The 288,358-nt window shown below is 39.3% G+C and overlaps 1 protein-coding gene and 1 long non-coding RNA gene across 11 annotated transcripts; one reads left to right on the top strand and one right to left on the bottom strand.

The window, feature by feature from the left end:
- Window positions 1-71,748: 71,748 nt before the first annotated feature.
- Window positions 71,749-247,545, bottom strand: LOC101935975 (uncharacterized). Of its 10 annotated transcripts, none has more exons than XR_006175174.2 (8): window positions 247,433-247,545; window positions 212,932-213,067; window positions 180,347-180,434; window positions 140,545-140,609; window positions 131,525-131,871; window positions 127,609-127,652; window positions 73,536-73,654; window positions 71,749-71,874 (listed from the first exon to the last, which is right to left on the bottom strand). It is a non-coding gene; the product is annotated as an uncharacterized LOC101935975 (long non-coding RNA). The 10 variants fall into 10 exon arrangements; XR_010590252.1 differs by lacking the exons at window positions 71,749-71,874; window positions 73,536-73,654 and adding exons at window positions 113,988-114,076; window positions 114,163-114,233; XR_006175169.2 differs by lacking the exon at window positions 180,347-180,434.
- A 1,512-nt stretch (window positions 247,546-249,057) lies between these two features.
- POU3F4 (POU class 3 homeobox 4) lies at window positions 249,058-252,130 on the top strand. Its single transcript, XM_005284543.5, has one exon. The coding sequence runs from the start codon at window positions 249,175-249,177 to the stop codon at window positions 250,258-250,260; it is 1,086 nt and encodes a 361-aa protein (XP_005284600.1). The 5' UTR covers window positions 249,058-249,174; the 3' UTR covers window positions 250,261-252,130.
- Window positions 252,131-288,358: the final 36,228 nt, after the last annotated feature.

Genomic DNA, 288,358 nt, shown 5'->3' with positions numbered 1-288,358 from the left:
TATAGTTTGTGGCACTGCGGTATGATGAGTTTACACTATCACTGAATATTGTTGAAGGACCTCATTAACTTATGCAGACAGTGAATTGGTAGTTTTCAAAATGCCACTCTTTTGCCAAAGAAATGTAGCTGACAGTGGTAGTCATGTACTTAACTGGTAAATAAGGTGGTTCAGAAGAGGCAACTTCACTTCAGGTATGTGCAAGAATGCTAGGTTTGGGAGTTATTTATTGGTATTACTCCAACTCTCTGTACATGATTTGGGGATGGGGGGGGAGGTTAATAGAATTTAATTTTATTTTTAAACACTTTTGCCCCACAGGTTAATGTGCTAAAAATACAGCAGAAACACAGAAAATTATATTGATACATTAAAAGAGAGTCATGGACAAAACAATGAGATCCTTGCTCATTTCTTACTCTGGCAAAACTCCCATTGACTTCTTTGGGAGTTTTGCCTCAATTTCTGCAATGTCTCACTCCCACCATCCCAAACCTGCCAAGTCAATGAGACACTCATGCATAAAGATAAGCATATACAGAACTGGTGCATAAAACCTAAGGATCTTAGGACTTGGCCCCAAAACATACTGTAATCTGCAAAAACTTTAGAAGAAGTCAAGCCAGACTTATATTCTTTATACTGCAGTATATGAAGCAACAATTAGAATATTTCCAGATATAGGAAATTCCAAGCATTATGTAAATAGGGTAGCTTGGAACAAAGTTATTTTGCACAGACATGTGTATGACTGTAATAAGTTTTGAAAATTTACTCACTTGACTCAGACCTAATTGACACTTGTGGGTTTTTTTGTTTTGTTTTTTTTAGTGACATGTAGTTAATATACAGGGTTATTGCATAAAACAGGTATAGTATCTAAAACAACCAACCAAAAAAAAAATCACATTCTCTTCCCATCTGTTAAAAGTTTCATAGAACCTATATAATCGGTAGGGTTTTTCTATAGTTAAATCTACATTTATGTTTTACTCCCTGAATATTTTTTAAAATTTATCTTTTGGATATCTTTAAAAGTACCTAGATATTGAAGTATATAAGACCTTATATGAGCGTGTCTCGGTGGTTCATCTTATGTACCACATGTACAACAATGTCTAGGAACAATGAGGTCAAGCTAAGGACACTGTAGCAAATAGCAAGAGAGAACATACTAGATTTTAAAGGCTTAAATCCCAAATCCGATGTTATTTTAAATTGGTATTTTTTCTTTAGTATGCAGACTCTGTCTGTCTCTCGCTAAATACACACACACACACACACACACACACACACACACACACACACACACACACACACACAATATATATATATATATGTAGGTGAAATGGATCTGTAAAACATGAGAAATGACATCCACTGAGGTACATTTTTAGTAACACAGAACAGAAATGATTGACAGAACAAAGCATATGGAAACGAAGAAGAATCTAACCCACATTTAGATCTAAGAAAAAAATATTTGCCTGAAGGGAAAATATTAATTAGTTTGTCTACATGCAAGATAAAAGTCTGGAAGACATATCCATCAAAAGGCAGCAGAATAAACAGCAAAATGGAAATTATTTGTAAATTGACAGTAAACTTGGCAAACATTGAGGGGGTAAACAAGTTATTTGGCATGCAAAGCACTCAGAAATCACAGCCTCTGTCAGGAGGCATCTGTGCATATATTCACTTATTTGACAGAAATTAACATTCTGCAGAAATCTTTGTTGCATGCTAAAGATTTCTTCACCCTCCTTAATTATTTTAATTGCTGCTTCAAAATGTTCCCTATAAACATGAAAAAAGACATTAAAATCCGCCAAGTCCAGTTCCATGTTATCAATAATACACAGCAACTCTGTACAGGAGTTTAACACGAAACCTACTGAGACATAAAATATTTACATAAAAGAGCCACATTTGTTTTTCTTGGTTGAAATTTAAGATATCCTCTCAGTATTACGAAAGGTTTAAAAAACACAACACTGTCATATAAACAAATGCAATTAATCCAACTGCTTAGAGGGCCAGAGTTTATTGAGATCGTTCTTTTATCAATAGTTTGCCATACTGTGAGAAAAACTAGATGGTGAAGGTTGCATTTGCTAAATATTATTGTAATAGCCATACCATATCCAACCTCACTGATACGCTTCTTTCAACAAACTAAGCAACGTAATATATAAGACAGCTATTTCCCCCAACTCACAGGCAGACAGGCACAAAGTGATACCTACGTGACTTTGAAAGGGGATCATTATTAGGTGTATCAATTAGCCAAGCTGCTCTACAAGCCTAAACTACAGCCAGATTCTGGCTCCTTCAGGGCATTTTCAAGATGGGGATTAGGCTGCACCTGCACAGGGGGCTGATAGAATCTTAGTGCTAAAAATGAGTTGAAGGCGCATAGTAGACAATCTAGCAAGGATGTGTAGGACAGACTTGGCCATGGCTCTGCCCCCTTCAAAAATGTTTGGTGGTCCTGAGCTGGTGAATTATTACATTCACTCACCCAGTCTTCCTTCTGCAGTTAGAATGCTTAGGTCACACCATTGGTGTTGTACACCTCTGTCACTGCTTAACGCTGCAGTAGGTGTTAGAGCTATAATCTAACCCCTGAACGCATGGGGAAGGGACCATGTCTCTTTGTGGTTGGACACAACTGAGTTAAATGATGATTCCCAGTGAATGACAATAGATGTTAAATGGTCATTACAATAGTTGAAGGTAGGAGCACAATAGTTATAATTACTGTCATCTATGTCCATGGATTTATACAGGAAGCTACTGTAAGAGATCAATGTAAAAATATATTTTTAAATAGAATCCAAATAACATATGCTGCAAAATTTAGGAGCTCTATTGTTAATCAGACCCACATAATGTGCCAGGTCCTCAACTGGTGTAAATTTGCATAGCTCAACAATGGAGATATGCTGATTCACACCAGCTGAAGATATTCTATTTAAGCACCATTTCTCTTTCTACACAACCCCTGAAATAATAATGGTCCTTTATGATATGGTGCAAGGCCAACAGATCCCTTCTCTTTCAAGCTAATGGGGAAGTAAATTCAGAGTCAAGGGCCCTCTATCAAGAATGCCCAGCTGGTGACCCCAGATATTTAAACCTGTTGGTGTTGGTTCAAATACTCCATCTGACTTCAGCTGCCATGGCTTTATAGAGGGAGAGAGGTGCTCTGTGGGTTGCCAGGATTTAATTCAAGTGAACATACCTTGAATTAGACCCAGAAACAAATAGGAAGGTTGTGCAGGTTTATGACAAATGAAAGATTCCATTCCAAAGCCATGTCTGGATACCTTTATGTCCACCCTTTCTGAAAATCTGTGTAAAACAATTGTGACATTTCAATGTCATCTCCCTCTGGTCACATTTTCACATGGTTCTGGATATACCACAGATCAGAGTGTGAAGTAAGTGGATACCCAACTTTGGGGGCAGTCCTGTAAGTGTATGACCATGGAAGGTATTTTAATGCCATTAAATATATGATTGCCTACACTAGATTATGGTTTTCTACTGATGAAAATGCTATAGGTTTGCGGAGAAAATACTTATACCATTATTTATAATTTGAATGAAAAAAAAAAGGAAATATTTCAACTTTCAGAAGTTGCTATGTTTCTTTTGTATCTTTCATTTTCAGGCAGTCACTTGCCTTGTTTCTCATCAGTCAGCTCAACAGTCTAATACTATCTAATCCTTTTCTTTTTATATGTAAAATGACACAGTTTAATGCTCCACAGTTTAATATCTGTGAAGTTTTATCTTTATTTGTTTGGAAAATTTGAGTCAGATACTCACCTACTGTAATTTCCAAAGAACAAACAAATGAAAAAGGGCAGTCCATTTTCATGCAAATCCAGCCAGCTGTTTAGCTGAAGCTGCCCTTGCGTTTTGATGTGAGGATCTGCATAAAAACCAAAGTGGAGATATGATAAAATATAAAAGACTGACAATAACATGCAAATCGAAATCAGTCACTGGAAAACTGTGGACTCATTGTCATCAAAAGAATTAGGTGGCAGAACAAAACAAAAGAGCCCTACTGATAAAAGTAACTATGGCGTGATGGCTTTAAAATTTACAGATTTCTTATATCACAAAGAAAACTGAAATTAAACACCTCTCTAGACTGTTTGCTTTTAATCTTTTCTTTCTGAGCTGTTTCCTGACATATTCTCTGTTAACTCTTTATCAAAGGTCATTTATAATCATATTTAGGAGATAAAAAAAATTAAAAATGAATTTATTTAATAAGTTTTAATCACCAAGTGCCCAGGTAAGCTGATACTAAAATAAGCAGCTACACATTGTGCAATGCAGTCCGGATATTGAAAAATAATTATAGAAAATATTAACAATTCCTTTTGTGATTAGCTCTGAAATGTTACATTACGAGCACAATCCTGCTCCATTGAAGTAGATGGTTAAACTCTATGAGAATAGAGCAGGTCTTGTGTAAAACATACTTCTAAGACTGGATGGTGTAATGATAAACCCCCAGGTTCCTACATGCAGTCAGGTGGTGACAATGACTGAAAATGATGCTAGTCAAAGCTCCCTGCCAAACATAAGCAAGCTATTATTTGATGATTCTTTTATATGTCTCCCTGCTTATGAATGTAGGTGAATACATTGTCATTAATTTGTTGGAAGAACTTTGTGAAATTTTTCAAATACAATATTAGGGCTGGTTGAAAATTTTCTGTCTAAATTGGTGTTTGACAGACAACTGGATTTTTTACAAAATGAAAATTTCCACAGAAACTTTGTTTTCCACAGAAAATTTCAACTTTTTGCCAAAACACGCAAAAACTCAAACCCCCAAAATATTCAATTTTCAGATGAAAATTCTCCATTTTTTCTTTTTCCATGAAAAGTCAACATTTTCTTCAGGGAAAACTCCCCAAACATTTTCTGATCAGTTTTAACATATACATTTCCCATAATTAGCCAAGCTTTACCTTTGACTAAGTATAGCAGAGAATGCATTCCTTTTTCAGTTTTACATTTTATTTTTATTGATTTTTTTTCAGAAAGGACAGGTAACATTGCCAAATTTGATCATGAAATAAAACTATTCATCACAGCTCTTTAGGGTAAAAATTAACAGGACATAGCTTTTAATTATGTCCTTGTGATGGTTCTTGGGGTACACCAGCCTATTAGTCACCCAAGCACTCACCTCTGGGCTATGCCAGCCCTTACACAGTGTCCTGCAGGTTAGCAATAGGGCCCCCCCACTCCCCGACCCACCTTGAAACATGGTGAACCCTGTGTAGTGTCCAGCTGTTCTCCACTGAAAACTCCCAGAAATACCAACTCTGCTGTCCCCAAAGGAAAAGTGTACGCAGTAGCTTGTATACTACAGGTCAGGACGAGCACCTTTCTTAATACCACAGCACTGAGCTATATATAGTTTATTATCAAAGATTCAAGACAGTGAGTAAGGATAATGGAAACAAACGGTTACATATAAAACAAATCCTAACACTCTTTCTAGAGATTAAACTTTCACAATAATATTAATGATCCTGGCTTTCATTTAAGACCTCACAGGACATTCTTTTGTGAACCAAAATGTACATTCCAGAATCAGGATCTTCTTGTAACTCCTTTGGCATTGAGAGATTCTGGGGTTACAGTCCTTAATTAGTTATCCAGCCTAATATCAGTATCTGTGCTCACTCCCAATGAGCTAAATTCACAGTAGCAACTTCATTCAACTTTGAGGAAGTGCACACTTTCACCCAATTTGAATTTGATCCAATGTTTCTGTTTTAGTATATGAACACCCTCTATACCAGTAGCAGTTTTACTGTCCCCTCCCCCCCCCCCCCCCATTAATACCCTGTGAACATACACACCAATCAGGAGCAGAGTCCCAGGTGCGGGGCCAGCAGCTGGACCCCATGTAAAATCTGGGGGTGCTGCAGTACCCCCTGCACTCCTAATTCCAGTGCCCATGGTTATAACTGTAACCTCATAGGAAGTTGTAAGGTATGTACTATTAGTAGTACTGGAGCAGATGGATGTAAGTCTGCCCAAAACTAAAGGCTCACCCCCTCAGATAAGAGTGCAGAAAAATTGAGCACAGGTTACTATTGATTTCTGGGGACAACAAAAGAGAAAACAGGATCAGGAGTGAGGTCAAAGGCTAATAACAAGGGATCCAGAGGGGGACATCAAGCTGAGTGAATGAGGCAGGGGACTTAAGGAAGAGAAAGGATAGTCTTGTGATTAAGGCAGTTAACTGCCATTCTGGAAAATTGGATTGTCTCCCTGCTTCTGTCACAGAATTCCTACGTGATGCTAGGCAAGTCACTTAACATTTTCACAGGTGCCCACTGTGTGCACCTCACATTCTGAGTACCCAACTTGAAACACCTGGTATCAGATTTGTAAAAATGCTGAGTATTCACAACTAGAGCTCTGCCAATAACTGATTTTTTGGTTCACTGGTCAAAGCAGAAAAAAATTGTTTTGGCAAAATGAAGTTTTTGTTTGCATTTTAAATCATTCCCCTCCCCCCAATAAAATTGAAATAAAATTCAAAATGAAAAGCAGTTTCAAATAGAGAAGTCAAAACAATTCATTTCAAAAATGTCAGAATGAAATATTTCAGTTTCTTTAAATCATTTGTTGCTGTCAGGTTTTTTCAACCGAAACAAATTAGCAAATTTGACACAAATTTGTGAACTATTTTGCTCAACCTGAATCTGTATCTTTCAGTGAACAAGGTTTCAGCCAAAAAATCCCGCCCAGCTCTACTCAGAATTGCAGCTGAGGACAACAGGAGTTCTGTTCTGAACATACAAAGTGCTATAATGTGAAACATCAAACACTAGGCACCCCAAATTTGGCACCCAAAATTTATTGGCACTTTTGACAGTTCTTACTTTAATCTCTGTGCCTTAGTTCTCCATGTGTAAAATATCCCTAGGGGGATAATACTACCACCTCACCTCAGAGGGGTGTTGTGAAACTAAGTTCATTAATCTTTGTACAGAACTACGATGCTATGAGGAGAGCAGCATAGGAAAGCTGATGAGGAAAACATTCTGTATTCAGTGCAGGGTGTGGATAGAGTGCAGTAAAATAAGGCATTAGGCTAGACCATGCTCATTCACTTTGTGGGGTTGGCATATACACACACTGATCAGCACATGGGAGCTGTAAGGAGATGGAGCATGCTCTGTGCAGGTGGAATCTTAACAGATTTTCGCTACAAGTCTCTATTGAGCATGTGCAAACTGTTTTTCAAATGCTTATAACCTAGCCAGTTTTGGGCAGTTTTTCCGCAGGAATAGAAAAAGGCACAATCCTGATATCAAGATATCTTCTCTGCCAAATATCAAGTCCTTGCTCTAAAGCACAGAGGATGCTAGAGCTTCTTAACAAAATGGTACGATACAAATGTTGCTAACTGACATAGTTCACGCACTGAAGACTGTCTTTGGACGAGTGTGCATGCAAGTGGGGAGGCAATGGAAACGTGTCCAGTAACTGAGCGTCCTCTATGATTTTCTCCATGATAATAGTACAGAGGGGAAGGGGTTTTGTAGCATGGTCAGCAGTGAGGGTTTGAATCCTTCACAGAAGACAGGTCTCACAGCTTCCTACACAGCCTGTTCCCAGCACAACAGAATCAGGTGGCTGTGGGGGAAGAGAAAAAGGGATAGAATTTGGGATGGGTTTGTTTCATTGCAATAGCAGCAGGGTTTATGAAACGATCTATACCTCGCAGCAGTGGTGTGCAAATTGTCAACTCTGTGACACACTAAGAGCGAACACTGCTTAGTGTAGGGCTTACTAATGGGAAGAGTTTTATTGAAATCTATGGGACTACAGTACAGCCAACGTCAGCTCAAAAATCATGAGTCAGCCCCCCCAAATCACCAGATTAGCTTTAAAATTATGGTATTTAAAAACAAACAAACTAATAAATATTGGTGAGGTTCTTTGTTATCAGCCTTCTGAGCTTTTAGGGTGCATTCACATCCTATTTTCAAGCTTTTCTCCACAAGCAGAAGAGCTAGAAACTTACTTACTTTTTTAAAATCAAAGCTGAAGTCAGGTTTACACTTAAATGCTATATCAGCACAGCTGCCTTGATCCAGCTGCACTGCTGCAGTGCTTTATTGAAGACGCTCGTGTGCTGAAGGGAGAGCTTCTCCTGTGGGCGTAGTTAATTCACCTCCCAGAGAGGTGGTAGCAATGTTGACAGGAGAAGCTCTCCCACTGACATAGTGCTGTCTGCATGGGGGAGGGGGAGTTAGGTTGGTATAACTATGTTGCAGGGGTGTGGATTTTTCACACCGCCGAGTGACAGTTATACCGATATAGGTAACGTGCGTCTTCTATAGAGTGGCAGCTCCAGTCAGGCCAATGGGGCCATGCGTGGGTGGGGCAAATTCTGCGCCTGCCCAAAGCTTGAAGTTTGGGGGGGGGGGGGGGGGGGAAACAACATCTTCCCTGACACCCCAACTATGCCTGTGCGGGGGGGGAGGGATAGCTCAGTGGTTTGAGCATTGGCCTGCTAAACCCAGGGTTGTGAGTTCAATCCTTGAGGGGGCCACTTAGGGATCTGGGGCAAAATCAGTACTTAGTCCTGCTAGTGAAGGCAGGGGGCTGGACTTGATGACCTTTCAAGGTCCCTTCCAGTTCTAGGAGATGGGATATCTCCATTATTATTATTATTATTTTTTTTTTTAGGGCTCCTTTATGCAGCTCCAGCCCTGATATATGGTATAAAGAGATGGACCAGGGTGAGAATCTCACCCTTAGTGCCTGCTGCAGCCTCAGTTATTAAATATTAGTAAATAAATATTACAAAACCTCAATTAAAATTTAATAATTGAGGTCCCAGTCCAGCAAAACATTTAAACATATGCCTAACTTTACATGTGCACTTAGTCTCATTGAAGTCAATGGATCTATTTGTGTGCTTAAACTTAAGCACATGCTTAAATGTTTTGCTGGTTCAGGGCTTTAATTTCTTCTGTCAATGCACAGGATCTTTCAAACCACATAAATCTCTTAATTTACCAGGAAGTACATTCTTCTCATCCTTTAGCACAATGTAAAAATGTTGTGGGTTTTTTATCCTACCAGTTGTGTGCCTAACATCGCTATAGATAGCGGCAGTGTTGGTATAGACCACTTTTAATAAACACAGTCAGCTCAGACTTTGAACTTTTTAATCTTTTCCTGTGTGCCACAGAGTGGAATAACTAAAGCTTATCAGTTTATGCATGTGCCTAACTCTTCAATGCATATATAAGTTTAAATCTCATTACATTATAACACACTGCTTTAAACTATGGAGACATTTTAAGAGTATGCTACATATTTTTATCAAATAGGGAGACTTAACTTTTATTTTTCTTCTGCAAAAAGCCAGCGAAATCCTGCATGTTAATACTTCAAGAAAATAAACTTGTGTAAAGATTTGCCTACCCAAAGTACAGTATAATTTAAATGTAAATCCCTTAGAAACCCAAAGCACTGTGTTTATAATATGAGAACAGCGGGCAGTCATGCCCTTGACTGGAGGGCATGTCATCGAGTCCTCTCCTTCGCTGCAAAACCATCAGGCTGGCAGTAGTGACAGATGAACAGCTTACCATTAATTTCTCCTCTTTCATGCCTTCAATCCAAATGGTGCATATTCTCCACAGGGAGGCATCAAGGTCTTTGCCTTTATTTCTCTTGCATACTCACACTGACTTATAAATCAAGTGCAGATAAGAAGAGAGGGCAAATATCAATCTTTTTTTTCCTGGCCAGTGCCCACTGGCACACTACTGAGCTTTGAGTGAAAGGTTCTTCAAATCTTTATGTGATTCATAGGCAAGGGAGCTCTCTGTGAGGACAAAACAACAAAAGAAATTTGAGAGAGAGGATTTGTATATCTGGGCTTATAAATTAGAAGCTTTCCCTCTGCAATGTTTAAATATGAGTTACAAAAAATGTGAATCTAAGTTATTACTTTATTGAACAATTCTTGTTGGAATATAAAATAGGCAGTATTCCTTAGCAGATGGCAGCAGAGCAGCTACAATCAGAATGGTTTATATTCCCAATATTGCCTCTTTTATTTGGGGCATCTCTGTTCTTTGCTACTAAAGTAATTCAATCCTTTAAAACAGATCTATTTTTGCAATTATTTTGCTGAATTGATGGCAAGTTTATGTTTTCTTGTCAGAATATGAGAACATATTTTAAATTATAACATATAGCGTGAGATCCTCACAGCACAGCTCCAGCAATTGAAACGTAGCTATGCTGATTTCATGGAGCTGGGGATCTGGCCCAGATTTTAAGCATAGTAGGTAGGAGGTTACTAGTGATCGGCTAGATCATTGTTTTTTCACTCCCTACTGAAGATTACAAAGTTGAAAGATCTATTCAGATTATTATTGAAAAAGATGCTGCATTTAAAAAAAAAAGTCAATTCACAAAATCATTAGTCTTCAAATGTTATTTGGGTTTGCATTGTACAGACTAATGCTGTACAACCTGACAATTGCAATGAGGATACTTTGGTCTTCCTTTGCCAGGATTTTTTTTTAAGTACCTTGCTAGAAGAAATCTCTCTTCAGTTACAATAAATTGATCTTGCATTTAAAACATATATTAAATCATTGATGTGGATGATGCAACATTATTACATGTCAGAAAAAAAATCTATATGATGATAGTTGTTGACACATGAGAATATTATTTTCCAGCTAAGCACGAGGTGTTAATGCTGCTAAATGGCTGCGAATGTTGATGTTAGAGGCTGCCTGCTGGCCATTTGCAGGTGACACATCTGGGGATTCAGGGCTATTTCATTTTCTAGCCTTTTTTAAGGCTTCAGGCCCCATCCATAAATTACAGCTGATGACAACAGTGGAAGCTAACAGTGGCAAAATTAGGCCCACAGGCAAAATAATTATATATACAGCCTTTAGCAGTGAGGGAGAAAGCCATCAATCAGCCCCCAATTATTCACTAGTTAATCAGCTCTGCCCTTCCTTTATTGAAGGGTTACAGTGTAATTAAGTTGGCAGCATCCTTTTAATTCATCAAACATACAACACATGGCGGTGTTTGCTGCAATCAGGGGACAGCACCTTTGTGTGTCTGACCCCTAGCACTGTCGTAGGAGATGAGGAAAACTTCAGAGGTAAGAGAGAATATTTATGCGAAGGCACGGTGCAGTGTGCATGGAGTTTGCAGCAGTCTGCACCTTGCAGTTGTTTTTAACTCAGAGCTGTGTGTCTGAAAACTGTAGACAGAGCAGGCAATGAAATTGTAGTACTCCCTAAAATGTGTGTGAGTGAGAGATATCTAACACACACGCTACCCAAACCAATAGTCACCCCCAAAAACCTGTTAGTTTGGTCTCTCTTTAGCTACCTCAGAATGACATAGGGATTCTGTCAATTTCTCATTAGTTACCAAAATAACTCACCTAGCACTGCAACTCCAGCCCATATTCCCACCAGGCTCTGCATCACTGATTCCTCCAGAAATCCTCAATGAGCTTACCCACGGGTTGCCTTGTACTTTGCGAAAATATTACGAGGAGCTGCAGGAAGCAGTTCCGCTCCTGCCTGCGCTCCCACTCCCACCACTGCATAACTTCAAGTGGCCTACCATACTCTGGGATTTAGAGCACTCCACACTGATGCCTCACAGATCTACCTCTCTGCTGCAGACCTGTCTTCTCTGTCCAAACTAAAATCTCAGCTTGCCTCTGACATCTTGTGGATATCTAGCTGTCAGCTAAAGCCCAACATGGCTAAACAAAGCTCTTAATCCCCCCTCCCTGCACAAGCTCTCCCCGCTACCTCCTTTCTCCACCACTGTGGACAACATCACCATCCGGCCTGTCACTCAGGCCCATAACTTGGGCATCATCTTTGACTTGGACCTCTGTCTAAGTCCTCAAATCCACGGTATGTCCTAGTCTTGCAGATTCTTTCTGCATAACATCTCTGAGATGGAGTCTTTCTTAACCATCCACGCAGTTAAAGCTCTCATCCAGGGTCTCATCTCACATCCTGATTACTACAACAGCCCTCTTTGGCAAATGAAATCTTGCCCCACTCATATTCATTGAGAATGCTGCTGCAAAGATCATTTTCTTAGCCTGCCACTTTCACCATGTCACCCCTTTTTGCATCCCTCCCTTCTCTTTCACATCAAACATAAGCTGCCTGTCATCTCTCATTCATTATCAGAATGTCAACTCCCACCTTCAACTGGCCCACGATGCCAGCCTCCATTGCCCACTTGTTAAATTTTCAAACAAGCAACCTTGTACTTTTTCCCCATGCTGCCCCTCTCATTTGGGAGGAGCTCCCCACAAACATCTGCAAAAATAACACCTTGTCCTTCTTCAAATCCCTCCTTAATATTCTCCTTTGCCATAATGTCTACAAAAAACCTGTCAATGAGGAGGCCGCTGATGTGCTGATACCACGGCCTATCGTGCTGAGCAATATTGTCTCACTATTTCCTTGTACTCACTGTCTGTATCCCTCAGTTACCTCTTGTCTTAAACTTAGCTTGTAAAATCTTTGGAGAGTGGACAATCTTTTTATTGTTGTTAGAGATTAGAGTTTTCATGCAGTGAAGTTCCCTGCACACAAACATTAGATCTTGATGCCTGCCTGGGATTTTAAGTAGTACTGAAAACATGAGTCCTATTAAAAGTCATTGGGACTTGTGTTTTTAACTCACTTAGACTCTTCTGAAAATCCCACTCTTTGGCTCATTGAAACTCCCAATCTTCGCCACTGTGTATTCAAACCTGAATTCCCTGCTCAGGAAAAACTTTCATTCTACAAGGCTGTTAAGAATGAGGGGGAAAGAGATCAGCTGCTGCTCCAGTAATCTGCTTCATTTGTCCTAATAGATTCATGTTCAAATGTAGAGACCAGTGTGGAAGTTCTTCCTGCATAGAGCACAGATTCCATTCTATAGTACTTTCTCTTATCAGCCTGCTGCTGAGTACACGGTTGTTCAAACTGCAGTACACCCATTGATGGTGTGTGGCACACTGGGACAGATCCTCAACTGGTGTCAATTGCTTATCTCTACTACCGTCAATGAAGCCACTGAATGTCAATTTGTACCAGCTGAGGATCTGGACGGTTGATGAGATATGACTTTAAAAGAAATTATATCCTTGCTCACTAAACACTCAGCAACATAAAATTAGTATTTAAGCATTTTTTTTCTCATTCATATACAGGTACCGTTTACTCTTTGTTTTTCATTACAGAAAGTTTTGGAGTGTAATTTAGATCCTGTACTCTCTCAATGTCAATAAGCATAATTTTTTGAAAAAGAAAAAGCATGCCATATTGCAATCAGTCTAAGTCATAACTCAAGACAACACAATCATGTTCTAATATAACTTTATACAATGAGAGTGTATTAGTTATTACTGAGGGTCATTGGATTCCATCTGTCAGTGTTATGTTATTGAATAGTTTCAACTAATAGTTTGTGCTGATTATAATAAGGTATGTTTAAAAACTGCCAATCTGTTTATACCCTTCAGGACTGCATTGAAATTATGTAAATGCATTGGTAAACAAGACAAAGCAATATGAACTGCAGTGAAGCAAAATTCCTGGTAGAAGCTTGCAGGATATCCTTCTACGTGTATAAATGGAGACTTTCACCAATGTCATTTATTTTATGTGTGCGCGGGGTCTGCATTTAAGAGTTGCCTATCATGCAGAATAGCTGCAAATATGTTTAGCTATGGCTGGAAACCCTGCTTCCATTTCTTGATACAAAAAATACAGCAATTTTCTCCCAGCTAACACTAATACAGTGAGGGGGAAACAACTGAAGTTCCAGTTATGAACAGTTGCAGCTGAGCAAATAGTGATTTTTTTCAAAATATTCATTCAAATTTTAAATAATTATTATTCAAATGTATTCATAAGGTTTATATTTACTTTCTGAATTTGTATATTCAAATTCACTAAAACAAAACATTTAAAACAAAATCCATACTTGACAGTTTTCATTAATGATACAAATAGGTCAGATTCACGAAGGGACTTAAGTGCCTAAAACCAACATCTAAGTGCCCTGGCATTCACAAAACCCCGGTTCAGCTGCTGCCTGAATTTCCTTTATACATTTTTGCTGTATAAATCCTGTAGGCACCTATGTTTCTGCTGCTGGGCCCATGCACTGCTGCCTCAGACCAGTGCCCAGACGCCTATCTCTTGCCAAAGCCTCAGTGGGATTCTCAAACTAGGCATTGCCCCACCTATCTTGTCTGTGGGGCCTGAGCTGTTAGGTGTGCATTAGAACTGTGCCCTGCATCTGTATAGTCTCAGGGCTTATCTACATAAATACTTAGTTTGAAAAAGGACTAGATTAAAGCGCATTAATGAACTGTTAATGCACATCAGCAAGCACATTAATGAACTGTTAATGCACATCAGCACATCAGCAACTGTCCACATGGACAGTTAGTGTGTAGCAGGCTAGTGGGGGTGGATTCATATCCCAGATTGCCATGAACTAAATGTTTGTGTGGACAAGCCCTTTATTCCTCAGTTGGATGCTAATAGAACCCAACATAGGATCTGGCTTACGTATGCTTGCTTTAGTAGATATGTAGTTGATATAGTATAATTAGAGGTAGGCAGCTGTAAGGGATCAGGGCATAGGCATTCTGGCCTACCAGTCACATTTGGGCTGGGGTCTGCCTGTCAGGAACAGTAGTCACTGAGCAGGTGTTGGAGGAATTGCAAGAGCCAAGTTCAATAAGCAAGAGTCAAGGTCAGAGTCAGGCTGAGGTCAAAGACCAGAGGGAGTACCAGGCAGGAATCAGGAGGCATAAATCAGGGTCAGAGTCAGGCCAGAGTTTGACACTGGAAATCAGATAGTACTGGACCAGAGTCAGCTGGGATCGGAGACTGGAGAGGAGACAAGGCAAAGTCTGGAGACACAACAGGCCAAATTCTGTATGGCTGCCTGAATCTTCCAGGGTTAAATAGGGTGGTTGGCCAATCAGAGGGTCACAGGAAACTGACTCACCCAAGGGAGCCATTGTTACTTCCTGCGGCACGTACTCTCCACAGTGCTCCCTGGCTGGGGCTTTGCATGAACTCCCAGTAGCACTGTGGGAATGTCAGGTGTCCCAGGCTCTTCAGATCCAGGTTCCAATCAAAAAGAACAGGAGTACTTGTGGCACCTTAGAGACTAACAAATTTATTAGAGCATAAGCTTTCGTGGACTACAGCCCACTTCTTCGGACCCTTACAGCAGCTGCCTTAAAAGCATTCAGTAATATTCACTCAAATAAATAAATAAACCCTGAATACAATTCACCTATCCACTATCTAGAAAATGAGTTAGTTGTTGGACTGAAACCTGAGTCAGAGAACAAATCTATACCATGTGACCTATATATTCAATCAAAACTAACCAATGAAGCTTGGATTTTCAATGTTAATTATTAGCAATGAACCGCTTGTGAAGAAACTTCAGACCTAAATTATTCAGTGTGTAAGTCTGAATAACGAATAAATCTGAGAAAGTCGTAAGTTGCACGTGGACAATTTACAAAGAGTGGGGGGGGGGAAGCTAATTTAGCTGAATGAATTATTCACTCTGTTCTGATTAGCATATGTTTCATTTTTAACTAGGTGAGAGGTGGCACTCTGAGCATGGAGACATTTCCACAGAGCAAAGGTTATTACTTGTCAATCCAGTGCCGTAGGCAACATTATACGGACATTTTGGGAAAGTAGAATATGAGGAAATCTATAATAGGAATAAATGCTATAAAAGGATGTATAGAATAAGTAGATAGGAGTTATGTTATTGTAATCTAATCATCAGAATATTATATCAGATAGCTATTTAGGATTGAACACTGTGTGGGGATCTATAATTAATATGAACTGCTCTCCACGTAAACTCATAAAGGAATCCTAAATCTAACAGCCACATTGCTTGTATATAATCGAACAACATGGCTGTTAAGGTTCTTCTGTGCATTTACATGGAGATGGATAAACCCATATGTCATTGTAATCCAGATAAAGCAATTAAGAAAAGGACCAAGCTACACCTCCAACCTCATTTGTTTACACAGTGCCTTTTTAGATCTCGCTGTATCTTTACATTTAATTATGAGGATGGAATTAACATCTTGCCACTATATCTGTTCTCTAGCTTCTGTTTACTCTTCATTTGTGTTTAAACTGCACTTTTTTCTGTAATGTTACATGCACTAATGTATTTATGTTAGTGCTTATATTCTTAAACCAAATTTTAAACAATGCTATCCCAATGAGACTGTGTAAATAGTTACACTTTGATTTATATTTAAATAGCACTCTTTCCTATAATCTTAGGTAAGCATAGTGGTTGCAATTACGCCTCTGTTGCATTCAATGCACTGGAAGAAAGTAGTATAAATCTCATCTTCGACCACAAGGAGATGTAAAGCTTAGAGAAACAAGAGTGCTCGGTAGCCTCAAAGGGCACATGTAGTTTCGTGTGCGTTCCTGTCCCGCTGCAGATATGAGAAAAGCAGAAAAAAGAAAACCTGGACACAAGGAAAGGGGCTGTGACCAGAGCTGAAAGCAACATGCTGCATGTTCCTTTCCAAGTGTGCACATCCTAGATGAGTGTGACCATTGCCTACTGTATGTTAAAGTAAAGCCAAGTAGTTTTAATATACCCTAGTTGAAAGAGTGCATAGTATACTCACTCCATAAAAAACGAGGGCAGACCCACACAGGAAGATACAGAGCTTTCGTGTTCAGGTTCACAGGAAAAAAAAAAGACTGAGGCATAACAACCCATAAGAGGCCCAAAGAAGAGTAAACCCATGGGCCTGACCACATTATTGCTCTCATCTGACGTGATATCCTGGGCTCAAAATAGGTAATATACCATTCTTGGCCACCCCTCCTCACCCTTGCCCATTCATCACTTCTCCATCTCTGTGTCGCATCTTTTACCCATGTAATGCTCTAGGATGGCACAACACTCTTCAAATAGAAGTGTTCCTTTCCAATGGTCCCGCACTCCCACTTGCAGATGGGAGCATGGCACTGTGCTGGCTGTCAAATTTTGCCACAGTTGTCATGGACACTTTGGGTTCACATGGTCAGTTGTTTACATAGCGCTATAGTAGAGGTTCTGCTGCACCTTCCTCAACATCTTACCTTGAGAGTTTTTTAAAAAGATATAAAATGCTTGAAAAGAGAGTGTATTTTGTGTATGTGCATGGAGGTGATGGGATTAGCTGCACTCAAATGAAAGAGCCTTTATCATGATGCAGTGTGTGCTTCCCCCACCATGCTGGATCAGTGTCTGGTGTGGAGGGGAGATGGCAATGGCTCCACCCCTCTATCTTCTTTCTGGATTCTAATGAAACCACTGGCCTTACTTCCTTGTGTTCAAGAAGTGCAAGGACTGTGGCTGTGGCTGGCCCATGCACAGCAGTGCCAAAGGTGGGAAAGGCTTCTTGTGTCCTTTCTCATTACATCTATACAAGGCCAGCTATGCTCTGGCTATGTATTGTGTGAAACTCAATGGTGTTGTGGTTTAGATTTTGGTCAGTTCACATGTCCTAAATTTTGGGTTGATACCGCAAAGTAAAATTAAAGTTATGCCTGATTTGGGGTAAAAATCAGAGTTTTATACCATTTCAAACAAAGACCTAAGTCACTTTCTAGAATCTGTGGAAAGGGAAGAGAACCAAAACTCACCCGAGGCTTTCCAGTCACCAGTGAATTTGGTCAATGTTTTGCACATGTCACAAGACCTGAAGTGAGGTAGCCTTCATTCTGGCCCTTTTTGCACAGCTCTAGTAAACACATTGCTTTCTGTCCTCTTACATGGGCCTGGCAAAAAAAAATGTAATTCTTGATCTGTGTTTCCAAATGCTGATACTCTACTCCTTATTTCTCAAGAGAGAATGAAACACCTGCAATTCAATATTTCTGAGACCTCCACAAAAGCAACCAGTTTGGGCATGCAAAGGACATTTGGTCAGGAAAGAGATTTCATTTCTAGTGGGCTATTGTAAACAGCAAAGGAAATATTTTTTAAAACTAATAAATACAATGATGGCATCCTATTAAAATGAGCAAAACCTGCACAGATATAAGTAGGATGCTACTTTGGGATTCTCTCAAAATAGGGAAACAGTCCCTGTAACACAGACTAGCTGTTAGTGTTAGAGTGAGAGCATTGAACCTCTGTACTTTCGCCCATGCTGCCTCCTACTTCTGAGGAAAATCTCCCTATGAGAGCTCATAGAGCCACCACCTTAACTTCTTTTAAAGCCTACCTCTGTCATGATGCCTATCAGTGAGCAAAGACATCAGCTTTTCTGCTAAACTGTTACTTTTATTGTGACTTCATCCCCCCAACCCTCACCTACTGCCTCATTTATCTGTTTTGTCCACTTGTTGCAACCTGTCTGACTCATATTTTGTGAGCCTTAGGGGCAGAAACTATCTTTGTTTTTTGTACATTGTTTTGCACAATCAAGCCGTGATTCTTGATTGGGGTTGCTAGGCAATACTGTACTAATGATACTGGATTAAGTGTTATGTCAGCACTGGTTGGGAGTATCACTGGAACACCACTTTTAGCCCTTTGGAGAAGGGCATACTGCATTGCTTTCCTGATTAACCAAAACAGAGTCGTATTTGTGAAGAGGCTGTCAGAAATGTTGAGTAAAATATTTTCCAGTGATACAACTGCAACTGGAGTATGGAGAGATGTAAGATACAAAACAGAGGGAAAAAACAGCTGGCATTGAAGTGTTGGATGAAAACTCTGACACTGTCATTCTTGTCTGATTTTAACTTATGCCTCTTTATTCCGCATAGAACATAGGGCCTTCACCACAGCACTCCATCTTTAACAGTTTCCTGTTGCAGTCAGTTTCTTCCCATGTCATTTTGAAGACTTTCAATTCTGCTTCTGTTGTATATTTCCATGTTGGTCTTGCTCTGCCTTATTGCCTCTTGCCCTGAAGATTCCAGTCCAATGTCTGTCTTGTTATGTTGTTTGGGTCTTTCCTCCAAGTGTGTCCTAGTCATCTCCTTTTTTTGTTCCACAATTTCCTGTCTTATTGGTTTATTTTGTCCTCCTCCAACGTTCTTCATTTGTGACATTATTTCAGGACATCTGATGTTCAAGGATCTGTCTGAGGCAGCTGTTATGACGACTCGGAATTTAGATAGTAAGGTTTTATTAAGTCTCCAAGTTTCAGCACCTTTTAATAAGAAAGAATTTACAATGTTGTCAAATAGTCAAAGTTTAGTTTGGAGGGCAAGGTTTCTGTTTCTCCCAATCGACTTCAGGGTTATGAAGGCATGTCTGTCTTTTGCTATTCTGGCTTTAATGTCTTCATCTATTCCAGCTGTTTTGCTTACAGTGCTGCCAAGATACATGAAGTGTAGGACCTCTTCTGTGTCAGTCCCAGAAAGTGTTATTGGTGTTATCCTGTTGTGTGTTAATTTCATGGCTTTAGTTTTCTTGATGTTGATTTTCAGCTCTACTAACTGTGCATAAGCCTCGAGATCATTTGTTTTGGCTTGCATGTCTCTGTGGGTATGGGACAGCAGGTTGATGTTCTCTGAAAAATCAAGTTAATCCAACTTCTGTGTGAAAGTCCATTGTCTACCCGTTGGTTGTTCTTTGAGCTCTCTCATTACCCAATCCACTACCTATAGAAAGAGCATGGGTGACATAAGCGATCCTTGTCTGATGCCTATAGTAACCTTAAATGGCTTAGACAGTTCACTGTTATGAATTACTTGGCATATCATATTTTCATAGAAGCTCTGAATGATCACAAATTTCTGGGGGATCCATAGTGGCATAGCAACTTCCATAGACTGTTCTACCCCCTCTGTCCAAGGATTTTTGGAAATCTATTAAATTCACGTAGAGCGGTGACCTGCCATTTAGTTTACAGTTCTATGATGATATATAGGGTTATTTGATCTGTGCATGATTTCTCCTGTTTCAACCCTGCCTGTCTCTTGTTGTAACCTTCTCCACGGACTGTGCCTTGATGTGGTGGGAAGGCTTGTGTGCCCCCATGCTGAATGCTATGCTGAGAGGAGTATTACTCCTGGTAGGGTCACTTATGCCAGATAGGTTGAAGGGCAGGAGCCAGACTAAAGGTAGTCTATCAGCCCTCCTGGTTGGGAGTGGGCCAATGACACACTCCTGTAAAAAAAATAAATAAATACAAAGCCGTCCCAGATACCTACACTGCTGTTCAGCTTAAATTCCATTCAACTCAATTTAATTAGACCTAGAAGAAAGACGATGACACAGAGTGGCCAAACCATAAAGGAAGCTACTCCTCTGATGAATTTTCTCTCTCCTAAATCCACAACCAAAACTGGATGCAGCACTTACCGCAGTCCCAAATTTGTAAGTCAATACGTTGGGGTGGCCACTCCCAGGGTAAATACCCCAGCATATTTCAGATGAAGTGAGTTTGCACTTTGAATGACTAGGCCTGCTGTTGCAAAGAGAATAAAAAGTAATCAATAATGGAAAGCAGCATAGCTCAATGCCTTTATTCTGTAGGTCACGTTACTCATATAAGGTAAGTAAGACAATGAGAGATAATGAAATGTAACAGAGCTTAAGTGGGTGCCTTTATTCTTTTGTTGTATGTCACTTTGTTAATTGATATTATAGCGATGCTTTTCTTTCTACCTTCTTTTTTTATTGATGAGGAAGAAATATCTATTGAAGCTAATTTGAACTGCATTTAGTAGCATCAGACTGGTTCTCTTCTGCCGTAAGTTGGAACAGGATTGACAGTGAGAGATGACTGATACAGGCAAATGGTTTTGCATCACATGAGATACATAGAGGAATATAATCATACCCAAGGTCAAACATTAGAAAAAGGTTGGGCATTTGGGGCAATGAAAGCAATGCTGTCAGATATTGAAATCTCAGCAGGAGATTCAGCTCCATTAAAACTGAATACACAATTACTTTCAGCCTGCTACTTTCTGTGCATGTATAACTAGTTTGTTCATCTCAGTGCCCCCTGTGTTACTCCAAAAAGGTAAGGCTTGAATATTTTGATGGAATGGTTGTGATGGTTCTTTCATTTGGCGTTTACTTATCTGATATGATGGATTTTGAAATATGTATATTGGTGATTAATTTTAATTAATCTGGTTTAAAAAAAGACTTAAATACTTGTCCTGCACAAGTACCTCTACATTATCCAGAAGCACCATTCGACCCCCAGAAATATATGCATTTAGTAACCAGAAAATAAATGCCTGGGACACATGTTAAGCAGCACAGTTGGAGTATATAATGGAGAAATAAAAAGAATGGAAAATAATGAGGAGAGGAAATAATGAAAGATCGGTGAGGAAAACACTTGTTAAATGAATAGGGGGAAAGATAGTGGGGAAGGATGACAAGCAGGGCTCTCATGGGCACAGACCACAATATGGCTCATTCTGCCTCTCTCTCTCCACGCTGCATTGCCAGGAAATTCTAAGACAGGGAGCATCTGGGCAGCAGCCCCAGCCCTCCAAGCAGCAGAAGAGTCTGGGAGGAAAGGAAGAAGTCCCCAGGGATTGACAGGAGGTTTGGGACAGGGGAGGAGGGAGTGGTGTGCAGGCTCAGCCAACACCATTGTCACAACGGGGAAGAGGGAACAAAGCTGACTGAGCTTTTGGGCTCTCGCTGCTCCTGCCTCCCTTATCCCCGCATATGAAAATGTTGATGCCCAGTCTGCTCGCCTCCTCCCTGCTCCTGCCTTGGTTAGAGAAGCAGCAGTGAGGGCCTTCTGGGGCCATGAGGCAACAGGAGCAGCAGAGCCTGCAGGGAGGTACAGCCTGTACTAGTTGAATTGGAGGGCAAGAGGGAACATTACTTAAATTAGAGGCAGCATGGGCAGGGACCACCCATACAGTCAAATCCTCCTCCTCCTGGTTGTCCCAAAAGAAGCCGAAACAGGGACCTTAAGCATGTGTTTGGGTAATGGGACTTCCCATTTCCTTAATGGAAGTATTTACATGTTTAGAATTAAGCACATGCTTAAGTCCTTAGGTAGATTGGGACCTGAAGATTGGTAAGTCTCTTGTATGGTGTTTTGGTACTTTTATTTCCAGTGCCAGAGAAAAACAGGAAATGACACGCAGTGCCTGCTTAGGTTTGATACACCCTATGCAATCCTGGTGTTATCTCCATTTTGTTTTAGTATTATATATTTTTATAAGAAAAATGATGCATTAGGTCAGAAGAAAAATGTTAAATGAATTTTAAAAAGGAATCTCCACATTCCACATTTTTTGCATGACCATTTTTTGTTTTTGTTTCCCACATTGTGTTCCATATTTGGGCCTCAATGAGTTGAGAAAATGAGGCCATTCCACTTGGCTTTCTGGTGTTTTCATTTGAAATAAAGATATGACGAGTCACACCATGGCAGCATAAGAATTAGACCACATATGGGTTAAAACTTATATGAGCACCAGCTCCCCATTGTCGGGATAACTATCTGTAAAACAATTCCAGCAATACAGTCTATAAGAAAAAAACCCACTTTTCTTCTTTCCAAATATGATGGTTTTGTCCTATGTGAGGAGTAACCAAACTTCAACTAAAACTTGAGAGTCCAGATAGCTCATGCAAACATATTTAAGGACAGGGATTTCTATAGCATGGGCAGTGTTGCCCTTTAAATCTTGCCATTTACTGAATTATCACAAAGAATGTTTATGCTAAAACAAGAAACTGCATTTATTGTGGTCACTTAGCCATCTTCCCTGTATTTTGCCTGTTAATCCATCTCTGCTGGAACTATTTCCAACATTCCAAACTCCTGAGCGGATTCAAAGAACCATTTAAAAAAAATCATTTTGTCTAAAAAACGCTACCATCATCCCTCCGAATATGGAGTTTTTCCCCGAGAATAGTGGTGTCAGGTACCAGACAGGCAATGTGTAATCCTAGATGGATGACAAGTTTAAGATTTAATATATTACCATCAGGATTCGAAACATGAGCGGAAAACTGAGGTAAATTTTAGAGACAATTTAAATTTCTCTCTCTCTGAGGCCTGCATATTTGGACTCACCAGGGGAGGGATACATAAAGTTGTTCCATTAATTAATAAAAACAAAAACATACTCAAACATTTCTCAAGCAGCAATTTTGTAACATAAGTGAAATGTAAAAACATGTGGGTGATCTGATAGTAAACTGGTAATGTTTGGGATGCAGGCATCCCAAACTCATGCATTTAAACTGTGACTTCGCCTTTGCACCATCCTCTACACCACCCATCCACCCACAAAGCTTAAGAAATGGTGATACCCATATACAGAAACATGTTGTTAATTGCATTTATCATGCACCTTTGATAGGCCAGTAGGCACAAGGCAAGGCTAGCTTCCCCAGAATATCTAGCTTTCGTAATCTCTAAACAGCTTTCAAGCAGCAAATGATTTGCAACAAAAATATTTACTGCTTGCTTCCCCGCCCCCAAATTACTGCTGTGAGATAAAGGATAGGAAATATGCACTCTTGGACTTGTGTTAAATTTTAGCAACATTCACGGTTGGAAAAGCCAGGAAAGATCCCTTGTCAGTTCAAAGACATTTGTTTCTCCCCCTTATAGATCTTGAGACATTGCACTTAAAAAAAAACCCTCAGCTTTGGGATTTATAAAAAGCCATTTAGCCATTTATAGATTTCTAAACTGTATTAGTTATAATTTTCTCTCCCTTCAGGGGCAGCACAGTTGGACTTGAGGTTCTGCTGCAACCTGGCTTTATAGTTTGAAAGATATAGATCATACTTTTGTGTGTGGAGAAAGTAAACAAACATGTATGTGGCATGACTAAAGTTAATGGCAAGAGAGGTGTATATAAAAGTTTCTGGGATGATCGGCATAGTTAATTTCTGTCTTTGCCTCATGTAAGTAACATAGTCACCCTAAACCAGTGATACTCAGACTGAGACTCGCAAGCCACAAGTGGCTATTTAATGGGTCTCCTATTGCTCTCTGCAGCACAGCATATTAAAACACTGTGTGATTTAAGTATTAACCTATCAGGATATTTTTATTATGTTATTAACCAACTGTAGTTGATAAAATAATAATACTTGGTCAGTCATTTTTCTGTGAGAATAATATTATAAAAACGAAATAGTTCCCCTGTGATGCTGTTTAAATATGAATAGATAGTACTATAGAAAATGAAACAATGAATTCACACTACTGTGGATTTTTTGGGTAATGCTGATAGCTAATTTGGCTCCTGAACCACTGAGGTCTGAGTATCTCTGCCCTAAACTCATGCCTCTAAAACCTTTATACCACTCTACCATGTATTTTATATATATTTACAGTAAAGAGTATAACATATTCTGGTATGTGCAATGCCCATGAAGTTAAAAGTGTGTCTTCAGGTGGCACTGTCATACTGGTGACATTGTCCATACTAAAATCCATCATCTGACATTCCATTTGCATGATTCAGAAGTATCACAGAAGTATAGGACTGGAAGGGACCTCAATAGGTCATCTTCCAATCCAGTCCCCTGCACTCAAGACAGGGCTACATAACTCAACCATTCCTGACAGTGTTTGTCTAATCTATTCTTAAAACATCAATGATGGAAATTCCACAACCTCGCTAGACAATTTGTTCCAGTACTTAACCACCCTGACAGTTAGGAAGTATTTCCTAATGTCCTACCTAAACCGCACTTGCTGCAATTTAAGCCAATTGCTTCTTGTCCTATCCACAATGGCACATGCCCCGGAAATTCTGCAGTCCCCTTTCATATGGTGTTTACAAAAATTCTATCGTTTAGTTCTCTCATGTAATGTGATGTAAAATAAATGAAGAATACCATCAATATTCTGTCAGAGATGAAGAAAATATGTTTATGGATTTAGTGTAATCTATATTCTGAAATTGCCTCAGTATATAGCCAACAGAGAACTGTCTATCTATCTATAGTTCTGGCTAAACAGAATATTCAGTGCAAAACCTTTTCTTAACAGGCAGTCATGTGGACTTGTGATCTTTCTGGAAAGGTTTGGAGCCCAGAAATCAATGGGCTCCTCAATGCTGACTGCATGTTATATGCACCAAACTGACTTTGGGTCCACCTGTTACAGAACGTAGCATGTGACTAAGTTGACTTTTAGGGGTCAACGGACAGTAGCATGTGACATTTTGCTACACCATATGCTCTGTTGGAGATCTGCCATCACAAGTGCAGAGGGCATGTGGATCTGAGGAGCTGCACTTTTGGTATGATGGCAGAATGCCAGCAGATCGTGCCTGAAGCATGGGAGCTGCTGCTAACACTTCAAACATTTAACTTACTATAATTTTCAGGGATCTGCAGTGCAGGTGTAAAGACATCATTTTGCCCACAGTGTTTGGATTAGCAGTAAATCTGCTAATCCAACACAATGGCCAAGGGACTGTTGCTAGATCTATGGGGTCATAAATTCACAACACTCATTATTTTGGGCCCCAGATGGTTTTGAATGGGCATAGGAAGATGTTATATTCTTAGGTCAAAATTTTCAGTCCAGTCTCTTGTGAAGCTCAGAGCCTTTGTGTCCCTGAAGTGGCAGTACTTCATGCTGATTGACTGTGCAGGCTGTTATGAAAATCCACATTTTTATACGAGTATTATTTTATTACTGAAAGCAAACATTCTGCAACAAAAGTCCCTGTTTATGTAACTAGTTACTGTACTATGCCATTCTTGAAAATAAAATGGCTAGACCCTTCCTTATGGCTATGTTTTCACAGCAAAACAGGGAAGAGAAAAAAGAGGGAAAAGGGAAGTATTATTTTAGTAATGGGAAGACAAAGTATCACTAAGACTAGCTAGTGTAATAAATACATCTTTGAACTGAGAGCGGTGGTTTTTTTAAAATGGTTCTTTTGAACCTGGCAGTTGTAAGGAAGTGAAACAGAACAAACTTTGAAAAGCGTGCTTGTCTAAGACTCCTTACACCATATCTGGCTGAGAATACAGGTGGCCAAGCAAAGAAAGTTCCTGCCAATTTCTAAAGTTACACTTTTATCCACTAAACAAGCATCCTGATCCGGGTTACCAAACAGGGCACTCAACAGGAGCCCCAGAGTGTGCATATTAAATATCACTTCTTCAACAGCCTGGGACATCCAGTTTAGTAAAGCTTGATCTAATACTGTTTCACTCTTTTCCTGTACTCACTGGCTTTTAGTAATGGACCTTCCCAGGGGACTTCTCACAGAACGTATCTTCTTGTAGAACAGTTGATGCACATGCTTCTATTTTAAAAAGCACATGTTCCGCACATTTTGCTTTTGTGAAATGAAATATGGTTCAAGTTTGTTTCAATAAAAAAGGGATTCTGCTGGAAGGACTTATGTCAAAGTGCAAAAGGTTTTATACACAATGAATAGTTTTTTCCCCCCTCTTGAGGGCCAAGGAAGAGAAACTCAAATATAACCATTTTGCCACAATAGCAGTTGCTGGTCTACACACCAAGGAATTTACAAGACAGCTTGTTATGAAATCTACATCTTTTTATTTATTTTGGATTAGAATGATTTATTGTAAGAGTCACATCATGAAAGCCAGACCTTGCCACTAATGAAAAACTTAATATGAATTCACAGTAAACACTTTAAATGTCAAAGTTTAATGGACAGTATTCAAAGGCCATTATTCTAGTAACTACGCTTTTGTATCAGCTTGGGTGATGAGATAAAATTCTTTTAAATGCACTCTTTACAAAATCAATACAAATGTTAAATATAAACTGCAGTACATCTACATACAGATGCAGAACAGTAACAGATGCCAACACAGCCAGGGAATTCAAAATTAAACCTTGACAATCACTTTAATCATAGAAAAGGTACAAGACAATGAATTAAATAATGCCAGTCTAATAGGTTTAAAACCGTAGAGCCTGATCTTTAAACAGAAAGTCCTGAGGGCCACCCCTGTTTTTGCAGCCTTGTATTTATCTAGTTCTGTGTTTGAATATGTATATATTTACGTAGTTATGTTTGAGCATGCAAAATTGGGTTTTGCATAGGCAACGTGCTAGTAAGCCCTATGAACAAACTGAGTTTCAAAGTGCACAAATCCGGAGTTAATGTCCAAACCCACTCCCAAAATCAGCCTCATCATAAACATCATAAAGTCAGAGAGTTTATATACATGTAGAAAGTTACTGTCTCATGAATAGGTTGGCTCTAGTTGGGACCATCTGCCAGCATGACTCAGCAGAAATTTCCCCGAATCTTAATGCAGAGTTTTAGCTTCTGTGCCTAGTGTGACTCCTCTGAAGACCCCCCCCATATTCCTATTAAGGGTATGTCTACACTGCAAAAAAAAAAACAACCTTGGAGCAGAATCTGAGTGTGGGTCAATTGACTCAGACACATGGGGCTGCTGCGGGGCTAAAAATAGCAGTGTAGACATTCTCACTTGATCTGGAGCCCAGGCTCTGAGACTCAGTGCCATGTAGGGTGACCAGATACCAAATGTGAAAAATCAGGACAGTGAGTGGGGGGTAATAGGCACCTATATAAGAAAAAAACCCTGAATATCGGGACTGTCTTAGAAAATCAGGACATCTGGTCACCCTAGTGCCATGGCTTTGTCTTTGCAATGTAGACATACCTAAAGTGTTTCAGAGACTGCCATCCTGTTACAGGTAACTATTGTCAGGTCCTTAACCAGCTCTCCCTACAGACCATAGTCCTGCCTTGTAACACTCATGGTCTCCCAGCACTGTTGGGAGAAACCCAGGGAGAAACCCAAACCTTCCGAAATCTGCTACACACATACATACATCTTACCACCGCTGGAGCACAGCTGATCTATGGACCCATGGTAGACAAGTGTCTATCTGCTTGATAAGATCAGTGGAATGAACCTGTATAAAGGTAATATAAGGAGACTGATCCTTAGAGGCATTCCAATACCATTTTGCAGAGTATGCTATAAATACTCAGAAGGTGGGAAAGCTCTTTTGTAACAGATTTAAGATCCATATCCAGGTTCTGAAGAAATTGCTTCCTTTGAGCAGTTTATGTATTGGAGTAAAGACAAAATTGAAGAATTTGATGTAACCTGAGAGGCATTTATCTCTTAGATAAAAGAAAAACAGGCATGTGCTCAATTTTAATTTGTGTTCATGTTTTTTGTCTGTCTGTAAATCTTATTTGTTTTATGTATCAGTGTTTTTAATATTAATAAACATTAACATTATATGGAATCATGTGGGAACTCAGGGCCAAATCTTATATTGCTTACTCGCTCCCTAGACAGACAAAGCCTTCCCCTGAAGTCAATCAGAGCTTTGCCTGAGTAAGGACTGCAGTATTTCATATTAAAATAAAAACAATGAACCGATAAATACATGTGTCTCCAGAAAGGTCCTACAATAATTCCTTTACAAACTGGTACAATATATGCACAGATTTTAGTTTGTGCAGATTTTACTCTAAGTAATCAAACAATGTCTACTAATGTATTTTATCTGGGTGGGAGGAGACTACAGAAATGGAGAGTATAAAATATTTCATTAATCCTAGCACTAAAAAATATGGTATGGATTCATATGGGGAAAATGAATGGTTAGTTTCTATTTATTTAATTTAGTGACTACATCATGCTAGTCTCTATTTGCTATTAAATTTAAATTACAACTCAGTTCCAGTCTTAAACTATCTATACTTAATAAAACAGAATACACTGTAGATAACTGCCCACTATGGAACTTCCAAAGTTATCCCCAGATTATTTTTTGAAAACAGCAAATGGTACAAATATTAATTTGAGATTGATTTATTCTGTCTTCTAGTATGAATTTTTGTTTTGTTGCCAGTTCATTATAAGAGGTTAGAGTTTTTTGGCAATGGCGACTGACTGCACTAAAATAGCATGAAACTATGGCAGTACGCATAGGGCCTAATTCTCTGCTAACTTACCCCAGTGTAAATCAAACCTATCTCCATCAAAATCAGTGGAATTTACATTGATGCAAAGCAGGTATATCTGAGAAGAGATCAAGTCCATAGACTTCATGTGTCAATGAAAGAGAGATTCTGGGGTAAAAGTAAATTACGTTACTGATAGCTAGCGACCATAGCAACTACATAAAGGGCATGACATCGATAACCTGTCAGCTGTGTTCTGGAATACTTGACTGAAATTGTTCAGCTGATAGCTGATTCCATTGGAAACATTGACTGACTATAGGGACAGAGAAATGGTAACTAGCTTGTAATGATACAGATTGTTGTTAAACTTGAACCTGTGGAGTTCTGAATCCTGTCCCCCAAACTTTACCATTCCTTACCTGTGAGTCAATCCATGGCCACTACATTGTAAAAGAAATTAAAAAAACAAATTTATATTGATCATATTTGAAAAACTAGCTATTAAGGTTATTAGTGGTACAAAAAAGGCAAAGTTCTATATAATCTTAATCAGGAGCAAATAAAAATAATATCGTTGCTTCAATAGGGCATGCGGAAATAACTGAAGCTTCCCAAAGCTGATTGTGGCACAAGAGGTCAAGTTCTCATGAACTCACTACTTGATGCATATAGAAAGTAAAATATCTCACCAGAAGACTGTGATGGGTGATACATCAGTCTCAATATTAAATGTCACATCAATGGTGTGCAAGTGAAAATTCTTCAGATAAATCCTGGAGTAGTTTTTGTTACAGCTCTAATCTTGATTTAATTGTTTATGATGCAGCTCACTAACTGTAGTAGCAAACACATTGTCTGCTCACTTTGGGTGCAGTTTATTGGGATAGAAGTTTGTTTTTTCATCTCCTTTCCCCTGCAGCCCGCAATGGAATTCTTCAAGAAAACCTATAGGTGTCCTAACTAGAGACAAAGGGCCAGATCCTCAGGTGGAGTCAATGGAGTTATAGCAGTTACATTAGCCGAGGATCTGGCCCAATGTATTTCTGCTTAAGAAAGTTGAAATCTTAGGAAATTTTACCCAGCTCTGTAATATGCATGATCTAGGGGGCTTCTGAGGGAGAACAGCTTAGCTGTATAATTCTAAGTCAACACTTAAAAATGTTGTTAGTGACAGTGATGCTTCCCTTCGCTTATCTTTACCTTTCCCCCCAGAAGTCCCCAGCTGTCATATCGATGCCTTGTGTCATTGGCAGGTGATGCAAGTTAGAACAGCCTTTACACAACTTGAACTTGTGCCCAGGGACTGGCCCAGTAGGGTTCATCCTCTGGATCAGGGGTGTGGAAAGGTGATTTAAAGTCAAGGATTGGAATATTTAAATATACGAATAAATAGAGATAATGCCAAACAATATGATTCTGTTCAAGTTTAAGCTATATGGTCTTTATAGATCAATACTGAAGATGGGCTACTCATCTTAATGACATCATAATTTGATTAGTTTGGAATATGTCTCCAGGAACTGCTTTCTGAGTGATCATAAATTAAACTAGGGGAAATCAGTTTTTTGATGCCTGGTGACCTGTCTTGTTCAGTTTTAGACCACAAGGTTTCCAGAGATCTTTAGCTCTTCAAGACTTTAAGCAATTGTCTTGCATGCGGTATTATTAAAGTAAGTGTTTTTGCTTCATGGCCTTGTTTCAGATAGTTATTATTGAATTATGAATACTGAATGCTCAATATAATAAAATGAAACCTTTAGTGCTTCTATGCTGTATATTTATCATTGGTTCAGCACTCTACTGGAGCACTCTACTTTCACATGTTGAGATCACAAAAAAGCTACTTTCATATATTAGTTGGCAGGGGCGATAAAGCCTCCTGATTCAGTGGGTGCACTATACTTAAGCCCCTTCATTTTCAGTTTAAATTGATTTTTATCAAAAAAATCCTGGGTTTTACAAAAAGTATTATTTTTTTCCCAATTTTCACCCTACTTTTATATCATTCAAATATATAAAAAAAGAACTTGTTTTTATTAGGAAAATAAAATACATTGCATGAGATATATGTATTACAATAATACATTAGTCTGTATGTATATGCAAAGCTGCCTTTTGAAGTAAGACTATGTATTAGTCTAAGATGCACACAATAAACAAACCGGCACGCATGCAAGCTCTGAAGTGCGTGCGCATCTGAACATACTGATGAATCTCACGCCCATCACGTACACATTTCGAGCTATTAGCAGATAACAATTTAAAGATATGACACACTAAAATGGGAAGAAAATGAAAATCTGTATCAGAATATGTTTCCAAACACAAGGAAGTATTCAAAAGTTTAAAAAAAAGAAGAAAAAAAAAAGAAATGAAGTTGAGTGTAAGTGCCGCAAATGATGCGGCCCAATAATTAAATGTAAATATTTATAGGTTAATAGTTCTAAGTCTACAACAGTAAACCATTTATTCAAATGAAAAGTTTTATTTGGGGATTAGAGACATTTTTTTAAAACACAATGCCACCTCTGAGTTTGAGTTCTGTCTTAGTTCTTCAGCAAACCTCATTGAATTTCATTCATGAAAGCATTAATCTACTGAATATTTTCTCCCCTGTCCTTCCATCCACCAAAATAAACCCCGATATTTACCCAGAAAAATAAATAGTTTTTTCCACTGATTTTCACCTGTTTTTATTATTATTGTAATAAATATTAATAAATTCCCGGGAAAAAATACATAAAATAAAAACCGAAAATGAAGGGCCCTAACTATCCTAAACTCTAGCATAACTGTAGTATGAAAACAAAACAAAAACCAAATACAAAGAGAGGATGATTATTTATTTCAATAACTCAATCATATTATATTTATGATACTCTACTAGTAATAACAAAATTATGATGCATAGTATTGCAATAAATATCTGCAGCAATACTCTCCACCCCAGTACCGTAACCCCAATCCTGGCCTTGTGCGTCAGGGAGGCCTATGGGGGCAGGAAGGGAGTTGGAGAGCAAGCTTGCCCCAAACTCACCTGCACTGCTGGTTCCTGCCCCACAGGTTGGGCCCTGCTCCTTACTCCAGGTGTTGTGACCTAGCACATGGGGTCACAGCACTGCTCAGGCACCCTTGGTTTCATGATTTGTATAGGTGCAGTTGAACCTATGAACCCATGCTGAAGCCACCTCTGCTAACTGTATGTAAAATTGATGATCTTGTACCCTTACACAAGCTGCTGAAGTGTGAGAAGCTTTGCTGGATGCTCCTAACACTGCAAAGAAAGGCATCGCCTAAACAGAAGGTGTGACAAAGGGCAGCATAAAAAATTGTCTCATTTACATTCTTAGCGTAACTAGTTATGTGGTATCACAACCTGAAAGACATCAGTCAAGATGCTGAGCTCATGCAAAGTCTACTGATGCAGCGTTAGATGTAGCAACAGAACAACAAGCAAGCGAGAAATGTCCACTGAGTTCCCAAAGGGAATGTATTAAAAAAACATGTAGCTTCCAAGTTCCAACAGAGAAGATGAGAAAAGCCCATCAATGATAACTGTGGTCAATTCCTTGCTGAAATTTTCTCTCATGCTATCATTGCTTCTCTTGTCACTCTGTATGAGTGATTCCAGTTCATGTCTGAGCTACTTGTATTTTTGAAGGGTTTTGCCAGATGCAGTTGAAAAGGGAAGAGGGTTTACTCTCTGGTCCCAAGCTTCATATCCAGTCAAATGTCACTCCCACAAGACACGAAGCAGGTGTGAGGCAAAGGGGCTTTAAACTCCTTTTATAATCTCCTAAACCTGGGGTTTGCAATGGGTCTAACTGCCTTATTCCTGCAGCTGAGATATGCCAGGGCACAGGAGCACCATAGTGACATTCTCTTTCCCCAGGCCACATCCTTTGCTCTAGGGACTGGGAGGGCATTGGTGTAGCAGCCACTAAGCAAGAGGGATTTTCAGCTGACAAGATTTGGCTGCAAAGTACAAATAATGGTACCACCAAAACACTTCTGAAGTACTACAGTCATGGCCACTATCCGATGCTGATGCCTCCAGCCTAAATGTTAATGTTTGTGGAAGGGCATCAGAAGATTAGAAAGCCCTCCAAATACCAGTGTAGTAAAATACTCATCAGTATATGGTAGTAATGTACATGGGCATGTGCTTGATGTGTATGGATAAAAAGCCTATGCACAACATGATGAGTTAAGTATTCACTCTTGGTAGTTTTAATCTCTAGTTTCAGTTTTGTTGAATTTTTTTTACAACAGACTTTTAGGGTATGTCTACATTGCGATTAAAAACCTGCAGCTGGCCTGTGCATGGGGCTCGGGCTATGGGGCTGTTTAATTGTAGGGTAGACATTCAGGCTCAGGGTCCTAGAGCCCCGGCTGAGCCCGAAAATCTACACTTCAGTTAAACAGCTGCTTAGCCTAATCCCGGTGAGCCTGAGTCAGCTGGCATGGGCAGTGTAGACATACCCTACTTCCTCTGGAGTCATGGGAGTTTACACATTGAATTCAATGGGAGCAGGATTGGTCTCTTAAAGTTATTTTGCAATGTTTGTAATATAATTTTACTATGCCCAGGTGTGTAGGTAGGGGATGGTTTGAGGAACGTGGAGAGGTAGTCTGAGGGTAATATTTTATTATCTGTTTTTAGATGTAGTCTCAGTGGTTATCTGTTTTATTTATTTTTTATTATAGTGTTTTATTCATTTTGTGGATTTTAAGCTTTACAAAGCACCAAGAGCCTAAAATAGCTTTATGAAATCAAAAGAGAGAACTAAACATTGCTATACAGCAATTGTGTGTTTTAATCGATTGCTGACATATACCTGGATAGCTGACTTGTAAAATTTATGGGGCTACTAAATTTGGTTCTTTTACTTATAAAGAATGCCAGTTTGACTGGAAAGTTCATCCATAAATGCAACATTACTCCAGAAGTGTTTTTATTTCTAGTTTTTACTTTCTAAAAGATCTAGTAATAACAACAATATTCAGAAAGAAAAGGTCAATTTAATTGGAGCTACTATTTCCTGAGGTTTAAAAGGAAAATGTTGAAGCTAAAGATGACATTGACAAATTGCTACTATTTATTTAAATGGTGTAATGCAATCTACCAGTAGTTCTATAATCTGCACGTTTGAAGCAGTTGACCCATCCAACTAATGCAAACAAATTAGCCTCCTGGGTACTAGCTATATCCTATAAGCAATTAAATGTTGTAATTTAATATTATTTAATACAGAAATTCTTTTAGATAAAATATTTTAGGGAATATGGGTGAAAAAAATATAATATATGGTCTAGTTAAGCACAGTGAAGGCCATGCCAGTTAATTATGTGTTTCTCTATAATTCATACAAAATATATGTAATGGTAATGCAAGATTTTTTTCATTGCATCACAGGGTCATGCAGAGGTTGAGAAGTGCACTTCTTCCCCATCCCTCAGCATAGATCTGGCTCTATGAGACAAAATCAACTGTCCCGACAGCTCTTAACATGTTTCTATTTACCAATAAATTAATTTCCCTCAAAATGTTTTTTAAAATCAATTTTATCATTTAAAAATAATTATTTTGAATTGGGCTGGAGGACAGACTTCAGAGGGACAATTCTTGGCTTAAACATACCCTTAGCTTTAAGAGATTTGCTGGGTTAGCCATATAGTGTTGAGCACATTGCACTATCAAGCTCTAAGTAACTGATCCAAAGGCTATTGAAGTCAACGGGAGTCTTTCCATTGATTTCAATGGCCTTTGGATCAGACCCTAAAAGAATAGCTAGCCAATAAAGCTTCATACGGTGAAAAGGATTGATTTAATATCATTCCATGTCACCTTTATCTATTAGGAAAGTAATGGACCTATGTAACATATTGGCTTTCCTTTAGATATATCACTGACAGGCAATAAAGTCTTTACAGGAGTTTATGAGACTTGGTCGCACAATTACTGGCCTGTCTATGAAAATTCCCAGGTTGCAGTAAATCAAGTATTTTCCAGCGTACTAATATACTTACATGAACTTTTTTGGAACATGATTCAGAACGAGAGAAAAAGAACTCTAACTCCTGGAAAATTCCCAAAGCATTGCAGATAAAGCTCTTTCTGTGCTATAATGATTACTAAGCTTCTTTCTGATTTGAATCACCTTTGGAAGAAGAAGAACAGGAGTACTTGTGGCACCTTAGAGACTAACAAATTTATTAGAGCATAAGCTTTCGTGGACTACAGCCCACTTCTTCGGATGCATATCTTTTGGAAGAAGGTCCATTTGACCATGAACCGGGATTCAAATTGGGCAGTTCACAATGAACTTAGAAAAGGAATGGGAGAGAGCATTCCTTTTCACAGGCATTATCAAAAATGATCAGTCTGAGGACCCTGCAATAATATGGCAGGGTGCCAGGAGGAACTGAGGATTGTGTAGCAACCTTGAGCATCCTGTTGCCTGAACTTAGGTGGATTGTTGTAGATGTCTTCTGGGAGGAAATGTGTTTGGCTGGTGGGGAAAGGCCAGTGCGTCATTGTGGGTGTTCTGCTCTCAGATCAGGAAGTAATATCTGCCATGGTGGCTCTGCCATTGGAGCCCCTGGACTGCTGCCTCATTTCAACAAAACTGGAAAATAAAGTAACACGAGTTTAACCTGAGCCTGGCTTTTATGTGCCTTTCACAGCTATTTTAGTACTGTGGTACCTCTGCCAGATGAAGGGGACATGCAGGGCAGATGAAATGGTTCTCCTCCTTCCCCCCCCCCCCCCAAACTGTTTAGTGCCCACTCTACTTGTCAGGCTCCAAAATACCAGCATCAAGTCTTCAGGGATGGTATTTGCACTTCATTGAACTAAACCTCCACGTGGAAGACACAGCAAAGGACTTAAACGCACTGTCAAAAATGCTTGAATTAAAGAGCAAATATAGCCTAGAGCCACCAACCCTTGATCACCTGCACAGCCTTCCACATTCTAGCCCCAAACCTTTCCTCCACCTTTTCATACAGAATGATCTCATTTGTCTTAGGATATCATTGACGAATAAATAGCAAGACGAATAAGGTGCGGTTGCTTCCACTTGTGAGAACCTGCTCATTCCACTCTGCTGCAGGAATTGACAACCTGCTTATGATGGGTCTTTTCCTCCAACGGAAAATAATGATGTGTTTTCCCTTTCTCTGAGGAGTAATTAAATGACTCGCAGATGAGAGAAAGAAAGACACTTGTCACAGGGGTAAACGATGATCAGTGGAAAAGGGGTGTCTAACACGGTAACTATAGACATTTTAATCTATTTGTCCAATGTCTTAAGTAGCTTCAAATTCCTCTGGTTCTTAAAAATGAGCTAAATCTTGGCTACTGAATATTAATTTCTGTTGATTTGAGATTTTTAAGCTAAGGTTTGTTTGAAAAGAGGTTTTTAAATACATGGTAAGTACAGTCTTTTCCAAACTCTTTTACAACACTATTGAATTTCGCTCTGTTGGATGGTGTTTGTATTTTTAATTACTATATTACACCTCTATCCCGATATAACGCTCTCCTCGGGAGCCAAAAAATCTTATCCCATTATAGGTGAAACCGCATTATATTGAACTTGCTTTGATCTGCCAGAGCACGCAGCCCCGCCCCCTGGAGCGCTGCTTTACCACATTATATCCGAATTTGTGTTATATTGGGTTGCGTTATATCGGGGTAGAGGTGTATATTGCAATGCCTTATAACCTACTGTAAGAGATACTGCTACTTTAAACCCTAAACAATCTTGATTGCTTTGCAGACTAGCCCAACCTAAAGTTAAAATATGTTTACAAAGAAACAAATCCACATTAACATGAATGATAACTTATGAGGTGTTTTAAATGAACAGTAATTAAAATTTAGTAGGATGATAATATGGTAATTAAATAGCAATTGTTTGCACAGGACCACTTATTGAGTTTAATAAGTATGTAAGCGATATTAATCTAGTTGTCATGCAATTACCTCATTGGAGTGGGAGGGGGAAACATATCATGAAATGCAAAATCCACTTTAAAAATAGCAATAAAGTAGTGACACTACCCAACAAAATACAATGAACTCATTGTCCAGCTATATCAGAAGAAGGACAGGAGACACCGGATATGGTTTAATTAGGCTGCAATTTTATTATTAGCTGTCTAGGAGTATCTGGCAGATAAAAATGTTCAGTGGAGTTAACACCACAATCATTTCAATATCTATCTGAGGGCTTCCTTCGGCCCACCTCCCCCTTTTCCATCTTGGTCCCCAGCCAACCCATTGCTGGGACCTTACTATCCTTGCCCCTTGAATGAAGGTTAAGGTGGGCTATAAAGAAGAGGGGATTGGCTCCCTACCATGCCAGTCATAAGCTCCCTAAACCCCCATTTCTGCTCCTTTAACAAACACCTCCTTTTCAATCCTTTACCAAACTATTTATCTGATCACTGTATCCCCTCCCTACGGGGTACCTGCACAGGACATCCACCCCACACTTATATACTGAGTTGCACCATCACAGTCTAACTCCTGTTCCCTGTTCACCGTAAGTCCCCACAACCCACTGTGGGGAAGGTGAAAAAACATCGCTCCACCTTGCCCAGTCTGGCCATGAGGGGAAAATTCTTTCCCAACCCGCCAAGAAAGGAGTGGCTAGCACAGTGCCTACAGCGGATCCTGACCAAATCTGATATTTCACCACTTCCAAGGGTGGGAGGCTGGGTGCTGCTCACCCTGGTCTGGGGAAAAGGGGGCTTCTCCTACCAGGCTTGGCCTTTATCAACTCCCTTCTCTTCCAGTCCTTGAAGGATGAGTCAGTGACACTATGCTGACCCGTTCCAGGTCAGCAGCAACATCCATGCCTCACTACCTGCCCCCCCTTAAAGTGGTATACCCCATCCCACAGCAAGCCAGACAACAGGATCCCTGCTTAAGGTGTGGTGTGATCACTCTTTCCTTCCTCACCTCAGACTACTGGGAAATTTGATTAGATGCAAGAAGATGAGCCTCTCCCCCCTTTGCAATTGAGGAAGGGGCTGTTGACTATAGCAGTCCCTGAGCTCCCTGCACTATGGGAAGCAAAGGGATTTCTTGCTGGGGAAGGAGGATAAGTTACGGCTCAACTCCTCCCCTTTACCAGCCTGTAGACTAGAGTGAATCCAGCCCACTAGGGGGCAGTAGTTGCTCCATCCTAATAGAAGATGGAGTAGATTGCAGACCCCCAGGAGCAAGAAGCAACCTAGCATAAATCATAGCTGCCTGAAACACAGTCTCTCCAGTGCCTTTCCTGGGGTGGTTCAGCTTCATAGGGCCCCCTGTACAGGGCATTAACAGCATTAATGGCTGTTACCGCAGACCATCTCAATGGACCAAATCCTTCTCCTGTCTCCATAGCTGCCCCTGGAAACAGAACAGGGGCAGCATTGCTGTGCTGCAGGGGATACAGTGGGGATACTGGAGGGGATACAGTGATCACTGCCACTACACAGCTGCATAACAGATTCCTGCTGCTATGACAATCCTCTCAGCCTTCTCCATATTGGGGTGTACAAAGGCTGTGGAATCACTATAGCCCCAGGCCTGCAGTACCAGTGCTGTAACAGTTCAACAGCCACTGTGAGGATCCCTTCTAGCCGAGCCCTTGTGCAGACATACCTAGCCCACAGTCTGTCCTTGCTGAAAGACAAGCAGTGAGAACAGAGGTTATGCGTGTATATTTGAAGGTGTTATGGATAACAACATCTATTCATATTACCCAGAGCACCTTGAAAATATAGACTAGGGCTGGATAACTCAGTCATGTTCACTTTTCCAAACAACTAATTGTAAAGTGACTTGATGATAGTTTCATCCTAGACTTGAGTATTCAATGCTATACAATAATTTTACAAAATCAATGTAAATTCAATACTCTGTGTGTGCAAAAACATTCTCCTGAAACCTGTGAGTTAAGTCAGAGATTTTAAAAAATAGGCTAAATGTTCCGTTTCTCTCCGACACTCCCTGAAAAATCTAGGCAAGGGGAGGAACCACCTAAAAAAGCCTCTGACCAGATTTACACAGGGAGTTTTCATTTCAATCTTCTCTCAGAGGGGAGCAGTTTTCAGACCATTCAAGACACTGTCATACATGTGAACAACTCCCTTTAAGAGCTCAGGAGGTATGGACTGCTCCCCAGGGCAGCAAGCACTACAGAATGGATTTCTCCATGGAAACACGATGTGCAGAATATGCTCTTCATCCTTCCTCATATCCAGCACCCTTGCCCTAACCTTCAGATCTTTGGCCAGGTGGTGCTCATATGGAGGGGATTCTGCGGGCTCAAGGGGGAGGGGAAGCATGCTGTGGAGCCACTCCTGGCAAAAATATTTTTGAATTTTGGTTTAATGCTTGGCAGAGAACAACTTTTTTCACAGGGCCATTCTGTATCATTGAGGTGTCTCACACATGGAGGTTTATAATGGAAATACTGACATAACTACAATAAATCACTGCAAATACACTACTGTAATTAATTCTTTGAAATTTTAAAGAATGGCTAGGCATTTATTAAGAGAACTTTAGCTAGTTAGATATCAATTACCACACTTATAAATGTCACTTCGTACTTTAAAGAATTATTTGATATTTAACTTGCCATGGGCTATCATGTTCATTAAGTGTCTGATACATAAAAAGAAAATCTTGGGGCAGTTCTGTGGGATTTACACATTAATGAAGTTTTCCACAGTATTTGTGTGACCATTATACATATATTCATCATTTTCTCCCTGTATATGTAGACACTTTCCTTCATGCATCACAGTAGCTTGCAAACTTCCAAAAGGAAAACATTAAATCAGATTTTAAAATGGAGGAAAATGGACAGTCTATATATTTAATCCATAATCAAACAAATTTGGGAAAAGTGCACAATTTCTGTAACTCAGAGCAGTGGTGAAACACCGACTACAATTTACAAGTGTAGAGCTGTGAAAAAACAAGACCATATTTTCAGTTCTGATGTTTATGTGGAGAACAGTGATAGTCATTCTAGAAGCATGTTTAAAAGAATGTTCAACTCTGTTTTGTTCAGCACACAAATTAAAAAGGGGTTGTGTAGTTTCAAATAGGACCATTAGGGGGAGCTGCTTTTTGTGCCTCCTGCCTGGTGGACCAGCAGCACTGCCCTGGGAAATATGAGAGGGTAGCGGGAGTGAAGCAGCCTTTTTCCCTATATTGAGAGACCTATTGGATAGCCATAGACGCTCAATCCAAATGGGGATGAGGGCAAAATCAAAGTTAGGAAGAGCTCTGCACAGCTAGGAGAACCCTGACTAGGGAAAGTTAAGGAGACATCAGCAGACATTACGGTGTCTGTTTTAGTTCTATTATAATACAGTTCCTTTGAACTTCCCAAGCAAGTATTTCAGTGCTTGTATATTTCTCCCAAACATCCCTTCCAGCCAGACTACAGCACATGTACATTATCGGACTCTACTTTAATCAGCGAATAATTAGTATAGTGACTTCTATACCACCTTAGGCCTGAGAAATATAGGGCCAAATTCAACTGTATGTTCTGGCTGCTTTGTACAGCTCTGGTAATGCAAGGCAGACCCAAACCCAGTTAACAAGCTGGTCAGTCAGGTTTAGCATTGCTTTGTTTTATCACAAAGCAGTTGCAGAATACTGATGAATTTAACCCATAGACAGAAGATTTTTTTTGAGGGGGGGGGGGAACACTATTGGACTTTACAGTGGTTTCAGGCCCATATGTATTACTGAGAGCACATCATTATATTTAGCTGATACTGCTAAATATTGGGAAGGCTTTTCCTGCTATATCTGCACGTTTATTCTTGTAAAATTATCATTTTGGGGAAAAAGATAAAGACTTGTGTTTGGAAGAGAGAAACGTGCAGAAGGCATTGCAGCTCTACGGTGTGCTTGTGTTGTGTCAGTTTTCATTTTTATAACCATTTCATCACCATTACGGGTGATTCAATAACCATTCAATAACATTTTAGATGCAGCCTTCTTAGTGTAGAGCTAGAAACAAACAAGGGAAGAGGTAAAGGCAGATGATTAAATGGACTGAAAATCCAGGCTGACACACTAGTGCTGATCGTACCAAACTGGGGTCAGAGGACAGGTACAAGAGCATGAATAAGGACGTACATTTCTATAATACACTTGGGGTTTTTCAAGAGGATGGCATCAAGACAAGACAAATACCAACCATATTCCACACATTGTCGAATCTTCTCGATTGCAAGTTAGTGGAGTAATGCTCATTGCAAGCCTTTTCAAACCAATTCTATAGTTTACTCAATTGCCCATGCAGGCTCAGCAGAGCCATTACCATGTCTGTGGCCATATGTAAGCATCTTGCTGACTTAGATCATTGATCCAATAGTTTGAAATGTCTTCATAGGAGGTTATGCTCTAATGTGTCTAAACCTACTTAGAGATTTTGTTTTTTCATTTGCAGATCATTGACCTGGTGCATGAAAATATTTTCTCTCCATAGGAGGCAGACCTCTTTCTTCCTCGGATTTTCAAACCACCAAAACTTTGCAGAATTACAGTACTTCTTTTCCTATATAGCAACACCATCCTTTACTCAGGCAGAACTCTTGAAATTGTTTTTACAAAAATTTAAATGTACATTCTATATATTAAAATCTTATATTTGCATGTGTCTAATATTTCTCTCCCACAGTAAAGATATTTATTTCTATCCACCTTTATAAATAAAGAAGTAATGGTTTTGCTCATAGAATTTAACATGAAAATGTGATTTCTGTGTGCGTAATTCACCTGTCACTCAAATTTTGCTTCCATTTTGAACATAAGTATGGTCATACTGGGTCAGGTCAATGGTCCATCTAGCCCAGTATTCTGTCTTCCAACAGTGGCTGGTGTCTGATGCTTCAGAGGTGGTGAAAAGAACAGGGCAATTTTTCAAGTGACTAAGGATGTCCACTCTTAGCTTTTGGCAGTCAAAGATTTAAGGACATCGAGAGCATGGGGTTGTGTCCCAGACCATCTTGGCTAGTAGCCATTGATGGACCTATCCTCCATGAACTTAGCTAATTCTTTTTTGAACCAGTTATACTTTTGGCCTGCATAACATCTGTTGGCAATGAGTTCCACAGGTTTACTGTGCATTGTGTGAAGAAGTACTTCCTTATGTTTATGTTAAACCTGCTGCCTATTAATTTCATTGGGTGACCCCTAGTCATGTGTTATGTGAAGGGGTAAATAACACTTCCATATTCACTTTCTCCATACCATTCATGATTTTATAGACCTCTATCATATCCCCCCCCTTAGTCCTCTCTTTTCCAAGCTGAAAAGTCCCAGTCTTTTTAATCCCTCCTCATATGGAGCCTGTTCCATACCTCTAATCATTTTTGTTGCCCTTCTCTGCACCTTTTCCAATTCTAATATAGCTTTTTTGATATGGGGTAACCAGAACTTCAGGCAGTATTATGATATTTTCTGTCTTATTACGGTATCTATCCCTTTCCTAATGGTTCCTAACATTGTTAACTTTTTGACTGTCACTGCACATTGAGCAGATGTTTACAGATAACTAGCCAAAATGATTCCAAGATCTCTTTTCTGAGTGGCAACAGCTAATGTAGACCCCATCATTTTGTATGTATAGTTGGGATTATGTTTTCCAATGTGCATTACTTTGCTTTAATCAACATTGAATTTCATCTGCCACTTTGTTGCACAGTCACCCAATTTAATTAGATCCATTTGTAACTTTTTGCAGTCTGCTTTGAATTTAACCATCTTTAGTAATTTTGTATCATCCACAAATTTTGCCACCTCACTGTTTACCCCTTTTTCCAGATCATTTATGAATATGTTGAACAGCGCTGTTCCAGGACAGATCTTTGAGGGACCCCAATATTTACCCTTCTCCACTGTGAAAACTGACCATTTATTCCTATCCTTTGTTTCCTACCTTTTAACCAGTTACTGACCCATGAGAGGACCTTCCCTCTTATTCTATGACTCCTTGCTTTGCTTAAGAGCCTTTGGAAAGGGACCTTGTCAAAGGCTCTCAAATTTCAAGTACACTATATCCACTGGATCAACCTTGTCCACATGTTTGTTGACACCATCAAAATAATTCTAATAGATTGATGAGGCATAACATGGCTTTTGTAAAGGGAAATTGACTCTTCCCCCCCAAAATTGTGTTAATCTGTGTGTCTGGTATTTTCAACCAATTTGCCTGGTACTGAAGTTAGGCTTACCAGTCAGTAATTACCAGGATCTCCTTTGGAGAATTTTTTTAAAAAATCGTCATCACATCTGCCAGTCATCTGGTACAAAGACTGATTTAAGCGATAGGTTACATACCACTGTTAGTAGTTCTGCAGTTTCATATTTGCATTCATTCAGAACTCTTGGATGAATGCCATCTGGTCCTGGCAACTTATTACTGTTTAATTTATCAATTTGTTCCAAAATGTCCTCTACTGACACCTCTAGCTGGGACAGTTCCTGAGATTTGTCACCTAAAAAAAATGGCTTAGGTGTGGGGAGCTCCTTCACATCCTCTGCAGTGAAGACCAATGCAAAGAATTCATTTAACTTCTCCACAATGGCCTCATCTTCCTTGAATGCCCCTGGAGCACATCAATCGTCCAGTGGTTGCACTGATTGTTTGTAGGCTTCCTACTTCTAATATACTTTTAAAAAATTGCTATTAGTTTGTGTCTTTTGCTAGCTGCTTTTCAAATAATTTTTTGGCCTGCCTAATTACACTTTTACACTTGACTTGCCAGAGTTTATGTTCCTTTCTATTTTCTTCAGTAGGATTTGACTTCCCATTTTTAAAGGGTGTCTTTTTGTCTCTAACCACCTCTTTTATTCAGTTGTTTAGACATGGTGGCTTTTTTTTGGCCCTCTTACTGTTTTTTTTTATTTGGGGTATACTTGTAGTTTGAGCCCCTATTATGGTGTTTTTAAAAAGTATCCATGCGACTTGCAGGCATTTCACTCTTGTGACTGTTCCTTTTAATTTCCATTTAACTAGCCTCCTCATTTTTGTGTAGTTCTCCTTTATGAAGTTAAATACTACTGTGGTGGGTTTCTTTGGTATTTCCCCCCCCTACAAGGATGTCAAATTTAATTACATTGTGGTCGCTATTACCAAGTGGGTCAGCTATATTCCCTTTTTGGACCTGATCCTTTGCACCACTTAATACTAAATCAAGAATTGCCTCTCCCCTTATAGGTTGCAGGACCAGCTGCTCCAAGAAGCAGTCATTAATGGTGTCTAGAAATTTTCTATCTGCATCCTGTCCTGATGTGACATGTTCCCAATCAATATGGGGATAATTAAAATCTTCCATTATTGTTGGGTTTTCTGTTTTTGTAGCCTCTCTAATCTCTCTGAGCATTTCACAGTCACCGTCACCATCCTGGTCAGGGAGTTGGTAGTATATGCTTTACTCTTATTATTCAACCTTAGAATTTCTATCCCTAGAGATTCTGTGGTACTGTTTGATTCATTTAAGATTTTTACTATATTTAACTTTATGCTTTCTTTCATATATAGAGCCATTCCCCCATCAGTGTGATCTACTCTGTCATTCCTATATATTTTGTATCCTGATATTACCATATCCCATTGATTATCATCATTCCACCAAGTTTCTGTGATGCCTAGTATATCACTATACTAATTTAATAGCAGGCATTCTACTTTACCCATCCTAGAATTTAGACTTCTTGCATCTGTATGATAAATTTTATAAGTGCTTGTAATGTTTAGTTGTCTGCTTTCATGTGATGTAATTGAATGGGACTCTTTCATGTGACTGTTTCTCTTCAGTTCCTACCTGTACTTTATCAACTTGTATCCTCTCCTCTTTACTGGGATATAGAGTATCCCTTTTAATAAATCCTCCTCAAGGGATGTGTCTGTCCATATTGTGTGCTCCTCTGTACCAGTCTTTGGTTTAAAAACTCCTCTACAACCTTTTTAATTTTACATGCTAGCAACCTGGTTCTGTTTCGGTTGAGGTGAACCAGTATATATAGTGTACTTGGACTTTAAGAGAGCCTTTGACAAGGTCCCTCACCAAAGGCACTTAACCAAAGTAAGGATAAGAAGGATAAAAGGGAAGGTCCTCTGATGGATCGGTAACTGGTTAAAAGATGGGAAACAAAGGGTCCAGTGGATATAGTGTACTTGGACCCAAATATTGAAGAATAAAGGTTTAACTCTTTTGGATGTATTAGCTAATTTTGCTTGAATAATTAACTCCTTTCTGACCATTTTCACTTGGAAATAGGCCTAGTTTTATTTGAAAGCAACACAACTGTCTGCAAATAAGGGTCCTATCTGAGCTCATCACAGAATTCCAGGAAGCTGAATTTCTAGTGGTTTGGCATTTCACACCTAAACTCATTCCTGTAACTTGAACAGAGCAAAACGTTCCTGCCTAAGGTGTTTAAAACTCAAGTTATTTGCCTTGCCCTATTGTGGACGGAACAAAAGAGGACTCACTTAGATTATTTACCTCATTCTTTATAGGATCAAAATATGTGGCCGTACTATGGTCTTTAACTGAAACTGTGCATTTGAAGCTGAGCAGGTTGTGGAGGAGGTTTCTCACTGATGTTAATTCACAGTGATCTGTTATCGATGCTCTTAATCAATACTATTTAGCTTCAAACATTGAGACATGGTTTATCAATAGTTAAAGTCTTTGCAAACTAAGATGACCCATTTGTGCTTTGTAATAATAATTAAGGCTATGATTTTCAAAGGAGTCTAAGGGAATTTCAGTGGGAGTTGGGTACCTAATCTTAGGCTCCTTTGAAAATCACAACCTCAATGGCTAAATATATTATAGGTCCTGATCTTGTCCCCACTGAAGTCAGACTATGGTGAGATATTTCATCATATGAATACAAAACTAGTGACAGTTGTATGAGATAGGAAAAATTAGCATGTTACAACTTATGTTCTAAAAAACTTAACCAGCTACCCTGTACCAATAAGATAGTAATGGCTATTGGTCACTACTGAACTAAGCTGGATTTGAACTAGTGATCCAGAGAAGAAAAACTATCCATATCCCAAAACGAGCTTACTGAGCTAACTAGTGACATGTTGGGTAAATGCAATACGTTGTCATGGCCCCAAACCTTCAGTATACAACAGGGATAGCTGTCCTTAACTACTTGTAATAGTGACAAGTATACTTTCCCCTATACTGATGACATTCCTGTACTAGTTGAATGCAGAATGCTGTTTCTTAGCTGCAAAAACTACCATTTTCACATACACATGGACATACTGAGCTATGTATATACTTATCTTAAATAATGAATACACAATCTACTACTGGAAATATTCTAGCACGTATATGACACTTTCAAGTGATTTTTTTGACAAATTATTCAAGAAATTATCTTACCACATAGTTCTCTCAGTCTATATAAAGCCTTTAATTTTATTATTTCTCACAGTTAGACACTGCTTATTGTGGCAGAATGTTAAGCCATCAGTGGAAGAATCTTACACCACAGTCAAGGAAACAGAAATGCTGCTAGATCTAGAACTCGTATTTCTCCATAGAGAAACACATGGCAGGGAATGGCACAGAAATTCTGCAAGGATGACCTGGAGGAATTTCTAAATGATTATTCCTTTAGATGGGAGGAGCCGGGCTGCATGGACCAGGGAAGGAGGTCACTCCTGAGAATTCATACAGAAGTGGGAACCTTCAGTCCTCCAGAGGGAAAGTCCCTGGTATGGTTCCTTTGGCCCCCTCCCACATGACCCATGCTGTTACTGGATAAGTAATCCCCAGGGCATGGGAAGGGGTGCAAACACAGAACCAGAAAATGCTGCTTATTTTAAACCCTGTAGCAAAATCCTGTCTTCATGGTCATCTCAACTCAACCACACATGTAGTGTTGGGAACAGAGTCCAGACCCTCTGGTTCAGAAGTCTCCTAGACAAGACTCTCCATTGGCTTTTACCAGTAGTAGGGCTTATATATACCTGGTGTGATAGCTACTGGAGAGCAACATATTAGTCTGCATATTATACAGCATGAACCCAAGCGTGGATATCTAAGCAGATATCCACAGCCCCTTGGGGTTCAATGAATAGCCCCAGAGCGCAGTTTTTCTCACACCCACACATTGGAATCCTGTACAGCAGGGGAAGATAGTGGGGGAGACTATATACTAGAAACTGAAAAGGTAATTTACAGTCCTCTTACTGTGTGATTTGACTTTCTTATCCCCAGAAAGAAAAAGCTGCACGCTCCGGTTTGTTCTATCCAGTGTCATGCTGGGGTGTTCCTGATTCTCCCAGGAGCTCTGAGATGAAAGTCACAGTAATTTTTTGTTTTACTTTGGCTGCATATTATGACATAACATCTCTCTATGCATGCAATGTCCATTGCCCGTCAGCTTGATAGATAAAAAGCAGAACTTTGTCCACCTGTTCTGGGAATTCAGGACATTATCCACACAGCTCTGGAAATATATCTTTTTTATGCCTGCATATGCCAGGTTGGCAATGTATTCCCTCTACCTTTGTAGGATGTTCATTACCTAAAGATGCTGGGAGTATTAGGAGAGAAATAGAGTTCAGAATTTTTTCGCCCATCCATTTGGTTCTATGGGTAGTGTCATTCTTGCAATAACAAATGTATTCCTTCATGCTGTGAATTAAATGTACTAGATGTACCTGGCCTATAGTAATTTAATTCCAAAGTGAGACAGAACTACTGCTAGGAGAGCTAAAGTACAGATGCTCTGTAATAAAGGAAGCAGAGTAATCACTCGGGTAATCAACTGTGTGACCTCAAAGCTGATTCTCTGCTTAAACTGGCACTAGTTTTGACTATGTCTCCATGCACCTGGTAATAATGATGAAAATGTGTTGGAATGCTTAAGATCCCATCAGGCTGGCAGTTTCAGAGCCATGGATTCAGGGGCAATGCTGGATCAAGGACAAAAGAGGAACTGTTGGATGTGAATTCCAGGTGTGAAGGTGGAGATTTAGAACAGAGTATTGACTATAATTCCAGTTAATGTCTAAAATCATTGCTATAGTTCATCGGAAAGAACCTAAGTGTACTGCATCAAACTAGTTGTCAGAGCATGGGATCTATAAGAAAACATTGCTTCTCAGGGCAATAGTGGCTTGAAAGTTTTGGAAGATCTTTCTTGGGGAATTTGCAATTGTTTTAAAAAATATTTGCAAGGAAGCAAGCAAGGGCTTTGCAGTCAAGTTTCTGCTACAACACCTCTTCCACATAGCTATTTCAACTTATAAAATTACTGTATGGCTGGTTTGAAATGGTTCTCACTACTTCATTACTTTTATTGATGCCACAGTTGTTAAAGATAAGTTTTTGTGACTCATTTATCTGCTTTTTTAGCATTTGTTCTCTACAATCTGGGCTCCCGGTCTTCCCCCCTCCACCAAGACTAGACATGAGTTTCATTGTCAGAGCCAGCCAGAGCACTAGAGATAGTTCAAGAAAGTGAAAAACCCACTGGACCTGAGACTGGACAAAGGTGGGATGGTTTATCTTTAACCGCTTACTCTTATGCTCCATAACTCTTATGCAGTCGGTTAATCTTCGTTTTATTCATTTCCCCAGGATATAAACTAACCTGATCAGAAATTTGAAATGTGGTCTGATCTTGATTTCAGTATGAGCGGGACCTAAAAGAGCACACAGACCGTGGCTGTTGTTCTTAGATATAGTTATTAGTTAGGCCATTAATTTCCTCTTCACCACAAACATCTAGCATCTGAGACTCAGAAAGGAAAAACAACCTTTGCTGAGAACTGGTTTAACTGCAGGTTCATCTTTTATAAATGCAGGTTAAATGCACAAAAGAGTGCAAAAGGGACCCAAAATTACATTGGGGATATCCAGTATTTCAGAGGATGGTTGCCTCCTGTAACAATATATTAGATTTTGCACTATAAACTTGGGGCTTGGGATGGGATTGTCTGCTCCCAGTGAAGTCAATGGGAGTTTTTTTTAACATTGACTTCAGTGAGAACAGAGATAGGTCTATGATGAAAGCTTTTGAACATCCTCTCAGTTGGCTTTATAAGACACAACCCTAACAAGTCTGCTTGTTGAAAACTTATATCACCAGTAACGGTTAGTAGATATGGACAAGTCTTCCCCACTGTTAGATCTCTGCATATGTTCTTCCTAGGTCTGAGTAAGTACATGTTACTGAAAGTGACAGTTTCTCTTTAAATGTATGGTGTTTTTGTTTTTTTTTCAAAAATCAGCTTTTACAAAACCTACAGCCAATAGAAACATCTGCAAAGTATTTATTTCTTAGATACCTATGCCAACTATTATTTTAAAAATAAATAACAATTCCCCAGCAGCATGTTCAAATTGGCAGAGCCTCCCTCTAATGACACAATGTGACAACTGGGGGCTTCAGAGCAGCCTTGAAATTAAACAGTGAAAATACTTTTCTAATAATAATCTCAAATAAAATATTATCAAAAGACAGCAAAACTGACCTCTGGCTTGCAGATCATCCTTCTTCAGGCTCCTGTAGAGTAATTTCCTAAGTAACCAACTTATAAGCATGGAAAGGGACAGCACAGAATCAAAGGAAACAGAACTCCAGTACAGTCACTTATTTTTTTAAAACGTTAATGATCCCAATGCTGAACAATCTGATGGAATAAAGTAATGCTATCCCTAATACTGTATGTAGCAAATGCTCCGTCTCACAGTAATTCACTAGAAAGAAAAGAGATTACATAAATCATAAGACCTTTCACCTGATGTGAGTTATCGTCTCTTCCCTATTCTTCACTTATGAACCAGTGTGTTTAAAAATAATATCCCGTTTCTCCTTCTTTTATGTAGTCCATTCACAATGTTATCTGTAAGCCATTTATTTGATATGGCATGTCTGGGAGAGAGAATTGTAAACTCTGTACTCTTCCAGGCAAGTCTGCCATTGAAAAGTGATCTCTGTTCTATGGTCTTGAAAATATTTTTATGAGAAAAACAGACAACCCCAACAAGACTCAGCTCTCTAGGACCAGCCCCACACCCTCACCCCCCACCCGCCTCCTCTTCAAGGTGGGGGAAAACAGCTGTCCCATTTCTAAATACTTTTTCTTAAACTGGTCTTTAACAGCATGCAGGGGACACATAACTCCTGTAAACTGCACAGTCCTCACTGGAAAAGGAAGGGCAGACTAAGGAATTAGGGAGTTGTGGAGCACTGGAGGAAGGGGGCTTAGTTACAGAAGCTCTCCCTCCCCCTGAACTCAATAGCTTGCTGGAATGAAGGGAGTTCTCCTTTGCCTTCTCTATCAGAATACGCTTTCTGCAGAGAAGGTCAACCTGCTGCAGAATCTGTATTTCCAACCATCCACATCTGAGGTGGGTTTGGGTACATTGGACTGGATAGAATTCTGAGTTAATGGAAAACATATGCTCTTTTTCCCCTCCCCCCACATTAGGGTGACCAGACAGCAAGTGTGAAAAATCGGGACAGGAGGTGGGGGATAATAGGAGCCTATATAAGAAAAAGCCCCAAATATCGGGACTGTCCGTATAAAATCAGGACATCTGGTCACCCTACTCCACATGCTGGCAGTTTGCTAGATGGAAACAAGCCATTGAATGTAAATTGAGTCCTGAACTATAAAGTTCTTTTAATGGGCTGCAGCAGTTGGACTTCTCAGTCCATAATTAGACCCCTAAATAAGTGGCCTGATTTTCAGAAGTACCAAGCAGCCAAAAGCTCTTCGGGTGAATGGGAGTTTGTTGGATGCTCAGCACTTTGACAATAAGTAGCCACTCAACCTTCTAGTTTTGAATATCTCCTGTTTTTTAAGATATGCTATCATAGATAGCAATATTATTCACAGAGACAGAAGACATACCAGATTAGCAAACACATTCTCTCCAACTCCCCATCACTTTGGACTATATCATCATTTTTCCACATTTGAAAACTTTTTAACAAGAACTCATATAGGTTTAAAGAAAGGTGTTAATGTTACAGGTGAGTATTTTTAATCTACTCAGACAATGGGATTTTGCTTGCCTATGAAATAAGAGAATAATATAATATTAGGATAGTTTTAAGTTAATATTTTAAGGGCCAAACTGCCATTTGCTACAAGATACCAGTTTAAATCCAAAGAAACTCTGTTTCACCCTGTGGCATTGCTTCAGACTCATATTAGTGTAAATGACAACAGAAATTTCTCTTTGGATTCTTCCCTAGCTTTAATTTCCATTTTCTTAAAGTTAAGTACTTATCTTTTAATGACACATTGTAAGAATATAAAAAGAATAGCATCTTCTTGGCAGAGAGGAGGAGAGCATAAGGAGGGTAGTTTTAACAAAACACCAAAAAAAACAAAAATTCAAAGACTCCCATAAAGAGATTGATAACTTTATTTGAGATTCATCCAGTGGCAGTTTAGTTGCTACCCACAAGAAAATGGAACTAATCAGAATTAAACTGTAATTGGGACAAAGACAGCTCTCCAACAATTTACTGTACAGCAATAAAATAGTCAACAATGCTGCACCCATCAAACTGTAAAGCAGTTCTCATTAGATGACTATCTCTGCATGAATAATGCACTATTATATGTTTAGGTTTAATTAAAAATGTAATAGATAAAACTTTGTTTTAATGAACATAGGTATGTAAGTGCCAGTATTATTCTTTACTCCAGTGATTCATCCATTCTTTTCATATGCACTCAGTGGGATAATTAATGTGTCATGTTGCCAGATTGCCAACTAGCAGAAGTGACTTACAGTGGTAGGGAGAGGTTATTACTGGTAACTTTCATGTTGACTAGGAATCAAATACTGACCATGCAGAAGTTTTATTCTTTTGAAATATGGATCTTAGTCAAGAGTTCTGGATTAATAACTGTGTTAAGAATTAAGAACAAATGGGTTTCTGCCAAGAAGGGGAGGATCTCAACTGGACTCGAAATTGAGTTTTGGTTTGGATAAAAAAATCATGAAATTTGGTTCCCTATTCAGAACTTGAGAGTCTGGAAAATGGGGCTGGAAATCTCAAGAGAACAAGTTTTCTAACAAGCGGGCTGGCACATCTGCCTTCTGGTCAGGTCAGAAATAGTACAGGAAAGTTTTTTACTTCCAGCCCCTATCACAATGGCAAAGGTCTAGGGGAAAATACAGAACCTCAGAAAAGTTCAGGTTCCAAAAAAGAGGAGTCATTTCAAAAGGGATGTTTTTACTTTATCCAAAACCATCTTTACTGCCTACCCATTTATTTCTTGATTAAGAAATAAACTCTTGTTTTTTGTAAACTATTGAGACAGGCCAAATCTGTAAAGTTCACATCCACATCTGATTTCTGCAAGAGGAAGAAAATGGCCCTTTTTAACACTTGGAGAACACAGGGCATCATCTGCAGACCTGGTTTCTCACTGTAAGTGGATTATATACAATATTTATAAAAGATGAAAACTAATCTGACATTTAATTAATAAAAATTGCAATGTTTGACTTTTTATTTTCATAATAAGCACCCTTCAGTCCCACAGAAATCATTACTATGAGGCTGTTTAAAAAAAAAAAAAAGCCAGAAACATTTAACAAAGGTTCCATTAAATTAGAGAGCAATAAACAAACACAGGCAATTTATGCATCAGAGTCATTAAATTTGTATCCTCTCCGACACTTTCTTCATGGATAGTACTTATGTCTGATACAATTGATCTGCAGGGAGCAGTTACCTTAATTATAAAATGAAACACCTCTGCTAATGTAGTCTTGGAGCCTTGTTAGTTTACACCCCAGACATGTGGCTCAGAATGGGCTCCAAATGCTAATGCCAGTAAAGGCAGACATTGTCAGTCTCTGATGTGTCGTGTTTGGCAGTCCATGACTATAGTGCTGTATGAGGCACCCCTGTTTTTCCCTCTCTTTTGCCCTTGGGGTGGAGATAAAATGCTAAAACTCTGTGGTCCAGCTCAGCATGTACTTTTGAATAGTTCATTGATGGGTAGCCATTTGTACAAGAAGTCTTATCATCTGATCATTTGCCCTCATTGTTAGGGCTTGTGCCTAGATGAGATGAGCCTTGCAGGAAAAATTAAAGAAGATGTAAACAGTAAATGCAGACATTTTGCAACATAGCTAAAAATAAATTGCACTACAGGCAATTATGCAAGTTTTACTGGATACATTAAAAAGACATTAAATGCACAGCTGTTTTAAGTGTCTTTTAAGCTGATAAATTAACTGTCTAATAAATTGTAAGATTTGTCAGCTAATAATGCTATTTTATCTGCTTTAACATATGCCTTCCTAGTTCATGAAGCATTATTGTAAGTGCCAAAAGGAGATAATGTGCATTTTACAGTGTTATGTCTTAAGTGGAATGGATCATTGGCCATGAAGAAGTGTGTTAATAAATCTCCTAGGCTTTGTTAATTGCACTCAATGAAGTGTCACTGTTAAAACACAAAAGATGTGATAGAGAAAGCTGAACATAATGTCTTTCAGTTTTACAATTAACAGTTCACTAGGCAAATCGACCAAAAAGACCATAATTTGTTGAAGCCTTATTAACTTACATTTTCCTAGTCAAGGTCATAATTGTGAATGGCTTAAAGCTATCTTTTAATGCTCATCAGGAAGAGTAACCTTGCTAGAGAGAATGAACTTTTTAGTCTCTCAGTGGCACTTATCACTTTCCTAGCAGGTAGGAGACAAATAAAGCTGAACTTTTGTCACAGAGCAGTCTCTTAAAGTCACCCACCATCCATAACAGTACCTCAGATAGTGAGGAAGAAACCATTTTAAGCATCTTCTCTCAGCAGTAAATAAAAAAAATGGATAAAATGGAAACAAAATTAGAAGAGAAATGTAGCATGGACAGTGCCCTATTTTAGCAACTGGGGCTATGTAGAAAAATGTGTGTTTAATTATGCATTATTTACTGTTAATTTAAAAAAAAAATGTAGAAGTTGAATAGAAAACAAAAATTGACAAAACCTAAGATTCATAATACATATCAAGTAACAATTCCAAGTACAGGTACTGTAAAACCTTAAGCAAGAATAACTTATTCCATATTTATTATTAAATATTGGTTGTCCAATAAATTACAGCTTTACTACATCCAGTCATATTACCACTATTGTATTTTGTTGCAAAACCTTGCCATTTAGAACCATTTAATAAAATGAGGTATTAGCGTCAACACGGCAATCAGAGTAAATACTGATGATGTTGAAAGAGTACAGTTGGCACCCATTAATACATATATATTATCATCAGACAATTAATCCTTGTGAATGAGAACACATGATAGAAGAATAATGACCAAATGTTATTATAAGCATATAAACTCTTCCTAAGAACCCCTCAAAGTGCATAGTGAAGTGTCTTCACATGAATTGTGGTTTATTTAAGTCTCAGATAAATTCAACCATTTATATTACTCCTGTGTATTATTACTTTAACTGCTTACACTAAGGCTGTTCGATTTGTCTGATAATAGTAGTAAGATTTTTCTATGAAACACTGTAGACATCATTTTTATTTTATATATAAATCTTTCTACAGATGCTAAAAATAATAAAATGCACTCTGTTTTACTGTTACTGGGTAATGTGATGACCTTCTGAACTTAACCCAGTAGATAACGTGCTTCTCAAAGCCTGGCAGGTAATGAGGTCTAATGGTTAGAGCCAGGAACAGCGTCAGGACCCTTGGGCTGTGTTGCTGGTTGCTTCATTATGGGCCAGACTCTGGCTACCCTTACACATCTGGGCAGGAAGATGAGGCACAAGGACCCTCCTCCCCCCCCACCCCCCGTTCCTTTGTGCAGCCTCCAGCGACCTGCCACAGTTGTGGTCTTTGCACTTGTGGGAGCAGAAGGGCTGCTTCTCTGTGCAGGACACCAGAAAGAGGGCAGGGAAGAGGCAGGGCCAAGGCCTTGTCCACTTCCACACCAGGCTTTGGAGCATGTCAGGAGCAGCAGATGGAGCAAGTTCATGTAGTCTGTATTCACTGGGAAGCTCAAGGAGGGATTGTGTCACAAACTTCTAATCAGGCCAGGCTGTCTGCCACAATGTCATGCTGGCCAAGTGACTTTTTCTCTCTCTCTCATATAATGTCTGCCATAAACTTTGAGAACTATGGACACAAGGTGCTATAGAAGTGCAAAGCATTATCACCACCCAGTAGAGTTGGGTGATTGCAAACCAAAAAATAACGCATTATTCATTTGGATGCTTCAGTTTCTTCAAACCCCATTTCTCCTCGTTCTCTGAATATTCTAGAAAATTACTTCATGGCAGGAATATTCAATGAAAGAACAAATTTCAAGTGAATATTGCAGAATAGCTGCAGAAAATGAATTTTGAATGAATAACCATGAGTACTCACACTGGAAATCTAATTCTAAGGAATAAATTCATCCAACCAGGGAACAGACGTATACCATGTGACCTCTGTCTCCAATCAAAACAATATGAGTTTAAAATATTGAATGCTAGCAATGAACTGGTCATGAACAAGATGTGGACCAAGAATTATTTACTGAAGTTATTCCATGAATAATTTAGCATAATAAAAACATTTAAAAATACTAATGTATACAGACAGTTCAATAACAAGACAAACTAAACTGAAAAATATTTGTTTATATACACACACACACACATATAGAGCTACACAATCATTTCATAGTTAACAAAAAGCACCATAATGATATTTGATGGAAACCATTGATACCATAAAATACCATATATATAATATTTCACAAATAAAAAGGCTTATGGTGGAAAGAGGACAGTTCAGCGAGATAAAGTGTGAATAATATAAGACAGTAATCAAGTTGAATAAGACTCAATTATGTCTATCTTCCCTCCTTCCTCATGTGTATGTTTATGAAAGGAGAGGAGTATTTTCTATATGGGAATTCACAGGTGTTAAGTTATCTATAGAAGCAGTCCCTTTGTTGGCCTTTAGCCTCTACACTTTCTAGTTCCCTGGACTACAAATAACACACTCATAGAAAAATTAATATAAGCACTGCAGAATTCAAACATAGCCTGTTCCCTTCTAAGATGGATACAAATGCAAACTTTCATTGTGATTAAATCTACATTTCTTATAATTTTGCGTCATCATAAGAGCAAGAACAAGATTGTCCTGTTTCATGCACTGTGCTCCCATTGACGCAATAGGGAGCTCTGCTTGCGAAAAGACCTCAAGACTGAGCCCAAAGGGCCAGATTGTAACCTAACTCAGTGAAGATATTCAGGAAAGTAAGTGGGGAGGAGGCCCCCAGCCTTTACCCACCTGCATGGTTACTGGTACTTGCCCAGATTCTTAAGCAGGGAACATAAGGCAGTCCCAGGGCTTCCAAGCCTCTAGCTCTGTGGTATGGAGTCTGGAAGCCCTGAGAGCCCCCAAGTTTTCCAGGCCCTGTGTCTCAAGCTGGGGTTCTTAGGGTTTCAGCCTCCCAGTTCCATGGCAGAGGGCCTGGAAGTCCTGGGGTCCCCAGCCCTGAAGCTACCCACTTGGTGGGGCTGCCCCAGAGGCACAGACTCTGGAAGCCTGGGGTACCTGGCAGCTGGGTCACTTGGCTTGCAGGAAAGCAGGAGGGTTCTGTCAGAACACTGTCTGTGGTTTGTCAAACCCAATACAGTTCCATAAAACAAGTCAGGTTTGATGAATCAGCATTTTCTGACAAAACCCTGTTCATGACCAGCACTAATCAAGACCTACAGATATTCCCTTGTAAAGCAAAATCACCAAGTTTTGCAGTGTTCAACAAAAAGCTAAACAATCAACCAATTTTCAATACTTCAGTCTTCGAAGCATATGTTTATTATCTAAAAGTAGGCTATTAATGTCTTGAGCTAGAAGTAATCAATCATTATTTTAGGTAAAAAATACTGCATGAATAGAAAAATCTTCCGGACCAATATCAAAATGTGCTGGAGCAGGCCACGGGGTCCTTTTTCTCTCCCAGTAAAATGAATGGAAAGACTCCCATTGATATTAATGGGAGCAAACTTCTAGCCATGAGAGACAGTTATACAAGGACATTCGAAGTAAAATCAAGAGTTTCTTCTCTGTACTTTACTTGAGTACTTGGGTGTAATGATTCTCAAACCATATACCTGTTACCTGGGATGTTACTTCCCTAAAGCACCTTTAAAGTAAAGAATTACAGTCTGTCAAGCTTGGTCAATCAGAATCAGTTTATTACACTGCCTCCATTTTTTTTAAAAATTAAAAAATAAATCTTCCAATTACTAAATTTGCTGGACTCTTTTCAGTGAAGATATAGTCTTGTTCCATATCAAGCATTCACACCACTAACAGAGATTAACTGTTTCATAAGCAAATACACAGCATTTGTCTTACACAATGTTGCCGCTACTATTTTTGATCCATTTTATTACAACAGACATGTACTTGAAGCTTACTTTTTTATTCTATTGGAAAGCTCAGAAAGCTGTGGAGTCCGAATTACCATCCTTTAAAGATCAAGAGCTTTTGAATCGCTGAGTCACCAGACAATACTAGGACACTAGAAACGCACAGCCCAGCTGGCTTCAGATTGGAAAACAAAGATTTTTGGACAAATTAGTAAAAGGGGGAAAAAAAGCATGCTACAAGATTAGCACATGCGAATTCAGCATGAAACCTGAGCATTCAGTAGCATCAAGAATCTGCAATTTTCTTGAAATTGTGAACCACAGATCTGAATCTTGGCAAAAAGCAATGAATCCTCTTCATTCCGTGAAACCAAGTAAATGCTAAGAATTTGCAAGTTTCTAGTTGGAGACAATTGACCAGGAATAATTGTGGATGATACTAAAGGCTGACTTAACTCTTTCACCCATTTTTGTGATACATCAGAATTGATCATTATAAACACTGCATGCTGGGACTTCTGCCGCATTAGAACCAATTTACTTTCTCACAGAGAAGTTCATCCTGCTGAGAAAGCAGGACTCTATAGATAAAAGATGGGATCTCTCAAAATAAATTAAGGATACATGAAACATACCTGAATTTTACTGTAGTAAATTCTACAGCACTTGCCTATTGGCAGAGGCAACCTGTTACGACTTAAACAGATGCCAATCTAAGATATATTAAATAAATTAAAAAAGCTGAAATTACTTATCTAAGCTCAGTATATTGGCAGTAACAATAGACTAAGAAAAGTGGATGCAGCTTTTTTTCTCCCTTTAACATTTCAATCATTCATTACTTAAATTAATAATAACGATTTTGTGGACAATTTAACTGGTAGACAACAGAATCGATTTCAGAAATGAAAAAAGTGCTATTTTATTTTGACATGACAAAGGACCTTTTTAAAAGCTTTTGTTACAGATCATTACATTTCTAGAATTAAAAACCCACTAGTGTTTTTAGCAACTGTTGGCATTCCCATTTTAAGGGTTACATTATCAGTTTATAATAAACATTTAATGAGGAGAACAAATGAGAAGAATTTTAAACAGGAATATATTTCCCAAGTCACTCTGTTTACTGGCTGAGATTGTTTTGTGTACATTCATTTGAAAAATACTTAATTTTGATCAATCCCCCTCAACCTTGCCGATAGGAAGAAAGATTATTTACGAATGAGAATCACCTTCTTAACATACAGACATTGCAAAGCAGGAATAATAGAAATTACTAATCTTAATAGAAATTACTCATGACAGGCACATAATTAAATTCCTCAGTGTAAGAAAATATTCCTTGTTGTTTATAAGATTACCTAGCTTTTGGCCAAAATATTCTAATTGGGATGCCTACAGTCAGGCACTTCAATATCTTCTATTTAAGTATCTCAATATGGATTTAGGAATCTTTCATTCTTAAAACCCAGATTAAAAATGTTTGCCTAACTTTTTTCCCCTTAAGACAAAGCCACAATACCAGCTAATGCCCCACATACAAAGCACTTAAGCACATGCCTAATTTTAAGCACACGTAGTCCCATTCATGTCATAGTTCATTTAAAATCTTACCCAAATGGGACCTTCAGCACAAAAATCACAGGCCTCTACCATTTGAGCTAACAGAGAACTCATTCAGCTCTAAGAAGCAGGCTTTATGGTTGCTAAGTTGGCCACCAGAAGGAAATGTGATCACACCAAGCCAGTAAATTACACACACAGCACTAATCGATGTGCATTCAAACCACTCATATTTTAACATATTCTCTATATAAATATTTTTGGCATATTGGTAGATTACTCAATGTAATCATGTAGTAACAGGTAGCTGCAGCATTAGATCCCAACATGCAGAGATCTAATATGCAGACACTAAGCAAAAATGCCCAGTAGGAAGGGCAAAAATTTGCTAGGAATAGATTTTGCAGGGACAAGCTCTATGAATAATCCTTGCTCACGTGAGTGTGGTTTTTCAGGATCAGGCTCTTACTCCTTTCTCACTATTTGTAGGGTACACACATAGGTGTTATTTGCAGTTTCAGTTCACATAGCTGGTTTATTAGGAGACAGTAAAGTGTACTTGCCACAAGAGGAAGGTGAATAGACTTTTCTGATTATAGGCTGTTCTTTAGCCGTTCCGAACGTGCTTTCCTCTTTCCTATGATACATGTTTGAAGGACAAACAGCTCAAAGGAGGGAAATCAGTCAGATGCAGAAAGGCCTTGCAGGGGTCTACTGAAAGTACACATTTTCAATAGCCAATCAAAATGGACTGCAAAATCACCAAAAGGAAAACGTGCACAGACAAAGAGCAGGCAATTTCCACAGCAGTCTCAGCACAGGATTGCAGCACATACATATACTCACAGCACTTACCTACAGGGATTTGCAATATTTTTAGATAAGATAAAATAGAACTAATCTATGGTACTTATCTAGCCCCAATTGCTGTGGTATCTGAGCACCCCACAATCTTTAATGTATTTATCCTCCCAACACCCCTGTGAGGTTGAAGAATATAATAGTCCCATTTTACTGAGGGTGGAGTGAGGCACCCAGAGGCCAAGTGACATGCCCAAGGTCACATAGGAAGACTGTGTCAGAGCAGGGAATTGACTGCAGTTGTCCCAAATCCTGGGCTAGTGCCCTAATCACTGCACGCTCTTTCCCCTCTGGCTGGCTGTTTCTGCACTTCACTAGCCCCCACATCTTATCATTGGTACAAAAAAATCCATCTCTCCCCAGCTATCAGCTAACTCACCCCTTTCCTGGAGTTTGACTTTTTAAACAGAGACTAATATCAATATAACAAATTCCAGGCCAAGCCTCATAGGCAAGCTTGACTATTCCTAGGGTTAGTCTGTCTTCCTACAGCGCCGGAGCCAGACCCATCTCTCTTATATCCAGGGAGGGTTGATAGATGTTCTGTGCCAAATTTTATTCAGGCCAAACTCCTCTTGAAGCCAACAGCAGTTTTGTCTTTGGGACAAAGAACTGCAAGAGTTGGTCCTGTGTTTCTTTTTATTCTAATTAAAGGAAATTCTTAGAAGCTACCTACACAATGACTGTTTGAAAAACATGTTTTGGGTACCCCATAAGATCTGTGGATTCTTTGCTCATTCCATCCAGGCCAAAGAATTTCTGATCCAATTCCAGGAGTAAAGCAACATGCCAAAACATCTGTTTAATCAGGAAGTTTCAATCCTTCAGAACTGTACATTCCCTACCCCCAAGAGAATTTTATAACAACAAACAGTTTGACATGCTTGTGTTAGTAAACACATGACTGGAAAACTTCTCTGGTCACAGTACCCACCTTCAGTCTCCACAAGCATTGGTGTGCTTAAAATGAGAGTGTAGGTGTGGGCAAGAGTGCTTGACCCATGTGTCAACACAAGAATTAACACCAAAAGTACACTGAGCACTGGAATTATGGTCTCATAAACAGTCAAGTTCTGCTCTGCTTTCACCGCGGAGCCCCACAGAATGCAATGTGGCTACACAGGTGCAACTGAAAGGGGTGTTCAGCCTGGTAAACGCCCTCTACTGGATACTCACACACTGGACCTGTGTGCTTTAAAGCTTCCTGACACCAAGCAGAATCCAGGTACTGACTCTAGCTTTGAGTCTCTTAGCACATTCTCAGGATGTGGGTCCTTGGCTAGCATCCTCTTCTGAGGTCTGCAACCCACACAGTCCAGCTGCCCTGAGCCCCCAGGACCAGTGCTAACACCTCAATATACCCCAGGTGCTTAAGCACACCCTTCCCCAAGCCCCAACCTTGTGGTCACTCTGGTTCACCATTCACTTCTCCTGCCACTGGTGATAGTTGAAGCACATACTATCTGCAGAAGGGATAGTAAAGCAATTACTCTATACTTTAGATACCACAAGAGATAGGCAGACCTAGGCAAAACAGTAGAACACCCATTAACCATCCCCTCTTCAGTTTCCTCACCTTTCTGGAGCATGCTTTGGGTTGGGTCAGCGTTCTCTAAGGAGCCCAGGAGCCTTCTTCTCTCCCTTCGCTCCTGGACATGGCTTCTGGGCCAGAACATGGCGTCTCTCTGTCTTTTCTTCCTCTCTCTAAAATGGCTGATGAAATAACTTCCAGTCCCCTTGACAGGTGACCCTTTTCCCCCGCCCCCCAGCCTTATCATGTGATCAAAGTCCCCCATCAGGTGCTCCATTGCTTAATTACCAGTTACCTGAGCAGACTGGTTTTCTTGGTCTGTCTATTTTCTTTGTCCAAGGATGTTTGTATTTAAATAAAACATGATAAAAGTTTAAAGAGCCTCCATTGTGAGCCCTGTGCTACCACCCTTTGGAATTTCATCACAAAGTGAAGGTAAAAAGACTAACAGAGAAGGCAGTCAAGCCCCACTTTTAAAACTGAGTTTGCAATCTGACAATGATGCACGTCAATATAAGTTCTCAGTATCAAACTGAATTAATAAATTGTGCATAGACAGATTCCCCAAATTGTCAGTGTTTTTTTAAGTAAAAGTGGTTATATAATGCCTTCTTTTCATGCAGAAATTTTCTCTGTTTTGTCAAAAAAACCCTGAAAATTTTCATCTGGAAACTATTTTTTTTTCATTTTGGAGCCAGAAAATTTTCAATTTGGAGGAGTAGGGGGGTGTTTTTTCAAAGAAAAGTCTAAATTTTCCACAGAAAGCAGACACTGTTAGCAAAAAAAATTGTTTAGTCAAAACCCCAATTTTTCTTCTAAAAACAGTTTTGATGGAAAGTTTTTGACCGGCCCTAGCACCAAGGCATTTTACCCATCTCCTACTTCTCCCCACATTCCTGAATAGGCACTATGGCCTAGAGCCTCAAAGATATTCAGGTGCCGAACTGGAGCTAGGTGTCTGAACACCTTTGACGATCTGGGCCTAGAGCTCTGCAAAGCAACCTTTTTTCTCTTGACCAGAGTTCTATTATTTTTTTCAACAAGATATATACACTGCAAGAAGTTTAGCCAGTATTCTAGATTCCTTTCGGTCCATTTTACAGCATAACTGAAATGAGCGTTTAGGAGCCTCAAAACAACACACGAAGATTTTGTTTTCATAGACACCAGTGAAAAATCTGAATCTGCAAAACGTTCTGCATTTTCATGAATCTAAGATACACCATGAGTCATGCTTGTAATGAGATTTTTTTTTCATACATCTCTCCGGTATCCACAGGATTATAATATTTTCAGTTCAAATACTCTAATAACACCCATGTTAATTTTATCAGACCTGCTTTAGTAAAAATTGTGCCCTGCATCATTTCTAAATGCTATAGCACAGTAATGCCCAAGCATATGTCCTTTGGGTGCCCTTGTACTTGCGTTTTTACTTATTAGCCCCTCTAGCCATAAAGAATGGCCCAGCAGTCAATATACTCAAAATATTCATGAACAAATATTTCCAAAAGACATTCTCTAGTTTCTAGCAAAAAATTGCAGATCCCTTTGTTTTTTCCACATTAGCCATAATTTAGGCAGAGTTGTTAGTTACTGAGAGGCTGAACCCTTCTTAATATACTTAATGGTGGATGTCTCAGAATTGTAAAGATAAATCCAAGGAATTCCATGGATTATACATTTGCTTCAATAACATACATTGCAGAGGCAGAGATGGGCAGGAAGCCAGTCAGGATGAGAGCAATATTTTTGCAGGCTATGCAATACTGGCCACGTTTAGCTTTTTTGACATTTTCTAGAAATAATACAAGAAAATCACAGAAGGGCTTCTTCCCCTGCAAACTCCAGTCTCCAACTCTCAAATTTGCCTTGGGCCTACACCCCATTGTTCCAACCTCAGTAACACTGGTGTTTTGTACAGGCACAAGGGTCCAGATCTTCAAAGGTATTTAGGCACCTAGGCAGGGCGGGGAAGCTATAGGGGCATCTGTCTGAGGAGAGCACAAACTCCATTAGCTACCAGAAATTTTGCAAGCTCCCAATGAACCAGTTGGTGTGGAAAATAGTTTGTGCTGGTAAAAATATGCATGTGATGGTGGATTTACTTTATGAGGAATTACATATAATGCCACATTTAACACGAATAGTTTTGCCCACTCACACGGTTGTCCATAGTGTCAGTAACTGAATATATTTATTGCCACTGGGTTTATCTCACCTTCTTTTCCTTCTGTGAAACTTTCAGGGGATGTACTCTGAAAAAATAGATCTCATGGCTAGCTAGTGTAGTGGCAAACTGTATCGCTGTTTGTTGTGGCTATTCTATTGAATCATACTCTCAACTCACCATACAGGAAGCTATGTGGCACGTTCAGCCTATAAAAAAGTTAAGCAGTGGTTAGGAAAAGGGGATTTGAACAGGTAATTGTGCTAAATGCTTTTACACTGAGAAGAAAAATATATACAGAAGTCCCATTGTTTTATGGAGTAATTTAATGTGAAGAAATGGTGCAGCTTGCAGTGTTGACCAGCAGATGGAGTCTTACTGTGTGAACAAAATTCACACCCATCAAGGGCCTGATTCTGCATAGCTAATGGGTGAGGGCTTTCCTTACATACCACCACAAACTGCATGAGGGAAAGAGGAGTTGTGCAAAGTAAAAGAATAGCACAAGAGTGTCTGGCATCCAGGCAGGATCAGAAGCAAGGCAATCCGGGGGGGCTTGGGGGGAGGTAAAAGTGATCGCTTGATATCAAATTCATTAGAATACTGAGAAAATGAAGGCATTTCTTAGGCATAAAACTACTCCACCCCCTAGTTTTAGGGGACTGGATATAGTTTAAACTCTCCTGAAAAGTTTGCATCAAGACAGGAGTCACAAGCAATTACAAAAGTCCTGATCTAGTTGTGAGGAACATAGATTTGGGAGAAAGATATGCACTGGCTGATGCATTAGGCTGGTTTAGCCCCCTAATTTTCCCAGAACCAAATAAAGTCACCTCATCCCTACAGGGGAACCCAAAAAGATAAAAATACAAGTCAGTCTAATACAAGCAATTCTAGTAACAGAGAAAGGGTGCATTGAGGAGAACCTAACATGGAGAGGATCGATTCTGCCAAGGAAAAGACTGAGGACTCACTGTGACAAGGGAGAGGTAGAAACATAACTTCTCAAAACATGTTCTTCACCATTATCCCAGGGTTATTCCAAAACCAGGACTAAGGGCCTGATCCAAAAACCTATTAAAGTCAATAGGAGGAGTATTTTTACCTCAGAACTATCTCTATAGTGCTGACTGACCTGACCTGAGTTATTCTTGTGAGAAAATTAGAACTTTTTGAAAGAGACAAATTGGGCTGAAAGTACTTTTGGGATAGTAAGAGAGAATAGAGATGGTTTCAAAGGTTACTTTTACCATTACAAATAAAAAAAACAACCAATACTGTGTTAGAGAGAGTGTGAAGTACTGAAATGCTCAAAGATAACTTAGATTGTCAGCTCTTTGGTGCAGAGACCATCTTTTGGTTCTGTATTTGTACAGCGCCTAGCACCATGGGGCCCGGGTCCAGGACTGGGGCTCCTAGGTGCTACCACAATACAAATAAATAACAACAATAATTATAATCATTAATAAAGTTTAAAATTTCTCCTATTTTACCGTTTTATGTGAATAAAGTTATCTATGAGAACTTTGAGCATTAAACCTAGAAATAAAATAAATACAAATAAACACAGCATCTTTTATTGCATAATAAACCAAAAGGAGAGAACACAACACGTTGGGACTGTTGAAAAGGAAAATGCATAGTGTAAAATGCAACGTTGCAAACCCTCGCACTGTTAGTATATCCAAGCACCTCAGCAACGTTTAAAAAACAAAGCACCAAGCACTTACTGGATCCAGTTGAATCTGGTTTCTGTCTGAATTCCCATCTTAGTGACAACCTGGAGTAAAAATTCCCAGCACACATATGAGAAAAGAGAAGAATGAAAGGTACTGCATGGTGATGCAACCAGTTTTAAAAACAAAACTTTATGCAGACTGAAGACCATATCTTCAGCTCATCAGCTGGTTTAAATCAGTGTGTCTTTACTGACGTCAATGGAGTTATGCCAGTTTAGGCCAGTTGAGGATCTGGCCCTGAGAGTTTAATCAAGTAAAGATGTGTTTCCCTGGCAAAACTGTGATCCCCTGTAATACTCTTTATCTTAAATGCTTGAGACCTGAGGAGAGTCATGTTGTTTGGATCCAAAAAAAAATAAAATAAAATAAAAAAAGACTGGGAGTTCAGGTTGTAAAAACTATTATATCGGGCTGTGCCCTGGTCAGATGTAGTTCTGACCAAAGTCTGGTAACCTGGCTTACAACGGATATATTAAAAGCCCCAGAAATATCTAGAGAATCCTAAAGTGACCCCAGAGAGGTAACATTGTGGCTATGTCTCAAAGAGGATGAATGTTAGTGCCAGTGGACAGTGATGCTCTGGGATAACTGTTGGTGATCAGCTGAACAGCAGCTAGAAGCAAGATCAACCCTCCATGGACAAAAAGAGCTCAAACTGTGTGTGACGCCTCTGAGCCATTTGAAGGTAATGTATATGCCAGATGTGGTACTTGAAGTCAGTTAGGATGAGAATAAGAAAGAAAACCCATCGTCCTATTAAGACATCTTTAATTAATGTTATATCTTTGATATTATGAATGATACTGGGGATGGATTTTGCTAAATGTTATAGGAAGAAGGCAATATCTTTGCCAGTTGATTTCAACTATATTTGACGTACCAAAAAACGATTTATGGAATTAACACTGGCTTTGAAGCCTGGAGTCCTAACAGTGAAGTTGTCATTAAAATCCCACCATTCTTGAAAGACATTCAAAGTGAATTGACGTCATAACTGGAATGTAAAGTGATGTGCAGTAGTAAAGGAGAAGGCTGCACAAGGATTTGGATTCATTTGCTAACTTTCCAACATTATGGCTGCCTTAGGGTTCTCTACATGAAGGTTGTCAAGAGCAGTATTTGATGAGCAAGAGGAATAATAAATTTCCTATCACAAAAAAAGATTACTTCTTGGATCTTTAGAGGGTATTGAAGAGGGACTTTTATTGCATATTGATTTTCAATTCATAGTTTTACAAGAATACATAGAGAGATTCCTATTTGGCATTGGGGGTGGAGAGGAGGTGGTCTAGATAACCACTCATGGTCCTTTCCAGCCCTGCTTTTCTATGATTCTATTATTTTATTTTTTAGAATCTACCAAGCAAGTTCTATCCGCTCTGTTTTGCCCTGCAATCGGGCAATGATGGACATTTAGTTAGGGTGGAGTTCAGTGCTAATTCTATCCCAGATGTTCACAGCAAGGATCTCCATACATATGGTGTCAGATGCCACCTATGAAGCTAAGAGAAATGATCAAGACTAAAAAATAAGCATTAAATAAACATGTTATCTCACCAACACAGAACACAAAAAATACTTGTTTTGCTATTGACATACTATTTTAGAAATGTGAAAGGCATATAGGATGTCTCATGCAATCGTTTTCAAAATGGTGTATGCAGAACTGATCTAAAGTTAGCTTTCTAAGGACAAATATCTTGCCCCTTATTATTTGTTAAAACATTGCTATATTTGTGATATAATCGAAGAGAATGTGAAGGGTTAAATTCTTGTTTCTGTTTAAATGTGTTGCAAAAGCATTTCAAGTGACTGTTGCATGAAAGGCATGGAGGTGGTCTCTCTTTTTTTTTTTTGTATTGAGAGTTGTTAAAACTAAAAATTCCCATATACTCTCACTTCCCCTTAGAGGTCTATTGGGGTTGGCTTATTCCTTTACTTTGATATGCAAATTGGCAGATTGCTTTCCTGCAGGGGACACTGGAAGCTGTCCAAAGAACACAGAGTAGATGTCCTGTCAGGATAGAAGCTGAGCTGCCTAGAATGGTCCTTGGACAGCAGTGAAAGCCAAGTTTGTGTTTTGGCTTAAAAATAAAATACCTTTGTTAACAGTTTTTACTTCCAATATAAATGTTTATATATTTACTCTGCTAGTCCTCATGGTTAGCCAACAGCTGGAACACAACAGTTTAGCTGTTCCTTTTCAGGTCAGTATGTTACTAAACTTGTACCCTTCTTTAAAGATACTATTTATGCTGCCCTTGACATATTCCATAAAAATACCAGGTTTTTAAAATAGCATTTACCTTCGGGGCCATTGAGGACACATTTTACACCATTTCAATGAAGTGTAAACTGCTGTAATAGGGAAAAAATGCTAAATTAATTTATAAAAGTGTGTGCTCTGTCCCATTCATCCTGTCTACAGCCTGTTTTGTGGAAAAGGTAAAGATGAAAGCTAGGTTTTAGTTTTCATCTCCTTCCTTCTTTAAGTTCCACCTCTTACTTTTTTGTTTTCCTGCCTGTTCTTTTTACCCACATAATGGAGTACCTATAAAAAAAGATTAAATGGTACCATAAAGTTTTATTAATGCCTTACATCATTGATATCTCCTCTGTATTGATAGTTCTACTTCCATTATTGCTACTTAGGCATTTAATTAGTGATTCATACAGTATGTTGTAAACTACAGTATGAGTGTTAACCATCTATATAAAAGCCCATATTATGTAAAAGCCCTTCCCAATATCATAATTGGAGTATAGTTATCCATTTTAAGTGACTTGAATTAGATTATTATAGATTAATTTATAAAAAGTTACTTGTAAAGGACATTGAAGATCACAGAATATTAAGAGTGGGACTTCATTATAATCAAATGGACTTTAAGAACAATGGGACTGTCTCTGTGTTTTATATATATCCATTTCGTTTTTCTTGTAATAAGAACAATAACAGTTTTATCTGGCAATACAGTGATACTTAAGGATGGAAAGCCAGATTGTTAAACAAGAAATATGTGAAATTACAGACTGAGGGGACGCAAGTAAGAGCATAAAATGGAACACATGGAATGATAACATTAAAATGGTGCATGGAAATCCATAACATTTGGAGGGCAAGTGCTAAATGCTAGACAGAACAATATAAATTCAGAGGAAGCCACTAACTAGAGTGGAGTTATTTCACATTTACAGCAGTGTAACCAAGAGCAGAATTTAGCCCAGATTCGTGCTTGTCGTTATCTTCATATCCTTTCTGTCTGTTTGCAACTTCTAAACTATTTCATTTGACTTGTAAGAAAACACATTCCGTCGACCAACTTCTCTGATCTGGCTGAACTGTGTTTGGCACGGGACTCGAGAGTAAGGGTATAGTTGGCTTTAGACCATGGCCTGCTTCGCCCCAGATGGAAGTTAGAGCAGTCTTAGAGCCCCTATAAATCATGCCTGGCTGCCTAAGGTCTGAAGAGGCCATTCTAGCAGCTGTGGATCTAGAGAGTGCAGTGAAATGCTGACTCTAGCCATACCCTCTCTGCTGAAGGCCAGGAGAAGGGCCGGTATAGAATTATTGCAGCAGCTCTGGGTCACTCAGGGATTTCCCTTATGTGAAACAGTGCCAATGGCCAGCAACAGACCCCCAAATCTGTCCTGTATTATGGCATTGGATTTTAATGTTAACCAGTCCCAGCTTCTTGATGACATTGGACCTCTGCTGCTCAGAGCTATCTTTCTCACCAATTTTATCCTTTTTATAATGATACCCAACCACTGTTTCCTTTTACGTAGATATATGCAATAACATTCTGAGGCATTTGCCTGCTAAGTTGATTTCTCTGATCTTCATTTGATTGATGGAGAGACATCTCTAAGTGCTTGTGTTTCTTCCAATCATAGGGGACCCTGAACTTCAATGGCTCAAGTGGGCTTTAATATTTGATCAGGATTAAAAATCCTATACCTGCCACCTATATGCTTGCATAGTCCCTGAACTGCCATGTTATGATATAATTCACAGAAGCATTTCATCTGGGAGGGAGGAGTTCCAGGAATTATGTTGATGAGTTGTTCAAACAGTCTATCTAGCTTTACTAACAGCTGCTGGGTACTATTCCACAGGCAGCATCACTGGAAATAGTGCCATAACAGTGCAGTTAATTCTGGTTGGAAATGGTGCTGGGTTGCAAAATTTCAGAGCTACAATGTACTGCTCACTCCAAGGGCAAACTCGGAAGAACATCATAAATAGGCTCAGGCAAAATCAACCTACTGATCTGCACATTAGCCATCCAACTGCTTTTTGACATATGCTATTCCCCTGCTCATTTCCAGGGCCTCTCTAATCTTTCTATGAATTGTTTCTTCTCAGTCCCTCCAGGCCTTTTGGATTCTACCTGCAACTTGTCTCAGATTTTTAAAATTTCCTCTGAGGGCTTTCCAGTCTTTGCTCTCCACTCTATCTCATCTTCATCCAAGTATCCAGCAATGCAATATACCTGGGCATGAAGCCGTCAGCCCTTAGGAAACTCCTGCTAGTACAGAACTAAGCAACAACTCCTCAGCAACATGGGCTACCGCGAACACATCAGACTTGTCCTCCACTCTTTATATTGGCTTCTTATAGAACACTAAGTCAAGTTATAGGTTTTGGTCCCTATCTGCAAGGCTCCCAATGACTGAGTCCAAGATATCTCAAAGATTATCTTATGTGCCTGCATGAGAACTGTCATTGGCAACTCCACTCCTCAGGCACAATGGTACCTTCGATTACAAGATAAAACTCATCATAAAACTCAAGAGGCAGAGATTTCTCAAGAGCTGGTCTAAGACTGTGGAATCAGCTTCAACAGGAACTAAGGACCATCACAAACTCACCACCTTCCATCTAAATTCAAAGAGTATTTCTTCAACCTGCCTTCTCTAATATAAACACAGAGCAGCATGTACATGATATACTAAAATAAAAAACAAACAAGCAAAAAACAACTTACCAAACCAAAACACTATGGTGCACACACAGTTCTCCCCCAGGGAGAGGATGAGAGCAAGAACAAACCACACATGACAGATGTTAGTTGTAGTGCTTAATGCACAACTGGAAGGTGCTCAGATACTGCAGTGATGAGACAGCCAAAGAATTACAATAGTACTAGTCATTTCAGATCTCCCTAAAGTCACAGTTGGCCACTTTATTTTCCCTTGCCAACTTCCCTGTAGCTCCATCTTTCAGGAACCTGTATGTTCCTTCCTCCTACCCCGCCCCTTGGCTAATCAAGGCTCCTCTAATAGTTCTTTGCTATTCAGATCATTTGTGATTTCCCCCTGCCTCTGACCATTAGGAGCCATATTAATTTCTTCCATCTCTGAGATGTTATGGAAATTTGCAATGTATTGTTTTTATGAAACTGATCTCAACTCCGTACTGCTTAGACATTCTCAATACCCTATTTGCCCCATATCTTAAACATTCTTAATACCCTATTTGTGCCATGTCTTTTTTTCTTTTTAGACCATTTTTGGTGCTGCTTTATTCTTAATGCCAAGCACTCTACTCCCTGCGTTGTTTGTGCAATATTTCTCTGATCATAAATTTTATAGATGGCTAATAGAATGCAAACACATTAGCAGTAACACACAGAAATCCCGATGCCACAGGGTAAATAGGAAATGCAACAACACATTTACAGTTTTGGCCAGTGAAGTACCAACACTACTCATTGATCTCATTAAAGGCTAATCTACATTCTGAGGAAATAAAGTTCACTGAGATTTTAGATCCTTAAAAACAGACAAAATCTACAGACTAAATTCATTTTAAAACAATCAAATAGAAAAATAACCCATAAAGGAAGGCATGAAATTCAAGTTCTTCTACTCTCTATTAGACTAGAGTTAATAATTACTCTGTTATTGAACAATAACTTCCTTCCATGCAACAATTATATGTAAATCTCCTCTGCTATGTTAAAATAAAAGCATCAGCATGCAGATTCATATCAATACTTTTATTTTTATTAATAAGTTTATTTGAGGAAAAGGGGTTGAGCAAAAGAAGTGAGAAAAGGGTTCGGATGCAGGATCAGTAGCTTATTTGCATTCTCTTTATTCCTTTATTATAAAGGGAAGAGAAAGAGAAAATAAATTTGCTGAGGCCAGGTCTACACTACACACTTACTTCTGTATAACTACATTGCTAGCTCTGAGCAACTTAGGGCTGGTCTACCAAGGAGATCAATGCTGCTGCAATTGATGCAGCAGGGATTGATTTAGCGGGTCTAGTAAAGACATAGCTACCACCTCTCGCAGAGGTGGAGTAATTAAGATGATGCTGATGCAGTGTTTGTAGTGTAGACTTGCCCTGAGATCCTTTCTCCTCCTCTCTGCTCCCTAAATGTTAGACATACATGTTTAAATCACGCCACTTCCATCTGGACACTTTTGAATCCAAACTTCATGGATGACATTTCATAGGGACCTGAGAGCTTCACCCAACTCTGCAATAGACTGCGTGCCCACAGACAAGTCACGTAACTTCTCTGTTCCCAAGTTTCTCCATCTGTAAAATGGGAATAAATATAGTTATCCACCTTTAAGAACAATAGGTGAAAAGCACCTGTTAGGCACAAAGTACTGTGGTATTGGTAAGGATGATTGACGACAAAATAAGCTTTACACACTTCTAAATTATTCAAGTACATCTACTCTAGTTTTATTTCTGGCAACACCAGAATGAATCTCACTGCCATTACCCTACAGGGAGCAGCAGCATTGAGTAAAATGGCTACACAACATAATTCATACATTAATCTCTCTTTTGGCTGGAATATGCATTTCTACTTGAGTCATTCTAGGCAAGAAAAGAAAATCTTTACTCTTAGGAAATATCTCTGTCTGATCCAGTAGAGAGTGGAGCTGAGCAAATAATTCCTAGGGAACTATTTGATAAATTAATTTTTTTTCTGTTGTGGAATATCCACAAATAGATTGGGATTTCCTTGAATGCACTCATTATTCAAATGTGTTCAACAACTACATTTCCCAGTGTTTCCCTCTATGGCTCTGTTGTTGTGATTACATAAGTTACATGAAGCTAGATCCTCAGCTGCTGTAAATCAGTATAGCTCCATTGATTTAATTTGTTTGTTTTCATTATTCACTCACTCTTTCAGAGGCAATAAAACAACAAATTCTGTAGTTACAATAGTTGTATAACTTATACTATTGTTTTATAACGATGATGTACTGTATATGTAGGGTTATGTCATATACCCCGTTTGGATCTAGTTTGTAAATAAATCTAGTTCTTTTCAATGTTTTTGCAATAGCTTGGATGGTGGAACTAATATATACAAGGAGATGAGGCACATGCACATGTTGAGTGAACTGACCGTCAATCATTGTAGAGAGTGCTGCCTGTCATATAAGATTTGATCCAAAGGCTACAACTGGAGCTAGCATTGGACAGCATAAGTGACAAAAGGAGAAGCGCTGTTTGAGATTTTTTTTTCTCAGTCTGTACTACTAATTCAGGGAAAGATGAGCATACATTATACAAAGCTAACATTTCCTATAGCAATGCAATATCTGGCCAGTCCATCTCATCCAAAGTCAGGCCTTCTTCTGTAAAACTACTCTTAAATGTGTCAAGAGAGACATGTTCTTAAGAGTCTTTCTAGTTTCCTTCTTGCGTGGAAATGCCTGGCAGATTTTTTGGAGCAGCTCTTGCCTGACCAAGTGGCAATAATGTGGACCTGGCTGCTATTCCTAGTTCTGTTATGTGACCTTGGGCACTTCACCTTTCTCTGACTCAGATTCCTCATGGCCATAATGGGTGTATAATGATACCTCTGTAAAGAGCGTTCATAGCTATGGATGAAAAGTGCTAGGTATCATTATTTATGAAAAGATAAATCTTTAGGGAAAGAGACCCTCAGAGGCTGAGCACTTTTGCCTGATACAGGTTTCTGAATCTGGGTCCTGATTCACCAAAGTCGGTAAGCATGTGCTTTAGTGGATATTTTAAATAATCAATTTTGTTTCTGTCCAGTATCAGGATCTGTCTTAAGTGCAGTCTCTTGTATTTAAATAATATTTTTATTGTGGGTTGCCTTCAAAAAGGACAAGCAATACAAACATATCAGTTAATCAATAACCTAGATAATCTGCAGTATATTAACAGCCATCATCCCCAATCATTAGTAGTGAGATGCTCATTACCTGATTAACAAACAAAGAATGAATGAAGATGTTGATGTGGTTTTTATGGAGCTGTCTTTTTCTCTGGGATTCCTGCAGTATAAGGCAGTCGAATCTCAACATAATCTTCAGTGGAGTTTCTATAAAAGAATAAAACCTTTTCTCAGTAAGACAATAGAATATAAAAGCCAATGCATGACTTTGAAGTAGCAGCTGCTGCCTACAGGGATCTTCACCTGCTCTTAATTAAATCAACATTAAGTCACAAGACCAGCCCCTTAGTAGGAGGACTCAGGGGTGTGCAGTTTGTAGGATCAGGCCCTTAACTTTACCCCTAGCTGTTAGAATAGGATGAAGCATAAAAGTATGATGGTAAGCAATCAATGATTTGACAAGATAACCTGCCTTGCTAACAATCATGTCATATCCTTACAAAATGCACTGGTGAGTGTGCCATGTCCTCATGTAGTACCACGCAGAGTACCAAAGCCTACTACTGCTACTAGCTAATGGAGGTGGTTTCTTGTTTAGTTTTTTATAAAGCACAAGGGGTAGAGGCCTGGGCTTTAGAGCTAAAGATCCAATGTTCTAGCCACATTAGCAACCCATGGTGATGGGTCTCCATACCATTATGCTTTGGCTGAAACCTTGTTATGGGTTAAGTTAAAACCTACTTCAGACTGATGCATAAACACACCCTTCATTTACGATAGTTGTAAGGGGCAGTTAAGGGGCCACACCTAAAACAAGGCCTAATAGAGTCTTCACAGAAATTAACACCATGTCGGTGAGTATTGGGCATTGTGGGTATTGTATATTGTGGGTACTGGGTATTGTTACCAGCTAGCTGTGGGAGAGAACACACAGAAATTGAGAAGATGCAAGAATGGAGAGAGAGGCAGAGGCAAAAAGCAAGAAAGCCAAGCAGTAGCCTGTGAGCACAGTGTGACACTGGGGAAAGTTAGAGAGAGAGGGCTTTGGAGACGATTGGCTGAAGAGGTTTAGGGCTGTAAGCTAAGCAACCGCTCCTTCTGTTCTTGGTTCCTCCTGCATTTGGAAAAGCAGGACTTTGTACACTCCTTGTGAATAAACAAGATTGCATCAAGAGAATACGACACTCTAGCAATGTCGGCTTCCAACTGGAACATCCCTAGGGCTCTCAGATTTGACTAGGCACTGGGGTTGAAAAGGGGCAACAATACTAACAACCCAATGCACCAAACCAGAGAGGAGGAAGATCATGTTGAACAATGTCTGGTCACTTGCTCCATGGTCCCTCACCTTTTTTGACCTGGCCCCTTGTCTGCGTAGAGCTTTTGCCAAGGCCTAGACATAGCTAAGTATCATGTAGGGACAAGCTTTTTCAAATAGCACCTTTCCCACCCAGCATACCCCTGCTGCAGCTTTTTCTAAAGTTCTTATTTCGTGCACTCAGAACATCATGGAAAGCGGAGCTCAGTAAGGGTCAGATCCAAAGCCCATTGACTTCATTGTGCTGTGAATCCATCTCTAAGTGATTTTCATTAATCTAATGCTGCTGTTTATGCAAACACGTGACTTACCTTGGTTTATTTAACCTGTTTTCCTTTTATCAAAAATTGTCTATCAACAGAATCTGCCCACACAATTTTTCCTTTGAAGATTCCACTTGAACAGCCATATTCCTAATTCCACCCACATTTGAATGGCACAGAACAAACCACCCAGCTATGTTCTTATGTTTGTACCTGGTCTGAAGGAACTGTTAATGTCTAATGTCAATGTACCTGTTGCAGTTTCTGTGCACATTTATGCATGAAATCCCCACTTTTACATGTGCAAAAGTTGTGGTCAGAGGAAAAAACATGGAGTTTTCATGAAATCTTTTAAAACATGCTTTTATTTCACTGAAATAAAGGGAAATTAATAGGGCTGTCAAGCGATTAAAAAAATTAATCGCAATTAATCGCACTGTTAAACAATAATAGAATACCATTTATTTAAATATTTTTGGATGTTTTCTACATTTTCAAATATATTGGTTTCAGTTACAACACAGATACAAAGTGTACGGTGCTCACTTGATATTTATTTTTGATTACAAATATTTGCACTGTAAAAAACAAAAGAACTAGTATATTTCAATTCACCTAATACAAGTACTGCAGTGCAATCTCGTTATAATGAAAGTTGAACTTACAAATGTAGAATTATGTACAAAAAATAACTGCACTCAAAAATAAAACAATGTAAAACTTTAGAACCTACAAGTCCATTCAGTCCTACTTTAGCCAATCGCTCAGACAAACAAGTTTGGTTACACTTTGCAGGAGATAATGCTGCCTGCTTCATGTGTACAATGTCACCTGAAAGTGAGAACAGGCATTCACATGGCACTGTTGTAGTCGGCATTGCAAGATATTTACTTGCCAGATGCGCTAAAGATTCACATGTTCCTTCATGCTTCAACCACCATTCCAGAATATCTGTGTCCATGCTGATGACAGGTTCTGCTCTATAACAATCCAAAGCACAGTGGACCAATGCAGGTTCATTTTCATCATCTGAGTCAGATGCCACCAACAGAAGTTTGATTTTCTTTTTTGGTTGTTCGGGTTCTGTAGTTTCCTCATCGGAGCGTGGCTCTTTTAAGACATCTGAAAGCATTCTCCACACCTCGTCCCTCTCAGATTTTGGAAGGCACTTCAGATTCTTAAACCTTGGGTTGAGTGCTGTATCTATCCTTAGAAATCTCACCTTGGTACCTTCTTTGCATTTTGTCAAATCTGCAGTGAAAGTGTTCTTAAAACGAACATGTGCTGGGTCATCATCCAAGATTGCTATAACATGAAATATATGGCAGAATGTGGGTAAAACAGAACAGGAGACATACAATTCTCCCCCAAGGAGTTCAGTCACAAATTTAATTAATGCATTATTTTTTTAACGAGCATCATCAGCATGGAAGCATGTCCTCTGGAATGGTGGCCGAAGCACAAAGGGGGCATATGAATGTTTGGCATTTATATACTTTGCAACGCCGGCTACAAAAGTGCCATGTGAATGCCTGTTTTCACTTTCAGGTGACATTGTAAATAAGAAGCAGTCAGCAGTATCTCCCATAAATGTAAACAAACTTGTTTGTTTTAGCAATTGGCTGAACAAGAAGTAGGACTGAGTGGACTTGTAGGCCCTAAAGTTTTACATTGTTTTGTTTTTGAGTGCAGTTATGTAATAAAAAAATCTACATTTGTAAATTACACTTTCACGATAAAGAGATTGCACTACAGTACTTGTATGAGGTGAATTGAAAAATACTATTTCTTTTGTTTATCATTTTTACAATGCAAATATTTGTAATAAAAATAGTAATATCAAGTGAGCACTGTACACTTTGTATTCTCTGCTGTAATAGAAATCAATATATTTGAAAATGTAGAAAAACATCCAAAATATTTAATAAATTTAAATTGGTATTCTATTGTTTAACGGTGTGATTAATTGCGATAAATTTTTTTAATTGCAGTTTATTTTTGTGAGTTAATCCCATGCGTTAACTGTGACTAATCAACAGCCCTAGAAATTAACTTAAATGTGCAGCAGTATTATTGCTTTGCCTGCTATTGCCATGAATTTAAAGGAGGAATATTGTTTTGAATTCTTCCAAAATGCACTCCTTTCCTCACCTCTCACCTTACCGTCTTTTCTCTATGTCCTTATTTTCTTTCTAACAGTTTCTTTCATCACCTCTTTACTTTTCATCTCTTCTTCTTGCTCTTCTCCTCTTGTTTCACTATCTATTTCTATTCTCCTCATCTGCTCCAATCCTATTGCTCTAACACCTCATATTTTTTCCTTGTAGACCTTCCTTCTCTCTGCTTCACATTCTTTTTCCCACTCGCTCTTTCCTCTCCCATTCCCCTAATGGCTTTCCAATTGTAGCAGGGTTAGGAGCAGTTTTCCCTTCTTGGCTGGTGCTGATGGAGCATTTCAGGAACTCCGTCTTCCAGTGGGGAGAGTCCAGCCTTCTATTCTGCCGTTAAGGAGGAATGATATGGCACCATAACAAATACATGATTAAAAAATGAACTAGCTAAAGCCAGAAAATTGTCCAATGTCATGACATTTGCAGATCCTAATTTTTTTTATCCTGCCCATTTTCTAAGGTTCCTTGAGGTAGAGAATTAGGCTTTAATATAAAGGATTTTAAACAAAATGGTATCATGAGCCTTTACAGGTATTTAGTGCTGAATAGAATGCTGAAAGCAACAAGTAACTAAATTGGTAGCCCTTTTGTTTTCTTATCACGCAAATCTGTTGCTGAATGCTAACAAGCAGGTCTTTATATCCTAAGTCCACTTGTTAATAGACTAGTATTCTTATCATGATGTTTCCTTGAACTTGAACTAGGTGTATAAATTTAAAGATTGGAATATGGGAAATTACTAAATTATATAGCATCAGAGAGATGTTACAAAGAAATTCTGATATTTCGCGGCAAAATATTGCCAATTATGGTAGCTGTCAATTTAACAATAGGCTTATTCACTATGGTGTTTGATTAATGTGAAATTATTCAGTTGGCTACCTTGTAGTTGGCCTATTTTTGTGTCCAATTAGTATGCTAATAATGGTAATTATGTTCTATACTGCATGTCTCATCACCTAGAGGGTTTTTAAAATGATAAAATAATGAGAATAAACAAGCTGATGCTGACATTCACTGGGCCATTCTAATTACTTACTGAGAGCACACTGGGGAATCAACACTCAACCAAAGAAAATGATTCTTGCTTACTTTGTTAAAACTACTCTTTTCAAAGAGCATTAATAGTTTGCTGCTGTTTTCTTTATTACACGGGACTGCACTTCCCCCCCCCCCCTTTATTTGCTTTGTTAATATACAGTATCAGTGCAAAAAAAAAAGAATCAGATTATATTAGACTTTTTTGATAATTGTTTGCAGAAGGTGTCAGAAAAACAAATAACTGTAATTGCTGAATTATGCACCCTGGTAATGGCTACCATTTATTTCTTCACTGTTGTGATAAACATACCATCACCTCTCCTACCAAGACTGTGTGGTACCTTTTCAGTGTGGAAAGGAACAGTTTAACTACTGCCAATGTCATGTATTTGGGTGAACTTTTTTCTCCATGCAGTGCCCAAGAGTATACCCATGGCTACTTTTCCATGTAGTATCTGTTCTCCTCAGTTTAATAGCCCCCAGGCCCTCTGTATGGGAGCTAATGGCCACATTTTCAGAAATGCTGACCAGCTGCTGCTACCTTTATCTTCTGTTAAGCACTGTAGTTGCTCAGCACTTCTTCAAAGGAGGCCATGTGGATGGCTCTGTCCATCTGCCTGAGGTGCTTCCAGCCTATCGCCCTCCCCACGTTTCCTGTTCCACTGATGACCCCTCAATGACAGACCGTCCAAGGAACATGGGCCCTCTGACTCCAGTTCACCAATCATGATACTGTAAGGACCTATAGTCATAATGCTCAGGCATAAAAAACTTCCCATTACATCATTTTACAGAGATTTCCTCTTACTTTTCCAGCAGAGGGCATAGTTGTGGACATATTTCGGTGATTTATACTATTTAGATGGATAAAACATACACTAAGAGAGGACTCTAAAGGTTTGTCGATACAGAGAAGTTGCTGCAAAATAGTTAGTTTAAAGCACAATAGCTGTTCTGCACTAACTTCATGGATTGACTTAAACCACTCAAAAAGCAGTCAATGCTGCATAAGAGTGTCCACACCAGGCGCTAGTGCGGCATAGCTATTCTATTCTGCACTAGCTCTTCCAGAATTTTCCCCCATGTGGACAAGTCTTAAGAAGTACTCCAGATAATGTGTTTAACACATATTTACTGAATCTGCTTTTAGGCTGGCCTTAGATGTTCTACTCAATTTTTAAAAGGTTGCTTGAACAATGCTACCATGATGCTAGAACAATTTTCTCCCTAGAGATAAAGAAAAAAATATGTTTCACAGAATGTTTCATCCTAAACTTTCATTAGGCAACATTAACAGTAACTCTAGTGGCTGTCTGTATTAAGAAAGTTTGTTGAGAAGTTGGTTGTGAAAGACATCTGTTAACACAACAGAATGAAAATTCAAGATTTGTCCAATTTTGGTGCAAATGAAATTTTGTTTGCTGAAATGGAATGTACTGTAGGGAAAAAATATGTACAAGGACTCTTGAATTCTTAAAAATCCAAATATTCTGGATTAATGCAAAACATTTTCAGATCAAATAATCAATACAAGTTTTAGTTAACTGAAAACAAACGTCCAGAAGAAAAAGTCCTCCTTGAAATGATTACTATTACAATACATAAGAAAAACCACACTGAGATTTGGATAAACAGCGCGGTCCAACTCCAGATGACCTTCAGTGGAAGATAGGCATGAGGCCCAGATTTTTAAAAGTATTTAGGCATTTCTCTGCTCAGCATTGGAAGGTCTAAGGCTTAGTAACCTAAATCCCATTAGAACCTTGTTGGCTGTCAATGAGACTTAGGCTCCCAAGTCAGTCATTCCACAGATTCCAAGCCCAGAAGGGACCATTATGATCATCTAGTCTGACCTCCTGTATGAAACTGGCCAAAGAACTTCCCCAAAATAATTCCTAGAACATACATTTTAGAAAACATCCAGTCTTGCTTTAAAAGTTGTCAGGTGATGGAGAGTCCACCATGACTGTTGGTAAATTGTTCCAAGGGTTAATTATGGCCAATGCTGAACAGAGAAACACCTTTAAAAATCTGAGCCCTAACACTGTTAGGGCTTGTCTACATTGCCCCACAGTTCAGAGTATGGAGGCATGAATAGCAGTGCACACCAAAGTACTGCGCTATAACGTCCCTGAAGTAGACACTGCAGGCACAAACTAAAAGGTTGCTACTTCACATTAACGTAATCCTCTTGCAAGGGGATTACATTACTGAGAGCCTAGAACCTTTTAGTTCACCCCTGCAGCATCCACACACTGGGAAATTACAGTGCAGTCCTTTGGTTCACAGTGCTATTCAACCCCCGCATAGGCCAAACTGTGGGGCAATGTTGACAGGCCCTTAGGCTCCTTTGGCAATCCCCGCTTGAATAATAGAGAATCATAAGTGCTGAATAAAAATATTATGAATGCAGTACATAACACCCCCCCACACACACACACGCCCCACTGAACTACGACTACAAAGAAAAATATTTGAAACAATATTATACTTTTGTATCATTTTGTATATATCGAGTTAGATATTACAGTCCGTTTTAAAATGATTCTCATACATCAGAGTAAAGGTTCCCTGTTGTAAACTCAGTTTGCCCCTATTGTGCATAAACTGCTCTTAATTTTTTTTAAGGTATGTTTAATGAAATGAAGTGTTAACAATGTGTCATTTATGTGCCCTGTAGTTGATAAGTTGTTGTTTCCTGTCTTTTGGAGTTTTGAGTCTTAATATGTCTTAGTTGCTAAAACAACTTTAAGTCTCAACAGTAACGTTTTTTGTATTGATTATAATAAATAGAAATGATTGAGAATCACATGTAACTTACAAATAATTATCAAACTTTTTAAAAATTAGCAGGTATACATGCAGTTTAGGAATATAGTTACAAACGATCAAGAAAGCTGTTTGGAAGAACTGGAAAACTGTATACAGTTTGTCACAGGTTAACATCATATTTAGATTTTTCTTATCCTTGTGTATGAGAGCTTAGATTTATTGCTACATTATAAAAGGGAGGGTGCTAATTAATTCCTGCCCTTTTGATTATAAACTGATTCAGGATAATTTTAAATGCTTGTTTTTTTCACCTGCATAGAACAAATATGTGTGTGTGTGTGTACACACACAAACATATTTATACTGATAAGCTGAGTGTGAATGTGAGAGTTCTTAAAGAATTTATTTGAACCTTTTGAATTTAGTCTTTCCAGAAAATTGCTGATATTTTTCTTATGTAATATTATTTTTTCCAGGACAGGAGGATAATTCAGAAAGGGTACTTCCTGCAATTTGACTATGGGTTCAGTTTTGGTTTTTTTATTCCTCTGCGTCCATTAAGTGGGTTATAATTAATTTTATATCAAATTATTAAAAATAATCATTTTGATAATTATAAATAATTGTTTTGAGACAAGATCTGAGAGGTGGCCCCACTACTAACAATCTAGAAGTTGTTTAGTGTAGATTAAGAGATATCAGGGTATGAGAGAGTCAAGGCTTCAGTGCATGAGTGTCTAAATACAGATTTAGCAGCCACAATATCAGATATGTTCCGGAATCAAAAACTATGTTTTAAAGCAATTAGGATTGAGTAAATGTGAAAATAAATTTAAAAGTAAAAATTGAGCTAATAATGCTGGAAATAATAATTATCGGCTCTTTACAGGTGATCTGGATCTCAATTCCACAGTCCTTAGTAACTTTTTTTTAATATATATATATAAAAACAGTTGTTATAAATGAGAAGTTGTACCTAGTTGCATTTGGAAGCTACTTTCTAATTAATAATAATTTCAACAATGACTATCACAAAATAAATTCCAGGGTAATTTCTCACAGAGCATGTAATTCAGTCAGCAATAGAATGCCATTTAGACTGTGATGCTTTAATTGTGAGCTTTTGTCACATTCACTCATAATTAGGCTACAAAAAGCTAACAGGTACATTCAAAGAATATATGTATTACACACTGTAAATATTTTTTCATAGTTTCATCCTTTAGAGATACTGTACTTTATTGCAGGGTACAATATATAAAGTTTCTCATACACAGTTTAGAAATTTAATTAAGTATTTAGTGGCAGAGTCTGCCTTCAGAGTATTCTTATAGCCCATTCGCTAGAACAATAAAACAGCTTGTGACTTTAAACCAGCAAAATAAGAATGTTACTGGAATAACTTTGTGCAGAAATAGTGACTTTTCAATTAACTTGAAAACGTGCTTTAGCTAAGCTGTGGATGAAACTTTTGCCATTGGAGAACAAATGGCCAGGCTAATTTGCTGTGATATACTTGGTAGTCAAATACATACTATACAGTAAAAACAAAAAAGGAAATATCTATAGGTAAAATAAATGGTAAAAAAAAGTTTTTAAACATCACTGTTATAAAAGTATGGGGTTTTTTTTCTATTATAGTATCATCAGTATATCCTGGGATGTTTCAGAGTAGAGCCGGCCTGTTGGCAGAGATATTTGTGACAATTTAAACAGATAATTAGATGTGTTAAATAAATGAAAAGCTGAAATTACTCAAACAAATTACTCAGTATAGTGGGATAAAAAACAGATCATAAGAAAAGTACAAGTGACACTTTTCTCCCTTTTTCATTTCCATGATTCATTACTTAAATTAATAGTAAGGATTTTGATTTTTGAAATTATAAAACAACAAAATATGTGGAATGCATCATTTACATTTTTGAGAGTTTATAAACATAATTAAAAGGACCAAAATTATATTTTCAGCCATTATTATTTAGGACTCTGAAGAGTTTGTTGAAATGGAGAACTATTATTTGAACCAAGCTGAAAAATATATCTTGACATACTTTATTCAGTGTATCATCCAAGGAAGAAAGTTACAAAGCTGGTAGTTATTGCTGGTACATTTTGGGCTAGCATCCCAAAAAGGCTAAGCAAATGTGAGTTTAGCATTTTTCAGTCTTTCTCCATCTTCAGCTCTTAGCAATTACAAACTAATAGAATCGCTCAATTAAGATTTTAATCTTGCCCCTAGCCAATGTTGTTATGTGTTGGTTTTAATACTAACGAATGTATGTGCTTTGATATTCCTCATGGTTGCATTACCATTTCCTGTTGGGTAAAATTGCGTTTTGTTTTCTGTTTGGTTTTCTTAAAATATTAAGCCATTTTAGTCAGAGAAAGATTTATTTTTCTACTGCTATTGTTTAGAATGTTGCTTCACTTGACCTATTCAGATTTCAGCCAGCGCTCTCTATATTTTTCTAATATTTGCATTTTCACAATCAAATACACTTCAATGTGTTTTTGCAACTGGCAACTCGCCCCCTCTTCCCCGTTCCCCCGCTATACACACACACACACACACGTACGTCATTCTGGAAATTTTATTCCAGCGCAAAGATTTCTGCTTATACAGTATGTAGACATCATAGTTGGCATAATATATTCCAGAAAAAAAAGTACAGAAACCTACGAGCTGAAATTAGGAAGTTCTAGCCAGTGAGTCAGATTTCTAATTTCATAGTGAGTTGGCAACTCTAAAAGTCAGAGAGAGGGGAGAACAGTGCTTATATACAGAGGGATAGACTGTGAACGCTTTCCTCATACTAGAGAGCAATTACCAACCCCTGAGTAGTCCCATTAGAGTGAAGGAGACTACTCGAGTAACAGCTTGAGTGAGGGCACCCTCACCTTCTTTGTGTCTGTAGTAGTTTATGCTCCTCCCTCCCGCCACACAAGCACATATACCAATAAAAAACCAACAGCATGCAACTCTCACTAAATATTAAATACAGGAAGGCACTTATTCAAACAGAGCCATTTAAGTATATAGCCATGTACATTTTAAGTGAGATGCTCCTTACTGGCATCACACTATTGTTACTAGTGTGATGGGTGAGCCTGTTTGGTGGAACAGAGCAATTCCATCCTGGGTTGGATGCTTGAGACAGTTACCCAGAGATCCCCTTCTACATGAAGACAAGATTGTTGTTTGTTTTTTATGTAAACTAGGGCAGAAAAGGCTGCTTCGCATAAAGAGGTAGATGAAAAAAGAATTAAGATATTCATTGCAGCTTCAGATAACACCGTATACTCCACTTGCCAGCTGCCCAGCCCTGAGGACTGTGCTGCTGCCAGCAGCAGCAGAGAAGTAAGGGTGGCAATACCATACCATGCCACCCTTACTTCTGTGCTGCTGCTGGTGGCGGCACTGCCTTCAGAGCTGGGTGCCTGGCTGGCAGCCACCACTCTCCACTCTGCCTTCAGAGCTGGGTGGCAGGAGAGTGGAAGCTTCTCTCCACTATAAATAAATAAATTAAATAATATGGAGATATACCTATCTCATAGAACTGGAAGGGATCCTGAAAGGTCATCGAGTCCAGCCCCCTGCCTTCACCAGCAGGACCAAGTACTGATTTTGCCCCAGATCCCTAATGGAGATATCTTATCTCCTAGAACTGGAAGGGACCTTGAAAGGTCATCGAGTCCAGCCCCCTGCTTTCACTAGCAGGACCACTCTCCAGCCACCCAGCTCTGAAGGAAGCACACAAGTAAGGGATGCATGGAATATACAACTGTATGAACACAGCAAAATTTGCTCTTTATACCCTGACCAACTAAAAAAAATGTGTGATTTCTCTGTGATTTAAGTAGACTCCTATGATATGTCCGGCGGAATCAACTTTGCTAGTTATTCATTGCTGTGGGTAAAATGTGGACAACAAGGTTTTTTTTTTGCTAAAGCTTCTCACCCTCCCTCCCCCCTGTTGAATACATTCTGTACCCCCCTGCTCCCCAGTTTGAGAACCTCTGAAGGGAGGTTCTCTTTACAAGGACTAAGGCAGGCTGAATTCAGACTTTTTGTTATCCCTGAGCTTCTCTGTTCAGAAGGCACTGGGTAACATCTGAAATTAACGTATTTCCTCAAATCCCCTAGATCTGACAGAATGGTTCTATGACAGAAGAAGAGGCAGATCTGTGTCACAACTAGGGTAAAATGATATTTCCTCTGGGTCGTCTGGTCGAATCCCACAGATATAAAGTGAAAATATGAAACACAACTCACTTTGAAGATAGAGATGAGCTCAACTATTTTAGCAAACTTGAAGTACAGTGGTGAAAGTAACAGTGACTTCCCAGTGATTTAGCATGAGTTTTCAATGAATTTCATTAGATTAGTGTGTGTTAAAAATGTACCTTCAAAATGTGGGGGAAGACAGGAGGGCAGTTTGGATGGCTACCAGTTGGCCAGGTATGTTTCCCTTTTTAATCAAATTCTAAACACAGGGCCAGAAATTCCTTGAATAAAATTGACTACAATATGCTACCCAGGAAATATACTTTATTATAGAGATAGCCTATTTGTAGTAATTGCTAGCATCACAAATATATGGTAGCGGCACATATTTAGGATGGCCACTGGTAAGGAGGATGTTCAAGTGTTAGAAAGTCCCTACTACTCACAACTGCATTGGAGGTGTACTGTCAAAAGGTTTCAAATCTGTATTGATCTCATTTATGAACATTACACATTGCCAGAAATACTTTGAAAAGCTAAACAAAAATAATGTGTTATTCGCACAATACATATGGACTCTATCCTGCCAGGTGCTGATCACTGAAGTCAATGGGACTACTCACATGCTTAAAGTTAAGCACTTTGAAATGCTTTGCCTGAGTAGGTCAAAGTGATCAGTACCTTGGAGGACTGAATCTTCTAGAGGTAAATACTGTAGGTCAGATCCTCAGCTGGTGCACAGGGGCATAGCTCCATTGATTTCAAAGGACCTACACTGATTTACACCAACCAAGGACCTGGCCCAGCATGCTCAATGCTTCTAAAACAGTACCAGACTGACAGCCCTGGAGACTGTACACAGAATAGGCATAGTGTGTACATTGTTTGGACAAGAATGCAATGTATTTCATATACCATGTACATACAGAACATGCATTTATTCCCTCTTTAAATTTACAAAAGGGAGATTTTCAAAAATGCACAAAGGGGAGTCAATGGGAGCTGGCTGCCCAACTCGCCTTAATTTCTTTGAAAATATCCTCCTCAATTGCTATCTGTGCCGGCCCAGAGGTACTGCATCTCTAGTCACTGCAGTAATCTGTCATTTCTGGCAACAGTGGCAAAGAAAAGCATGATGTGGAGGATGTCCAAGTAGAATGGGTCGGATTTTCAAAAGTCAGTGGGACATGTGCACCTCAGTCATGGAGCTGCTTTTCAAAAACCATACCCCATATCCATAAACTGATATGGAAACCCACATATCTTGCATAGCACTTCAGAACTGATAGGCTTGCATAGGTGAAAGTGGTGCACAAAATGGTGTATCAATATGGTGTAACATACATATTTTCTAATGGTCCATAAAATTGGAAATTGATGAAGAGTCCTGGCATAAAAGACTTACTCTAAGGGCTCTAGGTTGTCTGGTCTAGCAGTCAAGCTGAGCTGGAGCCCATTCATCAGGATGGCAGTCAATGAGCAGGGGTCAGAGGAATCACTAGAGCCTGGTTTAATTAGCAAGCGTCAGTGTCAAAGTCAGGCCTAATCAGAGACCAGAGATCACAGATAGTACCAGGCTGGAATCAGGAGGCAGGAATCAAGGTCAGAGTCAGGCCAGAGATCAAAGGTAGTACCAGGCAAGAGTCAGGCTAGGATGGAAGGCAAGGTGATGCCTGGAGTCACAGCACGCCCAAAGTCTGTGTTCTTGCCCAGACAACTTCCTGGGGCACCCTCCAGGGTTAAATAGGATGGTTGGCCAATCAGAAAGCTGCAGGGCACTGTCACTCTGGCTCCCTTGGATGGTACTTCCTGCGATGCCTATTCTCCACAGTGCTCGCTGGGTGTAGCTCTGCATGGCCTCCCAGTGGCACTGTGGGAACATCTGCTATCCCAGGCTCTGAGATGCAGCTTCTAAGCCCCACATCCTTATCCTTAGTCACAATGGGTTAATTACCTGGCACACAAACTCTAGCCCAAACTGGGTCTCTTCTGAGAGTGAAGCATTGTTTCTACAGACTTGCACTTATATTGTTTCACTTTAACACTAGATCTTGACCTTACTAGAGTTGTACTAATATTTTGCCATCAGAACTCAGCTATATTTTGCCAATGACAGTTAACAGTGTAATTAACACTGTAATTTCCTGAGTCAAAGCCATTGCTATGACAATGTCAAAGTGCTTAAAATATTACAAAAGTCAACTACTGCATAAGCACAGTAGCCAGTTTTCAAAGTTAAAACACTGAGCTCACTCTGATAGTTTATATAATGCGCTAGTCCAGTCACACTGTGGACTAACTTCTTACACATTTTATTTTATTTTATTTTATATTTAAATTGTCATTTTTTGGCTGTTGCTCCATAATATAATTGTTCTATAGCTCCAAAATATAGTAAGAAAATTAACTTTATAATGGACAAACTGATTAGACCAAACTGTACAATATTTTTTTTAATTTTTCTAAGTTTTATCTCTCTTTCATATTTCTCAGTTGTTCACATGCAAACATTGGACTTCCATCATCTGACTCCAGCTAGAAATGTACCAGGCAAACCCATCATCCATCAAAACATATTCCTATGCCTTAAAAGAATCCCTCAGCAGGGGAAATCACACGAGTGCTAATTCCAGTAACCATCTTGCAGGGATCAAAGATTGTCTCCTTTATAATATGGCAACACTTAGTTGCAATAAAAGGAGAGCGTTCCAGGTCCCTTCCCGGACACAGGCTCTCTCCACTCAGCCTCTCATGATCAGCTACAGCAGCATCAACAAAGAGGAGGCCCAGAAATAAATAAACTAGAACCAGGGGTGGCTCTATGTATTTTGCCGCCCTAAGCACAGCAGTCAGGCGGCTTTCAGCGGCATGCCTGTGGGAGGTCTGCTGGTCGCGCGGATTTGGCGGCATGCCTGTGGGAGGTCTGCCAGTTCCGCGCCTTCGGTGTACCTGCCGCCGAATTGCAGCCGAAGCCACAGGACCGGCAGACCTCCTGCAGGCATGCTGCTGAAGACAGCCTGACTGCCGCCCTCACGGCGACCGGCAGGCCGCTCCCTCGGCTTGCCACCCCAGGCACGTGCTTGGTGCGCTGGTGCCTGGAGCCGCCCCTGACTAGAACAACATATTAATTTGTTTTTAAGTTGCAAGCTGACTTAGGAGATTTCTTAGTGCATGAGTGATGCAAGGAGTGAGAGTTCTCTCTCTGGGTTACTGCTTTTAAAATGTAATAAAATCATGCAAAATAGCTGCAAAATAGGAGGAGGGGGAAGGGATAGCTCAGTGGTTTGAGCATTGGCCTGCTAAACCCAGGGTTGTGAGTTCAATCCTTGAGGGGGCCACTTAGGAATCTGGGGAAAAATCAGTAGTTGGTTCTGCTAGTGAAGGCAGGGGGCTGGACTTGATGACCTTTCAAGGTCCCTTCCAGTTCTAGGGGATAGGATAGGATAAATGTATATTCATGACTGATTTGTCTGCACCCTTTCAAAATGTGCTGCAGATTATTACAGTTACTTACTTCATCATTAGCCATATTCTTTAATGATTCATAAGATGTAACACATTCAGACTGGGATTTTCAGTGGGCCCAAGAGACTTAGGTACTGAAGTCCCATTGACTTAGATCCTTTTGAAAATTCCAGTCTCCGATTTTAACTACTTTATTTAAAAAACAAACTAGCTTTATTTTAAAAACCATGGGTCCATTTCTCTGCAGTTTTATACTCTGGGAAGTCATTTACAGCTGTGCAAAGTAAATGCAAAGTAAGTGTAAAAACCACTGCCAAATGAGTGTGGTAGCATTTTATGCACATTCGAAGCTCACTTTGCATACGTGTAAATAATAACACAGGGCAGTAGAGAAATAGAGCCATAATTTTTAACTACTTGAAAAGTAACTTGGTCCACCTTGTGGCAACAGAAGTTTTGTACAAAGACTGAGGGTAGAGGATAGCCCTGTAGCTAGAAAACTAGAGTGAGGGAGAAAAAAGGTTTTATTTTATTTCCTTGTTGATTTTTTTTATCTTGCTCAGCAATGTTTGCATGATTAACGTCTCTAGTACGTCTGTTCTGCTCAGGAACCAAAATACTTTGTTTCCTTTATTCCGTCAGTGATAATTAATTAGGTAGTTAAAAACAACTGCCATTCCTTTGCTGGAAACAATCAGTGGTTTCTACTACGCAGTGGTACTCATGCATTACCTTAATGCCAAAAGCCCCAAACCCATTCTTGGCTGGGAATCCGCTTGCCTGGGGAAGGGATGGTCCCTGTAGCACACAGTCAATCCTTGCCAAAGTAATTGGGGCTTGGGAGGGAGTACTGAGACACTCAGAAGTCTGGGCCCACACATGCCACTGAAAATAAAATGTTGCCGCCATTAGTGAGTTGTCATTAATTGTTCTCTTGATGAATGAATAGCTTTGAAGGGGAATTCCCATCTTCATCCCGTAATAATTATTTCTGTCTTCCTGACAAGACAATGTAAGAAATTCACATACGTGGATACAGATCCCTCTTTTATTTTGAATGTTGTTTATGCTTTTATGGGACTTGAAGTATGTACCTTGGCACTGGCAAAATTAGAATTGCCACTACTATTATTTCCTTGGCAGGCTCTTTCCATGCATGTTCCTTAGCACATGACTAGCACTTGGAAAGGGCCTTCCTATAAAAACAAGAACAACATTCACAGCATTGACACCTCTTCTGCCTCCACTAACCTCCCCAAAGACAAAATAACCTGTAACTAACTAATCAATCACACAAAAACAAAAAATCCCTACCCCAAGCAGTTTTTACCCTGAAAAGAGAGACAGAGACTCCATGAAGTCCAGTAGGGACTATTGTTACTGGTTTTATGTGGGATACTCTCAGACACTACCATGATGGACAGAAATAAAAGCCCTATGTCAATGGAAAATTCAAACCTCTCTTGATTTATTGGAAGATCTTAGTTACCAGCACAAGATCACTACCATAAATTAATCTGAATTTGTTTTACTAATGACAGTGGGCTTCTGTTAGCAAAAGCATGTTTAATAACATTCTGGTGTGTAAGTATTCTTCGACCCGAGTGTAATTCATATTGAGCCTACAATAAGTTTTAGCTAGGTATATTTTATTTCTCTAACTTTGTGTATTCAGTTCATTTCAACAGGCATTATTTGGAGCATTCCTTTGAATATACTTCATGAATCATGTCCATTCTGCCTGGTAAGACAAGGTTGGTGAGGTAATATCTTTTATTGGACCAACTTCTGTTGGTGAGCAAGACAAGCTTTCGAGCCGCACAGAGATTTTCTTCAGTGTTTCGGTCATGACCTAAGAACAGCTCTGTGTGGCTCGAAAGCTTGTCTCTCTCACCAACAGAAGTTGGTCCAATAGAAGATATTATCTCACCTACCTTTGTTGCTCTAATATCCTGGGACTGACTCTGCTACAACTATGTGGCATACATTCTGCCTGCTGTTACTTAGATAATTTTTTCACATCTTAGTACTAAGAAGGTGAATACAATGTAAAGGGACACATACCACAGTAGCCAGCTCTTTCTTCAGGTAAACAGAAGACACCCACAATTTATTAATATAAGATCCTAATGTAACACTTCCATGACATGTTTGGGAAGGACACCCACTGTGTAACCTCTGGTGAGTAAAGGCATTTCACTAGACATTTGATTCCCACTGGAAAAAAAGAAAGTTTGTGGTGACTGAATGGCTCAAAAGATTAGTATCTTTTTAGTATTAGAATATCTCACTACAATGCCACATTGCATCTTGGGTTGGTGGTGAGGCTAACCAAAAAGCAGCTACCATCTGATGGATGCTCACTAACCTATTTAAATGAGAGATCAAGGATTGAGAATGGGCATACTTCAGCTGGACCTTTAGGTCAGGACTGAGGCACACTGGGAGACAGTGGAGGAAACTGCCTGACCTGTACATGTTCTGTGAATAAGCAGAGGTCTTTAGTCTCCATGGCTGTCTGCCCTGCCCATTTCTGGAGCACTGTTTTCACCACAAACATTTTCAAACCAGTTTACCAGAAGTGCTTTACTAGCATGGCTTTCAAAAAACAAATCTTTAAAAATAGCTCAAGAGGTACCTATATTTCTGTCAAAATAGTTGCTACCTCAACATTTATAAATATACATGTATAGTTCTACTGCATCTTGTTGTGTTTTAGTTGCAATGGAATAATGCAATCCTGACTGCACTCCATTATACCAGTTCTTTGCCTTTGTTATTTTATTGATTTCAATAGAATTATTCTGGACTTATACCTCTTCAATCAGTCTGACTGGAATCAGGTCCTGTATGTCCTGAAAGTGGTCCTACTATTCTACCAAGAAAGTAGACTACAGCTTTCAAAACACAGTGAAATCCTCTTAGTCCAGAGAATACTATTGGGGCTAAAGTGCTGATTATAACTCATGCTAGCTGATCTTTAGTTTTAAATTCTTAGCATTGGTTAAAAAAATAGCCATGAAGCTGAGGAAGACAGAAGAAATAAACATACTAACTATTGCTTGCTTATCCATACTAGACAATGCATAGTATGCAGAACAGTGAGGGAATTTTGCAGCAAACCATTTTTTGCCAAAAAATGCCAATTTGTCTAAACCCAAACTGTTCATGAAACAAGGTCAATTTTGTCAAATCTCCCAACTAAAAAAAATTCCATTTCTTTTTTGTTTGAAATTGTTAAAATGTTCTGTTTCAACAATTTTGAACCAAAAAGTTTTGGGGGTTTTGAGTGAAAATGACTTTTTGTTTTGAAATTTTAGTAAATTTAGACTAAAAATTGTTTGAAAAGAGAAAAAAGGACAAAAGTTAAATGAAGCATTTTGAAATGATCCAAACAAAATGTTTTGATTGACCCCCCAAAAAAATTCTTAAATTTTTGGTTTGCAAAAATTTCTGAAATTTGGGCTTTTCATCCTGATTTGGGAAGGGAAATTTTTTTTCATATCTAAAAAATTTTAATGAGATGGGCAAACTATTCCTCACCCAGCTCTAAAATGGCTTTTACCTGAGGTCTGATCCTATTCCTGACAGAGATGGAAAGATCCCTATTGACTACAGTAGGAGTTGGACCTGGCCCTTGCTGATTATGTCTCATCAGCATTTGCCAGAATTTACCACTGCCACACACAAATCTGTTATCATCCACTGTTTGTTACTGCAATTTATTGACATCAGAAAGGCTGAATCAAGAAACTGAAGTTATAGCAAACTATAGAAGGTCACGTTAGTCCGTAACACATGCAATATACAGAATACATGATGGTGAATAATAACAGCTCATGAGTAATGCCATCTGTTATGAGGCCTGGGAGGGGCCACATTGAGATTACTCAATTAGGGCAAACTGCAAAGAATGGGACAGACAATCCCCAAAACTGGTGGATATTCCAATACTTAGATTTACCAAGCCAGCACAAAACAGCTTCTATAATACCTTACTAGTTACACAGAAGCCAAAACACAGTTCCTTTAAAAGCAACCCAGCTTTTGGGCTCCCTCCCAAAGAGCCAAGTCAAATATGAAAGTTCTACCAATCCCAAAGATCAGACACATTACCTCCCAAGTTAATGGATATTCCAGATCTTACCTAAATACACATTTACAGAAATAAAAAGAAAAGAGAGTATTTGTTAAAATATCAGTATACATATAGACATGAGTACAGTGCTGAGATCAGTTTAATAGTAGAGATGGTGAGCTTTGTAGTTGCAAAGAGTTCTTTCAGAATTAGTCCATAGGTTATAGTCCAATGTTCATAGGGTGATCCAGATGGGACTGGTGATCTCAGTCTTACAACTCAAGCTTCCCTTACATAAAGCATCAAGCAGATCCGAGATAAAAAAGGATCAAGACCAAAGAGACATTTATACAGTTCCTGGCCTTCTCTTGACAGCACAGAATCCTTAGGCGAACAAAAGGCAATCATTGAGACTTTGAAATAGACCTATTTCCTAAGCATCACCAGTAATTAGCTACAGGAATTAACATAAGGCAATTGCCTGTTTTTCACCATTTGCAGGTGATCTGCTACATACTTCAAAGAGAAATCAATACAGTGATATCACTATATTTACACTTCATTTAAATGTTAAGATCTCCATTGGATCTCTGAATTAACAGAATACAGCATAGACAGTAAATGTTCGATTACATTGTTAACTTCTAATAATATATATGTAAACACACAAAAACACAAACATTATCTACCAATATGTCTCTAGAGGTTGAATTTGGGTCATTTATCCTGCAGGATGCTTAACCCTTTCTGGCCATGTGTCACACCATCATTCCAATCTACGTTGATAAAATATTTATACCACACTGTGCCATTTTTGTAAACTCCCTATGGTAATATTTTGCCAATGCCCAAAATACTGATATGGGATTAATAAATCCAACTGTCAAATACAATTGGTCACAGGAAGATAGGATGTTTAAAGGTATATATATGTTTAAAGGTATATTGAATTGGTAAATATGCTTATTCTTCCAGTGACAAACTCCATGATATACAAACAGGAATTACAAGGAATAGATCCTCTGTGTAGATGTGTGTGTGCTTGTATTTGTGTACTTTAAACTTCTTCAAATACTTTCTTAAAGCCAAATGGCTAAACTAGGAACAATATACAATATGCCCAGGGGAAGGGAAAGCAAGAAAGAGTTCTGATGGTTGTGAAGGCAATAAAAGGTTCTAGTATATATGATCAAAACATCCAAGATGAATAGACAAAAATAAACATAGTGTTTCAAGTTATTTTTAAAAAATCAGAATGAAAAGAAAAATAAAGAATTGGTTAAAGAAGTAAGGCATCTAATGAATTAGAAAAACTCATGAGGAATATTACTATAGACAAAAAACCCAAACAGAGAAATATGAATTGAACAACAAAATTTGGACTTTCAATTTTATGGATAGAGAAACTAGACAAAGAACATGAAAACCTAACAGGAGCGGAAGGGTCGTTCACATCAGTTACACCAGTTTTGTCAGACAGTTACTATTTATTCTGCCTCTGATTTCTCTGACTTTACTGATGATTGTCAAGAACGTGATTGTTCAGCTTCAAACACTTACCACTGGGCTAATGGACTTGGCAATTTGGGGGCCATTTTTAGGCTGTTCTACATGAAAAATATTAGCCTACATAAGAACTTGTAAAGTCATTTCTTAATATAGAGGATACATGAGAACAGAAGACCTGCCATACAGGGTCAGACAGCTCTGACTAATCATAGATCATCAGGGTTGGAAGGGACCTCAGGAGGTCATCTAGTCCAATCCCCTGCTCAAAGCAGGGCCAATCCCCAGACAAATTTTTACCCCAGTTCCCTATATGGCCCCCTTAAGGATTGAACTCACAACCCTGGGTTTAGCAGACCAAAGCTCAAACCACTGAGCTATTGCTAGACCAATCATCCCTCTAGCCCACCATACCATCTCCGACAGTGGCCAGTACCAGAGTTTCAAGGGAAGTGACAGAACATGGTAGTTTTGGAGAGATCCACCGTGTCTTCCCCTTCCAGTCAGAGGCTTAGGGTGACCCCGATCATGGGGTTACATCCTGACCATCTTGGCTAATAGCCACTGATGGACCTACCTGCCATGAGCTTATCTAGTTCTTTTTTGAACCCAGTTATACTTTTGGCCTTCACATAATTGTTAAGGACAAAACTCCAGAAATCTGGAGATTCTATACATGCAGTGATGCATTTATTTGCATATTGTTGAAAATAGATGACATTATGTGCATATTTTGTCTTCTTTTCTTTAAATGAAAGAGTTGTTTTCATTTCTCCTCCTGCTCCCACTTCCTCACCACAGCACCAAGAGTTTTGCTGCAGCATTAGTGCCAACACCATTTGTTCAAAAATCGTGAAATAGATTAAAACAGTAATGAGATTGGCGAAAAATCATGAGGTTCTTTTTTATATATATTCATGTTATTTTTGATCTGTTCACTGATTTTTGAACCCTTATCGGGAACTGCCCCTTTTTTCCTCTCTGAATTTCAGGAAATTCAACCAGAAATAAAAAAAAAATAATTGGGAGAATTGCTTACTTATACTTTTGTTTTACATACTTGCCAATATATTCCAACATAAAAAGAGTATATTAATGTTCTGTAAATATGAATAAATCATAATGGGCTTAATCTGAGTGCTCTCAGTCCCTCCACCCGGGCCCACTCAATTAAGTCCTTAGGTCACATATCTTTCTCAAATAATTCTATATGTGCCCCCTGGACATGCAGCCCACCATTAATTCTGCTCCCCACTGTACATATAGACAGCCCCCCCCCCAGTTAATTCCCTGCACAATTCATTCTGCTGTTAAACACACACCCAGCCCTCCCCATTAATAATAGACCCGCCCCCGCATCAGTCCTGCCTCCCCAGATCCTCCCAGCTAGTTCTGGCCTACCATACACAGCTCCCCGAAAGAGTCACCATCCATCTATTTCATACATTAACTCAGCCACAAACATGCCTCTTGCCATGGTCTGTGGTTGGGGTAACAGCAAGAGCAGGGGCCTCTTCACTTCCCCCTCAGGTCTTGGAGAAGGGGGCAGCAGCAACAAGGGCCTCTTCACCAACCCTCCCTGGGCACAGGGGAACAGCTGCCTGATTAAAGGGGGCCTCTTTACCCCCACCATGCCCACCTGGAAGGCGGAGGGGCAGCAGGAACATGTGCCTCCTTACCCCATCTCCCTGGCCTGGGGGGAGGACAGCAGCACTAATTATGGCCCTCTTCTTCCCCTGCCCAAGCTGAGGGTAAAAGAAGGCAGCATTGGAGGCTGAGGAGTCAGCAGGAAAAGCAGCTCTTCAGCCGGCTCCAAAAGCAAATGGCTGGAGGACTTGGGTGGGGGCAGGAACAACACCTTATACAACTGCGTAGGGACCAGGATGTCTCTCTAACATAGAGCAGCTTGGTCTGGCTGCCTTTAAGCTGGAGGTAGGGGAATAGGGAAAGGGCCTCTAGCCACATAGAGCCCAGTAGCAGGGTCAGAAAATCCATGGCCTTCAGGGAAAATGCAGAGCACTAGCAGAACTGGCAGGTAACCTGGGGCTGGCTCTCTGCAGGCTGGGGAAGATGTAGGGGAGTGGAGCAGACTCCCGGGATCCTTCTCTGTCTCCTTCTTCTTCCCCTCCCCCACAATGCTCACTTTTTCTCCTATTTAGCACAGGACTAAGTGTGTGTAGGGAGAGGGGCAAGAGGCTGGTAGGAGCTTCCTCTCCTGCCCCCCAAGTTGGCTGCCAGATGCTGCACCTCTGCTCAGCACAAGAAGGGTTGCCAACTCTTGCGGGGGGGGGAGGAGAAAGGAGCACTCCCCTTCAAAACAAGCCCATTTCAGGGGGAGGGGAGCGGGGGTATTTATATAAAGTTCATTTTTTTTAGTAGTTCTAGTTTTGCTGCATACAACATTAAGTTACACATTAAAATATTAACATAATAAATGTGTGCATACTTATAGTATTAAAAAAGGTTATCCTCCCTCTCACCATCCTCCATGGTCTCTGTTGCCTCAGTGTGGTACATTCTCGTGTTGAACCGTTGAAGCATATCCCAATGTGGGACAAACAATTGGACCATAGGATGTGTCAGTGGGTGCGCCAGAAAGTTCGTGAATTTGGGTGGGTTTTTTTCATTGAACAGGAGTGGGGATAGGAACATTCTAAAATGCTAATGCTGTGCATACACATTGACACTAGTCAATCACTGAAACCACTCCCACAACCATCATTAAACTATAACTTTGTGCTGAAGTCACCTATCACCAAAAAAGCCAAACGAAGCGACCTCTAAATAAAACAAGTGCAATAAGCCACAACCCATGACTCTCAAAACAGTAAAGTGACTTTTAAAAAAACAAGCCCAATCCCACTTATCATAACATATAACAATATTATTATAACATTGCTTTACTGATGGCAGCCACAGCTGCGGCCACTCAGTCTCCTGACAGTGGCCTCTGGTGCTATGAGGCAGAACTGCCACATCAGTGTAACTGTCGAGTGTAGTGGGGTCTCCAGAGCACTATGATACACTCAGTCCATGATAGCCTGCCACCCGGTGTCACCTACCATGCTAGCGCCAGGCACTATATTCACCCCTCCATCCAATGACACTGGGGAAGCACATGATCTGGATTGTCAGCACTGTAATATTTGACAATGTTGATATATAAAGTGTCATCATTTAAGCCCGGGGAGATAAAGGGAAGCCATCTCCACCTGTTAGAGCTGTCTTTAGGGAGGCAGGCTGGCTGCAGAGCGGTTCAGATTTGGAAGGTGCTCTTCACAACATTCATGACTTAGTGTAATATTTGGTAAACTCACATGTGTTTTCAGTGAAATAGAGCTCTTTTAACAAAAAATGAAGCAAAAGGCAATAGTGTTGGCATCCAACATGAGTTTTGCCATAGCTGAACTGAAGGTTAACTGAACTTGTAAATTATTTATATTGCTTTATTCTGTACGACCTTTGTGGAAAAACATAAACCCAATGTTTCTCAGATATTGATAATTACTGCTGGGTTAATTCATAGAAGCATTTGTGAATATTAATTTGAATAACAATACATGAGCCAGGGTCACAGGATCGGTTTCTGAAAGTTTCCCTAGTGATAGTATAAACCAGATAACTTATTCAAGAAATTAATTACCCTTCCTCAGTAGTGTCACAACTACCCCCCACAAGTCATTGCTTTATCCTGTCTTGAAAGAGGCAGATGCCCACAGTAGATCTATGTACTAGGAAGTAAAGTTCCTACATGCCAGGTAACCTTCATCTTTAAGGAATTGTTTTCTAGTGCATTCTGCATATAAAAATTATATTACTTGTTTTTTTGTGTGTGTGTCTCTAGGCAGCATTTGGTCTATCAAATAAAGTTTTCTAGTCATCCCCCTTAGAATCACAAAAAGTGATATTATTGCATTACATTTTCTTCCCCCTCTGCTCCCCAGCTTTTTAAAGGAAATCCAGTTGTTAACTTGGACTCTCCAAAAGAGAGTATTGTTTAGTCTTCAAACTTATCTTAATAATAGTTTTACTCCAAGCCTTGTAGGAAAATCTTATAATAATTGAAAGATATTATTAAATGATGATAGGGGTATGATACATAACATATATTAGAGAATATTTTCTGCTACTATATTGGAACATTTTGGTGACTATTTAATATTTTGAAAGCAATGAAATTAACTAAAACATGAATGTCCAGTACCATGTGTAAAAGGTACAAATGAATACATTGAGTCTAGTGGTGATCTCATTGTCATTGTGTAACACCACTGATTTTAATGGAGTTGTACTTGACTTGCACTGGTATAAGTGGGATCGGTATTAGAGTCATTATATCATGCTAGTCAACAAGCCTGAGAAAATCCCTTAACTAACTCCAGATAATGCCATTGTTTTTCTGGAGGTTTCACATTTACAAATAAAGCTTTTATTTCAAAGCCAGCTATTGAAAAATGTAAAAGGCAGCAACAAAGCAAGGGTTTGGTGAAGCATTTTATTGGCATCAATCAGCAGACCATATAAAAGAGTCAGATCCAGTAAATCAGACCTAGAATAAGAAAAAAGTCAAACAACAAAAATATTCTCATCAAAACTATGATTTCGATGAACCCTTTGCCCCAGTGTAGGGTGACCAGACGTCCCGATTAAATCGGGACTGTCCCGATTTTTCAGTGTTTGTCCCACGTCCCGACCGATCTCTGGTCGGGATGCAATTTGTCCCGATATTTCGCTCCACTGGCACTTGGCCTTTTTTTTTTTTTGCTCTGCCAGCGGCCCCCTGGTGTCCCGATATTTTGTTCCTCTCATCTGGTCACCCTACCCCAGTGAGACAACAGAAATTCAGAGTTACTGCATAAGGGTTTGCAGGAGTGGAGCTTTAGCTTAAAGCAAAATAATATGAAATAATCTATCTCAAACTGCTCAACTGAGAAGAGGAACAAAACATAACAGTGATATCACTGATGCCATAATTGAATACTGCATAGCAATAAGAAAAATGATTAAAATAGTCAATACAATGAATATGGGTAGGATATACATAATATGCCCAGGTAACACCAGTTTTTAACCTCAACACAACATTGAAAAATGTAATTAACTAAACAAAAATGTAGTTACAATATTTGATCACCTCTCTTTCTAATAGCTTTCCCCCTGTAACATTCCAAGGACAGCCCATATTCTCATTCCTAAAGATAGAATAAGATACAAAATAGATGTTCAGAAGTCATGTGATGATCATGCTATATGAACATAAATAGATGAGAGGAAAGGCAAATAAATAAATATATGGGGTGAAAAAGTCAAGAACACTCCATGGAGTATACAAGGAAAGGCTGGTGAATACAGTCTTTCAATTTGCCAGTATGCTAAATCATTTTGCTGTGTTCAGATAAGGTGGGTGCTGGTGCATAACAGACAGGTAGATAGATACATTCAATAGACATACAGCTTCTTTTACATTTAACATAAACATGTTCTGTTGGAGAAGCAATTCTTTATCAGAAACTGATAAAGTGCTATTATCATTGATTCCACCAGTGTGCCATGAAATCATTTTTGGGCCAAATCCTCCTGGCTTATCCATAGAGATAGTCTCATTGAAGTTACTGAGTAAGGCTAACAGGATTTCGCTCATTATGTCACTAAGATTTGCATTTAATGCCATGTTTTTACCTCAAAGTCTAGACCACAGATGTCTAGAGCATTTGCTGGGAGGGTGCCACTTTTAATATCTTATTTCTTCTCAGACCATCTTACTTATTCATTCACTCATTTACTATTTCTAACACCATCAGTTTACAAGGGGGCAGGTCCTGAGAGGTTCTCTTCAGAATTACTACTGCTATTGATGGCACTGTGAGTTTCTAGCATTCAGCCTTCGTGGTGTGGTCATGGCAAGAGCAGGAGTGGTGAGCTGGGAGCATCCAGCACCTTGCCTGGTCAAGGGCCAGCAAAATATTTTCAAGGGACTGTGCTAACCACAGCAACTTAAGCAACACTTTAGCTACTCTGTGATATATCAGGGGTTGTTTTGGCCCGTGGTCAAGTGAAGGATCGGAGAAGGCATGAGTCTGGCACAATTTAGGATTAAATTAGTAGTTTTAGAATGCAATAATCAGCTATCAGAAATTTTACATCATTCGGAACGAGATTGGGCTATTGCTGCTGAACTGGGTAATGAGACATCAGAGTAACTGAAATGGGTCATACAGTCCTTCCTTTCTGGTGAAGGTATGAAAACCCTTGGAGAAAACAGAAATTCTGCAGGCACTATGCTGAAAAAAATCAAAACGTCTAATTTTTCCATTCAACCAAGTTGTGTGAGTCCAGGTCAGCTTCAGACGGCAGTACATGATGATGGAGCAAGCTGACCTTCTCTGGCACAGACATGATTTCCTCCAGCAAATTAACCTTTTTCTCACCTACAGAGAGAACAACAAAAACAAAACAAAACAAAACAAAAAAAACCCACCCATAAATCAACTGGTAAACCTGTTATTTTAGAAAAGAGTGAATTCTTCCAATATACCCTTACATCATTCATATAGACAGAAAAACAATTACAAGCAAATCAGATTCCTTCTTTAATTGATTATGTTCACAAGTCCTCTCTCAAGAAGAAAAGTTGCTCTGAATCAGCCAATATTCTGATGCCTGGTAAAAGCAACAACATACCCACCCCCTGATTTTCTTTCCTCCAACCCAACGTTATAATATATGGAAAATGTAAATCTTTGCAATTGCTTTGACCTAAAATAAGACTTTCAGATATGGAGTTTTTAGGTTATCACAGTAAAAAGACCATCTTAACTTTTGTAGGTGAAAAGCAAATACAACATATTAAAGTTTGTGCTGTTTAAAAAGAGCAATGTAGCTTCCTCAAAGGGGAAGAGAGAGAGAGAGAGAGAGAGAGAGAGAGAGAGCCTATCCAGCACCATGCAATACAGGTCATCATGTCAAGAAACAAGTCCACAGAATGTCAAAGAACATTTGAATTTCCATTTCCCAAGTAGCCAGTCCTTTCCTGGGCTGGGAAGAGGAGCTAGGGGAAGGAAGAAAGAAAGCACCAGGTTACAATTAAAAAACCTCTTGTAATCTCAGTGGTCAATCTTGGCAGTGTTCCAATCATTAGCACAGAGGTTTAACACGAGCAGGGCTAGAGAACAGTCTCTATTGCATGCTTAAAATTGACTTGGAACCTGGCAGAACCTAGCGCTAAGTAAAGCAAAACGAAATGACAGAATTGACATGCCTGAAGTTGGTGCAGCAACCCACTTGCTCAATTTAAAATACTAGATTGGTCCACAGTTTCAGTCTTTTACTCATGGATCCTAATCCTAGTCTAATTCACTACATATTCTTCTCCACTAGTTAGCTATTAATTTCCTGAGATGAAAAATGTTCCAACATCAAGCACCAAACCTCATAGAAAATACCTTCCAGTGACACTTGGGATCTTCTCACACGTACTCTGACATAAAAAGCTTTGAGGCTGAACATAACCAGAACTACTTTCATTTTCTTCTTATGGGGTTTCCTGCTTCTTTATGCAGACTCTAGCCTGTCATACCACCTACAGAATGGAGTGCTAGAATGGCTTTCAGATTAATTGCACTGTTTCCAGCATGTAGAATGTTGCAGTTCCACTGTATGCCTCATAGCAGGAGCTGCTGCGTCTTGGTAACTGTCACATATTATAAGGGGGAAAAGGTTGAAGTCAGACTCTTTTCTTATCATCAGAACTGATTTGAATGTAAAATAAAAGTTATATTCAAATGTATACCTAATTAAGAGCTGTTTCTTTGTAAAATGGTTCACATTCACAGACCTCTGTGCTTCAGATGCTGTGGAAATGTGTAGCTCTTGACTTCACACTTAACTAGCCTAGTCATCAGGAAATTGGCTTGGTGAAACCCTTTTTCATGCTGATCTTTAGGCCGGGAATATGGAGAGGTGGCTTGGCTTCAAGCCTGTTTTTAAGCTCTAAGAGATTTTGCTTACAACATTTTAAATAAAGAAAAAAATCATCAAGTTCAACATTGCCCCTGATTAAGGAGGAGGTCTGCCACAGGGTGGGGCTAAACAATTAGTCATCAGACATGTCACAACTTGCAGTGCTGGCTACATGATCTGCATGTTCAGCAACAGCTTAAAAGGGTCAACATGCAGCTGGGGAAACTCAGTATTTGTTTTTCCGAATTACGTGATTTACTTTTTCCCCCTTACCCAATGATCCTTCTATCTCCATCCCACTCCATCAGCTCGACTACCTCCCTATTCTCTCAATGCATCTGGCCTCCTGGAGTGCAATGTCCCCTCCATAATGTTTTGCTGGCTGCTCTCTGATCCTCTCCTCCATCTGAACTGCCTCTTATAGGCAGGTGGGGGAGCAGGTGGGCTGTCAAAGTCATTAACATGAAGTCTCCACCATTCTTCTGCTCCTAGTGGTCCAATCACAGAGCCCGATTCACCAGTCCATTATTCCAGTTCTCACTGCTGTAATGCCAGTGAATGCACTGATTACTCAAGCCAACTGTTGTCGATAAGAAAAAAAAAACACTTGTGCCTTTGCTAATTTAAGATGACTAGATTGCACGTGTGCAGTGTCAAGATCTAAGGAGAATGAGTTAAGAATGAGTTTGTCCATGATTGGCAAATGGCAACAAAGTAGCAAAAAAGGCGTCATTATTGTAGTACTTATTGAAAGACAGTAAACTGGGCATATCATCTGCCATTTAGAAAGAAGCTCCAGAATTTCATTATATAGTTGTGGAGAAAGTCAGGTTTTGGTTCTGCTGAATCAGACTATCAGGCTGTTACTCCTCCTAACTTCTCTTTACATTTCTTCTAGAGAGACTGATAAAGCAATTATCAAGGCACATCTCTTATTGGTTGTCATTGCATTTGCCTCCCACATGAGCAACTTCCAAGGTTTTAAGCGGCAGCCACTTTGTCTCTTTGTACCCCCCTTTTTAGGGCTTTTTATAAAAGTCTGGCTGTTAAATAATATTCTGCTCAAAATAAAAGCCAAACAGCAGAAGCCAGATCTCTCTACTGGCATTTGTAAAGCTGTTATATCTCTAGGGGGTTGTGATATTCCCATACTGCAAGTCCTCACACTGCACACCTGACTCTGCTAACACTCCCATTGATCCTATGGTGCTTGATATTAAATGCTTCTCATTGATCCAATGGGATTTTGCCTGAGTCAGGAGTGCAGGACTGAGTTTATAAAGAAAGGTGTATTTAAAATGATCAGCACTCTTTTTTCTCCCTTCACTGTCAACGGCCTTTTCTTATTTCACTGATAATCACTGGGATGTCTAAAATTCTGCTTAGTATCTTGATTGCATTGTCTCCCCGTCTCACTTTGGGCTAGTTGCATGCATAAAGCCATGGAAGGGTAAATTAAGGGTGGTGCCACATTCCTAGTGGTCCTAATATTTGACAAAGTGCTGTCCCCCAAGATTTTCAGTGGTGACCCATAAATGTGGGGGCTTATTTTCCAAAATTGCAGTGCATGCACCTTTTGAAAATCAGCCCCCTTTAGCGTGTCTCACACTGGACATCCAAACACGGAGGCCCCTAAAATCACCTAGTCACCTTTGAAAATCTTAGTCATGAAGTTTATTTTATAAAATGTACATGATTGCGCTGGAACAGGTGTCAACACAAACACCCCTCGGGGGCCATTTGATTGTAAGTTCCTTGGGGCTGGGACCATCCTTTTGTTCTGTACGGTGCCTAGCACAACAGGGGCCTGGGCCAGGTCTGAGTCTCCTTAGCACCACTTCAGTACAAATAATGACCAAAATAATAATAGCGTTGTCCTACTACAGTCCACAACCTTATGGAGAAGCTTGCAGTCCCTTTGGGGCAACTAGGACCTTTAGGAAATATACATACTTAAATTTGGAATTTTTTAATACTAGTCAAATTAATAATGCAGATACAACCATATTTATTGCCTTCAGTTTATAATTACTAATTTTGATTTACTGGAAATGAAAATAACTTTACCCACTATGATCTGCTCAGTCTTTTCATAAAACTTACCCTCAGAGCTTGTTTTCATTTACTGTTTAATCTTTTTTTTCCAATTATAGCGTTCGTGCTATTGTTTAGAGGAACTTATACACAGGGATATATAGAGTGCCTCTCCAATTTTCTCTCAGCCTGTGCTTTGAATTGCCTGTTCTTATCTTCTAATTAAAATGACACATGGTGGTCTGGATTGGAAATCCTATTGAATGAAACAACACAAGGTGGTCTGGATTGAAATCGTACAAGAGTGCAGCCAAAACTGGAAAGATTTTAACAGTGTCAAGTTACTGATTTCAGATCCTAGCATACTTTGGCTAAGCCGGCTGTTGAACTAATGACCAGAAGATACATAGTGAATAGCCACCAGTGAGACTGCTAATTCCTCCCATGGAGAAAGTGTAAGTAGATCATGTCACACTTTTAGCCTAGTAGTTTGGCAAAGATCCCATATATTTTTAAAAAATATAAACCCTTTCCTCTGTACAATGATGAAAGAAGTGAAAGAGAAAGTATGTTTGGTGCTAAAAAGCTTTAATACACCATATTATAGAATCATAGGACTGGAAGGGACCTGGAGAGGTCATCTAGTCCAGTCCCCTGCATTCATGGCAGGACTAAATATTATCTAGACTATCTCTGACAGGTGTTTATCTAACCTGCTCTTAAAAATCTCCAATGATGGAGATTCCACAACCTCCCTAAGCAATTTATTCCAGTGCATAAGCATCGTGACAGTTAGGAAGTTTTTCCTAACGTTCAGCCTAAACCTCCCTTGCTGCAATAAGCCCATTGATTCTTGTCCTATCCTCAGAGGTTAAGAAGAACAATTTTTCTCCCTCCTCCTTGTAACAACCTTTTATGTACTTGAAAAGTGTTATGTTCCCTTTCAGTCTTCTCTTTTCCATACTAAACAAACCCAATTTTTTCAATCTTCCCTCATAAGTCATGTTTTCTAATCATGTTTGTTGCTCTTCTCTGGACCTACTCCAATTTGTCCATATCTTTCATGAAATGTGGCACCCAGAACTGGACACAATACTCCCGTTGAGGCCTAATCAGTGCTGAGTAGAGCTGAAGAATTACTTCTCGTGTTTTGCTTACAACACTCCTGCTAATCCATCCCAGAATGATATTCGCTTTTTTTTGCAACAGTGCTACACTGTTGACTCATATTTAGCTTGTGGTCCACTATGACCCCCAGATCCTTTCCCACAGTACTCCTTCCTAATCAATCATTTCCCATTTTGTATGTGTGCAACTGATGCTTCCTTCCTAAATTGAGTACTTTGAATTTGTCCTTATTGAATCATAAATAAATCATAGATCATAATTAAGAGATTATCAAGTAAATAAAAGACACACAAAGTGAGTATTCACCCATGAAAGCTTATGCTCCAATACGTCTGTTAGTCTATAAGGTGCCACAGGACTCTTTGTCGCTTTTTACAGTTCTGTTTGTGCACTTCTTGTGGGACACTGGGGGAAACAAGTCATTCAGTTCAAACTACAACATGAACATTGACTCGGATTGGAGCTGGAATGAACATTTGCAATTAGATAGGTTTTTTTAAATGAAAAATGTCTTTGCAACTGAAGGAAAAACTGAACAATGTTCATTTTGGTTGATTTTTTTTTTCATTTTCTGATTAAACAAAAACCATAAACTGTTCAGGCTTTTGTTTGTTTGGTTTTGGTTTTTGTCTCTCGGTATGCTTACACCTCAGCATAAGCCCGAACTAGAGCCCAGACTCCAATCTAACCCCCTATGCATCTATACTGCAATTGCACTAACCCATGGCTCAGACCCAGGGCCCCAGGACTCTACAGGGCTGGAGGGTCTGAGGTCGAGTTAAGCTGTGACACAGGGTCTGAGCTCTATTGCTTTGCAGTGTAGATGCAGCCGCTTGACTTGGGTTCCGGGAGTCAGACAGAATTATCCCACAGCTTCCTTAGTGCTCTCTATCCCAACAATCTGCAATCCAGTCTATTGAAAAAGGAAGCCATCCCACCTTTGTGAACCGTAGCAGCTCAGGTCAGTTTTACCCCATTATCTTCTGATCACTAATCGGCAAGTGCACTATCAAAGAGCCTCCTAGGTTTTCAGTGGAGAGCAAACCGTGAGCTGCTTCCTGGTCACAGGAGCACAGCCAGATTTTGGTGAGTCTCTGGTGCAAGGCCAGTAAAACTGTGGACTTCAGCAAAAGCACCAGGAATGACCTCGAATACTAGCAGATAGCTAAAAGCTGACAGCTCGGCAGATTTCCTGACAGGTGATCAAAATGCAGGGAGAGTATTAAGAGACAGAAAAACGAGTACCAGAAGACCAGGGACAAGAACTGCACTTTGGGCAACTTGCCAATGACATACCAATTTTATGATGTCTTTGACCGGGTCCTGGGCACTGTGCCCAGCATAGAGGCAACTGTGCTTCATGATGACCTAATGAGCTGGGATGGTGCCCCTGAATCCAGCCTGGGGACTGATGGGAGCCCGCAGCAGGTCCCCAGTCATGAGCATGGAGTGACTCTTTTAATGAAACCAGTGCCAGAGCAGGCTGTGGATCAGGATCAACAGCAAATTCTTGGTCCTTGCTCAGAAGAGCTGTCTGATTTCACACACTCACATCCCCACCTCTGAGGAACAACCCACTGCCGAGCCTGCAGAGAACCTGGTGGAGACAGAAGCTGCCCCAGAGCCCAGTAAGTGTATTATTACAGTAATGGGAGGGATTTCTGCTGTAAGAAGCAATGCAAAAATGGTAAGCCCCAGCTACCAACATTTGGCCACTAATGGATTGTACAACCATACCTAGGTATCTCCATGTCCACCAAGTGGAGTTCAAAATGGGAGCTTTGAACTTCAAACATTCATAAATAGCTGTATAGGATACTGTTCAGTCACAGAGGTTTGCTACAGTCATTCTTGTTTTCCTGTCAGCAATTAGAAATTTGCCACTCTGTAATCACTCCTGCTGGGTCTATGCCATCACCTGTAAACAGTGAACTGAGTGTGTGTGTGTTTGGGAAACAGTCTTCTCTTTCCAAATCCAGTCCATGTCAGTTAGACGTGATCCATGCCAGGGTGGAGTACAGATTTCAGCATGTTTGCATGCAGCAATAACGGGAAGCCATGTGTGAGCTAAAACAGTGTCATGTTAATTCCCTCCTGGATTCTGACCCAATCCTGGCTACTGATAGCTGCAAACTTTTCCCGAAGTGGGAACTCCAGATAGTCAGTCACATTGCAGGGAAGGTTGTATTTTCCAGACCTCCCCTGGATAGCTGACCAGTCCACTCCACTTGCAAATGTTCTGTTCGGGCACTATTTGTTTGAATACTTCAGCTGCATACAGTGCAGGTTTCCCTCCAGGAGCTTGGAATAACATCTCCCTCTGCCAATAGGGCACCACAGCAACAGTTACGGCTTCCAAAATATGAAAGGCCTGAAAAGGCAGAAAAAGCCTTTTGCAGCGAGGTCACTAAACACCCCCCTTCCATATGGCAATTAGTTATGATTTTTTTATGAAACAGAATAAAGGTTATAATTTGAAACTTACCATTGTCTCTGCACTACTGTAGCTGCAATTAACAAGGTTCTGTCCAGAGACAATATGAGGACTGAAGCAGTGTATAGGTTCACTTTAGAACTATTGCATTTTATGTCCTTGAGATGCCACAATAATTAATTCTGTGCTCCTTCACTGAGCTACTTTAAACAATAACCCTCTGTTCCTTGTCCTGTTTCAGGACCTTAAACCTCTACTGCCTGCTATTCTTCAGGAACTCGATCCCTGGCCCAACGTACTTCATGGACTGTTCCAAAAGGAAGTGTTTCTGTGATGAAGTTACAGTCAATGTTCTTGAGAGGGCAGGGGCAGTACGAGAAGAAGACTGGGACAAGGGCAAGCTGACAGCAGGAGGAAAGCCTGTGGCTCGCCACCCAGGTGGAGGACAGGGCTTGAGGGAGGGAGCTGGCACTTGCAAAGCAGATCCTGGAACAGGACAGCAGCCAAGGGAGGGGGACAGAGCTCAACAGAAAGAACTGTTCCAGCAACTCCTGTCTATAATGGCTGCAAGAGCACTGACGCCTGCTGCCTTTCCCTACACCATGGCATGATGCCCCAGCAATGTACCCTCAGCCCAGCAGTAGCTTAGACATCTCCAGGTCGCAGGGCTGCCCGCGGGGGGGGGGGGGGGGGGGGGGGAGGGGCAAATGGGGCAATTTGCCCCAGGCCCTGCAGGGGCCCCGCAAGCCCTGGCCCGGTGACGGTCTGGGTCTTTGGCGGCATTTCGGCAGTGGGGGCCCTTCAGTGCTGCCTAAGATGCGGAGCGACTGAAGGGCCCCCCACTGCCGAAATGCCACCGAACACCTGGACCACCGCCAGGTGAGTACAAGCGCCACAGCTCCCCAGCTTTGCCCCAGGCCCCCTGAATCCTCTGGGCGGCCCTGCCAGGTCAGGGCAGCCCATGCATTCAGGACTCATGAGTGGCTGGGCAGGGTAACTAATCACTGTGCATCCTTCCTTCTTCCATTCTTCTTGGTACCCTCCCCCCCCCCCCTCACTGCCAAGCGAGGGGTAGATGTCTAAAGAAGGGAAAAGAGAACATGGAGCCAGGGGACATGTAGCAGGGCAATTGTGGGGGCTATTAACAATTTCCTGCCCTTTCTTTTTGGGTGTGTAGTTTTCTAATGGTAGCTGGCCTGGCCAAGACGGTGGGAGTGGTTTAATGTTTTAAGATACGTTTACAAATAAAGCATGTCATGTTTTCAAGACAGTTTATTGCTATCACTGAATCACATTGTACAATCACTATTCGAGATAATAACAGTAAAAACAAGTTCTGGAGCAATTAGGCATTAGTGAGCAAATTGCATTCCTCTATTTAGCTAGATACAGCAATTCACATGTCAATAAATTCCATCTGTACAGCCATTGTGCCCCCCAACCAAATTCTTTATTCATCATGTCATTCACATTTACATTGCAGGGCAATCAAGACCACCTCCTCCCAAGCACTGTCCCTCCTACCCCCAAATAAATGAGTCAGTTTTCTTTCCCATACACATTCATACAGGTGCTATTCGCCCTCTTCCATTGGGCCATGTGAGTCCATAATGTGAGAACATAAAGCATCCCTGACTTCTGCTGCTTCGGTGCAACCAGCTCCTGCAGTGGTAGCAGCACTTTCTGGCTGAGGGTACCAATCCAGCGTTCCCTTGCTGTCAGGTCTATTCAGTGGGAAATGGCTCACCTCTGGGCTTCACAAAGGTTGTGAAAAGCACAGCAAGTCAGAGCAATGCGGACAACTTTAATGGCTCTGGCATCCAGATGGGTTTGTAGACACTTCCAACGTGATTTTAATCTGCCAAAAGCACATTCAACAGCCATGCTACACCTTCTGAGAGTGTAAATTAAACCTTTCTTTGCCAGGGCCTCTGAAATCAGGGTATGGTTTTATGAGCTAAAGCAACGGGAGGTACATGGGGTTCTGCAAAATAACAGTGGGGACAGTAACACCATTTATGTCAATGTCATTTGCGGGGAAGTGTCTCAGCCTATCTATGAATGTAGACTCCCAAATGGCAGAAAACTCTGGCACTGTGAACTTTTCCTGTACAGGCTACATTGACATGCATAAATCTGCCTCTGTGGTCCACTAGTACCTGCATAACAATGGAGTAGTACTCTTTGCAGTTTATGTACTCAGGTGCTCCTTTAGGAGGACAAACTATGGGCACATGAGTCCCATCAATAGCCCTGCCACAGTTAGGAAACTGCATTCTTTCAAAGCCAGGAATTACCTCAGGGATAGCTTTAATGCCCGCCATGTTGGGGTAAACCACATGCCTCATTGCCTCAGAAACCTCCACCACCACTTTACCCACAGTCGACTTTCTCTGTGGAAAAATGAAAGGGCGGAGGAGGGGAAAAAAAGGATAGAAAGGGGGTAAAAAAATCCAAAACCTGGAATCCAAAATATTTTTGAGTTTCTATTTTGGAGAAAATCTCCAAAAAAATTTTCTAACAATAAAACATTTTCTTTTTGTTTGAAAATGTTCAGTGAAAATATATAGCATTTTTAGTAGTTATCTTTTCAATATATCAGCTCAGAGATTACAAACAATACATTAATGTAATTGTTCCATAGAGAGGAAAAATAATGTTGAATGAAAATAAAACTCAGGAAGCCAGGGCAAAACCATGAAATTAATAAGGAGGTCACTCAAGGGAGTTTTTCTGATGTCTCTCTCTCTGTAAAATAATGCAAGAACCATATGAGAAAAAAAAGAACAACAACAAGACCAATATACATACAGGAAGTCTCAAAATTGTAAATGTAGTTGAAATATCCTGATAATGGATAACAAATAGTGTGGGAGGAAGCAAATTTGAAGGTGATAGACTGTTTAAGAGTTTGTAAAGGATTCAGACAAGAGAAAATCATCTTATACATGTAAAGGAAAGCCTGCAGATCCCTAAGCACCTGTTTCATGGGCTGCATTCCGGGTAATAAACAGGCGAGCGCGCCATGATTCTAAAGCTAAAATGGTTCTATATTAAGAGACGTGTTTTCAGAAATGCCACAACAGCAGCTAGCATTCCTGCCATGTACACACAGACTAACTTCCTGGTGCCTCTTCCAAATTATTCTTTCCTGCAATCTATCCAACATGCAAGGAGGAATGGAGTGTTTCTGCACAGGGTCTCTGATGCTTTAGACCTGCAGACAGCTTTACCTCTTCTTTGAACAACTAAGGCTGTAACAAAGTTAATGAAGGAGGAAAATAGCACAATGAAGAGACAGTAAAGAAATCAAAAGGGCTTGGGGGGAAAAATCCACAAGCTACTACTATTAAAAGATGTTAACTTCCTAAACATTGGCCCCATCCCAGCAAAGCACTTAATGACATGATTCATAGACTATTCATGTGTTTGAAGTTAAGCACATGCTTAAGTGCTTTGCTGGGCCAGAGTCATAATGGGACACTAAAACTGGGAAGAAAAAAAATGAGCAACAAATTTGTGGCCTTTGCATATGACTTACATAGGGAGTAATTCTAGATTTAGATTTATGTAACAATTGTGCTATAACTAGTGATGCAGAAGTGGCGGGAGAACCATCTAAACAACTAGGACTGTAATCTAGTTAAGGATTTCATTGGGATTAATGTTCAACTAAGAAACTGAGAAAACAAGAAGATTGGATTTCAGCAGAGCAAAATTTGGAAGAATGCAGGAAGTGCAGGGTGAAATTGAACAGGATAAAGCAGTGGAGGGAAAGGACACAAAGGGGAAATAGAAAGTGTTCAAAGATAAATTAATGTATGCCCAAGGGTTATGCAAGCCATCTAGCAATATGCACACCATCTAGCAATAATTGCACAAGGAATTTTTTTTCAAAGGGGGCCAGTGTGAAGGAACAGAGAAATGTAAGAGTAATCAAGGGTGAGAAAGAGGCAGACATGGGTTATAAAACATCAAATGCAGAGCAGGATAGGAATGATTGCATAATAAAGTTAAGAGAGCATAAAAAAGTGATAAGAAAAGCAAAGGCAGAGAATGAAAGGAAACTTTTAGAAGAGGATAACATGAAATTATAACAGATTTTTCAGGTGCTGTACATAAACAACAAGAGGCCAGCAAAGCAGATCATAGGACTTCTTAGAAAAAGGGAAAAGTGATTTATTAGCTGAAGAATTATAAACTGCTGAGAGACTGCATTATTTATTTATTGGTGTTCAAAAAGATGGGAAGACAGATAACAGAATCACACCTCCTCAGAGAGAAAGAAGACATATAGGAGGTATCATGACAAGGCCTAACAATGTGAAGTACTTATTATTATTTATAATTGAATCAGGAATAAGACACCATTGTACAAGGTACTGTACAAACATGTTACAATCTAAGGCCTCCATCCTGCAAACTTTTTGGTGTAAGTGGATTCCTGTGGCCAAACAGAACCCCATTGACTTCGGTGGGATTCCATGCAGGCATAGGAATCTACCTACATGAATTAGATTGCTGCAAGTGATGCTGTAGTGGAATCTTTGGCAAAAGGTAAAGTACCAATGTTGTTAACTCTTGCAAATTTCTCTTAAATTCCCAGGTATTGGAATCATGTGAGTACATGAGAATCTCAGCTTTCATTTAAAAATTAAGTTGTTAGTCTCCATAGTTGCAGAGAAAAGTTTGAAAACACAAACCCTAAAAGATAAAAAACTAAAAAAGTCAAATGAAAACAACCAAAGATTAAGTTCTAAAAATAACAATGATTTTTTGGTGCATGACTAACTGGCAATATTGATGATCTGGACAGAGTCTAATGAGAGCTATGTTAAAAACAAACACTAAAGATAACTCAAGAAGCTCCAAATCATAAACTTGATTTTAATGCTAATGAAAAATTGAATTTGTGTTTTGGTCTGCAGTCACTAAAGTTTGTGGTCATCCTGGTCTCGTCTGTAAATGAACTCTAAATTCATGGCTCAGTTTCCTACATCTCCTGCTCACATGAGTTTCACACTTGAGGCAGATGTTCTATTGTTCCAGTAGTCTGTAATTGTCATAGGAGGTCATGACAGAGATCATATGTGAGCTTTTAATTTTCTTTCTTCCAGCCACAACCTATTCTCTCACCCTGAAAGAATTTTTTCAAAGAAGTCTGGCATCCTACTTCCACTCAAACACATCATCTTGCAGAGCTTTGAAGAAACCTCCTCCCCACAGTTAAGTTAGCTTTGGATTGCATCATTTCTTTTTGATGAAAGTGAAAGTTTACTCGGAAGTAGAGATGGACCTGAACTGATGATATCCTGGATCTGAAAAAACACACAAACTTTGAGGAAGGGTTTGGAATTCAAACGAGGATCCAAACTTCACTGATGGTGTCTCTCTTTCTCGCTCTGAGTCAAATTTTCTGACTGGGGCCCATTTCTTCTGAGAAGGGGCTAGAACTGAAAACATACAAAATGAAACTGGACATTTTTGCACAGCACTAGCCAGGAGTATTCAAGCAAATTCAATCTTCTTCTGTATTATTGCTGGAATTTTTCCTCGATGAAGGGCCTAACAATATCATGGCACAATCCTCCAAATATAGACCAAGACAGCAGTTCTAACCAATCATGTAGTGCTTGGTTGTTTTTACTTGCTGAATTTCCCATGCTGCAGCATCTCCATGGAGCTGTGCATTCAAATCATTGATGATTACATGATGTTAGGTTACAATTTAGTTCAGCTAGTGTTTAAGGAAGATGAATATAACAATGGTACCGATTCCAATAACTTCCTTTCTTACACCTCAGTGTGAAACCTCTTAGGGTAACAAAAAGTCATTCCCAATACAAAGGAGGACTTCTCTCTTTTCATCTGTGAAACATTGCTTGGTGTTTTCTCATTTTCTCCCATTTGTTTTCCCCACCGAATTTTTGGGTGCTAGATAGCTAGCAAATATGCCAGATTTGTTTGACTGAGGAAGTGTTGGAAGAGAAGAGGGAGAGAAACAAACTCAGCTTGCCGTAAGAAAGTGCAACTCTCGCTGAAGTCAATGGGAATTGTGCCCGCTCATGCCAACCTGAGTTTGGCTGAGAGAGAAAGAGAGAGAAGTCAACATTACAGTTTATATGATCCCTTCTCACTAGGAGCAGGTGAACTCATTTTACCTTACTTTGAGCCCATCTCCATTACTGTAGTTTGACCAAAGCATTATTGGGTTTATGTTCCATCTCAGAGTCTGTGAGAAAAGGAACAGATCAAAAAGAGAGGAACAACCAAATGGAAAAAAACATATCCATGGTACATTAGATACAAGGCACTCACTTGCGCCATTTGGCTATTATGGCAGGGGCTGATGTTCTGCTAGCCTTAATACATAGCACACTTCCTTTCAGCTAGGAAAAAAAAGGGGGGGAGGGTGTAATTCAATCACATTTGAAAGAACATGGAAGATAAATTACAGGGAAAAGTTTCACAAAATTAGACTTGTGGTTAAACACAAAATATAATTTAAATGATCCACAAAACCTCAAATTCTTCAAAGATCACCTATCCCTTCCTTTCACTGTTCTCTTACGCTACAGAAAGTACTCCCTATTCCTTATGAGAATACACTTGGAGCACCATCAGGCAATTATTCTCAAGTACACTTCTCTGGCAGTGCAAGGCTGAGATTAGCACATTTACTAAAAATTATGTTGGTAGCACTTTGTCTAGACAATGTAGATATGTCAGTACCAGCAGATCTGGAAATTGGGGATAAGCAATAGATGGTTATACTAAACTTCCCCTTCTCACTGCTGCCAAATGAACTGAGAGGAAATATTAAACGTACTATAATTCTCCTCCAACCACCAGCATTCCTACTGCTCTATCGATATACATCTACCATTGTAAATTGAATTCATTTGCATTTGTGTTGACTAACTATCTAAACTCAGTTGTGTTAGCATTAATGGTAATTTAATATAAATGGGCCAAATTCTCCCTCTGCTTCTATCTGCCTCAGTTTTGTGTCTCAATAGCTAAAGAAACACAGAAAAAAGATACAGATATTACCATGAAAATCACACTTACAACATCAAAATGATTTTTCTTTTAAATTGGGGATTAAATATAATTATTTTTATCTTATATGCACTTTATGCTTAACAAATAAACGTGACCTGTCTTTTAAGCTTTGTATTTCCTTTCTGCAGCCACTAGAGGGAGAAATCTGTTACTGGAATCTCATGGCTTCTAGTCTATTTTTGGAACAGCATCAGAAATATTACTGTTACATGAAAAATCTTGTCTCCTGTGTGGTAAGCATGAATAACACAATAAATAGCATCTAAAAACAAAGTGAAATACACTTTTTTTTTACAAATAAACTCCAAATAAAACCCTCAAGCCTTGCAAATTTAAACACTATGTTAATTGTTCTTGCTTTGCCTGTATTACAAATCTTTCTATTGTGTTTATTCCCATTGCATCCAGGGGCTGGGAGTCCAAATAGGAAGAAACCAGTGTACTGGTTTTCCATCAATATACAAACAAAGGTTGGATTCTAGTAGCTTAAACTAATAATGATGAAAATACCATACAATTATCTATTAGCACTAAGGGGCATTGGAAATCCACTTTCGACTGAAAACAAACCCTAAGCAGTGACATTTTTGTTTAAATAACTTGGACATTATAAATTCCTGGATGTACAACCCTCCTTTTATTCCATCAGCCACAAGAAAGAGACTTGTATTGGTTAAGGAATTTGCTTGTATTGTTGTACCTTAAATACTTTAAAGAGAATAATTATCACGAGTATCTCATGCTGACAAGGCCATTTTGGTATGAAAAGTTATTGAGACAAAATTTTCAAACTTGGGTTGCCCAAAGTTGGCACTTAAATCCACACTTCAGTGTCTAAAGAAGAAGAGGTCTGAGAATCGGGGTGCTGGGTCACCACAACTTCCATTGAAGTGCTCCTTCCAATTAATGGATTGCTGATGGCTAGCGATGCGCAATTGACCCTGGCTTCATACACTAGACACAGATAAAAGGCCTCCTTATGGACCATTTTTCCTTGTAAGGAAGGAGAATTTATGAGATCAAGGCCTGGTCTATGTTCCTTCGCTTAGATTTACATAGTTCCTCTTGTTGGGCCTTAGTTCCTTAGAATCATAGAACATTAGGGTAGGAAGAGACCTCAGGACCAACACCAACACCAACTAAATCATCCCAGCCAGGGCTTTGTCAAGCCGGGTCTTTAAAATCTCTAAGGATGGAGATTCCACCATCTCCCTAGGTAATCCATTCCAGTGCTTCACCACCCTCCTAGTAAAATAGTGTTTCCTAATATCCAACCTAGACCTCCCCCACTGCAACTTGAGACCGTTGCACCATGTTCTGTCATCTGCCACCACTGGGAACAGCCTAGCTCCATCCTCTTTGGAACCCCACTTCAGGTAGTTGAAGGCTGCTATCAAATCCCCCCTCACTCTTCTCTTCTGCAGACTTAGTTCCTAGTTCCCTCAACCTCTTCTCGTAAGTCATGTGCCCCAGCCCCCTAATCATTTTCGTTGCCCTTCACTGGACTCTCTCCAATTTGTCCACATCCCTTCTGTAGTGGGGGGACCAAAACTGGACACAATACTCCAGGTGTGGCCTCACTAATGCTGAATAGAGGGGAATAATCACTTCCCTTGATCTGTTGGCAATGCTCCTACTAATACAGCCCAGTATGCCATTAGCCTTCTTGGCAACAAGGGCACACTGCTGACTCATATCCAGCTTCTCGTCCACTGTAATCATCAGGTCCTTTTCTGCAGAACTGCTGCTTAACCAGTCAGTCCCCAGTCTATAGCGGTGCATGGGATTCTTCCTTCCTAAGTGCAGGACTTTGCACTTGGCCCTGTTGAACCTTTATCAGATTTCTTTTGGCCCAATCCTCCAATTTGTCTAGATCACTCTGGATCCTATCCCTATCCTCCAGCATATCTACCTCTCCCCCCAGCTTAGTGTCATCTGCAAACTTGCTGAGGGTGCAATTTATCCCATCGTCCATATCATTAATAAAGATGTTGAACAAAACTGGCCCCAGCATCCCCAGTGGCTCCTGCTCTGCATGGGAACAGATTCCCACATTGCAGATCTCAAGGGAATGCAGGGGAACTGTGTTAGAGTCATTCCCCTCCTCCCCCCCCCCCCGCCCAAAACAAACCTAAAAGCAAATAGAACAGCAGGAACAGGAGAGCATTCTCACACCTGCCTTACAATAAGGAATGGATCTGGACCTAGGCTACTTTGACACCATTCTTATAAATCAACTGGGTAACTATAATTGTTGCTGAAAGGTCCTATATTTATATTTATTGGTTCAGGGGCCTACAAAAATGCAATATTCTCTCTGTGCCATCCAAATGATTTTTTTCAGAGGTTGTGTGTTGGAAAACTTTAGAAGGTCTTCCAGCCATTTGTTTATTAAAAGCTATTCCAGAGTAATTTTTCATTCTAAAAGGATTTCCACCAGGCCTTAAAAGTTACGGTGTATGCAGTAAGTATGCCATTCACAAACATTTCCTTTAATTGCAAAGTTTCTCTATGCCGGAATCTGTTCTACACTGATTCCACAATATGCACTCCCCATAAACCTGAATTACAGGCTAGGCTTCATTTTAAGTATGAAATATTAAATGAGATCCTAATAGTTAAATCAGTCCATTGTCATTACAATAGTGTAACTCGGGTTGGCAGACCCCAGCCTCAGTGATGTCACCATCACCATTTATACTTGGCTATGATAGTGAACAGAGCCCAATTTGTATGAATTAGCTTTGATCGATTAAAGGTATTAACATTTTTTTTAATCCTGGATCAGTTTGAATTATCGGCTGCTTTTTAGTGTTTTAAAAATGCATCTCAATGACTTAAGACGACAGGTTAAAATTGTTAATAGATTGCCGTGAAAAAGACAGAAGTGTAGTTAGCATTTTTGAAGCCAAAGTGGAATTGTGGAGGATTAGAACCTCTGATCATCAGATGATCCAAGCCACATTTTGATACCTTTGCTCAGGCTGAATGGATTGGTACTATACACCTCCAATAGTCCTACTCTCTTTGCAGTCAGAAAGGATATCAGATCATTGGGGCTACTCAATGAGACAGGGGCTACATGATTGGAGTTTGAATGGCAGAACCTACCTCACAGTAAGGAAACCATTTCCTTATCTTGTAGGGATAGTTTATTTCTGGCTCTTTAAACACAGCCGTAAGGAGGAGCAGATACTCTGCCTACAGGGAGCACTGGGATGCATTGTGGCCCCACAAAGGCACAGTTCCCTCTGCAGCCCCTTTGTTTCAGCTAGGGAGGGAGTATTCTAAGGTGCCCTTTTCATGGTGCAGCACACTCCATTCCACAGCAAGTGGGGAGGATAGAGTCATGGTTTTGCCAACTCCTTGCCCCACCTGATACACTTGTTTCTTGGCATTTGGCATTCAGCCCCTCTTCTGTCCTTGGCACACAGCCCTGCTTATATTTTCTTACCTCCTGACTTGGGGAAAGTCTCTTCCCCCAGTGGTGCTGATTGCACATGCACAACTGCAGGCAGTTCCTGTCAACAGTTCTGCCATGGCAGGGCGCAGACAGCAGCCAACCTTCAGCAGAGCAGAACTCCCTGCAGAAAACCATGGGGAGGCAGCTGCTTTTAACGATGAGAGAGGCCTGCGACCAACTGAAGGTCAGGACCTGGGTGTCTGATAACCCCAGTTTGCTAATGAGCAGTTTCTAATACCCCTTGCTTCAGCAGTTATGCCCTGTCCAGGATTAATACTTTTGGGGCTGCAAAATTTCATAACAAACCCCCCCATACCAAGTGAAACTCATCTATTTTTGGATTTCAGTAAATGCCCCAAACTAGGCACTGTTGCATGGAGGCAGGTGAACCCGTACTGAGTTTCATGCAGACATGCCCTGTCCCACCCGGGGTTGGGGATGAGGGAGGGATTTATGGTGTTGCATAGTTTGGCCCAAACCCAGGAAAAACTTGGCAGCTATGGTTAACTTTCACTTTGAGATTCAAATCTCAAAGCGATGCTCTGGGAGTGAGTACACAATAGGGTGCTGCCTGTCCAGGTTTTCCCAGGGTCATCCCGTTTTTGAAGTAGCTGTTGCAGGAAATCTGTGAGGGTGCTCAGTACACACTGCCAACTGTCCAGTTTTATGGGCTCAGTATCCCCTGCTGTACTGTTGTTTTGTACCTCAGAGAGGCAACCTTAGTACACAGGCTAACCAAAATTCAAACCCACCCCGTGCTCCCGTGAACTGAAAGAGCTGAGCTTCTCACAGCTCTTTAGGTACCTATCCCTCAAGGGTAGTCCCAGTTGAAACTTACTCATATCCTTCAAGCACCCTGAGCTCCTCTGGTGTAAGTCACTATAGAATTGTAATAATCTATTATTATTGTTGTTCTAATAGTGCAGTTGGCCTGTTGTACAAGGGAGAGGCGCTAATACAAAAACATGTCTGCACTGAAAGAGTCTCTGAAATAGGCAGAATATTGTGGAAGGAAGTGACAAAGGCCTTAAGTTATCTGCAGTGTCAAGCATATGTATGTAGCAGATAAATGGACAAGAGTTCAAATCAAAGACTGTATGACAGCAATTGTTTTTGAGGTTTTTTTCGGGACCTTCCTCTGTTCTACCAGGGAATCCAGCCTTTTCAGAGGCAAGGTGTTCCTGCTATTGCAGGCTTTGGACAGAAAGCACACTGCTGCTACCCTCTTATATAAAATGAACAAACAGCTGAATCGCTGACCCCAAATGGCCTTTTCCCTAGGATTTGTGGTTTGGACAATGAAGCCAACATTTTACATGCAGTCAGTGGTGGTGCTTGGAATAGTGCACAAACCATGTTTTGAGTGTACTCTCTTCTTCCTCTAGGATGCTAAATACTGTACATCTGAATAATTTTTTTGAAAAACCACTTTGTAATGCACTGCACTGTAATGAAACACTGCACACCTTTGTGCGAAACACTTGGCAATAAATGTGTGAGTGCATTATGAATATACAGTAGGAAAAGTATAGTACCCTATTTATAAAGCATAGTATATGGAAAGGCCATTTAGCAAGATACAATAGGACTAATAGTTCCAATTTGAAAATAAAACTCCTGAGAAAATAAAAAGACAAAAAATCTAATAATGTATAACATATAGTACTTTGAACTTATAAACATTAACTATTTAATGGTCACAACAGCCATAAGTAGTAGCCAGGTAACTATTATCCCTATTTTATGAATATGGAGATAGAGAGGCATCGGCAGAGTTGGGAATAGAACCTATATGCCAGATTCTTGACTAGAGTAAATTGGTGCATTTCCATTAACTCAAAGGAGCTGTGCTGATTTACACCCGCTAAGAAGTTGGCCCCAGGAGCTCTGAACTCCCAGCTCTTTTTCAGCCCACTAGATTACACTGCCTCCCACCAGATCTACCCAGAAATACAGTGATGATAGGATCCACTGTAGCCTAGCAACTGTGTGCTTAGTGCTACTTACCACTGACTCACTGAACAGGAGGATACGTCTTCACTACAGAGTTAACTTGGGCTCTTACCTGGCCCCCATCCCAACGCAAAAATCCTTTCTCCCAGGTTTGGACATGCTCTGAAACCAGACCAGTTTGCTTGACTGGGAGTGTAGGGAAGAACTCAGTCTCCATTTTAACTTGGGCCACAACCCACCCACCCTTGCAGTGTGGATAATCCCAGTTATTTCACTTGGGTGCTGATCATCCTCCAATACCTTCCCACAATTCCCTCTCGGCCATATTTTCCAGCTCTTCTACCTAATCTCTTCTTCTGCACCAGAAGTCATCTAACAGTTTATATACACGGAGTCAAGATTTAAACCCCACATTTCCATGCAGCCTGCTTCATCTCTGCACAGCACTTGATGCCATCTCAGAGATTCTCAGCCCAGCATGCTGCCAGGAGGTCAGAGGCTCACACTACACAGTGGTGCAGATTAGTGCAGGCCAAAGAACCATGAGATGTGACCCCAGAAGTCCTAGTGCCTAACGCAGGTTTAGTGCAGGCCCAGTGCAGACATGGCTACACAGGTATCACTCAGATATGGCTTAGAAGTGTGGATGCTCGCAGCTGAACTTGGCTAACCCAGGTTCCCAGACCTGGGATAACTCAAATCCCATATCCAGGAAAACTCCATCAATGGTCTGATCACCAATATGTCTGATCACCAAAACTGGAATATTTACGGAAATGTGAAACAAATTGAGGATGAAAGCAGCATGCACTACAATACTCTGATTCAACAACAACAAAACAGCATTCAGGCATAACAGCAGGCACAAGATCACCATTGTACTTTTGGCTTCCAGTCATTCTGGTTATAAAAATGCATTTCCTAGGCCATTCAGAACACAAAGTAAACATTATTCCATGGTCCAAAAACTTTAACTATGTTAATGTGCATGCTCTGTATTTTATCTGCAAACCCAAACACACATAGATTGTTCTGAACACAAAGTATTACCTGGGATAGCACTTCAAATGCAAATTAAGGGCTCTGTAAAATTATTGTAATGCAAGAGTACCATGGTTTATTAACAGCAGATTTGCAAGGTTAATTTTCAATTACGTATTTCTTATTAATTTTCTAGCTGTCTTGCTATTATTAAATTTAAAGAGGAAGATACTTTCAATGTGTCCAGCTTCTGTGGCTTTATTACTGATAATTATTCCTATTTTCCAATTTGTGTTACTCTCGCGTCTTGCAAAATTTGTAATTAATGAGCAAATAATTATGGCAGCACTTACTAGAGCTGCTTTAGTTAAAGCTGTGTCAGCTTTTGCATTAGGGTCCCCATTTTTCAAGGGTTTATAACTCAAGCATAAAAATTCACTCTGAGCAGCACCTTGTCATACGAGCCATCAGCTGAGAGTGATTCTTCTTTTTTCAATGTTTCTAAACAGCATTGTTTGGTTCGATTTAAACGATTGGCCATTATAAATATAAAATATTAAAAGGTCAAGAGGTTTACTGCTCTTACATTTTTCAGTATTATGATGACTTCAGTAGATAAATAGATAGGTACACATTTTTAAAGTGACAATTTTCACATATTAAAGTTAAAAGTGAGAAGCGGAATATCTCCAAAGAACAGAACTGAGCTGTTGAAGCCTGATGCACTTTACAAAATAAGCAGAGCCGAGGATGTTTGACATACATGGGAGATGTGCATTCTGGACCCAACCTGGCTAAGAGCTTAAGCACACACTAAACTTTAAGCAGATGCATGGTCCATTGGAGTCAATGGGACCATTCCCACATGTGCTTGATGACCCAATTCTACAAAGCACTTAAGCATGGGCTTAACTTTAAATACGTGCTTAAATCCATCCCTATTTAAAAGTAACAGCTGCTTATATGCTTTACTAAATTGGGGCTCCCAGGCTTAATCCTGCAAGCTGCTGAGGACCCTCAACTCCTACAGAAGTCAATGGGAGCTGACTCAGCACCTCACAAGAATCTCAGCACCCTTCAGCATTCATACCTGTTCATGTAATATTTAGAAACTGGCCATTAGTGTCACCTGTATGTAAGTGTCTGGCTTCTATTTTCCCCTGTTTAATCAAAATGGAAAAAAGTCAGGACAGGTTAAAATAGACACATCACACATACCAAATACATGGCAATTCAAAAACCCTTCCCTGGAGAACAGTGTGAAAAGATTTAGAAAGTTTTTTCCCAATTACCTTTTTAACACCTGTGTGAATGTGGACACAACTAACTCTTTGGGGCGAGCACTGTGCCATGTCATATCTATTTAGACTGCAGCCTCTGAGTGCTCCAACAGCAACAAGAAGATACATTTATTTTTTATGCTGGGTTGCACACACTCTCTTTCTCTCCTTTTTTCCCCTTCATGGTTTAGTTTGTCTGTTGTACACTCCACTGTTTTCCACCAGTAAAATGAGTGTCTGGAAGCAAGGGGAGAAGGTAGCTAGTACAACCATTGACCCAAATAAAAACTATGGATCAGGACCTAAGAGGCTCTGCAAAATTCAGGAACTACTGCAAAGGGAAGATAATGCACAAGTAGCCAGAAGGCCATAGGGAGAGTTCAGATTAGTGAGTTGATCACAATGCCGTCACTGGGAACATCAGAAACAATAAAGCTAGCGGAGAGAGCAAGGTACTGTATAAGGGCTGCCACAGCTTCAAAGAAAATATGTGATTCCAAAAGCTACTGGGAGACAGAAATGTTGTGTGACTACTTCCTCCCAAACATCCCATGCAAATATGCTGCTTGCAGAGGCATTGTGGCTGCACTGACTAGTCATGCTTTCTGCTCCTTCTTTTGCAAAGACTCTTCAGAGGCTCCTATTTGCTCCTATTTCTTGGGCTCTGCAGGACCCACCATTTTTGGAGCAACTTGGCCTGAGTGCTTAGTTTGTTTAAGGCAGCACTGTAACATCCATGCAGTAGAGGCAGGGGACAGGGAAGAGTCATCATTGTGTATGCGGGTTTTGTTTTTGTTTTTTTCCTGTTAAGAACAGGAGAACTGAGGGTACTTGAATCTGAGATGACCACATCAGTCAAGCAGTTTTACTTGTTGGGAAACTCAGCCACAGACAACCCTGGTATAGCACAGCTCAGGGAATGAACAGTCCAATCTGCACACTTGCGCAATTACACTGATAGATCATGCTAAACCAACCTGATCTTCTTCTTTGAGAAGGTAACAGATTTTCTAGACAAAGGAAACGTAGTGGATCTAATTTACCTCAATTTAAGTAAGGCATTTGATACAGTTCCACATGGGGAATTATTAGCTAGATGATCATAATGGTCCCTTCTGACCTTAAAGTCTATGATTCAATCAAAAAGAAAGGTTTTAAGACAGTTAACATATAAGCGATAAAGACAGAAAAGGTTACAAACAAACAAAAGTAAATATACACTTTCTAATGGTTAAGACCTAACTTAGCAAGCTACAGTCTTTGTTCAAGGTAGTTTACTCACCAGCTTTCCTTTCCCAGTAATGGCAGACTAGCTCTTAGCCCGAATCCCCAGAAAGTCCAAGTTTCTGTCTTCCCAGGTGAAGGGTAACTCAGTAGCTCTCTGCCCCTCTCTCTATAGATACAGGGTGGGTGAGGTAATTTTTTTTTTATTGGCCCAACTTCTGTTGGTGAAAGGGACTAGTGTTTGTGCTTACACAGAGCTCTTCTTCAGGTCTGGTCTCTCTTTATAGTCCAGTAAACCTTTGAAAAATCTCTCTCTCTCAAAGTTCAATGACCCTGCGTCAAGAGGCAGGATGGTTTCCTGGGGGTGCAGTATCTATCCCCCATTGAGAGTGTTCAATAATCACTTTTCCCTCCTGATAGCTCTGTTTGCTTGGCATGCAAATGTGTTTTTCTTTGTCTTTGGTCACACCTTGCTCAATTTACTTGGGGGAGACATTTAAGCAGGCAGAACCACATTCCTTTATCTGGAAAAAAAACTGTATATCAACTCCTCTTCACATGCCTGCTTTAAACACATTTTAGTCATAATTCCGGCACATCTGTATAATCCTTTGTAGGTTGACCATACATCCATCACACAAGGATAGTAATGATCAGTGATTTATTAGTGTTCCAATGGCATAGTACTTGACACCTTTTGGGTATATATCAAGACAACAGTGTGTTAGGTGTAGTGAGTATGTCAGGCCTGGCAAGAGTTACTCTCAGAGTAGTGAATCACCAGTGGGTCTCTGGGTCACATCTATATTCCTGTATCTGTAGAGGTAGACAGAATTAAACTTCTCCTTAGATGGAGTGCCAAATTCTAATTGAAGTTATACCAGCTTCCATCCAGAGTGACTCCACTGAAGTTAACTGAGTTATTTTGGATTGACACAGGTGTATGGGAGTGCAGAACACGGTCCACAAGCACTGCATTTTTGCAAAGTACATTTTTTTTAACGTAACATGAGACCTCCACTGCTAAAGAAGATACAACCACATTTTCTCACTGTGAGTTGTTTGCCTCCGAAGAAGCTAAACGCCAGCACAAACGTAGAGAAAATAAAATAAAAGCATGTCATTGCCACCCTGAGGATCACTTCATATTTCATAAGCGTTTTTATCCTAACATCAATATTCTCACCAATAGCCATTGTAAACCTTACCATGCTAAAAGAATACTGATATCATTATTTCTCTCTCTCTAACACACACGCACACACACGCACAGGCAGAATAAAGCCCAAAACACACTGATGCTTTTATTCCATAAGAAAAGCTTTATATAAATACCAGCAGTTACTCCACATATTGGATGACTGTCGAGCTTTTAGGTAAATATTTTCTGCTACTGAACTAATGTCATGCGTGACATGCTTCTCCAGTTAAGATTAGTTTGCTAAAGCTGGTCAAAGAAATCTATATGTACTCATATTCCCTAGTTGCTGGGGGGCCTTACATTTTGACTGTAACCATGGTGCTGCTGGATTTATCATGACTGCATGGCACAATGTGTGTCTCATCATTCTTTCCTGGCAGCTTTGTACAGCTTTTATTTAGCTGTAAAAATAATTTACATTTCGTGAGCATCTGAATTAAAGATAAACTAGAACTATGACATCCAGGGATAGATACTTTTATGCAAATTTATTTATAAAACAAATCATATTTAGAACATAACATCACACCAATGTCTTCTTCAGACAGCTTGTCTCTTTTTACAAATATTTAAATCTTTCTTATGGGGAACAATATATTAAAGTATAATGTATACATTTGCCATGCAAATGGAAATACAGAAGATGAACAATTCTCAGTGGTTATTTACATCAATGAGTAAAATTTGGGAAGCTGGGTTAGTCACAGGTTTGGTTATGGGGTTAGGAGTTTTTTCACCATGACAGCATTGATTTGAATGTTTTCCAGGTCAGTAGTGACTATCCTGGCCCCATTGACTTCAGTAGGGGGGCAGGATTTCACCCCTAGTACACACTAAGCTGCTTTGTGGCCTATATGACATGCATTGTTATTAGTTCAGTTGCTGGGGGTCAACAATCCACATCACAAACAGCACCATCACCTTTACTCTAGTGCCATTATCATCTGTTGCAACTTACCTGACACTTTCTATCATCAGGACATTTCAATAAAAAACTATGTCCCTTTTAAGTATGCCTGTATCTCTTTTCAGGATCATGACCTATATATGCTATTTGCCACTCACTCCAACTATTGTGTTGCTCAATTACTCCTTAATACAACTACTGCAAAGAGTCAAAAACTCTTTTATATTCTAAAATATCATAAATCACAGTATTTTGCACTGTGTTCCAAATGTTTAAAAATGGTTCGTTTTACAAAAACAATAAAATGAAAAAAAAAAAACACCAGAATTATACACGTTTTGGCTGATAATAAGGCTATTATGAGTACACAATGTAAAATTTTGAAATTTGATTTGAAAATAGGCACAATTTAAAATCTTACAGGTTTTTAGGTACAAAAATATGAATTTCATGAAATTACTAAAAAATGAAAATTTGAGCTCAGAAATGACTGGAAAGAACTAAGAAAAAATTCCACCTGAATGTCACGAAATCATTTTTTTCAGTTTCATCAGACTTTTCCTTCTGATCTTTTCACTCGGTCGCTTTTATGTTATCTCATTTCTACATGGTCTCTATTTCTTGATTTGTGTCCAAAAAATTCTACAGTTAGTTTCTTGAGTTCCCATAAAGCATAAGGCTGGTGTTTGATCAATGGTTTCACTATAACACTCTTCCTGTTTGGTGACAGCAACATCTCATCCATGTCAGAAGCCTCGGCTATTTACCATCCTTTTGCAGCTGTGAACTCTCTGCTGTGTGATTCCATTTTCACTGTATGTTACCCTAAAAAGGTACAGAGGATGCCATAGAATTGTTTTCCATTTCTAAAGAAAAATTGCAAAAATTCTAAATGGCAATAAAACACATCACAAATGTTGATATGTTTTCTTACTACAAATGTGCTCTGGCAAAGGCTGGACACTTGCACCACTACTCTGCTTCTCTTAGTCTAATGCTAATGCAAATTATCTCAATCTCAGAGGCAGGAGCATCTCAGAGGATGGATCATGCAGCACAATGTGCTCTTATGTTAGCGCTCCAGTAAATGGTGTTTGCCTGTGGCAATGGGATCCTGTGAGAGTTGGAAGGAATACTATTGCTGTTAGGTTCCAGCTTTCTATCCAGACTGTTTTAGCTCAAATCAATGCTTGCCCCAGCCCAGTTTGTGTGGATGTATGCACTTCTAACTGCAGACACTAAAGAATAGCTGGTGATGCGAGTGATCCTGCTTTGGCTGATATGTCACAGGCTGTTCCTCTTTCATCACTCCCTTTGGCACTCTGACAAACGTTTTGTGCAATAACCTCTGTCGAATGCTGCAGGCAATATCATGCTCCGTCTTTAGCTCTGCTTCCGTGTTCAGACCAAATATTGCTCGTGAATCAGAAATAACACAAAATATTAGATCCCTTTTGGTTGGAAAGTATGCTCTGTTAGGTGTTTGCTGCACTGAAACTGTACAATCCACAAGTTCCCTGAACTCTTCAGCATCTGTACTTTATATACAAAGTTACTTAAGTCTCACAGTACTTTTGCCAATTGTGCAGAGAGCTTGTAGACAGATATACATTCTGCTGTATTTTAAGGTATGTTAAAATATTTTCCAATAGTATTGCATGCCAATATGCAGTCTGAGTTTTTCTCTTACCTGCCACATGAACCCTGTAGGTTTCTCCCTTTCTGCGCATAGAGCTGGGGGGACAACAACAGAACAAACTCTTACTTATTTGCAATTCCCACTTCTGCAGCTTGTCTGCCATCTTGAGGGATGGCCAGCAGCTGAAAAGTGCATCTGAGAGGATATTTGACTTTTAAAGATAATTTTTCATGGTAGGAGGCAATGATTCAGCAAATAATTATAATAAGCAAGAACAATAACCAATGAACATTGTTTCTAAACAAGTCCTCTTCTATGCTTTGTATTTTTGCCTGTAAACTGTCATTTTACTAATCTGCAGGCAGAACTTTCTGCCTTGATTTTCTAAGGGCTTTCCTAAACACTGACATCAGTGATTGACAGGTGGGTTCTGCACCCCCCACATCCATCAGATTCGTGGAGACAGAAAACTTAGTGTGAAGATTTGTGAATGGGCAAATTGAAGTGAAAATGGCAAGAGTGTTAATCCACTCAGTAGGATTCCTGTCCCTTAACCATTCCTAATCTAGTTTGTCTTCTATCTTTAGATGATACAAAGGTGACTGAACAAGGAAAGAGGTAAAGGGGAAGCATGGGGAAAGATAGCAATTCAAGCTGAGGGACACAAATGGGACTACTTGCAGGGTAATTCAACCTGAGTAAGAGTGGCAGAATCTGGCCCTGAGTTATCATGATTCCATGTCTTCCAGCAACACAATCTCGCTACCATGTAAGTTCACCTCATGATTCCTACTCAATAGCAGCTCAAGTAGACTCAAGAATTTCATCACCTCACTTTTCACTTCCTTATAGTTATCATTACAGTGCTGAAAAGTGGGTTATTATTGCTTGTGTGTGTATAAAATTCGCTGTATGTATAAAATGTACCATTATATTAGAGAGACAAGGTGGGTGAGGTAATATCTTTTATTGGACTAACTTCTGTTGGTGAAAGAGATGAGCTTTCAAGTTTCCTTGTTGGTTTCCTTGGTCAGTGCTACAACAGGAGATCACTGTTTTTCACAACAGTTCTATTTTGTTAGCATTGCAGCACTGTTTGCCTGAATTTTCCTACTCTGAACCCTTTATCCCCTGCCTTGCAAAATCTCAGTTCTGAGAGAGCTACACTGAGCAATGTGTTTGCTGCTGCCAGATCTGCCTATGGTGCATTCTCTTTTCTTTTCAGTATCCAGGACATTTTAGGAGAACATTATCCTATCCAAAATATCTTCCTTTTTTAGTATTCTTAATCCATCCTTTCTGCTTTTGTTCATCATCCCCTCACTCAAAAGGATCAAAGATAAGTGTCTCTTAAACCCCTTTACACTGTTTGGGCCATTTCCTGTTAGTGAGACCCTCCTAATCCCCACCAACTTCAATGAGAGATCTAAGAACCAAATGATAGCAAGATATAGAACTTTGTTTCAATTGACTTCCCTGGGAACTCATTCCATGGGACCAATATCTACCTTCAAATTCATGCATGATTTCCATGGACACCAATGAGGCTTACACGGGCAAAAGTGAAGGACCACCTGGCCCTTTGTAAAATGTAGTTCTCCTAAATTCCTCATTTTATTCCTACTTTCCTGATTTTTACATTATGTTCCCGAGATTTTTTTCTCCACTTCTTTACCTTTAAACTAGTCCTTTATCACTTTCAATTTTAGTTTTGTTTCTCACTTTGCTGTATAATATTGGAAAACAAACAATTATCTGACCATCTTCACTCAGACAGACTTTTTTTTATTAATTTGGTATAAACATATATCATTCAAAAATGAAGCTGAAACTACAGCTTAGACTCGGAGAGGAGATGGTTTCCTGATATCCATCAAGGTTCTGCAATATTCTTTTCCAGTTCTGTTTTTACCCAACCTTTTGCTGCTTACCTCTTTTTCTAAGGGCTGGTCCACACTAAGCCCCCAGTTCGAACTAAGATACGCAACTTCAGCTACGTGAATAACGTAGCTGAAGTCGAAGTACCTTAGTTCGAACTTAAAGGTACTTACTGCAGGTCCACACGCAGCAGGCAGGCTCCCCTGTTGACTCCGCCTACTCCTCTCGCGGAGCAGGATTACCGGCATCGACGGTGAGCACTTCTGGGATCGATTTATCGCGTCTAGACAAGACGCGATAAATCGATCCCAGAAGATCGATTGCTTGCCACCGAACCAGCCAGTAAGTATAGACATACCCTAAGTCCATCCTTTTGCGATAGTGAGTACAGCCAATCACAAGGGTATTCAGATCAACACTGAATGATGGCTTTTGACTTTCTGTCTATATTGTGTGACAGACCCAGACCAGTGGGGTACTGGAGTCTGGTAGAGGGCAAATATACTGGTCACTGGATGAGTAGTTTTCTGTTCCCTGAGTGACCAGAGCAGGGGCTGCACTAGAGTAATCAGGAACCTGCTAGAACCAGTTAAGGCAGGCAGGCTAATTAGGACACCTGAAGCCAAATAAGAAGAAGCTGCTAGAATCAATTAAAGCAAGCTAATCAGGGCACCTGGGTTTTAAAAAGGAGCTCACTTCAGTTTGTGGTGCGAGTGTGAGGAGCTGGGAGCAAGAGGCGCAAGGAGCTGAGAGTGAGAGGGTGTGCTGCTGCAGGACTGAGGAGCACAAGCGTTATCAGACACCAGGAGGAAGGTCCTGTGGTGAGAATAAGGAAGGAGTTTGGAGGAGGCCATGGGGAAGTAGCCCAGGGAGTTGTAGCTGTCATGCAGCTGTTACAGGAGGCACTATAGACAGCTGCAGTCCACAGGGCCCTGGGCTGGAACCCGGAGTAGAGGACAGGCCCGGGTTCCCCCCAAACCTCCCAATTGACCTGGACTGTGGGTTCTTCCAGAGGGGAAGGTCTCTGGACTGTTCCCCAACCCACATGGTGAATCTCTGAGGCAAGAAAATCCGCCAATAAGCGGAGGAACTTTGTCACAATTGAGACTCTCTGCTTTTAGTTTTCCTATAGCCGAGCTAAAACTAGATTTTCTGTTTCATATGAAATTCTGTGTCTTTGAATTTTTTTTGCTTCCAAAATAGAACAAAGCTAAAATATTTCAAAATTTCCCACAAAACAATTCATTTCAGATCAACTGAATGGTTTGTTCTGATAAAATCAAAATGTTTCATTCCTATGGACTTTTTACAAATTTTATATTGTATTATATAAATTTCACTCTCAACAAAACAGCATTTCCCAACCAGCTAGGCTAAGCATGTTTCACCATACAACAGCCAACACAGGATTTCTTTTCACAAATCCAATGTGGTGTTCAAAATGTTCCTATTTAGTTTTAAATGGGATTTTTGGTTACAGCTCTAGGATGGCAAGTAGTTAATTTATCTGTAGCATTTCCAGATCCTGTATACCAATGTTACTTCATGTATTTTCATAACTGCCATTGACTTCTATAAGGCTAGGATTTCTCCCCACTTGCAGCAGTGTATGATCAGTGGGGAAAAGATTCTATTCTATCATGTCTATTTTTAAATTTCACACAACAATGAGCTTAAAGTACTTTTAACCAATTGCCTGAATCTTTGGCCAAGTCCACCTTACCTGTGAAAGATCCATGTCAGTCATGTAATAGTCTTTTAATTTTTCATTCATTTAATTTAGTCCATTGATAGAAATTATCTGTCAGCTTGTCTATTTCCAGTTACTACTAGACAATACCTCACAATTATAATTGTGGATTGGGTATGATGTTTGTTTTACTTCTTCATTAACAGTTACTACACACTAAGTAAATTTGTTTCCTTGACATGACACATCACTAACGCATGTGAAAAATGTAATTGGTTACATCAAACTAAAATTAGGAAATAACATTAGCTGTCTGTATTTATTTACACATGCAAAGTTCAGACATATCATCAGGAGTTACAATGCTGTGTTTCATTCCACCACAGATTTAGGGTTTACCTTTGGTTAAATGGAGACATTGGTTCCACGTTAATTTATAAGAGCTGGGTAAGACTGAAAAATGCCGTGATCTCCTGAATGTTATCACACAGTCGAGAGTTACATTGGCTTCCTTATTTGCTTGTAAAAAATGTTACTTCATGTTGGCTCAGGGCCTGATCTTGCAGTCTTCCACTGCAGTGGAAGATTTGGATGCTCAAGGAATAGAGATTCAGGTAAATGTTGCCCCTTCTATTACAATAAACATCAGATAATCACATTTGAATTTTGTTGTATTTTGAACTTTGTCTTCATGGAAAAAATCTTTCATCCGCACAGGATTTTATAGAAAGTACTTTTAAAAGGCCCTGTTGAATATAAACAAGAATTAGATATTTGCTATGTTTTTTTAACCATCCTACAGAATTCTATAAAAGGGAAATAATTCTCTATTAAATTCTATAGGACAGTTTAAAATACCTATACAAAGGTTATCATTTCTGATCGAATTCTGGACACTTTTCAATAAGGGTATAATTCAAATTTCTTTTATCATATGTACAGTACATTTTTAGCCATTTATTGTTTCATCAACATAGCCAGAAGTTGTCTTGGAAAGAATATAGATTATTCAACACCATGTTCAGCTTCCCTTTTCAGAGTAGTAACATTCAGCGAAGTGAGCAAGAGAGCAATAATTAACAATGTCCAATGTTAACAGATTAATTCTGGATGGAAGTGGAGCAGGTATGTTCATCCTTGTGTAACCCATACACCTCCTGGGTGTGGTGTTCTGTCCCATCTAGTGGCACTGAGCCCACTTAGAGAGAGAGATAAAATGAGTCTGCTCTACAGCTTTAGTTAACAGCCACTTGGCTTTTGGCTCAGGCACTAAGCTCCAGAGGTCCCAGGTTCAATCCTGCCCAACGACCAGGGGCTATCGGCATTACACTTGCATCAGAACAGCAGGTGTGGGCAGAGGAGGAAGGTGGAGAGAAGAAAGGGGAGGGGGTGTTTGAATTAAAAATGTAATAATTAAGAAATGTTATGCACTGATACATGTTAACTGGAGATGACCTAACTAATCTGGAAAAGTTCAGGTACTTCACATCTCAAAAGGGAATGCCAGCATGAAAACCTCAGGGAAGGCAGATAGCTTACTATAGCCCCAACTCAACAAAGCATACATGCTTAAATCCTATTGAAGTCAGCTGGATTCCAGCACATGGTTAAGTGCTTTGCTGAATTGGGATGGTTTGCTGAATCCCTATGATAGCATCATCGCCTATTGCTCGTTAGACTACGCATCGAGAGTGACGGGGCAAGTAAAATTTACATTTTAGAGCATCAGAAAATAAAGTGTCGGTAGGAGATCTGTCTTTGTGATCTGTTTTTAAATTCTCTGGAACAGACTCTCGGCAAGTGTGGAAAAACTATATGTTCTACATGGTGCAAAGTGAACCTAAAGTGACCAAAGATTGTCAAGGGAGAATACTCCTGTGTAGGGGGAATCTCTGCCAGCATAACTCCAGGACCAACCAGCTGAGAATCAGTCACAGCCGACCCCCTGACTGCAGCTCCTTCTCTCCACTGTGCCCAAGCACAGTGAGTGCTTTAGTTCTCTGCGTTAAAAATGTAGGCTGATAATGTGTAAAGCAGGGTATTTGGCATGGTCAGCCTGAAAGCTGTCAAAGATATAAGCATTCAAATTTTGACTCTGCCATAACTTTACCCATCTCTCAATTTTTTCTAACAAAAACATAGGAAACTACATGAAACTTGAAAATTCATTGCCCATAAAACAAATACAGCGTCTCAAAAATTTCTCATCTGCTTTACAACAAGTCAGAGAGCAAAACTGATAAATGAAGTGCTCCATGGTATGCTGGCAGTATCCATAATCCAATGCAGAGACATGCAGCATACTGGGGAAAGGTACAAGGAAAGAAAGCAGTCCTGTTCTGAGTCTCCTGCCATCAACTTCCTTTGTTAAGACTCATTAAATATTCAATCCTGATATTGCAAAATACCTTTTAAACTCAGTGGTGAGGTATCACTGATGGGGGAGACAACAGAGGACTTGTACTCCTCCATGACACAAATACAAGGCATCAAATATGCACTCCTTACAGTGAGTGGATCTTGGCCAGACATTAGACCATTCAATCCTACACTCGCTACAGTTTCTATGCATTGACCCTCTGTTCCAGTAAACTGTGTGAATGAGGAATATTCACTTTGAGCCTAATCTGAACCCCATCAGGAGTAGATGGGAGTCTTTCCATTGACTTCCATGAGCTTTATCATAGAATCATTGAAGATTAGGGTTGGAAGAGACCTGTGGAGGTCATCTAGTCCAATCCCCTGCTCAAAGCAGGACCAACACCAACAAAATCATCCCAGTTAGGGCTTTGTCAAACTGGGCCTTAAAAACCTCTAAGGAGATTCCACCACCTCCCTAGGTAATCCATTCCAGTGCTTCACCACCCTCCTAGTGAAATAATTTTTCCTAATATCCAACCTAGACCTCCCCCACTGCAACTTGAGACCATTGCTCCTTGGTCTGTCATCTGCCACCACTGAGAACAGCCTAGCTCCATCCTCTTTGGAACCCCCATTCAGGTAGTTGAAGGCTGCAATCAAATCCCCCCTCACTCTTCTCTTCTGATGACTAAATAAGCCCAGTTCCCTCAGCCTCTCCGCATAAGTCATGTGTCTCAGACCCCTAATCATTCTCGTTGCCCTCCGCTGGACTCTCTCCAATTTGTCCACATCCTTTCTGTAGTGGAGGGCCCAAAACTGGACACAATACTCCAGATGTGGCCTCATCGGTTCCGAATAGAGGGGAATAATCACTTCCCTCAATCTGCTGGCAATGCACCTACTAATACAGCCCAATATGCCCTTAGCCTTCTTGGCAACAAGGGCACATTTAGATACCGGCCTTTCTTGTTTACAACAATGTGCTTAGGAATGACAGTTCCATCAACTGAAATCACAAGAAATGATTGTCACCTATTATCCTATTCCATCTCTACAACTCTGCCTATATTAGCTTCATTACCATTGCATCTGAACACCTGCCAGTAACACTGATGTTACAATACAAGATTCCTGCCCCCTTGCATACAAAAAACAAATACAAAAAAATTAAAACATTATCAATGGTCCAAGATGACTGAGATAAGTTTAGGTATAATCCATTACTGGTTTCTCGCACACTTTATTTCATCCACTTTTTTTTTCTGATAGTATCAATTGATTTTATGTAGTCCTGGGGTCACTGATTTACTACTGCTCATGCTGGCAAAGGTTTCTATCCTGTTAATATTTTTCTCTATTGTTGCAAAAGTAAAAGTAAAACTAAAAGAAATGTAAATGCAACTCGAGTAAAACATGCTCCTATTGTGATGATTTTAGAGAGCAAACTTCTTAGCGCAGTGTGATAATCAGTGCTTGTGGGATTGGGGCCTAAACTTGGATGGTAGAGCAACTCTTAATTAGATGGGGAGGGATAGCTCAGTGGTTTGAGCATTGGCCTGCTAAACCCAGGGTTGTGAGTTCAATTCTTAATTAATAGTTAATGTTGAATGAAAGAAAGAAAACATGCTCCTTGGCTGATGTACCTTGTCATGTCTCAAGTGAAGTCAATGGAGCTGTGACAATTTACACTTGCTGATGATCTGGCCCAAAGAAACAAAGCAAAAACAATGACAAGAACTCCATAGAATATCAGGGTTGGAAGGGACCTCAGGAGGTCATGTAATCCAACCCCCTGCTCAAGGTAGGACCAATCCTCAGACAGATTTTTGCCCTAGATCCCTAACTAGCACCCTCAAGGATTGAGCTCATAACCCTGGGTTTAGTAGGCCAATGCTCAAACCACTGAGCTATCCCCCATATCTGGATACTGGGGGGCTTTTTTATTCACCCATCCCTTTCTTCTCTTCCTCTTGGATATACATCTAAGCAGTAGCTTTCACAGATGCCAATAGGCTGACAGAGCCCAGTTAACTTATTAGGTTCACTGACATTCATTTTCAGGCAACAATGCCAGGATATTTGGCAGGTACAGACTGCTGTAAAATTCTTTCAGTTTTTAGTTTACAAAATTTTTAAGCACATTTTAAAAAATATATAAGTTGAGTAAAAGCTCTGAATTTACAGTTAGAAGAATTTTGTAATGTTCTAAAAATATATTATCAAAAGTGAAAAGGGGGGAAATAACACAAGAGCAGAAAGAAGCTGAGAAGTGGAAGCGCTGAGGAGCAAGGATTAAAAGCCAGCCTTTCCCCAGAGGTTTTACAAAATCTAAGGGCAGTTTGGAAGCAAAGCACAACATACATTGCACTCGTTTTGGTGTGAGGAGGATGGTAGCGTAACATTCACTGTCATTTGGAGACAGTCTCACAGTCATCTGGATTTGGCACAATTTCTATCTGCAAAACTCATTTTGCAACAAAACATTTCTTCCAGAAAGTCTACTTTTCTGACTTAACATTAGTTTCTACATTGCTAATAAGTCTCCTACTATTAGATTGCTCATGATAAGGAACATGTTTTACTCCATGAGCTTGCTCCAGTAGTGCCTTCTCAGGAAAAGCTATCATTCAGGTCAATGAGAATTTTTCCTGAGGTAGCGTACTGTGGGTATTTGGCAGCGCTATATAAATTGTTCATTATTATAATCTTGCTCCACTGCTCAGAAAGATGGTCCTGTACTGCCCTCACTAGTTTACCTTGATTAACATCTAAGAAAGAGATCTCATGTTCAGTGCTTTGTGCCGGGTTAACGGGGAGGAGGCTGATGGCAGGGCATTCTTTGTGGTGGTCCCTCAAACTTTGGAACCCACTTCCCCACCCTTGGTCCATAATGGTCTGAGACAGCCCAAACATGTTGACTTTCATGGCCAGCTAAAAGGCCCACCTGATTTCCCTGGCTTTTGAGAAGGATGAGGGTTCCTAAGGGAGGGGAATGATTGAAGGCAATGTGGGGTATTGGGTTTTGTTTGAAGACTGCTGGTTTTTAAATTACAGGTAAAGCTGCTTGTATTTGCATTAGTTCTGTAATTCTAAGTAATGGCAGGGCACCCATAACCAGGGGTGGGCATTTTTAAATTGTATTTTATAAATCAAACTAAATAATCAGAAGGACTTAGCTATGCACTTACTATAGGTTGACTTAAGGGAGGTGGTCCAGTTTAATATCCATGCCCCTCAGGAAAGTTAACCTTATGGGGTTTACAAAAACTGAGCATGCACATTTTAAACCTAACCCAAAAAGAATAATCACAAAAGAGAATCACCGCTATAGTCACATTTATGGGTCCTTATTTACAGGTTAGACAAATTTTCACAGGGGTGTCTAACAGATACACTGGTGAGCCCTCCAGTGGGAAAAACTGGGTTGGGTTGGGAGGGGGAAGAGGGAGGGTGTCACAAATAGGAGGTGTGCTATTAATCCAAACGGAAGACTGAAATTTTCCCACAAATAATAACAACGTGATATGTGGAACATTTTCCATTTCCACCTTCACCTAGAAGATAAATCCAAGTCAATTTGCTATCTTTAAAGTTATGTGACAAGCCCCAGATTAATCTTGCAACCTCACCTGCATATTCAAGTGCCACCTTCCCTGACCACCTTCACTTCTATATGATCCCACTGTCAGTTCGCCTGGATGCTAATCTGTGAAAAAATATTTATACTAAGCAACAAAGACCCACTCTTTTATCCTCCCTCTCCTGACTAAAAGAGCTTTTGTTTCTCTTGATTTTTTTATTAGTGTTTTTAGAGCTAATAAAAATTAGAGTATTTACAGCAGGTGGGACCAGTTATGTCAGACTAAATGTAGTGGTGCTGGATGAAACAAGTCTACTACTAGAAATATTACTGTTAATTATTGCCAGTGGGGATAGGTAACACTCTGATTTTCAAAAACAACCATCTGTCTGCACCACACTCCATGTATATGCACTTTCCCTGAAATGTGTTCCACGGAAAGGACATCCCAGACTTTCAGGAAGTACTTATCTATTTATAAAGATTATTGGAAGAGCATGTTTACTGAAGAATAAAAGCGAACTATTAATTCAGTATCACTCAGCCATTTGCAAGAGACATGTTTGAAAGACGGCAACAGAGGGCCAGATTCTACCGTTGGATATTCATGAACAGCACACATTCACTTAAATGGCCATGCAATTAAAAGATTTTTCGCATAGTATTTTCATATCATTCAAGAAATGCCCACTAAAGAGATCAAAGATTTCTATCTTAAATTCCTATAAAACTGTAGAAATTGATGTCATTGATTTATTTAAAATTGAAGTTCCAAGATTAGGAAAGAGGTTAAATCAAATTAAATTACTCTTATTCCCCGTTTTTTTCTCAGAATTCCTTCCAAAAATGTATAGAGGTGATACATGTTGTAAAAGATCCGTGTCAGTGTTTTCCTGGCATTTACAAATGATATCCGTCAATGTTGGTATTGAAAGACTGACTTTATTTTGTTGTTTGTACCTATGATTGAATTGACTCATTTTGTGAGATTATAGAAAATGTATTATATGATCGTATGTGCCTGATGTCCCCTAGAGACCCTATGGAAATGAGATGATGCATTTCATAAGGTTGTCTTGTCAAGATAGATTGTACTAGCTAAATAAATAAACTGCAGTATGTGATTTCACTGTGCACTGTTGACTTCTGCTTACATGATTTAAAGGATGTTACTATGAATATCCTAGGTTGCTAATGTAAATGATGGAGAAATCATAGGTCAATCACATAATAATAAATATTAGCATAGGTTTCTCAAGGCCAGAAATGGCTGAAATTGTAATTGTAATTATAATTTTTCTCTTGAATTACGGGATGTTGAAAACACTCAGGACCCTGCCTTCCTGGAACTGCTCCATTAAAGCCAGGCAGTCTCAAGTTCTGATTTTTTTATTGTTCTAGAAGTCACATTACCATGTTATAACAGGTATTTTCATATCTTTGTACACTTGAACATTATGTTGTATTAATTCATATTGTGTATTGACTTGTAGAGGACTGATACATAGCAACTGCCATACTGGATCAGACCAGAGGTCCACCTATTCAGCATCCCATCTCCCACAGTAGCCAAAAGTGCAACGGGAGGTGCACTTTATAGTGCCTCATAATTCTCTGTTGCTAGAACAAAGAGTATTTAACATAATAGTCAATTGTAAGCTGCTTTCACTTCAACCAGCAAAATAAAGTGCTCTCAAAATGCACTCCTGTGATCACTGATGCGTTATATTTGATGGAAGGCTGGTCAAAACAAGATGGGGCAAACGGATACACTAACCGTCACTTATGGCACTATTTATCCCACTGCTGAATTGTCCTGGACATGCAGGAAGAAAGACGACACAAGGGATGTGGTTTAACTGGCCACAATCTTATTAATTTAACTCTACTGTGAACTATCCAGCAATAACTTGTATGATACGGGTCACTCTTTCTTCATTCAATAATACACTCTGCCTGATGGATGGCTGCCGTCAGCCCCCTACCCCTCCCATCCCTGTGGCCAGAATATTGTTGGGACCCCACCAACCATAGTATGATGATTAAAGGGCTGGAGACATTAAAAACCCCCAACCTCTTTCCCCAGCTTTCCCTAAATTCACTTCCTAATCTGGTTTATCAGGGAAGAGGCCACTATTGAACAACTGCCTGCACTGTATTGCATCTGTACTGTACCTGCACTGCCAAGTTGAGACAACTTGGATGTAATCCTCCTGTTGAACCCCCATGTCTCTGTGCTGCTGTGGGTCAGGCAAAAAAACCCACCTTACAGGGAGGGAAAAATTCCTTCCCAGTCCCCAAAAGGCAACTAGCACTATGCCTGCAACGGATCCAACTACCCTAATTGCATGGATGAGAGCTGCTGGTCCAGTGTGTAATGGCACATAGATCTTAGAATAAGGTCTATATGTCCTCCCCACTGGTGCGCAGAACTCAGTGGGTTTCATCAGAACTTCTGCCAACTACCATCCCCCAAACTATGAGACGCGGGCTCTCAAGAGGGAAGTGAAGTAAGCTTCACTTAAAGGGGCTCCAGCTCTTCCCCCCAGAAGATCCCCACAATGATCCCCACCTCTGAAGCTGTGGAGGTGAATTTGCCCCAGAAACTTTCATGGGAGTTGCACCTTTTTATTTCAGGTCTCAGTTTTGGGAAGTCAAAGGTTATCATATGAACAATGTTTTTCATAGTATTATGGCAACTGGTGTATTACCAAAACAGGGCTGCCTGCTAGGCAATGAACAAAGCAGACTTGTGAAATCATAGTCTCTGGTTACTATAATGCTTACAGAAAAACCATCCTCCTCAGAAGTGGTAAATCCAAGGGTGTTGTAACAACCCTGGAATTGCCTATTCAAAGACATTAACATCTTCTTGGGAACTGATGCCTTTTGGAGACGCACTTTGCTGAAAACACTGTTTATAAAAGACTTTCCACTATAATCTTATCTGAACATTTTCTATGTTTTCCTAATATGTAATGCCTGTATCTACTCACTGATGGGTAGTTTATAGATGAACAGGCACATTTTCTCTGTTGGCTGATTCTGTGCCTCTACACAAAGGAACCCAAATAGTCAGTGAGCATTTTAACACAGTGAGGAAAAAAACAAGCGAACAAAAAAAGCAGGTCATAAATTATATAATCGTGTAAGGATGCAAATGCAATGACTATGCAAAACTAGAAATAAAAGTGCAGGAAGGAAATAGCATTTATTTCATTAAGAACCAGACCCTGCAAACCATCCAAGCATTGAACTCAGTGGGATTGTGCTGTGTATATTCTATGAAATATACTTGTACATTATGTTCATATAAGGTATATGTTGTATAAATATGTTCCATCAAGTGTAGACACAGCAATAATTGATGAAGTTACTTAATCAGATAGCATGATGTCTTTTTTTCAGCCTTGTTCCAAAATGGTTTAATTAAAGGATACTCAAAAAGAACAGATAAGTGTCCCTTTGACACACTTACATGAGCAGCAAGTATCAGAATCTTGTAAATCAGGTCTGTTCATTCTCACTGGGATCCAAGTTGTTCTGTGTAAAAGAAGAAAGATTACTACATTATAACCATGGCTTTAAAAACTCCATACTACCTTCCACACTCTTCCAAAACACTGCCCTCCAATACTTTCAGTATGTCTTTTTTCTAGCGTCATTCAAGATCAACAGGGTTTTTTTATGACACAGTCTATTTAAGACTTGCATAGGGCTGAGGTGTGTACATTTTCCTCAAAAGTTTTACAAATTTCATCCAGGTCTGGTGGCCCATAATGATGACCTGAGTACATTCATTAGATTGAAGAAGAATCTCTGATGGAATATCCTAGATAGTGTGCCTGTCCTGTCAAAGGTTCCCTGATAACTATGTCCATTTTTTCTAAGATTCAAGCCATGTGTGGATCGACTACATAATCCTTGCACTGAAGCCTTGGGAAACACTGCTGTTGATGCTCCTGGCAACCTCTTAATCTAAATAAGAATACAAAAGGGTACTAAGTTAATGTGTAACACAGGTATGTAAACAGAAAACTCTGTAATTGTAGTTTGCTCATTTAGGGCCTGATATAAGGACTACTGAAGATAATTGAAGTATTTCCATTGATTTTAAATGGGCCTTACATCAATCCCATATTCCTCTCTCTAATACATGTTTGTTTCCATGCAGTATAGTACTGACATAGATCATGAGTTGTGTGAATTATAGTATGTACAGGATCCACCACTTATTATACACATGCCAGACACTATGAAATCAATGCAACTTAGCAACATAAGTAAAAATTCAAAAAATATTAGGTCCTAAATCATTACCTGCTTTAAAGTCGGTCAGGTCAAAAAGTGATGCAGCCTTCCTGTTTATCATATTCTAATATAACATCATTGTATTTTAAATATCATGACACCCAAATGGAATTTTTCATAATTTTCTCATCTCCGCTTGCAGTAATTCAACAAAAATGATATGGAAATGCCTTGAAACCTCTTAAAGAAGCAGCATTTTTTCCTAATTTGAACAGATGAAGAAATATTTCAACCCGAGCTCAGCAAGGGATAACAGTATTACAGTCACTGCATGGGGAATTTTGCCACTCATAATTCTAAATCCTTCGCAAACACTTTATTGCTATAAGGTAGCTAACACCAGCCTCTACACAACAGGACATCCATAGCATTAACCATGAGAGATAGGCTTGCAGAAAGAAACTATAGCAAAGTAATTGTAAATCTCTAATGATGCATAAAACCAAGCTGAATTGGTCCTGAATTCTCAGCATAAAAGAAATGAAGCATCGGAAGAACCAATTCTGGTGGCAGTATAACATACTGTAGTGTGGAAACTGTTTATGGTATTTGCTGCAATGAAAATATTTCTACTAAAATGCATCATGCAAGTGATAGGAATACATTAAAAAGGCCTGAATGATGCAACTTCTAATGACATCTTGTGTGATAATAGGAGCAAAGAATTAACCAAAAGAAAATCTGATCTGGCCTACACAATTTGCCATCATATTTCCTAGTCACAGCCTGTATCCGGCAGAATTGGTTAGAATTTTTTTTTAATTGCTACTATTGTTAAATGATCTTCCTAGGAATACTTGCTCTCTGCTTTTCTATTGTGCAATGAGGTCTTTCGTTCTTCTTTCTCATATCCCAATGATGTTTGCTTTTATCGATTTTATGACTTCAATATAAGTATCGATGTATGGATCAGATGACAGTGTTCTTGTATTGTGACTTGCAACAAATAGTTGGGCTGTTCTTTTAGCCATTTTCTGTTTTTTGTCCTGTGCTACCCTGGGTTGTGAGCATTGGTCATGCTGACACATGATTCTGTGCTCAGTTTCCTGATTTATTCTGCTTTGTTTGGCAGAAGAATTTTGCAGCAGTGCATTTGGGGTGCCGTCCCTTGTGCCCTATAGCTGCAGTACCCCCTCCACTTTGTCTGGGATGCCCTAGAGTAATAGAGGTACGTTCAGACTCCCCACTACCCTAGACACTAGCTCAATACCTTCTCGGCTTGGTAAGACCTGCCAGAGCATATGCTCTGCTGTACTTTGCTGTCAAACCCCGTTCATCCCCACACCAACACTCAGCTAGGGACGTAGGATTTTGTGTAAAAGAATACTCCATGATCCAAATACCAAATGAGGAGATCAGAAGGTGTACAGAGGTGACCGATATAGTGCAGGCGATGTATGATGCAAAGCGAAGATGCGTGGGTCATGTAGTCCACAGGCAAGATAATAGGTGGGCAATCTGCATCAGTGACACGATCCCGAGAGACCACAAGTGACTGCTGGGTAGACCGAAAGCATGCTACGCCGATCCCATGACAAAACTCTTTGGCCAGAAACGGAAAGAACGTGCTCACAACAAAACGGAATGGTGTGGCATCGATTTGTGTTTGTGGAGGGACGGCCGGATGAGACCAACCCGGACAAAGGTGGCAAAGGTGACTAAGACACCTTCTTTGTGATGTCAGATATCTCAGTAGAAGTTTTTATATTACATTGGGCTAGATCATGGCATTTATTCCACAGCCCTGCATAGAAAGCAGCATGGAGCTATGACATCCCAAGAGGGCACTAGGAGAGATTGTACTGCAGGCAAGTGCATTCTCTCCTGAGGCTGTTTACTCTGCACCATCCATCAGACTGACACATCTCCCCACAGTGCACTGGCCCTCTCTGCAGGCTAGTATAGAGGCCCAGCGTCCTACCGCCACACAGTCGCTTTGGCACAATTTGCCTGGCAGTGTGAAGAAGCAGGAGCGATGTGTGCCTGTGCTCCCCACAAAAAAGAGAAACTGCTATTGCGGGAGGCCCTTGCACGGCTGCATAAACATGGGTCTGGGCTCTCATTGCTGGGCTCTTCCCACCCATATACCCGCATGATGCCCACACAAGTGCCATCATTATCTAGATGATAAAATATAATGCCGGTCTCACAGTTGTATGTGAATTTATTTTGACTGTTACAGTGCCTGCCCTGAGTTCTAAGCACTTTGCATTGTACAAACACCTAGTAAAACATTTTAAAACTGCATTTTAAAATACCATATTACGAATTACTGGCCTCAACAAACTATCAAAACCAACTTGTCTTATCCCAGCGACCTCACCACAAACCCACTGGGGCCTTCCTCCATCGATCCACCACTATTCTGAAAGTCTGTATGGAAAGATGAGCTTTGCAGCAAGTGTTAATGCTGGTGAAGGATGCCAGACTGATTATCCTGAAACTGAAAGTCCTCTACTCATCTACAGAGCGGGAACAGCAAAAGAAGTAGCAATGCAAGTTTCCCCACATGGCCTCACCTATATGCTTCAGCATGGCCATGGACAGAACAACTTTTGAGATGAAAGGGTTGTTTTGTTTCTTTGCATCTCAAATACAAGCCTTTCTACAGACGCTGCCACGTGGTACCAAATGGGACCATGGTTTTGGCACTGTTCACTGAGAGCTAGAATAGACACCACCAAAACTCTTGCTCTTTTTTCTTTTTTAAATAATTTCACAAATCTCAGAGCCAGACATCTGAAAAGTAGGATATATCAACACAGTGTCAAAATCTATAAATGCACAGACTTGAAATCTGTATGTGCAGATAAAAAATGGGGTATTTGCAATTAAATAATCATCTTGATGGAATGCATAAGAGAACCACATTTATCCATAATATGCTGGTGGCACTGTATACCAGTTTCAGTATATGATCTCTCATGCACTCTTTAATTAATTAATTAATTAAAGAGTGCATGAGAGATCATATGACTTATTGGAAGGACACCTAGCTGCAGCAAGGAAAGCAGCTAATATTTATCATTTTTATTCTTTAAAATATTAATAATTTCTCCCATTAAAAATAAGAAGTGAACAAAGTGACCCATTGAGGCTTTGTATAAGTCACAGAATATGATGTACGGTATCTGTGTACAAATGTTATACCCATATTTATACCCTCTGAAAAATTCTGCTTAATAGAAATAAAAATTAAAGAGTTTAGCATGAGATCTTTAAAAATGCTTGGCATTGGCCTAACGCTGCTCCTGTTGAAGTCAATGATAGATGCACCATTGACTTCAGTGGACAGAGAGTTAAGATAATGCTAAAAAGTGAGGAAATTCAGTTTCCCAAAGACATTAATTGTCCTCCAACCCTTGCACAAATACCCACTAATTAGAGGCGGAGAAATTGATTAAAGAGAAAAGAAGATGTAGAGACAGAGGAGTGAACCAGTTCAGATTAAGGACCAGAGTCAGAACACTTTACATACATTGGTGCACTGTTAGTCACACTGACTTCAGTGTGACTGAGGGGTTCAAATCTTGTCCTGTTCAACACATACCTTCAACTCCAATCCCAAATCACCTCCTCATTTTTAGATGCAAACTAAAATCAAATCAACCCTCTTATAAGTTTCTGAAATGTCTGGAAACATATTTTCCTCACTTGCATCCAGGCTGGGAATGGAATCAGAGCTGGTAAAATGCCACAAGAAAAGCTGTCCACGCAGTACTTCCACCAAAAAAGTACTCGATTTTCAGCCTTCCTACTCAGTACATAGAGGTTCAAACAGTTTTGTTAAGCATCTGAAGTTTGGGATAATTGTCAAGCCAAACACAAATGTTGTCTCTCCCTACCTGAAACCTTTGCTCACCCTCAAACAAGAAATCAAATCAGAAGCTTCTAGAGTGTGTACTTGTTTGGAGGTCACAACTGTCATCCTTGCTTTGAAGAACTAGCTCTGAGAAGTTACTTTAGGAGGAGGGTTTGGTGTATAATACTTACCGTACATCCATACAAATTCAACCCACATAACATGGGCCTGCTTGCCACAAGAATGGAGCATTAGAAGAGGGCCATATTTATGCATTCTACATTCCACAGCAAATTGACACTTTTAAAAGACATTAGAAAGTTGCTGTCTTAACAATCTCTATGGCCTTGGAGGTTTTTATGGGTATTAGTTTTGGAAAAGAGTCCAGTCTACTTGACCTGCTATTCCTAGGATCTCGTAAAGCCAATGAGACTCCATTTGACACCTCCATAATTCAGAGATACCTCACATTTTTCCAATCAATTCAGGCCATCTCTAATTAAATTGAAACAAGAAACTAAAGTGAGATGAATGGTTTATAGCTGCTTCAATGCCTCTCTACATTGATTAATAGATAAAGAATTCATACTTCCACCAAATTAGTTGACAAACTCAACTGTAATTTATTCCTTGTACATGATGATCTGCAAGCACAATATGCTGCTACTGAGGCTCATCTTCAGCTCCCTCTAAATATATTTTGTGCTGCTTGGCTGCCCCCACCGGGTACTCTCAACCCAGCAAATGCTGCCTTAGCATGCAAAATTCCTCCACACAGCTTTTCTTTTAAAATACAGCAGCAAAAGGTTTTTCTTGCATATCATACCATTGTTTGTCAATCCGGTTCATATCCAAAGGGGTTGTATTAAACCCATGGCTACTCCTGGATGCCCAGAGAGTAGTACTGAAGAGTGCATTTCTCCATCTGCACTCATTAAGGTGTGTGGCATAAATCTCTGGTTTCGGATGTGAATTATGCTACACTTACCTATGCCTTTCTCACCTTGGTGTCAGACTACTGCAATACGTTCTGCTGGAGACTGTTCAGAAACTGAAGCTAACCCAGAATGTGGTGGCCTGCTTATTAAGCAGAGCATTACATTGGAAGCAGATTCTTCCACACTGGTCACCTATAGGTTGCTAAGTGAATTCAAGGTGTTGATACTGACCTTTAATACCATACATAGTATGGGTCTGGGTTACCTAAGAGACTGCCTCTCTCCTTGTGCCATACAACTGCACTTGCGGTCAGCAAAAGGCACGTGAGCTGGAGCTAGGGTGACCAGACAGCAAGTGTGAAAAATCGGGACGGGGGTGGGGGGTAATAGGAGCCTATATAAGAAAAAGACCTAAAAATTGTGACTGTCCCTATAAAATCGGGACATTTGGTCACCCTAGCTGGAGATCCCAAATATGATCCTTTAACTTGGAGAATGGGACAGGGTACAAATTGGGTGAGATAGCAAAGTAAAAGTATTGGCACTGAAACTGCAGCTGGACATAGATATAAGTTGCTTAACCTGATTCACTGATAATTGTGCACTTTGAACTTATAATGGGCATCCAGCGTTTAGGATAGACATTTCTGCTAACTGTGTATTAGAAATGGAAATCAATAAATCGATCATCAAAAACATAACTTAATTGTGCTTCTTAACCAGAAATTGAGATACATGCATTTCTCTCTTCCCTCTCCTCCTTGCCATTTAATATAGCCAGTGTTACATAAGTAATTGCTTTGAATCCACAGGCAAAGACATGATGCCAAGAACACATTGTCAGTAAAACAAAACAAAACCATTTCATGTCCCTGCTGAGTTCACATATACATGGTTAAAAAGGCATATTTTCTAATTATCCATCCTGATCTGGTCAGTGTGTGTTTAGTCACTTCTGTCATAACAGGTGTCCAAGCATCCTTTACCCTTTGTGTCACTGTTTTGTCACAGGCCTCTGCTGCCTTGCTGTGGTGGCTTTGCTGTTCACTCCAACGTGGCCCAGTTGCAGGCCCAGTGTTTGTTGCTTTAAACAATCCCTTCTGTGCATCCTCCAGGGCTTGTCCTTCATCTTAAGTGTCACCAATTTTTCTTTAAAATCTGACATTCTTCAGCTCATCACACTTTACATGTTCTACCAATCAGCAGGAAAACACCGGTCTTTTGTTAATCTCTCTTTGCCTGTCTCTTTCTCCATCTTTTCTTGCAATCTTCATTTCTTCTAAGTACTGTAAGGTATTTTGAAACAGTTTGATTCTGATTCTTTTATTAGGGCCAATCTTACTCCAATATCGATCAATGGCATAATGTTTCATTGACTTCAAAAGGGCAGGACCATGTCATAATTTTTGTCCCAAGGCAAACTAAGATTTGATCCTGCTACTTTCAAACAATTTCCACACAGTCTCTTGATCTTTTTGTTCTTATTTCTCTGCTGGCATGCTAAAATCATGTTTGAGAATGATCCTTAAGCATTATGTAATTGGGTCCCTGTCCTGCTCCCATTCAACACAATTCAATTTTTTCCACTGAACCATCTACATTGCTGGCTCTGCTTTAACATTTATTGGTGTCTAACATTTATTGATGATCTCTGGAGTTCAAAATACTGGTTTTTGTTTTGTTTTTTAAGTTCTTAAATTATCTGTAACATTTTTTACAGTATCAGGGTATATCTCATGCCCTATCTCATAAAACAACATCTTTTTTTGATTAAATCATAATTTCTCTGGTTGGAAAAAGTACCTGCTAATAGCAGTACTCCAAAATAAGGATAGCACTCAATGTTGATTTTTCCCTAGGGTCTTCAAGGAATTTGCTATAGCTTCAGGGCAAAATTTCCATAATGGGAATCTAAATTCAGGATCCTAAATCCATATTTAGGCCATATTATGTGCCATCTTTAGGCACCAGATTTTCAAAAGTGCTGAGCACCCATTAGGTCGCATTGATTTACAAAGGCTGACAAGAGGAAAATTAAAGTCAAAGCCAAATATGTAACCAAAATGAATCACTGGACACCCTGACAAAAATGACAAGAATTCCCAGGTTTAGAATGGCAATGGTATTCCTCTTATTTTGAATTGGAGTTTAAAGCGTGGACCCTCTATATCAGGGGTTTAAAGATACTAGTGTGGACCTCACCTTTTCTATAGCATGGACCTCAAGGACCACCTCTCAACCAATACCTGTTAGCATGACGTCCCTGTGCCAGTTACAACAATTGCTCACATGCAAAACCAGTATTAAGATATTAATTAATCTATTTTAGCCGCTTTTAATGTAATTCTACAGTTGGAAGCCAGGAGGAGCCAGTATCATGTGACGTTCCAGATCCCCATGGGTCGCTAGTGATTTGGAGAATCTCTGATCTATAGTATCACACTTCACAACTCTTTGATATAATTATTGTCTGCTCTGTTGTGCTAAAATGACTATAGTTCTTGCTGCCCTGGAAGCAGAGCCAGAGATTCCTTTCCTCTCGTCACTTATCCTTCTTTTCTGCATTGCACTAAAACCAAAATTAAATGTGTTGCTGACTTGTTCTTCGGAGGTTTTTCTTATTCTCTCTCATATGATAAGTGTACAATAGCAATAGTTTCATTTCATCATGAAGTCACATGACTGCCTGTAAGTCTTTCGAGATTTCAGCCCCAACCTGGAAACTTCACGTGAGCGGGAGAATTGCAGCACCCATATGCAGACTCTGCCTCCAGTTTGATCATTAGCAGGGTCAGGGCCTTACTACTTTCATAGATGGTAAAATTCAGCATTCCTGCCGTTGTATACTGGGCTCATGGAGAGACTTAAAACAAATATCAGGAAACAGTATTTGAAGTCAGATGAACAGTGTTTCTTACAAAACATGGAAGCTAGAATTAAGTAACTTATTGAGGCAGACTCTAGTCTAAAATCTGTAGTGAAAGACAGACTAACAATTACCATTATTTTAGAAATGTCTCCTCAGATTTTGACCCATTTGTGCTTTAATTGCTTTAACGTATTGCGTTAAATACTTCTCCAAAAAGCTTTTTGATAAAATGGGGAAAGCCATGAAGTGCCAGATATATTTCTTTCCCAAATTGCTTGCCTTCTGAACAGCAGCTTGATTGACAGGCATCACTTATACGAATATAACAGTATAACATTGCTCCAGAGTGAGAGAAAGCAAGGGTGTTGAACTGGTTCTCTGCCTTATACTGCAGTTGTATAAATACAAAGACTCAATGTTCCACATAATTAACCTCTTTCTATTCAAGGATCTGGAAAATATGGTTGTGTTGGAGTCCCCCAACTTAAAGTTCAAGACCTTCATGGATGAAACAATATTTTAGAGCATCAGAACTATATAAAATCCTTATCAAAAACTGTCAGAGTTGGAATTATCAGTAGGTTTCAGTCAATAATTGTTAGAATTACTGGTGGGTAAGCAGCAACACTTCACATACAATTCTTTCACGAGGATGAGAAAAGCAGCTGGAAAGAAACCATAACAAGAATCTTGTGGAGCTCAGAGAAATGTGATGTATAAAGAGATTATTATTTCCTGTGGATATTGATGATAAATGAACTGGATTTTGTGTGAATAAGAAATATTGTTACCTTCTAAACCATCTGAACTCCCTGCATGTCAAAGTAAAAATCTTTCCTGTCACATGTAAGGACTCAGCACAAGATAAATACTAAATATCTGGGTCACAAGTAATCAAAAGTAGAAAATTCTTCTTAAGTTCTTTTCATTTAATTAATCCTTCCTGCAATTTTATCAATGCAATGGAACATTGGTTAGTGCAGAGGGTGTTTTATGGGATAAATTCAGCCATATCAAAGGAGCTGTAAGAAGTATTAAGTAGTAAGATAAATAAACAAAAGGCAAGGTATGTTGGTAATTTGGTTGAAAGACTGCCCCAGGGGATACCCATATCTGTAAATCAGTTACTGTAGTTGGTCTAATCATGGTATGTCATGAACCTGAAGCTTTCTTTCTTAATCTTTACCTGTACTCATAGCTTACATAAAACATGAAACATTCAACTGTAAAACAGCTAAAACAATAAGGGGCAGTGTTAGAAAGATGTCCCACATGAAGCTGATATTTTAGCTAATTTATACAATAAACCTTACGTAACACATGACTCTTCCATTTAACTATTAGAAAATTGGTATTTAGTGGCACAGATCTGTCAGTGTGATAAGACACATGGCCAGTAATTCTAAGATGAGGGGAAAGCAGTGTGAATGGACAGATCGTGCTTACTATTAAACACAGAAGAGACTGATGTTCGGAAAAGCAGGATGTACCCATGAAATGACCTTTAAAACCTTTTGTTGACATGGGAAGCAGCTAGAGATGTTACCTGGCTTTTCACAATGCCATAAACATTCATTGCTAATGAAAAAGAGACCAAGAAAAACAAGAAAAACATTCAAATAGCCCATGAAGATGAAATATGGGTCCAGTTTCTGCATTGATGTACACGCCACTTAACTTAAGGGGGATTGCACAGGGTGCATATCATTGGTGATCTTGACCCATCAAGTCCAATCAGCAAAGTGCCAGGTGACAGCAGGCCCCCAATTGCACAGAGACCAGCCACAAAAACACACTCCAAGTTCTCATGGAGACCGCACACCACTTAATCGACCAACTGCGACTATCCAACACACCTCAAATAATGACTACCAAATTCGACGTTCATTCTACAGAGTGAAAAACTTTTACACAAAAAGCTTATTGAGTATCTTTGTACAACAAAACAGGAAGAGGCTGAATTCAAAAGGTAAATTATTATTTGGTAATTATTCACTCAGCTCTAGTCTGAATTGTGCTATTTATCCATTTTAGATTGTAACCCCCCCATCTTCCACTATGGGCATGTACAATAGAACTCCCAGCACACTGATGGTGCTCATCAAATAATAATATAATATGTTTAAAACTGTTGGCCTTCCACAGAAAACTCTGATTTTACATTATTGATTATCTTAGACAGAATAACTTGCACTTATGTATGAATACAAATCCATTTGGTTATTTTAGAGCCATCAGGCTATGTATGATTTTACACATCTATCCGCTTAATTAGACACTCAAGTTGCAATCAGGATCTGTTACACTCCCTAGAGAACACTGGGCTCTTAAAGATATGGATTACAATAAACCAATATGTAGTATTTTCATTTTACCAATATAATCTAGTTCAAATGTTGTTTGTATTATTTAAATGGAATACTGACACTTTTGGGGTCAGATTGTCAGCTGGTGTAGAACATAAGAACGGCCATACTGAGTCAGACCAAAGGTCCATCCAGCCCACTATCCTGTCTACCGACAGTGACCAATGCCAGGTGCCCCTAAGTGAACCTAACAGGTAATGATCAAGTGATCTTGCTCCTGCCATCCATCTCCACCCTCTGACAAACAGAGGCTAGGGACACCATTCCTTACCCATCCTGGCTAATAGCCATTCATGAACATAACCTCCATGAATTTATCTAGTTCTCTTTTAAACCCAGTTATAGTCCTAGCCTTCAAAACCTCCTTAGGCAAGGAGTTCCACAGGTTGATCAGCATAGCTCTGTCAATGGCACTATGCCAATGTACACCTGGTAAAGATCTGTCCCATTACCTTCTGATGAGCAATCTGAAATTTCGTAAGGTATAAATCATCTCTCTGCTTGAATATAATGAGAAATATAGATTTAGTTGACATATTTAGATGAACAGGTGTGTGTGTATATATATATATATATGTGACTTTCTTAAAAAAAATAGAGTTCTGGAATATCCCAAATGGGTGAGGTTTTGTTCTTTACACCACCATGACTAAATAAATACAACGGAACAGAAAATGAGTATCCCAAATGTGAGATGGATTACAGCATTTTGTGACATGAGACATGCATGTCAGTGAAATGGAAGGTACATTTTGGATATGGCTTATCACCTAGCCTGTACATTTCAGTAGCAGAGTGGTGTCACATCTTACGACCAACAAGCACATGTATATATGCCCTTCAATTCACTAGCCTACATGACACAAAATATTGTAATTCTGACTGTATAATGCTGTAGAAGTAAAAGTCGGATACATTGAGACTGATTCGGCTCTTAGTCACACTTGTAAAAATCAGGAGCAACTCTGATGGAGTCAATAAAGTTACACCAGTGTAGACTTGGAGTTACTGAAATCTGAACAGTCCCTCTGTATTTAAAGGTGTTGAATAAGAGTCATCTAATAATTTCTTCAACATATTTTGCAATATTTTGAGTACATTATTTGACAATACATTTCTTTATTATTCACACAGCTATATAGCTAAGTGGGATATATTTAGAAACGCATTTGTACTATGAATATAGCAATATTTTCTCAAGTAAATTATTCAATTATTTTTCCTATTATTCACCCAGTTCTAGCTGTATTTTGTGTGTGTGTGTGTGTGTGCTTTCAGGTTCCTTGGTGAACATGCAATGAGTCAATAGAAAATTGAGACAGAGAAACTGGTCCCACAATGGCCCAGAGTCTCAGCTGTACAGTGGCCTTTCTCACAAATCCCATAGCACAAAGCAACTACAAGCCCACCCAGCAGAGACTTCTGCCCTTCATAGTGGAATTCTTGATTGGTGATTGGTGCAGGAACAGAATAGTGGCTTTATATATAAGGTAAGGGCCCCCCAAGCCAATGGCTCATGGGCTCATGTGACAAAGGCACATCAGTTTTCATGGCCATCGGCACACACACGTCTGACCGCACTGGAGGTGGTGTTCCAGTGGGCAAGCGAGTGAGACCTAAGCTGGTAACCTTCAGGATTGTAATCCCCTCCCCAGTGCAGGGAGCATGATTAGAGCTCCTCAGTTGACAGAATGACCCATTGAAGATGGCATAATGTAGACCAGCCCCAAGGGTGATGTAATTTATGGCAGGGATTGCCCAGCAGCTGAATGGCCCCAGTAGCAGGGTGGCATAAATGTGGCTCAACCTCATCACTGCACCCCATATCCTCCTGAGCTGCACCATGTGCCTACGGCCCAGGATCAGACTGAATATTTTTTGCTCTATGTGGATATCAGTTAAGATTCTGAGTCCATTTTTTATGATACATTTTGAATTTCACGTTTCACTCTGGGATTGATTACATGATGGAATGCACACAGCTGAAATTTTTTCCTCTGGTTTGCTTGGTTGGCTGCACCTAATGCACGTGCTCCAGATACTCAGAGGAAGAGGCTGCATTTATATGCATCTTCTGCTTCCTTGTGAGCCTTGGTAAAATATCATGTTCTAAAGACTTTTTTAAAGTGTATATACTTCACTAATTTTAGATATAAATGCTCCTTGCATTGACTTGCAAATACATTTACTTCTTACAACATTTAAATTGCTTTTTATAATTTGAGAGTTAGCTATTTTATTTTGGTGTCAATCAAAACCTTGAAATACGTATTTAAAGGTGTATGAATTAGTTTGGAATAGGAGCTATAGATTTTTCCATCAGAGCATTAATGAGTTAATAATATTAATGAGTGTCATTTATACACACTTAAAACTTTATTACATTACAATTGCTAACATGGAGAAAATTGTCATCTGATAATATAATTGCATATACTTTTCTAGACTTTGAACATGATTCTTGGTTATACAGAATTAATAATTATGCCATAGTTATATTTACATAACTACATGCTCAAACTTACACCAATAAATTAAAAAATGAGGGAGTGCAGGTTTATGTGGTGTGGTCATATAAAGCGCAGTCCTGACATCTCTGTGGGTAACAGAATCCAGCCAATCATGACTGAAGAGAAAAGACAGAGAGGCTGACCCAAGAAGAAGTGGTGGGATGTCATAAAGGACGACATGTTAGTATGTAAAGTGATAGAGGATATGGCACTGAACACTTTAGACAGAGAAGACCCATAGAGCAGATCCCATGTGATGGGATTAAGGCAGGGAAGAAAAGTTAGGCTTCCATAACTAGACAATCTTGCAAAATTCAGCTCATACACCAATGAGATACAGCACAGCCTAGTTAATAAAGAATGCACATTGAAACGTCAATCTGTTTTTGCTAAAGTATAAAACCACCTTCAGTGAAACGGAGGTTTAAGATGTTGTCCTATACATGGTGAAAACAAATGCCCAAAGTAACCTTCCTCAGGCCCTACAAAAAATGTTGGGCAGCCTTAAAGGAGGTGATTTAGGGCATGGAAGTGCGGGGGAAATCTCAGCATCTAGGAGGGGGAACAACAGACTAATCCCAACATGGCCATAGAAGAGGAGCTGACACTCTAAAATGCTACTGCTGTTGCAGCACGCACAAGTACTCATGTTGTGTGAAATGTTGGGAATTGCAGCGTAGAAGCCAGAGCCACAGGTAGGACTGGTGATTACTCTAATATTAGTCCTTCTTATGTTCCCCCTAGACTAGCAGTTCCCAAATTATGGGCTATGGATCTCCAGTGTTTCCTGAAGCACTTCCAGGTAGTTTGGCGATTGGTCACATGATCAAACAGAATTTTCCATGAAAGCAATTTCTGTAGTTGCCATAGGGACATTATTTGATGGCCAATAGATGAGGAAATGTCTGTGAGACAATTCCTCTATTAACATGGAGTCCACACTATGAAAGCTTTGGAGAACCCTTGCCTTAGGCAATTGCCCTAATCAGAATCCCCTGCTCTGGAAGACATTGTTCAGGTTAATACTGCATCAGCATCATTAGCACCAACAGCAGTGAGATATTTCCTGTGCAGAGACAAAAACTGGTCTCCATAGGAGAGGGGCTACTTATATACAATGCCAAAGTTGTCAGGTGTGAGGTTTTCATCATACATCAGAGAGGGTTAGCCAGAGTATCAAACTTCATTTGTATGCTCTTGAACCACTCGTAAGCAGCAGTGGGTATCAACATTATCCCAGTGGAAAGGATATATATATATATATATATATATATATATATATATACACACATACATATACACACACATACAGGGTGGGGTCATTTATATATATATATATATATATATAAATGACCCAACCATTATAGTGTATTGTGCCACAAAAAGGTCCCCAATTATTCATACAACAGAGCCACAGCATCGTATCCATTGTCACTAAAAAGGATAGCGACCAAGAGGTGGGACAAAGTGCATGACCAGTGAGACTATTGAAAAGACAGTAAGTACTATCACAACCTCACTGAGACCCTCTTGTTTAATGTCATGGTAGCTAAAATGCTGGCACTTTACTTATTACCCTTCTCACATATGAAGGAAGAAGGCTTCTGACAGCTGCTGAAATTTGCAATTCCAAGATGGCAGTCGCTCGGTCACACATTTTTTGCTTTCCTATTTTTCACTATTTACAAAAGTGCTTCCTGCCACGATTCAACTAACTATGGCCATACAGATTACTGAGAACACCACTGGCTACATGTCTGAGTGGCCACTGGATCAGTTTTGGTGGCAGCAATATCTAACGATATGGCAAGTTGCTTGTGTGTGGCTTCAATAAATCACACACTGCCATTAATCTTTTGAACAACATGGAGGCCATCAGAGTAGACTAACTGACCAGATTCTCTCTCTTCTGGCATTATGGTGTCAGACAACAGTGCCAAGGTAGCATAGACAGCATGTGATGGTGGATGTCTCCATGTTACAGACTTTCACACTGTGTGTATGGCCCTTGCCTTCAAAGCATATTGGGAGTCCATGAGATTTTGGGATAGAATTCTCTGCTTCTTCCATGACAAAGCAAAATCTTCCACCTCCCATACCTACCACTCTGAGGATTTTTCCTCCCTAAAACAAGATTTTTTCTGGAAGAGGACAATTCCTTCTCCCCCTTCCCCGCTAATTTAGAAATGTTGTTTTTGTCTTCCTCCTTACAGATGGCAAACTCTTCGGTTTCTGCCACAACTAAAGATGTAAATAAATCATCAAGATATGATCTGTTAACATATTCAAATGATGCCTGGCCTCCATTTTTTTTTAAAGCTTCAAACATCAATTTTATTTAATAATGAATACAACCGTCAGCTCGTAACATTTAATTTTCCCTACATTTAGCAAAATTGCTTAACTGATACATTTTTCCCAAACAGTCTTCTTTCTGCCCTAAAATCATGCAAATCGAAGAACCACTGACTTATCTGATGTGCATAATTCCCCACAGCCAGTTCAATCATGAAATTATAAAATATTCATAATATATCTGTTTTTTTACAAAATGAATTTGGTATCCTAACTTTTTTCTTGTGCTGATCTTGTTAAAATATTCGACAAAATTGTACAGGCATCCCCATAGTTATTTCCATTTTATTTGCTTTTCTCTCCAAAGACAACTCCCCACCTCCCACCCACATACACATACACACACTACATATAGAAGCAGCCTTATCTGCGACATTGGCTAGGCATATCCAGTACACAAGCTTAATGCCCTTTGCAATTCTTGTCTGAACAGTTGTTAGCAGAAGACAAGACGACTTAGTTCTATTCATTCTCTGAATAATCCACCTTATGAATTTACACCTCACCTACCCATATATTCAAGGATCTGAAATACAAAATATTTCCTGCTGTGTTTTAAGCCCACATCCTCCTGGTTACAAGATAAGAGCTTAATAGCTTTGACACTGCACTGTTTTCATATTCATGCATAACTTATGGATATAGCAACAGATCAGCACTTCTTTGTGATTCTCATTGGCTCTGGTTCGCTGCCTTAAACTGTCTGAGTCAAGGCCATGTTTTAATGCCATAGACATTCTATTCAAATACCAGTATGACCACATTTTAAAAGCCACCCTGTACCACTTCATTGCTGCAGATGTCCTTTACATCTGGCAAGGGCCGTTTCTCTGCATGTCAACAGTAATTCAGTTTAACAGCTGTCTCTTTTGACAAGCTTAGTGTCAGACTCTAAAATGACAGGGTGACAGTTTTCCTTTTCTTTAACAGAACATAGTACAAATTAACCATTTGAATGCAGGATCACTGGATGCATTTAGAACACAGTTTTCAGAGCAAGCTGAATAGGATTTAGGAATTGTTTATATAATACAACCAAGGCTGTATACCTATAGAGTTTGATAAATCAAAGTACTTTTCATATAATTGAGATCTGTACCTGAAATCCAAATGTTCACAGTTCGGAATACCTTTAATTGAGATGAAACAGACATCTAAGGTAAACACTGGGAATTCACAAACTGGTGTGATAAGTACTTTTGCTGCATTGTATGAATACACAAGAGAATCTCCTGTATATTTAGGCAGCATGTAGTTAAAGTGCTTGTTAATATATTAGTTAATGGTACCATGTGTATCAGCTTTCAAACAGCATATTGTACACACACCATTTTCTACAAATGCTATACATACAAAAAACTACTTAGCATAATTTGTTGAGGACTAAAGCCATGCCTGAGATAATACTGTACATCTTAATGATTAAAACCTTTAGCATAAAAACCAGAATGTGGACAGTAACAAACTGCTACCATGATTTATGAACAACTAGTACATGCTACGGAGACTCCACTTTAATCTGGTGCAAGAGTGAACTTTATGAGGCTGGTTGTATTAGGTTCACATAAAAGTGAATAAAAAATATAAACGTTATGCTCAACATATTTAAACTGCATATTGATGTAAGCGACACTGACTGGGTGACTTCTCTTCACCATCCCTATGTTATAGAGAGGTCTGCCACAGTTAGGATGAAGGATCTCTCATTGATTGGGAAGATAAGCAGCCCTACCCTTCTCCCATTGAAATCAATGGCAAAACTCCCAATCACTTCAACAGGAGTAGGATCCGGTCCATATGGTTCATATTATATTATAGACAAAGCACTATTCAAAATGATTAATACTTTTTTTCAGTTCATTCCTGGGTAATCAGCTAGATCTAACTGCACAAAGAAAAATAGGAAGAGGATGCAGATTGCTTAGCATTTAGATGCTTAAATTCACTCTGTTTTGTTTGCTTATTTATTCATTGATACAAGCTTTGTGTATGGCACCGATTGCCATAGCATCTGGGTACCTCACAATATTTAAAAGACGTACACTTAAATGCTTATTATTACCTACAAGTGGCATACACATTTATATTAACTGGAGTAGCAATTTCTTGTTAACCTCTCCGTTTCATAATTTAGCTGTGCTCTTCCTGTTTTCATTGAGCTTTTTTTTAAACTGACAGCTTGTTTGCACATTAAAGCAAATATTTTAGGTCACTTCATAGCATTTTGAGGGCTTGGGACAGACAAGATGAACCAGCTCTCTTCCCTGAAGACTAATCTCTTACCTGATATGCCCTGCCTCTTCTTTTTCCTGGCCTGGGATTCATACTTCTGTTTCCAGAGGCAATTCTCTCTAACAGCCGCGTACACTGTGTTATTAATACACCATCCAACTAACTCAGCTCCAAATGCTACAAACAAATAATTTGAAAGAAATGCCACTCCCATATGGAAATGTACAGGCAGCTCTCTCATTAACAACCCCAACCCTTTTGTTTTCATACACATGATATATAAACTATACAACATGGGCTTAATAATTTAAAATACTTTTCTTTGCCTCCTTAAAATCCATGACATGATTCAACCACTAATAAATCTATAGCTTAAGATGAATAGAGTACTATTCAGTTGTAAGGTTTTATGTCTACTATCTCCACTTCTTCTGAAGTGTGAAAAGGGGCTTCATATCTGTCAGTCTTTTCTCAGAAGTGACTTTCACTGCTTACTTTAACTTTCATTAAATAAGCTTTCCACAAGCTGTAAAAACAGAACACACAGGAAAAAAAATTGGCTCTCATTTAAAAGTGCTGTAGAGTTTCTTTTTGAATGAGTAATTAGAAATGTGTAAACTCTTTTATGGATATCTGAGAAGTACATGCAAAAAAAATGTGACATTCCATGTGAGTATTTCTGTGTGCTATCAAATTTCATTGTATTTAGCAGACACCAAAACCATACACGACCCAAAATACACATGCCCTAGTAGACATGGGTTATTTGCAAAGATAGACTTTACATACAATACAAGGAAAACATTCTAATGTAATTCTAGGCCAATGGATGCCCACATTCTTAAAGAGAAATTACAGTTGTTTTGTCTTTCCTCCCATATTTATACAGATTGCAAAGATGTTGAGAGAACATAATTTGAGTTGGACTTTTCCAACAGTTCACGGTTATTTTTATTGTAAATGTCAGTCATCTTTTTCATATCAAGAGTCAATCTTAGATTAAAATTTTCTAATGTTTGAATCAAGAAACAAAAAGAGAGGTAGTGTGGTCTAGTTGTTAGGGTATTGGAAACCTGCTTTCCATTGCTGGCTCTGCCACTGATCTGTGTGACCTTGGGTTAGTTACTGCACATAGCTATGCCTCTGTTTCTCCTTCCACCCATTGTCTGTCCTGTCTATCAGTAAACTTTTTAGGGCAGAGACTGTCTCTTACTATACATGTATAGTGCATGGTACAGTGGAGGCCCATTTTTGGCTGGGGCTTCAAGGTGCTACTGTAATATAAAATATAATAATAGTTCCATCATTTGCAACCAAAATTTCTCTGACAAAGTATCCCCTTCTAAACACCTTGCTCTTTATGATCCTGATCCAGCAAGGCACTTAAGAATATATGTGATTTTAGGTATGTGAGTAGTGCATTTATTTCAATGGGATTATGTACATGTTTAAAATTATGCAGGTGCTTAAGTGCTTTGCTGGATTGGGGCTTATGGAATTGAAAATATCAGATTATAGCAAACCTGCTTTGAATATTTTCACAGTATTGTACCCGGTGAATTAGGAGGTATGATATCTAGATTGAAAGATACTTAGATGCCATGGTGATGAGTGTGGGATAAATACATAGGCAGAGAGATGAGTCAGAGTGTTTAAAGGCAAAATGGATAATTCTGGTTAGGTTTCTCCATACTCTCCCCAAGTCAACATGGGCAACTGGAGCATCCAAATCAGACTTTCTGGCTCTTTACAACCTCTTTGTAACTTCTGTAGTCTTAAATCACAGAATCAATGAAATGTAGGTTGGAAGGGACCTCAAGAGGTCATCTAGTCCAGCCTCTTGAAAGCCTATTTCAGTGCTTAACAATCCTGATACTTAGAAAGTTCTTTCTAAATTATAACTTAAATCTCCCTTGCTTTAGATTACCTCTTATCCAACTTTCAGTGACCATGGAGAACAATTGATCACCTTCCTCTTTATAACAGCCATTAACATATATGCAGACTGTTATCAGGTCTTCCTCAATCTTCTTTTCTCAAGACTAAACATGCCCAGCGATTTTAACATTTTCTCAGAGGTCATGTTTTCTAAACCATTTATCATTTTTGTTGCTCTGGACTCTCTCCTAAAGTGGCGCTCACAATTGGACACAGTACTTCAGCTGGGGCCACACCAGTGCGGAGTCTGGGGCCCACCACACTGGGACAGTTACCTCCTGTGTCTTACATACAGCACTCCTGTTAATACCCCGGACTGATATTAAACTTTGTTGCAAATGCATCACATTGTTGACTCATATTCAATTTGTGATCTACTATACCTCCCCAGATCCTTTTAAGCAGTCCTACTGCCTAGCCAGTTATTTCCCATTTTGTATTTGTGAATTTGATTTTTCCTTCCTAAGTGTACCACTTTGTGCTTGTCTTTACTGAATTTCATCTTGTTGATTTAAGACCAAATCTCTAATTTGTCAAGGTCATTTTGAATTCTAATCCAGTCCTCCAAAGTTCTTGCAACCGCTCCCAGCTTGGTGTCATCCACAAGTCTTATAAGCATACTCTCCATTCTATTATCCAAGTCATTAATGAAAATATTGACTAGTACTGGACCCAGGACAGATCCCTGCAGGACCCCACTAGATATGTCCCCCTAGTTTCACAGCACACCATTGATGACTACATTGAGTATGGACTTTTAACCAATTTTACACCCACTTTATAGTAATTTAATCTATACCACATTTGCCTTGTTTGCTTACGAGAATGTCATGTGGAACTGTGTCAAAAAGCTTACTAAAATCAAGCTATATCACATCTAACACTTCCCCTTTCCCACTAGGCTAGCGATCTTGTAAGAGAAGGAAATTAGGTTGGTTTGGCGTGATTTGTTCTTGACAAATCTATGTTAACTATTCCTTATAACCCTATTATCCTCCAGGTTCTTACAAACCGTTTAATAATTTGTTCCAGTATCTTTCCAGGTGTCGAAGTTAGGCTGACTGGTCTATAGTTCCCCAGGTCCTCTTTGCTCCCCTTTTTAAAAAAAGGTACTATGTTTGCCCTTCTCCAGTCATCTGGGACCTCACCTGTCCTCCATGAGTTCTCAAAGATAATTGCTAAGAGTTCTGAGATTGGTTCAACTAGTTCCTTAAGTACTCTAAGATGAGTTTTATCAGGCCCTGCCAACTTGAATGCATTCAATTTACCTAAACATTCTTTAACCTGTTCTTTCCTTATTTTGGCTTGTGTTCTGTTCCCCCTCCCCATATTTGCACATTACTCACATTGACAGCGACATTAACTTTCCTTGACTGTGGGCCCTATAATCAACCCCACAGCGTGAAAGGGAGTAAATCAGACTGGAAAAGGTGTAGAAGTAACCCAGTAACATTGGTAGAAGTGATGTGTGACTCCTCAGCACAATTTCCCCTTCGAGGGAGCCTGCAGATACCCCTCGCATTAACAGTGTGGTGAGCATGTGCAAGCCTGAGGCATTGTCACAGTGGGAAAGGCCAGGGCCAGATAAGGGGAAAAGCTTCCCCCTCCCTCCAAACTGGTAGGATGTTTGCTTGAAAAGCCAGTAGATGTTATGCTGTGTGCACGTACTATGCACTATAAATAGTAATGTCTTATATGCTTCTCTGCATGGAAAAATCTACAGGAGGGAAAATAGTCTAAAATCTGTGTACATTTCAAACTCTCCTCTGTGGAGAAGCTGTGTACAGGGGGTATGGCCTATAACCACATGCAGTCTGAGGAGCCAGGGGAAAATCAGGTTCCAGCACCATGATGCTTAGGTCATTTGTAAAGAGGGCTTGCCCCTTTCCACTGCTGCCCAGCCTCACCATTCCCCTGGAGAAATGCAGCCGTTTGGCTTTCTCCCCTACAGCTGCAAACTCGCCCCCTCTCTGAGGAAGATCAAAGTTACAGAGGAGAGTTATGCTGTATTATGCAAGCAGCATTGAACTACCACATGGTTTCCCACTCCAAAACCTGCCCATGTTTAAGGGGAGCCTGCCCTCAAAAGCAGCTGCTCACAGACTCCAGACTCCCAACTCATCCTTCCCTTTCCAAATCCAACAGGTCCCCAGCATGGACATTCTTCCACTGCCACTTGAGGAGAGGGACACACTCCACCAAGTAATCATTCCTTCCTTGCTTGCTTTTGAGATACTTGAGTCCCTTATTTTCTATTCTCTGCCTCTCCCGACTAGGAGTATAGGGCCCAATATGAAAATTCAACAGCTAAAACCACCCTACTGTTGTATATTATGTGAGAAAACAATGCACTCATTCCTGTTTTTTCAAGCTGCTAGTCAGCATGAGTTATCTGGCAGAATATTAACATGTGCAACTGAGCAAGGTCTTGTATAAAACCAACTGCGAAGTATATTTATTGAAGTGGAATAGCAAAAGACACAAGAAAAGAAAGGGGTTCCCACATAAGGGGATATAAAGTATTTAATACACTCCAGAATGAACGAGATTGGAAGATATGAACAATGTATTGCTTTGTCAATATCTTTTTTTAGTTTAATAATCTACAAATTTACAGTATACCTGTAGCACATTTTCTGCTTCCTTTAAAATACCTCACTCAAATTTCAAACATTTTAACTCCCAGGTCAAATCAGCTCTCTCTCTCTCTCTCTCTCTCTCTCTGTCACATTGATAAATGGAGCTATTTAAATTTTTATCATGGGAAAACTCTCTTTCTTGTGTCTTTTTCACTATCAGATTTCATGCATAAGATAACATAACACTTATTATTTTTGTTACGTTATCCAGTGCAATAAAAATAAATTGAGTCGTGATGGCACAGATGTCACTGTGGAACGGTTGTATTTGGTTTACAGAATTAGAGTGTGTCTGTGTGTGGTGTAAAGATGATCTGTCACTGATTGATATAGCACTGAGATTAAATTTATTATTAACCATTAAACAATAACATACCAACTATTAGTTAAACTGCATAACTTCATTACTATTGTACCTGTATAATTCAGTCTGACAAATAAAATTGTCCAATCAAACATTAGTAGAACACATAGCAGCAACTGAGTTTCCAGATCTATATTACCATTAGAAATTGGGGGGTACCCATGGGTACAGTAAACACCTGTGCACCCAATGACCCTATGGCAATAAGGCTTCATTCATCCTGTAGAACTAGAAGGTGAGTGAGTACTTCCAAGAGTGATCTTATATTGCATGTGAATTGGTGTATCCAGCACTGTAGTTATCATGCCTGCACAGAAGTACCTTTTTAAAGGGGAGAAAGTACTTCTGGGAATAATATGCAAAGAGAAAGTGCTCTTCAAGTAAACAAAGGGCTGAATACATTATACAACCCATCCACAAATTGTGGCTTATCCCTGTATTAGTAAATAAATAAGTTAGAGGATTTCAATACCTTCTTGCACTTACCTCATAAGGAACTATATCAGGTTCTATATGAACCACCAAAGTTTAATCTTACTTGGCAATCTGTTAATTCTTAAAGGAAAGAAAGCAAAAGTGATGCAAAATCAACAAATGTCTAGGTATTATTCTAAAGAATTATCTAGCTTTTCTGCCAATAATCAAAACCAAAATATAGTTAAAGAGCCTTAATAACAATAAGCATTCTATATACTTAACCTATATGCTTAACCTTTACCTAATAATGTTAAGAAAATGCCTAATGCTACGGCTACTGTAAAGATAGAAAAACAGATACTAAAGGAATATAGTAGTATTTAATGACAAGTTACAAAGAGTGCTGGTGAAAGAAAAGCTATAGCAAGAAAGGTTAAATAAAAACTATAGTACTTGCAATCTTTCTACATTAACTTCCAATAACTAGAGAATACAATTCTTCCATATATGATTTGATTTCCTGATCTGTGCATTAAATATTTACTTCTAATTATAAACTTATGTGAGATCCAAACAAAAACTAATTTGCATTATTAATGATGCAAGAAATGTGATGTTTAGTCTCTTAAGATTTGTAATAAAGAGGAAAATGTTAGAGATTTACTTTCTGTTTTTCATTTTAAAAGGCGAGTTAAAATGATGAAACTTATTTAATTAACAGAGGCTCCACTTATGAATTACTTGTTCCTGCCAGCAAGGATGTTTAAAAAAAAAACTGTCTGAAATGAGGCTGAGACTACAAAGAGTCCATTTTCAGCTTCGGAGTCTCAAGGGAAAAATCAAAGGGTTTCTTTCTTTCAACAGTTTGGGTGAGATGATATTTTGAGATGTTGACAGCTGCCAAACTGCAAAAACAGTGAACTACCAAAATGAAATCTTTTTTATCTTTCTGAATTTTTCTCAATGTTCAGCTTGACTTTCTTTACAACTCTTAACTGAATATTTCTGTTGTGCTAAGGAACTTTTAACTGTCCATATAATTGTATCTTCTACATCTGGCTAGAAATGGGCCATATTCTCTGTTATCAAATACCACCAGTGATGAAATCTTTTTTTAAATAAGTACTTACATAATTGTTTATTATTATTATTTGTAATGTTAACACCAACAGGCCCACAACCAGTGTCCCACAGTGATGAACACTGCACAACACAATACAAGAGATAGTACCTGTTCCAAAGAGTTTTCAGTCTAAACATTTAAGGTCTTGATCTTGCAATATACTGCACATGGGTAGATGCCTACATCCACATGGAGCCTCACTGACTCCAATGGGGCTCTGCCCACATGCAGTATTGCCGAGAACTAAAATTGTGTACGTCCACGTGAAAAACTGATCAGTCTCTTAATCGCCATCATTATTATAAATAGTTATTTGTTTCATACTGACCATGGAAACAATTTGCAGTGGTTAATGGTATAGATATATCCTGTTGGATTCTTACTATGTTTAGATGCATACAACATATTTGTAAGCAGATTTGTTCAACTAAGCTAATTGACATAAAATTAATAATCTTTATCCCACTAAATAAAGGTCATTATTTTTAAAAATCTTTTCTATTTTTACCCAGTATAAACTGTACCATAATCTACTTATGAAATAGAAAAAGATTCTATTTATCAGACTGATTCATTAATTTCAGAAGAGACCACTCCTAGGAAAAGTAGACACAAGTACATGCATGTGAAATACAAACACACACTGTGTCTACATTGTGATTTTTATTTAATCGCTTTTACTTTTAGCTCTATTTTTATGGCATGGGGGATCTTGGGAAATTAGTGGCTTACTTATTTCTTCTGTTTATTGTGCCATATTATTCTCCATTGTCCAATGTCTTGCTGATTCCTGTGGTTCTTCTTCTTCACTAAATCCACCTTTCCTCTACATCTCCCACTGCTAAGCCCTGGTCCACATATTAGTCACCCTGATTACTGTAACCTTCTTCCTTCTGGCCTCCTGTCTCCTCCATACCATACAGTCTATCCAAAATACCACTTCTAAAGTCATCTTCCTCCTCTCACTTCTGACTGTATTTTTCCTGCTTCTCACATACATTCATTGACCGCCTGTCCTTCACCATTAAAGTTCAGTTCCTCTCCTTTACCTACAAGAGCCAGCATAGTCTTACCCTCAACTATATACTCTGCTTTCTTTCCCCCCTCATTCTTTTTACACTCCTCTTACTTGTCTCTCTTTACTGCTACCTTTCTCACTGTCTATCTCATGTCTTCTCCTCAAATGATCCCTCACAGCCTTTTTTTTCATGGTCTGTTGTACTGTGTCATGTATTTGTGTGCTCTGTCTACCTCAGGGCCTGATCCTGCAAACATCGGTCATCACGGCTAGGTCCCTAACATTAAGTATGTGAGTTGTCCCATTCAATTCAATTGGAATTTTGTCCGATCAAGAATTTAGTAAGAAATGTAGTATTTATCCTGTTCACATTAAGTCCCTTTAACCTCTGCTTCTCCAGGAAATAGAAATTAAATTTCTCTCTCCAATGTGGAAGGCCAGAGAACTTGGTTGACTGATTGGTTGGCCTCCTGCTTAGTTTTGTTTTATCAGTCAATCTGATTTCTGGAGTATTTTGTCATTGCTGTGCTCAGCATGAATAAACATAGAATCATAGAAACGTGGGGCTGAAAAGGGATTTTGAGAGGCAACAAGTTCAGACCCCCCGGGGTGAGGCAGGGCCATGTAAGTCTAGCCCATCCTTGACAGGTGTTTCTCCAACCTGTTCTTAAAAACCTCCAATGATGGGGCTTCCACAACCTCCTTTGGAAGCTTGTCCGGAGCTTAACTATCCTTATACTTAGAAAGTTTTTCCGAATATCTAACTTAAATCTCCCTTGCTGTATATTACTCTGATTACTTCTTGTCCTACCTTCAGTGGACATGGAGAACAACTGGTCACCTTCTTCTTTATAACAGTCCTAACCATATTTGTTATCAGGTCCCTCCTCATTCTTCTTTTCTCAAGACTAAACATGCCCAGTGTTTTTAACCTTTCCTCATAGGACAGGTTTTCTAAATCTTTTATCATTTTTGTTGCTTGCTTCTGGACTTTCTCCAGTTTGTCCACATCTTTTCTAAAGTGTGGCACCCAGAATTGGACACGGTACTTCAGCTGAGACCTCACCAGGGTTGAGCAGAGCAGGACAATTACCTCTTGTGTCTTATATATGACACTCCTGTTAATACACCCCAGAATGGTATTAGTCTTTTTCACAACCTAATCACATTGTTAACTCATATTCAATTTGTGATCTACTATAAACCCCAGATCCTGTTCAGCAACACTACTACCTAACCAATTATTCCCCATTTTGTAGTTGAGTTTTCGTTCCTAAGTGTACCACTTTGCGCTTGTCTTTACTGACTTTCATCTTGTTGATTTCAGACCAATTCTCTAATTTGTCAAGGTTGTTTGAATTCTAATCCTGTCCTCCAAAGTGCTCACAACCTCTCCCAGGTTGGTGTCCTCTGCAAATTTTATATGTATGCTCTCCACTCCATTATCCAAGTCACTAAAGAAAATATTAAACAGTACAGGATGCAGGACATCTTCTGAACTTCTAAGTCTCACCACCATCATACACAGGACAGAGCAGGATTTCTGTAACAAAAGTAGTAAGAGCTATGTGTACTTATTCATCTTCTTTAACGCAGAGCAAGTATTATTAGGAAATAAAAAAGAATAATTTCTGTGAGCTCAGTTAATGCCCCTCAAAAACATTATCAACTGTACTTGATTTTAGGAAAAGTTTATGATCACACTTTATATTTAATTTAAAACATAGTCAAGAAACTGAGGTAGAAAAGCTAGCCACAGCAGCTGTTCAGTAGATTTTTAAACAAAACTTTTATAAGAGTTATCATGAGGACTTAAAGCATATGTACAGCAGCCACAAAGACATGAGGGGGAGGGGCTATTCCCAAAGTAGTCTTTATGGAGGGCCGATCAAGGTCAATGATCCATGGACTAAGTAGTAGTTATACAATAAACTATGATAGGTTTGTATGAAAATAAACTTTTAGAGAAGGGTCTAAGTACAGAGGAAAGAATGTAACCACACAGAGAGTTCTTACAAACATCTAAAGGAAATCCAAAATATTTCCACTTCCAAATATCTCTCTTTACATTGTAACCCTCCTGCACTAACTGACATCATTTTCTGAGGGCTGTAAAGTCTCTCAAAACAACACAAAGAATTAGATGGGTAAAGCTTTGTGATTCAGCTTTAAGGTGGTAGTACACATCAAGACACTGATGTTCAGTACATGTGGATTTAACTGAGCAACTCAAGCACATATCAGTGGGAGTCATATGCTGAAAATGTAGCCTCAGGTTCTTAACTCCTAGCACTATTCCATTTTTTAAGATACTAGCAGGATTATTCTCACAGTGAAACAAACCTGGTACAAAGAACTTTTATTGAATACTGCTCCCATTGAAGTCAGTGGGAGTCTTGCCACTGATTTCAGTGGGAGCAGGATGTGTCCATCAGGGCCCAATCATGCAGTTACATTGTATGCAAAACTCCCATTGACTTCAATAGGTCGCAGACAAGAAGGAATTTAGTTTGAATCTCATTATTCATACTCCCCTTGCTATAGCACCAGACCTTTGGGTTTGGAAAAATCTGTCAATCCAGCTATTTTGTGTGTGTATGTGTGTGTTTGATCCTGAATTAAAAGTTATAATCCCTAGATATGTGACATCAAAGTGTGTTGTAAGGAATACTATTGGGATTTTACACTCATGCTTCAACACAGGATTAAAAATGGAAGAAAAGATGGACAATGAGGACTCAAATCCCGTTGAACCATGATTAATTGACACGAGGGATAAGGTAAAATTTTGAACAACACAGGACAGGTGAGTGGATTTTAAATAAGAGTGTTTTTGGCACATGTAATTCCTCCTTTAAATGTTGATGAAACATTTTTGTTTATCTCTAAATTTTACTTACAGATCATTTCTTTTCCATATATATTCAGTACAAGTGTCAATGAAAGTTAAAGGTGCTAGGCACATTTCTAACTAAAGCATCCATGCTTATATTTTATTCTTGCTTACTAAGTGCATTTACAACTAAAGATGAAAACAGGAGGCATAAAAAGAACGTGCTGTATAATATCTTCAGTGTTCTATGAAAAAAGCTCATTCTATAGAATTATGATTTCATTGCAACCCAGGTACTGTAGCTCCGACTCAAGATGTATCAATTGTCAGTTATGACTAAGCAAGCCTTCTATTAGATCTAAGAGTGTTACTTTGTTATTTGCCAGAGTAGAATGTCTTTTAAAACTATTAAAAGGATGCAGGAAATTAATTTTATCATCTATAAAATTCTTTGTGTTGGTGCAATCAGTTGCACATTTCCATATTTTAATAAAACACTAATTATGAATTAATTCTTTTCACTTGCTTGAGTTGCAACTACTTTTAACATTAACAGAAACTGTTTTATTCTCTCATTTATTTATACAGTGTGCTCATCATCACTGACTCCAGTTTCAGCTATGCCACCACTGTCTGCACCTAATTTATGACAAACACTCCCATGAAGAGAATACAGGGGGTTCCACTGTCTCTTGAATGGGATTAACCTGCTCAAGGCAGTGGAAGTTCCATGACTTTCAACTCCGTTTCCTACCCATTTCTCCATTGCCACCACCCTGGAAGAAGTAGAAGATTTAACTCCTTAATTGTTAGATACCTCATGATCTATGAGACAGAGACCATTTTCATTAATGTCCCTTGGGCTGCCCTATATTGCCCAATCCCACTGGCTCCTACCATCCCTGGAGAGAACTGCTCCTGCAGGAGTCATGCTTCCAAAGGTTCCCTGACCATGTCTGTCCCCTCCAGGAGCAGTACAGAATGGAAGGAATTACAAGCTGTATTACTGAGCCATGCTGGTCTACAGGTTTGAGGGAAGGGGGGGGGATTCAGAAAAGCACAAGTGGCTCCCTACCCCCTCCAGCTTTGCAGAGGCCAAACCACCACAGTGGACTTCAGTGGGCCTGGTGGGAGCAGTCAGCGTGTGCCTATGCAGAACTCTCCACTTTCACCAGCACAGGATCCCCTCAGGACATGGAAATATTTATGCCCCTCCCCCAGTAACTTACTTCATATCCTTTAACATATATTGATTCTAGTGAATAAACTCCTAAAATCAAGAACACTGATCATGAACATACTCATTTCTACTTAAAATAGTGGCACACATGTTTGTTGTGTTTCACCTGGTGATGACATCAAACAATTGCCTTCCGAGAGGACATAAAACTAATTTTATATTAAGACAAACCTGTGTTGTTCTCTTGAAATCAAGTCTGCATTTTTGATTTTATGGGAAATTTTGAATCATGCTTATGGCTGGGATTGAGCTTCTGTGATGTGTGCTAATCTCGTATCACTTCTGGAGATTTAGAAAGTTATATAATCCACCCAGGGTTTAAAATTGAACATAAATCTGTCAACTCTCATCTCTCTCAAGAAATTAGACCTACCATAAAGAGAGCCCTGTTTCCATTTACTAGGTTTCTTTTTCACATCTCTGTCACACAGGGTTGCCAGCGCAGACAGTCTGGGTACTAGCACTCCATCAATGGAAACCTTCATTTTAATTTTGGTTAGATCTAATGAGACAATGAATATTCCAGTGTCAACTCTGAGTAAACTGAAGGGGTTTCACCTCAGAGACCCCTCTTTAAACATGCCATGCAGATAGGCACATACAGAATAGTAAATAATTTAGCAGCAACAGCACAAGGACAGCTGGTGTTTGTAGCTTCCAAATTCAGGCAAACCAGCCTTATGAATATACTACCATGTTTCTGGTCTTTTAAAGAGCATCAGAAGTGCAGCAAAGAAAGCAAAGGTATTATTTATCTATTCATACCTGGCTTGCAACTGAGAACAACTGGAAAAAATGTGGAGCGTCAGCAAACTGTCTGCCAACTCTAGGGGAAAAGTCCCATTGGGTTCTCTACAGTCACCCATCAGGGCTCCATTAAGCTCACCACTCTTCTGCCATTTAAACTGGATAAAAACCAAGCCACCATACTGAGAATATTTGCATGCTTCAGGTCAGAGTTACATTGGTTTTGTCTGAGACTGAGTCCAGAAACAGAAGGAATCTGTTAAAAAAACAATATTCATAATTGGCTGCATCTATTTTTCTTATTACTTTTTAAAAATCTAAATAATCTTTTTCAGCTCCAGAACACCTTTTGCCTGAGACATTGGAAGAACTTTTTTAAATGTTCATTTAACTCTCTGAGGTAAATGCTTTCATCTCCATTTTTCAGGGCGCAGGATGTGGCTATGTTAACATTGCTACAAGAACCTTCACTTTTCAGTTTCTTGACCTTAGATGACTTCCACTGGGAACCTCAGCATCACACTAACAAAAGGTTTTCTATTTTAATATCTAGTTATTATTGGTTTTTTCAGACTTGTCAGTGCTCTCCTGTTTCTTCAGTCTCTTCACCAACTTTGCAGCCATTTGGTATTTTATGCTGTTTTTTTCATACTGTGCTTTTGCACGTTTCAAGTTTCCAGTCAGACACCAAATACTTTCCTCCTTTTCTACTGCTGTTAACACTATGAGGATCAAACAAACACTAAAGTGTTTTCTCACAAAATAATCATTAAGCATATCTTGTAGTTCAGTTCATGTGACAGCTGAATATTTGCTTCATTAATAAGTAATTTGCAATTAATTCACAGAGTCATTTCTAAAAGAATGTTGTGCTGTCACCATGCTTTTAAAGTGGCAAAACAGTACTTAATTTCTGACAAAACTTCAGTGGAAGTTGCACATGTGTCTCTAAGGGCAAAATTTCACCTTTGATGAGGACTGTCCCGTAGATGCAGGAATACCGATTCCATTCATTTTAATGGAGATTATATATACATCTTCAGCAAAGAATGTATTTATTTAGAAAATTGTATCATGCATTTGGGTGCTTTATATTACCTCATAAAATAATTATTTACAAAATTCAGTTGAAAAGCTTCTATTTAGTAAAAGATCAATAACAGAAGATCCTGTACACTAAATGAGAGACACAACCCCCCACCACAAACTATTCAGCTGATCTACTTTCAGTCAAAAGCTTCAACCAATGATTATGCCTTATGCTGTGCCCTGAAACACAACAAAAGTCCAGCTCAAGTAGGCTCCTGAAAGAGTGGAATCTATAGAGAATGTTCTGCTGCTGGTCACAGAATTTAAAATTTCGGCATCAACAGTGAATGTAACCCGGTGTGGGATATAGTGACAGGGTCATTTTCTTACATTAGAGGTCCTTGGCCATGCCATGCTTTACAGATCATAAATAACACCTTGAATTACACGAAGAAGCAAGTGTGAACAAGTAGCTAGAGCACAGCATGGAGCATTGACAACTTAAGAGATCCATAATAGCTCCATCAATGTGTTTTCAAGGATAATTCCAGATAGAGTGTATTGTATTAATCTAGTCTTTAGGATAAAAAAGTATGGTGATGCATCACATGCTAATGCAAGGTCCACATCAGACAGGAAAGTCACAGTCCGTGGGCCAATCATAGACATTTAATGGCACTGTGTGCCAGAACTAACATTTGAGATTCCAGAAGCAATGTTGAAATCCAATACAACTCTGAGACTGACCCTTATTGACAAACGGGTAGATTTTCAAAGGCAGAAGTGGGAGTTAGGCACCCAACTCTCATTGACTTGCAATGGAAGTTGGGCACCTAACTGCTCTTTGTATCTTTGAAAATCTCCCTCAAAGGCTGGATATCCTCAATAGAAGTCACACTCACTGTGCTAACCTATTCCTTCAGATGCTTTCCCCAACTACGTACATCATTCTTGAGCTGACAGAGGCAGCCAGCGAAGAGAGGCAGTGACAGGCAAGCACATATTAAAAGGTTTTTGAAATGAGTTGGAGTTAGGCACTGAAGGAATTAGGTTTTTCAATGAATATTTAGTGGACTAATCTGAAAGAAAAAAGTACAGAGCAAATCAGGTGTAGGACAAGCAACTAACCACTAAGTGAAACCTGGAGTTTGGGGTCATTGACATAGAAAACAAGCAATTGACTAGTTACGGTGACCTGTTTTCTTCATTATTTATCACTCCCCCAAATTTTGTGTTGTCTGTAAACTTTATCAGTGATGATTTTATGTTTTCTTCCAAGTCATTGATAAAAATATTCAATAGCGTAGAGCCAAGATTAGGTGGTCTATTGGTCTGATCCAGTATAGCAGTCCTTATTTTCCTACATCATTTCCATCTACTTTCAGTTTACTCAGTTTGGTGAGTCAGCAAAACTTTGTAAGCAGTGATATAAAAGGGTGCTGACATCTAACAAACCAGTATGGACACTTCTTGTATCTGTAGCTAACACACAAGGAGCTCTTCAACCATAGATCCCAACACCATCATCTCTATGCTAAAACCCCATCTCTGGCCACTAGAGATCAAGGACACTCATGACCTTAAGTAGCAATTACAGCTGATCTCACATCACCTTCTCACTAACCTTCCACTAAAATGGTAGGTTAGACGTTTGCCAGTAATCAGTAATCCCCTAAAGGGGAGATATACAGTACTAAAGCAACAAATCTTTGATCAATAGAGTGGCAGCAATGCAGAAGAGAAAAATAATTCCTTAAAAAGCAAACCACAATAGTTAAAAAAGAATGTAATATAGGAATGAGTAATTGATATCCAGTGATTGCAAAGTTAAGATACTGGCAATACCTACATATTGTATTTGTGAATACATGGAAATGTAATTTGCTGACAATAATTCCACTAAAATGGAAAGATTTTCTAGTTTTAGTTGTGTGGGGGGAAAGAGGACTGTTTGTATTAACCGTTCATTGTAGGCATGAATAGATTTAGCATTAAGCTGGTCAAAAATATTCAACTTTTTAATTTTTCAATAAAAAAGGGTGCAATTTTCATGAAAATTGTAGTGAAAAATTTCCCAATTTTTCAAGCAACTGTAGCTTAGCAGTATATACTATATGTCCATAAACATGTTTATAGGAATCCTGAAATATTCATCACTTTAATCTCTTTAACAGAGACTCACTAGAATTTCTTGTTCCGATATTTATCAAGAAGAGCTGGTTAAAATTAATATTTCAAAAACCAATACAGTACCATAATTTAATAGCTAGAAAATATTAAAGTTTCATAAATGTATCTATAAATTTATCAAACCTGAAAAACTGGAAACAGTCAGCTATTCTTTATCCACCATTAATATACGGTGCATTGTTACATAGTGACTTCAACCATAAAATGTTGTTTTGTATGTCCTATGCAACAAATGTTACAAGATTGTGTGCAATTTACAACCTCATAGCCTGACCCAGTTCCCAGTGAAGACAACAGAAAGAAGACCACTAATTCCAATGGGAGCTGGATCAGGCTCTGTCTGCAGAAACAGTACATCCCCAACCACATTTTCAGTGGAGGAAAAGACCCTATACTATGTTATATTCTTGATCTTTCAGTGGGAAATGAGCATAAATGTATGAAGGACAAAAACTGAGCATACGTTAGAAATAAAATATACTTCCAAGTAGAAATTACGAGATTATTAAATACTCTGAGTAAACCTACAAAATGCTAGCGATATAATGAAATTGCACAAATACACTTCCAAATCCAATTATAACAATGGAGCAGTGATTATATAGTTGCTTTAACAGTTAAAATAAAATATGTTACTAGATAAATGTTTGTACTAGAAAGACATTATTAGATTTTCTTGCATTTATCCACTGTAGTGTGCGCCACCAGCCCTTGAAGCCAGGGACAGATAGAAAATAACAGAGGAGGGAGATTGAGTTCACTTGCTAAATATAGCTAGTAACAACTGAGATATTTCAACTAGAAAGGATAAATAGAGAGATACCAGATACCAGTACATGACTTGCACAACAAATCAAAATACTGCCTCTTCTTTACACTCAGAGCTCCACCAGAATTAGTACATTTTAAAACAACCAGATCATGGCACAAATAAAACCGAAAAGGACTCAATGAAGAAAGTCAAAACATCCCAGAGAAAACAAAAGAATACCAATAAAGAACCAATTATTCCAACCATCAATATTCCTCAGTAGACTGATGGGCAGAAAGATACATAGAGTAAGATAGAAAGAATACAATGATGCCTATCATTTAACAGAAAAGTGATACCTTTCTGGAACAGGTGGGAATGGAGTCACTTTGTTTATTTGAATAGTCACTTGATGCAAATCCATCATGTCAAAGAATTAACATTTACTTTAAAATGTAAATGTTTTCAAGCTTGTAAATATTCTGGAAGCTCATTTAAATCTGAAGCAAGCTAGAAAAAGCAGAAATACATGCCCTTTTTTACAACTGTTTCATTTCTGATTTAAAAGTAAAATAATTCATCTCCTGTTCGCTTGCTCTGTCTACTCTTTGCAATTTTTAAATTGTCTGATGTGATTACTTTAAATTTAGGGCTTGTGTGAAGAAAAGGGAAGTTACACATAAAAGTTGCCAGGTTATTTGAAGAAAGCCGACGTCACTTTCCACAAAGCAATACATAGTTTTTACTTTGTGTCTTTCTGTTTCTCTTCTCCTTCTGTTCCTATACTCAATCCCATCACTACTCTTTGCCTCTGGAAAAAGCAGGATTAATTTAACCAACATGTTCATGACAATCAATTTTATTTTTTCTTATTATGTAACCACCAATTCATTCAACACAGGCCATGTAACATTCTTCAGATGGTAATGATGACTTTTTGGTCACACACTCACCTGGGCCAGAAGAAATTAATGCTCAGACTTCAATAACAAGGTCAGATACTCTGGTAATTATAAATATACAGATATGGACAGATTAGATAGACTTCATGTCCCTTTCCCAGTCTCTATGAGCTACCCAATCTCCTAAGCCTCAAGGGCTCTTCACTTTCTCAGAGTATATATGACATGCTAAAAACATAAAAGGAAATCCTGGTTGCAACATGCTGAGCTGGCTGTTGAGGATTTCCATGGGGACAGAGGAAAATAGTCCCCGCAACAAGACAAGGAATGGCTGTTGAGCTGCTCTACAGGCACCTACTCCAACCTTATGACTGAAGTAAGCTTTGTAACCATTTATATCCATATCCTCCTAAGTGGAAGATCAACAGGCAGCGGATCTGGGCAGTGGTTGCTCAGCAGGCCTGTCCTGTCTTGAACAGCTGGTGCAGTTGGCAACTAGGAATGGACCTGGGCTATGTAGTGCACTGGTGGGGTACATAGCTTTGTGTAGTCTTCCAAAATTGTTCTGAAATCTCCCCCTCAGGTACCACCTCAGGAAAGCTCATCTTGTACCTTTGGCAGAGAGGGCAGGGTTTGGTGCTGTGTCCCTAAACAACGTGGTAATCTTTGTTATAAACAATAGAAGATTTTTTTAAAAAGCTGCTAGTTAAACAAATTTCACACAAAAGTTCGCTTGAATTAGGTGTTGCTGTACTTGAATATTCTAGGAATTGCAAATCCATTTCCTTCACCTAACACACACCCAACAAATAGCCCTGTGAAATTTTCTTCTGATGCTTTGACAGGCTGATGAACCAGTCTGTTTTCTCCCACCCACCAAAGAGCAACCATTGTACAGAATATCTTTGAGAGCTCTACAGCACTCCCTGACATAAGGGAGTAAGGTTTGTTTTATGTTTTCCTTATGATGGAGTATTCATCTTCAAAGCATCTTACATATGAGTGGGGAGCCTCAGAAGCATAGATGGGGCAATTCAAAGAGTTTTACATGGAACAGGAGGGGGTTCCCCTTCAAAGTTTCAGTCTTGCATCTGCCAGAGAAGAGCAGATTCAAAACCTAAAAGGTCACTGCTCCTAGCTGCAGCAGGTCCTGATATTCAGAAGACTCCAACTAAAAATAAGGGATAGTTATACACTGTGATGACCAAAGTCTCTAGGCAATGTTCTTTCTCTCTCCCTCACACACAGAGCACTGCCTCCCTTTAAAAAAAAATGATAAAAACTGTAGGCGACATAATGGGCTCCAGACAGCTGATCCTCTACCCAAAGCATCCTCTTGGTATGAATATAAACATTTTTGGTATACTGGAGAACTGCACAGCTCTGTTGTTCAAATTACCTTGAACAAGGCAATGGGGTTTAGTTTATGCAAAATGTATGATAAAGAGTAAAGAAATCCACAGATTTTTGATAAATTATTTCAGCTTTAAGTTAAATCACAGGATGGATTTTAATGTATGACACATTGAAGTAATATTCCATGTATTTCCTAAATTATTATTATTACTAGTTGTATTACAATATTATCTAGCACCCATAACTGAGATCAGGGCTCCATTATGCTAGGTGCTGTACAATTACAAAGTCAGAGATAGTCCCTTTCCCACAAATTTACAATCTAAATAGATAATGACAGAGAAATTGAGGGAGAAAGAAAGTATAATTAGCCTGATTTTACACATGGGGAACTGAGGTATAGAGAGATTTAGGATTTGTCTTCAGGCATATTTGCACCAATTTAACCACAGGTGTAATTTAATATCTGCAATTTAATATTTATTTAGTTTGACCAATACAAAAGACTCTGTGGATATTCTTAAAACAATATAAACCGGGTTTATATTAATTTAGCTTAAGCCAATAGGGAACAGATTTAAGCTAAACCAAACAAACCACTCTGAAACTGAAATTAGAGTGTCTACATAGGGTTTTGCACCAGTTTCACTACATTGGTTTATAAATAATTTAAGTTACACCAGTGCAACTTCTCTGTGTAGGCGAGGACTACGTGATTTGCCCAAGGGCATACAGGAAAGTCTGTGGCAAAACCAGAATTTAAACTCAGATCTCCTGAGTTCCAGTTCAGTGTTTTAACAACAAGTACTTTACCCAATTAATTGGAAAGGAAAGGTGAAGTAGTAAAACATCTAGTGGGTTTGGGCTGTATGGATCAGTCAGCTTAGTACAGTAGCCTTTCAGTTTGTGAAAACCTGTTTTCAAACACAGATTAGGTCAAAAGTGAGTTTAGACATCTCATCTTAGTTCTCAATTGCACATATCATAAACTCACAATTTAATATCATGCAATTGGCAGCATCTGCTGTGCAGCTGGCCAGGGTCTGAATAACAATGATGTGGTAAGTCAGGAGTAGTTGCTTTACCAGAGCTGTGTGGAGAAACTGCCACATCATCTCTGTGGTTCAGGCCAACACTATTATCTCCATACTTCTATGAGCACTGAATTCAATGACAAATCTTCACAGAGTTAGTCATTGTTGTCAATAAATCTCAATATTCTTAAGAAGGGTAAGAGATTAACAGAATAGAATCATAGCCTTGATAGACAGACAATCTCACAGCTGTATCCCCATCTTCTCTGGAATGTGTAAAGAATGATCAGTGCCCCCTACCCTTATCAGAAGGTTGGTTTCATCTAAGGGAGTTGTTCCCTTCATTCCAACTTGCACCTCTCTATTCTTGTCACTGCTCAGCTAACATTAGCCACTTCTCTGTCTCGTCATACCATTTCACTACAGTCTGTGAAAAAACAATCTTTGATGTAGCTCCTACCATCTGGAATAGCTTTTCTGTATTTCTCCCCTGCATTAGCTCTCCATCTATTTTCAGTTCTCAGTTAAATATACAGTATCTTTTCTTGCTTCCTTATTACTCTATATTTATCTCTGCCTCCACTATTATTTAATGTTTATTTGTAACTGTTTAATTTAAATCTGTAACACACTTTGGAATACTTTTGGCCTGAATGGCACTGTACCAATATAGCTGAATTATAATATGTGTGAAATACTTTTTTATTTTTTAACTGCAAGTAACATCTTTTAAGTCTTCAACATTGTTTTCATTGTCATATGCTTCATTTACTTCAGTGCTGTCTGTGACATTTCAGATTCAATATATTTACATCAAGTTGGGTTTTTAAAGGTGGACTGTGATGGATCATGGCCTTTTCCTCCTCATATGTAACCTTTGTTCTATCAAATTTTCATTTGCATCTAGAATTGTATATTTATTACTGCTTTAAATTGACTTGTCAAATATCCTAGGACTTGAGGAACAATTCCAATTGTTTAGCATAACTGTAATGACCTCACCACACATTAAGTGGTGGGGGCCATTTTCAGGTTTGTTGGAAGAGGTGAGTTCCTCTTTAAGGGCTAGAGAGCCAGAAAGTGACTTGTAGTGGCAGTTCTGTACCAGGTCAGAGTGTGGACACTGACCCATCCCCCCACACCAGGTGACTGAATGAGACTGGGGGACTATTTAGGTTCACACAGATGCAGGAAGAGCCCTCTTTTACCTAGACCAGGCAGAGCAGCTCCCACCCAGCAAAGTAGTGAAATACCAGGTATGTCATAATCCGCTGTGGACATTACACTAGTCGCTCCTTTTATGGGGGGGTGGGAAGGAATTTTTTCCCCTCATCGCCACATTGGCCAAATCAAGGTGGAGATTTTTCATCTTCCCTGCAGTGGGTTGGCGGCTTTGTTGGGCAGACATGAAAAGGGGGTTCGGCTGTGATGTCACAACTCGTTATGTGAGCATGAGGCAGGTGTCCAGTGCAGGAACTCTGTAGGGAAGCGATACAGTGATAAGATAAAATGGATTGACAAAGGATTTAAAGGAGCTATTCTTTAAAGGAGCAGAAACTGGGGTGAAGGGGTTGAGGCTCCTATGACTGGTACAGCAGGGAGTCAACCCCCTGCGCCTTTATAGTCCCCCCTTTAAACCTCATTTGAGTGGGGAGGGGGGCAAGGCCCAGCAGCAGATTGGCTGGGAACCAGAATGGGTAAAATGGGAGGGCTGAGAGCAGCCCCCTCTCAAGTATATGTAAATGTTATGAAAATATCTGCACTGTAGACTTTTATCTGCTGGGTCCTCCCAGGCATTTAGGAATAAAGTTGCAGCCTAATCAAACCACATCCAGCGTCTCCTGTCCTTTGTCCGGGCCAGCATAGCCAGACAATGTGTTGAATGCATTGCCTATTATCTGTTGCCATATACAGTTTCATTTGCTATCAGATACAGTTGGTATTTCATGAAAGCTGTATAACGATCATATAATTATTTTAACACTACTGAGACACACCATGCCGTATCAAGTTCTTTTAGTTTCTGTTTCCCAATTGATAGATTTCTATCCATATTTTATTCTCACTCTAAGCAACAAGACTGCAAGCCTTCTGACTTTTTCCACAGAAAAGAGCCATCCATTTATGCCCCATGTGGTTCCTGGGTTGTGAAACAACATAAAGCTGCAAATGATGAGCCACACACTATTTTTCTTCCTGCTGTGTGCAATGAAGCCAGAAAGCATCCTCTAAAAAAACTAAGAGATGGCAAACTACCTCAATGTACCTAAATCGCCAACTCTAATAAGGCATTAGAACTATTTTTCCCTTACTTACATTTTTGTCTATGTGGAGCTGATACTCTTTCCTGCTGGGTTCCTTCAGCAAGTCTATAACATTTTCTTTTGCCATGTTGCCTGCTTACCTTTTTAAAAAAAAAAAACATTCTTGAATGTGAATAAAACACAGACCTTTATCATAGAAGCACAAGAATTATTTTGAAAAGAATTGCACATCAATTTATATATTGTATCCAGGGAGTCTGAAACTGAAATAGATATAATGCAGCTAAGAAATAACCATAAGAACAGTATTTTGCAGTCAAACAAAGTGTGAAGTAAAGCATTCCATGTTTTCTTCAAATGAATCTGAAGTTTACTTATTTTATATAAAATTGTATTACACTTCCAATAATTGTATAAAATATTAGTGTAACATGATTAGGAAGTACAAAGGTAAATATAAACTAATTACCTCTTTAGACAATTAGTTTGAAATACTGAGAAACTGAAAAGTCTAAGTCAAGAAAATGATGCAGAGAGCAAATGCAGAAAGAAAGAAGATAAGAAATAGTGTGAAAGAATGAACCATACTAATAATATAAAATCTAGGTGGCCTCATGCTACATTATATCTCAGGATTCCATGATGTCATATCACACACAGAAGCTATATTGGTGACTTGGAGTTACTATGTAACCACAGGACAAAGCACACCATAGGATTTTGTGAGGACATATCACACACATTAACTCAATTAGACTGCGTAATGCTACCATGTAACAGGTCATGATGAAGCTAATTTTGAGCGTTGCTGTATTTTTGAGTCTGGCTATACCCCACACCTCCAAGTCAACACTCTCTACCCCCAGATTTTGGATGGAATGGGAGTAGATTTGCATACATACATCTGAACTCAACCCTTCATTCTGGCTGCTTTTTCCATAACTGCCTACTGCAGTGCTTCTTGCACCATCCTCTGATGCAGTGGCTCTCAACCTTTCCAGATGACTGTACCCCTGGTAGGAGTCTGCTTTGTCTTGCTCCTCACTAAAAACTACTTACTTACAAAATCAGACATAAAAATACAAGTGTCACAGCACACTATTATTGAAAAATTGCTTCCTTTCTCATTTTTACCATATTATTATAAAATGAATCATTTGGAATATAAATATTGTACTTACATTTCAGTCCATGGTATATAGAGCAGTATAAGCAAGTCACTGTATGAAATTTAATTTGTACTGACTTCGCTAGTGCTTTTTATGTAGCCTGTTGTAAAACTAGCAAATATCTAGATGAGTTCAGGTACTCTCTGGAAGACCTCTGCATTCTGCCAAAAGTACGCATAGCCCTGGTTGGGAACCACTGCTCTAATGCATCTCAGGTGGTACTGGCCACTTTTGGGGACAAAATATTGATCCATTATGGCAATTTCTATGTGTCTATACTTTTTAGATTCCAAACCAGAAGGTGCCTGTTTTCTTGGATGCAACCCAAGTCTTATGAGGGCATTTGGTCTTGAGAGATTTCCAAGATTTAGTCTGAAACCTCATGAAATCAAGTCCCAAAAAATCAGCACCCTCAAATCTACACCAAAACCTTGGTCAGGATTCAGTCTAGAACCCAAACCTTGTCTTTGCCAAAACCATATCCAGATTCCAACAGCAATTTCTTTGACCACCTCAGACATATGCATTTACAGAGACATGTACATACACCAGACTACAGGACAGATTCTAATCATGTACATGGGATAACATAGTAACTACAACAGTCTGAATAGGATCAAACTGCCTATGTTTCTTTAGAGTATACATATTTCTATATTGCACATTTATTTATAATCAGAAAAAGGTATTATTCCTCAAATAAGTTAAAAAATCATGACTTGGCTTAACACTCAAATTACACTGGTCTACAATTTTTGAGAAGTCGTCTGCTTCAGAGATAAAATATGCTATTTATTATGTATTTTGATGTGCTGAATTCAAATATGACAATTAAAACAACTGGCTACTGTTTCTAAGATATTTAAGTTTTTACATTTTATGTCTATGTATATTGTGTAGATAGTAGAGTTTTAATCATAAATTGTAAACCTAGGTCTTTTCATGTGTTTATGGTTGCTTTACATGATAATATTTCACCTGTCCTGTTTATGTAACACTTTAAAAATCAGCAATAGGGTTATATAAATAAAATTTATTATGAAACAAAAGGCAAAAAACTATTGTGTACATAGTTTAGTCCTATTCAGTGTCTACTCGGCGCTTCTTGGCTTGTCTCTTGTATTCATTAAATGGAGCATCTCTTGTCACTGTCCAGCAATAGTCTGCAAGCATTGATGGGCTCCATTTGCCCTGATAGCATTTCTCCATTGTTGCAGTATCCTGGTGAAATCGCTCGCCGTGCTTGTCGCTCACTGCTCCGCAGTTCGGTGGAAAAAAATCTAGATGAGAGTGCAAAAAATGTATCTTTAGTGACATGTTGCAACCAAGGGCTGGTCCCCACTTAGTCCGGACTTCGGACTAAGGTACGCAAATTCAGCTACATTAATAACGTAGCTGAATTCGAAGTACCTTAGTCCGGACTTACCGCGGTCCAGACGCGGCCGGAAGTCTCCCCCCGTCGACGCCGCGTACTCCTCTCGGCGAGCTGGAGTACCGGCGCCGACTGTGAGCACTTCCGGGATCGATCCGGGATCGATTTATCGCGTCTTAACCAGACGCGATAAACCGATCCCAGAACATCGATGGCGTGCCACCGGACCAGCCGGTAAGTGAAGACTAGGCCCAAGGCTTTTGTAGGCCTTGAGGAGGTTTTCCACCAACAACCTGTAGTTGTCTGCCTTGTTGTTTCCGAGAAAATTTATTGCCACTAACTGGAAGGCTTTCCATGCCGTCTTTTCCTTGCCACGCAGTGCATGGTCAAATGCATAATCTCGAAGAAGTTCACGGATCTGAGGACCAACAAAGACACCTTCCTTTATCTTAGCTTCACTTAACCTTAGAAATTTTCCACAGAGGTACTTGAAAGCTGCTTGTGTTTTGTCAATGGCCTTGACAAAGTTCTTCATCAGACCCAGCTTGATGTATAAGGGTGGTAACAAAATCTTCCTTGATTCAACAAGTGCTGGATGCTGAACACTTTTCCTCCCAGGCTCCAATGACTGTCGGAGTGGCCAATCTTTCTTGATGTAGTGGGAATCTCTTGCACGACTATCCCATTTGCAGAGAAAACAGCAGTACTTTGTGTATCCAGTCTGCAGACCAAGCAAGAGAGCAACAACCTTCAAATGGCCACCAAGCTGCCACTGATGTTGGTCATAGTTTATGCACCTCAAAAGTTGTTTCATGTTGTCATAGGTTTCCTTCATATGGACTGCATGACCAACTGGAATTGATGGCAAAACATTGCCATTATGCAGTAAAACAGCTTTAAGACTCGTCTTCGATGAATCAATGAACAGTCTCCACGCATCTGGATCATGAACGATGTTGAGGGCTGCCATCCCACCATCAATGTTGTTGCAGGCTACAAGATCACCTTCCATGAAGAAGAATGGGACAAGATCCTTTTGACGGTCACAGAACAAGGAAACCCTAACATCACCTGCCAGGAGATTCCACTGCTATAGTCTGGAGCCCACAGCTCTGCCTTACTCTTGGGTAGTTCCAAATCCCTGACAAGGTCATTCAGTTCACCTTGTGTTAGGAGGTGTGGTTCAGAGGAGGAGGATGGGAGAAAATGTGGGTCCTGTGACATTGATGGTTCAGGACCAGAAGTTTCATCCTCTTCCTCGTCTGTCTCAAGTGAGAATGATTCTGGTGCATCAGGAACCGGCAGTCCTTCTCCATGGGGTAGTGGGCGTATAGCCGATGGAATGTTTGGATAATGCCCAGTCCACTTTTTCTTCTTTGACACACCTTTCCCAACTGGAGGCACCATGCAGAAGTAACAATTGCTGGTATGATCTGTTGGCTCTCTCCAAATCATTGGCACTGCAAAAGGCATAGATTTCCTTTTCCTGTTCAACCACTGGCGAAGATTTGTTGCACAAGTGTTGCAGCATATGTGTGGGGCCCACCTCTTGTCCTGATCTCCAATTTTGCAGCCAAAATAAAGGTGATAGACTTTCTTAACCATAGTGGTTATACTGCGCTTTTGTGATGCACTGTTCACACAAGTACGAAGCATCTCTGCTCACTTTGGCTAAACAGAAATGTGTCCCTTTGCAAAATCAAACACTGACAAATAAGAGAGCACGACACTGTATGATTTTTAGAGCTGATATAGGGCAATTTGTTCAGCAGAGTGATGTAAGCTTCGTTATGATTACATCATCCATGACTTCTAGGAATAACATGATGCAATTCATATCATGTATGACGCAATACCAGCTTCAGATTGCATCATTCATTGTTTTGCCTAAAAAGCAAGTACTGTCCAAACCCAGTCATAGATTTATTCATAGATCCAGTCAAAAATGTATTTTAGTCATTTCTGGTTTAAATTGAGATCCCTTCCCTTTATAACTCACTTATCCTCCGCCATTCCCAAGTCAAGGGTCGTATATACTGACCCAATAGCATATCTTGAAAACTAGAGCCAATCAACAATTTTAAGCATCATTTTCGTTCTCAGTGACCCAGAATTAGTAAAGTTTGACTACATTTATTTCAGAAGCATTTTGGCTGTAGAGTAGTGTTATCTTTGTACAATCTGTAGCGTTTGTTTCTGTGCTGTCCCGTAATGGCTCAGACTATTTACTTCACTTTAAATTTGGCCATATTGTCACTTGCAGGAAATATGTCATTCACCATTATATTCCTGAAAAGTTTGGTGTTAAGAAATGTTTTATAAGCCTATTTTGGGCCAGATCCTCAGGTGCTGTAAATCCTTTGTTCCTCCACTGAAGGCAGTAGAGTGATTACATCTGTTCTGTGTCAGTAAATACTAGCAAGATTGATTTACAACTTTTTCAGAACAGAAGATTTTTGAAGACGGATTAAACAACATAAATGCTGCGCTGTTTTGCTAGACTGTGAATAGTATAAAATATGCTTTGTGTGACATCTCTGAATTATCTATTGGTGGTAATGTTGACATTACATGGTATTGACTCATGGAAGAAGCTTAAATACCCTTTTAAGTTTTCAAGACTCTGTGACAAAGCACTATTTCATTAACCAAATGTTAATGAAATCTAAGAGGCTTGAATATACAGTATAGCCTGCTGGTTTCAAGGAGCTCTGTTCTTTTTCCGTTGATCAAGAGATGTGACTGTAATACAGCAGTATAGTTCTTATTTCAGGCCAGCAGAAAAGGCAACATTCTGATCAGAATAGTCATTACTTAGTAAGGAATATCTAAACAGAGGCTACTTACATGAGAGTTCTACTTGAGGCCTACCACATTGTCCTGCTGGAGAATGATCAAAATAGCACAAGCAAGTAAAACATGCACTACAGAGCACATTTTAGAGATCCTAATTCTTTTTGCATGTGAAAAGCAGAAAGCCACAGAGCAGAGTAAATCACCATATATGGTGCACTGGATTCATTTTGGCAAGAAGACATTTGGGAGTCTAGCACTAAGACCACTGGCACTAAGTATTCTGCCATCAGTGAAATAGGCCATTAGAATGAATAAAGCTCTCTAGTTTGACCTGTCATGGTTTAGTTTTAGCCATGAACTTTTAGTATCACAATAGGCTTTTTCAGTCATAAATAACCAATCGACATAATAGATCCAGCTGTTGGAGATTCATATTCAGTCCATTCTGTGTCTCACATCCACTAGTTCACTAGCCAAGGCCATGGGCTGGGTTCCAGAGTCTCTCAGTCTCTACATAATTATACAGACCTGACAGCCTGTACAGGGCTTCCCAGCAGGCAGTCACTGAGTTGTTTATAGGGTAGAAGTTATGTTTGTAACTAGAAACCTGTTGTTAGTTTTCCAGTGGGGTGGACTCTGCCATTGAGCTATACAAACAACTACACTACATGGAGTCACTTGAGACTCTTTATACTATAAACTTATAGATGCATGTGTGCGAAATAAGGAAAATGGAAGTATCAGAACACAGCCAAGCTTGCTCCTAGGTGTGCTCACACTTCCTGCAGCAAATAAGAGAACGAGATTGACATCATGAGATGAACTATGTCATTCAGCAAGATGACAGAGTAAAGCACAGCTGTAGCAAGCAATGACATCCTAGTATTGATTCTCACCACACTGAGAACCCTTCTCCGGCAGATAGATAGGGATGGGACAGCAGATACCTTACTAATGATCAGGGTTCTGCTATCTGATCAAAATGATTCTCATCGCATCAGGCAACCTTCATTGGTGGATAGATATGAAAAAGGTTTACCTGACCAATAGGCAATGTCTTGCCATTTGAGATGAAGGATATTTACTAGAGCAGTACATTCAACTTTTCAACGTGTATGCAGCCAGAAATCAGAGAGAAAGCCAGTCACACTTTGTATTCAGCCTCCATTTATAAATAGTTTTAAAAGACTTAATAAATTATTAATATATGATGTGGGAAGGGATAGCTCAGTGGTTTGAGCATTGGCCTGTTAAACCCAGGGTTGTCAGTTCAATCCTTGAGGGGGCCATTTAGGGATGTGGGGCAAAAACCTGTCTGGGGATTGTTCCTGCTTTGAGCAGGGGGTTGGACTAGATGACCTCCTGAGGTCTCTTCCATTCCTGATCTTCTGTGATCTTATAAATGATTAATCAGTTGTTATAGACTGCTTATAAACATGGCTTATAACTTTCTATAACTCCTTCTACAGATGCACTTATAACAGTTTATAATACATACTACATGTGTGTACCGTGTATAACATCAATTAATCATTTATTAACTCTTTATAAAGGGAACCTTAATATAACTTTTGATCAAAAATCCCTAAAGTGAAGTGTCCACTAAAACACTTAAAAGTCACTTTAAACAAAAATCACACCTGGATCACTAGTAGGTTTAAAAAAAATTCAGCGAGACATAACACTTAACAATTACTATAAATGAAAGAGATTAGAAGGGAAAAATTCGAGTTTGTTCACTTGTGCATTTGACAGCCCTTTCTGTATCATCAATTGCACCATTTCCCCCTGAACAGCAATTTCAGAAGGAAATAGGGGAAAGAAAGACATGATAATGGAAATAAGAAAATCATTGTATATGTGCAAAATTTGGCAGGGGGACTCAAGCATGTGTGGTGCGTGAAATTGCTTTTAACATTTTTTTTTAATTGTTCAGATTTCAAGTTGACAGTACCCCTTTAACATGTTAATCTGTTGCTCCAATGAGGAAATGGGCTCAGACACAGAAAGGAGATGAGGAACCTCCAAAAGATTCAATGATGTTGAAGATAAATTTCATGGCATGCGTAGTTAATTTTTATGCAAAAGATTTTGTATCCAGTTGAAGGACCATCCTTTAAACCTGTCCAGAAAGTTCTGAAATGGGAGAAAGGCCAGTGAGGCAGATTGATATGCACTCACGCAAATTTAAAAAAAAGGCAGTTGAACAATTTCATGTATTCAAAGAATAGAAATATTGAATCCAATCAAATATTCTGGAACTTTGAAATGCAATTGTTCTTTGGTACTGATGCCTGGACTAAAGGATGAGGTAATCTACAACTTGCTAATGAAAACTGAACTCACAAAGCCTCACGTGACTGTGGATTTGACCTTGCACCGCTGAAGTCTGTGGGTATTTTGCCCATTGACTTCAATGCTATCAAGATTGAACCTTATAAGAGTAGAGGGGAGGAACTGCGTTTTACACCTGGCTGGAGAACAAAGGACACAATCCTTCAGGCTGACGATAGAACTGCATCTGACGTCTTGCTGGACTGAGAAAGAGAAACTTTGATAATATATAAAATCTTCAGGTGACTTAATCAAAGTTCTTTCTAACTAACCTTAAAGCTGAGCTAGTCACATTGACCATGGTGTCTAGTCTTGCCATGTTAGTATTCTACTTCAAATTATTTCATTTTGTTTTCCTCTTTTTCCACTTCATGTCAAATAATCTTTGCTTTTAGAGGCATAGCATGTTAATGGGAATAATTACTGTTTGGCACCCCAGAAGGAAAACTGATTTCTGACCTTAAAGAAGGTGCGAGGATAAATGATTTTAGTGCCAGGCCAAAGGAAAGGAGATTTAATGCATCTTCCCAATGTTACAAGGAATTTGATTTAAGTTATCAGTTTGCTCAACTTCTCTGAGATAGCTATATTAAAATCAAATATTCTTGCAGATCTCCAAACTAAAGTAAATAAAATCACAAATGTTAATAACAATCATATCAAAGCCAGGGGATTTCAACCTCTGAATGGATGAACAGTTTATAAACAATGAGTTCAGGTGAACTTTTAAAATTCAAAGTTTCTGTTTTCATGAAAATGTACCTAATTAAAAAAAGTGAGAGACACAAAAGAAAAGATGTTCTCCACAAAATGTTCCTCAAGTTTTCTGTGTGGGTTTTACTGCTGTTGAGATAAAGTAATTGTAAGATATATGGAGGCACCTAAATTTGGGGGAAATAACTCACTTTACAAGATCAAAGGATTCTCAAGCAAAAAACATTTGACCCTACAATCAAGAGTACTGACAATGAACTAACTAAACACTCTGGGCAGAACATTAGTACAAATTGCCACAGCTCCACTGAACTCAAAACCTAATCCAACCTCCTGACAATATTGGTATGTTCTAGACAACTATATACAGTTTTCTATTGTTATTTGTTCAAATGCTATAGCCAGCCATGATCATTGTCATCCTAAGTTACTAGAGTAATTACAGTTTTTAAATGATCCAGGGTACATTAGTAATTGAGCTATTATAACATTTACCAGGCTCTTCTGGTACTAATAGGATTAGAATGTTTCTGATATGAAAATAAGGAGAAAAAGTCATCTTATTCATTCATTCTCATTTTGAGGCTGGCTAGTGGAAATGCTCTGCACGCTGAAGTACACAGAGTGTACATGTATCAATATTATGATGATCACATGCTCACACAGCACCATTAGGACACCCTCCCCCCCCCCAATCACAAATTCTTCAAGTCTGGGCCATTGGTTTGTTTGGAACAAGGCCCAGACACAGTAGTGATGCAGCCTGGTGACAGCCATTACACATGCTTCTGAGATGGCTGGGCATTCCACATCCACCACCACTGTAGCATAGACTTTTCTAGGTAAACCAAGGTGGGTTTTTTTTAAATATCTGATTGGCTTCTTAAATCAACGATGTCAGAAGTCAGACAAATAACACAAACTACCCGGCACTTCTATATACACAAACATTTATCATTTTTATCACAACCCACAACAGACAATATTTTCTGGTACTTCAAGCACATTCAAGTACATTACGGAAATGACTTTTGTGCTGCTGTTGTTTTTTCAAAAAAAGGCTCAGATGAGTGCTGAGCCATCATCATTCATCATCTCTGTGATGTCACCCAGTCAACGAATAGGTATATACTTTTCTGTGCTCATGTTCATCAAAATGATTAGCTCTAAACATTATTAATTTTCATTTGTGTTGTAGGAATTATATACTTTTTGTGTAACTCTATATTACATCCTGGTAAACGCCCTTTGTGCAAGAAAATAAAATGGCATTTTCAAGACATTTTAGGCCTTCTGGAAAAGTCACTCTCTTAGTAAGGACAGACACCAAACTTCTACTGTTGGTTATTGTCTATATTCCTCTCTAGTTTTCAATTGCTGGGGTGAGTGCTTTAACTGAAGGGAAAACATTTAGTTGGTAACTATCTTCCCATGGACTGGGCTGGTTTTTTGCTTCTTTTATGAGTGACTTGCACTGTGGTTCCTTTTCCTGTTGATTAGTTGTTCAGCAATCTGGGTTAAACTTCATACCCTTCCTGCTTCAGACAGCTTTATATTTGTGGGATTAGCAAATCTCCATCTATCAAGGATGACTGAATGACTTCCGAGAATTAGCTGAGAAGCTGAAGGTCTCTTGTCCCAATAGCAGAAGAGAGAACTCCAGCAGCCAGCATATCATCATCACCATTTAGTGATGATTCAGGGAGGGTTGGGTTTTACCTCCTTTTCCATCAACTCGAATATTTCAAAAAGTTGCAGGCACAAGCCACCTTAATAGAAAGAGGTATATTAAAACAAGTGCACTCGTTACTAGGTGATTTGAACTTGGTCGGCAAGGTCATTGCTGAAGGGAAAGGGGTCGTTTTCCCAGCATTTCATTCTGCAACACAGTTTCCTGTCTGGTGGGCTCTAAAGCTGTGAGTTAGAAAACCCTTAGGGACTATCCCATCTGGCTATTATTCTGCAGCACATAGACTACATCTCTTTGTGGCAGATGACCCAATGTTCCACAAGGACCTGCAGCTATGTTTAAGGCTGTATGAAGATAGATATGTTTGAGACCATATTTTCATGACTCCTGGTGTAAGGGAATTGGGCAAGAATTTTAGAGAAAGGAGGGAATCACATAAAATATTTGGGTCAGATCCTGGAGTTTGGCCCAGGACTATTAGAGACAAGTTAGAAAATGAGGTGCAAAATTGGCTTTAAGACCTGTTGAACTGCTCTGATCCTCCTCCATTCTATTTCAAGCCAATCTCAAAGTGCAAGAAAAAGCAGGAACTGTTCCTGCAGCCAAAGATTGCTCTGACCATGTCCCATTCCCCCGAACCCTTTGCACCAGCCATAGAGAACAGCCTTTAGCAATGATGTAATAAAACTCCACTCAGGGTACTTAACAAGCCTGTTCACATCACTAGGATAAAACACATAGCTGAGTGACTGCTAGCCATAATGGTTTTCAAAACATTAAGTGCTTTAGGAGCACATTGTCCATCTCCTCAACTATATATATATATACAAATATAAAAATAAACATTTGCCAACTGGCTCATATATATATGAATAATATATAAATATTTATTTTTCCTGCAAAAATATTTTAATGAAAACAACAAAAATCATCAAAATCATCAATCATCAACCTTTACCTTTAGACTGTTTCAGGTTTATTGACAAAACCCCAGAATTTTCTACAAACATTGAATATTTTATGAAAAAAAATTCAATTTAATCAAAAACTCATCTTCCATTAAAAACATTTAATGGTAAGTTTTTTAATGGCTCGAATACATATATTACATTTCCTTCCTCTTCAGTGCCCCTTCATATTGCCAGAGTAATCTAAACGAGTCTTAGTATAAGTCAGAATCAGGCCCTGGGTGTATAGTTCTAATTGTGCATTCTAATTGTGTACAAATATCTTGATGACCAGAAAAGCCAGTGCAGGGGGCATGCAAGACCTGTCATCACAGGTGGCACACCCTAGGACTAGTCACTAGTGCTTAAAAAAAGTAACAAAATCAGCCAAGGGGAAGCACTGTGCTAGGAGATGGAGACTGCCAGTATGAAGTTAGTGCCTGCAGAACTAGCCGCCTACCTGTCACCAAGGATCCCTGCCCTCTTTGTTGAGGAGGAGGGGAGTGAAGTTCCCCTGACACTCCCATCCTTACTCCAGCAATAACTTCTGCCAAGAATAAAAATGTGGACAAAAATACAGTGGCACTCTGCCAGGCTCCTCCCACAAACTGAGCATCGCCCACTTGAGAAGCCAAAACAAGATAACAACACAGTAGATTATACAGATGTTCAAAATGTGTTCATGAATTCTCTGTTGGACTTCTTGGGTTTGTGTTCATCCCCTCAAACACCTTGGCTGTTCTAATGGGCTTAATTCCTCTTCAGTGGGATACTGAAGCTCTGCTCAGCTATTTTGGCTTGGCTCTCCCTCAGTAAGATTTGGATACCATGCTAGCCTCTGTAGGACTGGCTTCCCCTTACTGGGGCTTGGATGATTCCCTGCAATCCGCTCCTCCCTTCTGGCTTCTTAGCTCCATGGATCAGATTGGAAAATAAGTGTTGTCACCCTCCTCTGGCCCCACAGTAACCTGTCACTCGAAGTAGATTGTGTAGATTTTCATAATATGATCACCCTTCTTCTTACTGACTTGCTCTAATCAGCAGTGAAATAGTTAAAAATGCTAACCGCAAATATGTGCGAGGGGGGGCAGGGGCAGGAGTGAGGGATTTGTGTGTGCACATTTATGCATGTGTGTGTAGAAGCAGTGGCTGGATTTGTAGCAATTGGATTCCCTAGTTTGGAACCAGCCCACCTTGCCACAGAGTACGTCACTAGAAAGGGTTCACAAGTGATCACGGGTGAGTGTAGGATAAGAACAGCTGATGGTGGGGTTTGAGGGACAGAGATCTCATGCACAGAGGAAGTTGTGCCCCCCTTGGGAATTTTTGCATGCCTTCTAAAACGTGCTGGGCCAGCTATAAGGAGCAGCACTGGTGGAGAAAGAAGTGTTAAAATACACTACACATTTAATGAGGTTTTGGTCAAATAAGTTCTTTGAAGTCTCTCAGAGTGGGGCAATGATTAACTAAACACCCTTTTCACTTTTGTTGTTTTAGTTACTATTATTCAAGATAAACAGAACTGTTGCCAGTGCAAATTATTTTCTTGCATAAGCAGTGAAAAAGCAGGTGTCACGTATACAAGATAAGAAGGAATGCAGTATTAGTTATGGGTTACAGTAAGTAAACAAGATGGTCTTATTAAAATTATAGCTGTGATTTATAGTTTCTTGAGTATGCATGGGCTTATCTAGGACCTGACTTTTTTTAAAAATTGCTTCCACTTTGCAGGTACAAGGTTGTGCCAGCAATTCTTTGTGGCTGGAAATGCTAGCATTTCGATATCTATCTATATGTACCCACAAATCAGTCACTTAGACACTTAAATATTAGAATAATTGCTCACAGTGAATTGCTTCTGCAGAATGGAATTGTGACTTGTGGCTCCTTTAAAACGTTGGCCCAAAAGAAACACACCCAAATTCTGTATTACACACACATCCACACATGCAGGTATATTTTATATCAGAATATGCATATTATATTATTTGTTTCTAATGTATTCATAAACATGCACACACAAATACACTCAAGATTTTGTCCAAGCAAAACCAAATAGGGTATCATAAATAAATCAAAAATACAAACAAGAAATAAATGTGAAGAAAGTGGGAAGAAATGAAGGCCAATAGTGGTCATTCTAAAAACACCCTTGGAAAAAGCTCTTTAAGGTTTTTTAAATTGAGCAGGATTGTAATGACACCGATTTCAGAGGAGCTCCACACCATAGGGCCCCCCCACAGCCAAAGTATAATAGCCTGCTGATGTTAGGCATGATGCTGTAATCCTTAATGGTGGGTCATGGATGGCACATGAGAATATATACCCAGTAGAACAAGGCTCAAGACATATGTCTCACATGTAGGCAGGGCCAATACCACAAAGGGCTTTAAAACCCTATAGCGCTAATTTAAATTCAAGCCACTACGTTATGCACAGCCCCTGAAGAACACAGGTGAGCATAATCTAATTGAAATATCTCAAGTCAGTTTGCAATTGTGCTGCTGCATTCTCAACTGCAAGCACGGGTGGGCCGTTATGGACATAAATTGCAATAATAGAGCCTCGGGGTCATATGCTGCTGTTGTAAGGTCATTGTGAGATAAAGTCACTATTAAAACAACCTGCACAACTGAAAAAACACACGTTCCCACCTGATATGAAATGTGGGTTTCAGTCAGAAGTGGAATTTCTTTTCCTCCATATCCCTCTATACACACACACTATCTCCTTATACAAACATACAAAACAACTTATTCTACAAATGTGATAAATTCCAGAGTATTTGGGACAGCATTTCATCACGCACCATTGACTTCCTCACCTGCACTTTGTCCCCTCATCCTCAATATCCCTGAGTGGCTCAAAGATCCACTGTTTTGAAGGTTAAAAAAAAATCCCAAAGAATACAACAGGTTGAAAAACAGAATTTCCATTCCTCAGGAAATTCCAATATTTCAACATTTGGTTTTGTTCCAAATTGGAATAAAAAGTTGAAATATTTTGTGGAACAGAAATTCTGAAAAATTTCTATTTAGAAACAACTTTGTAGAATCATAAAATTCAAGGCCAGAAGGAATCAGATCATCTAGTCTGACCTCCTGTACAGCACAGGCTACCAAACCAAACCAGAGAATTCATTTGGTGAGATAGACTCAGATGAACCTAGCAAGCAACCTGCACCCCAGGCTGCAGACAAAGGCAAAAAATCACCAAGAACCCAAAAAACCCAAGGTCCTTGTAATAGGGTCCTCAGTGGGCTAGGAGGCCTAGTGGTTAGCATCCACTCTGTCACCGGGGACCCTGAGCCCACCCACTCCACTGTGCTCCAACCAAATATTTGACTTCCGAGGGGGGGCCCTCTGAGTTACCCTCCCTAGGTCACTTCCTACCACTGCTTCTCTCCACTTTTGGTCCCAGATAAGAAAAAACAAAGAAGAAAAGGAAACCAAACTCAGCCCCAACCAGGCTCAGCATACAGTCCTGGTACTTCAGGGAGGCATCTCTAGCCCCTTTTGACAGGAGCCTTCAGGATAGGTCTGTCCTCCTCTCCAGCTTCCAGAGCTGGATTGCTCCCTTTTCAACCCTGTCTCCAGTTGGAGCATGCTCTGCAGGGTTGCAGGGGTGGGACTAACTGGGCCCAGTACTGTCCTTTAACCCCTTCTATCCCAGTGTGAGGTTTGTGTACCCCATCATAGTCCTATAAAACTTTTCATTTTGATAATATCAAGTCATTAAATTTTGGTAATGTCAAAACATTATAATGTAAAATAATTAATATATCTTAAAATATAATGTAAATGTAATATTAAAATTAATATTTAAAACATAGACATCTACACAAAATGAAATTAAACATTGACATTATCAAAATGAGAAAGTGCAAATGATTTATTAGTTTACTTTTCTGTCAAAAAATGTCAAAATAGGCACATTCCTGCAAAATATTTCAATTACAGTAAAACTGCATTTTCCAGTGGAAAACCGTTCTGTTGAAAATTTTTCAACTAGCTCTTCCTTCCCCACCTTCACTACCAAGGTAATAACACACATACAAACTGAAGAACCTTACCCATTCTTTCATAAGACTTATAATGCTCACTATAAAATTGGTGGTCTCAGAACATTTCTCAGCAAAGATGTTATAGGAGAGAGCTGGAGTAGCATACTACAGTGCATTTACTAGTATACTGTGAAATAATATAAATAAAGGCACAAAATACATTTGGGGATTAAATATCCTCAAATTTATTTGTTTGGTCACTCCTACCATTTGGTACTCCTCAATGAGTTTCCCAATCATTAGTGTGAAATATATAAATATATACATTCACATATATCTGTGCATATTCACATATACAGACACACTGCACATCTGTATATAGTTCTGAATATTGCTTCAATATACTTAACATACAGCTTTCAAAGTACATTCTACATTTTTTCTGTAACATTGTTTCTCTTTCCCTCAACATCCCCCCCGTACATCCCCTGAAAATATATTTCACTAAGGCTCAACAGTGGCATGGTTTAAGGGAGTCCTACATGGAAAGCTCCTTCAGCTGCTTAGCCCAACAGCATAAATTTGATCTTGTAATTAGTATTCAGCTCAGCATCTTGGATAGCAACCAATGTTACAGCCAAGAGGTGGTTTAAATCACATAAATCATAGATCAATGACAGAACTCTAAGCACTGGATAGATTACAAAAGTAAGCTTTAGTTAAAAATAGATTAACCATTTCCCTGCAGGAATTCCTTCAGAAAACTGAATATAAAACAAATAAAATTATGTCTGATAATTTTTTAAAAGTATATGCACATTCTAGATTAATTGTCCTTTCCCTTGACAGTTACACAGTGATTAAAGAAATGTGTTAACATGCTATTTCAATGGAAAATATTGTAAATTGTGGAGACTAATTTTTTTAATGAGCTTTTAATAGCCAACAAGAATGCACCGAATATGTAGTGTATAAGGTACAGTGCACCAGTATAGCCCGCTTTCTGGTAATTGTTACACCTCCTAATGGCTATTTCCTGTGTTTCTGTTTTAAAATAAGAATTGTAAATGCCTTTCCATATTGTGTCAAATATATTGTGATTGCAAAATTATTCCAAATTCTTTTTAATAAAGTACACAATTTTAAGAAGTGCTTAGTGCCCTCTGCCTTTATTTATTTCAGTGTCCATGGAGGGTACTCAGGGGACCTTGCAGAATTGGGCCCTGAATCAGTGCATTATTAAACATTTGAAGGTACAGAAAATAGATGTCTGAATCTATACTCCTTATTCAGGCAAAATTCCCCTTGACTGAGTAAGGAGGGCAGGATCAGGCCCAGGATCAGATTATCAACTGGTATGAACTGGCCTAGCTCCAAATGGAGATATGCCAATTTACACCAGCGGAAGATCTACCTCTCCCCCGCCCCCTGCCCTGCCCTAACATTTGCAAACGCAAAGGTGAGTTTTAGAATACAAATAATAAAAGTATTTCCCTAATCCTACCCATTGAACTTTGTTTTCTTGCTACAGGTTTACAGCACACGGTATCATTTCAAAGCAGCAAACTTTTCAGAATGTCAAGGAGAATTTGCATTTCCATTTAGTAATTACTGAATTCAAAATGAATACATGTAAATACCATCAAACCATTCCTGAGGATGGAGAATTTTAGAATCCTAAGCCATTATGGCTGGAAGAAATTATCTGAATTCCCAGTGTTTACAGGCAGGCACACAGAAAGAACAGCTTTTTAAAAAAAAAAAAAAAAAAAAAAATTCTAGACAGCTAAAACAACATCAAACAAATAAAAATGGTCTGACTTCAAACGCATAATCCTGTCACCTTAGACTCTCTTTTCGCTCTAGTTAAATGAATAGTGCAGTAATAGATTGATTAGAAAAATGATCAAACAAATTGAAAGAAATCCAAGACTTCTCCACACTGGATTTCCCAAATTTTGATCAAATGAAAGGGGTGAAATTCAGCTATTTTAATGAATCAGGATAAAGCTGTACAATGTTGGATTGACATATAAGAAGTTTCTACCAATGATGTAATGAAAACAAACATTTTCAAATGTCTATATCTATTTCCATCTTTACCTTCCCATAATTAACAAACGTATTCAGGTATTGTCATCATATTTAGTATTTTAAAAGCAACCGTTCCGCTTTCATGTACCCTTAAACTTTTTTAAAATATTCTAGAGTCCCATAACAAGTAAGTGTGTTACTTTATGGCATCTTAGTGTAAAATCACATTCTGTAAAATAGGAAGATGCATTCCAATAATTACTAATGCAGGTTCTAGAGATTAGGAGAATATTGGTGTCTCACTTCATAAGGCCCAGATCCTGTAACCCTTAATCCTATGACTAGTCCCATGGGAAATAAATGGGACTACTCCTGTAAATAAGAACTGAAGAATAGGGCTCTACATTCCTGCTTTCTAAGGTGCTGAAAGAAACAGATGAAGTTCAATGACAAAACTCGACCAAAATCAGATTTAGCATAATTAGAAAAAAAAAAACCTTGTTTAATAAGCTGATTTTTCCATGAGAAGTCAGGGTTAATTTTTAAAGACAAATTTCCATGCAGCAAGAATTATCTTTAATTATTTCAATGTGAAACAGATTATCAAACATATTTGTTCCCTGTTCTTCAGTTTTTGGTGTCTCACAAGATGTTTAATATTCTTCAGTTCTGGCTCAAGCCCACAAGGTGCTGAATAGCCTCAATGGGAAACGACTTCACCTACACTTGAGAGTGGCCAGCACCAGCCAGGAGGCACTCATCACCTTGCAAGGACAGGACTTAAGTTCGTCTTCCACGTGGCACTGTAACTAAAACCATCATATTGTTCTAATGGAAAATACACCCACTTTGGGCCAATTCTTCCACTGAAGCTAATGGAAGAAAGGACTGTAGGATCTGGCACTTTACCGATGAATAGAACCACTGTTCTATAAAGCATAGAATACAATCCTCTAGTTTTAAGGAATATCAGATTACCATGGGCTGTTCAACATGCTCCATCAATTGGCTACAATATGCTCAACAGCATTCCAGTATATTTGTATGGGAATTTTTCCAAACGTTTTGAGGTTTAATAATTACATTCAATAAATAGCATAAATCAGACAAAGTTAATGAGAACATTGCTAATACATTCTAGAGCACAGTGCCAGTGCAGGATGAGATATCAAATAGTAGCTCTTTGAGTTCACAAGTGTTTATGGAAGTATTTCCAGTGTTCTCTTCAAACAGGAGAAGAATAAACAGGAGAGTTTACATTGCAAAAGGACACCATAACACCAACATGCAACAACAGCTGAAGAAATAGGAGTTTAAGTAAAAAAGATAAAGCAGTGTTTTCAGTATTCACCTGCTGAAACATTTGGTTCATCAAATGAATGAGTTCAATATCTCAAGTGCAGTAAATATGCCATAGAGGTCTGTTGTTCCATCCAGTAAAAGCATTATGCCTGTTTTTTTAATATTATTTTTAACTCAGAGGAAAAATCTATTAAAAAAAAGATTCCAAAGCTCTCAAAGACACCAGAACTTCCATAGACATACTCAACTACATTTTCATGAGATAAAATTGTTTTTTTCTTGGGGGGAAAAAAAGGGGACAAGATTTTGGACCAACTCTACCAGATCAGCTGTAGCCTAATGGTCTTTTTTATACCACCTACAGTCAAACTCACTATATAGCCAGTCATAAGATTAAAAGCTTTTCAAGTTGCTATCTTGGGAAATTTCTTTCAAGGAAATTACTACAAAGCCTTGTTTTAGTATGTACCCCTACTGTGAATCCTACTGTGTTTTTTTAATAAGGAAAGCTATCCATCCATAGAGGTGTATCCTGTTCTCCATGCTTGAGTGTCTAACAGCAGGCACATACAGTAGACACTCTGATGTTTTGCTTCTTTAATTTTCACTCCATAATGTTGGTGCCTGACTGATGCATGCGCCTTCATAGTAGTTTAATTATGGGTGTGCACAGAATTTGGAGGTTTTCAGTCACAATAACAGACATTATAAACAGCCTTTATGTAAAAACATACTAAGATATTGCTATTAGAAAACAATGCCCAATTATTAATGGATGGGAAATAGCTTAAAACTACCAAGAGAACAACATAAGTATGTCATGATTAAAATAGAAAAAAAAGCTAGATCTATAGAAGCCTAATTTTAGCTCTTTTTTAAAAAAATGAAAAGATAATTTTACACTAAATACAAAATTATTTAAAAGTGTGATTGATGTGTCTAAGATAAATTGTCATACAATGCTAGGTTTCTACACACTACCTTGTCAGAGAATTAAAGTAATAAATGACTGAGGCAATATGTTTTTTTTTCAGTCTAAGGATATGTTTAGTTTTGATTTTAATTAAAATTTTAAACACAGGTCAAGCAGATCTTTGATAAAATAGGCTACTGTACCTTCAAATACCAAATCCGAAAAATATTTTTAAATTCATGGACCATGTACTGAGCTAGTATAAATCAGTGTTGCTCCATTGACTTCAGATTTGGTATGAATATTGACCGAATGGCGCAACATCAGTTCTCACCAGCTGAGGATCTGTCCCTGTAATCACAACTAAAAAGCTGTTCTTAGACAAATAAAGGCCTGAAGTCTTTACTCACTCACACAAAATCCCACTGAAGTTAGTGTTAGCAGTGCATTAATTTAAATCTTGACAAACTACACTACATACACTGTCTAGTGATATGGTTATTGTCATTGCATATTGAAATCAGCTCTTCAGAAATCCTAAAACACTGACAGAGCAGCACTAACAGTTCCATATTGTCTCATGTGGTCTGGAATAATACCTGACTGTTCTCCAGTTATGTTGCATTTCTTTAGTAACTGACAAAAAAATTAGTATATTCATTTTTTTTTATATCCTGAGAAAACATGTACCTATGCTGACAGAATGGGAGTACTTTAATTTCCAAATTACACACATAAATAAATCAGGTATATCACCTGATAAGTGAAAGATTATGAAAATAGTAATATCCTACAAAATCTTGAAAGGCATTATAATTCCTCAAACAATTATCTTCTGTCAGTTATTTGTGAGTAGCCTCATGTAGTTCAAGAAGAGAAAATACAAATGTGCTCCTTTAAAATTCATGAAACCACTCATTCTGTCATAAAAGAAGGCATCTTTCATGGCTACTTATTTCACACAGTCTCATAACTAATACTGACAGTTATTTGGAATACAAAAAAAATGAGCATTGGACAAAGAACATTTGCTGCTCAATTCTTACATTGTAATGTCTAAAACAGAAAATAAAATCACATTTTATATACAGTTGAGAATTTCTGGTGTAATTAAATTAAAATTGGTAGATAAAAATGAGATTGTATAAAGACTAGTGGTGTACTGCTACCAGCATTGGGCTGTGCTGCATCCATGACAACAGGATGGAAGGTTGCTTTTAATACTATTATCTTACATACCCACAGCTGAATGCTAATGCAGCTATACTGAGGAAATCAAGTTTCAGATCTGTATCCACTGAACTTACATCCACAAGGCAGAGAGTTAAAGACCCAGAGTAGAATACAAAGGCTAATCTCATAGTTCCGTCAACTCCCAAAAGGTCAGTTATTTCAAAAGGTACACACAAGTATTAATTGTCAAATATTTTCTACTTTAAACCTAAGTTGAGGCAAAATCAGATTTTGTGGGAACAGATTCCTTTCAGCTCTATTTTCTAAAAGATAGCTGCACCAGAAAATGTAGAAGCTTAACTAAACTTTCATCTGCATTCTCTAAATAGAGAATTGATCATTTTGTTTCATGTAAACAATGTTTGCTTTTCCTCTGTGAAGAAGAGCCCAAAAATGTGCGATATATATAGCCTTGTCCTTGTTTTCCAGAAACTAAAGTAATTCAAGTGATCTGTCCTTATTCTAGCTGTATACCCAAGGCATAGGGAGAATTCAGACTGAGAATTTAATCTGTCCTATGCCTTTACTAGAAGTAAGAGTTTTATCAGGAGCAATAGTGAGTTCTCTCAGAGGCAGATTTAAGTATCTGCGAAGCCCATTGTGTAGTCCTTTCCTTCCACCTGCACACTGAAAACACCAATGTAGCTTATTTTTAATTTAAAATACTTAAATTCTTTTAGAAATACAAAAAGACAAGTTATCATTTTGGTTCAAGTTGGGCAGCAGGTTTAATTTCTCCCAAATACAGTAAGAATGAGAATCCTCTAAATATTTCAATGGGCAGTGCTGTAAAATCAATGTCTCTTTCTTTTTCTCTCTCACAAAATCAAAATGGCTCAGTCCTTCCCCAGGTGCAGAAATTCTTTTAAAGTTTGTTTATTAGGAGTAGTGTGGATACATGTGGATAAGGAACTCTGACTCAGCTCACAGGAGGCGAAGATAGTCTCCCAAAACACTTTAGTCAGCTTTTAGTGCACTGCCAATTTTCAGTTGCCTAGTACTAGCTTATTTTTACTCATTATCAGACACTTTCTGGATAAATAAATTCCAATTAGAACTATCAAATGATCTAACAGTTCATGCAAGCATTCTCTCCCTATTCTAAAAGGCCTACTGGAGCTGCTGATCACTTGCCTATAATGTGGTGAAACTCAGTGAAAACTAGCTGAGCTAAGATAAACAGTTTGGGCCATATACTATCTGCATTCTGTACAACTCCTATTGATATACAGTACAGTATTATGGTCCCATAATCCTGTTAGAAACTCTTGCTCCATCTATTAGCCTAATAAAGCAGGAATATCTTGGTAGGTCAAATGTTCAATTATTTTGCCACTAGATTCCTGAAGTTATTATACATAATAGAGAACTGAAATCCACTGTTCCACGACGGGGGAACAACCAAAAGAAGCATTTCTGATGAAGGCTACTCCAGTAGATAAGATGCTACGTATAGAAGACCAAATCCAAGGTAATTACAATGAAAATGAGAACTTCCTGACAAGTTGCTGGGTAGGTGTGTTGTATACAAGCAGGTTCATGGTGCTAATATCCAAGATAATTTAAAAGGCAAAAATAGAACACATTCTAGACATCTGAGAAGTATTCCCCCATATACAACCACATAGTCTTCACTTGAAGAAATGAAGTGGCATTGTATTTGAGGAAGAGAAAATGGAAGTAGTAGGAAGGAAGGAGTGCACAATGGTCAAAATATTGGCTCATGAAAGACAGAACGGAAAAAAATAACTATTATTTTATGAAACTCTAATTGAAAAAATATTAAGTTATTGTAAATGTATTTAAATACCACTATTTAAAGGAGAGCCCCACATTCAGATATCAAATAAAATTAATGTTTATGAGGAATAAAAGTCCTTGAAGATGCAAAAGACAGAAGTCTTATGTAAAATATATCATGAAGTTGCCCATTATTCCAGATTGTCCTGTTGCTTGCCCCTCTTCCCAACAGTTGTCTTTCCAACAGTACAGCTGGCGCCGGTAAACTCCGACATTGAGTGGCAGGAATGGATTCTACCTCTCTCATCTGAAAGGCCCTTAACTCACAGAATTAGTACTTTGAGCAGAAGCAAGGAAACATGCTGACACATTTTCTAAACCAGTACCCACAGGTGGGCACACTAAATGGTCCAAAGTTGCCCAGGGCTGTCTAGGCCAATATTAGACTCCTGACCTTCTGATGACCCCAATAAGGACAACATCATGGAACGCGAAGGCTTCTATTGCCAGCCTACTCCTGCATTACTCGTATTTCTAAATTGACACCATAAAGAAATGCCATTATTGTGAATGTTTATTTTTTTAGATCTATATTCCAGATATGACCCATCCTTCTGCATGATCAGTTCTGCAAAGGGGAATTTGAGGCGGTACGCTTAGGCAGTAAGCTCATTTTCCAGTTCAAAAACTCATAAAAGAAATTAGTCCCCAATTAGGGATGCATTGCACTATAAATTAATTTCATATACAATCAGAAATGACCTCAGAGAGAGTGACCACATCAGCTCCATTTGAGAAGAGGCTCAAAACTTGAGGGGGGTCTCCTCCTTCTCATTGTTTTTAGGTCTAGGGAATATCCAAGATGTCCAAAAAAACTCCATTCAACCCAGAACATTCATTGGATCCCAACAAATGCTGGGGAACGAACTGAGACCACTGATTTATTTCAACAGATTACCAAACAGCCAAGCATATGAATTCATTTGAGTTAACAAACTATGGTAGCTGCTGCATGACTTTTATTCTATTATCACCGGCATTGATCAAACCAATTTGTAACATAACTAGCTTAACAAGAAAGTCAAGTTAATAATTCCCGCATAAGTGCCAATCCACCCCACACACTTTTAAATAACCAGACACTGAGGAGGCTCACTAGAATGCCAACATCTTTATTTTGACCACCAGTCAGTTGTGGCATCGTTAAACTGTATCTTCCTCTTTTAGTCTTAGGAGACTGTAGTGGCACAAACTGGGCTGAGGCTGATTCACAAAGATCAGTGTTGAAGTTGTTCATTGATGCCTTCACTGAGAGGAGGCAGAAAGTATCAATATCGTTGACCTTTGTGGGTGCAGCTGCTATTTCAGCATGTGCCCCGCCACTGAAATTAAATAAAACAGCAGCATGTGCCCTGCTGTTGTTGCTGTTTTGGTGGTAGGAGGTGTTTCTCTCTCTTTCTTTCTATGCCTCCTCTCTCTAGTTTCATCTCCATTCATGGTATTGCTGATAATATCACTACCAGACTTGCATTTATATTCCCCAAAACCTCCAGTCTTTCCCAATTTCCCACCAAAATAATTAATAAAACTGAGAACACTTTCTTATAACATTTCCTTCCAAATCAAAAACAAAATAGAAAATAAATGGAAAATATGTCCTGAGCTTCATGCTGGTCCATTATTTTTTGATCATATTACTCGGATACTGGAATGAGCTCTCTTGTCCCCAAACTCCCTCCATCAGGATGAGAATGCTGTTAATCCCATACAGTATGTAAAACTCAGCCAGCACAAATGTGAGACAGCAAATATAATTTAACCTTTGACCTTCAGCTTCTCCCATCCATTACAATGCACAAGGACAGTTTTTGCTAAACACAAAAACCTGTTTTTTGCCGATAGGGGAAGCTGCAAATGGTGATATTTCCCCCTCCCTTCTCCTTCCCTCCCCACACACACACCCCACAACAGTTCTGCAACATGGGCAAAGAGAAAAAAATATGAATCAGTTTTAGTTCACATGAAAAAATTTTTGTCCTAACAAAAGGCCTCGAACCTGCAATTTGAACCATGAAGGGAAACCCCTGTGTTTGTGCAGAGCTCAATTGGCTTCAATGATCCTCCAGTCAGGTCTAAGGGTCCCATGGCACTGAGTGGGGCTCTGCACAGGCCCAGGTTTCCCACTCCATGGATCAGGATGCAGGATGAGGACTCCAGTCCCTTCCAATCTCCCATCACTTTATTTGCATTGGGTTAGCCAGTATGGCCTCTCAGGACATCCTACATGGTAATTACGTATATTCATACAAAAAACATTCACAAGGTTTCATTAGAAAATGACAGAATTTTCAGTCAGAGTTTCTTTCATTAAGCCTCCAGGCTTCAGTACTTTTTCCAGTCAAATTCTGTGTTACCGTTGAAGAAGAAATAAGAGACTATGAAAATGCTGTAGCTTTTTAAAACAAACATTGAAAGAAAAGTGGTAAGGATGCACTTGATGCCATCTTGAATGACTTAGAAGAGAATGCTTTAGCCGATTGCAAGCTTTCTGTTTAAATAGGTCAGTGTCTGGAAGGACTGTAGCTTGGATATTTATAGCAATATTTCTTCTTGGGTGGTTTTGTTTAATAGCAATACAATTTCGTTATGTGCAACTTTCCAGAAGAAATGTTTTGTGGCAGTATTGGTCTTTCCAATGAAACATTATACAGTGTCAGACTCTGGATTGTTTCCTAGTTGTCATTGTTTAATGCTGATAGTCTTCTCCTGAGCTGTTCATAGGACGTCATTTAAAATTTTACCAAGTGTGTTTGACTATGATTATTCCTGTTTTATCAAAGGCTCACCAGTAACTACTGATGTCACATTTTATAGAAGCAAAACAAAAATCCTAAAACGTTTTATAAAACAGAAATGTTATATGCAGGATTTTCATAACTACTCAGCACTGGCCTGACTCTGCTTCCATTAGTAGTTACCTTTGAAACTCCCATTGTATGAGAATAATAATATAAGTATTATTTCAATATAAGATATAACAAAGAGCCCCATCCTAAGCACCTGAGTTACTCACCTATTTAAATCTTCACAGGATCAGGCCTTAGTACTGAATGAACTATCTTTCAATTAATAGAATTAGTACTGATTTCGGCCTCCATGGCTTGGTCAGTGATTTCTTTTCCCTTGCACAGGAGAGATTGAGGAAAGTGAGGTTGGTTTTGGTTTTGCAAAATCAGGGATGGATTGGAACCAGGTATCATTTATGGGGTTCAGATAAATGACTTAGTTTTGACTAACTCTACCATTTATTATCATCACCTATCATCTTTTCACAGCTTTGCTCATCATTGATTTCCTACCCTCTACAGCTCGGTGTCAAACATCACATATGGCATGCATGTGAACGCATTTAGCATGTGGGAACAAGCAGGAAAATGCCACGTTACCAGTAGTGATCATGTAGATATACAGCATGGCAATACAAGGAAAACTATTTCCAGACTTTTTCTTAGATGTGGATACAACTAACATATCACTTATTGTAGAACTCAGTCGGGTGATGATATAACAATGTTTTACAGTAATATGTTAGCTTTATATTACCCATCACTCTTAGAAGGCCTAATTCTGCAAGGTGCTCTGCAAGCAGACTCAACTCCCAACAATTTTAGCAAGAGCTGATGGTGCTCAGTGCTTGGCAGCATATGATCCAAATAGTGGGGAAAACATTCTTGTTACAGTCAAACTACCACATCTGAAGATTAATTTATTTATTTTTTACTATATCCTTAAAAATTCCTTGCATTATTGGGGAAAAAAACATTGCCTTAGGCAATATAACTTACATAAAGTTGCCCTCATTTGTGTCAGACTGCGTAAAAGTTACTTAAGGTGACGAGCATAAAATGACAATTCAAAAGTTTGAAAACAAGTTTCACACAAAAATCAATCAATCAATCAGAAGATGGTTGACACCCAATTTAATGGGACAAAAGCTCCCTTCACAATTTAATCAGTTGTGTGGGAATTTTTTGTTTTGTAGGCGGGGAGTAGAAATCACTTTAAAATATTCATTTACTCTATACTTTAAAACAGAGTAATTATTCATAGGTTATCACAGAACTGGAAGGGAGTAAAACCATTCTTATATCAACAGGTCCATTTCCCTATCTTATCTCCAAAGCCTAGTCTGGTACGGGTGTCTTATTTAGCTTAATCAAGGTGTTCATTCTCCCATTTCTGGAAATCCTTCATAACTCAATGAATCAGAGGCAGAGTATACAGTGGTATATTCTTGTTAAAATCATCTTTTCTTAATATTCTTCCTTATTCTTCCTCAGCTCCCCATACACATTTTAAAGCATCTCTATACAAGTTTTAAAAAGCTAAACAGTAGCAGAAATCCAACAAGTCGTATTTGTTTAAAAACCAAATGCAAAAATATAGTCCTTTTTTACCTGTATACATTGGGCAAAAGTTATAAACTCTGTGTGTGGGTCTGAATGAGAGAGAGAGAGAAATGATTAAAAATGTACCAAGAGCCATGAATGCCATTTTACTGTCATTTCCTTTGATTAACCTTCACCTGACCTCAATCCCTAAGGCAATTTCAGTTTCTTTTTGTTCTTACATTTAATTCTTCAGTCTGCCAGGTAAGTACATCTCTGTCATTAAAGAGCATTCATCAAGAACAGACTGTTTTTATGGAGTTTTTCATGGAAATATTTGCTCTAGAGAATTGTTTGCAAAACCTTTACAGTCACAAAATCTGATAAAGTTTGGCCCAAACTTTAGATTTTATGAGACCTACAGAAAGATCAATAGACCTTATTACATTACTTTCTTTACTGGATATTTTTTAAGCAAAAGAAAAAAAACTGTCCTGAAGTCATTTGAGCTACACCAATTTAAATCAACGGTGGGTCTCTGAATTGCCAACTCTCATAATTTTATCATAAGTGTTGTGATATTGGTGGGTTGTTGTTTTTTTAAGGCTCTAGATCTGTGCGAATCTCAGCTTTCATTTTATAAAATATGTAAGTTATTATCCCCCATGGCTGTGGAGAATAGCTAGTAAACATGACCTAAAAGCTCAAAAACCAGAGAGCAATTAGATTGTAAACTCTCTGAGTCAGAAACCATCTCTTTGTTCTGTGCCTGTACAGCACCTAGCACAATGGGACCCTAGTCCATGACTGGAGTTTGTAGGTGATACCACAACACAAATTAATAATAAATGATTTTAAGCTAGTCTCATCATTTTGGGAGGAATCCTGAGATTTTTGCGTAGCTGATATTGGCAAATGTTTGAAGCTGCCCATCCAACTCCAAATGGTATTTAAAAACTGGAAATGGTCCACAAAAGAGGTATGAGAATGATTCAAGAACTGGGAAACAGACTTGATAATGAGAGACTAAAGAAGCTTGATCTAGTTTGTTTATTAAAAATAAGATTAATGGGTGACTTGACCATGGTGTACAAGTATTTATACAGGGAACAAATTTCTGGTAATATACATCTCTTTAATTTAGTATGAAAAGGCATAACGAGATCCAATGAAGTTGAAGCTAGACAAATTCAAACTAGAACTAAGGTGCATATTTTTAACAGTGAGAGTAATTAACCATTGGAACAACTTACATAGGAACATAGAGAATCCACCATCACTTGCAGTCTTAAAGTCAAGATTGGATATTTTCCTAAAAGATATGTTATGGCTTGAACAGAAGTAATGGGCTTGACGCAAGAACTATTGAGTGAGGGTCTGTGCCCTCGTTTATGCTAGAGGTGGACAGGAGACAGTTTTCCCTTTCAAAATTTTGAATTTTTTTCCTGTTCCTGGGACAAAAAGTTAAAGTCTCAAAATTTTTCATGAATTAATAATAAAATAAAATAAAATAAAATAAAATGTGGCTCAGGTTCATTGAAACTTGCATCCTGATAATTTTGAAATATTTAATTTCTATTTCAACCTTTTCTCTAAAAAAATACCTTATATCTAAAATTTTGAAATGAATAGTCATTTCAAACAAAAAGCAAAACTTTTCATTTGAAATATGTTCAAACAGGATGCTTCAAGGTTCAAAAAAAAATATTTAATTTTTTTTTAAATCAGTAGTTTCACCAAAACTGTCCCTTTCCTGTGAACAGTTTCCATTTCAATGAATCAGCATTTTCCAATAAAAAAAGTTGATTTGGAAAATGCCCAACTAATTCTAATAATGGCACCTTCTAGCCTGAAATTCTATGAATAAAAACACATATCTACACACCTCGATAATGCGGGGTTTAAATGCATAAACTATATTTATGTAGTTTCTTGGTCACGAGTGCATGCTTTTCTAAAGGAGGGACAGAACTGCTCACAACAGGTCTGTTTGCATTGAACTAAGCTATCCTCAATAGTGCAAGATTCTGCAAACTGTTTTCTATAACAAACATTTATGGTGAGCTCTAATAACATAGCCAGCTCTTCAATGACAGATGTACTTACCTGATAGAGTGCAGTATTTAAATGTAGGGGCAAAAGGAAATGAAATTGCCTTAGGGAGTGAGGTCAGGTGAAGGTTAATCAAAGGAAATGACAGTTAAATGGGATGCATGGCTCTTGAGATTATGCATGTGCATTTTGTTGAAAAATATGTTGTGTGTTTTCCCTGTATTTAGAGGCAAGGCAAAATAATATACATATATAAAAAGAGACATAGCCCACACATCTGTCATAGCCCACAGTCTACAAATGGATCTCCCATTGATGACCCAAAGTCATTGGCTGAGGGATGAAGAAAACTAGGGTCTTACCAGAACAAGACAACTATCACTGAATTTATGTCATTATTATGAAATACAATTGAGATTCAAACCACCCCTATTTGGAGAGCTAAAATTATTCAGTGAAGTTGTCAGTGTTTGGAACCTAGCACCCACAGCCCTCCTTTACACTTCCCTTTACATTTATTGTCTAAACTTGGTGGTCTTTTCTCAAAATAGGTATTTGAGCAAATAAGAGGAAAACTAGAGCTGGGCAAATACTACAAAAATGTCTGTAAATATTCATTTGGATTTTAAAACGACTTTGCTTCAGTCATATTTATGTCTCTGTGTGTTTACTTTCCAACTACTTTCACACCATTGGATTTTTACTACCCGTTCTGTTTGTTAAAGCCAATTATAAACTTATATATTTGTCGAAAGGGATTTTTAAATTTGCCCTCCACAAACATTCACCCCAGAAATCTGATTATAGGATTTGCCCTCAACTTGTCAGGGAACAGAAACAATACCATGTGACTTGTAATAAGTCACAACTAAGCAATATAGCTTGAATTTCTGATTTTGAATAGCAGGCCATGTAGTCACTGAAACTCATAAAAAAAATTACCAAATAATTTCAAAAACATTCCATAAACAGAAGACAAAATTCATCAACTCGGTTATTCGTTATGAGTTATTCACTCAGCTCTACTAAAAATTAATTTGTTTTTAAAAAAGCATCTGAAACATATTTAAAATATAAGTTGCAATAATGAAACATGGCAGTTGATCTTGAAAAATGCCCAGTTGATCTTGAATTGTGCCCTTACCCAGAGTTATTAATCCCCCATCACTTTGACAATTGATTTTGAACACCGTCTGTTGCAGAGTCTTTATAATACAAGATCATAAACGTTCAAAACTAATTTATTGCTCTTTGTTCCACCTGACAAAAATGCAATGTCAAATTGAGGTTGTGCTGAAACAAAGATGGAGATTAATATTTGTATATTATTTTTGTCCATATTATAGTCAAAAATGTCCACAGAAAAGCATAGAAAGAGGAAGAGATTACACTGCCTTTAATTATTGGAAAATATTTGTACAAATACTGTTAGGTCATTTTTTAAAACTTATGGCGGGGGGGAAATATCACTCTTTGAAGCTATCATTACTGATATTTTTGTTCAGTTGTTTGTTAACTAATAAATATTAGTCCAGATTTTCAAAGGCACATATGTAAAACTGTTCTTCTGTACATGTATGTAGGTACGTGCATGCATCAGGTGTGTGTAGATATATGCATGTGCTCTCAAGTAACATTTACATCTATGCAATTGGAGCATGCAAACATGCACATGCAAGTTTGTACACAGGCTTTAGAAAAACAGGTCATTTCACAAGCCCTCGTCAATTAAGCTTGTTTTGAAAATTCACTAACCAATATTTTCTGCACTGCCAGTTATCACATCTCATTTTCATCTCAGCGAGATCCACAATTCCAGACCAAACCAAAATAATGAAGGGGAGGAGCCATGAGATTAGGAGGTGGTAAAAACAATATATAAATAAAGCACATGTACGCTTGGGGAAAAATGAATTTGTCAGTGCAGCAGTTACTTCTAAATGGACACCTCCAACTTGTCTGCATATTCTGCAGGCATGAACTCAGCTATTAGGGAAAGAACCATTACAACTATTGCACCTGTAAATAGAACTTTGGCTATTTCTGCAGTATACTTTGTGCTTTCTTGTCAACACACCCCTTTTATCAATGAATTTGTACTTCTCACAAGTCTTTAATGGAATAGGTGTGTTTTCATAAATATTTCTCCAATTAGCAGCTGGATATAATATATATTATATATTTCGATCCCATGTACTCATCTGTTATATACACAGTTCATAATTTATACTTTTCATCTCTGCTATCCAATCTGAATTATTCACTTTAAACTGACATAGTATATTGATTTGTAATGATGTTTAAGGGCTATTGTTAAAGGACGAAAAAGAACGAATTACCAAGAAGCTTGTTGTAAAACTAAAGTCTTGTTCCAAGACTGCCTGAATGATAAGATTTGTAAAGTCAGTTCTGAAGTATTAAAGAAACAAAGATATGGAAAGAAATGTTTCAAAATAAAAACATGCTTTTTTGTAAGTTTCTATTGCTCTGAGTTTCCAAAGGAACTTTTCTTTCTAGAAAGACAAAACCGTAATTTTTTTCTTATTTCTTTTTCTTCAAAATAATGATCCCTAACACTTTTTAAATTTACATAATGGATAATCTGTAGAATATAGACTTACTATTTGTATCACTCAGTTATCCTGGCAAGCCTCACTTTACCTCCTTCTAAAGTTTTTTTTTCTCTAAATGCCATGTATATTAAGTGGAAGACCTATCTGACTGTGTACTGGGAACACAGTATTCATGAGTCTGTAGACACCTCTGAGATATGGAAATTAATTTCCAATATAAAATAGTTAACTGAATAACTCTGTATAAATTCAAGTGTAATATTAATCACATTCTTTTTGTTGGCAATGCAGTAATGTCCATTCTCAAGTCATTAGCACTTTTCTGAGCAAGATACAAACTAATTGTACTGCTCTTCTTCAAATACAAATTTTAAAAGTTAACTAAGGACTACATAGATTTGAAACATTTTCAATAATTGTTTTAATTACAGCTAGTAGTGGAGAAAAGGAAGAACAACACTTGGTGTATTAGCAATCATTTTTCTGACCTAAAGGTCTCTAAGCTCTCACACCCAAAGCAAGTTTAAACAAAGTCAATGGAGAAAACTTTCTGTAAGCACACAGAGGGGCTGGTTTTGTTCTGAACTCAGAAATTTTCTTTTCTATCAATACCTAGTTTAACTTTTTAGATAAAACCACCAAATCTCCAAACATTAAATATATACAGCTTTCAAAGCTTGCTTTCCATCGAAAAGTTGATGAGAAAACTCCATTAAATTCCTCAGAGCACATAAGGGGCCTCTTTTCTAGAGTATGGATCTCCAGCAAACTGCTCGTTTCACTTCTACATAAAGGTAAGCAAAAAGCATTTTTTTTTTTTGCCTTTTCTCTCCCAAGTAGATTTGGGCTTCAAAGACTGTAAGAGCCTTCTGGTGCCCTTTGACATTCAGACTTCCAGCATCTCAACCATCAGTCAGTGCTCAGGTAACAAAAGAGCACTGAAACCTCCAGTTGTCATCTCTGTGCTACATCTGTTGGCCATGCTGTTAGGAAGCTTTGACCCCATCATTTGGCTGTAAATAGCATGGAAATCAACAACAACAAAAACCTAAGTTACAAGTCAGGGTCAGCAGATTTTCTTTGCAAACATACCTGTGAAGATAGAAGGAATCGTTGAATTAAATTAAATCAAAGCAAACCTGCTATTTAACACTGCTAAAATTGTGAAGATGTGTCACTGATTTAGTGACTATCTGCAAATATGCCTCCCCATTTGATTAGCATGTTTGTATTTCCATTTAATTTATAAGAAGTCTTTGGGAAGATTTAAATTAAGAGTTTTAATATATAATAGAAGGTCTATTGTATTATAGCAGAAATATTTTCCCTGTCCACCAGAATACTTATTATTTTAGCTTCACACTCAAGGGTTCTCACCTGTTCTCCTTATGCTGGTTGAAATCTTGTATCCAATCTGTCTGAATCAAATTGTTTGTGTGTGTCTGAATACCATCATCTTCCTAGTGTATCACTTATAGTTAACCATAAATGCAGGCATTGTCTTCCACTCCACCTACAAGCCAAATCAGACATCATTACCCATTTCAGTTAAATTTCACCACTTTTATACTGTAGTTTGTTTTTCATTTGAACTCTGAAAGAAGGACAAACATGATCAAGTTGGAGGGCAAAAGAAGAATCAAAAGAAATTGTGTGCTGAAAAAATGGTATGAGTTAAAAGATCTACTTTTTTCTCCCTATTTTATTTATTCCCAAGGTTACAATGCATAATTTTACACAAACTCAATTACATAGCTCAGTGATTTACTGGCAAAGCTGGTCAGAAGATGCTATCTGGCTTTAACTAATGTGTTTGCCTAGTTACAATACAAAATAAATCCTTAGAAAATTACAATATGGGCAAAAAGAAAACAACCCCCCCCCCCCCCGCACACACTAATATAAAGTCAGAAATGCATCTAATGTGACACAATATGAAGGTTGAAAGGAAGTTCCCTGTACATTGTTTTCATTTGGCAGACAACTGGTCAATCATAGTTCAGATATGGGTTCAACCTTTCAGCTCATGCACTAGGATCTCAATCCAGCAATGTATTTGAGCATGTGGGTAAATTTAAGCATGAGTAAATGTATTGACTTCAAAGCTAAGTGTTGTCTTCATGCCTTTTTTGGTAATTTCCTAATGATCATTTAGCACTGTAAAAGGGTGAACATATTGACTATGATGGGCGGGACCATTCATATACTTACAGTGACACATGGACCTAAGTGCTTTGCTAGATTTGGGCCTACCAGCCATTTGGTAACAGATTTGAAAGTGCATGATGTTAACAACGAGCTACATTAATGTGTCATGAGCTGATACTTGTACCTTAGAGGAGGTGATTGCGGCAAGCGGAAACTTTCAAAATTTGTAAATAACTGAAGAAAGAGCTCCATGGAGCTTGTGGTTCACCCACAGAATCTGGTCCAATAAACGATATTACCTCACCCGCCTTGTCTTTCCCGGGAGGGATAGCTCAGTGGTTTGAGCATTGGCCTGCTAAGCCCAGGGTTAAGAGTTCAATCCTTGAGGGGGCCACTTAGGGATCTGGGGCAAAAATCAGTACTTGGTCCTGCTAGTGAAGGCAGGGGGCTGGACTTGATGACCTTTCAAGGTCCCTTCCAGTTCTAGGAGATAGGATATCTCCATTTAAAAGGGGACACAGTGAGGAGCCTCATCAGAATGTTCCTTGGACATAGGCAGCGTGAAGCTGGAATTTCCAAGCCAAACCAAAAATCAAAGGTTTCTCATGGCTCAGACCTCTGGAATAATCTGACATGGTTTTATACATGATGTGCACCTAAAATGACCTACTATGCACATGTCATAGTCAAAGTTTGTGTGAATTGACTGTGTTTCTTTACTCTCTTCTGCCATAAAGCAATTGCTTCATCAAACATGAAATACCACAATATGCTAGAACACCAAACTTTGCTAACAAGGGCCTGACCCTGCAATTCTATCTCTACTCAGGAGGAACAATACTGAAGTCAATGAGGCTTCTGATAGGCACTCTACTGGATCCAACTGCAGGCTTGGTACCTTGATGAACACATTTAAATAATTTGGATGATATATTAAATGGATTTGGACTATCAAAAGATGCAGGAGTGGGTTATTAATAATATTATTTATGGTGTCACATTAATGCTGGGTCATCACAGTGAAATTCTGACCCTATTAAAGTCCATGGCAAAACTCCCATTGACTTCAATTGGCCAAAATTTCACCCATCAAATATGAGGCAGAAGAGATGTAAGGAGTTAAAGTGTTGGCTTCCTGATGAACAGCTTCCATGTTTTAAAATTATAATTCAGTCAGCAAGAAGCAATCTTTCTTGAAGTGGAAGCCAATCTCAGCTAAACTCCTTGAGCTCTGCTTCATTCATCAAGAGAGAAAACACGGGTGCATGTGCCATGTCCTAACAAGAGAAAATCATAAGGAGAAGAGGACAATGTCTGATTAAACAAATATAAAACAACACCCTTCTCAGTCCTAACAAACCCAGGTTTCATTGCTCCCCATAATACTACATCCCCTTTCACTAATTTCAGTGAAATTGTTCTGAGTATTGCTATGGAACCTTAGATCTTATCACTTGGAGTATTTTCAGTCCTGATTTAACCAATGAAAATGGCTTACCTTTGTTGTATACATGTATTGTAAGGCTAAACATAGATAGGGGTTATAGAGGTGTAATTGAGAGAAGATTTTGACCCTCCTTTATACCCCACTGGGGTTGTTGAGGTATAATTGAGAAAAGATTTTGACCAAGTGACTCTAAAATAACTCTCAACCACATAATGCTGGATGTAAAATTAATAGATATTTAAACCCTGAGGGATATTCCCCATCAATGTATACACCGCTCAGATTTGGGGGAGGTAACAACTTGAGAGTGTCTGTGTGGTGCATATTTTGGTACATATACTCATTCTGAATACAGGTAACATATGACCATAATGGCTTCAGAGGTCAACCTGATGGATGTGTGTGTAAGAAATATACATGAAGCGCCATGCTGCCCAGGGAGAAGAGGAACCAAAAGAGCAGTACAGATAACCTAATCCTCTACACAGATGCCTGTGCAATGGAGTTTTCTGCCCTGGGGATCCCAACACTGTATCCCACCCAGCACCTGGTCCCCCTCCATGAAGCATCTTCTCATGTTCAGCCTCACAGAGCTCCCTGCCCAGCTCCTTTGGATGACATTGCCCAACATTTCTATATTTTAATGCCACTATAAATAGTAAACAGTAATTTTTAATTGATAAAAATAATTCCCTGCAGGTTAGCCACTCAGGCCAACTGAGTGAGATTCTTAACACAAGATACCAAAATAACCCCCTGAAAAAGGTTTGTTTGACGGGAGGGGTATTTTTAACTTTTTTAAATCTCATTTACTTAGTACTTTATATTTTGCAACAATATATGTAGCGTAACAGGACAGACTTAACATCTGCATGTAGACACCACCTGCCTTTTAGGGATCTCAGCTTAGGCAAGCACGTTGTGGTGGACCATAAAGTACAGAATATGCTCTCTTTTACATCCATTCCACTCCATATTGAAACAACACTTCATGCCCTTCCCCCCATTATTTTGTTTATTTGAACATTTTTTTATCTATTTAGGTACTTACTCTGCCCTTATTACCATAGCCTCACAATCACTACTGCTTATTTTCACAACACCCTTGTAAGGTAGGGAAATACTATTCCAGTTTTACAGGTGGGGAACTGAGGCACAGAGTGAATTAAGTGACTTGCTCAAGGTCACACAGGAAGCCTGGAAAAGCAGAGAATTGAACAGTGCTCTCCTGAATCCTAGTCCAGTTCTTTATCCATTAGACCATCATTCCTACTCTGTTGTCTTCTTATTTATCTTTTCCCATTTCCTGTATACACTTCCTCTGGTTGTTATTTTCATTTGACTTTTTATATATAGCAATGGCTATTTAAGGCCCTCATCCTGCAAAAACGAATGCACATGCTTAACTTTATACTCATACATAGTCCCACTGAAGTCAGTGGGAACATTCATGTGCAGAAAGTTAAGAATATGTGCATGAATTCTGGCGGGATCTGGGCCATAATGTTTTTATTGTATTATTATAGAATGCCCAGGCAGAAGTGACACTTAAAAATAATACTGTATATATTTCACAAAAATTCCTTGCATTTCAATAGAAAAAATGCATAAGAAATTCCTTCATTGATATAATCCCTTTCTCATCAATCTGCTATTTGCTGTAGAGGGGGAAGATAATTGTAAAGGCACAGTTCCCAAGTTACCTGAAAGCATAAAAACTCACTTACATGTTATATATTAAAAACACAAATCACATTTTAATCAACCGCTTCCTTAAGTGTGAACTTCTAAAAAATTACTTTAATTGTGACCTTATAAAATATTTGATATTGATGACTCAGACTTTGCAATTAAATAGCAATAATGCAACAAAAGAAAACAAAGCAATGAGCAATGCCAACAGAAGTGGCATAAATACTCTTGTTTTATTTAAAGTTTAATTTTTAAGGTAATCTGTACACTGGTCAAAATTCTCACAGGAAGATTGACATTCAAAACAGGGAGGGATTAGAATTCAGAATTCCTGGCTCTGCCACTGGCTCACTGTGTAACTCTGGACAAGTTAGGCCAACATTTTCAAAGATGGCCACTCACTGAGTGCCTCCATTTTGTAGGCCCAGTTTGAGACACACAGGGCCCATTTCCCAGTGGAACTGAGTACCCAGAGTTAAAATTTACTTCCCCTGGAGTTGTGGAGACTCGGCATCTCTGAAAATCAAAACTTTGTTGTCTCAAGTTTGGCACACAAAAGTTGAGGCACCCAATGCTAGAGGCCATATTTGAAAAAAATTACTATACCTTGGTGTACCTCGGTTTACTCATCTGTAAAATGAGTGTAATAGCATTTAACTACCTAGCTTATTGCAACCATGTTTGTACAGTACTCTGAGAATCTCAAAGGAAGGCATCATATTCCAGTAAATGCACATTATTATTACAAACCACCCAGTTCAGGAGCTGTCCATGTTAAGATGCACATTTCCTTGCCTGGACATATTTATTCATTTAATACTTTAATACAATTTAAAACTTTTTCCCATAATTCATCAATAGTCTTGTTTTACGTTTGCATGGCTAGTCCTAGGTCTGGACTTGCTTTTTATTGTTCAAATGGTATTCCTTGGCTCTGAGATCCATTGCTATAAACATGACTTTCCTACACCTGACAATGTGAGTTAGTGTTGGCAGAAATTAACTAATATTTTTCTTATGCATTTTCAGTAGTCCCAGGTGTCATAAATGAGGAGTCCCTCTCTTAACTTCCACTTATATTGTGAAGTATCAGAGGGGTAGCCGTGTTAGTCTGAATCTGTAAAAAGCAACAGAGGGTCCTGTGGCACCTTTGAGACTAACAGAAGTATTGGGAGCATAAGCTTTCGTGGGTAAGAACCTCACTTCTTCAGATGCAAGTCTTGCATCTGAAGAAGTGAGGTTCTTACCCACGAAAGCTTATGCTCCCAATACTTCTGTTAGTCTCAAAGGTGCCACAGGACCCTCTGTTACTTATATTGTGATTATTCAATGTTTTATTTTCCTTACTAAAACTGTTCAGACTTTAAAGGTCAGAAGGGGCCATTGTGATCCTCTAGTTTGAGCTCCTGCGCACTGAAGGCCACAGAACCTCACCCACCCACTCCTGAAATAGGCCCCAGCCGCTGGCTGAGTTACTGAAGTCCTCAAATCATGGTTTAAAGACTTCAAGTTACAGAAAATTCATCATTTACAATAGTTTAAACCTGCAAGTGACCTGTGCTTCATGCTGCAGAGGAAGACAGCTATCGCCCCTCCAGGGTCTCTGCCAATCTGACTCGGGGGAAATTACTTCCCAACCCCAAATATGGAGATCAGTTAGACCCTGAGCATGTGGGCAAGACCCACCAGGCACATATCTGGGAAAGAATTCTCTGTAGTAACTCAGAGTCCCCCCTATCTGGTGTCCCATCTCTGATCGTAAGGGATTTTTGCTTCTGCCAGTTGCCAATGGGCCACATGCAATTGTAGGCAGTCCCATCATACCATCCCCTCATAAATGTATCACGCTCAGTCTTGAAGCCAGTTAGGTTTTTTGCCCCCACTGCTTCCTTTGGAAGGCTGTTCCAGAACTTCATTCCTCTGATGGTTAGAAACCTTTGCCTAATTTCAAGCCTAAACTTGTTGACGGCCAGTTTATACCCATTTGTTCTAGTGTTCGTATTGGAGCTTAACATAAATAACTAATCTCCTTCCCTGGTATTTATGCCTCTGAAGTATTTAGAGAAAGCAATCTTATCTCCCGTCAGTCTTCTTTTGGTTAGGCTAAACAAGCCAAGCTCTTTGAGTCTCCTCTCATAAAGTAGGTTTTTCATTCCTTGGAGCATCCTAGTAGCCCTTCTCTGCACCTGTCCCAGTTTGAATTCATATTTCTTAAACATGGAAGACCAGAATTGCACACAGTATTCCAGATGAGGTCTCACCAGTGCCTTGTATAATGGTACTAACACTTCCCTGTCTCTACTAGAAATACCTCACCTGATGCATCTTATGACTGCATTAGCCTTTTTCATGGCTGCATCACATTGACAGCTCATAGTCATCCTGTGATCAATCAATACACCCAGGTCATTCTCCTCTTCTGATATTTACAACTGATAAATCCCCAGTTTATAGCAAAAAAAATTGTTTTTAGTCCCTAAATCCATGACCTTGCATTTTACACTATTAAATTTCATACCATTTCTATTACTCCAGTTTACAAGGTCATCCAGATCTTATTGTATGATATTCTGGTCTTCCTCCGTACTGCCAATACCTTCCAACTTTGTGTCATCCACAAATTTTACTAGCGCACTCCCACTTTTCGTGCCAAGGTCAGTAGTTAAAATGGTAAACAAGATTGGTCCCTGAGGAACTCCACTAGTAACCTCCCTCCAGCCTGACAGTTCACCTTTCAGTATGACCTGTTGTAGTGTCCCCTTTAACCAAGTCTTTACCCACCTTTCAATTCTCATATTAATCCTGATCTTCTCCAATTTAACTAATAATTCCCCATGTGTAACTGTATCAAATGCCTTACTGAAATCCAAGTAGATTAGATCCTCTGCATTTCCTTTGTCTAAAAAACTCAGTTACCTTCTTCAAGAAGGAGATCAGGTTGGTCTGGCACAATCTACCTTTTGTAATACCATGTTGTATTTTAATCCCAACTACCATTCACCTCTATGTCCTTAACTATTTTCTCTTTCAAAATTTGTTCCAAGACTTTGCATACCACTTAGGTCAAACTGACAGATCTGTAGTTTCCTGAATCACCTTTTTTCCTCCTTTCTTAAAAATAGGAACTATATTAGCAATTCTCCAGTCATAGGTTATGACCCCCAAGTGTACAGATTCATTAAAAATCCTTGATATTGGTCTTGCAATTCAATGTGCCAGTTACTTTAATATTCTTGGATGGAGATTATCTGGGCCCCCCGATTTAGTTCCATTAACCTGTTTGAGTTGGACTTCAACCTTGGATGCAGTAATTTCTACCTCCATATCCTCGTTGACATTAGCCACCCTACCATACCCCAAAGTTCTTCATTAGCCTCATTAAAAACTGAGGCAAAGTATTTGTTTCGGTGTTGGGTCATGCCTAGATAATCTTTAATCTCCATCCCATCCTGAGTGCCTAGCGGTCCCATTTCTTCTTTCCCTGTTTTCTTTTTATTTATATGGCTATAGAACCTTTTACTGATAGTTTTAATTCCCCTTGCAAGGTCCAACTCTTCTTTCCTTTTGGCAGTTTTCACTTTATCCCTCCAGGAAGTAGCTTTCCTTGCTGATCCCTCCCATCTTCCATTCCTCGTAGGCTGTTTTCTCTTAATCATCCGTTAGAGATATTTGCTCATCTATCTTGGTCTGCCACCTTTCCCTAAAAATGTTCCCTTTCTTGGGATACGGAACTCAGATAGCTTCTGCAACTTTGACTTAAAGTAATTCCAAGCCTCCTACACATTCAGATCCTTGAGTTCTTCAGTCTGGTCCACTTCTCTAACTAATTCCCTTAATTTTTTAGAGTTAGCTCTTTTGAAATCAAGGACCCTTGTTGCAGATCTATTTTTGTTTATCCTTCCATTTAGTTAAACTGAATTAGCTCATGATCACTCGAACCAAGGTTGTCCCCTACAGCCAGTTCTTCTGTGAGGTCTTCACTACTCACCAATACCAAATCTAAAATGGCCTCACCTCTTGTTGGTTCAGCAACTATTTGGTGAAGAAATCTGTCAGCTATCGCATCCAGGAAAATCTGGGCCCTACTATTATTAGTAGTATTTGTCCTCCAATCTACATCTGGGATGTTAAAGTCTCCCATAATCACATAGTTTCCATTAGTATTTATTTCATTAAAAACATTAAAGAGGTCTCTATCCATATCTAAATCAGATCCTGGTGGTCGGTACCATACCCCAAGCACTATATCAGGTGAACCTCGAATAGCTTTCTTCCCCAAAGTGATTTTGGCCCAAACAGGCTCTCTTGTAATTTCTTTACAGTCTACCTCATCATTGATATACAATGCTACTCTGCCACCTTTGCCTTTATTTCTGTCTTTCCTGAACAGCACATGCCCGTCAATACCTGTACTCCAGTCATAATTACTATTCCACCATGTTCCTGTTATCTGTATAATATTTGGTTTCCTGCACCAGTAGTGCTAGGTCCTCCATTGTGTTACCCAGGCTCCTTGTATTGGTGTACAAACATCTTAACTGTTGCTGCTTGGGTTCGCCCACATTCCTTGCCCAATTGGGTACAGTCATTCTACTGCCAGTATCGCCTATCTGACTGGTATCAGCACTAGCCTTCCTCTTCGTTCCCATTCTCGTCCCTACTGCTGTTTCCTTTCCTGCTGCAGGATTCCTGTCCATTTTCCTTTGCTTAAAGTCAGTGCTAACATAAGAAGGCTTTTTTTCCTCAGGCCCCACAATTCCTCCATACAAAACATAAAATTGCTTTTTAGTTCCAATGCTTCTTATTAAGTTCTCTCGTCTATTTCCATTTAGCTCCTCTAACAGCCTCTTTAGTCACACCTGTGTATTTGATTAGCCTGGCCATGAACCTACTGCAGCCTATTGTCTGTAGGCTGTTGACCTTTATTTAATGCTGTTTTAAGGTCAGGGAAATTCTGTAATAATTCCTTGTGTTATTGTTTTTCATTTCTATGATACTGTAATGCAGGGGTAGTCAATTATTTTTTTTAAGATCCAAATTTCTTGGTCAAGGCATAGTCAAGGTCCAGACTCCAGAGAAAATAATTTAAAAAAACAACAACATTAATAAAAAGATTTCAGGGTCCATTGAAAAGTACCTGATAGTCTAGATTTGGCCCACAGTCCACCTATTGACTATCCCTGCTGTATTGGTTACTAAGATACACTTGCCCAACATGTTCACAACTGAATTGGAAAAATAAACCCATAAGAAAACCAGAAAAATCAAAGGTACACTTTGGGGTACAGGCCAAGCATGAGCAGAACACATGTATCTGAGCTGGTGCTAAGCCCTGCATCACCTCAAACAACTTCAGCATCCCAGAAAGCTTTATAATGGAAAGAGTAACCAACTCTTAAATATAGTGACTTGACAAGCCCTGATGTAGTAATGTCCAACGAATTCATTCCCACTGAATCTGTTCAAGCAAAATAAAAACATAATAGAACTTTCTGCACTGGACCATAAATCAGCCAAGATGTATTCTATCTATGAAAAATACATGCCACTGTAGTTAAGCTGTTATATTCTAAAAGAAGACAATTCTCAGAGTAGACTTCAAGTAATTGCAAATGAAGGACTGAGGTCAAGAATGGTCTGTACTTGAGATCTCACTGGTCTGACAAAACTTATTTGAATCTCTGCCTATGAAACAGGGACATCATGTCGTCGGTTTACTAAAGGGTCCTCAACTGGCAATGGCAGACGGATTAGTTAGTTAATTAATGTAGATAACAGAAACAATAGAATATATTCATAAAGAGGGAATTGGAACCACAAAGGATTAAGTGTAAGAGCTATTGCACAGGGCTTTTTTGGACTTTCTGGTCCTCCTTCACCAGTAGTCTTTTAAGCAGAAGTACATTAGCAGATTGGCTACAGTAGGAAATCAATTGCCAATAAATAACCAGTGAGAAGGAGTGAGAATCAAATAACCATTTACCACTGACAATCAACTTCTAAAATTTAAGAGGGATAGATTAGATAGATAAGACACTCATTAGAGACTGGATTTGCCATAGGCAGCATTTGGTGCTCTATTATGCAAGGTGGTATATGTTCTTTTCTGCCATAGAGCTCCTATCCAAAAGCACTCTTATTAAGTTCTCCCATCCCACTAAACCTCTACCACAAAGGACGCTGTCATAACCAAGGCTGTACAACAAGGATCATTTATACATCTGACAACCTTTAAACCCCCAAAGAAAGGGAAAAGGAAGCAGTAAAGCTCTCTGAAGAGCTCTTTGGTGGTACAAGCAGAATTATGAGCAGCAGGAGAAATATGAGTAATTAAGACAACAGTATATCTATATCTTACAGCTGACAGAGTGAAGCTGCAAGTTAGCTCTGGGCAAGGTGTTAGAGGAAAGAACTGAGCACAATGTTACTAACGCTATTGTTGAAAAGTCAGCTCTGGAAAAGGGCTAAAGGGACAATTTCATTAAAAAAGGAAGTAGATTGGCTTAAGAGAGCAGTTAGTTGCAGACTTGTAACTTTAAAGGAGCAGGTCAACAGATATCTATAACAAGTCAAGCAATCATTTTAGGAGTCGGCTAATGTGACACTTTTACTGTTCTTAAAAGGAATGATCCTAAATGATTTATCAGAGGGTTATACAGAGAAGAGGAGCTGAAGAATTGCTCTGAAATACAAGATAAAATACTAGAATGGATCTGGATTACAGGGAAGCACATACCCAACCCTTCTAAGCTGAACAGTTTGGAAACAGTTGTTGCTATTTGGGAGTCAACATTTACACAGGGTTACCCCCAATAGTATCTCAGATACAGCATATGTACAATGCAGTACCTGAACTATGTCGGAAATAGTGCATAACTGATATCTCAGGTACCAGTAACTGAAGCTATTTGTGGACTGTTTAATCATAACACCTATGTATATATCAGCTGTATATAATGAGACAGATTCTCTACTATGCTGCAGTTCCTTTGCACTAATCCACATACTCCCCTCCCCCAACTCTTTCCTTTGGTCCCTACTACAGGGTGTGCTCCAGTGATTCCCCAGCTGGCATAATGGTCCTTTGAGACTATGACAGCATAGTTTATAGCAGCCCAGAGGCTATTTTATCCATCTAGCATATATCAATGACTTAGAGCAATACTTGAGCTTCAACAATGCACAAAACAAACACAGTTTGTTACAACACGGCAGCTTTTGCTCATGACTGGAGTAGCAGGTCTGAGGTACACTTGAGAAAATCATAGGCCATGTCCTGAGTCCCTGTGTAAAGTGTGAATTGAAGGGAAAGCCTTATGTGAAAAAGAACAGTGGATCCTACATTGTCTACATAAGTACCTGAGGCCAACAGCAGGGCAAATGCATGGACATACCGAAATAGAAGGCCCACGCCCTATGAATCCCAAACCAGATGCACAACACCCTGCTCACATTCACACCAGTGTAAATCTGGAGTAATTCTGTTGGGGAAACTTCAGTGGAGTTACTCAGATTTACATCAGGGTAAATGAGAGTAGCATTTGTCCAAGTGATTGTCCTGAGTGTGTGTCTCCCAACCCATCACCAAGCTGTCATTGACTGGCCCCAGCCGCTACTGTTAATATTTCTATCATGGTAGCTTCTAAAGGTCCCAGCCCCATTGTCCTGGCCACTGTACAAACATTTATGTCACCCCTTCAAAGATAACAGGAAGTTAATAATCTTCTGACCTGAATTAACTTGCTTGGGCCATATCCATGCACTGCATGTTTTCCATTGGAGCATGACACATAGAGAATTTCATGCTTTCTTCCCCTTTCTGCTTTGCCACACACCTTTTCTCACATGGCAAAGCAATGGCAGGGATATATCATTTAACTATTTGCTATGGGACGCATACTATGTTGTACAGCATTCCAGGCCGTGGTTTCTTGCTACAAACTGCTCTCTTCTGTATCATCTAATGTAAGAGACCATATGGAAACCTGCACAGCACCTTCCTGCATTCCATTTGGGGGGCCCAGCATTCTGCAAATGTTCACAGCACCAACTCCAATGGTTCTGTAAAATACACACTTACATTAAGCATATACACGAAAATGGACATAGTAAAATCCTGCATATCATATCTTGCATATTTCTAGTACATATATAATATACTTCCTATGTTCCTGCATACAGCTCCCAATCACATCCATGTTCTGAGGGAAACAGGATGTACAGCCCTTGAAAATCAGCACTCCCATTTCTCACTTTCTTGAGCACGAAAATGCATTTAAAATTAGAAAAATTGATGTCTTATCTTTTTGTTGACTTCCTAATGAGTTTATTTACTGACTTGTTCAACAGAGCTCTTGTTTCATAGAAGTGTAAAATGTGTACAGGTCTGTCGCATCTTACGTACATTTAACATGCACGATTTCAGCTTTACACAGTTGGCAAAAACAAAAAAAAACCACAAAAAAGGAGAAAAATAACAATTTTAATACTGTACCTGTAGTGCGGGCAATTTTGCCCGCCATTAAACTCAATACAATTTTGACTATACACGATTTTCGCTTTACGCGCTGACTGCGGAACGTAACCCCAGCGTAAGATGCAACAGACCTGTAATATGCTAGAACACCAAACTGTTAACTTGGGGTGAAATTCATACCTATGCAGAACAAGCCCAATGGGACCACTGAAGTCCTACTTAACCCTAGGGTAAATGTTACCTTTAATACAAATATTCCAATTACTTGGATTACATGTTAGTGACGTTTGGGCTATCAAATAATCCACAGGATTGTATCATTAGGAATATTGCTGATTGCGTTACTTTGATGCAGGTTCATCAAATATCAGGAAGAGAGAAAATTAGGGAAATAAAGTACAGAAAGAGACAAATCCTCAGCTGGTGTAAACTGAGATAGCTCTATTGAATTCAGCTGAGTTATATTAATTTACAAGAACTGAAGATCTGGTCTCAAGTAGTTAACACTTTCAATGCTCAAGTGTAAAAAGTATTTAAAAACAGAGATGGGCTAAACTACACTGGAGATTGGGAGAAATGACTGATTCAAATCTGCCACCAGTGAGGATATTGGGCTGTTCATTCACATTTTCTAATAACTCCATCCAAAAGAGATGATTGAGCACTTAGAGTATTAGCAATTATTTTTAAATATAAACGGTATACAGTTTTAGAACAATTTTCAGAATAAAGCATTTTTAAAATGCCCGGTGCCTTAGCATTTTCACTTTGATCATCTCTGACCATGTTATAGTTCAGAACATGAAGTGATGTAGCCACATGATGTAGTTAGCAGGCCTGCCAAAAATTACATAATAAATTCCAGGGACCTGGAAAAGGGGTTTTGTGGTGAGTACCATATTCTCCTCAGACTTCTTACTTTTCAGATTTTTTTAAATTAATGTAATTGATTTTTTACTTCCGTTAAATTTATTTTGCTTTAATGAGAGGTTAGCACTACTTGCTTGCTACAAATCCTATTGAAACCAATGGAAATCTTGTGAATAAGGAATGTTGTATAAGAACCTTCCATGACAATAATTAAAATGTCCTTTGGTTTTGGACTAATAAAATATTAAACTGTTTCTTAGAATCTAACCCTAAAAGGGCCAGCATCAGTAATAGTTGTTGATTTTGCACAAGGTTTGGAGCGGAGAGAGAGTGGTCTTTGTCAGAGTTTATATTACTATTCTGATGCAAGCAGATAGCTGCAAAAATGGGTTCTGCCAATGATAAAAATATTCTGACTACCTTTAGGTGGGATGTATTGCCCAGAACAAAAGGCCAAATCCTGCCATTCCTTATGCATCCAAATAGTCCTTAGACACACACAGAGTTCCATTGACTGGCCTGGATGGGAAACAAGTGCACACCCATGTAAATAAGTGTTTGCAGGGTCTGGCCCTAAATATTTCTGAATGCCTTATATTATATTTTATTGTATTTATAAAGCAGCTTATCTTCTGCCTAAAAATGTCTATCTATACAGAGGCATTTGTAGACCTTTTAATTTGGACTAGTACCTGAGATAGCAAATACCTTGGGGCATTTGAGGTAGCCAATAACCTGGGGTAAGAAGAGTATTCTAATTATTGCCACCCTCCCCCTTCAGCTGGTGTAGAAATATTTAATTTCAAGCACTAAAAGTGATAAAATTTGATGCATTTCTGAGTTGAATTTTAGCAATGCATTACCTCCTGAATTGCTACATAAATATTAATAGAGTGATATGAACTTTCGCCCCTAGTGCCCTTGGAGAACCAGAACCACAGCATGATACCTCGGCCATGGTAGCAAGTGATTTTTCCCAAGGTAATGATACTGGCCCTTATCCCTAAACTTCACCAACACCACACCTTAGTGGAAACATTCTGTCTGTGCAGTTATCTCTAGTAGATCTGGGCAATATGTCAAATCAATATGGTCTTCAAAATGTGCATTGTTGCTCTTGTCACTTCATAGGAGGTGCAAATCCTGTACAGACATCATGGACCCAATCCTCATAATTGAGTCCAGCTGATTTGTATCCAAATCAACCACACTAGTGGCTTTTGCCACCGAATACTTTGTACTGCATGTTTTCTTTGCGGGTATTTTCCATACTAAGTACCTACAGGATGATTGTACCGTGATTATCAGTATGAATTTCATACCTTTTTTAAGATCTCACAACAGTTCACAATACCAATGGCTATAATTTCAAAAATCCTGAGTAAGCACTGACCCTATTCAATGGGAGCTACTGTGGGCCTCAACACTTTTGAAAATCAGGTCACTTATTAAGATACATGGTAAAATAGGCTTGTATTTTCTTAAGATAATGATACTATAGACAGTTGTCACCACTAAACTAGAGCCTCAGCAAAAATCCCAAGACACTGGCAGCATGAATGATCCTGAGAAATGTTTCTGTCACATATACCCATAAACTTTCTCCTTGTATTCAGAATGCTGGTTGGCTATGCTGACTGCTGGAATAAGGGTTAAGTTTCTTCAACTTTCACCAAGTCAGAGAGTTCCGAAAGTTTAATCACAAGGGACGGATTTGAGTCATGATGAACGTTAGTGAGCAGTTTGGTAGCTTAAAGACAAGTGTTCTCATTTTCATTCTTTATAGGCAGTGCTCAAATCATCATAAACCATGTTTAGGGAGGGAACTATTTCAGACAGGGAGGGGGCTCTTCTATATGATAGAATAAAAGGAAAATGTAACGTATTGTTTAAAAATTAAATCTAATGACATTACCCAAAATGTTACCAGAAACAGAACAGAACAAGAATTCATTACTGTTTCAAAGTTAGTTTATCATAAATCTGCCCTATGACACATAATAACTAGTAACGTTTTGAAGGTTATGTGATAGCAAGTTCAACAGTGTAGGTGACTGACAATGTGAGCTGCATGATAATGAGTCCCGGGGGAAATCAGGCTTTAGGATGCAGGGTGAAGCATCCATAGGCTTTTATTCAAATGGAAAAACATATTCAAAAGTTTATTGTTTTATCTCATAAGAACATCAAATAATACACAGTCCTTCAAATCAAATGTATAGAGCACACTATGGAACTGTTTGCTGCAGAAAAACATTGGCTGATTTGGTCCAAATTCAAAATACCTAATAGCTTGTATATTGAAACACATGAAATGATTTTGATATGAGGGGGATTTATTTTTGGTGCATTTGCTCTGTTACAGAACTATGAACTAAAAGGCATAGCAAGTCAATTTGGTCTTGCATCAGAAACAAGAAAGAGGAGCCTGAGAGCATTAAAATAGTTGTTTTTAAATCTTCTGTATTTCAGAACAATAGATAAAGTTCTTTAAGTGTGACAAATATAAATTGCACTCATTCTGAATTTAATTTTAAAAGTATGTCAGCTCTAATTAATTAATTCTTAGTGTACAAACTAATTTAAAGCCAATAATGAGAGAGAGGTTTTTTTTATTTTTCAAGGAGATGCCGTATATATTACACGTGAAGAGTATAATGTACCCCACCTCGGCAGCTAGGTCAGCACCTGAATAATGGGCCTGATCTCGCCCCAGTTGAAGTCAATGGTAGTTTTGTCACTGCCTATAATAAAAGCAGAATTGGTCCATTATCTGTGCTGGAATAGCATGTAAGACAGAACTTTTATATATAAATTCCCAGCATCTCAAATGCCAAGGGCAGCCTGCATTCCAAACCCTTAACTACACAACCACTGGCAGCCTGCCACCCAGCCTTATGTAGTGATACAGAAACAACCACAACGTGACCCTTCATTCTGAGCTATCACTTCATGCTGGAACATTGGGTCAGTTACCTTGCATCTGTTTTCCCCAGGCACTGTAGATTTGCAACTTTAATATTTCTGTTTATCTCAAGCACCCGCATAGTTTTACTTGAAAAAATGGTGGAAAATATATTGTGCTTAATGATCATCATTGAATTTGAGGATATCATGTAAAAGTATATTAAAGAATTTCCATCTAGAAGGAAATATCTGAGGCATTAAAAGTAATCATATGTGACTCATGCAATTTAGGTGTATAACCATACCTGTCAACTATGCTAGTTTTCTCTACTTTTAACATAGTCTCATATATTTTTTGTGCAGTGAGGAGGTGTTATTTCATAATGCATTTTGGTCATTAAAAGCAAAATTAGACTACTTTCAAAACGTCGTTCAAGCACCGAAATCCATTTTCTCTCTCTTTCTACATTTGCCATCCTATGCCTGAGAGGTGAAAAAAGTTAAGCAGCATATATTTTACCTCACTTTGCTCTATCAATTCATAATATTATGATAGTTTTTCATAAATTGACCTGGGATTGGTTTATTGACACACTATAAATTACAAACATCCTTAAAGCTCTAAGACTATTTACAAATAACAAAATGCTAAAATGTTCTTACACAGGCTAGGTTATCCAATGAATGTTCATTTATTTACTATATTGGTATATATTTCAACATGCAACTTAAATACTATTTTATAAACCTAAACTTTGGAAAAACAATAACTCTCAGACATGCACCAAAGGGATGAGGAAAAAAACAGTAATATCTTTTAAGCTGCTCTTACCTTTACAAGGAGTTATTGCACAGAAGGATAATTCAAACCAAATGCAAAAGTCAACACATTTACAAAGGGTTGTAAAGAAAATATATTTGTCATAAACCATAGGTAATTATAATTTGGGACTCATTCTTTACTAAATGTAATATTGTCAGTTATTAATCTTCTTAAAATATTTAGAGAGCAGGATATTCTGAGAAAATTTGAGCCACATTAATGTACAGAAAATTATACAGATCTGGTCATGCAATCATTAAGTTCAAATTTGTGCAAATTTGAACAGCTTGTTAAATACTGTTTCCTATTTAGTATTTTATTAAATTACTATATACCTTAAAACAGTTAGCTAGAAATGTATATTTCTAGATTAATTGAGTTCTGCCTAGTGCTGTAATATCAAAACGTGCATAAATCAGCATGCTTATTTTCCTATCATACATAAAGCTTCTGTATGCTAGTTATCAGAGGTATTCATAGATATACACAGAGCAAGTCTATTCTGGGTCCTTCCTCTGTGTGGTCTTTTAGAACTGTCGTTATCAGCTTTCTGTTTATTATTGTGCTCAGTTTAAAGGGAATTTGCCAAGTGATCCCTGGACTCCAATCTTTAGGCCTGTTGTCAGGACAAATTAATTTCTGTGGAAACCCACTGTGCCTCAGATACCATCTAGGAAATGTAGGATTAATGGAGTCCCTGTACAACAAGCTTTGTAGTGTAGCTGCTGGGGGAGGGGAGCAAGTATTGTGAGGAAGTAGGAAACAACATAAATAAAGCCACCAAGTTGTGGTGTGTGTTGGGGAGGTGTTTATTTTTGTTTTGGGAGGGAGTTAAATCACAAACTCAGGTTAGTAATAATGCAAAATATAATACAGTGACACAAGAAAAACTGGCAACTCTGCAGCAATTTCTCTGTGTATAGAAATAATGCAAATTGTGGGAGCCAGGTCTAATTATCAATATTTTGTATTTTACAAACCAATTCCATCTCTTCAGTAAATAAAAACAGGATATTTAAAAGAAACATTCTGCTATGAATCTCACAATAATGAAACTGCAGTACATGATCATTTGGAAAGGAATTATGAAAGCTGGATTTGCTATGGTGTCAGGTCATTTCTATGTTAACTGTCCGATGAGAATATTTTTATCATATCTCATTGTTGTTAAAATGTTCATCAACTTTCCTTGCTTCTTGAAGTAAATACATTTGGAAAGTGACTGTCCTATTAGGACAATGTTTTTACATAGGAAAGAAAAAAAGGGAAGACACCGCTGTTAACAGGTAAAGCAATGCTGGCCTTCACGTTGTGCTTTGTCCGTACACTATAGCTGGAAGCCTGAGAATTGTGAAAACAAGAAATCAGCATTTTGATATGTCGTTTATTTTCTCATTTTCAGCTGGATGACTCTCTTCCCATGGTTAGAGATACAGGATTATACCTAGTAAATTGAGAATTCTTAGACATTCTTTTCTGCTACAGAGTAAATCAGTTGGAAATATATAAGACCAAGATACTGGAAACATAGGGCCAAATTTTATGCTTTATTATACCTTGTGAATCACCAGGAAAGTAAATTGTAAATTTGGCCTACAGTGGCATTCTAACATCTAATGGATTACAAAAGGGATATGAAAGGTACCATTAATTTAAGGTCAAATGGTATAAACAAAATTTAACTCCACGATACCGCATTGTCATGATATTAAACTCTTAGAATCTTGCTGACACCCATTTAACATTGCCACATCCAGCAGTGTATATCTCAGTACACTTTTAATATAAGAGTGACAGAGGATGAGACCACACCAGAAAACTCCTTTAACATGTCTCTCCAATTTGAAAATACCTAAATGTACATTGTGTTTCCCTACAAGAGAAAAAAAGGAGCAGTGTGGGAGCTCCTTGGTTTTAGTGTGGTCCCACATTTTCTTTGGAAGAGTAAGGCTGCACATTTGGGTGGTTATTTTGTTAATCCCACCCTCACCTGCCTGTGACACTCCATTATTTACAGCAAATATTCCAAATGATCTTATTTTTCTCTCTAGCTAAAATATATAGATTAATCTTGAGAGACTTTTTACTATTATAGAAATTCAACTAACTCCATAATGACAAAGACAATTATCTTCAAGAAGAATAGTGATTTGGATAGCAGTAAACTCTGGTGACTACAAAACACACACACACACACACTGTTTTAAGATTAAAATATATAATAAAATAAATAATAATAATAAAAATAAAAATAAAAAGGGAAATATTTTCAAAAGGCCTTTCACATTCCTCCTGTAGTTGCATCCTCTATTTTATGTTGTGTGCAAAAGAAGTTTTACATCAGATTTGTTTGCACATTGGATATGATGTATTTATTCCCAGTGAACATATTATTCTCAATCAGAATGGGACCAATTCTTAGTTGGTGTAAACTGGCCTAGCTCCATTGACGTCAAAGGCGCTATGCAGATTTACATTAGCTGAGGATCTGGTCCAATTAATTCATTGCATACATGCCCCAAAGCAATAACCAAGAACCAATACATAGAACACCTGATTTGTGTGTGAATAAAAAGGTTAAAATTGTAAAGAAAAAATGCACAAAGAATGGGAGACCTTTAATAAGTTTGCAAATAATAGGCCAAATTCTGGCTGCCAGTTATGCACAGGCACATGCCAGAAAAAAAGGTTGGTGGGGGGAGGGGGAGGAACAGCAGTTTCTGGTTCCCACAACCTTGCTCTATAAGCTCTTCACAACAGGAGCTCTGCAATGACAGTACAGTGCAGGGCCTTGGGATCAAGAGGCATGGTCCATATATTTGTGTACATCCACTTCCTGGCAGTAACAATTATAGAACCCTCCTTCCCCCATGAAGACTATTCCTGTCACTAGCAGGGAGGTTGTGTGTTGGGCCACTGCCAACCAGAACATGGGAGCACATTAATGCTCTTTAACAGTGTTAAAATGGGCCTCTTTTTGGACCAAATGGTGCAATACCCAGAATTTGGCCATGAAGCAGCTCAGTTTTAGAAATTTCAAACTCAAATCTCTAAAAGAAACTTCAAGAAATCTTAAAATTCCCCTGTGAGCAGAAACCTTTATAGGACCTTGCTCAGAGAATTGAAATGTTCAAACTAGGATATTAATATCTGACTAGAATCACCTGAATAAAAACCATCCTACACACCACTTGCTAAAACGTATTGTGTAATAGTGTGTCAAACACTGGTCACCACGAAAAAGCCAACAGTTACCAACTGTTATCACAAAGAATTAGAAATATCCCTAATATCTTATTTACCACTTACCATTTACTGATGACCTGTGTATATGCATTAATGGTACTATACAGAGTGCATGACCTGTAGACTGGAGTTCAGCTTGCATCATTACCATACCAGTATAATCAGAAGGTAAATTCTATCTTTATATGACTGTAGCTAACTTCAGACATAAAGCAAAGTAATTCTAATATCCTTTCTTGGATCTTTTTCTTAGAACAGAGTAGACTAAACTTCAAGGGCCAGATCCCTAGCTGGTGTACATAAGCATCACTCCCTTCTAATCAACGACACTGATTTACAGCAGGTGAGGGTCTGGCCCCATTTATTATTCACAATCCAATAAGAATCCATTGGCATATAAACCAATATTCTACATATTTATTATCTGTAGTGATCCACTGTATCACCTGCTGTTCTTTGTATAGAGCCTTTTCCACCTAATGTTTATGCACAGTTGGACAAGATTCCTGGAACACAGCAACTATTGCAGTGCTTTCATTAAAACATAGTTCTGGGAACTTTCAATGCCCAAGAAATCAGCAGACCCTTTAATTATAATTACTGTGCAAATAATTTTAAACCAGGATTAACCATATGACTTTCTAAACAAAATATAATCAGCATGCTACAAATCTGAATATACAAAATATATACCACCACGATCACAAATCAGTCCCCGGTAGAGGCTAGTAGTCTCCACCACAAAATTGCTGCAAACATTTGTACTTTAAGAAAATAAGTAAAGGATAGAATTGGAACAGGTAAAATGGGATTTCAGAGTAGCCAAGGGTTAGGTATTACCTGTTCAGTAAAACATTTGTGCGTTAAATGAAAGTAACAAAGTGTAAATATATTTTTTAAAAAACAAAAACAAATAGGCTTCTTACAGAAACTCATCACTGTTAACAAGAGTAACACAATCTTTCACACCCAGTGAAATCCTGCCCTGTAAAAATACACTTTCCCTTCTCCCCTGTCACCACAACCCCAAAATGTATCCCCCAAAGCTGAAGTAATTGGACCTAGTGATGGGAGCTCTAAAGGGCTTGGGGAATAGAATCTACTTCCCCTAGAGCTAATCAAAAATTGGCAAAAAAAAGTTGAGAGAAAAAATTCTGATAAAATTTTCCCTTTTTCCATCAAAATTTCAAAAATTTGTAACATTTTGATTAGCTCTTCCTTCCCCAACCCAAGGCAAGCTGTGGGATGCAATGCGGCCAGTCTACAGCTGCACTCTCCCATGCCGATGGAAATGCTTAGGGCCACTGGATTTCTATAAGCATGGATCTGCCTGCATTCCAAAATCTCCTTACATTAGCCTATTTAACAATGGCAGGGGGAGCGAGAGAGAGAAAGTAGTGGAGCTAAGAGGCAAAATGACAAGGTGAGAAAGAGGACGGACTCATGTACAACTTGTATTTAGCTCTGTGTAGACTAGAAAAGGCTCCCAAATATAATAGAACTCCTCAATGTACATGTACTGTAAAGTTAGCCATACACTATAACATCCATGAAAGCTGCAGTCCATTCTGATAACAAATGAGTGATCTCCTTAGAGTGTTTAAAGATTGCTTTCATGGGAATATTTTTAGTTAATGTTATTGCATTTTGAGACACCCTCCTCCCCCACACATTCAAATTATTTGTATCCCCACATACACAGAGTGGTGATGTGTCAAAGCCCACCTTATATGATTTATTGTATTTAATCAAAGGTCATTCTGCAGAAGTCAGCTACTTTGGAGCACGATCAAAACGAAGCCACAGCAGCTAGAGTGTGTCAAAGTAGCACCAGGACAACTCAGAATCCTTAATACTCAATCTACAAAATCTCTTTGGTGTCCAATAGAATTTATTCATAAGCTTAAAACATTCTAGAGACGTTACTCTAAAACTGACTGCTTTGTAATTTGCAGCATTGCTGTAGCTGTGTCAGTCCCAGTGTATTAGAGAAACAAGGAGGGTGAGATGATATCTTCTATTGAACCAACTTCTGTTAGTGAGAGAGACAAGCTTTCGAACTTATACAGAGCTCAAAAGCTTGTTTATCTCCCTAACAGAAGTTGGTCCAGTAAAAAATATTACCTCACCTACCCTGTCTTGTAATTTGTTTTCCATAATTTTCCCACTCCATTTCCTTGTATGAGAAATTGAATTCTTGTTCCTAATTAATATTCACATTGTGGAGAGGCTTAACATCTAAGTCTCACAAACAGGAAGATGCTAAGGTATGTAAAAAAACAAATGGATTTTAGCCCTAGTTCCAGATTAGTTCCCCTAGGTACTGTAGGAGAAGTCACCAGGAGATCCTGCACACATAATTACATTAATTCAGATTTGGTCCCTTCTTCAGCACTAAGCTTTGATTTATTCTGAAATTTCTTTCAGCATATAATATTCTTCTGTGAACTAAATCTGAGATGTTAAATATTCCTCTCCTCAGTTGGGAATGTTGTTCCTAATATTTGAAATAGAGGTTAAAACATTTACAGTACTATTTAACAGATGAACTTTGAATGCTTTCCAGACCAGTTTACGAGACATGGGTTAATTAATAAGAGGACACAAAATAGGCCAAATCCTGAAGTCCCTTATTCAGGCAAAATTCTCACTGAAGTCAAGGGGAGAGTCCCCTGACTAAAGAATACTGGATTGGACCCTACATCTCTCTGAAGGTCATCGTTTTCTGAAGCACAGGTCATGGTAAGGGGTATTTTATCTGTAGTTTCAAAAACTGTCTCTCTTCTTTATTGACATAGCCTAACTGCATACGTGTGTGCATCAAGCTAACATCTATATGTGCTATATAGTTTACTAAAAATAAACTCAAAAGAGTATTATGCTCAGAGTAAATGCTTTCAAAAATCAATTCTAGACTGACAAATAAGTTAACTAGTTATGACTTTGTAATTGCACAGTGAACACTCCTTTAGGAAACAGTGGAAATGTTTTATGTTTCAATAATAATTTGAAATAGTACAGCATATAAAATGATGCAACATGGCAATAGTTAGGGAAGTTTGTGTATAATTGCAAGAAGGGTTAAATATAGGACTTATTCAGTTTCTTTTGAATGCTGTAATATTAAAATATATTAACAAAAGAATATATGCAGTACACAACACACCCTTAATATAGCAATCACTTGCAATTTCACTCAGCATGGCTAAATTTATAATATTCTACTGATATAACCAATTTCCTATCTGACTGCTTAAAACTGGCAGTTTAATGTCAATGTATACAATGGTCAAGAAAGAAGAGGTGAGGAACGTAGTTGTTATTTGAACATAAAAAGAAATTCCAAACTAATTGAAAAATTTAACAGAATAATGACAAGTTAGACTTTTTACACTATATTCCTGAGGATGAAATGCATATTTTATGACAAAAGATTAGAGTGCTTTGCAACATTATTTTTCATTCTTAGTGGTGTCAATAGTCTACTCTAACCCCAGAGCCTTCAGAGAAGTCATAGTTTGATTGATCATATAAATGCATTATCCAGTAATTACATTCAGTTTAATTTTGTAAAAAACTCCATAGTGATTGTCCACATGGAGCTACACTCTATTTTATTTGTAGCCCACCATATCTCAGTTCTGGGAAATCCATAAATTCATTTGTCAAAGGCAAAAATATGTACACAAAATTCTCTCTAAATCTTTTGAAAGGGTCTGCTCAAACCCTTGACATAGCATTTTACTCTAAACAAATTTCTAGAAAACCTTGTGATTTTCCATCTATGAAAATATACTGTTTCCCCTCCATGAAACTAGAACTGAGAGAAAGGAAATTATTAAGCATTCTAGTGGGTTTTTTCCAACAAAAACTAAGATAGAGGTCAATGAATAAGTATGTGCAGGCTGGAACTTAAATCCTCTGGGGTGACTGTAGGCTAATTAATAATTAATGCCAGAGACATGGTGTTTGAAATGCAGATGTGATAACTGGAGGCCTGGCAAAGCTGTTCAGAGGAAGCAGATTTGGATGCTATAGGGAATAGGCACTCCCTTGCCGGCTGGCTCTGAAAGCAGACCTGGGTGCAAAGCAGGGCCTATGGTTTAGATTATATTCCCCTCAGCTGTTAATTACCTGAACCTACTTTGAAGTTCTTCTCTTTTTATCCTCTGCATGAAAAGAGATTGGTTCAGCCAAGGGATTTGAAAAAATGATCAAATACATGGGGGAGGGTGGGATAGAACTTCAGATATAAAAAAAGATAAGGAAGAAAAGCACGCAGTGAAACATACAAGAACATATTAGGAAGTGCATGAGTGTGGTTCAATGTTTTAAGCAAGTTACTGCTCTAAGTTATTTTAAAGCAACTGGAATTAAGTTAATCAAGATTGGATGTTTTTCTAAAAGATCTTCTCTAAGAATTATTTTGGGGAAGTCCTGTGGTCTGTGTTATACAGGAGGCCAGACTAGAGGACCACAAAGATCCCTTCTGGCCTTGGAATCTATGAATCTCTGCACTTTTTATGAATAGATTTGTTAAAAGAATCCCACACTGTATGTATATAGTTTACAGTAATTATTTGATGAGAGTACCATGGGTAATTTTCTATGCTGTTTTTAATTTAATAAAGTCATTTAAACCTCCTTGTGTTTGGGGCTATTTAATGAGGTGTGCAACATTAATAGAATCACCAATGAGGTGTTACTACAAGAATTAAGGTTTTGTGAAAATCATTCATTCTGGTGGAGGAGATAGACATGAAGTACTGCCCTTATCTATGTGGGAACTGCAGATAAATGTAAAATTGTCAAAGCCAACTGGAAGGGGATTTAATGACAGATGACTAATAGTTTAATGCTATAAAGGGCAATCAGGTTTGTTTTTAGGACTACAGGTAATTTCTGATTTGTTTAAAATAAGTGACAATGAATTATCCTGAGCTTGGACACCAGCAGACCCCAAAGGAGTATGACCCCCCCCCACGTGAGAAGTTGTTTTCTTTTGCACTTTTACGATACATTTACTCTTGCTACTTGAGGTCAAGTGTTTCCCTGAGTCCCATCAACTACACACACACAAGCAGCGTTCGTTTCTGGCGCATATGGAGCATTCATGAAATATCTAATTTCCAAAAGGGATTGGTATCTCTGTGTCTTTCTGACAGTGTAATGGAACTGATCCTCCCATCAAAGGAAAATATGTACCTACATTGAAATCGACACCTCTAGCTGCGGAGTCATGTGAATAAGTGACATCAATTGCACACAGGCAGCAGTCAGGTGATAATCATGCCGCTCAGGAACGCTCTGTGTCGCTTCAAGCCACCTCTCCCGGTTGATTGTATTTATCGTGGTGGGGTTTGGGAGGGAGCGGGGTCGAGACACATTTTGAACTCCCGCTCCTAAGTCTGATCCGGATGGTGTGAGACCACCATGGGAACGCGGCTATAATCCGCACCCTGAAATCAAGGCCAGTGGTGAGAAAAGAATGACTAGTGCCCAGGACACTAAAGAAGCGAGACTGGGCAGGGGAGGAATCAGTTCTGCTGCTCTGGGAAAATCTCGAGCCTGGGAGACATCCATAGGTCGTAATAGGCGCCTCTTGGGGATGGGGAGGCTTTCCTTTCGTGGGAAAGGCCCCCATAAGATCACTGACACTTGCACTATGATCTATTTTAAAACAAAAATACAAAGAAGTAACATTGAGGTTGTGACACAGGAGCAAGACAACGCAACGACGAGACTCTGTAAATGGAAACGGAAATTCGGAGCAACTCCATGGACTCCAGCGGAGCCAGTCCGGATTTAGACTGGTGCAAGAGTAAAATTTGGCTCCCTTTGTTCCTGGTACTGTGGGATATACCGTATGGTGGGGTGCATCCTTGTGATACCTAGATACAATCAAAGAAAGTATCAATCTTAACTTTGAAGAACCTGCGCCTGTTAGTCTGTTGAGTCAATCAAGGTGTTGATTTCCTTTGTTTTTCATGGGCACTTTCAAGAGAAAGAAATCCCAGAAATGAAAGTCAAACTGACAGAGTCAGAGATGACAGACTCAAGGCACTTAAAATAGTTAAATAATGCTACTGGGACTATCATGTTAAGAGACCATTTTTAAAACGTAGCTAGTGAGAATCCTCACGAAACTGTGCCTATGCACAGAAGCCACTTTCCTACATGTACCAAGTTGGCTATTAAATGTGGGGTGCAAAGTACTAAAAGATCATCCCATCATGGGGGTTCATCTCTTCCCAAATGTCCTTTATGAACGAAGCTATTTTAGAGGCGCACAGAAGGGCCCCGTAGTAGTGACATTCTGGGGTGGGGGGTTGGTAACGCTCGGGAGTTGAAATTGGACAAATAAATTTTTATAAAAAGCTACAGTGGGGCGGGCGGTTGAGCTGAGTTTTACCAAAGCTTTAGCCGGTAGAAAATTTGCATGACTCAGTGACAAACCCCTAACAAAGGGTTAATGATGGATGGAGTCCTCCAGTTTTAATATTGCTTGCAAGCAGGTACCACAAAACCAGAGCAATATTCTTCTGTAAAGATGATGTGGAAGGGGAAAACATCCCCCCACTTTTTTTTTAAGCAAAGACACATTGTTCCCTTTTTTCCTCCAGTCTCTCCAGATAGTGGAGAAGATGAGAGGCTGGAAAAAAAGGAGAATAGTTACTTGGTATCTCTTTACAGACTACACTGCCTAATGTATACAGTCCCTGAAGAAAGAAAGGAAAAATAAAATTAAAAACCTTTGGAAAAGTTTTCAATGCAGTATGATGAAGCAATCTTGCATGAACTCGAGGGTTCACTGTATTTAAAAATTAATTTGAAAAGGTCTGTCTTCAAGACACAGGTATTTTATATGTAACCCTACCACCTTGGGATCTTTACACAGCTTCTCGTCATACTAACTCGGAAAGACTATGTACCCCACTGTCAAGTCAGCCTCATTTGAAATCAAATATTTTGTTGCACTTATACTTCTCAAGACTAAACTTTCATGACGATCGTCTAGAAACAAACAACTGTGCAGGAGCATGCAATAAATGTACACCTCCATAATTCTCTGGCTCCTTTGTGACAATAATTTGCAGTGTTGCCGGATTCTCTGGTTCTATGGGTATGTTGTTTGCCTACAGCCAAACAAAGCCTAATATGAAGTTGAGTCTTTATTAGTAAAGAAACTGAAAGGTAAATTGATCTTAGCCGATATGTGGTTTTCTGTTGGTGCTGCGTGAGGCATGTGGTAAGCAACGCAGCGCAAGGCGCAGGCGGACTTAGTTGCCCTTTGCCTGAAAAGGGAAGAGTAGAGCATTGAACGAGGATTTTAATGAAATCATAACATTAAACAGTTTTATATTAAATCCGGCTAATTTTCTAGGTGAAGGCTGTGAAGTGAATGTGAGGAAGCATTAAAAGGGAATTGAATTTGCATTCCTTATGCTACAGGCACATGTTTACATGACCTTTAAAACAGAATTAAAGCTGTATCATCAGCAGCTGTAGGCAATTCACATTACTAAGGCAATCAAATCAGAAGGCTAAACTAACTATAAAACATAAATTAAAGTGATAGAGAATCATCCTAATTCACTAGGTTTACTTGCAATTTACTTACCCACTACTAGTAATTTCTAAACAGTTTGCAGAGGGAGCAAACCAAAATACTTGAACATTGAGCTTTAAAAATGTAGTGTCCATGTGTAGCAGCAGGCTAGAACGATTGGTTTAGAAGCGCTCTCTCCTCTGTGACAACCTGGAAAGGTAGTAGTTGTATGGAATTTCACAGGCACCGCTTACTGGTGACGTTTGCAAAAGTTATTAATAATGACCTGCAAAAGTAATCCTAAAAAAACTGACAACAACAGACTGGTACCTCACTTAATGCGCATAGCAGAGATTATGCTGGTTTCCTATTCGGATAACTCTTAGATGAATACGAGATCTTATTTGCAGATGAATATCTAAGGCCTATAAAACTACTCCTGTAGTTTCTCCATCTATAAATCCCAAACTTTATTAGATTGTCTCCAAACCTCCAAGTGAGCCGCCTTATCTCTAAGATTTTTTTTAATATACGCAGTTTATTTTCTAAAATATGAAATAATTCAGTGTCCAATAGAGGTCAGACAGCTTTGTTCCCCTCTCCCTCTCCCCACCGCCAGGGACATTCTTTAAAATGTCTGAAGCCCAATAAAAATAAAATCGATACCGCCAGTAATTTCATTAAAAGTTTGCAGAGTGCATTTTTTGTTCTTCCCGCTTTTAATTCCCAAGCACGGCAAAGACTAATCGCTTCACAGCCCCAAATTCATGCCGAGGTTACTAGAACTAAGGGGGACATTCCTGAAAGGGTCCCACGGAACTGGGTTTTCCTTCTTCATATTTTTGGGGGGCAGGAGAGAGAAACACTTGGTACCAATTGTTTCCGACGTGCCAGTGGGTTCGATCCAATTAGCAAATAGGCTGGGTTATATTTCAAAAGGGGCACTCACTCCTTGAGAGAAAGGCCTTTGAAGATCCAATCCCCACCTATGATGCTGACAAAGAGTCTTCTCTCCAGTGTTTATTCGCCTACTTACATTCTTCTTTTCCATTCAGGGATTTAGATATTTTTATTTTTAACATAAGGAACAATAACATTTACAAACTTGTAACCTCAGCAGCGAAGAGACTGATTTTTTCCACCTCATATCTATTCATCCTTCTGCATTTGTATTTGCCCTTTGGCGTATAACTTATTATTCATACTGCTTTGCATTTGTTCAGATGAATTTGTTTCCAAATGTTTATTAAATCTAATTTTCCCTTTCTAAGTGTATTCTAGAGAATTGTAGAGATGCACTTGGCCTAGATGTTATGTCCTATATACACATATATTCACCTCATATGTGCACACTCTGATCGATTAGCTGGATGAAGAGATAGTGAAAAGCAAGACTAGAGAGATCAATATGTCCATCTCTGCATCCCCTATGTATAGGAGTGTACTGTATATCTCAGCTCTAGGATTCTCATTTTAAAGGGGAGAGCAATGAAATCTTGATTGGATTTAATCAGAGTTCAGTGGCAAATAAAAATCCAGAGGCTGTAACAGAAACTGGAAATCGGGAAAGAAAAGTCTTTCTCCAGTTGGCTGAAGTCTTGCTAGATTTGCATTTCAGAGCATCATCTTGCTCTATTAAAATCGCAAACAAGTTCTGTTTGCAGCAGCTCGGGGTTTTACTGGTGGCCTTTGTTGTTCAAGGAAAGAAAATTGCTCCTTTCATGAAGATTAGGTGGGTTAAACTCAAAGTCTGGGCACTGCTGCCCTTGACAGGACCAGGATTAACTCGTTCGTGGCCGCAGGCTCCGCTCCATAGGAAATGCGGGCTCGTTACGCCGAGGGCTTCTCCCATTCAGAGCAGCGTTCGCGGGAGGCTGCTGCCCTTCCCCTCCCGGCTGCACAGAGCGGGGCAGCGCTTGGTCAGTGGGACTGGGGGAGCGGCGGCGGCCCTCGGGGCAGCGGGAAGGAGAGGAGCCCTCCACGGAGAGGCGGCTCCACGTCCGGGAGGCAGCAGCAGCGTGCTGGGGAAACGGTGACACGCACCGGCCGCTCCTGCAGGCTGGGCTGGTGCAAGGAAGCGCAGCCGGTGCCTGGGCTGTGCTACCGCAGCTAGGCGCTGCAGGCACCAGGCGCAACCCATTGCAAGTCACCCTCCGCCCCTCCCCCCAACATTTACACTGCCCTTCGCCCAGTAGTTGCACCAGAAGCCTAGACGTTTCATCCTTCTTTTGCCCCCACGCACTGCTCGCCAGCTCGCCCCTTGTGGGGTTTGCAAAGGACCCGTTATAAACCGGAATCCAACTAAGGAATGACCCCCAATTACCCGAACCCCCCTCCTATACAACAGGTTGTGAGTGCCTTGGAAACAGACAGCTCTGAAGCTCTAGGAGTTCGCCGTGGACGTCCCTGCTACGTTCTTATTTGTCACTTGTCTGAAATCTTTGTTTTGGTTCTGCAGCCTCCTTTCTCTGCACCGATTCATTGCCATGTTTCTTGCCAAAGGCAGATTCATGCTAGTCCCTGCACATCCCAAACACGTGAACGTACAGCCACTAACACAAGCAACAAACAAGGCTGCTACCAAACATTCAGCTGCAAAGGAAATGTCTTAGATGACCAAGCAATGTCTCATCCCTCTACATTTTTTTTAAAACACACATCTTGTGGATGCATTTTAGATAAAAATGCCTTTTAGATACTTAATATGGTTTGAACGTTCAATTCTCATTTCGGGATTGATTGCGCCAATGTACGTGTAACAGTGAATAAACTTCCTATTGGACCATAAACATTTCCTCTTCCAGAAAAAAAAATCAACTGGACAATAAATATATATTATCCTCAGAATGATGAAGTACTTCCAAAGTGCAAGAGACACACAGGTCTCTGGATCATCAGTACCATTGAATCATGTGCACGCGGAGTGATAAAGCTGGAGAAATGAACAGCCAAAAAAAAATCAAACTGAAATTATTCGGCGAGCTAATAAACACCAATACAGGTATTTGTCATCCGAGGAAGAGAGCTATTTGTCTTCGATGTCCCATTAGTCAGCAGAGGTTAAATAGTGTACCATTTAGTGCATTTTCAGATCCAATCCATTTTGTTGCAAGCATTCCTGAACAGAAATCGGTATAAAAAGGAATTGAATTGTAATTATTTTTAAAATATGCACAACGTGGCTTTTGATTTTGAGACTGAATTAGTTTCTGTTTCTTTAAGTGTATATGGTCATTATTGCCTACACATTTACACTGCTAAGAAAAGATCGAAATTGAGGACTTACATAGGTTTGGAAGGTGTGTTGAACACACGTTAAAAAAATCTCAGAATCTCAATTAACTATGAAATCATCACAGACAGACGCACACAGACATATATTCGAATGATCACAGTATCAGAAAAGTGCATACGGAAAGGGGAAGGGGACTGCAATTGTGTGCAGCTCCGTGTGACCTTAAAAAATCTCTACGCCATTCTTTACGTGACCTTAAAAACTGGTGTAGAGGTAAATAACCGACTTACAGACGTCTGAGAAACTGATCCGCCCACTTCAAAATACTGTGTACCGGAGCCTCACAAACATTTCAAGACTTCAGCCCGAAAAATCTGGGTCCTTTTTTACCACCCATATTTCTGGATTAAGAACAACAAACCCGACGTTCAAATGCTCTGATTGTAATAAAAGGCAAGACAGGTTCTAGTGTCAACATTTGCACTCTAGAGAGATTCTCCAGAATATTTTCTATCTAAATGGCAAATTAACCAAATGTTATCTACAATACCTGCTACAAATTAACCAAAGCCAAAAATCACAGTGACCTTCACAAGACGTGATGGTGCACAAATGAACATGTTTTCTTTTTGCCGGCAAGTACATTTCTCAGACATTAACAATGGACCAGTGAAAATAACAGGTGACTCGAGCAGAGCGGCGAGGAGTCGCATGAAACCTATTTGGAGAATGCAGCGGTTAGAATACAAATGTTATTTACCTTGTGGTTTTCTCTGCCAGTGACTTGCTTTATTGTCCCTCCCCATCCTCTGTCCATAATGCAGAACCAACCCCCACCACAACAATGCTCCGTCAGTGCTGGGGCTATTACTGAAGGGCTCGTGTTCCTAGAGATTTGGGGGGGTTGCGTTAAAACTTACATTAGGAATATTTTAATTTGCAGTGTCTGTCCTTCGCCTGGCAGTGGTGCTGAGATCGCACTATGCGGTGTCTCCCTCGCAGCACAGCATTTACTCACGTTCAAGAACAGCCAACAGAGACCCAAAAAGGGAATTAATTGGGCTTGTGTCGGTATTGGCTAATTTCTGGTAATACTCTGTACATTCTCCTTTTCCTCCTTACCTTCCCCCATGCAGGCAGGGTTTTTAGAAGGCTAACTCGGGAGGTACAGTAGCCTGTTTTCAGCTATCCATCTGGTGAGCGGGGGTTCAGGGTACACAATTAAAAAACTTCACTCCTGATGTAAGAAACAGTTAATTTGTCCCTCCCATACCCCAGGCCCCGTTATGTCTGATTCTGTTTTGAAATGTAAACTTGTTCCCACCAAGTCCAATCTAACTCGAACTGTCTCTAAAGTGAACTTGTGTTGAAGGTGAAGTTTTCAATGTAGGGGTCACGACACTGAGCCAGAGCTTACCGCCTGGAGCTTCATGCTGTATTAAACACAATCAAAACGAACCCCCTTCTAGACCACTTTTCCCCCTGCAGATGAATAATGGCAACATCTCTAAAATAGAATCAAATCTTGCCAGGATAATAAACCCAGTCTCAGTACTCCTTGGATAGCTCCTGTCAGCGAATTAGACTATATACATGTGTCTATAGACATAGCTATAACACACACACACACGCATTGTTTTACAGTAACCGCTTCTTAAAGGGAAACCTGTGTTTCCTGGCTTTGGCGAGCCATTCCTCTCCTCTAACAGAGGCGCCCACGACAAGCTTTATTACAAGTGCCCACAAGAACAAGGAGTTGCAAATCCACTCGCCCTGCAGACTTTGATTTAACGCTTTGTTGGCTGGTACCGCCGTCAGCCCAATAACCACCAGAAAGAAAGTTTGAGCCATGTACTGAGGTGACCTGAGAAACTCAACGGTCCTGCCTTTTACTTTGGAAAGTGTGTGGACTCGACACAATTACAGCTCCTCTACTTCAATGGTGGTTTCTCTCTATAGCGACTTCTAGCTTCCCCAAAACGGCAGGCTCCTTGAGCTATTGTTATTCATGGCAGAGATTTAGCAGAAAAAAAATATTAAAACTAGTTATTTGTTGGGTAAACATGGATCTTTCGAGTGAAAAGGCATCTCTAGCCAAACAGCTGAAGAGCAGAGTCCAGACCCACAAACTTTTAGTACTTTAATGGGTCTCAGTCTATGAAAAATAAGTTACAAATTCTTGCAACAGTAGCTTTGCATGTACTTATTTTTCTCCCATGTCCAGACGGGGTCGTCTATTGAATAAGGCTCTTTTATTCTGCATGGGACAGGGGATTTGTGGCCATGGTCCCCCTTTTATTCCTCTCTCTATGGAAACCCAGATCATGGGGAGAAATATGCGAGGCTGAATAAAGAAAAGCAGCAGAAAGGACCGCTTGAGAGCGGCATCTGTTACACTTGGGAAGTTAGACTGACAGGAAAGAGCTAAAGAAACCCTCTCCAGCAGATTAGTTAGAACAGCAAGAAGATTTAACTATATGCAGATAAAAAGACTTTAAAATAAAGCATATTCTCCTATAGGCGAGATCGGAGTCTACTAGGAGCTCACCGTTATGGCGCTGGCTTCTGGCTTGGTTACATTTAAAAAAAAAATTAAAATCTGATATTCAGGGTTTTATTTCCCCGTTAAAGGCTCGACTATAATTAAACGGCTCATCTGAACATTCATTTTCAAGAGCAGAAGGACTGGACAAAATATTTTAGAATCTAGAGTGCAAATTAATTTTAAATAATTTAGTTACATTTATAACATAGTATTAGTTCTCTCCCACTACCACCACCAGGCATCAGGCACCGGTAATATTTATGTTAAAAGTCTTGTGTAGTCTATTTCCATATCTTTCCATACATATGATCAACCGCAGTCTGAATGGCTGGAGTCTGACTAGGAATTTTGCCGTCAGAAATGTCGCTTTGAAATGGGCAAAGGGGCTATCGTTCTCTTTTGCAGAGACATTTTTCATCTTCTGACCTCTCAACTGACCCTTCACAACACGCTTTCCAACGATTTTCCAAGCGAGCCGCCTCCCCTGCACCTGAAAAGTTTCCCGAAGTTCGATTTTAGAGGCAGTCACCAACAGCACCGCAACTCTCAAAGGGGGCAGGGACCCCACTTCGCTGCAAAAGTGGCCTCAAAATAAACAAATCGATACAATACAATAAACATCTAGGTTAAAAGCGGCGAAAACCCTGAAAATGGAGCACCATCAATACAAGAATGGCATTGCCCTTTATGTAAAAGCACATTCCTAATTCGGTAGAAAACACAGAGGAAATGAACATCTTTCTCCATAACTTATTTTTTAGAAATATCGAAATCTATTTCAAACAATTTACCACATGCATCTTTTTAATAATTGCATTCAAATTTACAAATATCAGATGTGCTGGTTTAGGCTTCGATGAGAAATTATTATTATTATTATTATTATTATTATGAAGAAACTGATGTTGCTTAGCTATGAAGGAATCAGAGGAAAGCTCACCTTGTTTATATATAGAGAAAGAGATTCATTTTCTTGAATTTTCTCCAGATCTGTCTTCTCAGAGAAACTAATGCCTTAATGACTTTCTGGTAGCTGCAAGCCTTCTTTTATTTCTGCTAAATATATGAAAATGTATGCAAATTTAAATCAAGCTTAACCTAGGAGCTCTTGCAATATATTTAATGGAATTTCAAACCAATAAGGGAACTCTGATGCAGTCTTCTGTAAGTGCAAATATAATTACGCAGCTAGGTTACCTCCAAAATTATGCAAGGAAAGGTCATTTTTTAACTTCAGAGATTTTCTAAGGTATTAGGTGTTTAATTTTCTCTGCTTGAGCACTACAAGAAATCTGAAATACCCAGATTTGTCTAACTCTACTCCTTAGCAGAACATTTGAAAGAGGAAGCCTGAAACACAATGTTTTCCCCCCACCCTAACTTACAGATGATTTGAAATTGAACTTGAGAGAAAATTTAACATTTCCCATTCTCTCACACACTCTCATTGTTTTGCCTGGTCACCAAAATATATTTCCCTTTTCTTTCTTGCACAGAGCAACATAACATTCATATACCTAGGATAGTGTTTAGTGAAGATACACCTCATTAATTTCTTTTTCTATTTCAAACTTTGATGGAGAAGAGAAATCATTATAATTTATTTAAACAAATATTGGAAAGCACCTTTTTATTTCCTAAATGGGCAAAACGTATCCCAGTGAACTAAATTATCCGGAAAGAGGAAATATATTGTACATATTTTGGAGCCTTGCAGAAGTGTGTCGTCCTAGAAGGAGTGCTTAGTGGCTGTGGGATTTAGAAGTTGTCGAACTGCTGATATGAAATGACATGTAATAGGCATAAAAGCAAGGACCCCAATTGACCAGACGATCGGGGAGGTAAACTTGAGAATAACAATGATATTACTAGCTTGTAAGATTTGTATTTAAATCAGGGAAGAGTTTGACTGTTGGTTAACAAACAACAAAATAAAAAAATAAATTTGTAATAAAGCTCTGCCCTCTAGAAAATATTCCCTTTAACTCGTTTTTAAATCCTATTTTAGGGCGGGGTATATTCATTAATTTTCCTGATTATAGGATATGTACCTTAAATGTAAAGATTGAGACGTGGTGGCTTTTAGGTGTCTGAGGGGGGTTGTTTGGGTGTTTTGTTTGTGTGTGGGGTGTTTTGTGTATATAAATCTATAGTTTATCATCTTACAATTACCTTCATGTTGCATTTACAATGCTGGACGGATTGGGGAGTCCGTATGAACTGTGCTAAGGATAGATTGTCAGTCTTCGGTGCCGGCATTTAACCTCTGGTTTTTGCTGTACCTGGAATTAATCACTACAAATTTAAACCATGCTCTGTCATCCCCCCACCCCTCCCCTAAGATCTTAAAAACAAATCTTGGCATGCAGTGAAGAAAGAGTTAAACAAACGAACCGTGGACAGCTAGCTAGCAGCAACCAATGGAGCCTAAAGATTGATTCACTTCCTGCTTCAGACTCACTTTAACTCCTGGGTTTCGCAAACCTAATTTGGACAGCGCGACCTGCCTCTTCACCCCTCATTGGCGCAGCCAAAGCTTCCCGACAGATGAAATGCTGTCATTGGCCAGCAGCGCTGCCAATAACTCTGTGGTTGCTGATTTGGCTCCCTTGCCTGGTAGATGTCAAAGGCTGAAGCTGCTCCCTTTGCCACATTATAACTAGTAGGGGATCTACACCAACCATGGCCACAGCTGCCTCTAATCCCTACAGCATTCTCAGTTCCAGCTCCTTAGTCCATGCAGACTCTGCGGGCATGCAGCAAGGGAGTCCTTTCAGAAACCCTCAAAAACTTCTCCAAAGTGACTACTTACAGGGAGTTCCTAGCAATGGGCATCCGCTCGGACACCACTGGGTGACCAGCCTCAGTGATGGGACTCCGTGGTCCTCCACGCTAGCGACGAGCCCCCTCGACCAGCAAGACGTGAAGCCAGGAAGAGAAGATCTCCAGCTTGGCGCAATCATCCATCACAGGTCGCCTCATGTGTCTCACCACTCGCCCCATACAAATCATCCCAACGCATGGGGAGCCAGTCCAGCTCATAACTCATCGATAACCTCCAGTGGACAGCCTATTAATGTCTACTCGCAACCTGGCTTCACAGTCAGTGGCATGTTGGACCATGGGGGTCTAACACCACCTCCTGCCTCAGCCACTACCCAAAGCTTGCACCCAGTGCTGAGGGACACCGCAGATCATGGAGATATAGGCTCCCATCACTGTCAGGATCACTCTGACGAGGAGACGCCGACATCAGATGAGTTGGAACAGTTTGCAAAGCAGTTCAAACAAAGGAGAATCAAGTTGGGATTCACTCAAGCAGACGTTGGCTTAGCACTAGGGACTCTCTATGGCAATGTTTTCTCCCAGACTACTATCTGCAGGTTTGAGGCTCTGCAGCTCAGCTTTAAGAACATGTGCAAACTGAAACCGCTGCTAAACAAGTGGCTAGAAGAGGCAGATTCATCTACCGGCAGCCCGACTAGTATTGACAAAATAGCAGCCCAAGGCAGGAAAAGAAAGAAGAGAACCTCGATAGAGGTGAGTGTCAAAGGGGTTTTGGAAACTCATTTTCTTAAATGTCCCAAACCTGCAGCCCAAGAGATCTCCTCCTTGGCAGACAGCCTGCAGTTGGAGAAAGAAGTGGTGCGTGTCTGGTTTTGTAACAGAAGACAAAAAGAGAAAAGAATGACTCCACCAGGGGATCAGCAGCAGCACGAGGTTTATTCTCATAACGTGAAAACAGACACATCCTGCCATGATCTTTGACTATAGGGCTCGGCTCGCAGACAGGACTGGGAACAGCGCGGATTTTCTAAGAGGGTTTTAACTTATGCTTAAAGAGGAAACAAAAACAAATACTCGAAGACTTAGAGCATGGGGCTTCCTGCTCTTCCTCCTGGGCAATATTTTCTCTCAAACCTTTTCGCTGATCAGTACATATTGTTTACTATCAAACAAGGTTTGTTTTCGGTCTCCACTAGGAAGAAAAGAAAAAAAAAGACAGATGTGTGCCTATGAATAACCTTCCAGCGCCTTGGTTATATCAGCTGTATTTCAGGTGAATCTGTTTTACAATAGACTAGTTTTGCATTTTTAAAGACTTATATAGCGTTTTTAAATGTCTGAGGTGTTTTACTACAAACTGTACACAATATTTGTGGCATAATTTGTACCGAATTGATCAGTCATCATCCCCCCCCCCCCCCATGTATTGGGCATATCACTGTTACTGTAGTGGGGAGAAGGGGTACTTCCCTTCGCTTCCCTTCATTCCCCCAAATTCCATACTAGAGGAGTGGGGTCCCCTTTCTGCACCCCAAAGGCAGGAAGTTGTGCCTCCTTTGACTGTAACACAGCTGACTGCCGCTTGCACGTTGTGAAGAATAACAAAACAGACTGATTTTGTTGCAGCTTTTCCTTCTTTTCAAATAACTTCCTAAAACCACGACATGGTTCAGATTGAAATTCCGAAATAAATCCCCCGACTCCCTCTTCCCTCCTCCACGGAGGAAAAAAAAAGAGATCTGAAATTAAGCATTGCAACTAAAATAAAGGATTTGTCCCTTCTTTTCTTTCTGAAAACGTGTTGGGCTTCTGATCCGCGGCAGACTGCGAAGGTCTGTAGTAAAACACCTTAATAATTCTGCGCTTTGGCTTCAGAAATCAGTTTCTCTGTATTTTTGTTTCAATATTAAAGAGGGATTCTGAGGTATCTCAATGAATTTCGGGGAAATGCCCGCCTTTGTTTCATGCTGAGCTTATTTTCGTCTCACAGGGAAATGCTAGATTTGTTGAAAAGCTTTTTATTAAACAAATAAACAAAAAAGGCAAGTGAATAAAAATGCTAAAAAAGTGTAACCATTTTTTCTGGCATATGAAGGAGCGGTGCTGTATTCTTCCCTTCTTCCCAGCCTTCAGTAGAGATGTATTCTGTGTGTGTACACAGATATGTAGTATGTATGTGTGTAAATATGTATATACATACTATATATGTGTGAGTGTATACAGACGTGTGTGTATATATCCAGCTACACACACACACACGGAAAATCACACATTCTAAACACACACAATACACAAATATTGATCCAAACACACTGTAAAATGACTGTCTCCATAGAGGCGGGATACTCTCGCCTGGTTGTGTGCGTGTGTATATAATATTGTGTTATTTATACACTCGCACACACAGCTCGCTATCTGGAGACCCACACACAAAACCATACTACTTAAAGGCAAGCCAGCCCTGCCTCCCGCAGTTTTTGGCTGAGCTCTGGGAGGGGAGACATACTGGTAGCTAGGACGGAAGGCCCATGTTGACCCTGCTGCCGCTTTGCATCCCTGAAGCTGCAGATATATTGGCAAATTGCATTACCTCGCTCCCCGGATCCTCCCCCCCTCCTCCCCAACATTAAGATTTTCATTTTGACATTTATATTTTTCAAGTATTTTTCAGTAAGCGCTAAAATCTCGACACTGAGGACCTGACTATTTCTGCCAACTTTATACCTGTACAGTTTTGTATATTAAACGTTTTTTGGAAGTTATTAATTTAAAGACAGATCATTTAGTTTATTCATTTAGTAACTGATGTATAATAAACGCTATTTTCATTAAAGGTTGCTTTTTTCAACTATTTTATTCAAAATTGCCTATTGCCGTTGCCAACGATTATTTATTTTCAATAAATTCCACGTTATGTTTAAAAAAAATGGTTTCCAAAAGCCGAAATGGGTGTAAAAAAAATTAAAAATACACGATTCGCTGTAATGTTTGATCGTCGACCAGTTTTAGTCCAGGGGTTTATATTGACGCAATATTTTATTGTTGTAAAAGGAAAAAAAAAGGTTTAAATAAACATTTTTACAAAAAAAATGTTGCGTTATTTGCGTGGTGTATAAACTGGGACATTTAAAACAAACCTCAGCTCCGGCCTTTGGCTCGTTTTAGACCCTATTTATTATGATCATTTAATCTTCTATTTGGGGTTTAATAGCGATCCCGGTATTTCAGGACCCCCAAAGCTTCTGGAAGGAGATTCACTGAAAAGCCGAGGGGTTTTGTTTTGTTTTGTTTGGGTTTGAACTCTCCCCGCCCCGGGCAATAGGCACAAATCTACTAGCAACTCCTTGAACCCAGCTCAGCGGGTTTCTCGTCACCTCTTGTCTCCGTTCGGAACGGTCTGGTCCGTCCTTTCGCAGTGTTCTCCAGCCGGAGAAGCGCTTGGCTCTCCGGAGGGCCGCTGCCTAGCTGGGGTTGTGTGTAGTTGATGGTGCAATATGGAGGCATTGCCTGCTCCTCCTGCAGCCCAGCTGGGCTAGGGTTTCGAGACAGCGCGTTTCTGGGGGAAATGCTGGAATGGCTGTTTGGTTTTTCTCCTCGCCCTAAGGAAGATTTATAGGTAGCGATAGGGATTTAACTGACACCGATGGAAAAATATGGAACTTGATTGTGGGGTGTGTGTATTATACATATGTGTATACCCACTCCACATGGGGACACATTACGAATTACACTTGAGGGCTGTTCGTATTTTTGAAAGTATGGGATCTTATTCTGTAGCTGTGAAGTAGTGACGGTTGTTGGAAAGACGAAGAGAATATAATCATTTTAAAAAGGTAACTTTTCCTAGGAACAGTAGACCTACCTTTTTCTGATCGTCTAATATGTTGCAGTTGTATCCTACATTAATACTCTCTCTAGAAATAGCTAAATACAAATGTTTTATATAGATACACACTGTACATAAGATGTATGTACACACCATACCGATCTAGTGTATGTACACAATATATACACCCTAGTGGAGAGGCTGATCCTTCTTTAGGTTTACAGTAAATACCATTGTATCACTTGGTTGATGGCAAAGTAGGGGCCAATTGTGTGAGTGTACGTTCTTTCTTAAATTTATTTAATCCAGACTTCAATATAGTGAACAGATTAAAAAAAATTTCATAAAAGCAAACTGATACAAGGAGGATGATGAATCTATCTCCCCCCTCCCCCCGGAACAGCAGGAAATAACATGAATGAAGTTTCTTTTGTTACATATTTCTTGCCACACAGCCCCATGTTCTCACCCTCCCCATTTCCCCTAGAAGCCACGTGAAAGAGATGCCTGGGACTGAATCTTAGTTGCACTGATGCCTCTGCGGATGGCCCTTGCCAGGGAGGCAGCTTTGGATTCAGATTACTTCAGGTTCATATTACTGGGGCTCTGTCCCATCTGAACAAGAAGTGGAGTATTGAAAAAGAACAATACTAGTTAATCATATCTAATGGGGTGAAACTGAAAAGCTACATCCTCAACACCTGATCAGAGCCATAGGAGCAAAATAAGTCTTGGGTGAGAGTAAGGGAGGTAGGAATGGCTAGACAATGGCAAACAAAGCCTAGCTGAATTGCTAATACAATTCTAGATATAGTCTCTCAACCTAAGCTGGAAGAAAAAATACAACAGTCCTATATATAGGTTAAGGGGGGAAGTGGAGGGGAAAGAGAGAAATACCTCCTTTGACAAGCTGCACCAAGCCTTTAGAGAGAGAGAGAGAGAGTAGCACCAACGCTAGGAGGGAGCTGTGTTTGTCTTTAATAAACCAAGCACTGTTCCCTGGAAAGTATTTAGCATTCATAGATTTCCATTTGTCCACATCTCAGGCTGCTGCTGCTACCCTGACTCCACTCAGGCTACAAACAGAAAATCCTGAATTTATTAAAAAGAGGGGTTTGGAGTGTAGACAATGTGCAATTATTTTTTCTTTCCAATCGTAGGAATACATTTTTGAAAACAGTTCAATCTTTTAACTACTGACCCTGCACTAGAGATCACAGTTTTGGGGCCTGATCCTGTTCCCACTGAAGTCAATGACAAACCTCCCATTGCTTTCAAAGTGGTCTGCATTCATTAGGCCAAAGTCCCATATGAGAAGACAATGGTCATGTTGCTGAGTAATGACTGTAAGATCAGTAAGGCCCTTGATCGAATCATAGGCCTCCTGCAAACACTAACCTGTATGAGTAACCTATATGAGTATTCCTATTGGCTTAAATCTGGCTACTCAGAAAAGCACTCATGTTGACTGAGTGTTTCAGAACTGTGGACCATAGTTTTTAACTATTTAAAAAGGACTGAAAACCAGAGCATAAACAATTACAAAGTCATTACATTTCTCATATCCTGCCCCACCTCCCCTCCCCCCCCAATACAAGAAAAGATGGAAAATATACAAAGTAGCCTGTGTACTAAATTAGTCACAACTGGACACACACTGAAATATTTTTTAAATACCACCAATACGGACTCTTAAGAAAAGCCTTTGAGATCAATAAATACTTTAGGTGATTATGATGACTATTATAGTTCAGAGCCCTACGGGGTAATGCTTTTCAAAAGGGTGTTGGTTCAGAGTGGAAGGTTCTAGCTGGAATTGGGTCCTGGTAGGATCATTTGGATGCTGTGTGTATTTCATTATTGTATGGTTGAGGGCTTTTGTTTTGTTTTTGTAATTGTCCATACACCTAGAGTTGCTGTTGATAGGCAAAATGGATACACGGAAAGAATAAAATGTAAACAAACGTGTTTTAAAGATTGTTATATACAGAGGGAGGGGGTGAGTGGAGAATCACAAGCAAGGCAAATCCACAAAGAAAATAAAAATTCTGCTCCCCATTCCCTCTCTAATTTAGTATCCCTCTGAGCAAAATGAAACTCTTTTGTGCCCTCTTATGTTAAGTATAGATCACTGTCCTCTCCTCTATTCTCATACACATACACACACCCCTGATTTTCAGAGATGCTGAGCACCCACAGCTTCCATTAACTTCCAAATGGAGTTGAGGAGCTAAAGCCTTCTGGAAAAAATAATCAAACCCAAGTATACTTCCCTATTCATAAACATACATATGGTGCCTGACTAATGCTAAAGGTGTGATAAACCAATAACAAGGAAAGACAAAGTTAAGATTAAAATCTAAGAATCAATCAGCCCTGAAATCCTGTATTTGGGAAGTTACCTATATGCTTCCTCATGTTTTTTTGTTTGTTTGTTTGTTTGTTTTGGCATGAGTATAAGAGAAGGTCCATAATTTGTTCTCAGTTGTACCAGTGTAAAACCAGAACCTATGTTAGCTTCTATAAGGCTGCCAATCACCATGGTACTTGAGCACCTGATTCCACTGGAATTACTCTGGATTTACACCAGCATAACTGAGGGCAGAATTGGGTTGAATCACTTTGCCCTCTTTTGAGAGCAGAATTGGCTTTGCTCCTGCAGTCACCACACAGGCATCGCTCCCACTTTTTAAGCGGTATTCTTCACCGCCACGAGCATTAAGGGAAGACATTAATTTAGTGCTTAAATACCTCATATAGCCCAAAGAAGAATAGACTGAAAAATATATTTCAGTGGTAAGACTGAATTTCCTTGCTTTTGTGATTTTAATAGAGACCCTTAACCATATTTTAATAATTTTGTGGTTGAATTGCCTTTTTTATGTAATTTGAAAAGAAGAAAATCTGACACTTTTTAAAATTTCAATTTTAAATGTTCCCACGGTAGCAGTGTTGTCCTCTCTTTTAGGAAGGACATCATTTATCAAACTGGTCACTTTAAAGCAAAATCACTGAGAGCTAGGGCCAGTGTCTCACTTTACTGTAGAATTACTCTAGAGCTAATTCAGGATATGAAGTGGGTTCACACTTAGACTGAGTTTGACCAAGAAGCTTTAAAAACCTTTGAACATCAAACGTTTAGGGGTTTTTTTTGGGGGGGGGAGGGTGTTTTAATGGAAACGATGCCACACCTTCAACTAGAGCAGGGTGAAATCATCTGACCATATTATGCCCTGGATTCATATAGCAAAACTGCCACTGATATCAGTAGCAGATCCACAAATGGAAGTTAGCATATATGTTTCACTCATCCCACAACAAGGTAAGAAAGGCACAGTAATAGGAGCTGATGACTGTTTGCAATCTATTTGCTAAAGGGTCTGATTCTGAAGCACACACAGGTAACTTGTGAGCAGTCCCATTTAATTTAGTGTGATTACCCATGCCACTAGGAGTAATTCATGTGCATGTTTGCAGGATCAGATGCAAAAGTTCACATTCTATAAAAATTATACACAATCTTTACGCATGTGAGTAGTCCCCTTGAACTACTCATTTGCATAAAGTTCCTGCAAACATGTAGGTAGGATTGTATCAGGACATAAAATTTGCATTTTCCCCCTTTCTTACAACAAGTATTATGTACCCGATAGATGAGAAAGGCTCCACAGTAATTACGTATTTAGGATATGTGATAGCTGTAGTTAAGATCCTTAAGAGTGATTACGGGATACAATTTACTTTACATGTGCAACAGCCAATTTATAAATCACCATCTCTCAGCTATTTTTAATTTTATTTTTTAAATATCAAAAGCAATTAGACCATACTATGGCCTAAATGCTAAATAATTCCAAAATCAAAACCATTTTTAAAGCAGTAAGCATCAATTTTTTTAAACTTGTAACTTATGGAAATGGCCAAACTAAATAAACTTTTGTTTTAATATGCTAAAAAGGAATAATAATGAGAGGTTTGAACCTATTATGCAATTTTACATGTCAAATTTCACCCAAAGCTGATTTTTTGGTCAAATTTTAAGCTCCTTGAAAATAGGGTGAGTAATTAAAATAAAACTACAACCTTAGATGGTTAGATACCTCTGTGATGTGTGCAGTACCAGAACCTAGATAAACAGAACTTGCAAAGAGATCTGTATATGCACAGCACACCGTATGCAACAGCACTTTATTTCAGTGGGACTCTGCACAGGTGAGGCCTAATCCTTCACTCACTCACTACTAGGCATAATGCTTACAACCATCATTGCCCCGTTGACAGTAAGCACCACGCTTGTCCTGATAGTACATGTTTGCAAAATCAGATTCTTTGATTAAAATTGTAAATACCAGTTTAAAGCTTGGAAAGGGATAGAAGGAATATTTCCTGTTTAAAGCCCGTCAACAATAAGCTAAGAAGCTACTGATACATTTTGTTCATGCCCACCCCTTCTTACTGTGATATTGATCTTCATGATTCTAGCTCTGGAGCTCTGCACTATTCCTGGTCAATTGCATATTAGAAAGTGACAGGATGCAGCAGCATGAAAACAGCAGTTAAAAGTTGGGCTGTGCAAAAGTACATTTTAAAATACTCAAAAATATTTCAAAAAATAAATGCAGAATCTAGAAACAGCTTCTTTTATTATGGGACATTGTTCACTACTATTACACAACCAAAAAAGTCACTATTATTCTGCCATTAGATTGTTTTTTTTAATGATGCAAGTCTTTGACTTCTGCATCCCAAGAACAAATAATATTTATCCAATGTACAATTTCTGCTATTTTAGATCTGACAATTATTTTCCCTTTAGTCTCAAAGCAGGAAGTTTTGGTTTTCATATTTACTGTTGGCCTTTAAAATAGCTCCCTCCCACAGATCTCACTGACCATAAAATATTGAAGGATAAATAACCATCTTAACTCTTAACTTCTCTTCCATTTCAGACTTAGGGCAAATGGCAGGTAATATGAGCAGTGTGGAAGGTTTTGTAGTTCTGTCTGGATTAAAGGATCAGTCTCTGTTGCACATATCTTCAGCTAGTAACTTGTGATCTGGTTAAACCAAACTGAAAGCCCACCAGCAGGTGTTGGGAATCATACACCAAAACAGAAATTCTGTGCAATTACTGTGGAAAACCAATGGATCTCATTGCATGACATTTTTGCTATGGTACAATATGGCAAAAAAGTAATATTAAAATTAAAAAACAGTTCCATATTTCAGAAACCTGTTGAGAATTAAGAGCTAAGTGTTCTCTTTTAGGTCCTTATAATACAGTTGCTAACAACTAAAAACCTCACACTGTTGAAAATTACATTATTCATCTTCTCTCTGTTTGCATCATTCAAACTTTATAAATACATTGGCTATTTTGACCTATTTTTGACAGAAATGTGGCTTGTACAAGTGGATTTGTAAATTTCTTGTGGATCACTAAACCCACAGAAAGGTTCTAAGTATCTGTAGACTTCTATAGAGAATGATAGCCTGTTTAATCCCTATTACATTTTATTGGACATCTCCATAAAGGAAATCCCAATTTTAACCCATGGGAGTTCTGCCTGAGAAAAACTGCAGAGTCCAGCTCTTTCCATTGACATACCTTTAAATGGAGTAAAAAAATCCCATAATGGGTAATACTAGTCGAACCAAACAAACATGCAAGGATGACATATATATACACAACATATGGGGTCCAAATTCTGTATCACATACACTCCCAAAAGTCCTCATAACTTCAGTGGGAATTCTGGGAGTGCAAACTCCATCTTTGACAGGCAGGCAAACAACACAGAACTCACTTGACTATAAGTAGAAGAGATCGTTGGTGAAATGTGATGAAATTATTGTATAATGTAACAAAATCTGTTTGTATAAAAATACACACTTTATATCACACCATTATTCATTCCCTCTCGATATAAAAGGTTTGATCAGCATTAGTAGAAGGTAACTGCATTGCTCATGAGATGGGTTGAAGCTGCTGTGTTTGTATCTGGAGCAGGTTTAGAATAAGAGTTCAGGTTCAAAGACTTACCAGGACTAGGATGCCAGAAATTTGCAATATGGGTTTTTTGAGCTTTCAGTGTAAAATGGTAGAAATCTTGTACAATTAGCCATTATTTCAGTCACATTTGTACTGAAATTAGAAAACAGTTGTCTTTGGGTTTTGAACGCAGTCCAGAACTGAAACTACAGGAGATGGCTCAGACCAAAATCAGGATGCAGAGGGTAGGTATGAAAGAAACTTTTTCTTTAAATATGCATTTGGTAAAACAAGATGTGCAAGAAGTTGCATAAGTGACATAAGTTTACAGTAACTCAAGTTAAGAATGTTTAATATTTGCCATTTTTAATTTATTGTTGAAATACAAACCAAATGGTGTTTTCACCTTCTTGTGCTCTCTGTTATCCCATATCTGACAGCATAGCTTTGTTTGTATTTAGAAATATAGGGATTAAATCCATCATCTCAAAACCTTATAGTAAACCTGAGATGAGTTGTTTGTTTCCTCTGTCCCCCTCAACCCATTTACTATGCTCCACCTTACCTCCAAAGAGAGTTCACCAACACATTCACTGCTTCACCTGCTGTCAGAGTGTCTTTTCTTTCCTAAACAGGGATAATATTAGATGGCTTCAGAAATTGTTCCATGGACAAAAATAGCATGAGTAGCAATCCATAGCCAATTTAATAAAACAGAATGCCTGTTACAGTACCTTAGTCTTCATGTCTGATTGAAAATAAAGGTCTGTATTGCCTGGTATAGATGGTATTTTGTCCATTTGCCATACTGTGCACCAATGTCAATTTATTTCAATTTAGAGTCCACCTGGGGCTCAAATTCACTGTGTATGTTTCCACTGCATAACTTTTTTTTGTAATCCTTGACTGAAAAAGTACTAGGATATTTTATATGAAATGAGCTATGTAGAATAAAAGGATGCTGAATTTTAGCACTCAGCCAACATTTGGAGAAGCATTCCCAGTTCCATAACCAAAAATAAAGTATTTGTTCTGAAATTGCAGGTTTGCTTTTTGTCCAGTACATGACAAGCCATGAAAGGGAGGTGCAGAAACCTAGCACCACCAGAACACTGGTAAAGGAAAATGAGTTAAGTATGTTCTATTTTCCATCCACATTATAATGATTGTCTTAAGAACAGATTTATTTTGTCCCATTTTTTCTTCTTGCCACAATCTAAGTCACAAGAATGTGGTATCAGAATTGTAACGCCTCATATATTCCGAGGAAGATAATAGTAAACTGCACTACTTTGACCTTTTCAGTATTTCTGCTGTTTGATTCACTAGCCATTCCCATTCTTCCTGTTTACAGCCTTGGTAACCTGTAGGGATGAAGTGGAATGGGTAGCCAATCAAAATACAGAATATTGAAAAGGTTAAAGTCTGTGTTTATGAGTCTATTAAACGTTTATAGTGTTTCACAGACTATCCTGGGCATTAAAGTTATGATATCTCGTTCTCATAACAAACATAGTAACGAGAACAGAAAATGGCAAAACATGAATCCATTCTAAAGGCAAAATTTGCAATAAAAATACAAAAACAGTAGAATATTAATTCATTCCTTTGTTAATAGGAGCAAAAGGAATGGATAAGTGGTGCAAACTTAAGCCACTGGTAGTACAAATCTATATATCACATAGCGATTGCCATATTGGAATCTGCCCATGGTTCATTTAATCCACTATCACGTCTCTAGCATGGACTAATGCTGCATGTTTCACAGGAAATCATGAAACCTAAATGGTGGCCAGAAATTTCTTGCTGACCTCTAACTGATGATCAGTTTATACCCTAATATATGAGGATGAAGACTATTGATCCCAGCTAGTGTTACTGGGCACGGTAGTGTCTGTTCTCTTTCAAATCTCACCAAACTGTTTGCTTCACTGTTTCATGTGGTAGTGACTTCTATTGTTAATTGTACATTGGGTAGAAAAGTATTTCCTGTTTTAAATAGGTTACCTTTAAGTTTCATTGGGTATTCTGAGTTGACCCTAGTATTTTTCTGAGGGTCAATGCAATTTTTTTCCCTTGCCAAACTTAACCAGTTTCAGTCAGGCTCCAAATGCATTAATTCCTCTTTTAGACCCAATGCTTATTCTGCGAAAACATGTTTCATCACTAACATCCCTCAATGGCTGCCCTAAACTCCCCCTCCCACCCCAAAACCAAAACCATAATGCCACTGCACACAGAGCTTATATTACTCACCCATCCACCCCCCTCACCGGCACCAAAAGAGTGAAGAGCAATGACTCCAGAAAGTCTAGTAGGGACTTTGCTATTGGTAATCGATTTTACATGGAAGGTGATCAGATACTACAATGATAGACAGCAGTATAAAACTATAATAAAAATGGAAGATAGATGCCCAGAAGGTAAGCAGAGGAAGCATCTTATGTGCAAGCAACTGGCTATCAGACAGGAAGGAGCTTGATGTGGTCCAAATGCCATTGGAAGCCATTAGCACTCCCACCCATTTCGAATGGCTTTGTGGTCTTTCTGAAACCAGAGGCACCTGCATCCATGGATTCAAGGAGTCCCAGAGGTTGTGGGGGCTCATGACTGACCCATCAGTTTTGAAGGGGGGTGATAAAAACAGATCTTACGCTTGATGATTTGTAAAATCCCCAAAATCAGGGATAGTTGCAAGTTTTTTGGGTCCCAAAGAGCAGCTGTGGGGGCCTTTTGTTCCTGTATTAATAGGACAGGGTATAAATGAGAAAAGCTGACCTTCTCTACAATAGTCACTATTTTACATACTTCTGTTATATTTCCTTTTAGTCCTTTACAAACTGAACAGCTTTAGACATTGAAACATCCCCACCCGCGTCCTTCGCGCTAAGTTTTTTTTAACATGCTTCTCTGAAAATATGGGATATGTTGCTTCTAAAACTAGTTGTTGGACTGCTCCTGCTTTAATAGAAATGAAACTATTCATTTTGGGCTTGGAGACAGAGTTTTGTGTATTTCCTCATCTACTCTGATGAATCAGATTAATTAATCTTACCCTCTTGCATTTGAAGAAGAAAAAAAAAAGAGGGCTATGTTGAAAAATAAAGAAGGGAAGGAGATGTACCCCAGCATTATCTGGACAGTCCTAGCACATTGGGCAATAGAAGTTATGCACAAAATTAAAGCCATGATTCTGACCTATATTCATTTCTTTGTAAGATTGAGTCTGAGATGCGTATTGATTTTGGAGGAGTGCTGGCTAAGTGGTGTGTGCAAAAGTGATTGAGGCTTGCACAAAGGACCAATGGAGTGTCAAAGAGGATCAGGGGCAACATTAAAGCATTATAAAATGGACCGTACTGGAGTCCCAAAGAAGCATGAGAACTGTGGGAGAATCAGGGAGCATGGGAGAATGGTGACATAGCTAGAGAATGATGAGAAGAGCCACAAGGGCATTAGAAATGGGCAGGTGAGAAGACGTGAAGTTGGCAAGGTGGTGAGAGGATCAGGAAGAGAACTAGGATGGTATGAGGAGCAGTTAAGAGAGCCAGGAAAGAATCATATGGGGCTAGATGCATGCGTTAAGCAGCACTGGTTAGGATTGGCACAGACTGGGTATTACCAGGAAGAAGTCACTTGGCTATTATTTTGCCAAAACCCCTCAAACTGTGAAGTGTCACTAATAGCTAAGGGGAAAAAAAGTCAAAATTTCTATCCGCATCCCTTCCCCTCCTAAACAAACTCAGAAAACATCTGAATATCTTACAGAGTGAACAACTAATAGTGAGGGGAAAGGATACACTACACCAATGTTTTGAGGGGAAATGTTTAAATCACCAAATCATGGAACTTATGTAAGTCAAAGTGTTATATTTACTCAGAGAACGTTGTCAGCTTAGAAGTTGCTCTAATGTATCAGACCAGTGCTCCATCTAGTCTAGTATCTTGTTTACAATAGTGCCCAAAGCTAGATGGTTCAGAAGATGGTGCAAGAAAGCCTGTATTTCACTGCAGAATGACCTTCTACAGGGAATGTTTCTTCCTAGCCCCCACCATTTAGTATTTGGTTTATGCCCTCAAGCATGAAGGTTTCTATCCTTTATATATATTTTAATCCTATGTAATATAATTAACACCCAAAAGTGTTTTAGTGATTTTCTGTCATGGGGATGTATATAAAGGCTTTGGACTGGCCGGATGTTGTGAAAGTACCTTTTATTTGAGGTATATGTCTGATTCTTGCAATAGTATGCTGTCTCTGAGTCATTTTGGATCCATCACTGCTTCTGGATGCTCAGGTGACACTGTGGCACACAAGGTCTTTTTTCCCCCCATGTATAATCAGCCAGGAGCCTCCAAACATTCCTCTCTGATGTAGACCTCACTATAGTTGCCCATTCCTCTTTAACACGAAGGCTGGATTACTGCAATGTACTGTAGTTAGAGCTACTGTATGCTTGAAAAGGACTCATAAGCTTTAGTTAGTGCAGAATATGCACTAGTGTTTATCATTTGAGTTGGGCGAGCCGTTATGAACAGACAATAACAGCTCTCTGTTATCTGCAAGGGCTACCTACTCATTTCCTAGTGCTGTTCAATGTGTTAGTTACAATCTCTAGTGCACTACCTGATCTGGAATCCAGTTACTTAATTGTCTCTCTCTGTGTCTCTCACTGTCGAAGTTAAGATTTACTGAGTCATATTGTCTGTTTCAGAGTTTAACTTTCCATGTTCAGTGGTAGGGTATGCACATACGGAAGCTGCCTTCTTCCAGCAGCCAGGGGTTAAAGGAGAATTTGAATAGCTTTCTTATAAACATGTTCTGAATTATGTTTGTATTTCGTTTTTATCACAAAGACAGCAAACTTTGCTTCCCAAACAGCTAGATTATCTAGTCAGCTGCAGATGGAGTTCCAAACACTAACTTTCTTACTTATGCAGTATTCAGTTTTAACCACACAAAGAGCCATCATTCATTCTTTGAAGGTCCTTTAATGTTACCTTGCAGTTTCAGAATCTATGGAGCAATAAAGTAGAAAAAATTTTACAGAATATAAAATATTAAGAAACAAGACAACAAGGCCTGACACCCAGTCCTTTTTTCTAACTACTCTGCACTGAACTTGGATGAATTTCATCAAAATTGCAGAATTGTGCTTTGTGCAAATGGCTCTAAAGGTTGAATGAATTTTCCTTTATCTATAGCTACTTAAATTTAACAGTAACTATAATCTCTTCTTACATATTATGCTGAGCCAGATGAGGTAGGTGTAAATAAGATACTGTTGACCCATCATATGAATCACAATTTCTATGGAATTATTAATTTCATATTTTAACCACTTTTGCCAAAAATTAACTTTCTATTTTTGGTATAATTCTTGTTAGATTACCCAATTATACCCAGGAATGCTTTGGTGGTACCTGTGGGTTTTCTGAAGGGCAGGGCCGGTGCTACCATTAAGGCAAAGTAGGCAGTTGCCTAGGATGCTAAGATTTGGGGGCGCCAAAAAGCGGTGCCCCCAATGTTTTTTTATAGCATTCCTGGACTGGACTGCCAGATCAGACTCCCTCTCCCAGCACAGCAGCCGCTCCACTTCTTCCGCCTCCCAGGCTTGCAGCACCAATCAGCTGTTTGGCGCTGCAAGCCTGGGAGGGGAGGAGAATTAGAGCGGGGGCAGTGTGCTGGGGAGGAGGCGAAGCAGAGGTGAGCTGGGGTGGGGAGCTGCCGCACGGCTCCCCGGGCCGGGAGGGTGAGGAGCTGCCGCAGGGGAGGTGCCTCAGGGTGGGGGAGAGCTGCCGCAGGGCTCCCCACCCCAGCTCACCTCTGCTACGCCCTCTCCCAAGCATGCCGTCACTGCTCCGCTTCTCCTGCCTCCCAGGCTTGCGGCGCCAATTAGCTGTTTGGCACCGCAAGCCTGGGAGGGGAGGAGAATTAGAGCGGGGGCGGCATGCTTGGGGAGGAGGCGGAGCAGAGGTGAGCTGGGGTGGAGAGCTGCCGCATGGTTCCCCGGGCCGGGGGGGTGGGGAGCTGCTGCGGGAGGGGGGTGCCTCGGTGGGGGGGGGGGGGGCGCAAGGTGGAAGTTTCGCCTAGGGCGCGAAACTTCCTTGCAGGAGCCCTTCTGAAGGGTGGAGTATTATCCCATCTTATTATTTTTAAAAGCCCCATTTATAGAAGCTGCTTTTTGGAGACAACCCACCCACAGGGCAGATGTAGACTCAAGCTTGTGAGAAGAGATTAGCAAAAAGTCATCTAATTGAGATATATTCTGCTTTTTAATTTTGAAAGTCCTCGTTTATGGTATTTTTTATAAAACAATTTACCTCTAGACTTCTAAACTCTAAGCCAACCTCCATGAATGTACTGAGAAATGAACAAAACATAATGTCCTGAAAGAAACATAAAGTATTAATTAAAATATTACAAAGTAAGGGCCAAATCCTGCCAGTCTCCCACTGAACTCAAAAACACCAGGCTCCCCAATACAGCAAAACTGCCTTGTGAATTTCATGATTTCATAGTGAATCCATTTTTTTTAAAGCACCTAATTTCTCTTGGCAAAGAAAGCTAATAACTACTAGATGTCATCATTCTGATGCTCTGAGACAAACGGGGGTGAAATATTGTGAAAAAAGTATGCCAAACATCCATTAGACTAAAACCACAAATTTGCTTCAACAATAACTATGACCCTTTTTATTTGTTTACCTCAAATATTCAGATGAGTGAGTTTTGTTCACAAAAATGTTTGCACAAGTGAAATTCTCATAACTACTCATGTGAATGTATTTGCATGAAAGTTGACACACAAAGTAAGCATGATGTTACTCTCTTGAAATCAATTGATTTCCTTTCTATTCATAAAAGTTGAAATCTTTCAGTCAGCAAGCTGAAATACCACCATGTGATTGGTGTGATCAATCATATACCATAAATAACTTAAGAAATAGCTGAAGCAAACGATTCATCTAAACTTACTGGCTAAAATATGTGTACAAAAAATGTTCTTTGAACAATTCCTAACAACAAATTCCGCCACTAACTTTCTGTTCACAGAAATTTGCAAAACAGGAAAAAGGGCAACATTAAAATAAATTATTAGCTATCAAATAACTTCAAAATAACTCTATTTTTAATTTTAAAAATACATCTGGTCTGACAACTTGTAAGTCTTGTAAACAGTGCATAATTTAAAATGGCAGATATAAACCACTGAAAACTCCATGTTATTATAGAAACATTGATAAGACATTAAATATGGCAAAACGTTGTATACAATTTATATTTATTATATTACGTGCTGTAGTACTAGCATGATTTTATATTTGTTACACAGTAAATAGAACTATGTGCATCAAATATACTTGTCAAAAGTTTAAAAGATGTAGCATAACCATAAAAAGAGAATTAAGTCCTACTTAACTTTAAAACCGTATATTTAAATTTAAATACTACGCTGTGTCCAATGGGGACTAAGTGAGACATCTAGTCACCAAAAACAGGACAGAAAGGATTATTTAGTTAAATAAGAAGAGGGAAATGTTTTAAACAGGCCATTGCAGAATCTGTGTGTTTCATTTAACAAATACTTTATGAAAAGCAGACTTTTACAAACAAAGCACTACAAGATTTCACAGAAATTTTAACCCAGTCTTTCAAATGTAACCCTCCTGCCCATCTAAGTTGGCAGCAACAAGGGCCGGGTTCTGTATCTAGGGGTTCCGTTTCAATAATGCAATGCAAAACTGGCTCGAACCTCCACCCAGTGACCTGGGACAATTACATACCACCCCCTGGGCGCCTCTAAGAGGCAATATTTGCCCTCTCGCAAGCACGGAGTCTGAGTGTAGCAGAAAATGTTTAATAACATGAGGTAAACGACATCAGCATTAAATTGGAAAAAACACCACAAACAGGATTCATAACACAAACCATGAGCAAAAGACCCACTCCAGCAAATTGGGCCGTGTCCTTTCCCTTTGGTTCTTGAATCCAGCAACCCAAAAATCACCCAGAGTCCTCAAAGTCCAACAACCCCCAAAGTCTCTGTCCCTGGTCAGTGCAGCCCCAGAGTAAAAGGGGTGTTAAGGGGCACCTTACGTGATCCGAGGCTGACTGGCCGTCTCTCCATGGGCTTCCGCCGCAGCCTTTGCCATGAGCCAGTCCACTTCCTGCCATCCCACGAACTGCTCTGCTTTACAAGCTGCTCTGCTCCGCTCACCGACCTGTGAGTCGCTCCAGCCGTCCCCGCAAATGGCTCCGCTCACCGACCTGTGAGCCGCTCCAACCGTCCCCGCAAACGGCTCTGCTCGCCGTTCCTTGGGCTGCTCCAACTGTCTCCGCAAGGCTCCGCGCCGCTCGCTGCTCCTCCAGCCGTCCCCACAAACTGCTCTGCCAGCCGCGAAGCAATATAGCTTCAGGCTCCGCCACTAGTTAACACAGCACTCAGTGATCTCGGCTCTTAGTAACTTTAGCTCTTTTGTGATTTCAGCTCTTAGTGAGTTCAGCTCGTAGTAGGGGAGCTCCAGTGCTGGTATACCATTGGCCCAAAGTGAATTCAGCTTAACAGCCTCTAACTAGACTCCTAATGGAATCAAAGTTAGCTCTGACATTCAACAGTGGAGAGAAAAGATAGTACAATTGGTGTTTTAGGCCCTTGAAGGGGGGTTAGCACATACCATCAGATACCTATCCCCATCCTCTCTCAATTCACTAGGTTTTGTAACCCATGCCCCTTGTCAAGCAAGTGCTACTTAGTTAATGGTGAGTCCTTCTGTCATACAACAGTTCCACTGGCCTTGATTCACAGAATCAGGGTAACAAAACTTTATTCTTCCTGCCCCAATAACAGAGAAACTGGGGATCCCACACCAGCCAAAGTAACCACTTTCAGTTGCTGTTGTCTCATGCCAGGCGGGTGGGTGTGTCTATGCAAACAAGATCACCCCCTGGAGTTCTTTTCCACACTCGCCATAATTCACCACAAGATGTCAGGGTAGAGCTCATCCTGACTCTGCTTACACAAACATACCATATATATAGTGCTGTGATTCCCCAAGCTGTGCTGAAATACTGGGAAATTTCAAATTAAATTCAGGTCTCCTCAACATTGCTCCCAAGATCTGTGCTGCTCCATGTGTGTCATTTCACACCAGAGAAGACCAGTCACTGATTTCCCGCTTAGAGATCCCTACAACAATGGGTGCTGGGGTAGGGCAGGTAGGGAAATAATACCCTGCACATCTCCTAATGGGGGAGAAGACTTGGAGGGGCCAGGGGAGTATAATAGGGTGATTTCTCAGTAGCGGGCACCATGTGGGGTTTGGCGCATCTGGGTGAAGGAATCTGGAACCTGAAGGTTGGTGTTAGGTTTGGGTGGAAGACTTGGGGAGCTTACTTCAGCCTCCCCAGTTTTGCCAACCATGATTTGTCCCTGTTCCCCCTTTGTCCCCTCTCCATCCCCTGTCCAATCCTGTCCCACTCTTCAGCCCATCCCCATTAGCTCCTCACCTTTCCCATCAGCTGGACACAGTGACTGAGGAAGTTGGGGTCCCTCTGCCTCCTTCCTTCTGCCAGCTTCGAGCCACCAGGAGAGGTAGGGAACATCTGGAGGGAAGGTAGAGGAAATACCTGTGGCTCTCTTCCATTCTGGTCCCGCTGCAGCTCCCAGCCATCTGGAGGTGAAATTGCAGGAAAATCCCACACAGTCTGTCCAGCAGGGCTGCAAAAGTGAGATTACACCAGGGCTGCCAGGACCATATGGACAGGAGGGGTAAGGGAAGAGAGCTATGACTGCAGCAGCTCTGATTGGCTGGGCAGTCCCAGGAGGCAGGCAACTGGGGCAAACAAGTGCAGAATTGCCAATCCCAAGGGATCAAAAATAATGAGTCAGGGCCAATAAATCATGAGATGTTTTTAAAAAAGATTACGTTGTGCTTTGTGGCCTGCCTTGTGAGTGGTGAACTCCCCCTGCCCATTCCCCAGCACAGGAGAGACACAATTTGTATTGCCCACTCTCCCAAATGTATTGGATGAGGTGATTGTGGCCCCACTGCAGGAGCTCTCATCCCCACACCTGCCTGTCCCCCACCCAGTCATTAATTCTGCCCCCAGCCTCCTAGCTCTGCTCTCCCATCAGTTCTGCCACCCAGCCCACACCCTGCCCCCTTCTCAGTTCTGCCTCTCTCCCACTCCCCAGCAGTTCCACTCCACCCCACTGCAGTTCCTCACACTTCCAGCCTCACCTCTGCTCCTCCTGCAGTTCTTTATCCTGTCTCCCAAGCCTGGGGGAAGCGGGGGAGGGGAAAGAGGTTGCACCAGGGTGCCTGAACCCCTTCCAAGCTGGGGGAGGGCAGTGACTCCAGAGGCTTTTCACCCCACCCTGCCCTTCCCAGGATAGGTGTTGCAAGGAGGGAGGGGGGAGAAGCAGATTTGACATCCTGTCCACATTGCTCAGAAGAGGAGGAGGGAGCAGAGCCACCCTGAGCAAAGGGGCTCTTTAACTCCTTCCCCTCCAATCAGAATGGATTCAGGTTACTGAGGAGAGGAGTAGGAGGAGAGGACTACGCCTGCAACAGCTCTGATTGGTTGTTCATCCCTGGAGGGGGGCATTTGGGGAAGACAGACAAAGGGCTGAAATTCACAAGAGGGTTAGCGCTTCTGGACACATTGCCAGAGTAGACTCCAGCCCCAGCCAGAATTGCCAGAGCTGGCAGCACTGAAATGTGACAAGTCATACTCAACACTTGCCAGGTCTGCCTCTGCTGCAGCGCTGCTGCTGGTTCTACAGTGCTGCAGGAGTAAAAAGCAACACAGATGAGGAGGGGTTTTTTTGTTTTTGTTTTGGTCGGTAACAGACATGGCACCAAATAAAGCCAGGACGCTGATCTACGGCGTAAGACAGTGTCAGGATCACATACTAACTTTTCAGAATAATAGTTTATAGTGCCAAGGTTGCCTTCTGCAGCACATACAGTTTCTGTTTTACAGGCCTTTGGTTTCCTTCCTGTGCTATCACTGCAGCAAATCCATCATCACTGAACTCACTTTCTGAAATGTAATTACGTCCTCATTATAGACAAACCGCCTTCAAAAATTTCATTAAGGTATATTTTTAAATAGAAACAAAATCCTCAAGCAGGAATATTTTTAAATTGTCTTGTTAAAGGAAAGCACTTCCCCTCTCCCCAAAAATAAATAAAATAAGAGCACTTGTTCTCAGATTTTCAGTTGACCACTGACTTTAACCATCCTGCTTGGATATTATTGCACTAATGTAAAGCTATACTGACATGTTGTGAAAATGTATTCTAAATCAGGATGATAAAGAAAATGCAGTGTGATACTAACAAAGATGTGTGTCAATTTGGATAGACAAGATCGGGAGGAGGAAAAAATGCATTTTCTTAATAGCGTTTAACATCATGCAATATTTCTGAGCAATATATTTGTGCAAATATCTAGTGTTTCAGTGGGCAAGTGTACCTTGGGAAAGTATGATCAGGTCTCATAGATCTTCCATGTGAAATGCATGGTCACACAGCAAACTCACATATTTCTACTCACTCTAGCTGCTGATCTATTGATTTTGAGCTGCTCTGATTCCCCCAGTGTCTGACTGTGGATGCAGAAGAGATGAAGCAACTGGGAAATCAGGAAAGCAGCAAGCAGAGCAGTACAAATTGGCAAAAATTATTTAATACTGGGAAGCTGATCTAGTCACCTCTTGGTAATACTATCAATTAAATGTCTGAAATGAATATTAATAATCAATAATGAATTGTTTGTGGGTGTAATGAATATCAGGAAAAACAGAGACAACATTTTGGTACTCTAAATGTATTGTATATGATATATTTATCATCTGATGTGTTGGAAATCAGTTTTTGTCCAGCTGAGGGCTTTATTTATATTTACAACAGCTGATTTTACTTACGCAGTTAATAAAGAAGAGTAAATGCCCAAAGACAAATGTATACTTCATAAATAATATTTGATTCCAAAGTTCTTTTAATCTTAAAAACAAAGTCAGATAAGTAACAACTCAACTGTGTAAAGATGCCGTCAGCTAAAGCAACCACCTTTGAAATGAGTAAATCACTGGTGGGTTGCCAAGAAAGAAGGAAATATCATTCAGCAAACAATCATTTATGAATCTGCACTTTGCTGGAGATATTTTACTTAGTCCAGGAAACGAGGCAAAGGAGCAAAGATGGGTGCAGAATATATTCTTGAGTACAGGAATGGGGAGGGGCAGAGGCAGTGTTAAGTTACTTTGTCTCTCCCCATATTTTGGGTCAGACAGAGGCTTCCAGCACAAGTTAGAGCAGCCCGAGAAGCAGAGGACGTCCTTAAAACAGTGCATTCTGGTCATATCAATGGACCACTCTCTGCCTTCCACCTCCATGATCCTGGTCTCCTGCCCACCCTGTCCCACACACTGGAGGCTGGGCGCAGAGCTAGCACAGAACCCTCATGCCTGTTTTAAACTGGTTGGGGAGAAGTATTCTCAGAGGACATGGGGGGGGGGGGAAATGGACACACACACTTAATGCTCCTTTATGCTGCCAGAGTGGCATAAAGCAGCCTTAGTATAAAAAGGAATCAGGCCCTTTGAACATAGACCACAGTGTAACTTGCAGTGATTGGAGCGTTCCTTGTTTTCAGCTTCCTTTACTTTGGTGACAGAATTTTAATTAGGAGTTTCCAGGTGTCTGGGATTTTCCTCCAGAACATCACTAGGGTAACTGTTTAAATGGCCAAGTTTAGATAATCAACAAGACATAATTAGAGGTAACTTGGTGGCACTCTTTGGGCTCATCAATAAATATGTGGGAACTCTAAATTGGAAGGGAGTGTCCATATGTCTATTTAAATAGCTTACTAATCCTTTCTAACATGGATGTCAGTGACAAAAGTTTTAAAGCGGGTAGTTGCTTTGCTTTGAAAAAAATGTAAGCATTAATCTAGAGTTGCACTGGTGGAAAATCATTCCCTGCTAACTGGACATGAACATTTCACTTACCTGCTTGCTAACAGGAACAGTCTGCAAGCAGACAACTGAAATAGCAAGAAGGGGCAAGTTCAGGTGGGGAACCCAGCCTGAGTAGGTATGGGAGAAGCAGGAAGCTGAAAGGAGACTGGGTCAATTGGGAGAAAGAACAGTAGCAGGGCAGGAGGGAAGCTATAGTTGGTATTTTTGTATCCAGGTGAGGTTGGCAGGGAGAAAGGACAGCAAGGAATGGAGGCTGGCCTAAGTCCAGGAGCAGAAGTGAAAGGAAGGAAGAGAGAGATTTTTGGGAAGCTAGCAGGCATGCTCCTTGTGCTAGCAGGTGGTAGGTATTATTTTTTATCAGCCTTAAAAAGGAGTTGAATTTACAGTAGGTGGAATATAAAATGCTTTCTCTACTAAGAAACACAGCCTTTGATCATTACATGTGGAAATTCAAAGATGTTATTTTCACTATCCAAGGGCTGAGGTTCCCCAGCACAGCTAGAGGAGTCCATGTTCTCATATTGGCGTTTGCTTTTAGTGTGAAAAGGAATTCAGTGTTAAGGCTGGTATCAGGCTGATGAAAGAGCTTTTCAGTTAGATCAGGTCACCAACCTAAACACTATCTCAAAGCCATTTTATCTCATGAAAATCAGAATTTATTATTAATATTGGAGATTTGTATTGTGCCCAGTTGCCCCAATCAAACGGGGACTCTGTTATGCTAGGTGTTGCACAAACACACAGTCTTTGCCCTGAAGAACTAGAGAATTTACCGTCTAAGTTAAAATTAAAAAAACCCTATAAGAATTGCAATCAAGATTATACCTTTTAATAGTACAGTCCAAATTCTGGTCTCATTTATACCCCAAGCAACCCACTGTAGACAAGGGATAGGGGGTTTTGGTGATTCTTCTTGTTTAGGACCATTACAGGGTTGGTTTTTTATTATAATGTAGTTTAAATACTGTACTGTACCTTGAACAGACGGAGGAACCATTTAATTTCACTGTCTTATCACAAGCTGCACAGGCAGCAGTGTTACATGTAAGGATTAACACAAAACAGAGCATGGAACTGTTGTGAGATATAGAATGCATGCCTCAAGCACATAGCAAGGGGTGACACCAAAGACCTTTTGTCTCCAGTACTCACCAAGGGCATACATCTCCCAGCAACTGCAGGCTCTAGTACATGCAATTGTTCTTATACACTTTTGGTTTTGCAAGTTTTAAAGCACTGCATTATGTGGTGAATTGATTATGTCAGTTTAGGTGTAGAAATATCATTGAGCAAAGTAGTCATGGTTAGTTTTCAGCAGAACCTAAAACAAAACTATGCACACCCCAATTTTGCAGCTGGAATCTCTTTGCATAATGGACCAAACCTAGAAGCTGGATTCTCACCCCCAATTTCTAGGGAAGTTGAAATCTGTCTCTCTACCTTGGGCCTTTCTCTAATTCAGGGTAGGGTTCCCAGCCAATTGGACCTGCGGGGGCAGCAACTCAGGCATGTATGAAATCACAAAAGACCTAGATCCCTGATATTATTTAACCTTTTGGTGCAGGTCACCTGCCCCCCTCCCCCCCGAGATCTCTGTCTTCCATTTAGCAACAGCTAAATGTTCTGATGGGACCCATCCAGAGAGGCTGCTGCAGACTCTGCCCCATAGGGCAGTAGGGGTGGGCAAGGCCTTGGGTCACCTCTCGCCAGGATGCCCAGCAGTGAGGAGGCAGCGGTTCCCCCTGGTGGCAGCACTCACCCTGTGTCTATGCAGCGCAGGGATGGAGGAAGGAGCAGGGCAGCCAGTTGCAGACTGAGCCTCCCCTTCCCCCCACACTGCTACATGGGACTGCTTCTCCTTCCCTGCTGCAGGAGTCCCAGCGCTTCCTGCTACTTGCTTTGCAGAACACCGTGGGGCACACACCCCATGTCTGTTCCCAGGGAACAGGCTGCGCTCCCACTCTGACAGCAGGGCTCTGGCCAAGGGAAATTGCTCCCCTCGCACTGCAGTGGGGCTGGCCCTGCCTTCCATTTAGCAACAGCTTCTAAGGTGAGTCAGGGGGTGGAGGTGGCGTTCCCTTCCCAAGCTGGCCCACACCACCTGCCATCACCGCTTGCCCCCCTGAACGTCCCTTCACACCCCCCTCTGGGGCACCCTCCACTGTTTGAAAACCTCTGTTCTAGATCCAGAGGCGATGTGTGTGAGGCAGTCACATGCCCCCCAGAACCTTTAAATTGTGCCCCTCCACTATCAACAGTTACATACCGCCTCTGTTTTGGTGCCTTCACTGCAATTGGCAGGTTTAATCTGAGCCACTCGGTGTCTGCTAACTTAGACTTTGTAGTTGGCACAGTTTAGAAGGAAGTTGCTACTCAAAAAAAAAAAAAATCCGTAGGAAAAAAAATGCTCCCCACTCAGTGCAATGTAAATGATAAATTGGCCCAAAGAGAGAGAAAGCACCTCTTTATTTGTTAAACAGTTGATTGAAATGAATCAAAGAACCTATACCATGATGTGATTTGTGGAATTCCCTTCCCTCCCCACCCACAAGTTTATTATGATAGGTATGTCCAAGCTTATTTGTGCTGTTTTCAAAAATTAAAATAAGAGTTCTGGTAAATTTAGAACCTGGACTGGTTGCTATTTGTAGCGCATCCGTTCCTGTAAACTGACAGCTGTCAATCAAGAAAAACAACCATGCAGTTGAACAGCAGCAAACAGTTTCTGTCCCTTCACTTGGCCAATCACAATTCTCTCCCTCCTCTGTGACACCAGCTAGTATTGCACATAGCCCCACAGATACATAACATAGGTTATCTGAGCACCTGTCACAGACGGTCTAATACAGACCACAGGGCTTTGGGTTGGGAGTACAGAGACTTGGGTTTTAAGTCCTGTCTCTGCCACTGACCCACTGCATGGCCTTAAGCAAATGACCCAACCACCTTGTGCTTCTCTTTCTGCAGATGAGAGAAAATTGTATTAACCTCCTTTATGAAGAATTTTGACAAAATTAGTTAGATGCCCCACTTATATGGCGTGGCTGCCACTGGTGATTGAACCAGGGTCCTTCACAGCTAAAAACATGAATTTTGAGCTCAAATCCCAGGCTCTCAAGCTGAGAGCTGTATCAGACTCTCACATCGTCTGTGTACTGAGCACAGAGGGGGCTTACACGGATTATTATTTCCCATCCATCTACAGTACAGGCCAAATGCTTCTTTTTTCAGTTAATTAATTTAAAGGACATTGAATCCATTAAAGGAAAAAGGCCCTGAACAAAAACAACTCAAACCCATGCCTATGTTTACTACAGAGAGCATGGATGTGTCATAAAGCATCACATACTGCTTTCATTTTGTTACTGGTGACTTCAGACAGAGCAAACCCATGAAATAATATTTTACATTTGCTATTTAGCAACTTTCTTCCCAAAGCCCTTTGCAAACTTTTACATAAATCACTCCATCTGCTACTGGGTGCTCTACTGCAGCTCTAACTGGGGTAGAGCACATCAGCTATTTTAAAATCACACAGCAACACTACTTAACAGTTTAGGACACGAAGCTAAAACAGTTTAGGACACGAAGCTATCTCCAGTTTAAACTGCAAAGGAAATTAAGATAAGCAGAATGCCATGCTGAAATTTGGGTAGGAGACTTGGGCAAACACCTCCCCATTGTGAAAAGTGTCATAGGATTTTTAATGACAAGTGGTCAAAACCTCCATTTTATAACATCCAAAAGACACCTGTTTGGCAAGATAGCGACCCCTAGCATTATGCTGGGTCATTGATTCAATACTAACAGAGGAAAGCATGCTACCTACTGAATTCCATACCACTACTTACAGCATCTTGGGTTTGCCTGGGCAGTCCTCCCTGTATGCTGACCAGGTCTGACCCTCCTTAGCTTGCAAGTTGTGGTGAAATCACAGGCCCAAGTAATATGGGCTGTAGGCAAACAGATAAATATAACCAAGACACACAACCTCTCCCAGATGTAGGATCTGATCACAGGTAAGATGTTCTTATAAACAGATGACTGCAGGCAACTGTCTTTTTCCTTCACTCCCACTCTACTAATCTGTCATCCTTCTCCCTACTTTGCACCAGCTTCACACTACTCTGTGTTTTCTTTTTTCCCTTGTGGGACTATGGTTCAAAATGCTGACGTGATCCTACACATCGCAAGCACAAGCAGCTCTCTTTTTTTAGTACTTATACATTTATCCTGAACTTTTCCCATGCATGCCACAACGGATTAGGGTAGGCCCTTTTCTAATCATAACTATTTCTAAATTGGGTTTATTGCAATGGAGAATTTGGACATGTTACCAGTTGCTTTGTATATTGTGAGAGAGGAATTCCATTAATATATATTTGAAATTCAACTTTTATCACTCACATTAAAAACGAGAAAATTCAAGTGTTAATATAAAAACAGAACTGTTTTGATTTTCTGATACAGTAGGTAGAAGTGTCAAGGAATAGTTAAGACACAATATTCCAATAGCACCCCCTACTGGCCATGCAAGGGAAATAGAACGGAATTGGAAAATGCAAAAAAGAACAATAATCATTTCCACCCACCAAACATGTACTAGCTTTACATACATCTATATCTATGTGTATATATATAATTTGACACCAGTTTTTGTTTGTTATTTACTGAAAAGATGTCAGCACTTAAAAAAATAAGAGTGCATTACACATCTAGAGTTTGTATGCAAAATTATTAATCTGGGCTGGAAAATTAGGAATTCAAAGCATTCTGAATGCATACACTTTTCTTTTAATAGCCATGCATTTCAATTTTTACAGAATCCACAGATTTCAAATCATCAAAAATCCTCTCAGCAAATCTACGTTACTGATTAAAACTACTCATACTCCCTGGACATTTACACGGGAGCAAAGGGAAAGAATTCTAAATTATTTTGCCATTTTTTACTTGTTTACAATAAATGTATTAAACTTTTTAACTGGTTGTTTTACAGACACAGAGGACTTTTATTGACAGCTGGCATCCTGTGAAAAGAAAAATGGGGCAGATCTTCAGCTGAGGCTGTGCCCTCAGTTATGATATGAAAAGAACAACAACCGTTTTTCTTTAAGGACAGGGGATGCCTGAACCTCATACTCATCTTGCTCTTTTTTTCTTGTTAAACAAATGAAGGATCACACTTATGCTGTAGATTGGAAGGGGAACCTTTGTCATAGGCTGTAAGGTGAGGAGATCCCTTTCAGCAGAGTGGGATTATACTTGAAAAGGTGAGTGAAGAGGTTTAAGATAAGGGGAAAATCCCTCTGTAGGAACCCTCCATAATTCAGAGCTCTTCAGTAATGCTGGCCTCACTAATCCATGCCTAGATGGGAGTGCAAATGAAAAAATGAACTAACTTTGTGTCCTTTATTTATTAGGTGTGGTAACACTGCTTGGTGCTGGGAGAACTGAAAACTGGATAGAATCAGTTTTTGTTTATTCAATAATTTACAAATATATGGGTTTCACAAAGGAAACTAGTCAGTGTGTGTGAAAATTCATTTATCTGATGAGAAAGTCTATTGTTGTCTGACAGAGAGGCTGTATAGGGCCCAACTATAAAGAAGGAAAAACTTAAACCTGCACTCAAAGGCCTGTATAGTTGAGGATCCTAGTTGTAAGCAATCAGGCCATAACAATGATTGTACCTGGAGCAGGGAGCGGAAGCAGCACTGCAATCAGGGAACAGTTTCATCCAAAAGAGGTCCATAAAATGGGCACACATTATGAATAAGAACTACAAATGCTTCTCTAGCAGTGAGGGGAAGCTAAAAGCTGGGATGCCTGGCACTGGGAAGAGCCCTAGATATCATTAGAGACTTCGTGGGATGAGTGTAAGTCAGTGGCATCCCACACAATTCTTCACAGTGAACTACATGAGCAAGATAGGTTAGGTTGCAGGGACTGACCATGCACTAAGCAAGAGAAGAGATTAGCACTTTTCTTTTCTACTGCACCTTGCCACTGTCCCACAGTGTGGGGCTGGGAACGACACCACCTCTCTGCTTCAGTTTCCCCAGCTGAATCTGGGAAGTATAAAATGCTCCTGCCTTTCCCACACGGCTATTGTGAGGATTCATTTATACTCATCATATTTCCTAGCACTTCCATAACACTTTGCATCTGTAGATCTCAAAGTGCTATGGAAAGGATAAAATAAAAATGAAAACATTGTCCTCATTTACAGATAGGAAAACAGACAGAGGTTAAATGAGTCAGAGCCCAGGCTGGCCCAGGCTTTCAGGACTCGGGCTACCAGGCTGTTTAACTGTGGTGTAGACGTTGGGCTGCAGCTTGAGCTCTGGAACCCTCCCACCTCACAGGGTCCTAGAGCCTGGGCTCCAAGCCGAGCTCAAACATCTGCACCACAATTAAAGAGCCCCTTAGCTCGAGCCCTGCAAGTCCAAGTCAGCTGGCATGGGCCAGCCACAGGTGTCTAATTGCAGTGGAGACATACTCTGTGTCTGTACCCTGAACAGGTGTCAGGCCTTGGGCCTTCATCTCTCCTGGGGTGACATTCCACAATTCTCCCACTCTCATACTAGAATCTGGGCTTACAGCCCCCTGGACACTAACTGTGATATCAATTCAGCAGGTCCAAGTGGGGCTGGACCCTGCTTGGGTTCCTCTTGGGCAGCCTGTAACAGCATATGCTTGCAGTGATACAGAAATTGGATTAGAATAAAGCCTGATTTATTTTGCCCAAGAGGTTACACAGCACTTCGAGAAGTCAATTAAAGTAACAGAATTGTAAAACCATATTTCCTGACCTAAACTTAACCTCTCCAGCCACAGGTCAGGGGGCCCTGGCTTATTCCCCATCTCAGAGTTGTGAGAACCAGCAGTCTTCTCCCTCTGTCTCCAAGCATTTCAGTTGAAATGCCAGCCTTTTCACTGACACAGCCTAGCCAGCCACTCTCAATTCACCCCAAAATACCCTCCCTTTCTGTCAGGGCAACTTTTTGATCTCAGGTTTAGTTATGGGAAGAGTAAAACATATTCACCCAGATGGAGCTAGGTAGGTAAATTCTCCCCCCAACTGATGGCTCAGCCATTATCATCACCTTAATTCCTTTGAAACTAGGAGGCTTTTATCTGTGTCATTGTTTTACCTTTCCTTCCCGGCCCCTCAATACCCCCTTGACAGCCTCCTTTGATTTAGCTCTCTGCATCCAGGTAGGATGATCTCACACAATTGAATAGGGAAACGAGTCACACGTAATATTCGTAAGAAGTATTTTCCCCAGACATTTCCCCAGTTCATCACTATGATCATGCCATTGTACAATTCAGATGCACTATGCAATCTTGTGTTATACCGGGAGCTCAGTTTTTGGTACTGAACTCAAAGAAACAGAAGAAATAGGAAAGGTCCAGAGAAGATCCAGATAAAATAATTACAGGCACTGGGGAGAGGTGGTGGCAACTTAAATGGGAAGAGAGATTAAAAAGACTATGGGCAAGATTTTCAAAGTCACAAATGGGAGTTTTGAAGTAAAAGAATAAGAGGGGAGATGATAGAGGATAAAATAATGGAAGCTATGGAGAAGGCTAACTCAGAAGTTCCTGTTTACCGTTTCCCACGAGGAGACTCTTGAAACTAAAAAACTAATACGTTTCTTAACTTACGAGTTGCCATACTGGATCAGACCAGCAGTACAACTAGTCCGGTTGCCTAACTCTGAGAGTTGCAAGTAACAGATGTTTCAGAGAAAGATTTAAGAAATATCACAGTGGACAATTAAGAAATAAACTCAGTTTGCGGTTTTGTTTATGTACTAGGTAATCTGCTTTGATGTGTTTGCTATCACTTATAATCACTTAACATCTATTCTGTAGTAGTTAAACTTATTTTATGCTTTAATCTAAACCAGTGAGCTTTGATTGGAGTGCTTGAGGAAAATCTCTGCTTGATTACCACAAGTGTGCATGGTCTTCTTCACATTGAGGCTGAGGCAGACCAGGTGTTAAACCCGTATACTGGCCAGATTTGACCAGGGCAGGACTGTACTGCTCTGAGGACCCAGGCTGGGAAGCTGGTGGTTAGAGAGCCTGTGTGTAACTGCAGCTGGGTGTGTCCCTACCTGTGTGAATGCTGGTGAAAGTGCAGGCTGGAAGGCTTTGCAGCTTGCCACAGCAGTACAGTGTGAGAGGAAGCCCAGGCTGGTGGGTCAAGGGGCTCAGTGGTACCCCAGTTCCAGGTGGCACCTGCAGGGGAACCCCTCATAACCCCATTTGGGTTGTTGTGACAGCCAAGAATAGCCATAGTGACGTAACAATCTGGCCATGCCATCCCTCCCTGGCCATAATCTGGGATCTGGCTCTAAACTGGCACTACAAAGTGGGAGAGGTGGGCAACAGAGAGTCAATCTGCCAAGTCTATACCACACAGGAAACCCCCCTTATGTGAGGGGTTTTCCCCCAGGATTCAATTCCATTGGAGCAATGTAAAGAGGCTAGAATGAAACTGAGAATTGGGCCCTCAGTAGGAGTTTGCAATCCCCAAAGGGAAATTGGAGCAGGACTGTGGTAAATGTGAAGTGATGAATACTCCACCTAACAAACAGTTCACAGCTATTTCTGTCTCTCTTTTATTTTTAAGTATTTCAAGAAGTAGAACATTAATGAAAGTGAAACACTGGTCTACTTAAGTGGCGGCTGTGACTCAAAAAGTCGAAGGGATTTCTGTAGCATTGTGTTTCTAATCCCGGTATAGGGTGCCCAAGATTTTATGGTAGGGGGGAATCACAGAAATGCATGTAATAATGATAATAATATGCATGCAGCCAGGCACTGCAGAAAAGATACTTTCCAAGATTTTCCACCTAACATAATAATAGAAATTACAGATGGAAAAAATTCACTAGGTCATTTAATCCAGTCCCTTGGTAATGCATGATTGGTCCCTACAGTGTATTTCTCTGTGCTCCAGTTCTCACTCGGGGTGAAATTCACCTGGATGCAGAGGTCCAGCACAATGTCTATGCAGTACTAAAGTCTCATTTATATCCTATTTCAAAGGCTTTCATGGGATTTAAGTGATGTATATGCATTGTGCCTGTCCTCTGCATAAAGGTGAATTTTATACATAAAATTTGCACATATAGAACATTTTACTCATTGAAATTATAAATAAAGATGCCCAGTCAAACTAACCAGAATTATCAGTAGAAAGCTTGCAAAGTTTTGTCCCAGTGAATTCTGAGAAAGAAAAAAACCCCAAATAACCATATAATATGCAAATAGTCATCATATCTCCAGGAGGAAAGCTTACATATTACGGATACTGCTCTGTAGGGGGTTATTATTGTTTGTGGACACAGATATTTCCCTTTATCAGAATACTGAAAGTGATATGCCTGTATTGTTCATCTGCAGAATTTTAATCTCTTGGATGTTTTCTGTGAAATAAAATTTATTCTTCACTGTCCTGCTCCCCGGAAGGTAGGCAAAAAGTGTGTCATCCCAAATTAGGTCTCTCCTACAGAGGTTATGCACAATACTATTTGGAAATAATGCCCACCCAGCAGCTCAGTCACTAGGGTTTTGTCATTTCTAGTAATCCCTAATTCCTCTGGAATTAACAGCTTCAAATTACAGTGGGTTGGCACAACACGGAGCTTTTATTTGCATGCTGTGTCATGCTGGAAAGGACAATTGTGTGTGGGGGGGTGCAAAGGTTGAAAATGAGTTATGACACAACTTTGCCATGTTTTTGAATAGCATTGTCCAAGCCCTTTTTTGGAATAAAGTAGCTGCCTCAGTGATATCTTCATTTGTTGGAGACAGTTGATCAGTCTCTTTTCTATACTGTATGTTCCACATTAAGTCATTATCTATGCTGTTCACTCCATTAATTCTGCTAGTTTTATTAGCAAAGTTCTGCTGCCTGGTCCTGTAGTAGTGACAAGCATTTCTAAAAAGCTAATCTGACAGATAATGACTCCATTAAGTGTTGAATACTAATTGGTTTACATCAGGGGCCTGAAATTAATTGATGTAAATAAATTAGCACCTGAGCATGCCTCACCCCAGCTTTGGATTTTCCTAAATACCAATGATTTTTAAAGCTTGTATCTTCAGCATAATGCAATGGAATATAAACAGCCAGGATGAGTAATTAAAATGTGGCAACAAAGTAAGACTATCAAGACGAGCTTAACAAAGATTGTTTACCAATTGGTATAAAGGGTAGCGCCTGCCTGTGCATTCTGTTTACACTGTGATGATTTGTACAAAAGAGGCTGCTTCTTTTTTTTGACAGCCTCTACGACACATAATAATCATTATCATTAATGGTGAAACTGACCTGAACACCACTGCTAGGATTTAGTAAAGTTATGTGAAATACCAATGCATAAATGTGATTAATCATAATGAACTCCTTTATGGGTTTTCCCCCCCTAAATGTCAAGACCGCAAGTTGTCACATATGCATAAGATTAATAAAAGTTATTTTGTTTTAAAAGGACAAAATCTCATCAGAAAGGAGCTTTGCTACCATAATGACGAAGATAGAGGTTTGTTTCTAAAACACAACAGTCCTGAGGGGTATGTGTATTTTCAGGGTTTTCTAAAGCAGTTAATAGGTTAAAGATTGGACATCAATAGGTTCTGTTCTTAGCTGTAGAGCTATTACTGCTCTCTCATTTATTTTTATAAAGAAAATACAACCCATGAAAATTGTATAATGACTTGAATAAAAAGCAATACAAATGTAAAAAGAGCCTATTTGTCTTTGGAATGCAGATATTTAAACAGGGGATACAAATTCAGCTTGAGATTATTAATTGGCAATATATTTCTGCCACAGTAGGGAAGCTGACCAGTATATTGGGTAGTTGCACTATGGGCCAGCCTGATCCAAAGCCCAATGAAGTCAGTAGAAATATTCCCATTAACTTCAATGGGCTTGGATCAGGCCTTTAATTATCCACATAAATTTCAGATTGGATACACGATGCTTAAATTATGTGGACATGCACCAAAGAACACATTGTTTTGACAGAGTTGTTATCACTATGAATACCCTAAATAAGCTTGAAGTTAACTTGTAAAGGGTATGATCAGCATTTCTAGGAGCTGACAACACCCTCTTAGGGGAATTAGGTAACATGAGGATACCAGGATGAAAAAGAAGGCTTTATTAAGAGAATTTGAAATGGAAACAATGGGACCTCTCCCCAAAGACATGAACTTTGCCCTCTCCAAAAGATAATTTGAGCTGTGGTAAAATTAAGTTATTGACTAATGTTATAGCTATATTTTCCAGTTTACAAAGTCTAGCAGATCCCATACTATTATTTTACAAGATTTGACTATTAGAATTCTAATCCACAATCTCTCCAAAGACAATAGATGGCAGCTCTACAAAGCCAGCAAAGAACTTCCCATCACTCAAGTGACCCACTGAAGGTCAAATGGGATTAGATGCCGCTGCCATTTAAGTCTTTGAAAATCTCCCCCGCACAAGTGATGCCAGTTCAGATATTTCTTGGGGGGGGGGGGGATTCCAGTCCCTGTGTCTCCCCATGGCAGGGATCCTGTTCCAGTCCCTTCCCCCACCTCCACCCTGCTGTAGGGTAGGGTGACCAGACAGCAATTGTGAAAAATCGCGACCGGGGTGGGGGGGTAATAGCTTATATAAGAAAAAGACCCCAAAATCGGGACTGTCCCTATAAAATCGGGACCTCTAGTCACCCTACTGTAGGGACTCTGGATCTCTCAACTGGGGAGTCTCCCCTCTCCTTTACCCACATGGTGCATGAGCTGGTGCTGCCCGGAGTAGATTTGTCAGCAGACTCCCCTGCACAGGAACAGACTCCCGCCGTACCAGGTCTCCACACCATTTGGCCCAGCCACCCCTCTGTCTGTATGGACAGGTGGAAGGGTGTTATGACCACACAGCTGGAGCAACATTCTGGAAGCAACCGTACTGATTTAGTACATGGTCATTGCTTAAAAGTGGTTGGGCCATGCCCCCGCCCAGCTCTGCAGCCTGTGCAACTTTGGGCATGTGCAAAAAACCTTGGGTGGGGGTATTCTCTCACACACCCAGGACCTCCCAATTGGTGCCACTACCACAAATTCTTCTGTTGAAGACCATGATTCAGTTGGTGGGGAGTCCTTTGCTGAATTTGTATATACGCCTGTGGGGGTGGGGCAGGCAGGAGAGGATGCGAGTAGCAATATGATCAATGAGTTTCAATGGGAGTTGGGTGTGTAATTGCTAGGTGTGCCTTTGAAAAATCTTGTCCTCAATCCACCAATTCAAATTGACATCGGCACCACCATCATGCCTCTCAGTGAAAACGAGGCCTAGGTAATTTCAGAACTGTAGAATTCTCCCTAGCCAGTCAAAGCCAAATTCCTGCCTCTCAATAAAGTTAGTCCCTTTTGCAAGAAATTCAAAGCTGATCCCTCTTTGGCTAGCTTTCCATTGCGGATCCCCACTGCAACACTAACTTCTCCTGTTTGTCTGTTTTTTTAAACTACAGCTGCAGAGACTTTGCTGTAAGTTGCATCTCCCACAGAATCTGCTACAATAAAAGAAAGTTTATTCATCTGATTGGCAGCGTGAGATGAGACAAATGTGTGTAAGATGGTTAAAAAAAGACTTTTGGCAAGAAGGTTTAAGTAGAACCCATCTGATTCTTGGTTGTAATCCACAAAAATATCCTTTATTTTATATATTGTAACTATTAACTAATTTGATTAACTATTTACCTTAATTATAGCCAAACTATTATCAAGTGCAAACAAGTACCTTATAAGAATGAAATTCCCTTTTGTCACTTATGGCAATACGACGTCTGAAATATAGCAGTAGGGGTGACCAGACAGCAAGTGTGAAAAATCGGGAATGGGGGGGTGGGGGGTAATAGGCTTCTATATAAGAAAAAGCCTCAAATATCGGGACTGTCCCTATAAAATCGGGACATCTGGTCACCCTATGAGCAGTGGGTGATTAGGCAGCTTTCACAAGTGTTTCCTTTAAGCTAAAGTACAAGTCAGTAGCATTTAATAATACATGGCCTCATTTCATTGATGCTGATGACTGAAAAATTTCTTTAAAGACAATTCATCCAGAAAACATAAAAGACAACACAAAGCATAACCTGTTGGATAGACTTAACCTCATCCCTCAACACCCAATTCTCACATCGCAGTGAAGCGTAATCAACAAGATCATTAACATTAGTCAGCTTTAAAACATGTTGGGCCAGATCCTCAATTTGTGTAAATTGTCATAGTGCCTTTGAAGTCAATGTCATTTTGTACTAGTTACTCTACTAAGGTTTAATTAGAATTCAAAAGATGCAATGAATTAAGATGCTCCTCATGGGCACTGGATGCTTCTATATTAAATTCTAATGAAATGGCAAACAGTCCTTGGCATCCCGTTTGTTCATACATATGTATATTGTCCTCTTGTTATACTTCTGTTAGGCAAGCCTACTACATTATCTGAATCTTCATCATCAGGAATGACAAAACTATGCAGAAATACTATGTGGTTCTTAGGAACTGAATGAATAACCTCTGCAAGGATGTGAAGCAAACTATAAAATAGGTGTGTTAAATTTGAAAGAGAAATTTACATTGTAGATTAAGGGATGTACGGAACACACTGCCAGAGTACAGTGTTGCTGCACTACAGTTGTTTGTGTTTGTTCTCAGAAGTTGTGGAATGTGGGCAGGGCCGGCTCCAGCATTTCTGCCGCCCCAAGCAAAAAAAAAAAAAAAAAAAGCCGCGTTCGGCAGCGGCAGTTCAGCAGTAGGTCCTTCACTTCTAGAGGGAGTGAGGGACCTGCCACCCCTGAATTGCCGCAGGTGCCGCCCCTCTCCCTTGGCCGCCCCAAGCACCTGCTTGTTAAGCTGGTGCCTGGAACCGGCCCTGAATGTGGGTGCAAAGTCACCTAGCAACCCAACCCAGGCAAATGATGATGTTATCTCACTTGATTATCACTCCTCGGAAAGAAAAAGTGAAACAGTAGGAGTGTGGTAGCAGCCTCACAGCAGCAAAATGCAAGGAATGTCTTCTTCCCCCAGTGACAAGACACTACATGGATACATCAGAGGTGTGCCTCCCATTTCTGTGAGCCAGTGTCACCTGGCCCTATCAAAGGTGGTTTGGGAAAGGTTGAGCCACTCACCATGGTAGGTAAAACTTTTCCCCCACCCATTATTTTATGTGCATGTTTTATGGAGACTTATTAGGTCACAAACTGAGGATCTAAGTTCAGAGGTTTCCTTTACACTGGTAGGTGCAGATGTGCTTTATTTATAAGCAAAAAAAAAAAAGTGTGTTTGTATGTGTGTGGGGGGTATTTAATTGTTTTTGTTAATGCATGTCTGTAAACTGAAAGTTTGGAAATCTTCTCTTCTGCCTCCTGTAATCAAGGACTTGAAACACATTCTACATGGAACATAAGTGAAGTACAGAAGAAGTACAATTCTCTTACTGTATTATATGAAGAGCAGAGAACAGCAATAAGAAACAGATAGTCTTACATTATCTCTGCTATTTCTTTACTTGCCTCTGATGGCACTGTATTGGCTTATTAATCTACGTTTTTCTAACATGCCCATCACCAGTTTATCTGAGTGCTACCTGGGTAATAGTACAGGATTTAAGAAGGGCTGATGTGTTCGTGAATACCATATGCTAGTTAGCTCCCTCAGGGAAGAGGGAATCAGTCGTCCCATCTAAGAGAAAAAGTGCTACTCTGTGCCTGCGTTTGTAGGCTGCTTTTCTAAGGCAGGCACAAGAGGTACAGAGGAAAGGACACTCATGTACCATTGGGAACTAATTTTATTGTGGTTTTATTGTGATTCCAATGGGAGATAGACACCTAAATACCTCTGAGGATCTGAGTTGTAGTTACTCAGCAGGGGTGGGAGGGTATTATGGTGGGAAGGGATGAAGTTGTTATAAAAATCCTTTGTGGGTGTTAATTCATATGCCAGTTGTTTCAAAAGGGGGGTAATAAGTGGAGGGAATGGTTCAAAGAAGGATATGTACGTAGCAGTAACAAGGCAAAGAAGGAATATCTATTTATGTACTAAATGACATGGAAGATGCACTTTATTAAGAACAAGTGGGACAGAGATTGATATGGATTCTATAAACTACCAGTGAAGTCACAGAAGGGTAACTGGAGGCCCAGTTCAGATCCCATTGAAGTTAATAGCAAAGCTCCTCAGTGGGAGAAGGGTAATGTTCTAGAACACACTGAGATGCAATGCCATGATACCTACCCAATCTGTGAGCGCTAAAGTCATCAAAGCACCATTTTTAAAAATAAAATAAAAAGCCTCAGCTCCTGCCGACGTCCTGGGAACAGGCCACACTCCAGACTGTAGTATCCCTAATAGCAGAAGAGAAACAGGGCTCATTTGTAATGAAAAGAAAAGGGGCTGTTTACTGAAGCTGCTCGATAATGATCAGTAGCTCTGAGGGCAACTAACCAAGTTTGTGCTGCCTGATGTCACCATACACTGGGCCGACGTCTCATCTCACTCACACTGGTGTAAATCACAACAGCTACTCAAGTCTATTGAGTTACAGGGGGGTAAAACTGGTGTAATGAGAGGGGATTCAGGCCAGAGTGTTCTCTACATCCTGGCCTGGACTCAGGAGTTGTATCTTGAAATTCACACTCCGATATCCCTCCAATGGTGAAATTAAAACGGAACAGAATATTTAGACAAGGAGTAATGTATGCACCCTATATGCATCAAACAGAACCAGCTCTTATTATTTATTCTAATTTTCTCTCAACTAGAACTGTGGAAAGTTAAAATTAATCGAAAGAGCTGCTGTTGTAGGGTTTTTAAAGTATTGTTTTTCTGAGCTTTTGGGGCTTCTCGCCTCCACAATTTAGCTAAAGGCCTGAGCAAAAAATAGTTTCAAATTATAGAGAGAGCTAATAGCACCATCTATTTTTAAGGTTGTCTTGCAGTTTCCATTATAAGACCCTGTTTTCAGTTGCTTATAACTTTACTAAATGTTAACTGTTGGAGCTGAAATTTTCCATGCTGGGAGTCTGCCTCAAGATTAATTGTTTTTGAAAATTTCAGGGGGAAAAAATAACAACAACAAACAGTTCAGTCATGTCAAAGAACCAGTCTAGGAATAAAAATATTATTTTACCTACGTTAAAAAATGTGGGCAACCTTTTCTTTGAAAAGTTCTATTGCCCGTATGCTTTGGGGCAG

The sequence above is a fragment of the Chrysemys picta genome, chromosome 9, assembly GCF_011386835.1.
Source record: "Chrysemys picta bellii isolate R12L10 chromosome 9, ASM1138683v2, whole genome shotgun sequence".
Lineage (NCBI taxonomy): Eukaryota > Metazoa > Chordata > Testudines > Emydidae > Chrysemys > Chrysemys picta.
This window is presented reverse-complemented; position numbering and strand designations above follow the sequence as displayed.

Bases quoted from the DNA above. Each gene is read 5' to 3' on its own strand.
- POU3F4 (XM_005284543.5), top strand. From the start codon at position 249,175: ATGGCCACAGCTGCCTCTAATCCCTACAGCATTCTCAGTTCCAGCTCC.